The 288,358-nt window shown below is 41.1% G+C and overlaps 2 protein-coding genes across 10 annotated transcripts; one reads left to right on the top strand and one right to left on the bottom strand.

Annotated features, from left to right (window-relative positions):
- Positions 1-68,204: 68,204 nt before the first annotated feature.
- ADGRA3 (adhesion G protein-coupled receptor A3) lies at positions 68,205-194,516 on the bottom strand. 8 transcript variants are annotated; one of them, XM_038398208.2, is made up of 19 exons: positions 193,941-194,516; positions 168,812-168,883; positions 145,742-145,813; positions 142,640-142,711; positions 141,557-141,628; positions 137,873-138,033; positions 135,854-136,067; positions 133,593-133,757; positions 111,615-111,816; positions 105,622-105,771; positions 102,882-103,043; positions 102,395-102,598; positions 99,093-99,306; positions 98,660-98,868; positions 82,555-82,679; positions 81,347-81,470; positions 78,886-79,031; positions 69,976-70,071; positions 68,205-69,799 (listed from the first exon to the last, which is right to left on the bottom strand). In XM_038398208.2, the coding sequence occupies exons 1-19, from the start codon at positions 194,147-194,149 to the stop codon at positions 68,557-68,559; spliced, it is 3,912 nt and encodes a 1,303-aa protein (XP_038254136.1). In that variant the 5' UTR covers positions 194,150-194,516; the 3' UTR covers positions 68,205-68,556. The 8 variants fall into 8 exon arrangements, with proteins under 8 accessions (XP_038254136.1, XP_043369998.1, XP_038254137.1 ...); XM_043514063.1 differs by lacking the exons at positions 168,812-168,883; positions 193,941-194,516 and adding exons at positions 154,387-154,389; positions 157,883-157,893; XM_038398209.2 differs by lacking the exon at positions 102,395-102,598 and having other exon boundaries at positions 193,941-194,490.
- LOC119854276 (cytosolic beta-glucosidase-like) lies at positions 193,364-287,831 on the top strand. Of its 2 annotated transcripts, XM_043514067.1 has the most exons (7): positions 193,375-193,419; positions 231,217-231,271; positions 236,643-236,845; positions 244,584-244,811; positions 251,084-251,889; positions 252,531-252,654; positions 284,123-287,831. In XM_043514067.1, the coding sequence occupies exons 3-7, from the start codon at positions 236,728-236,730 to the stop codon at positions 284,332-284,334; spliced, it is 1,488 nt and encodes a 495-aa protein (XP_043370002.1). In that variant the 5' UTR covers positions 193,375-193,419; positions 231,217-231,271; positions 236,643-236,727; the 3' UTR covers positions 284,335-287,831. The 2 variants fall into 2 exon arrangements, with proteins under 2 accessions (XP_038254141.1, XP_043370002.1); XM_038398213.2 differs by lacking the exon at positions 231,217-231,271 and having other exon boundaries at positions 193,364-193,419.
- The last annotated feature ends 527 nt before the right edge of the window (positions 287,832-288,358 follow it).

The following is a 288,358-nucleotide window of genomic DNA, read 5'->3' as shown; positions in this document are numbered from 1 at the left end:
GCCATACTGGATCAAACTAGTGGCCCTAGTCCAGTATCTTCTGTGACCAGATGCTTCAGAGAAAGGTACAAAACACTCCTAAGTGGATAATTATGGAATAACCTGCCCTTACGTACAAGTTTTTTCTTACTCCCTTAAGCATGAGGGTCTATGTACGTTTTTTGTTTAACCAGCTTAATGTAACTGGCTGTTTTCATTATCTATTTAAATGAATGTGGAGAAGAAAGACGAGAGTGCGAGAAGAATGGCGGACGTGTTTTGATCAGCGCAGTCTTAATGACAGTTAAAGATTGATCAGTCCAGGTGACTTAAATATCTAATCCTTTTTTGACTCTTACTAAGCCTTGATATCTATCAGCAAAGAGTGCCTCAGGTTAATTATGGATTACATTAAGAAACGATTTTCTTTTATCAGTTTTAAATTTCTTGTAAGTCTCCTTGCTATTGGTGGAGCACAGAATTTTCCTTCTCCATACCATACATTATTTTGTATTCCTTTATCATGTCCTCTTTATTTAAGCTTTGCCTGTACAAAATTTTTCCTGTTGGGTCAATTTATAAAAACTACTTTTATCATTTCCAAAATAATTCTGACACTTACACATTGTTATTATTATTTGTAAGAGAGAAAAGTAGATTTATTATTAATTAAACAGGGACTAAGCCAAATACATATTTAGATCAAATACAGTACATAATAAGGGCTTATTCCTGCAATATACCATCCACAGGCAGACTCCTGCATGGAACCCTCTTGATTTCAGCCCACACATTGTCAGTTACAGGACTGAGGCCAAAGTAAATTGCAAAAGCATTAATAAAGGTCTGATATAGTGATTTATTCAGATAAGTCCCTAAGTACCTGATTCTATTCACATTGTCCTGTCTGGGATTTTGCCATTGACTCAATGGGAGGAGGATTAAGATCTATTTGATCTCACTATACATAAACTATTTCTAGCAAAGACCCCTTCCTTCCCTCCAATCGATCTGTTCCCTAGTTTTAAATAGTCAATCATATCCCAACTAAGACATGCATGTTTCTGCTTATCTCTGTTTTTCAGTTTTGCATTGTCATTTGTTAAATAAATTATGACACACTATTTACCTCAACCCAGAGCTTTGAATCTTGTCTCTGGTTTCTTCTCTAAGAACTTCATAAATAAATTATTGTTCCAAAAAAGATGAATAGATGAGTGACGCTATAGTAATTTGTCACCACTAGTGCCTCCTGAGATGTCAGCTGCTTCCCTTTTATCTTTTTCTACATGGAGGTTACTTCAGTCAAATAATAATAAAACTTCCCTGTAAAATTTCTAGCTCTGAAGCCTGCTGTTGTAGTTCTGTCTCCTCATGCCCCGCTTCTCTGCCTGAAGCTTACCAGTCTCATGTTTGAGTAGTTCTCTCTTCAAATGGAGCCTGCTACCACTGGGATGGATGGATGCTACAACTTTGTCTACACTGACTTTTTCCTTGATAACTTCCTATCCTTGCTACCTCTGGTGGCAGACAAGGTGCCAAAAGCAAACTAGGTGCAAGTGGCTGGCAGCGTTTTAACCTCCATGTTGCCCAGACCTGGTCTGAGCAGGATTAAATGTTAGTAGTTAAACACTTGCTGCAGGTCTACTCCACTGGTTCATCTCCACTGATGGTAGCATGGTGGAAAATTTTAGCAGGGGGGGAGGGGGATGAGAGGGGGGAATTAGACATCTTTTATGAGCCAGAGGGATGGCTATAGCTCTGCCTTTTTGATTAGTTCCTATAACCAAAGCTCCTTTTTAAAGGTTTCCTGCTCCTCCAAGATGATTCCCTCTTATTTGATTTATAGTTCTCCCTTCATATGTAGCTCACCTCATTCATGTCTGGTTTTAAAACTACTTCTTTGGGATACTTACTCTCAGCTGCTCTGCTTCCTCCTTCTTCATCCTTGACTTGGACTTCTTATTTGACTGGAGATTTGCTTGAGCCATCTTGACAACATGCCCTTGGAACTCTGGCAGTCTCTCAGTGTCTTTCCAAAAGCCAGCAGAGCAGAAAGAAGGATTCTGAGAGGTCATTCAGTAGATACAGCCAGAGTAGGCAATGTCATAAAGAAAGAGTCAGATAAACCAATAGCTCCCACTCAGCCAGATTTAAAAATCAAACAACATACAGGCCAGATCATGGTCTCTGATCTTCAATACCTAACAGCTAAAAAGACTCACAATGCTAGTTGCTCAGGAATATTGCCTCTTCTATACCAATGAGCTTAAAATATGACCTTCTCCTGCCCTTCCTCATTTGATCTTCTGAGGAAGTCAAAAAGATACAAAAAGAAGAGCCAACAAGAGTGTGCAAGACAAAGCATCTCACATGATCTTTGATTGTTGTGACCTTTTCCATCCCTTGTCTAATCTATATCCAGGCTATGTTTAACTTACCATCTACCACAAATGATTTCCAGGGTTTCAAACAGGAGTGGGCCCTTAAGTTGAGAGCTTCTTGAGGGACATGTTTTCTAGTTGTCTATAAAGTACTTAGGTACTTTAGATATAAATAGTGAAATAAATAAATAAACCCTGCTCCTGACTCCTTCCCTTCCTCTCCCTCCACAACAGTAGTTCTGTCTCCTTCCCTGTCTTGCTCCTTCTCTCTTCTCCTTAACCTGCCTAGCTAGTGAAACCTTCCCTTTTTGCTGTGTACTAGAAGAGAAGCTCCATCCCTTGCAGTGGGACCTGCCTTTTCTCTAGGCCCAACCTACCTCTTAGCCTATTGCTGCTCTAAGCCGTATTGCAGATTCTCTTGGCCTCTGCTGTCTACATGCATACACCCCTCCTCTGTGCTGGTTTTTGGCTGAGAGAAGGGCTAGGAGGAGACTGGTACTTGCTCCTCCCAAACCTCCCTCTGTCCTTGCAGCAGTCAAAGATTATTGTTGTGCTGTAGCGTGTTGGTGGCTGTCAGCCAGCACGCCTTTGATTTATGGAGAGTCGCAGATGCTGATAGGCATGCCAGCCACCTTTCACAGGCTAAATGGAAGAAACAATTAAGCACTTACGAAGTGAAGTAGCAGAAACAACTGAAGCCACCACCCGAGGCACTGGACCACATAGGAAGGTCTGGGCAAGAACTAACTCAGGGAGAATAAGGGGTTTCCCTGAGACTGACTGCAAATGCAGGGGCTGGAGCATGGAGTTGTATGTGTGTCAGAGGCAGAAAGCCAAGAGAAAAATCACAGATTCAGCTAGTAGCATAATCCTGAGAAAGAGCTCGAGACACAGGACTGGCTGGAATGCAGGCTGGGATGTCCTACTGTGTTCCGGGAAATAGGGTTTTGTGTACATTCTATGTAAATAAACAGGATTGCACCAAAGAGATACCTTATTCCATCATCAATTTCTCCTCTTAATGGAAACAACTAGCAAAGCCTCAAATATTGGCTAACTGCTCAGATCAAGGGGCAACATTATGTTCTTTTCCTGTGGACAATGATTACCTGCTAAGGAAAGTGACTAGACTGTGAAGTATAAAATACCTTATGATTAACCAGGATTAATCAGCCTTCTGATGTAGCTGATTCAGACTGAGTTAACATCAGAAACTGGATAGTAGCTATACAAAATTTCTGTGGCAAAGGTCATGTAATTTTGGAAAGTGCTGAGCACCCTCACCTCCCACTGTTGTCCTTGGGACTGAGGCAATTCTGCCCCTGTCAGGAGGTGCTCAGCAGCTCACAGGATCAATCTGAGCTCTGCAAGCAGAGCACTCACCTGAAAGCCTAGGTACCCTGGTTGTACTGGTGACATTGATCTCTCTCTGTTCAGTCATTTAATAAAAGTGACATATTTAGGCCATGTCTACACTACAGAGTTAAATCTACTTAAGTTACATCAATGCTCATAAACTGCTCTAATTGCATCACTTGTGCATGTGTGCACAATGCTCCTTGTGTTAGCACAGCGTGTCCACAGTTGGTACTCTAGTATTGACAGAGAAAACAGGGCGCCGTGGGTAGCTATCCCACTGTGCAAATCACCACCTTCTCCCACTAGGAGTTCTGGGAATGGATCATCCTACATCATGGGGTGGGATCACCGCCCCCTGATGCATTTTTCTTTTTACCATAATTCCAAGGTCTTCCAACTCCATTTTGCACCATTTTTCAACTGCCCCTGTAAACTTTGCACCTGCCATCTCTGCCTGAAAGCATGGATCCTGCACTGCTCACCAGTCTTGTGATATGTGTTATGAATACAACACAGCTGATCCTGAAGTATTTCATGAGCTGCAAATTCAAACAGGAATCCGTGCTGCTGTGTACCATGGAAAGAATCATAGAATATCAGGGTTGGAAGGGACCTCAGGAGGTCATCTAGTCCAACCCCATGCTCAAAGCAGGACCAATCCCCAATTTCTGCCCCAGAACCCTAAATGGCCCCCTAAAGGATTGAACTCACAACCCTGGGTTTAGCAGGCCAATGCTCAAACCACTGAGCTATCCCTCCCTCCAAAGAATTCAAGATATTGATGTTGTCATTCATGGAGCAGCTGCACACGATAAACCATTGCTATTGAGCTCAGGAATCAAGCACTGAGTGGTGGGATCAGATTGTGATGTAGGTATGGGATGATGAGCAGCAGCTACAGAAATTTCATATTCACAAAGCCATCTTCCTTGAACTGTGTGTAGAGCTTACCACCGCCATACGGCACAAGGACATCAAAAATGAGAGCTTCCCTAATGGTGGAAAAGGAAGTGGCAATCACTGTGTGGAAGCTGGCAACTCCAGACAGCTACCGGTCACTCACAAATCAGTTTGGATTTAGAAAATCCACCGTGGTGATTGTGATGATGCAAGTGTGCAGGGCCATTAATTGCCTCGTGCTACAAAGGACGGTGACACTGGGTAATGTGTGGGAAATAGCGGATGGCTTTGCAGCAATGGGATTCCCTAACTGCGGCGGGGCTATAGATGGCATGTATATCCCAATTTTGGCCCCAGACTATCTTGTGATGGAATACATCAACAGAAAGGTCTACTTTCTCTATTATATTACGGATCATCAGGGTCATTTTACAGATATCAACACAGGGAAGGTGCATGACACATGCATCTTCAGGAACACTGGCCTATATAGAAAGCTGCATGCAGGGACTTTCTTTCCAGACCAGAAGATTGCAATAGGGAATATGGAAATGCCCATAGCAATCCTGGGAGACCAGCCTACCCCTTACTCCCGTGGCTCATGAAGCTCTTGCCAGAAACCTTGATAGCAGTAAGGAGCACTTCAACAACAGGCTCAGCAAGTGCAGAACAATCATAGAATGTGAATTTGGTCTCTGGTGCTGCCTTTTTGGTAGGTCAGACCTCAGTGAGGAAAATATTTCCATGGGCATAGCAGTCTGCTGTGCTCTGCGTAATATTTGTGAAGCCAAGTGGGCAAAAGCTTCCTGGGGTGGAGTGTTGAGATGGATCGCCTGGCTGCTGATTTTGAGCAACCAGACACTAGGGCTATTAAAGGGACTCAACAGGGGTTATTCAAATGAGGGAGACTTTGAAGCAGCATTTTGACAATAAGCCTCAGTAATGGGTCTTTCTGTAATGAATTCAGCCAGGTATTGTTTATTTGCCACCTTGAATGATTCCTGTAACAATTCCTGCCTGATGTTAATTGTAGTTTGTGAATGTGGTGATTGCCATTGTGTTAGAATTTCTATTGCAACCATCCTATGTTGCACAAATAAAGAATTACTATCTTTGTAAGACTCAATTTTTATTAAACAGCAATACACAAATTAACATTTCTTACAAGGGACAGGACAGTGAACAGCACTCTCTGAAGTAAGGCTCTCAAAACTGCATGCAAGTCCAGCTGTCCTTATAGAAAGTGTCCCTAGGGGTGGAATGCCAGTGGTACTGCGACAGGCTAGGAACATGAAAGGAACGCGTGTGGGGAGTTTGGGGAGGGCAAGGAATGCAGTTCTGTGTGGGGTTCAGGAGAAATCGAGCACTCATGCCTGCAACGCAATCGAGGACCTCAGCATCTCTGTTTGGTCCTTCATCACTTAACTATCTGCTTCTGGCCCTGTCTTCTCTCCTGGCTATCCATTTGTAGTTTCTCATTTATTGTGTCTCTTCATATTCTGTGTTCTCTATCAACCTTATCTGACAATTGCAGCAATTCCAGAAACATGTCATCCTTACTCCTCCCTCCACATTCGCCTTCTTATCTGACAGAAGCGCTCCACTGATGTGTAGGAGCTGACCCTCAAGATCACAACTGCAGAAGCAAAAGAAACAATACACAGAGTCAGTGTCACTCTCAGTCTTGAATCAGAAAAGTTACATACACCTTTTTCTCACTTCCTCCCCTGGGCAAGCATGCAGCACAGCCACAGCACGAAACATGGTGAGTTCGGTCTCGGAGGGATAGGGGTGCAAGACAGGACAAAGGGACTGGGTGGTTTCAGAAGGGGATCAGTACATGCGTCTGGGGACACTATTCTGAATACTGGTGCCATTTTCCATAGGCGGGGGCAGTTGAAGCTGAAATCACACAACTGAGGGTAACTGAAGATGCCAGGGTGCATCTCCTGCATGTGTGTGGCTTCAGATCAGGTCTATGTGCTGCTTGCCTATGTGCTGCTTTGGTTCCTCTGGAAGTAATTGCCGATTGGCATGGAAAAGTTTTCTACAACGGGGGAAGAAACAAAGCACCTCTGTCAAGGAACCTTCGGCAGAGGATTACAGAGTATCTGCAGGAAAGTTTCCTGGAGATCTCTATGGAGGATGCCCAGGAGATCTCGGTGTGCATTAACAAACTTTTCTGCAGGGCTCCCACTGCATAACTGCACAGGGGAATGCGAAGCAGATGCAAAGAATATCTAGTGTTGTTAAGCTCAATGCCTTCTCCCACGTGCACCATGTAACAAAATAAAGGACACCTCGTCTTCATGTATTATCAAAGAAAAATGAGTACTTGCCGGAGCTCTCCTCCCCTGCTTCAGGTATGCCAGACCTGGGTTGCTGGGATTGGCTACTCCCCCCCAGAATCAAAAATAGGTCCTGGCTCACCATGCCACCAAATGAGCCAGTTGCCTGTCTCACATCCTCCTCCATCTTGGCATCCTCGTCCACCACTTTGTCCTCAGGGTTGACTCCTCTGGCCTCTGCCTCCAGTCCCCCCGAGATATCCAGGAGATCTTGGCGGTAAGTGGGGTCACCACTGAGGATGGCTCGCAGCTCCTTGCAGAAGCAACATGTTTTCAGCACCGCACCAGAGTGATGGTTGGCTTCCCTTGAATTCTGATATGCCTGCCTCAGCGCCTTTCTCTTAGCTCAGCACTGCTGCATATCCCTTTCATGCCCCTTCTCATCCATGCCATGAGCAATCTGCTCATAGGAGTCAAAGTTCCTATGGTTGGATCAGAGCTGCAACTAAACAGCTTCCTCTTCCTACAGACCCAACAGATCCAACAATCCAGTGTACTCCATGCAGCAGCCCATTTGCTGCAAAAACCGGCATGGTCAGCTGTGGTATGAGCTGTCTATGCCAAGGAAACAGGAAGTGGAATTTCAAAAATTCCTAGGGCTTTAAAGGAGGAGGGGTGCATACCTGTATACCTGGCTGCAGGGCAGTGGAGTAGAAACTGCTTACCAGAGCGGTCACGATGGGCATTGTGGGACACCTCCTGGAGAACACTTAGGCAACACTTAGCAGTGTCTACGCTGACTCTGTGTTGCTTCTCTAACTTTGTCACAAGAAGCTCTATGCACTCGTCAAGATGGTTTTATTATGTCAGTGTAGCAGGAGAGTTAAACCAGCAGGAGGAGCATAGTTATGTGTACACTTCCTCTGTTTTGTTGACAAAACCTGATTTTTGTCAACAAAACCGTGCAGTTCTAGATTCATAGATTATAAGGCGAGAAGGAACCAGTGTTAATCTGGTCCAGCGATGGGCAACCTGCGGCCCGCATGCAGCCCTTCAGGGTAATCTGATTGCAGGCAGTGAGACATTTTGCTGATGTTGACCGTACACAGGCACAGCCCTGTGCAGCTCCCGGTGGCCACGGTTCGCTGTTCCTGGCCAGTGGGAGCTGTGGGAAACGGTGGGCCACAGGGTTGCCCACCACTGATCTGGTCTGACTTTCTATGTAACATAAGCCATAGACCTTTCCCAAAATAATTCCTGTTTGAACTAGAGCATCTGTTTTAGTAAAAGTTTGAGTGATTGAGAATCCACCATGACCCTTGGTAAAAGGTTCCAGTAATTAATAACCCTGACTGTTAAAAAAATTGTCTTATTTCCAGTCTGAGTTTTTCTAGTTTCAATTTCCAGCCCTTTGATCTTATTATACCTTTGTTTGCTACAGTGAAGAGCCTATTATTAAATATTTGTTCTCATGTAGCTACTTACAGACTGTGATAAAGTCACCCCTTAACCTTTTCTTTGTTAAGCTAAATAGATTGACCTTTTTAAGTCTCTCTCTATAACGCATCTTTTCCAATCCCCTAATTATTCTTGTGGTTCTTCTCTGAACTCTCTCCAATTTATCAACATCCTTCTTAAATTGTGGAAACCAGAACTGGACACAGTATCCCAGCAATGATAGAGATGTAAAATAACCTCTCTACTTCTACCTGATAACCCCTGTTTATGCATCCAAGGTTTGCCGCACTGTGACATCATGTTAAGCTGATTGAAAAAACTTGTGGGTCATGATGGATTGAGTCACTGCTCTCCAGGATAGTATACCACATCCTGTTAAGTATGGCCTAAATTTTTGTTCCTGGATTCATACATTTACATTTAGCCATATTAAAATGCATCTCTTCCAGCTATAATATATTCTAGTAGTTCTTCCACTATAAAGTGCAAATATAGGAACAACCTAACTCTTATGCTTCATTTAATAACTAACAAATGCTAATGTTATACTGTTCAATCATTTTCCCATTCAAACTTACTTTCCTATCCACAATCCCAAATATAATTTAGAATCCAAAAAGACAATTTATATACAACTTTTAATCAGCTTCCAGTTGAGAAATATCTTTTGACTCTCTCCGGAAACTTACAAAAACTGCTGCGTGCTCTCTGTCAAGAACTGACAGGGCTGCCCCCCTTTGGCAATTTAATTCCAACATTATTTATGCAGAAAGTGAAAGTGCATACTGAACATGCTATACTAATAATACTATGACACTTGCAGGCCAGGTGCCAGTCATGTATGGTCCCCATGTCTCAACTGGATGCTACGGCTGTTGATTAATCGCAGTTAACTCACATGATTAACGCAAAAAAAATTAATCGTGCTTAAAAAAATGAATCACAATTAATCGCAGTTTTAATGGCATTGTTAAACAATAGAATACTAATTGAAATTTATTAAGTATCTTTGGATGTTTTTCTATTTTCAAATATATTGATTTCAATTACAATACAGAATACAAAGTGTACAGTGCTCAATTTATATTTTTTATTTCAAATATTTGCACTGTAAAAATGATAAACAATAAAAATAGTATTTTTCAATTCACCTCATACAAGTACTGTAATGCAATCTTTTTATCGTGAAAATGCAACCTACAAATGCAGATTTTTTTTTGTTACATAATACACTCAAAAACAAAACAATGTAGAACTTTAGAGCCTACAAGTCCATTCAGTTCTAGTTCTTGTTCAGCAAATTGCTAAGACTAACAAGTTTATTTACATTTACAGGAGATAATGCTGCCCACTTCCTATGTCACCAAAAAGTGAGAACAGGTGTTCACATGGGACTTTTGTAGCCAGCATTGCAAGAGGGATGAAGTGTGGAGCATGCTTTCAGAAGTCTTAAAAGAGCAACACTCCGATGCAGAAACTACAGAAGCCGAACCACCAAAAAAGAAAATCAACCTTCTGCTGGTGGCCTCTGACTCAGATTATGAAAATGAACATGGTCTGCACTGCTTTGGATTGTTATCAAGCAGCATCTGCAATCAGCATGGACTCCTATCCTCTGGAATGGTGGTTGAAGCATGAAGGAACACATGAATCTTTAGCTCATCTGACTTGCAAATATCTTGCAATGCCGGCTGCAACAGTGCCATGCGAACACCTGTTCTCACTTTCAGGTGACGTTGTGAACAAGAAGCAGGCAGCATTATCTCCTGCAAATGTAAACAAACTTGTTTGTCTGAGTGATCGGCTGAAAAAGAAATAAGACTGAGTGGACTTTCAGGCTCTAAAGTTCTACATTGTTTTGTTTTTGAATGCAGTTATTTTTGTAAATATTTTTACATTTGTAAGTTCAACTTTCATGATAAAGAGATTGCACTACATCACTTGTATTCGGGGAATTGAAAAATACTTTTGGTTTTTACAACACAAATATTTGTAATAAAAATAACAAATTGAACAGTGTACACTTTGTATTCTGTGTTGTAATTGAAATCAACATTTTTGAAAATATAGAAAACATCCAAAAATATTTAAATGCATGATATTCTATTACTGTTTAACAGTGCGATACTGATGAATACATAGCTGGAATCTGTCTGTCTCACTTGTGGTTAATATTGATAAAATAGGTATTAGAAATTTAATAAAGTGTTTAGTGTTTAGATTCTATTTAATGCTTGTGAGTTGCATTAATCTTATATCTTTATTCTAATTTTTATTCTATATTATAAAGAAATATGAGTGGTTGTATTGTGACCCCCTGTGACTGTATGAATTGCCATACAGAAGAGGGACATTAACTAGAGAGATGAGCTGCTCTTATATAGAAATTGTTACTCCCCTCCCAGAAGAGGAAACCCAATGATACCAGACAGGCTATGGTTTGATTTTACAACAAAACATCTGGATTGAGAAATTGTCAGCAAAAAATTAAAGACTCTTGTCATTCTGCTCTCCTTCCCATGGAAGGAGTCATACAAGTGGACTCCTCCCATTAGCTGAGTTTGAAGCTCAGAACACTGGGCAGGAGGGGAATAAAAACCCCAGACCAAAGAAACTAAGGATCTCTATGCTGCCTGGACTCTAGGGGGACAAGGTGTGTCTAGGCATAAGCAAGAGATTCCCCAGCTGCTTAGCGTGGGTTAGCCCTAAAGATAAATAAAGCTTGCTGATTATAGAAGCCTTTATTACCTTTTGAAACCTAAGACTGTAACTCATTCATCTCTATTTGCTTGCTTTAACCTTGTAAATAACTGTCTAATTTCCTTTTTCTAGTTAATAGATCTTCATATCGTTTACTATAAGATTGGCAACACATGTCTTTGGTGTGAGACCTAAAGCGCAATTGACAGAAGATAATTGCCTAGCCCATGGGATTAGAAGTAACCTGATTATTGCTGTGATTCTTGGTGTAAGGGGCCGTCTGTCACAGAGATATGCACAGCTGGGTGGCAAAACAGACTGGAGTACCCAAGGGCATTGTCTATGACTCTGTGTTAAAACTGTTAAGGTGCCTGAGGAGCTTACACTTGGTGCAGTTGATTGTTGAAATCTAAGTTTAGAACTCACAACCAATTTGTGGTTTGTGCCCTGGTTTTTAACAGTCTGCCCTGAGTTTGGTATTCATGCTTTTTCCCTTTGAGAAAGCAACAAAGATCACTGTAGTGGCTGTATCATAACAATCTATTGAAATGCTCTTTCCCCCAAAATAAGTCTTTTTCTCTTTAAGTTTCAGGCATTCTACTCTGGATATTATCAAGGTCAGTGTTACTTTCTGGATACTGTCAGTACTGTTGTTGGGCCTCACTGGAAGGTTGCTGATGGGAACAAAATTGTATACTTTTCTGCAAAGACAAATCTGAGTGAAGTTTGTTGGTCACCAGCAGTGAATGACAGGGCTGCTAATGGCATGCACCAATCATGGATGCCCTCATTCCATCAGAGTTTATGGTCTATTACATACTAGCACACAACAGTGTTAAAGTTATTTAAGAGGCAATAGGTGGATGGTTGCTAACAAAACTGTAATTTTTCTCTCAACTGAATAACCAAATCAAGTTGAAATCAGTAGTAGGAAATGGATTTTTGATGCCTATGTTACCACACTATTTAGCAAATAAAGATACTTCCTCTCACAGGAAGATCTAAATGTGCCTGGGAATGGAGTGTGAGCATCTGGATCAAAGTTAGAGGTGCCATATTTGTGTTTTGCCTCCCTATTTTGTGGGGCAGTTTTACATTCATTGTGAATTTGCCCACAAATTCAAATCTGTAGTACAAGTGTGTTTTTTCTAACCATTAATTGCACAAATAAAAATTGTGGACACAGTTAATTGCACCCACAAAATAAAAGGCTGTCATAACCATACAGATAAGGGTAGCATAAAATCCCTCCTTTACATGTAAGGGGTCAAGAAGCTCAAATAACCTGGTTGGTACCTGACCGAAAGGACCAATAAGAAAAGAAGATCCTTTTTTTTTGTGTGCTTTTTTTTTTTTTTTGGTGTTCTCTCAGGACAAAGAGAGGGACCAGGCAGGAAAAAAACCTCTCCTAAAACCCTACCTGAAATAAGTATCTAGAATATAAAAATTGTGAGTAAAGCAAGGATATGCATTAGATTATCTTTTGTTTTAGCTTGTGAATTTTCCCTCGAGGTTTATTTCTATTTTTTGTAATTTTGAAGTTTTGCCGAGAGGGGAATCTTCTGTGTTTTAAATCTTATTACCCTGCAAAATTACCTTCCATCCTGATTTTACAGAGGTGCTTCTTTTACTTTTTTTTATATATATATAATATATATAATAAAGTTCTGCTTTTAAGACCCTGATTTCTAGTATCCTAAAACCCAAGGGTCTGGTCTGTGCTCACCTTGATTTCCTATTTGGTTGGTATATTATTCTCAAGCCTCCCCAGGAAAGGGAGTGAAGAGGCTTGGGGGGATATTTTGGGGAAACAGGAACTCCAAGTGCTCCTTTTCCTGAATCTTTGTCTAACTCACATGGTGGGGGCAGCAATCCCATCCAAGGACAAGGAAGGGATTTGTGCCCTGGGGAAGTTTTTAACGTAATCTGGTAGAAATAAGCTTAGGGGGTCTTTCATGTGGGTCCCCACATCTGTATCCCAGAGTTCAGAGTGGGGAGGGAACGCTGACAAAGGCTCATCTGAAAATCAGGCTGTTTATGTTTTTTGCAGTGTTGTTGTAGCTGTGCTGGTCCCAGGATATGAAAGATGCAAGGGAAGTAATATCTTTTATTGGACCAACTTCTGTTGGTGAAAGAAAAACTTTTGAGCTACACCGAGCTCTTCTTCAGATCTGGAAAAGGTACTCACATATTGTAAGCCCTGGTCTACACTAGGTGTTGAGGTCGAATTTAGCAGCGTTAAATCGATTTAACCCTGCACCCGTCCACACAACGAAGCCCTTTTTTTTTTTTTTTAACTTAAAGAGCTCTTAAAAATCGATTTCCTTAGTCCACCCCCGATAAGGGGATTAGCGCTGAAATCGGACTTGCTGGGTCAAATTTGAGGTACTGTGGACGCAATTAGATGGTATTAGCCTCTGGGAGCTATCCCAGAGTGCTCCATTGTGACCGTTCTGGACAGTACTCTCAACTCAGATGCACTGGCCAGGTAGACAGAAAAAGGGCCACGAACTTTTGAATTTCAATTTCCTGTTTGGCCAGCGTGGCAAGCTGCAGGTGAGTGCAGAGCTCATCAGCAGAGGTGACCATGATGGAGTCCCAGAATCGCAAAAGAGCTCCAGCATGGACCGAACGGGAGGTACGGGATCTGATCGCTGTATGGGGAGAGGAATCCGTGCTATCAGAACTACATTCCAGTTTTAGAAATGCCAAAACATTTGTCAAAATCTCCCAGGGCATGAAGGACAGACGCCATAACAGGGACCCAAAGCAGTGCTGTGTGAAACTTAAGGAGCTGAGGCAAGCCTACCAGAAAACCAGAGAGGCAAATGGCCGCTCCGGGTCAGAGCCCAAAACATGCTGCTTATATGATGAGCTGCATGCCATTTTAGGGAGTTCAGCCACCATTAACCCAGCCGTGTTGTTTGACTCCTTTAATGGAGATGAAGGCAACACGGAAGCAGGTTTTGGGGACGAGAAAGATGATGATGATGAGGTTGTAGATAACTCACAGCAAGCAAGTGGAGAAACCGGTTTTCCCAACAGCCAGGAACTGTTTCTCACCCTGGACCTGGAGCCAGTACCCCCCCAAACCCACCCAAGGCTACCTCCCAGACCTGCCAGGCAGAGAAGGGACCTCTGGTGAGTGTACTTTTTAAAATACTATACAAGGTTTAAAAGCCAGCATGTTTAATGATTAATTTGCCCAGGCATTCATGGCTCTTCTGGATGTACTCCCAAAGCCTTTGCAAAAGGTTTCTGGGGAGGGCAGCCTTATTCCGTCCACCATGATAGGACACTTTACCACTCCAGGCCGGTAGCACGTTCTTGGAAATCATTGTAGAACAAAGCATTGCAGTGTATGTTTGCTGGCATTCAAACAACATCCGCTCTTTATCTCTCTATGTTATCCTCAGGAGAGTGATATCATTCACGGTCACCTGGTTGAAATAGGGTGCTTTTCTTAAGGGGACATTCAGAGGTGCCCATTCCTGCTGGGCTGTTTGCCTGTGGCTGAACAGAAATGTTCCCCTCTGTTAGCCATGGGGAGAGGGAGGGGCTAGCCACGCGGTGCGGGGAGGCAAAATGCGACCTTGGAACGAAAGCACATGTGCTATGTATGTAATGTTAACAGCAAGGTTTACCGTGAAAGAGTGTACCCATTCTTCTATAAAATGTGTCTTTTTAAATACCACTGTCCCTTTTTTTTTTCCACCAGCTGCATGTGTTTCAAGGATAACAGGATCTTCTCCTTCCCAGAGGCTAGAGAAGATTAGAAGGCGAAAAAAACACACTCACGATGAAATGTTCTCTGAGCTCATGCTCTCCTCTCACACTGACAGAGCACAGATAAATGCATGGAGGCAGACAATGTCAGAGTGCAGGAAAGCACAAAATGACTGGGAGGAGAGGTGGTGGGCTGAAGAGAGGACTGAAGCTTAAAGGTGGCAGCAGCATCATGAATGGAGGCAGGATTCAATGCTCAGGCTGCTGGAGGATCAAACTAATATGCTCCAGCATATGGTTGAGCTTCAGGAAAGGCAGCTGGAGCATAGACCGCCGCTACAGCCCCTGTGTAACCAACCACCCTCCTCCCCAAGTTCCATAGCCTCCTCTCCCAAACGCCCAAGAACGCAGCGTGAGGGCCTCCGGTCACCCAGCCACTCCACCCCAGAGGATTGCCCAAGCAACAGAAGGCTGGCATTCAATAAGTTTTAAAGTTTTAAACTTTTAAAGTGCTGTGCGGCCTAGTCCTTCCCTCCTCCACCACCCTTCCCAGTGCTTCTCTCCTCCACCACTCCTCCCGGGCTACCTTGGCAGTTATCCCCCTATTTGTGTAATGAATTAATAAAGAATGCATGAATGTGAAGCAACAATGACTTTATTGCCTCTGCAAGCGGTGATCGAAGGGAGGAGGGGATGGTGGTTAGTTTACAGGGAAGTAGAGTGAACCAAGGAGCAGGGGGTTTCATCAAGGAAAAACAAACAGAACTTTCACACCATAGCCTGGCCAGTCATGAAACTGGTTTTCAAAGCTTCTCTGATGCGCACCGCACTCTCCTGTGCTATTCTAACTGCCCTGGTGTCTGGCTGCACATAACCAGCAGCCAGGTGATTTGCCTCAATGTCTTCCCCTTACTCTCACAGATATTGTGGAGTGCACAGCAAGCAGTAATAACAGTGGGAATATTGGTTTAGCTAAGATCTAACCAAGTCAGTAAACTGCGCCAGCGCGCTTTTAAAATGTCAAAATGCACATTCTGCACTTGCTCAGCCTGTAGATGAATAGCTCCTGACTACTGTCCAGGCTGCCTGTGTATGGCTTCATGAGCCATGGCATTAAGGGGTAGGCTGGGACCCCAAGGATAACTATAGGCATTTTAACATCCCTAATGGTTATTTTCTGGTCTGGGAATAAAGTCCCTTCCTGCAGCTTTTGAAACAGACCAGAGTTCCTGAAGATGCGAGCGTCATGTACCTTTCCTGGCCATCCCAAGTTGATGTTGATGAAATGTCCCTTGTGATCCACCAGTGCTTGCAGCACTATTGAAAAGTACGCCTTGCAGTTTATGTACTCGCCGGCTTGGTGCTCCAGTGCCAAGATAGGGATATGGGTTCCGTCTATGGCCCCACCACAATTAGGGAATCCCATTGCAGCAAAGCCATCCACTATGATCTGCACATTTCCCAGGGTCACTACCCTTGATATCAGCAGATCTTTGATTGCGTTGGCTACTTGCATCACAGCAGCCTCCACAGTAGATTTGCCCACTGCAAATTGATTCCTGACTGACCGGTAGCTGTCTGGCATTGCAAGCTTCCATAGGGCTATTGCCACTTGCTTCTCAACTGTGAGGGCTGCTCTCATCTTGGTATTCATGCGCTTCACGGCAGGGGAAAGCAAATCACAAAGTTCCATGAAAGTGCCCTTATGCATATGAAAGTTTCGCAGTCACTGGGAATTGTCCCAGACCTGCAACACTATATGGTCCCACCAGTCTGTGCTTGTTTCCCGGGCCCAGAATCGGCATTCCACCACATGAACCTGCCCCATTAGCACCATGATGCCCGCATTGCCAGGGCCCGTGCTTTGAGAGAAGTCTGTGTCCATATCCTCCTCATTCTCGTCACCGCGCTGATGTTGCCTACTCGCCTGGTTTCGCTTTGCCAGTTTCTGGTGCTGCATATATTGCTGGATAATGCGCGTGGTGTTTAATGTGCTCCTAATTGCCAAAGTGATCTGAGTGGGCTCCATGCTTGCTGTGGTATGGTGTCTGCACAGAAAAAAGGCGCGGAACAACTGTCTGCCATTGTTCTAATGGAGAGAGGGGCGACTGACGACATGGCTTACAGGGAATTAAAATCAACAAAGGGGTGGCTTTACATCAAGGAGAAACAAAAACAACTGTCACACAGAATGACCCCCTCAAGGATTGAACTCAAAATCCTGGGTTTAGCAGGACAATGCTCAACCTACTAAGCTATCCCTCCCTCTGGTATTTCAGGCAGGACTGAATCTGCATTAAAGTTTTCAAGGTGCCCCTGACAGACCTCAGCAAAACGATTGTCGGCCATTGATTTCATGGAGGGAGGCAGGGAGGGAGGGGGGAGCAAATGAATACAAAACAAATCTTGTCTATTTTTTGTTTTGATCCACTCCATCGATCTTTTACATCTTTGGCTGGCAGCAGACAGTGCAATAGGACTGCTAGCCATCCTCATCTTCTGCCTGCTCCCCATAAGATGGTACAATTGGACTGCCTGCAGGACTAAAGAGAATGACCTGGTCGAGTTGCTCCTAATTTAGTCCCTGCACCCATGTCTGCCCAGGTGCTCCTGACCGACCTTACTGAGGCAGCCAGGAGCACCTGGGACAAGAGGACGATGGTTTTCAGGCCTATTGCACCGTCTGCTGCCACAAGGCAATGGGTTGCTGCTGCTGTATAGCAATGCAGTATCGCGTCTGCCAGCATCCAGGAGACATATGGTGACAGTCAGCTGAGCGGGCTCCATGCTTGCTGTGGTATGGCATCTGCACAGGTAACTCAGGAAAAAAGGCGTGAAACAATTGTCTACCATTGCTTTCACGGAGGGAGGGCCTGATGACATGTACCCAGAACCACCAGTGACAATGTTTTTTGCCCCATCAGGCACTGGGATCTCAACCCAGAATTCCAATGGGCAGTGGAGACTGCGGGAACTGTGGGATAGCTACCCACAGGGCAACACTCCAGAAGTCAACACTAGCTTCGGTACTGTGGAAGCACTCCGCTGAGTTAATGCACTTAGAGCATTTTGTGTGGGGACACATACAATCGACTATATAAAAACGATTTCAATAAATTCGACCTAATGTCGTCGTGTAGACATACCCTAAGAGACCATTCAAAGTGAAGTAGCCTTTTAACACTGTTGCAGTCATAAGACAAAAAAAGAGGTTAGTGGGTTACAGATTATTAAGCCATAAAACCAGTTTTTTTTTATTAAGACCACGATTTTTAGTGTCTAATAGTTATGAATTTAAGCTCCCAGACTCATCTTTTGAAGATGTTGTGCAGGTTTCCTTTGAGGATGAGAACTGAGATGTCAGATATGGAGTGATCATTTTGTGAAAATGTTCGCCCATGGGTGATATGGTGTTTTTGTCTTTGGTCGTTTTTCTGTATGAGAGCCCAGTGATTATCTGGTTTCACCAACATAGTTATGGGGCATTTAAAGCAATGGATGAGGTTCTGATAGGCATGTGTAGGACCCAGGGATCTTGAAAGGTGTGTTGTCAGGGGTATTGATCATCGTAGCAGCGGAGATGTGTCTGGAGGTTTTGTATTTGTTGTTCTGGCAGGGTCTGGTTCCACTTTGAGTTGGTGGCTCTTGGTTTGTGGCTTGCTTCTGATGATGAGCTTGATGAGATTGGAGGGTTGTTTGAAGGCCAGAAGAGGGGTTTGGGAAAGATTTCTTTCAGGTATATTCCCCATTGAGTGTAGGTTGTAATTGATTGATGAGATCCCATATGGGTTCCAGTGTGGGGTGATAGGCAACAGCTAGGTGTATGCATTTGGAGTGGTGGGTGGTTTCCATATTGAAGCAGGTTCTCTTGGGGTATTTGAGTGGCCCTGCTTCTACAGAAGGAAAAAACCTCCTCCCACCGCAGACCCCTAGTTGTCACGTAACACTCCTCACTTTTCAACAATGATTACTCCATATCTGAACTGGTCTTAATCAAGGCATTATATTTTTACTTATTACAACAATGGGTAACCCACTAACCCCACTTTTTTTGTCCTATGACTACACTTCACTTTGAATGGTCTCTTATAATATATCTTAACTCCTTATGCTTAATAATCTGTTCCACCTTGAATTTAGCTGTGACACTCTGAGTATCTTTTCCCAGACCTGAAGAAGAACTCTATGTAGCTCAAAAGCTTGTTTCTTTCACCCACAGAAGTTGGTTCTGTAAAAGATATTCCCTCACCCATGTTGTTGCTGTATATGTTTGGAATTCAAACAACATAACAAATATTCTTTCCTACTGGGTAACAATTAACGGGGTATTGGAATTACAGAGGTGTATAATACAAATGTAATACTCTTCTCAAGAAAACATTAATATTTATACGTCATTGTTTTAGCTCTCAGTTTCCCACATTTAGGCTGCAAGATGTTCAATTTATATCAATTGTTACATGTAATTGTCTTGTATATTCTTAACATTTTGGTTAGTCAATTGGTGTAATCATCCCTGTTTCAGAAGCAATAATAATGGATTTAATTTTAAATATGCTGTATTTAATATTCAGTATTTACCTCTGCAGCCTGATAAAATAAAGTACAGTATTGGATAGATTTGATTTGAGAATCTGGAAAACTGAGACTTACCTTGAATTTGACACTTAATGTTGTGATTTTCAATAAGGTAAAAATTAAAAAAAAGTATAACTGGTGATGATAAAAAGATACCTGAGGGACAAAAATATATTTTTAAAAACTATATAAATAAACCGTATCTTTAGAAGTAAATATATTCATCCACCAAATATCCCACACTAACATAAGTCTTCATTTCTTTTATGTTCTTATACCAACAGAAAAGGGCTTTGAGGCCTCTTTCCCCATAAGCCTAAAGGAAATATACCATCACATGATGCTTTGATGAAAGGATATTAGCACAAGACCTCAATATTATGCCATGTGTTTAAGTGCCTGCATGAAGAATGTAGGTGTTTATCTTCAGGCAACATTCATTTGAAATCTCTGCCTCTGTGTTTTTCTAGCTGTAAAAATGGGATAATCTCAAGGGGTGTTTTGACCATTAGCCAAATATTTTTCCAACACTGTGCAAATATTAGGTATTTGCGGAGTACAGCCTATGTATCATACTGAATTATATAAGTAGACTATAAAAGTAGAACTAGTGTTGTTTTATATATTTGACTCAGTCATGCTCACCACAACAGCATCAGCCATTAACACAATTCGTTGGGACTCCCTAATGATTTATATAGCAAGAACTTTTATGCTAGATGCCAAGACATTATTTATATCACAGTTGTAACAATCAAACTTCGTTTTGTAATTACACACATCAAAATCATTTACAATATTTAGGTAAGGTTTTTCAAAGATGCTTTACCTCTATTGCCACTGAGGTCAGATGGAAAATTCTGAATAGCTTCAGTGAGAGCAGAGTTAGGCCACAGCTGAGTGCTTTTAAAATCCCCACCGTCTATATACAAATATTAAGTTAATGGCATGCTGGGGCAGCATTGTATTTTCATCAAATAATAAAAGAGTTTTAACCCAGCTCTGGAAACATTAATGTGACCTTAAACTCTCACTCACATTAATAGTCCCAACAATGAAAAGGGAATGGTTTGTGTGAGTAAGGAGTATGTGTGCATAAAGGTTTGTAGGATGAGGCCTCCATGATAGCAATGTATGACATTTCACATCCTTTCTAATAGCTGCTCAGCAAAAGCTGCAATTTGAATCTGTTTTTTCCCCAATTGAAATCGTGATGGATTGGGAGCTGCTCTATAATAATTTATGACTACTGTACATTGGCCTAATTAGTGGGATGTTTGCTGCATTAATATATTGGGTTAACTCAATAGCAGCCTTTGGAAAAGCAGGCAGGAAGGAAAAGATTGGCTCCAGATAAGCCACAAACAAACAATTAAGGATTGTTAAGAGACAATGGCAGCACTATTAGCTGTGATGATTTTGCCTCCTCTGCAGACAACCTACAAAAAAGGGGCCACGAAAAGAGAAGAGCAAAATAATGCTGGGCGGACTAAAACAGATCCTTTCCCCAGAGAAGGGCAGTAGTTGTTCATGGAACCAGACTCAGACACAGGCACCCAACTGGAGTGGCTGAAGAAGCTGAGCCTGTCTAGATCACCATCAGGGAATGGTAAGATAGAGGTGTATAGATTGTTTGTTTTAAAGTCATTTTTCTCTAAAGGCTTTGTTCCGAATGTTAAATAATCAACACTTTTGTGTTTTAAGAGTGCTGTTTTGTCATTGAATCCCACTGGTCACAGATTCCCCAAAAGAACACAGGTGCCTGGATTCAGTCTGACCTGAAGTTTAAGAACAGCTGATACACAGGATACAGTAGCCCAGGGCTGGGTCCAAGGGTGTGAGAATAGCAGAATTCTACTCCAGGATCAGTAAAGGCACAGGGCTTTCAGAGAGAACAGAATGGGGGGAAAGGTACAGCTAGCCCAGTAGCCAATGACAGAAATTAAATATCTTATTTTTCTATTTACACAGAGGTATTATCAGGGATCAATACAGAGGAAGGTCATTGCATAACTAATCATTAGAGATTTATTGTCTGTATTTGAACACACATGGTCTGATTGTGTGTACAAAATCTTTGTTCTGATCCCTGAAATCCCTAAATATAAAAGCATGAAACATTTCTATACAGATATAAAATTGAATGACTCTGGTATTAAGTTATCCAAACTTATAAGCTCATGTTTTACAATTCCTCACCTCCATTACAGCCAGTTTAGTTGGGTCCATAGAGTTGTATCCATGTAATAAACACCACATTGCAGGCATGTTATTTTCATTCAAAAATATTACACAGACAACTCAATGCCATCTCTGTCCAAACCAAGGGTCCAATCCTCTGAGGTGTCCAGTGCCTCAGGGGAGTTATTGAGCACCACCAACTCATCAGAGTCTCTCTTCATTCCTACTCACAAGTCTTCATGTTTCATTTTGTTTGACTCCATTCAAGCAGCCATTCTATATTCTGGACTCCCTCATGAGACGGACTGTATTCTATATACACTCTACTTTCAGCGATGGATGGACCATTCTCTACTATAGTCAGGGACACTGCTCCCTATGAAAAAAGAAAAGGAGGACTTGTAACACCTTAGAGACTAACACATTTATTTGAGCATAAGCATTGTGAGCTACAGCTCACTTCACTGTAGCTCACAAAAGCTTATGCTCAAATAAATTTGTTAGTCTCTAAGGTGCCACAAGTCCTCCTTTTCTTTTTGATGATACAGACTAACACGGCTGCTACTGTGAAACCTGCTCCCTATGATTGTCTGGTTTTTGGGGCTGGCAATAGCCCTATATAAATAACTCCAACAGTATTCTGGAGTATTCTCCCAAAGCGGTGCCTTAGGGCTATTCTAAAATGTAATGTTTTAGACTATTGCTATAGAATACTGCAATACTTGTTACATGGGAAATTAGCATTTTCTAGAATAGAGTCATCCACAATAGCTGCAACCGCCAGAGTAGAGATTGGTCACATTGTTAAAATCCCCACGAGGTCAAGTTGTTCTTTTGTTTGGCAGTAGCCTGAGCAAGGAATTTTCTCTTTCTGCAACTCTTTTTCATGGCGAGTGGCACTTTATGCAAATAGCCCCATGTATTTTCATGGAATCGCTGACATGAGTTAATACCACTCATTGTGATCATGGGTTGCAGAATCTGGTGCTAAAAAAGACTTCTGATTTGGTCTAGATAAAATGAGGTAAAACAGCAGCCACCAGTCAGTAGATATTGAACCCTGAAAATCATTATCTTTTGGAACTGTAGTGGCCCTCACCTCTCACAAGTGCCCCCTTCGCATCTGCATGTGCCTGCATTTTCTCTCTGCCTTCTCATGAGTCTTCAGCAATGTAGCCCTCCAGCCAAGTCACACACAGTCTGTATGTGAAACAACAAATAGATAAACCCCTTCCGGGGTACAAGTCCAAAAGGGGACCTATCCCCTCAGTTGGTCAGTGTCTTCCTGCAGCTCTCCCCGGTCTCAGTCTTAAATGTTCCTGCAGCCCCTTTTGGGCTAGCCTTCAAATAGTCCTTCGATCTTCAAACAGTCCCAGCCATTGTGGTCAGGGTCCGTGCACCCAGGGATCCCTCCCCAGAGACTCTTCATCCCCGGGTCTTTCTGGTCCCAGTTCTCCAGCTGGGCCACTAAACAGTTCAGTTCCCATTGTGGGGGTGTATCACAGTTTAATATTCAGGCTACTTCCCACATGGCTAAGGGGGAGTCGGGGGGGGGGAGAGAATCTGGGCCCAGCCACTACTCCAGGTCCCAGTCCAGAGACCCTACAGATAGCAGTCGTCTGCCACATCCCTGTAACTAAACTGCTTCACTGCAACAATTCCCTGGACCACTTCCCCATGGCCCCAGCACATTCTTCACCCTTACCTCAGGGCCTTGTCCTGGTTGATTTCCAGCAGCCAGCCAGGAGCACCTTCTTGTCCCACAATCCCTGCCAGCAACTTCTTTGTCTGAGGTCCTGGAAGTCCTTCTTCCAGGCAGGAGCACCACATTCACTTCTCTGACTCCAGGCAGAAACTGCTCTCTGATTGGCACTGCAGCTCCTTTTACATGATCCTGGTGGACCTGTACTGGCTGCTCCCTGCAGCCCTTCTCTGATTGGCTGCATCCCACGCAGCCTCTCTAGGACACTTGGAGGACTCATTTCTGGTGTTCCTTTCTGGAGTGGGGTGTGATAGGACCCTGAGGCCTCCAGCAGTGGGCCTCAAAGGGCCTGGTACACCCTGTCACAGGAACCCTGATACAGGTCATATGAATGGGGTCAGGAAATAAAGTTTCTGTTTCTTGTTAGTATTCTTATGATTCATACCCTTATTAGATAGAGAGAGCTTCTGTGGTAAAATCCTGGACATTAACTTCTACTCTTTCTGTCATACAATTATAGAAATGTGAGACAGCTCTGAAAGGCTATTGACTGACATATGCTAAAGATGACTATTTCGCACAAAGAATTTTACTGCGTAGGAGTCTTGTGAAAAACTAATGAACAGAACAAATACTCATTTCCCACCTTTTTCAATATTTTCTGCATTTTCCCTGAAATTATCAAACAGATGGAGACTGCAGATTTATCCACTACTTAGTGTTACATCATAATGACAGGTCTTTGAGATCAACTAAGTTGACTTCAGGAGAGGTGCGCAATAGAAAGAGATTTAGAAAGACACCAGATGGACAGGCTTCTAAATGATAAGAAACACATTCTAATACTGAGAAGCTCAGAGTCAAGGACATGAGGAAGTGACATCAGAAGACTTCCAAAAGAATTGCCTCCATTTTCACATCAGTGGGCATTGGGAGAGAGTGAAGGAGATGCCCACCTTAGATACTTCTCTGGCCCGTTACTATAATATCTGAGTACCTCACAAGCTTTAATGTATTTATCCTCACAACACTCCGTAAGTAAAGAAGTTACAAATGGGGGGCTGAGGCACAGATTAAATGGCTCTCCCTTGTAAGTCTGAGATAGGGCAGGGAACTGAAACCTGGTCTCTCAAGTTCCAGGCTAATGCCCTAACCACTTGACCATCCTTCTCTAGCCCTTCAGCTATATTAGAGCTAGGCAAAACTGTCGGGATTTGGTTTGCTGGGGTTTGAGTAGATATTTTTCTAGTTTTCATTAGCATGTCCCATCCCCAGTGGTTTTATTGAAAGCACAACTCACTGGAAAGTTCAATTTCACTTGATCTGGCATCAAGACCTTGAAAAAAACAAATTGGCCAGATCCTGAGCTGGATTGAATAGCATATTGTCAATGACTTCCATAAGGATGCAGAAACTGTTGAAATCAATGGAGATGTGCCAATTTATACCAGCCAAAGCTTAAACCCAACGTGTTTTGCAGGATTTCAACAAAAAAAGTCATTTGTTCCAAATCCATGCTAAGCTTACTTGAAAAGGGTTGCAAACCTTTTCAACAAGCTTGGACTGAGTATTAACTATGCAATGAGATAAAACCTCAAGAGTTTCTGGTGGGTTTGAATTTCATTCTGAACATTTTGCACAGCTCTAATGTATCTCTCTTGATAATACATGTGGTTATTCTGGAATATGCTTTTAGTGTGGTCCATAATGATTAAGCAACAAATACCATAAGTCTGTGCTTGCTGAAATGCAGCACATTGCCCTCAAAATAAATAAATAAATAAAGGTAAAAGCGCTTCTCTGTGGACTTTTAAAGTGATTCAGAAGACTTACTGAAACTGACATCAACCTCTATGTCCCTGTGGGACAATTCAAAGTCCTCTTGCATCTCCCTGGATTTTGTCTTGAGTGTTTTTCCAGTTTGTCCATTGAGAAAACTGATGACACTGTGCAATGCCAACAGAATGCTGTCAAGCACATGTCTTGCTAAACATCAGCACAGAGCTCTTATTAGCTCATAAACCCCTTAGGTTTGAATGATTACTTCAGAATCCCAGCGCTCACAGCAGGCTGTAGGAGAAGTAGATTGAATTCAAGCAGCGACTTCCAACATATATGGACAATGCCATCTTTAGTGTTAAAACAAAATAAAACCAATTAGTCCATGTAGCCTAGACACTTTTAGGCCAGATGAGTAGAGCTGTCTGTGTACGTACTAACTAACTGTACGTCAGTTCATAGAGAAGACAAAGAAGCCACAGACCACAGAAGAATGTTTTTTCTTCCATCCCTTTCCCTATGATAGGATTAGCCACAATAGATCAAACAACTTATCTACAGAGGACAGAATCTTGCCTACACATTTCAGAGGAAGGTAAAGATCTTGGATGAGGTGGCCTGGCCCATACCGCTTCCTGAAGGCCCCATTGGCCTGCAACGGTGAACCACGGCCAGTGGGAGCTGTGATCGGCTGAACCTGCAGTTGCTGCAGATAAACAAATGGTCCCGGCCCACCAGCGGCTTTCCCTGCATGCCAAAGGTTGCTGATCCCTGATCTACTACTTTATAAATCTCCTTTGACTAAATTATTTGGGGAACATCTTTTTTTAATCTATGTTTGTACAGCACCTAGCACATGTCCCCTGATTCATGAATGGGGCTTCTTGGTGCTATCAAAATTCAAATAAATAACTCTAATGCTAAGTGAACACACTGAAATGAAGCCATTTTAAGAGTGCGGCAAATCACGCATTTGAGGTTATAGGGGAAAGTGCCCACTCCTCTCATTCTGCGCCCTTACAGAGCCAATATGAGTCATCCAGACAGGTCTCAACATTGCAAATAAGGTTAGGCAACCTCATCCAAGACCATCCTGGGTGAGTACCAAGATCATATTAAACATCATGATCCAGAATCACTATCTGTCCATGACCCAACCTTTAGCATCAAGACTCCAGCATGGTCTCCCAGCTTTCCAATGACAATAGGTGTTGGAAAAAATAACAGAAACCCTGATCCCAGAATTGGTTCTCTACTGGACACCTAAATTCCCAAGTGGCAGTGATGCCCCATATCTTTAATCATCAAATTGGCAAGCAACTAGCGAAAAGCAACTATGCTGCCTAAGTCCACGGAAAGGGAGTTCATAACTACAAAATTGGTGATAATGCGAGGTCCACTTTAACCAGGACCTATTGAAACAAATAAAGTGGAGGTCTCATTCATTTCAGTTGTCTGATCAATCTACATAACTTTTACATTGGAATAAAAAAAATGTCCAAGTAAATGGCCAGGAGGCATAAAGTAGTATTCCTATGACTTAATATTGCCACAGACCTTGTAACAAACCCTATCACTGCCTGCTTTCTATTAAAACGGGAAAACTGCAGCAGTGGTTTTAATGAGAGTATCCATCATAAAATTTCTTTAAAAAATTCTTATGATGGCAATAAATCCTAGAATTGCCATTAAAAAGGAAAATAAATTTAAAATCCAAAACATGAATAACTAATAAATCTGAGGCAAACTATTGAGAATATTGAGTTAATATTGAGTGCCTTAATTCATCACTGTCTCCTGGTGTTGTGGTGGTTCAACTCATTCAGCATCTCTAGAGATGGAGGTTGGGAAATCACAGAAGCGGAGAATATTTTTCTCCTTCTTGTCCTTGTGCATAGTTTGGAGGTAAGCAAAATACAGCCCTATCAAAGAAAACTAATTAAGTTCTCGCCCCTTATTATTGGTACTACTCTCACTCCTGGCTAACAAAAGGATTTACATTTTGTGAACTGTATGTGGAGCAAGACAGAGGCCTACGAAGATTTTAATTTAACAAAGAATCTAATTTCAGATGGATTTTATTCCTTCTCTCACCAAGACAGGGATTTGGGGATTTACAGTGGTTTGTTCAACAGACCCTGTTAGAGATAATAAGGAAGGATGTTATATAGAGCATTCAACTGGTGCAGACCAGTGACTGGCAGGAGAACCAATTAACTAACACTGGAGAGAGTAGAGCTCAGCACTTCGCTGGACCTTCCACAAGGGTTACTCATATGTTATGCAAAGAATCAAAAATGTTATTTATGTAATAGTGCCACAAAGGACAAAAGAAACAAACTGTACTCTGGGAATTATTTGTACATTGGTCATAAAGCTCACAGCTGAATTGCTTGCAATGCATCACACATGAAAGAATTTTGCATTGCAGAAAGGGAAGTGTGTAATTTGCAATATTGCCTTGGAAGCTAACTTTTCAAAGTAGACATTTTCTAAAAAAAATTAAAATTGATCAAGAGGAAAGATAAGCAAATAAAATCTTTACCAAACTGCAGAGAAGTCTATCCACAAATGTAAATGCATTAAAAAATCATTTGATTTTACTTAGAACAAACACTAAAAGAAAAGCAAAAACCCAACATGTTCTGGATGATCTCAAAAGCAAAAATGTGCCTAGTTATCTGGAATCAATTCAGCTTTCCACTGATATCCAAAGAACAGAAATTTGAAACCCATTTTGGCTAATCACCATTGATGAAAAACCATTTGCTTCTAATGATGATATAGTAGTATCTGTGTGGCGGACACACAGATTTGTATTTGTTTTTTGCATATCAGCAGAAGTATCAGAACTGTGTATGCTGTGAACTTTTGAGCTCCTTTGTTCACATGCATTAGGCAAGTTTTACTTTGTCTTACATTTTCACTGCAGTGATATCACTCATTAAAGATATGTACATTGCAAAAATTGGCTATTATGGTGCCATATTTACAGATGGCCTTACTCAAAAATAGTTTAATCAAACTCAGTGGAATTACTAGACAGAATAAAATACCAGAATCGGGTCCATTGTACAGGGAGTACATGGAAGTGTAACCGTGCCTCAGTGGGTCACAACTGAGAATGCCAAATTCAGGACAAACTGCTGAGAAATAGGGCAGGTACATCCCAAAATTGGTGGTTAATCCCCCATAAGATATACCAAACTAGCAACAAAAACAAACTTCTGTTTTACTGGCTAACAAGAAGTCAGAAAAGCAGTTTCCTTAGGTATTCCAGTCCTTGTATCACCATCAAAACACTAGACTTACAGATGAATGGCTCCTTAAAACCAATTTAAGGGATTCTTCTGATCTCAAAGGATCAGCCACACACCCAGATCAATATATCACTCATTGCAACTGCTCTTTAATCACCAAAACTCTCAATATCAAAATTCAAATTTTGAATAGCATGGGGATCTGATCCAAAGCTTAATTGACCTGGTTCTGTGTATCCTGCTGACTACGCCACTGTGACCGGGATCCCAGGAAGCAACAATGAGGTTATTCAATTAGGGTAAACTGCAAAGAATGGGGCAGACAATCCTCAAAGCTGGTGGATATTCCAATACTTAGATTTACCAAGCCAACACAAAACAGCTTCTATAATACCTTACTGGGTACCCAGAAGCCAACAACACAGTTCCCTTAAAGCAACCCCGCCTTAGGCCTCTACCCAGACACCCAAGTCAAATATGATGAGGATTACTGAAAATCTTATAAGAAAGTTCTATAAATCCCAAAGGATTGGACACATTACCTAAGTTAATGAATATTTCATATCTTACCCAAATACACGCTTACAGCCTGTCCTCATTAACTAAACTAAAATGTATTAAAAAAGAAAAGTGAGTGTATCGGTTAAAAGATCAATGTACATACAGACATGAGTACAGTTCTGAGATCAGATTAATAGTGAATCATGGTGAGCTTTGTAGTTGCAAAGAGTTGCAAAGAGTTCTTTCAGAATTAGTCCATAGGTTATAGTCCAAAGTCTATATTCAGGGTGATCCAGATGGGACTGGAGCTCTCAGTCTTATGACTTAAGCTTCCCCTACATGAAGCATCAAGGAAATCTGAGATGAAAGGATCAGGTCCCAAGAGTCTTTTGTACAGTTTTCTAGCAGCCTCTTGACCATACAGTCCTTGATGAACAATAGGCTTTTGATGTAACCTTCTGTTTCCCAAACATCACCAGTAATTAACTACATGGATTAACATGAGGCAATGGTTCCCAAACTTTAACAGCCTGTGAACTCCTTGCACTAAATTGTGAAATCTTGTGAACCCCCTCCTAAAAATGAATATTTCCAGGGATTTAAGTTTACATTTCCTCTGCACAGCTCCTGCTGCTGGACCCCGTTGACAGCCCCAGTCTACTGAGGTCCACTGAGCTCAGGCTGCAGGTCCCAGTGACCGCTGGGGTTCAGGCTGCCAGCCCCGCCCAAAGCGCTGGGGTTTGGGCTGCCGGCTCCCCGCTGATGGGGGCAGGGCTCGGGCTGCCAGCCCAACTGCCTGGCCCCGCTCTCCCTGGGGCTTGGGCTGTCTGCCCTGCAACTGGGTCCCACCTGCTGCCTCCAATGCCCGAGGTCCTCTGGCCACCATTAGTGAAATTTTTCTGGCGAACCCCCAGTAACATTCTACGAACCCCAGTTTGGGAACCACTGACATAAGGTAATTTATCCATTAAACAGTTTATCACAAACTTTAGAGAGACATATAGACAATGACATTATGGCACCCGAGATTCATCTAAATGTTTATATTACCTTTTGATCTCTATATTAGCTATAGTAATAGACAGGAACTGTCTGTTTACATGGCTAACATCTAACAAGATATAAGTAAACACATACAATTAGTATCACCTCTAATTTTCTAACAATACAGGTTTGCATTTCAAAGTTCTAGCCTATCTAGCATGGAATGTCCCTAATTACCATTCGCATACTTTTCTAACAGGTCTGTAAAGGTTGACTCTGGGTCATTTAGCCTGCAAGCCACTTAACCTTTTCTATTGACGCCTTATTTGACAGACTTTGTATAAGATTCGTTGCCATTATATAACAATGGTAGCATGGTCATATTTTAATCAGATAATGTCACAAGAAGTTACAGGATCAGGAAGCCAGTAGAACCCAACTTGCTGTTGCTGCTCAATGGGACCAGCACATTTAATTTCTGTGCAGTCCACAAAAGAAAATATATTTATTTTTACATGGGCAACCAGAGGAAGAAGTTTGTCAAGGAATGCACTGTGGCAGGTTTGTTGTTCAGGCATGTATATTTTCCAGCATTTGGATCTTTTGCAAGAGTGGCTGGAAAATTAGAATAAATATTTAAGTGACATATTTCCTTTTCAATATGCTGAATTCTGTGGTTACACTGAGATAAGCATACACCTGTCCCTCACTTTGGAAACATGCTTTAAGAATGATTCATTAATATTAATATTAATATTAATAAGGAGAGGTTACTTACCTTGTACAGTAACTGGAGTTATTTGAGATGTTTGTCTCTGCTGATGTTCCACTGCAGGGTGTGTGTGTGTCCGTCCCATGAGCCTTTGATCACTGGTTTTCAGTCATAAAGCCCATTCCACTCACATGTGCACTCCAGCCTTCCTGGTGCCCCCACACTGAGGATATATAGAGCTACACAGGCAAACTGAGGTTCCTTCTCCATTACAAACTTCTGTGAGATGAGACTCTGAAGCTGAGGGGAAGGAGGGCAGGTAGTGGAGCACCCATAGGGACAAACATCTTAAAGAACTCCAGTTACTGTATCAGGTAATTTACCTCTTCTTTTTTGAATAATGTCTCTATGGCTGCTCCACTTCAGGTGATTCCTGAGCAGCGCTCCTTGAAGGAGATGGGAGCTTTGGAGCCAGATCTAAGGCTGATGAAAGAATTGTGGTGCCAACAGCAGCATCTGACATGGAAACCAGAGCATAATGTTTGAAAAAAAGTAGGAATTGAAGTCCAAGCTGAAGCACTGCAAAATTCTGTGGTTGGTACATTTTTAAAACAGTACCAAGGAAATACACTGAGCTCTTATAGAAATCCACTTTGAGTGTCTTTGGGTGGAAATTGTGGATCCTTTGGATGTGTCTGCAAACAAAACAGTCTGGGAAATTTCTAAGGGGTTTAGTTCTGTCCAGATAGAAGGATAACATCCTTTTAACATCCAAAGTATGGAGTGTAGCTTCCTTCGTAGTCTGGTGTGCTTTTGAGAAAAAGACTGGAAGGTGGATGATCTGGTTGATGTGGGAATTGGAGAATACTTTAGGTAGAAACTTGAAATGTGGCTGCAAGATACTTTTTCCTAAAAGGAAAATGTAAAATAGGGGGGAGGTGAGAGATCTGACATTAACACCTCTAGCTTTCTGATTCTTTGGGCAGAGATGATGTCCACTAAAAAGACAATTTTCACAGACAAGTATAGCAAAGAACACTTGGCTAATGGCTCAACAGGAAGCTTCATTAAAAAATTGAGGATCAAGCTCAAATCCCACACAGAGATGGGCTCTCATGTGTGATAAAAGGTTAATCAACCCTTTAATGAATCTGGAAGTTGTGGAGTGGGCAGACACTCAGAATCCCTTCATCCAAGCAACTGATAACCGAGCCCTCCTTTCTCAAGCAGAATTTTTTGCACTTTTTGTTGATGATGGTGGCAAAAAGTTTCACTTCTGGAAAACCCCAGGTTAGTAAAATATGTTTGAGAATCAGACTGTCCAGTTCTCATACAATCTTGGGAGAAGTTCCTGCTCAAATGGTCAGCTGTGGTGTTTTGAGTGCTTGGAAGGTAGGAAGCTGAGATGAGGATGTGTCTGTTCTGTAATATTATTGCTTCGGCACAAAGAGAAGGGCATCTTGCCTCCCTTGGCGATTTATATAAAACATGCAGACTATGTTGTCTGTCATGACTGACAGATTGACTTCTGATTAAGGAAAGGGAGGGGATACAGGCATTCCCGACTGCTCTTAGTTCCAGGAGGTTAATGTGGAGAAGAAACACGTGAAAGGATGATTTGCTTTGAAGGGTGTCTGTCCCGAAGTGTGCTCCCCATCCCATGAAGGATGCATCTGAAGTTACTGTGATGGTAGGGAAAGGCTGAGTAAAGGAAAGCCTGCACAAACTTTGGACGGGCCAAACTATTGGGTCAGTTGTTGAGGTAAGGGAAGACGATTACTCCCAATTGTCATAGGAGAGTAACCAACACCATCAGGAGTTAAGAAAATACCCTGGGTACAGAGGATAGAGCAAAGGGGTGCTTGATACGGGGCAAGATCCTGACTGACTGTGAAATAAAGGAACCTATTGGGAGAGGGGTGTAATGTGACATGTAGGTATGCTCAAAACATGATGATAGCAATGGAAATAGAATGGGCTGCAGTGTGGACCGCATCTAGGGAGGCCTGCAATGAGGTCCTTGCTAGGAACTGACTCATCACTATGATTGACTGAAATTGTGAAGTTCCAGAGGGAGATGTTTGATAAAATAATTAAATTTTATGTAATTGGTGTGATGATGCTTTGCCACCAGGACTTGATAATTGGAATCCTAAATTGCAACATCACGAAGGAGTAGCTCTTATGACTAAAGAGTTTTTGACCCCTATCTTAAAGGTGTAGCTTTTGAATGGTGTTTCTGCCACACTTACTGATGGCCTACACAGACAGAGAATTAGATGCAGGGTTAAAAATAAAAACTAATTTTTTTTTGCTGGTGACTCCTTCACATGCATTACAGAGGCCAGAATCTGCTAAATTCAGTTGGTGTTGGTCCTGCTTTGAGCAGGAGGTTAGACTAAATGACCTCCTGAGGTCTCTTCCAACCCTAATCTTCTATGATTCTATGAAATGGTCTTGGTGGGTTCATGAGAGCCTCGTACATTGGTAAGGTCACTCGACTGGATGTTGTGGGGAGAATGTCTAAAAGTTTATTCTGAGACTCTTCAACCTCCTCCCAGACGATATCGAGTGAGTGTGCAATTAGTTTCATAAGCTCATGAAACTTTAAAATCAGTATAAGAAAGTAGGGGAGACATCACAGCCTAATTTGGAGAGGATGAGAAGATATTAGTGGTGTCACCTCCTTACCAGCATTAGCCTCTTGCTCCTCAAAAGATTTCTCTTGGGCTTAAGGTTATTAAGGAGGGAAAGATGAGGCAGAAGACTGTTTTCCATGATGTCCCCAAGTGAATACCTGCTAGTGCTAGAAAATTGTTGGTCGTAGGCAGCCCATGACTCCCAGGACAACCACTGAGGGGGACCATAAGAGGAAGTGGAGGGGGCATCCAATACCACTCATACTAGGTCAGGTGAGAGGGAACTTGATATTGCTTCACCTTCAGAGCCTCTTTCTTGGTGTAGGTATCAGAAGAGGTGTCTCTATGATAAGCTATCCCTGCACAGAAATCTGAGAGTCTGAAGAGGTGTCTTCAGCATAGTCCGAGGGAGGAGCAGACAGTTGAGGTGATGACAGTTGTCTGCCTCATCCTGAATGTACCAGAGAACTAGGGGCTGCCAGGAAAAGATAACGTGACTGAGTGGATCTTGGTTCCAAGAGTCTTTTGGTTCCAATTAATAAAGATGACTCTGGCTTGTCTGAGGCAAACTAGTCTCTAGAGAATCTAAATTCCTGGAGTACAGGGTGAATTTGTGCTGAAACTCTATGAGACTGTACAATGTTTGGCAGATGTACCAGGGATGCTGCTTGCTTTGGTAGTACCAGTCTAATAGTCTGTGACACCAGCTTAGGTACCAATGATAGCTGTGACTGAAGCACTGTAGATGGTGCCAACTTCTTAGTGGCAGAGTCTCTAGAATCTCTGCTAATGCAATCATGCTTTGATGGTACTGAGAACAACATTGATGCATGCTTGGTATCATGGGTCTTTAAAGAACTTGAAGACTTTGAGAATGAACTCCTGGTATTGGGAAGCATGGAGTCTCAGCAGTACCCTTTCTGCTGTTTCCGAAACAGTTGGTTTCTGAGGTGACAGACTTTTAGGAATCAGGCTCTCTCTGAGGAGATCTGGTATGCCTCCCTTCTCTTAGAAGCCCTGTTGGTACCTTCTGTGTTTTTATCCCACAAAAATCTTGTGGACGAGCAGGGTACGGAGGTCGACAGGGCATTTTGCTCACTCAGAGGCCAATGTACCACGAGGTGGATTATCTTGTGATTTTCATCTCCAAAGCTGCCAAACTATTTACAATTTACAGTGAACTGGTGTACAAACTATACACAGGGACCAGTTTGTACATTAACATCTACCATGATTTCAGATTTATGCTTACCAAGGACTAAAGAGTCAGAAAACGTTGCTGAGTGTACATCAGAGCTTGCCACCACCCATCTCCCTGATTAGCTTGTCGCATACTGTGGTCAACTTCAGACTTGCTCCCCAACGTGTGACAATGCAAACTGATTCTTGAAAGTGTTCTCTGGAAATACTACAAAATATTCACAGACCATGAGTATGAGCAAACACACCATGTTTTTCAATATCATGCAATGAGATCATCAGGGTGGGAGCATAAAGGGTAAGACTGAGAAGCCTGATGGCTTTGGGAGTACAGTAAAAACACTGGAACAGCACTTCAGTTTAAAGATTAGCTATGACTGGCATCAAGAGTACCCGACTATTGAGTCCATTCAGTCACTTTTCATATGCTTCTCGAGAATGCCGACTCTTAGTAGGTCTGAGTTACCCTAACTCATTTACCTTTCTGTTCAGCGATCAGGACATAGAATACAAACTCAGGATCAAACATTCCTCACCTTAATCAGGAAATGTGACTTTAATGAATCTAGCCATTTGAGAATAAGACAAGCAAGATTAGGCCTTCTGTGTCAGTATATTTTCACATAGTCTTTTGTCATTTACTTAGTTAGCATTCTATAACTCAGCTCTTCAACCATTCCCCAAATTCCTCATTCACTCTTGTAATGCTCCTAATTTAATAGCTTATAATGAACTAATACAAATCTCCCTTTTAGAAGGGTTGACCGGGGAATACAAACATATTTCAGAGGGTCTATTCAGATTTCTAAGACACCTGAAATCTTTCCAATATCTTCTGCTTTCTGATTCAGAGAGATGTTTAGCTTTCTCCAGTTGCAGGCTTATGAGTTGTACAGTTGGGAACACTAGTCAGATGAAAAATGGGAGGGGCAAAATTCCAGAGTGATTAAAAATGTAAAGACTGGCTTACATTGTATTCTTGTTGACTCATGTACTTTCATGTGTTTGGCTGAAGCATCATAGAGAAGGAGGCTCAAAACTTAGATGCATTAAAAACGAGAGTATGTATTATTCAGCTGTTACCGCAGTGCAGCTTTGCAAGAGACCCAGTGTGAAATCCTGGCCCCATTGAAGTCAGTGAGAGTTTTATCATTGGCTATTAGGCTTGAGCTGGAGGCTGGTGGGAAAAAAAATCAAAGTAACTAAACAAAGTAAGAACAAACTTGGGAACAAGAGTATCCAATTATTTTATTGTAACAGGATTTATTTTTATCTATTGTTTCATCCTTATACTCTACACAGGCTGCAATAATTAGAAAAACAGTTGTTACTCACTACAGCGTCCTTAACACATAATGGAAAAGAACATATTTATAGACAGCCATCAATGCGGTATCAACTCTCTCAAAATTGGCCTTTTGTTTTATTGTTTCCCAGCACCATGTGACATAGCTTTACTGCAAATTGCAGCAGGGGAGATTGAAGTTAGACATTAGGAAAAACTTCCTGTCAGGGTAGTTAAGCAATGGAACAAATTATCTAAGAAGGTTGTGAAATTGGTATCATTGGAGATTTTTAAGAACAGGTTAGGCAAACAGCTGTCAGGGTTGGTGTAGATAATATTTAGCCCTGCCTCAGTGCAGGAGACTGGTCTAGATGACCTATTAAGGTCCTTTTTTCAGTCCTACATCACTTTAATTCTAAGTCCGCTGATCCACCAGTACAAAGATCACACATAGGAGCTCAGGAGAGGTGGACAGATGACCACGCTGGCATGGAGAGCACCATAGGTGCTGGAGCACCCACAGGGGAAAGTGGGGGTGCTGAGCACCCACTGGCTGTCCCCCTATTGTCTCCCACTGGGAGGGAGGGGGAAGACATGAGGGCAAAGCACTCTCAGGGGAGGGGGCAGAACTGGGCAGGACAAGGGTGAGGCCTTGGGGCAAGGGGTGAAGTGGGGGCAGGGCCTGGGCCAGAGCTGGGGGTCGAGCACCCCCAGCACATTGAAAAGTCGGCACCTGTGGCGGGAACTCTCTAATATTGAGGGACAACTAGAAAATATTGACCCACTCTTGTAATTTGTCTTAGTAGTTATTTTGTTCCAAAAAAAGCACTGAATTTAATGGAGAGTTCTGTTTAAAAACCAGTGACATAATATGGCTCATGGAGAGTGGAAAGCCAGATTCTATTATCCTTAGCTTTCTCCAGTAACTTACTTTATTCTTCCAAGGTTGTATATGTAGAACCTTGTTTCCCCTGACTCTTCTTATGTTTCTCAAACCACTTTCCCTTTTTGGAGATCACAGATTTTCTGCATAGGTCCATATTTTTGTGCGCTTAATTGGTATGGCAGCCAAACCCAATAGATGCCTGTGCATAGAATTGCTATATTTCTCTGCACGCATGCCATTGGTGCATATGGCCCTAAAGGAAAAACAGAAGACCTGAGGTCGCACGGATCCTGGATTATGCTATGGCTCACATCCACAAAAGTATTTAAACTCCATCACAAAAATCAGTGTACTCTAGGAGCCTACATACCTTTGTTGATGTGGACCCATTTCTATATATATGCCATTATTATAAAAGCCATATCAGTGATTTGGTTTTCATTCTTCTTGTTCATATTTCCTCAGATAATAAATTACACAGGCAGAATTGCTTTCTGATTCTTTTCCCCACCTTTACTGACTGAAGTCTCAAGAACTCTACACAAGCATATCTCTTTAAGTCCTCTGTTTGGAGCTGACAGGTGTTTTAATTGAGAAGCCTCTCTTGAACACCAACATCTAAAAAGACTTTTAGAACATGGGTTGTGGCTTGCCATAGCAGTGCGTGATGTATAACTATTTAAACTGAAAATTTTAATTGTGTATGGTATTGGAAAGAAACAGAGGGAGCTAAGAGGCAGGATTATTTTTATATTTCTTTCTTTTGGGTTTTATGTACAGTCTTTCACTACAATGTTATTATGTGTGGGTGACAATAACTTACAATACAAAATTATTAGGGCTGTCAAGCGATTTAAAAAATTAATCACAATTAATTGCACTTTAAACAATAACAAAATACCATTTATTTAAATATTTTTGGATGTTTTTCTACATTTTTAAATATTGATTTCAATTACAACACAATACAAAGTGTACAGTGCTCACTTTATATTATTATGTATATTATATTATTTTTATTACTAATATTTGCACTGCAAAAACAGAAATAATATTTTTCAATTCACCTCAAACAAATACTGTGGTGCAATCTCTTTATTGTGAAAGTGTAACTTACAAATGTAGATTTGTAAGCAAAAGATTCATATGTTCCTTCATGCTTCAACCACCATTCCAGAGGACATGCGGCCATGCCAATGATGGGTTCTGCTCAATAACGATCTAAAACAGTGTGAACCAATATTCATTTTCATCAGCTGAGTCAGATGCCACCAGCAGAAGGCTGATTTTCTTTTTCGGTGGTTCAGGTTCTGTAGTCTCCGCACCGGAGTGTTGCTCTTCTAAGACTTCTGAAAGTATGCACCACACCTCATCCCTCTCAGATTTTGGAAGGCACTTCAGATTCTTAAATCTGAGGTCGAGTGCTATAGCTATCTTTAGAAATCTCACATTGGTACCTTCTTTGCGTTTTGTCAAATCTGCAGTGAAAGTGTTCTTAAAACGAACACATGTGCTGGGTCATCATCCAAGACTGTTATAACATAAAACATATGGCAGAATGCGGGTAAAACAGAGCAGGAGACATATAATTTTCCCCCAAGGACTTCAGTTATAAATTTAATTAACGCATTTTTTTAACAAGCAACATCAGCATGGAAGCATGTCCTCTGGAATGGTGGCTGAAACATGAAGAGGCATACAAATGTTTAGCATATCTGACAAGTAAATACCTTGCAATTACTTACAAAAGTACCATGCCTGTTCTTACTTTCAGGTGACATTGTAAATAAGAAGACAGCAGCATTATCTCCTGTAAATGTAAACAAACTTGTTTGTCTTAGCAATTGATTGAATAAAAAGTAGGACTGAATGGACGTGTAGGCTCTTAAGTCTTACATTGTTTTTGTTTTTGAATGTAGTTATGTAATGAAAAAAATCTACATTTGTAAGTTGCACTTTCACAATGGAGAGATTGCACTACAGTACTTGTATTTTCAATTCACCTCATACAATTTCTTTTATCTATCATTTTACAGTGCAAATATTTGTAATAAAAAATAATATAAAGTGAGCACTGTACACTTTGTATTCTCTGTTGTAATTGAAATTAATATATTTTAAAATGTAGAAAAACATCCAAAAATATTTAATAAATTTCAGTTGGTATTCTACTGTTTAACAGTGCGATTAAAACTGTGATTAATCGTGATTAATTTTTTTAGTTAATCACATGAGTTAACTGCGATTAATCGACAGCCCTAAAAATGATTTACTACCCGTTCTGGGGAACAAATCATTCTTTCCATCAAATCATGAGATGAGGTCTTTTTATTTTTTTTCTGTGTTAGCACCCAAGGACTGTGTTAGCACCCAGTAAGGGATCCAAGCCCTGCTGTACTATCAATTTCGCCCAAAGAGAGCTTCTGATCTAGGAAGCTGACAGTCTAAGGTTTTGATGATACACAACAGATGATAAAATGTGAGGTGGGAAGACAAAGGAACAAAATCTCAACAGCTGTGTTTGCATCAATAAGTGTTACCTGTGTACCAAGATGGCCTGATGGCAGTCTGTATACTTCACAACAAGTGATATCCACAGCTGTTTTGACCACTACAGGAAATCTCTAATAGCAGTGCATTCCCATAGCCCCATGCCTAAGGGCAGTCCTGGAATCTGAAATGATCCCTCAATGGGTTTTGTCATTTTTTGCATAAAGGTTCCAATTAGCCTTTTAAAATTAAACTGGACAGAACATGTGAGTATACATTCAGATTGTAAATCCTTTGGGGGTAGGACGGTGAACTATTCTGTTTGTACAGTGCCTAGCACAGCGGGGCCCTTGGTTGGCCCTTAGGCACTACCATAATAATCTGGATCCGCTGACTTAAAAATATTTCATTTACTGTTTAACTTCCTCCAGAGATACTAGTAGGATGGAAAGAGATGTAGTCATATTATATGATATCTGCTTTTTCCCAAATACAAAACAGAAATATTTACTGAACATTCTGCCTTTTCTGAATCATCATTGATAACTCTACCATTTCCATCTAGTAACGGACCAATATCATTGTCAGGATTTCTTTTGTGCCTAATATATTTTAAAAAAACGCCTTGGTGTCCTTAACGCCACTGGCCATAGATTTCGCCTTGTATCCCTTTGCTTTCCCTATCGATTTTCTACAGTTCCTAATTTCTGATTTACATTTATTACTATCAACTTCTCATTTTTTCCATGTTATACATTATTTTTATTTTTTATAGCTGCCTTTACTTCCCTCTAAACCAGTCATTTTTAAAACCATTTCCCCCCTCAATTATGGAATTGTGGCTTTTGGGGCATCTAATAATGTGTGCTGAAACAACTCACAATCTAGTCACATTTTTCTGATTAAATTCTTCCTCCCAACTGATTTGGCTCATAATTGTTTTCAGCATTCTGAAATTGGCCCTATTAAAACACCAAATATATGTTACTGGTCTGGACTTTATTCTGCTTGCACATTATAAATGTGATCAAGTCATGATCGCTTGTACCTAAACTACCATTAATTTTTAGTTCTTGAGAAGGATGGACAACATGATCTAATAGTGAGAAGAAATTGAAAAAAATCCTATCTGTCAGTGAAGTTGCCCTCCATTCCCTTGACACTGGAGTAGGCAGGCAAGGCTCAAGTTGACAGTTGTGAGAAAGAAATGAAAAATAGTGGAAATACATGGGACATTTAGGGAGGCCTCTTGGACAACCCTTCAAATTTCTGATAAACTGATTATGATATCGCTCACCACTGTTTAGTAGGATTCCATTATCCTCACTCTAGGGAACAGCTGCTTCTATATCCATGCAATCTCTTGGCCTTTCAGAACAGTTTAAAATTGAGACACATTCATTTTGGTAATGTCTAACTATGAAAGTTATTTGACTTGTTCTGTCTTGATGAAGTGAAACATGCTGCACCAGGTGTTTCTTTCTTTCTTTGACTTAATGAGTACAGCTGAAGGAACAGATTCATATGTTAGAAAAGCCTGAAAAGCAGCATCTTGGGAAGCAAACAACTTGGATTTATGCTCTTAAGGCAGGAAAGATACTTGACATATGTATTGACAAACTGAGCTACCAACTTGCCGAGTTAACAGCTGCTCTCTGTAAACTTTATGGGAAAAACAAAACAGAGGCCTCTCCAAGTTGAAGATAAGCCTGTATGACGACAGGGAGAAAAAAAACCCCATCAGCATTAGGATCATGTTAATTATGATGTTATAAGACTAAATTTTTGGTAACATTGATATGCCTTTAGATAGCTTCTTTAATTGCGCTGATATTTCCAATGTGCATCTTTCTTTTTATTTCTCAGTGACAGCACTGAGTCTGCGCTCTTCAGCTTCCAGACAAGAACTTCAAAACCAGGCCACTAAGAACTGAATTATCCCTGGCAAACTTTAACAATTAAAAACCAAGCATCGTCAACATTTCTTTACAAATCTGGATGTTCTGAGGGTACCAGAGGTTAAAGCAGCTGTATATTTGTCATGTTAGCATCTTTCCCATCACTGAAGGATATTAGAATTTCTCCCTCTCCAGAATACAGCTAGGTTGTCCATGGAAAGATCTCACCAGGTTTTCCCTATATTTTTGATTGGGTTCAAAATCCTGCTGCCTGTTTGATGGAAACGTAGTTACATCCATCCAATGATCATATAATTTACTGCTGGTGTTTCTTGTGCTTTCCTTATAGGAGAATTCTTTATGCAACAATATTACACCAAAGGTAGATATTTTGTAATAAATACTAATCTAATGATCAAGAACTTCACATAGACCACAAAAAAGGCCACTTAAGCAGCATGAGTGCAATAGCTGTGATGGAGGGGACATTACAAAGGCAATAAAAGGCTGACGTGGGGGATGGAAAATAGCCTCTTCATCAAAGTTGTGGAAGCTTAGGCAGCTAGTTCTGTGCAATTCGCCCACATCTCTTCAGCATGGCATGTTTCAGTCATTAAAGTTCCTGGCAATGCAAGGAAATGGTACACAATGCTGAAAGTCAATTGATGAAAACTATTTGCATAAAAGATCAGAAAATCTTAAGAATGATAAAACACTTTTCAAAATATGCCAAGTTCACTTTATTCTTTTTCTAGTTAAATTAGAGGGCTGTTGATGAGTGACTGAAAACTACTGAACCACACAGTGTCAGAAATTCATTAGAAAACATATTCCAGCCACAGAGTTACCTGGTTTGCCCTACTTTAGACTGCCAGATTTCTTTATCCAATCAAGCAGCCGATAGCTCAATTTAATGGATTTTTAGGTTAAAAAGAGCCAATTAGTCAAAGGTTGGACATATTTCTTCCCACCTGCAATGTGTATCCAGCATTGTTCCCTGGTTAGCCAAAAGTCTATTTTCCGAAGGTTTTGGGTATCTCAAACCATTTGGTTTAAAGAGAGCTCTACTGTATTATACATAGAGTCAGAACAAACACTTACGCGGAGACTTTCAGAGGCAGTTAAGTATATAAAGATACAGATAGGTGCCTCGTGGGATTTTCAAAAGGTTAGGTACTATTTTTATCTTTAGATGCCTAAATACCTTTGAAAAATCTGTCTCTTAGTGACAAGATTTAGTAGTGTCTACAATGCCAAAATGTATAATATTAATATGTAAAGACTTAACTGATCAGTATTTTAAAATAAGTGTTAGCTAAAAATGATCATTTGATCTATATAAATGATTTAAATCCACAGAAAATGATAAGGTAGCTGTTTACTGTTTTCTATTTATTTCACATTATGTTGAACCTTAGTGATCACTCAAGTCAAGAATAGATAACAAGCTTTTGGGAATAATGTAGGAAACTGAAAAGAGTCCTGCTGTGGACTTGAGAATCTTGAGTCTTAGGACCAGATTCTCATTTACACTAAGGCCCCTTTATGCTGCTCTGGTAGTGTAAGGAGATCAGGTTTAAGGTACATTTACATCCACTTTCAGGCCCCCTTGTACCATCAAAGCAGTGTAAAGAAGCCTTAGTGTGAATGAGAATCAGGCTCTTACTGCAGAGGCAACAATGATTCAAGAAGTCTTTTTCAGTTTTAAGTGTTCATGTATATTACTTACACACACAGTAAACTTTTGAAACCTTCATTTGCATTTAGTAACCTACTACATATAAAGTCCCATTGTCTTATAGTGTGAATAAGGCTCTCAAAATCTGGCCCAAAATTATGGGTTAAAGTCTTGATTTTCTTTGCTGAATTTGTTTTGTTAGTGATTTTGTCCATTTTCTGCTGTCATCAAATATAGTGACTATAACACTCTCCCTTTCTCCAGTCAGACCTGGTCTCTTTGAAACTAGATAGATTTTTGCTTCCACATTGGGCAGAGATGATCTTTTAACTATTCAATTGTGTGAGCAGTAATTTCAATGCTGTTCTAGCCCATCAGTTACACATAAAATATGGTTTTACTCTAAAACTTAGAAAAGTAGCACCTTCTTACCTGCATGGATTAAAGCACATATATCATAATGGCTTGATCCTATTAATCATTATACATGCTCACAACATGCACTTGTGGTTTGAATTTCAGAGGAACATGAGCATTCACCTTTTCTGTTTTAATCAATAGAAACTGTGTATGTGCCTAGCATTTCTAAATGTTGTCATTAGTGACTAAAATAACTGTAGCTATGGTGTGCTATATGCCTGACTTGGACACTGTGCTTGCCCAATACTTCTAAACGTTGCCAGGGCCTCTGCCCCATCAACCATGTGGTCATCAAGGAGGAGCAAAGGTGGAGCAAAGGCAAGTCTCTGGATACACCCCTCACAGCCTTGGACTCTGATCTGAATGATGAACTGCTCATTTGTGACTGTTAGAAGGAAAGACAGTGGAAAGGATGCCAGAGATAGCTACGCAGACCCAGAATGATTGGGGAGGATGGTAGAAGGGGGATGTAGTTATGTAATACACACACATAATATTATTACAGAGACAAGTTGTAAAGCAATGGAGATTAGACAAGAGCACTAAAGATGCAACTGGTCTTGGGGGAGCAGAAAAAGAAAATTAACTAAGGGTTTTGAGCAATACGATGATTCTTATAAACAAAGATTATCTAATGCTCTGGGGGGGAAACAGGACAGGGTAAGTGTGGACAAGGAAAAAAATGTGTATTCATACACATGCATGATATATTGAGAAATGGGCAGAACATAGCTAGGTAACTAGTATATATGTTTAGTGTATCCTTGGTCTTCCCTCCCTTATTTTGACTTTTGGATTGGAAACAGGTCCTTTTTTCTTTTATAAATAAAGAATGATTTGTGGACTAAGGACTTTTTACAGTAGGAACAAACTGGAGTGACATTTTGCAGTTCTCTGTCTGCTTCCTTCATGTTACAGAGCTGATACAAATAACTACATTAACACTCACCTGGCAGGATGTATTGAAGTCATGGAATACATTTGTTCACTGACACATCCACCTGTAGCCATTTAAAACAATCAAATAAAATAACATAAGTCTAGGAACATCTACCACAAAATGTTTTCTTCAGTTAAGCCAAGTTATACCAAGCTGGCCTAGAGGCCTTTGTACACAAGGTTTTAGAAAGACTTTTTGATTGTTCATTTTCACATCTGTCTTTTTCCTGTATCTGCCTAATCAGTACAATATAACACTTCAAAGATTTTCATCTACTATCTGCAAATTTCTCAGCAATGTGTCCTTACACTAACGTCTTCATGGAATGCTTGAGGCAAATTCACCTTACAGTTCACCTTGTAAAGATGTTTACAACTTTATCAGGAAGGGTTAGTCCTCAGCTGTGTTATTACTCTGAATAAACACTGCACTCAGATGAGCAATTCTCTGTCTTGTTCTTGCAGTTATTGGGCCACCTCCCCATGTGCCTCTTTGGGAAGGACTTGGTGCTCCAGCCTCGCTGCCTCAGTTTCTCCAGTGGGGTTCCAGCCTGCTCTGGTAGCTTATGACTCAACCCTCTGGCCAAGTCATAACAGAAGTTCAACCCCTCACCTTCTGTGGAAGAAGAATCCAAAGTCACAGTCTGAAGGCAAACACAAAATAAAGGTGTTTTTATTTCTGGGATTACTTCTCAGTTCCTCTGAGGTTATTTCAGTTTTTCATTTAAAAGGCAGACATTTTCCATGGGAATGTGTGCATGCACGCATGAGGGGGAATTTTCCAGATAATAGGATATTCAAATATTTAAATGATCCCCACATTTTAATTTGTTTACTTCTCTCCATATTCACCTCTGTTTTCTGCAACCTCCATGTTCAAACACATAAACCAAAGGCACGTCTAAGGCTCAACAAATTAAAAAAGCAGTATCATTAAAGAGCAACCTGAGTTATTTGGGCTCAAATCATGTGTTGCCTGTAAAAAATGACAGACTGCTTTTTTATTTAAAGGCCTCACTCCTGCATTGGGACTCACTCACATGGACCCCTGCAAATGTGAGGAATCCTATCAGCTTCAACTGAATTCTATATGAGCGCGGGGGTCAGTGCTAGTGGATCCCAATACAGGATATGGGCCGAGTGGGTTGCCCAATTTGCCCACTGATGCCTGTGTGAAAAGATGCTTCAAAGCAGAAGTGGTTTCAGGAAGTGACAGGGTCCTAAAACTAGAGCTGTTTACAAAATAAGTAAAATAAAAATTGTAAACTTCAGTAAAAACAGTAACTTCTACATCTAGACACTATTTTTTTCTCCTGGTCTGTACCTCTGATTGTTAATTGTGGCAGCTTTCTAATTGTCCCATTTTAGTAAGCAAAGTTAATCAACTCTTGAATAAAGTTTGACAGTTATATCCTAATGGGATTCTCTCTCTCTCCATATGTCCCAAACGGCAGCTGAATAATTTTCTGTTTATTTTTCTGTGCTGACTCGATCCTGCAGACTCTCAACATTCTGGTAGAATTTCATACACAACTTTTTCATTTCTTCAGATAAAATAAATGTCTTTTTCAAAGCCTCATATTCCACTTTATAAAAGCCTTCCAGCTGCAAAAATGTTTTTGGTTTTATTCCCACACAGCATAAACTAGTGCATTCCTCAATTTCAGTATGATTTCTCACATGGACTTGATGCCAGCCCGACTTTGTCAAATCATCAGAGCAATCTGGCCAAGGTTTAGATAATCATCAACATCATCATCTTCCTTTTGTCTTTTTGTAAGTGTATGAAGCCAATTGAAGGAGCCCGAGGGATTTAGAGTATTTTTCTGACACCAGGCTGTGATTCCATGCTGTGATTTTTTTTAATCCCAAATAAAAAATGGGCTATTGTCTTTAGTGTGGTAGCATGCATTAGCTCACTTTCAGTGATTTCTTTTCCTTCCATCACATATAGTCGTGGAAACCCAGATGCCTGGGTCATTCAAAACATGACAAAAGCTCTAAATACACGAGAAACAATCTTGCATTAAGAAAAAGATAGAAACAATCTGAGACACTGGGTCTTTCTCTAATTTTTGATTTTATATTTCCTTACTAGTAAGCAAGAACATGGATAGTGTTCTTCATGACTCCAGATAGTAGTTTAGTAATAAATGTACCACTACAACACAGGTGGGATGAGACTCTCTCAGAAATGTTTTAGGGTACAATTTTATGAATAATATTTTTTTCTGGGATCTTATTTATTCATAGAAAATACAAATGAAGAACCTACTACATGCTTGCCAATACACGCCTTCCACAGGACGGGGGAGAGTTATAGATGAAACACCAGTAATCTTTATATTTCTGTCATACATAGATGTTGACATGGCTGCCTTCTGGTTAAAAATATCTTGATCCCGAAAGGTGCTGCATACCTGCCACTTTCACTAAAGTGCCAAATACGAAATAAAAAGAAATAACTAATTCATAAATTTTAGCAATTATAAAGCAATTTTCATCCATACATCACAAAACAAAGAGCAAAGGCAGAGATCATATAACAAGACAATGGCATAGCTAGGAAGAGGAACTAGTAAGTTTTTTGTCCTATCTACTTCCTCCCATGTGGCAATTGAGCTTCTCAGGATCAGTCCTGAGATCGGACTAACTGGAAAACTGAAATTTTCTCTGTTCAGCTGATTTTTAATGATCCTTGTGCAAATGGATTAGCGTCTAGATACCATGGTAACTGGCACTATAAATATGGATGTTCATTTTAAAGTACATCTTAAAGCACAAGCAATTTTGCTTCTTAGTGTGTCTGCTATTATTTTAATTTAACCTCCACTGTATGGAGGTATCAAGAACTATTCACCATTCATTTACAGCACTTGGTACCTCTGAGTTCATGAGAGCATTTTATAAAGGCAAAGAAAGAACTCCTTGCGGAGACCATGCAAATACATAAATTATAGCATGTGTGTTACATTAGTCCTCAGAAAGGACTAAAATAGCTATCACATGACAAGAATTCACAGGCATATTAAGCAAAGCTATTGAGTTACTTCTCTAAAAAAATTAAACATTTAATCTGTTTTTTAAGTATTATTGTTTATATTAAGGTAGCACACAGAGGCCTCAAACAAAGTCAGGGCTCCATCTTACTAGGCACTGTATAAACACACAGTCCCTGCTCCAAAGAACTTACAATCTAAATAGGCAAGATGGCATGAGAGAAAGGAATATTAGCATGCCCATTTTATACATGGGGAACTGAACAAGAGAGATTAAGTGATTTGTCCAAAGCCACATAGGAGATGCAGTTACCTTTGCTTACCTTTGTTAATGTTACTTGTTTTAGCAATGAAATGTTAGAACTCTCTCAATCATCCTCAATGTATCACCTCTCTTTGTATACAAAAAGCTCATACCAATATGTAACAAGGATGTGGTTTTTTTATTACATGGTATTCTATGAATCATGCACTTGAAGTCCAACCTCTGGAGTATGGCTAGTCATTATGATTTTCCAGACATATTACTTCAGAGTCACAGATTAAAAGCCAAATAAACATTAAATCAGGCTATGTGTCCAGTACTATCTCAAGAGGATTTTTTGAGGGAGAGCTATTCCTGCAGTCTTCAGTACCATGGGACTATGCATTTCACTTTAAATATATTTTGAAGACCTTTACATATATTGGGTGTGGTATTCTGAAGCAGTTTATTCAAAACTTCTTTGTTTTTTGACCAACAGATATGTTAAAGTAAATATACTATAAAGTAGAAATATATTATAGTATAAACAAAAACACTTATTTATCTGGGAATAAAATGTGGTATTCTACAGATCAGCCAGGTTTGTTTCCTAAACTAAACATGGTTTTATTAGGTAGTGTGTTTTATAGTAATAAACAAAAAAATATATATTGGATCTAATTTGCAACTCTGGATTTGTTTTAGCAAAAGAGATGTACATATAAAAAATAAAAGAACAAGTTAGTGCTTAATAAGACCTAAGATATATTAATATGTATCTCAATATTAACCTATATATAACATTTTACAAATAAAGGGTCACCTTACTCAGTTTGAGTAGTACTTTATTCCACAAGTAGTTCCACTGAAATTTATGGGGCTATTTATGGAGTAAGGAATACCCAAAGTGAATACAGGTGCCCCAAAATAAAGATAATGCAGGTCCAGGGCCAAGTTAGTAACACCAATGAAAATAGAAGTGTCCTTAAAATACCGCTAAAGAAGAGTAAACACAAATGTGTACCGTTTTTCATTTGTTTTGTGTGTGTATAATCTGAGAAGAACATGTAGTCAGAGCAAAGGATTAGGTAGGCCTGGAGGGTCTTTAGGTTCTAGTCCTAAGTGAAGCACTGAATCACTATGACACATGGTGCAATTCACTTGGCACATAATTCCTTGGGTTCAGTAATACATGGAACTTCAAAAATTTCCATCACACATCCAGAAGTTCATCCACTGCAAAGCTTAGGCCTGGAAACTGGGTCAGAAATACTTCAAGGTTTCCAGTACATCCTGGTTTGGGGCCACATGGAAAATACTTGTCAGAGTCGCCTCTTGAGGCAATTCCTCTTATGGTTGGAACTACAAAGCACGAAGTAGGTCTGCTGGAAAAACAACAACATTGTTTTGGGAAAACACTGAGATGACGACATTTGTTTTTATTCCAATGCAGAATGAAAATTAAACATTTTAACTTTTTTGTTTTACAAAAAGACATAAGAGCAAGACCTACACCACAACAGCCAGGTGGTTAGCATTTACTTGGCATAGTGGAGACCCAGGTTCAAGTTCCGCTCTACCTGATTCGGAGCACAGAGTAGAACCTGGGTCTCTCATGTCCCAGGTGTGTATCCTATTCAATGAACCATAGAGTCAGTCTCTCTTGCTGGCACAGTTAATATTCAATTATTTATACAGAGTGAAACAGCACCAACAAAAGAAACAGTGCAAGACTGACTCTATAGCCCAGTTGTTAAAAGTACATAATGTAAGAATGGCTATACTGGATCAGACCAAAGGTTCATCTAGCCCAGTATCCTGTCTTCTGACAGTGGCCATGCCAGGTCCTCCAGAGAGAATGAACAGAGTAGGTAATCATCAAGTGATCCATGCCTTGTTGCCCATTCCCAGCTTCTGGCAAAGAGAGGCTAGGGATACCATCCCTGCCAATCCTGTCTAATAGCCATTGATGGACCTATCCTCCATGAATATATCTAGTTCTTTTTAGAACCAAGTACATGCCTGGGACTGTGGAAGTCTAAGGGTCAAGTCCCTACTGCAAATCAGGCAGAGAGAGGACCTGAATCTAGGTCTTCCACATCCTAAGTGGAAGATGTAAAATATTCTATGCACCTGGGAGGATGTATTTTGGGCTACAATTTACATACATGTAACCACATAGTATTTATTGCTGCCACCCGGCGTTGTAGGATCGTTTGATAGAAGCTAATATGTACTGCAGCACAGTTTAGTGAGAAGATAAATACTGCTTTTCAAGTTTTAACTCAGAACATCCTTGCTTGAGTGGCTGCCTGAAACTGAAATCTTATTTGAATTCATTTATTAATAATCCCATGGCAGTGGGAGCAAAACAGTAGGCAGGCACCACTTGCAACTCCACCATCAAATCTGAGTTTTGTCTCTCAAGAAGGGATTCAATCGGTTATATATGCAAAATACATTATCGTCTCCACAATTACAGCACTTTGACTAAATGGATGAATTTTCTGATAATTTACAACTAAATGCATTAGATTAGAAGTTAAAATTTTTAGCAGCCCATGTTAGGATTTTGGGGGAGGAGAGGTCTGAAATGACCTTACTAACAGAATAACTCAGACCATTCAAATTTACCATATAGTTTTCAGACATCCAGATAAAGGAGTCCATTAGTGGGGAAGGAGGGTGAGTCACAGGATCTATGTGGACAAAGCATTTTGAAGAACTCCAGTTAGTTAATGTAAGGTAAGTAACCTCTCTTTTTTTGAGCATGCGTCCACACGGATGGCAGTATAGGTGGCTGGCTAGCAGCTACCTCTCAAGAAGGTAAGTGATAGGAGTCCTCTCTAAATAATTGTAGGACAGTCCAGTCAATCTGGGCATCTAATATAGATGCGGCTACAATGGAGTAGTGATTGGTCAATATATGAACAGAACTCCAAATAGCTGCTCCACAAATCTAAGAAACAAGGAGGACTCCACTATAACAAGCTACAGATGTCACCTGAGCCCTAACAGAATGTGCCCTACCACAAGAGGGGAGGGATAGTTTGTTCAATGCATAAGATGCTTTAATATGTTAGAAACGCACTGAGAGCCTCTGGAACAAACAGCCCTTCCATTGGATACATTACTAAATGCTAAAAAACAAAACCATGGCGGGGACGGGACACAAAACCCACCATCACAGGTGATTTTCCAAACAGCTTTGTTCCAGAAAGATAAAAGGACATAGCTCTAAGAACATTTTAGTCTCTGCAGGAGAGTCAGAAAGCTTGGGAATAGACACTGGTAAGTGTATACATTGATTTAAATGAAACAACGTGAAACGATTTTCAGTAAAAATTTCAGGTGTCCCCTAGGGTAACTGTCCTTATGGAATACTGCATATGGGAAGCCCACTCTCAAAGCCTGCATTTCACTCAGTCTGCAAGCTGAAGTCATAGCCAATTGAAAGTGCTGCCTTTGGAGAGATATAATGAACATGACAACATAGGTTCAAAGGGATGGCCCACTAATAACAGCAGCACCAGGTATGAAAAGGCTCTTATAGTAGTAGAAATATGAGCCACTTTTATAGAAATCTGGATGTTGTGTTTGTGTGGGGTGGTGGTAGGGAACAGAATGGCCCCCACCCTTGCAGATGGTATGCAGAAAGTGGCCAAATAAGCTCTAATAGAACGGACTGAGACTCCCGAGTGTTTCAGGATTCAAGATAGGTGAGATAAAAGTCTCCAAAGACTGAATGTGACTTTGAATTGCAAGGAGACTTTCAGCTCTGCGTCAAAACCTCTTCAACCACCACCAGCCAGCCTCTATGAACCAATCTCCATGACATCAAATGTATAAACATTAGGTTCAGATATAACACTAAGCCTTGATTCTGTGAAATTGTTATACCAATAAAATAAAAACCAGCAGGATCTTATTAAAGGGGAAAAGGCAAAATACCACATTTATTGTGAATACAGAAAGAATCATAGTAAGCAGTTAGTTATAGCTATAACATTCCATTCAATTTCATATTTATTCACACATTCATTCATTCACACACACACACACACACACACACACACACACACACACACACACACACACCACACAGGTTCTGCAAGGTTGTTATCATAGTTCCCAGCCTTAGAGTTGCTCATGCCAAGCCACTGGCCAGGTGGCCTGGACATGAGGAGGGAGCAGGGCCTTGTCAGATGCACAGCTGATGCTCCTGGAAGTTGGTTTGCAGAATCAGACCCCAAAGTTCTCACTTTCTAGAGTCCATTTTTATAGGAATTTCTTCCTATGCCAGTCTATGGGAATTGCTTCATCATGCTGTTGCTGAATCAATCAGCAGATGGCACATTCCTGATGGCTCTGTGCTGCTACTTGTTATCTTGTTCTTTGGTTCTCCCATTCTTGAGGCTGTTGGGTGGATTCCAGTCTGCCCTCCGGGGGTTCTCTGGTTATTTCCACTTGATGCCTTCTTCAGCTGATGGACACTGGATTCTTAGGCTGGCACCTCCCTGATCATTCAGTTATTATCCACACCAAGCATCCATCCACATACATCCTCTATCTCTATTTTAATCACAATTGTTAACAAAGTGAGATGAATACAACAAAAGGGGGGGGAGTCTCTGGGTGCTGTTTCTATTGTTACAGAGTATTGCTTTGAGTCTCTCTCTGTGTGAGTATTTGTTACAAAGAATTGCTTTGAGAATAGACTCTGTCTTAGAATGTACCAGGACAATTAACAGCTTGCAAGTTTCACACATAGAGGGAAAAAAACAGTACCAAAAACCAAGAGACCTCTTAATTAGTACTACCCTGGAAATTAAACTATGGGGAATCAAACTCATTTGTGATTTTAATACAGAACTTCTTTAATATGATCCAACATAATGATGTGCAGAAGGTAAGTGGAACAGGTGAGTGGACTGACACATGAGTCAGGTTAGAGAGCTGGAGTTATCACCTGGGCCTTGTCTCCTCATATCTTCTCAAGGACTTTGGCAATTAGACAAATGGGGTGGACAGGGAAGCATATAGCAGCTCCTTGTTACATTGAATCAGATGCACATCTGTCAAAGATGGCAAACAGATCTATTGAGGTGACTCCTTCTCCCCCTCCCCACATCTCCTGAACACTTGATCTAGAAGGGAAGAGCAGTCACTTGTGGGTCACAGAGCTCTACCTGCTAAGCTGATCTGCAAAATTGTTCTGGGCCCCTGGAAGGACTATTAGGTTGATTTGATGAAGAATGTACCAGTCCCATAAAAAAACAGCTTCCTAACAAAGGGGGAAGATTTTGCATGTGCACACACATACACTCGTCTCTTTCCATAGTGGATCGTTACTGTTAGAATCTAGGCAATGATGCCTCAAAGGAGGGGTAGGAAAGCCTTGCAGGATAAACAAACTGATCTGAGTTCTATGTTTATGTGCAACTGAGACTCTGTCTGAGACCATAGGCCCTGAAATCTGGAGGAAGTCTAACAGCACACCAGCCCTTCTTGAATGTGTCTGATACAAAAGACCTTTTTTGGGGGGAAAAGGGGGGGGGAGTGAAATAAGACATCGTGACAGGTTCGAAGGTGGTCCATCCACCAATGTAGAGATGTCAGCACCCTCAGAGAAACTTCTAGTGGTAAGTTTATGCTGTCTGGTTGGATGCTAAACAGGTCTCAGCCACCCCTGATTGATACCAGAGAAACTCTCATTTTGAAGTCCCTAGATTCCTGGCTTCCATTTTGAATAAGCAAGAGCCATTGGCTGACAGCTGCAGGTCATGTAGCACTAGGAATTAGTGGGAAAAACAAATTGGGGCAAAAAGAATGCGGTAAACAACAATTGACCAATCATAACACTGAGGTAAATAACAGAAATAACAGTAAAATGGTCAATCAACATGTGACCGTTAAAGCAGGGAATAAAAATCAGCAGCAGTTAAGAGGTTGAGAAGACAGCTGAGTAGAGAATTAATAAGGCAGAGGGAGGCGCATAAGAGGCAAGGGTGAGACGAAGGAGAAGCAGCAAGCAAGCAGAGGAAGAAGAGAAGGACGCAGCAGAGGAGTGAGAAAGAAAGGGAGAGAAAACAGAAGAAGATACTGTGCAGTCAGTTGAGTAAATTTGTCAGACAGAGTAAATTAATTAAGTCATAGGCATAGTTTGACTTCTATATTTGCGGGGTGTGTGGCTCCAGTCAGTTGATAGTTCATAGTCATCCTGTGATCAACCGATACACCCAGGTTTTTCTCCTCCTCTGTCACTTTCAACTGATAGGTCCCAAGCTTATAGCAAAAATTCTTATTAGTCCCTAAATGTATGACCTTGCACTTTGCACTACTAAATGTCATTCAATTTCCATTATTCCTTATTTGCAAGGACATCCAGATTTTTTTGTCTGATATTGCAGTTCTCCTCCATATTGGTAATACCTCCCAACTTTCTGTCATCTGCAAATTTTATTAGCACACTCCCACTTTTTGTGCCAAGGTCAGTAATAAAAATGTTAAATAAGATTGGTACCGAGACTGATCCCTGAGGAACTCCACTAGTAACTGTAGTAGAAAGAGAGCCTGAGACATAAGCCCTTATATCAGAGGCCTGGTCTGAGGCAGGACCTGCTCACAGAACCTGGCAAGAACAGGGCTGATATTGCAGAAATACACATTCCTAAGAAGTGCTAGTTACAAAGTGCTCATGCAAACACATCACGATATCAAGTGGTACCAGAACATCCCAATATCAAGGATGGTACAAAAATATTCCCCAAGGATAACACACTGATCCCTCCTGAAAGATAAAGTCAGGATGACAGTACGTAATAGAGATGTTTTGATTGAACCAACATGTACAAGGTGATGGGTGATAACTAGCCACGTCAGGGGGGCAGTAATGACAGTGACTATGTGAGGGGGCAGTACTAACTTGTTTGTACTGGTATATAAAGATGCATCTCAGAGGGAGTCTGTCAGGCCTAGGGAGGAACTGAAAGTCCTGCCAGTCACTGAGCTGGTCCATTGTTACAGGCATACATGTATTAGTGGTCTGGTAGAATCTGTGGGATACTAGCACTGTGCTTCATTGACAAGAAACCTGGCTGGGTGTCTTCGTCCCTTAATGGATCTTGGGTCATTGGGTAGTGTGTTCGAGGTCTGCCATGCCAGCTATCTGCGCCGGGCTGCGGCAGCACACAGAAGTAACACACACACGCAGCCAAACAGCTATCAAAATCTAACCACAGTAACCTCCCTCCAGCCTGACAGATCATCTTTCAGTATGACCTGTTACAGTCTCCACTTTAATCAGTTCCTTGTCCACCTTTCATTACTCATATTATTCCCCATCTTCTCCAGTTTAACTAGTAATTTCTCATGCGGAACTGTATCAGATGCCTTAACAACATCCAGGTAGGTTAGATCTACTGCATTTCTTTTGTCTAAAAAATATCAGTTATCTTCTCAAAGAAAGATATTAGTAACTTAGTTAGCACCTCTTGAATACAACAATTGAAATATTTCTAGAAAAATGTATAATTACTTTCTATCATTTAGGCTGCTTACTTTTTGCAGTTCACCAAGCTCAGAACAGATCATTTAATTTTAGGAAACATCCTAACAGCCTTTTCTTATCTTAATCACTCTGTTTATAAATAAAATTCTGACTCCCTGTCTCAGGAGCGCAAGCTGGGAGCAATCTCCTGTCTCCGCTGCAGAACTCCTTATATTGCACACTAAGGCTGCCAAAATCCACCCAGGATTATAGTTATAGATACCATTGTATAGCGTTAGTATATATGTGCATGTGTGGGTTAATAAAAATTGTGAAAGGGATTTATATATGTAAAACCTAATGAACATCTAAAAATTGCTGTCACCTACCTGTGACAGACTGGCCATCTGAAGCAGGAAGCATCCCTTAGTATAATTTCAAACTATAGGGCAATGTGGCTTGAGGTGCTCTTTAACTTGTTATAAGGGATTTGTGTTCACATTGTTGTGTCAAGAAATTGTTCAATAAATTGTTTTGAAACACTGCTTGTGTCAATCATTTATCAGAAGGCTGCATCTGTCCCCTACAAGTATTTCCTCCATCCTGGACACCCACACTTAATGAGAACGGATTGGTTATAACAAGTAAACAGGTTAGATATTCTGGGGGTACCCAAATTATGTTTTTGGGGTAACATGAGGATGAAAACGCTGTCTTGCACATGGATTCTCATATGTATAACTACCATGTGACCCAGAAAGCTGAGTCAGACTCTCACTTATCTAAATAATGACTGTAGGACAGTCCTGTCAAACTGAATATCTGACCTCAAGGCTGCCACAATGGAGTAGTGACTGATAAACATATGAACTGAACTCTAAGTAGCTGCCCTACAAATTACAAAAACAAGGAGTCCCTCTAAGTCAAGCTACAGATGTTTCTTGAGCAGTTGTAGAATGCACCCTTTTCTGAGACAGAAGAGGTAGTTAGATGCATAAGAGACCCTAATACAGTCTGAAACCCACTTTTAGAATCTTTTTGAAGCCTGTCCCCAAGATTTATCACCAAAAGCCGTAAAACCCCCAGAACAATAACATAGCCGCAAAACCAAACCAAACCCCTAAACCAACAAAACCTTGGGTGATTTATAAAATGGCTTCATACTAGAAAGGTAAAATGACATAGCTCTAAGAACAAGTGAATGAAGCTTAGCCTCCCTTGGAGAGTCATGAGGCTTGGGAAAAAATATAAAATTGATTTATGTCAAAATCCAAAACCACTTTCAGTAAAAATGTTAGGGGTGGTCCAAGAGTAACTGTCCTTGTGGACTAGTGCATGAGGGCTGCGCTATCAAGGTCTGAATATCACCCACTCTACAATCCAAGGAAATGCTTTTTTAACAGAGAGGTGATTGAATAAATATAACTTCATAGATTTAAAAGGAGGATTCACCAAAGAGAGAACTACCACACTCAAGTCCCAGGTAGGAAAGGGCTCCTTAGCCAGTGGAAATGCATGAGCCAGTTTTCAGAAATCTAGATACAATGGGATGGGTGAGGGCATGGTCTTCAACTGACAATATGCAGAGATACTATCTAGAACTGATTGAAAGTCCTGAGTGTTCAAAGGCAATAAATAGTCCAAGATAATTGGAACAGAAGATTCCAATGCCTGAAGGTGCCTTTGAATGGATCACAAAAAAATTGCTTCCGCTTGACTTTATATGCCAGTCTTGTACAAGCTGTAGTACTTTGAATGAAAACCTCTTGTCAACATAACTAACTAGCCACCACATCAGTAGATGTAAATACTTCAGGCCTGGATGCAATAGTAGGCCTTGGTTCTGAGAAATATCTGGAAGTGGAAGAGATGGTCAGGCTGACGTGTGCATGAGGTTGGAATACAAAAATTGACATGTCCAGGCTGGTACCATCATCATTATCTGGGCCTCGTTCTGCCATCTGTCTAAGAACTAGGGGAATTAGTGGAATGGGCAGGAGGGAAGCATATAGCAGATCCTTTCCCCACCAGATCAGAAAAACATCCGTAAGACAGGGTGGCCTCACTTCTCCTCTGGAGCAAACCATGGGACACAGTGTTCACGTTGGCAGCAAACAGGTCCATGGCAGGGACCTCTTATTTTAGAAATATCTTATCTAGTCCGAGTTCTTCATGAGCGAGGCCCTTCCTGATAAGCTGATCTGCCAAGATATTCTAGGAACCCAGTAAGTGAAAGACTAGGAGGTTGATTTGATAAATGAAGCACCTGTCCTATAGATATATTGCTTCCTGACAAAGGGAAAGATCTCTCTCCCTTGTCTGTGTATACAGTGCATTGTTGTAGTATTGGGAGGAAATGCCCAGGAGAAGGAGTAAAAAAAACCTGGAGGTGTGACACCCAGCAGACTCTGCCTAGGACCACAGGCCCTGAATGTGAAGATTGTCTAAATGGACACCCTAGCTTGGTTTGGATTCATCTGCCACAAAAAACTCTTTAAATCATAGAATCACAGAATATTAGGGTTTGAAGAGACCTTAGGAGGTCATCTAGTCCAATCCCCTGTTCAAAGCAGGACCAACACCCACTAAATCATCCCAGACAAGGCTCTGTGAAGCCAGGCCTTAAAAATCTCCAAGGATGGAGGTTCCACCACCTCCCTACGTAAACCATTCCAGTGCTTCAACACCCTCCTAGTGAAAAGACTGGCAAGTGAAACAATACCTTGGCACAATACCTTCAAGGCTGTGTACACCAAACCAGGGAAGTCAGTACTTTGAAAGGAACTTCTAAAGGTAGGTCCATGCTATGTAAACTGATCTCAAATCATTCCTGAATAGGACAAAAACATGCAAGTACAACCTGTCATGTGACCCAGCAAGCGGAGGCAGATTTTCCACAGAGGTTCTTCATTCTGAAAGATCTCAAATGTGAAGATTCACCATACAAAGACTTCCTTGAGGAAGATGGACTCTCAGTCAGCAAGAGTGTAACATCACTCCTATAAGCTCTATCAGTAAAGTAGAGGTGAGAGTGTATTTGTTGCAACTGGTTCTGAGGCTTAGCCAGGAAAACTGCTGGAGAATTATGTGAACGTCTTTGAAGACCTGCTGTGATAAGTGATCTTGAATCAACCAATCGTGAATTTAAAATTAAGTATATATGTGAAGGCCTTTTATCCTCAGGTTAGCTGTTACCACAGATAAGCATTTGGTAAATACTTGTGATGCCATGGACGCACCAAATGGTAGGACTGAGTTGGTAATGAAGGCATTGACAATAAAACGTAGGTGCTTCCTGTAACCGATGGATTGACACATGGTAGTAAGCATCCTGCAAGTAGAGAGCTATGAACCAATTCATGGTATCTAAAGGGACTTTTGCATAAACAACCAATTTCAGTTTCAATGTCTTTATCTCATTTTGATTTTTTTCCTTATGTGTGTTTCAATCAATACATTTCTAACCTTTGGCATTAATTTTATAGTGTATTTGCCATGCTACTACACATGGTCTCTCATGGTTAATGTCTCTCTATACCAGGTCCAGACCTTGTTTAACACTGGTGAATGTTGGACAATGACTAAGTTATGTTAATACCGTGAACCAATACATTCCATCTAAATCCATACAACAGTGGTACTGACAAAGACAATACTTGCATGATGATAATGATGCAGATTTTTCAGCAGAAAAAAGCTTCCTATCAAGATGCGGTCTGTGAGACAGACAGTACCAAGGTCACTGGTAGTGATATAACCACCAATGGCCAAGGAGTAACCATGTAGTACTGTAGCAGGGGAATGTGACTCTGCAGCTTCTGAAGACTCTTCATGCTGGTCAGGTTTCAGAGGAATAGGCTTGGACAAGTCAGAAGAGTAGACTTCTTGTCTGGTACTGAGGACGGTGACCAATTCTGAGCCCCATCTGAAGGGCTGCTGCTTCCAAACTTGCACAATAAGAGTCATTTACTAACCCAAAGAGATCTGTAGTGAAGGCTTGGAACATTTCTCAGATGCATGTCTTGGTGTCAGAAGACCACTGAGCTCCCAGAGTAGCATCTCTTGTAGCTAGAGTACTGAAAGGAGATAGGCTTTGAGGCGGTGGCAGTAGATAGTTTTGGAGGAGTCAGAGATGCTTTTTCATTGATCTTTCCATTAAAAACGCATTTTTCCAATGGATGTTACAAGGTGTTTACATGTACTTAGAAAAGAATACACACACTGAATATTCGACAGGGATGAGATTCCCCTAGACAAGAGATATTTAGTATGCCCCTTATTTACATGCATAGCTATCTCACAGGCAGGGCAGGTTTTAAAGTCCATCAGACTTGCACCTCAGAACCAAGCAAACCTTTTTTTGTTACTAAGTCTATATTCCTATTTCTACTTTTTCCCCAGTGGGCTTAAAGAGAAACCTAACTAAGAAATAATAAGAAAACTAAACTAGAAAAACCCAAACCTCATCTAAGCATCTATGGGGATGCAGAAATACATTGTGTAACTCCATCTTGCTACCACAGACAGTAAGAAGGAACTGCTTGGCAACTGAGGCTATTCTGCATTTTATACCCTTGTGGGAGGGAAGGAATGCAAGGTCATTCAGGGTGCACGTGCAGATCCAATAGATACAGAGGGGATGAAGTTGGGTGTGTGCACAAGGGAATTACTCCTGGGGGAATTCATACCTTCAGCAGACTTCTTGGCTCCCCTGCAGAAAAATCGGTTTCAGAGTAGCAGCCGTGTTAGTCTGTATTCGTAAAAAGAAAAGGAGTACTTGTGGCACCTTAGAGACTAACAAATTTATTAGAGCATAAGCTTTCGTGAGCTACAGCTCACTTCATCGGATGCATTTGGTGGAAAAAACAGAGGAGAGATTTATATACACACACACAGAGAACATGAAACAATGGGTTTATCATACACACTGTAAGGAGAGTGATCACTTAAGATAAGCCATCACCCACAGCAGGGGGGGGAAAGGAGGAAAACCTTCCATGGTGACAAGCAGGTAGGCTAATTCCAGCAGTTAACAAGAATATCAGAGGAACAGTGGGGGGTGGGGTGGGAGGGAGAAATACCATGGGGAAATAGTTTTACTTTGTGTAATGACTCATCCATTCCCAGTCTCTATTCAAGCCTAAGTTAATTGTATCCAGTTTGCAAATTAATTCCAATTCAGCAGTCTCTCGTTGGAGTCTGTTTTTGAAGCTTTTTTGTTGAAGTATAGCCACTCTTAGGTCTGTGATCGAGTGACCAGAGAGATTGAAGTGTTCTCCAACTGGTTTTTGAATGCTATAATTCTTGACGTCTGATTTGTGTCCATTCATTCTTTTACGTAGAGACTGTCCAGTTTGGCCAATGTACATGGCAGAGGGGCATTGCTGGCACATGATGGCATATATCACATTGGTAGATGCGCAGGTGAACGAGCCTCTGATAGTGTGGCTGATGTGATTAGGCCCTATGATGGTATCCCCTGAATAGATATGTGGACAGAGTTGGCAACGGGCTTTGTTGCAAGGATAGGTTCCTGGGTTAGTGGTTCTGTTGTGTGGTGTGCGGTTGCTGGTGAGTATTTGCTTCAGATTGGGGGGCTGTCTGTAAGCAAGGACTGGTCTATCTCCCAAGATCTGAGAGAGCGATGGCTCGTCCTTCAGGAGAGTTTTTTCCACCAAATGCATCCGATGAAGTGAGCTGTAGCTCACGAAAGCTTATGCTCTAATAAATTTGTTAGTCTCTGAGGTGCCACAAGTACTCCTTTTCTTTTTACGAATACAGACTAACACGGCTGCTACTCTGAAACCTGTCATTATGCAAGGCACTGAATTTAGCCGTATAGAGTGGAAATCTGTCAACTTCATGAAAAAACTCGCACAGATACAGACAGACATCATCTTCCTCTCCAAATGCAAACAGATGGACATCATACCAAAAGGACTGAAGGTAAAAAAATCCATTACAATCTACATACCACACAGACTATGCTGACAGCTTGTGCCACACACTCTCAAGGAAACTGCGGAACCACCTGATTAACATCCTCTACAGCAAACAGGGAAAGATTAAGAATGAGCTCTCAAAACTGGATACTCTCATAAAGAACCAACACTTCCACACAAACTTCCTCGTGGCTGGACTTTACAAAAACTAGACAAGCCATTTACAAAACACACTTTGATTCTCTACAAAAGAAAAAGGACACTAAGCTATCTAAACTACTATATGCCACAAGGGGCCACAACAATGGTTCCCGTAACCCACCCAGCAATATTGTTAATCTATCCAACTATACTCTTAGCCCAGCGGAAGAATCTGTCCTATCTCGGGGCCTCTCCTTTTGCCCCTCCACCCCCACGAACATGATACAGTTCTGTGGTGACCTAGAATCCTATTTTCGACGTCTCAGACTCAAGGAATATTTCCAACACACCTCTGACCAACATATTAACCCACAGAGACCTTCCTGCCAACACTACAAAAAGAAGGATTCTGGGTGGACTCCTCCTGAAGGTCGAAACAGCAGCCTGGATTTCTACATAGACTGCTTCCGCCGACGTGCACGAGCTGAAATTGTGGAAAAGCAGCATCGCTTACCCCATAACCTCAGCCATGCAGAACACAGTGCCATCCACAGCCTCAGAAACAACTCTGACATCATAATCAAAAAGGCTGACAAAGGAGGTGCTGTCGTCATCATGAATAGGTCGGAGTATGAACAAGAGGCTACTAGGCAGCTCTCCAACACCACTTTCTACAAGCCATTACCCTCTGATCCCACTGAGAGTTACCAAAAGAAACTACAGCATTTGCTCAAGAAACTCCCTGAAAAAGCACAAGAACAAATCCGCACAGACACACCCCTGGAGCCCCGACCTGGGGTATTCTATCTGCTACCCAAGATCCATAAACCTGGAAATCCTGGACGCCCCATCATCTCAGGCATTGGCACCCTGACAGCAGGATTGTCTGGCTATGTAGACTCCCTCCTCAGGCCCTTCGTTACCAGCACTCCCAGCTATCTTCGAGACACCACCGATTTCCTGAGGAAACTACAGTCCATTGGTGATCTTCCTAAAAACACCATCCTAGCCACTATGGATGTAGAAGCCCTCTACACCAACATTCCACACAAAGATGGACTACAAGCCGTCAGGAACAGTATCCCCGATACTGTCACGGCTAACCTGGTGGCAGAACTTTGTGACTTTGTCCTGACCCATAACTATTTCACATTTGGTGACAATGTATACCTTCAAATCAGCGGCACTGCGATGGGTACCCGCATGGCCCCACAGTATGCCAACATTTTTATGGCTGACTTAGAACAACGCTTCCTCAGCTCTCGTCCCCTAATGCCCCTACTCTACCTGCGCTACATTGATGACATCTTCATCATCTGGACCCATGGAAAAGAAGCTCTTGAGGAATTCCACCATGATTTCAACAATTTCCATCCCACCATCAACCTCAGCTTGGACCAGTCCACACAAGAGATCCACTTCCTGGACACTACGGTGCTAATAAGCGATGGTCACATAAACACCACCCTATATCGGAAACCTACTGACCGCTATTCCTACCTACATGCCTCTAGCTTTCATCCAGATCATACCACTCGATCCATTGTCTACAGCCAAGCGCTACAATATAACCGCATTTGCTCCAACCCCTCAGACAGAGACAAACACCTACAAGATCTCTATCATGCATTCCTACAACTACAATACCCACCTGCTGAAGTGAAGAAACAGATTGACAGAGCCAGAAGAGTACCCAGAAGTCACCTACTACAGGACAGGCCCAACAAAGAAAACAACAGAACGCCACTAGCCATCACCTTCAGCCCCCAACTAAAACCTCTCCAACGCATCATCAAGGATCTACAACCTATCCTGAAGGACGAGCCATCGCTCTCTCAGATCTTGGGAGATAGACCAGTCCTTGCTTACAGACAGCCCCCCAATCTGAAGCAAATACTCACCAGCAACCACACACCACACAACAGAACCACTAACCCAGGAACCTATCCTTGCAACAAAGCCCGTTGCCAACTCTGTCCACATATCTATTCAGGGGATACCATCATAGGGCCTAATCACATCAGCCACACTATCAGAGGCTCGTTCACCTGCGCATCTACCAATGTGATATATGCCATCATGTGCCAGCAATGCCCCTCTGCCATGTACATTGGCCAAACTGGACAGTCTCTACGTAAAAGAATGAATGGACACAAATCAGACGTCAAGAATTATAACATTCAAAAACCAGTTGGAGAACACTTCAATCTCTCTGGTCACTCGATCACAGACCTAAGAGTGGCTATACTTCAACAAAAAAGCTTCAAAAACAGACTCCAACGAGAGACTGCTGAATTGGAATTAATTTGCAAACTGGATACAATTAACTTAGGCTTGAATAGAGACTGGGAATGGATGAGTCATTACACAAAGTAAAACTATTTCCCCATGGTATTTCTCCCTCCCACCCCACCCCCCACTGTTCCTCTGATATTCTTGTTAACTGCTGGAATTAGCCTACCTGCTTGTCACCATGGAAGGTTTTCCTCCTTTCCCCCCCCTGCTGTGGGTGATGGCTTATCTTAAGTGATCACTCTCCTTACAGTGTGTATGATAAACCCATTGTTTCATGTTCTCTGTGTGTGTGTGTATATAAATCTCTCCTCTGTTTTTTCCACCAAATGCATCCGATGAAGTGAGCTGTAGCTCACGAAAGCTTATGCTCTAATAAATTTGTTAGTCTCTAAGGTGCCACAAGTACTCCTTTTCTTTCTGCAGAAAAATGGCGGAGCAAAGAAATCTGTGGGGAACACATGCCTCTTCCCCAACAGCTCAGGCATGTCACTGGGAGCAGCCGGCAGCAGAGAGCAGATCACCGAGGGGGGCAGGAAGGAGGTTGGGCATATGTGGAGAGATGTTAAGGGGGTGGGGCTGAATGCCTGCCTGTGTGCCAACAAGTGAGAAAGACTCACTTTGTCCCTCTCGCTTGCTGTTGCTGCATCCCAGGCTTGGAGGCATAGGGGTGTGTAAAGCAGGCTCTGTCCCTGAGGCAGAGCAGAAATGTAACAACTGAGGCAGGCTGCTAATGCTCTCATTGTTACTTAATTGTTCCCATTCTTAATCAATTAAGGCTCCTTTACCTTGCCAGAGAGGTGTAAAGGAGCCTTCTTGTAAATGACAGTAACGGAATCCTCAGCTAGGAAGATCTATGTGCCTTCTCGCTTTTTTTCCTGTGCCAGAGAGGCATAATGGGGTTAGATTACAGCTCAGGATCTATTTTACTTACCCATTAAAAAAATGCAGGACAATGATAAGCAAAACTGTCTGACTTTCATGTGTGAAAGTCTGAGCCATTTAAAACATTCTACTTTACAGAACACCAAAATAAAAGTACTGTAATTTAAATGAAAATCCACAATTATAACTGGAATGCAGGGTATTGGTTACCAAGTATTTGTCACTTAACTTTCATGTGTTTAGGAAATGCTGAACAGTTATTGTGATATTTTTTTCTGTATGGTAGTTTAAATAAATTACCAAAATAAGTGAAACTGGTATGATAATATTGCACTATTTTGACAAATAAAATATGCAGAATTTTGGATTTTTTTGTGCAGAATTTCCCCAGGAGTAGGGAATGTTGTGTGCAAAGGAATGTAGGGGTTGCAAAAAGCAGGAGAAAACTGGAGTTTACACTCTTCCTGCCTTGCATTGCTCTCGTGAAACAAAAAAGCTGTAAATCCATCTGAATTGACCGTTATGCTTTGGATGGTGTGTGCTGTTCAGGAGTCGGGTGGCGGTTACAGTATACAAGTGAATCTGGCTATAAAAAGTTAAAATAAAAATAAAACAAGGTTGATATTTCTAATAATTCAAAAATATTAAATATCACATAGTTACATTTTTTCTCCATTTCCTATTTAGGGTTCATGTATCCATTTTGTAATTTAAAACCCCCCCCAAAACCTACAGGAATTCTCAGACAAAAACTACATTAAGAATGAGTTACGGATGAAGTACACATCAGCAATTTAGAGTAAAATACATTACAGAGATGTTATAATTATGGCCAAGTCAATTATATTATAACCCACACAATTCATAGTTTAAGTTACTTAAAAGAAATCCTAACATGTTGAAGTTTGGGAATGCACAGTTAGGGAGCGCACATAATTTTAATGCTGCCTTGTAGTGAGAGTGTAGTGGGGTAAAAAACAAAACAGACCAACCTAATCTGGGACCACAATCACTAAAATCATGGTTTGGAATTATAATAATGGGTTATTATCTGGGGACACTACAGTGCAAAGTTAATATTGTTTGGAGGCACTAGCCATGCACTTCTATATGTAACAGGTTTAGAGTTCTTTTAAGATTAACTTCAACTCTGAATTTCCTGGGTTGAAAATTCTTGCTTTTGAGATGATTTTAATATTTCCAAAATATATTTTACACTAAATTACTAACATATTCTCAACTATAATTCCATCTTAATATTGCTATTGTCTCAGGATATTAATGGAGAAGCATGTGTAATACCTTACGAATTTCAGACCGATTAATTTGTCACTCTCCAGATACAACTTTGAAATGTTAAAAATAAATAAATCAAGGGATTCTGACAAGTTATGAATTGCAGTTCACCACTCAGGGAGTGTATTTACACTGCAACTTGAAAGTTATGATGCTATATGACTGAAGGCTTGTCTACACTACCAAGTTTTGTTGACAAAACTTACGTCGACACCCAAAAGTCAACAAAACAAAAGTTGCCAAAGAGTGTTCACACTTGCGCCTTCTGTCGATAGATCATGTCCACACTGGGGACCCCATCATCAACAGAGTGAGCAATGCACCGTGGGTATGTATCCCACAGTGCAATGTTGTGGGATGGAAGAGCTGATCACTGCGCATCTTGGGATTCTCTCTGAGTTCTCCCACAGCTCCTTCAGCTGCCGAGATCAGCATCATGAGTAGCTTTGGGAGCTCTCGGTGCTGAGGAATGGCAAAGCAGCACAGCAGTCTGTCCCCCTCCCCGTGCAGCAGCAGTCTGCCTGCTGCTGGGTTCCTAGTGCCGGGCAGAACAGGAGCATTCCAATGATTTGCTCTTTGTTCCCCGAACAGAGCAGCACAGATACTTCATGGAGCTTTGAAAGGGGAGGGGGCGCATGCCTGCAGGGCAGCAGAGATCAAACCACTGAGCAGAGCAATCAGGGCAGGTGTTGTGGGATACTGGCGGAAACCAGTTCTGTCGACAAAACAATCAGTAGTGTCTACACTGGTGCTTTGTCGACAGTAAAGTGAGGGGAAAAGACGGGGTGGAAGTTTCTTTTCGCCAAAACTGAGCGTTTTTCACGACAAAAGTCCCATTGTAGTGTATATGTTTGTGCTGTTTTGTTATCAAAAGTCAGTTTTTGGCGACAAAACTTGCCAGTGTAGACAAGCCCTAAGTGTACCAGACCCTTTCTGTTTCCCTGCTGGAGGCCCCATGGTCCTACTACACCCTGCCCCCCCAGAAAGGAGCTGTGAAGGTGGGTCCTCCAGGCCTGCCGAGAAAGGCTGCACTGAAGCAACCAAGCAGGCTTAGATAAAAGTAGATGCAAAGCCTTAGCAGGTCAGTTCCTGGATTGGACCAGAGGAGCAAGGAAGGGTGCTCCTCTCTGGCCAAAGGAGCTCAAGGGACAACCAGAGTTTGGTTGGGAGAGCAAGAACATGAGATCTTTAACCTTAAGGTAAGGGATTAAGATAAAGGGGGCAGGTGGGAAGAGGCCCAGTAACAAATGAATTCAAGTGAGTGGCTGCTATTTACATGGTCCTGAGGTTGGAACGCATAGTAGCAGGCGGGCCCAGGCTCCCCCACTGGTCAAAGATGAAGTACTGTAAATCCCGAGATAGGACAGGCTTGTTTGGAAGCCTGAGTGAAGGGTTCAATTTAAATGGTCCACAGCAGGACCAAAGATCCTAGTGAGTGCAGAGAGACTTCATTTATTGGCCTCTTTACTACCTCAGAAGGCGTTCTTTTGGACTTTGTGACTTGGCCAGAGTGCTGAAGACCCACCAAGCGAGGCTGACAACAGTCAGGTGGCACCAGAAGCAGGAAGAGGCCTGCAGTACTGCATGCAGCAGCAGAAGGTGCTCAAGAGGTGAGTGCTTTCCCCAATTATATGCTAGTACTGTACAACATACAAAAAAATCTGCTAACATATGAGTACAAAAAGCTTTAGATACTGGATCATCAACCAACAAGTAATAAATCACAAATGACACTATGCATATACAGCTACCAAATCTTCAAAGCAGCAAAGGAATAAGCTTCACAGAATGAAACATTATACTGTCTTCCAGTCCCCACAAACTACCAAAATATAGAATGATTGTTGAGATATAATCAATATAAGCAGAGTGAATACAGGAAACTAAATATATACCTATTAACGCTATCTGGCGTCTCCTTCATATTCCACTTTGCACCATATTCTGAAAAATATGCAGTTTAACTTTTTAAAATTAACCGTGCATCATTGTGGTGATTCAAATATTTTTGAAATTGCTGCCCAAATGAGTGTAATTTAATTAAAAGTGGCATTTTCATCCAGCTGTCATTTCTCCCCACTTTGTTCTTAGTTCCTGTCAATTTGATGACACTATAAAGGGCACTTCATGGTTTACTAACTTTCATGAAAGTTAGTAATGTCAAATAAAGAAGAAGCAACTATTTTCTTACATAGCTGCTTCTTAATATTAAATTAAAATGCTCTGAAAGGAAACTAGTGACTGGAGATTTCAGTGACATCAACTAAATTGCAGGGGGACGACCAGTCGACATTTGAGGGACAGGTGAACTCAAAGGCCCTGATTCTGCTCTCCCACTGGTGTAAAAATCAAAATTGGAGCATCTAAGTGGTAACTGTTTACTGAGATATTGCTATCACTCTTTCACAAGATGGCAACAGAATGTGTTTTCAACAGGAGATGCTGAGCTCTTTTGAAATCTAGCCCTAGTCGTGGGTGATGAGCACTCCTGGTTCAGATTATAGAAATGATAACATCTAGAATTACTACAATTTACAAATGAACATAATAGCTTGAGGAGATGGAAGGCCAATGAATTAGGGACTGTGCTATGTACAGATATCAGCTGGCCAATATCAGCTAGAAACATTAAGGAAACATATAATTATATATTTACTACATAATTCACTTTTACTACATAAAAACTTGACTAATTTATATATCACTTACAAAAGTGAGCTTGGAATTTCAACAGAATTGTCTTTAAGTCACAAATCTTTTATTTTTAAAAATTTCGTTTCTCTGTTTCATTCAAACTTCAGTATTAATGCAACCAGCTGCATTACATGTGAAATATCGGGACTGTTAGAAACTGTTTTTTTTTTTTTGTTTTTTTTTAAGCAACTAAAAGCTGTGGTAAAATTCCCAGACATTGAAATTAAGTAGTAAATCCAAAAAGACACACTACATCTAGTAATCTTGACAAAACAAACTTGCACATTACATAATGCTTGCTGGGAAAATACTCTTTAATACACATTTTAATATACACTTGAAATGTGCTGTGGACACATCTGAGGGGTTATCTGTAAGAATTTCTTTAAAAGTTCTGGTCTGCATCTCAACACTGGACCTGATTATTTAAAAAAAATATATATATTCACAAAAGAGAAAAAGTTTCTTTGTAAAAGACACCAAAGATGCTCCCAGAATGTATAAAACACTTCGCACGGCAGATTCTCTTTTCTCCTCCTTGCATGAAGTACCAATTGTTTGTAAACAGTTTTTAAAAGCATTAATAGCTTAAGGGAATGTGTGAATCACAGTTCACATGAATTTCTCTCATGAAGTAGTACAATATTGCTACACAGTAGTTTCATGTTTCCATAACCCAGTCCTAATATTGCCAGTGCTATCTGCAGCGAGCAAGGGTCCATCCTGTCCACTGCCTTTAAGTTGTCCATTCTGAATGGCTAAATTTAAGCCATATGATTTTTGCTGGCTTTCAAGTTCAACTACTACTGGTTTCCTCAGAACATCCTTTTTGTTGTTTGTAGCAATGGGTTTTTCACTATTTTTATTGCTTTTTGGAAGCGTACTGCAAGCATCGCTGCTATCTTGTTGGGACTGGTTATATTGGCGTTCTCTGTATGCTAAATAGGCTCTTCGACTCCTTGAATGTCCTTCACTGTTGCTTTGTCGATTTTTAGATAAGCCATTTTGTACACTTCCTTCCACACTGGTGGGGACATCGTATGCATACTCCCTCAACACTGTAAGCCTACTTGCGCGATGTCCCTTACTTCTGTTTTTATGATGCCGGCTTTGGTTTCCATTTGTTCGAAACTGAATCTCTAATGGAGCCACATGCATTTTGATGTCATTGTCTACTGAATGCTCAGTCAGACTGTTATCAAGCTGAGGACCTGTGTTCAGTGGTAAAGAATTAGGATGGCATTGAGCTGCTGCAGCCTGTATGTTGGTTAGTTTACAACCTTGAGAAGAATTTTTTAGGCTTGATGCACTCTTATTAGTGCATGAAGATTCCGCACTGCTGTTGGTACACTTAGGAGTCTCTCCATTAGTCCCACTGGAATTGGAGGGCTGAACATTAACTTGCACTGAGTATGTGCTCCTTCCAGGACAGCAGGCTGTTATCCAAGCATGCCTGACATCTTCCCTATTAACACAATGATGCATCATAAGAAAGGCACTAAGGCTTAAACATGTGATCCCAAAAAAGCAACTAACAATCAAGTCCATGGGATAATACAGAGAAACTGCCAAGGCCCCAAAAATCCACAAAGCAACATACAAAAACAAAGCGAGGCTTGCTCCCAGAAGCTGAGCTTGAAAACTGTGCTCATTTTCCAAAGCTGATGTGGAAACCAGTGAGACTGACACTGAATCCTGATGATTCATGTCCCCATGTTCACTGGTTGCTAAACGCTGCTGTTCCTCAGCTGGCTCTTTAAGTTCAAATTTGCGTTCAGGGTGTCGTTTCAATTGTATAAAGATGCTGAGAAAATACATGCAGTTTATGAAAATTATGAAGCTAGCTGGTCCATAAAAAGCTCCTAAGCTAGGTTCCCATGTCATCCAGCAACTGGAAAAAAACACAAAAAAAGACAGCACATCAAGACAGATGACCTCTCAGAAGTCACAATATTTAAGTATCATTTTGACCTGTTGAAATAAGTCTTGGCTATGTGGCATATCTTCCAAAAAATGACAAACAAAAATCATAATTTATTACAAAGCTGTCAAATATCCAATACTCACTATGGTGCATTAGGTCTGCTGCCATAGTTCCTGATGTTAGCTGCTGCCGTTATCCCACAAACTATGATAGGGATTCCTCCGCCAATAAGGTAGAATCTAAAAATAGAGCAAAATTATTAATGGTTCTTCCAACAGTTTAAAGAGACTTTATTTAGCCACCATGAGCTAAAAGGCCCTTAAGAAAAGCCTAATCATAGAATCATAGACTTTAAGGTCAGAAGGGACCACTATGATAGTCTAGTCTGACCTCCTGCACAATGCAGGCCACAGAACCTAACGCACCCAGTCCTGTAACAAACCCCTAACCTATGTCTGAGCTATTGAAGTCCTCAAATCGTGGTTTAAAGACTTCAAGATGCACAGAATCTTCCAGCAAGTGATCCATGCCCCACGCTGCAGAGGAAGGCGAAAAACCCACAGGGCCTCTGCCAATCTGCCTTGGAGGAAAATTCCTTTCCGACCCCAAATATGGCGATCAGCTAAACCCTGAGCATGTGGGCAAGACTCACTAGCCAGACACCCAGGAAAGAATTCTCTGTAGTAACTCAGATCCCACCCCATCTGACATCCCATCACAGGCCATTGGGCTTATCTACCGCTAATATCAATTCAAATCAATATCAAAGATCAATTAATTGCCAAAATTAGGCTATCCATCACACCATCCCCTCCATAAACTTATCCAGCTTAGTCTTGAAGCTAGATATGTCTTTTATCCCACTGCTCCGCTTGGAAGGCTGTTCCAGAACATCACTCCTCTGATGGTTAGAAACCTTCATCTAATTTCAAGTCTAAACTTCCCGATGGCCAGTTTATATCCATTTGTTCTTGTGTCCACATCGGTACTGAGCTTAAATAATTCTTCTTCCTCTGTGGTATTTATCCATCTGATATTTATAGAAAACAATCATATCTCCTCTCAGCCTTTTTTTGGTTGGGCTAAAACAAGCCAAGCTCCTGGAGTCTCCTTTCATAAAACAGGTTTTCCATTCCTCGGATCATCCTAGTGGCCCTTCTCTGTACCTGTTCCAGTTTGAATTCATCTTTCTTAAACTTGGGAGACCAGAACTGCACTCAGTATTCCAGATGAGGTCTCACCAGTGCCTTGTATAACGGTACTAAACACCTCCTTATATCTAATGGAAATACCTTGCCTGATGCATCCCAAGACTGCATTAGCTTATTTCACGGCCACGTCACATTGGTGGCTCATAGTCATCCTGTGATCAACCAATACTCCAAGGTCCTTCTTCTCCTCTGTTACTTCCAAGTCCCCAATTTTTAACAAAAATTCTTGTTATTAATCCCTAAATACATGACCTTGCACTTTTCACTATTAAATTTCATTCTATTACTATTACTCCATTTTACAAGGTCATCCAGATCTTCCTGTCTGATATCCCAGTCCTTCTCTGTATTGGCAACACCTCCCAGCTTTGTGTCATCCACAAACTTTATTAGCATATTCCCGCTTTTTGTGCCAGTAATAGGTCAGTAATAAAAAAGATTAAATAAGATTGGTCCCAAAACCGATCCTTGAGGAACTCCACTAGTAACCTCCTTCCAGCCTGACAGCTCACCTTTCAGTGTGACCCGTTGTAATCTCCCCTTTAACCAGTTCATTATTCACCTTTCAATTTTCATATTGATCCCCATCTTTTAAAATTTAGCTAATAATTCCCCATGTATCAAATGCCTTACTGAAATCGAGGTAAATTAGATTCATTGCATTTCCTTTGTCTAAAAATCTGTTACCTTCTCAAAGGAGGAGACCAGGTTGGTTTGACATGATCTACCTTTTGTAAAACCATGTTGTATTTTGTCCCAATTACCACTGACCTCTATGTCCTTAATTACTTTCTCCTTCAAGATTTTTTCCAAGACCTTGCATGCTACAGATGTCAAACTAACAGACCTGTAGTTACTCGTATCACATTTTCCCCCCCTCCTTTCTTAAAAATAGGACCTATGTTAGCAATCCACCAGCCATATGGTATAACCCCTCAGTTTACATATTCATTACAAAATTTTGTTAATGGGTTTGCAATTTCATGCGTCAATTCCTTTAATATTCTTGGATGAAGATTATCTGGGCCCCGTGATTTAGTCCCATTAAACTGTTCAAGTTTGGCTTCTACCTCGGATGTGGTAATATCTACCTCCACATCCTCATTCCCATTTGTCATCCTACCATTATGCCTAAGCTCCTCATTAAAGACTGAGGCAAAGTATTTGTTTAGATATTGACCATGCCTAGATTATCCTTAACCTCCACTTCATCCTCAGTGTTTAGCGGTCCCACTTCTTTCTTTGTTTTCTTCTTATTTATATGGCTATAGAACCTTTTACTATTGGTTTTAATTCCCTTTGCATGGTCCAACTCTACATGGCTTTTGGCCTTTCTCACTTTATCCCTACATGTTCTAACCTCAATAAGGTAGCTTTCCTTGCTAATCCCTCCCATCTTCCACTCCTTGTAGCCTTTCTGCTTTTTCTTAATCACCTCTCTAATATCCAGGTAACATCCACCTGAAAATCATATACAGTCCCAGGATTTTGGAAACTTTAGATGGTGCTTTACTGAGAAAAGTAAGGTCAGTCGCAGGTAGCTGGCTGGCAGATTGGGGCTTTCGTGAAATCATTACCCTCAATCTCAAGGTTTCGCTTGTGATATAACCTGCCTTAACCTGCTAACAATTGATGGCTTCTCCATCAGATTGGGAAGAGAAAGGGTAAGTCACTTCAGTGAGTCAGGCCCAGGAGGAGTTGTCACAGAAGCCAGCAGCAGAGTGCATAGAGCCACGGCAGTAAGCTATCAACCTGGGGAAGGTTGTTAATCTTTCATCCTTTTGCTTAGGGGCTCTGTTAAGTTTGTTACTGGCAGATCACCCATATCGGACAAGGAAAGAGATATTATTTTATATGAATTCTCAAGCATTTGCAGTTTTGGAAAAATCCTGTTCTTCAGGAGGAGGATCTCAGACACAGCAGCAGCTTGTTTCACAAAACAAAATTTTGGTGAAAGTGTTCGGGGAGCTCTGGGGACAGCATGCATGTATCAGAGTAGCAGCTGTGTTAGTCTGTATTCACAAAAAAAAGATAAGGAGTACCTGTGGCACCTTAGAGACTAACAAATTTATTTGAGTATAAGCTTTCGTGAGCTACAGCTCACTTCATCGGATGTATGTGTGTGCAGGGGGGACTTGGAGGAGCTCAAAGAAACAGGATGGAACAGAGGATGAGGGGAACTAGGGCAGCTGACAAGAGAACAGGCATAGACAAGGTGCTCATAGCCTATATTAACACCAACTCTTAAGCAACAAAGGGCAACTCTGTTGCTAAGCATAATCCATTGGCTCCCTGTTTGAATTTGGCCCAAAGCCAAGTCCTGTTTCTACATTACATGACTGTAAATGGGTTGGTGTTCCTTGTTATTTCAGTGACTGCCTCACCACCTGTAGCCCTCTAAGGCACATGCATGATAAAAGGGTCTTACTGACTGACTTGCTGGGGACAGAGCGTCCATAATAGTGGGTTGTCGACTAGCTTGCCAGAGGACATCAGAATGAACCCAACTCTGAGTATTTTCAGCTCAAAAAGAGAGCTGAGTATATTCACCTCTTCCAACATACCCTAGTAAGAATCACCACCATAGTAAGAATCTCAAAGGGACATAGAGTAAAAGGAAGGAGTCGTCATCAGAGGATAATAAAAAAAGATAGAAAGGAAAGGAGGAGGTGATAAAAGGTAAAAAGCGTGAAAATTCCTGAGCCAGGAGACCAATTAGATCAAATGAGGATATTCTGAGTGCTAAGTAAGTTGATTAGCACAGCTTTTAGGTATTATGGTGCTAGAGACTTCACAAACCTTAGCTAATTGCTCCTCACAACATTCCTGGTAGTTAGGTATTATTCCCAATTTATAGACAGGGAAACTGAAAAGACATTATGGCTAAAATTATCAAAATTAGCTCCTTAAGTTTGTTTTTCAGGATGTAAATTAGTTATTTACTTGTTCCCATAATATAAGAACTAGGGACCACCAAATGAAATTAATGGGCAGCAGATTTAAAACAAATAAAAGGAAGTTCTTCTTCACTCAGTGCACAGTCAACCTGTGGAACTCCTTGCCTGAGGAGGTTGTGAAGGCTAGAACTACAACAGGGTTTAAAAGAGAACTAGATAAATTCACAAAAAGAAAAAGAGTACTTGTGGCACCTTAGAGACTAACAAATTTATTAGAGCATAAGCTTTCGTGAGCTACAGCTCACTTCATCGGATGCATTTGGTGGAAAAAACAGAGGAGAGATTTATATACACACACACAGAGAACATGAAACAATGGGTTTATCATACACACTGTAAGGAGAGTGATCACTTAAGATAAGTCCATTAATGGCTATTAGCCAGGATGGGTAAGGAATGCTGTCCCTAGCCTCTGTTTGTCAGAGGGTGGAGATGGATGGCAGGAGAGAGATCATTTAATCATTACCTGTTAGGTTCACTCGCTCTGGGGCACCTGGCATTGGCCACTGTCAGTAGACAAGATACTGGGCTGGATGGAACTTTGGTCTGACTCAGTTTGGCCATTCTTATGTTAACAAGCTGGTTCAATCAGAGCTAGTACAGGTACGTCTATCTGAACTGGAAATTACACTTTTCAGCTCCTGCATATAAATACGCTGACTCTCTACAGACTGCTTCAGAACCAACACCTGCGAAAAACTATCATTGTACTCTGCTGATGAGTACACACATTTGGAAAGTCTTCCCAAGCAACCTATATCCAACCTGCCTGCACCCACCAACCAATAGACTGTCTCCCAAAGTTCAGTATATTCACTCATCAAGATGTTCTGGACATCCTAAAGAAATCATGACCCAAGCCCTGTGAATCCAACTCTTGCTTTTCCTGGCTTCTGAAAGAGTCATGAACTGGTATCACTCCTGACCAAAGTAGCTAACAACTCATTCAGGGAAGGAATCTTTCCTTCCTCCTTCAAACACTTAACAGTCTGACCAACACTGGAAAAAATCTACTCACCCTGGATACATTGGCTCTAGCCAACTAGCACCCTGTGTCAAATGACCTATTCCTGAATAATCTCAGAGAAGCTAGCCCAAGGCCAACCATAAGTTCATCTAACTAAAGTGAATATCCTAGATCTGGCACTATCTGGATTCAGGCCAGCGCATGGGATGGAAACAACTTTAGTGGCACTGATGGATGATCTCCTGTCAGTCCATTGTTTAGACTTGATCCTGAATTCTTCACTAACACTATGCTCTCACCTAGCGGCACCTAAGATTAATGCCTCCTCTGGTTGGCAAGGAGACTCTGTCTCATCCTCATGGACGGTGACCTGGACTCAGTTATGCACACCTTTGTCACCTCTTGGCTAGATCACAGTAATGCAGTAAACATGGGCATGAGCCTTCAGGCCTTAGGAAACTCCAACTGATACAGAACTCTGAAGCACATCTCCTCAGCAATGTAGGCTACCACGACTATATCAAACCTGCCCTCCACTTTCTAGACTGGCTTTCCACAGAACGTCAAATCAAGTTCAGGATCTCAGTCCGTGTCTTCGAAGTGTTTAATGGTCTGGGCCAGGATATCTAAAACATCACCTAAAGCTCCAGAATGGAGACCATGGTTGACAATTTTGCTCCTCAGGTACAATCTAACTCTCCACAATAAGGGTAAAAGTTTGCCTGTGTGGGAGACAAAACTTTCTCAGGGGCCAACCCGAGACCGTGGAATGAAATCCTCCAGGAATTAAGAACCATCACAAACCTCCACTTTCTGGTCTACATTCAACATGCATTTCTTTGGCCTTGCCTTCTCAAATACAGAATCATAGAAGATTAGGGTTGGAAGAGACCTCAGGAGGTCATCTAGTACACCCCCTGCTCAAAGCAGGACCAACCCCAACTAAATCATCCCAGCCAGGGCTTTGTCAAGCCAGGCCTTAAAAGCCTCTAAGGATAGAGATTCTACCACCTCCCTAGGTAACCCATTCCTGTGCCTCACCATCCTCCTAGTGAAATAGTTTTTCCTAATATCCAACCTAGACCTCACCCACTGCAACTTGAGACCCTTGCTCCTTGTTCTGTCATCTGCCACCACTGAGAACAACCTAGCTTCATCCTCTTTGGAACCCCTTTTCAGGTAGATTAAGCCTGCAATCAAATCTACCCTCAGTCTTCTCTTTTGCAGACTAAATAAACCCAGTTCCCTCAGCCTCTCCTCATAAATCATGTGCCCCAGCCCCCTAATCATTTTCGTTGCCCTCCACTGGACTCTCTCCAATTGGTCCACGTCCTTTCTGTATGGGGGGCCCAAAACTGGATGCAATACTCCAGAAGTGGCCTCACCAGTGCCGAATAGAGGGGAATAATCACTTCCCTCAATCTGCTGGCAATGCTCCTACTAATGCAGCCCAATATGCTGTTAGCCTTCTTGGCAACAAGGGCACACTGCTGACTCATATCCAGCTTCTTGCCCACTGTAATCCCCAGGTCCTTTTTCTACAGAACTGCCGCTTAGCCAGTTAGTCCCCAGCCTGTAGCAGTATATGGGATTCTTCCGTCCTATGTGCAGGACTCTGCACTTGTCCTTGTTGAACCTCATCAGATTTATTTTGGCCTAATCCTTCAATTTGTCTAGATCACTCTGGACCCTATCCCTACACTCCAGCGTATTTACCTCTCCCCCCAGCTTAGTGTCATTCGCAAACTTGCTGAGGGTGCAATCCATCCCATCATCCAGATCATTAATGAAGAAGATGTTGAACTAAACCCACTCCAGGACTGACCCCTGGGGCACTCTGCTTGATCTAGCCAGCTTTCAATCCATCTTATGGTCCATTCATCCAATCCATGCTACTTTAACTTGCTGGCAAGAATACTGTGGGAGAACGTATCAAAAGGTTTGCTAAAGTCAAGGTATATCACATCCACTACTTTCCCCATATCCATAGAGCCAGTTATCTCATTATAGAAGGCAATCAGGTTGGTCAGGCATGACTTGCCCTTGGTGAATCCATGTTGACAGTTCCTGATCATCTTCATCTCCTCTAAGTGCTTCAAAATGGATTCCTTGAGGACCTGCTCCATGATTTTTTTCAGGGACTGAGGTGATGCTGACCAGTCTGTCATTCCCTGGATTCTCCTCCTTCTCTTTTATAAAGATGGGCACTATTATTTGCCTTTTTCCAATTGTCCGGGACATCCCCCGATCACCACGAGTTTTCGAAGATAATGGCCAATGGCTCTGCAATCACATCAGCCAACTCCCTCAGCACAGTCGGATGCATTGCATCCGGCCCATAGACTTGTGCATATCCAGCTTTTCTAAATAGTCCTTTACTTGTTCTTTCACCACTGAGGGCTGCTCACCTTCTCCCCATACTGTGCTGCTCAGTGCCTCATTCTGGGAGTGACCTTGTCTGTGAAGACTGAGGCAAAAAAAGCATTGAGTACTTCAGCTTTTTCCATGTCATCTGTCACTAGGTTGCCTCCCCCATTCAGTAAGGGTCCCACACTTTCCCTGACCACCTTCTTGTTGCTAATATACCTGTAGAAACCCTTCTTGTTACCCTTAACATCCCTTGCTAGCTGCAACTCCAATTGTGTTTTGGCCTTCCTGATTACACCCCTGCATGCTCAAGCAATATTTTTATACTCCTCCCTAGTCATTTGTCCAAGTTTCCACTTCTTTAAGCTTCCTTTTTGTGTTTAAGCTCACCGAAGAGTTCTCTGTTAAGCCAAGCTGGGCGCCTGCTATATTTACTATTCTTTCTGCACATCAAGATGGCTTGTTCCTGCTCCCTCAATTAGGCTTCTTTAAAATACAGCCAGCTCTTCTGGACTCCTTTCCCCCTCATATCAGCCTCCCAGGAGATCCTGCCCACTCTTGCATTAGTTATTTAGTAATTACCTCCTACTTTCTCTGACTAAATGGATAAACTAGGTATTTCTGCCCTCAACTGTTAAACATAATATAATTTGATTTTATCCAATATTCTCAATAAGAAAAGCACTTTCATATTAGCTGCTGATTTATCAAATTTCTGAAATAAGTGTTCCATTTGGCTTTAAATGGAAACAAAGCCAATCAACTTCTGCCACCTTGTGGAGAATTCTGGGTTAGCAAGGTTTAATTAATATTGATATGAGTTCAGCATAGCTCTGGAATAAAACCTTTTAATGCTAGATTAAAATCATATTTTCAAATGAAGACACTAAAATTTACTTGAAGGAAAAATAAATTATATTTCAGTAATTTTAGAAGACATGAAGAAAATCTTAACTGAAATGCATTCCTGTAATTTTCTTATTTACCAAGTACTAGTAGCATGTCTAACACATTTTTCTTCTCTAATCATAGAGAATTTGCTGAACAGTTTCGTCCTGAATTGAATTTTTTTTTTAAAGTTCCAGTGTTTAAAACACAGGACTAGGAGTCAGGAGATGTATGGTGAGATTTTCAAATTAAATTGGAACAGTGTGAGACCAAAGATGAGCACTTTTGATAATTCCACCCCAAAATCCCAATCCAAAAACTCTGCTACTGCTATCACGTAGGATCTTGGGTAAATAATTTCATGACTCTGTGCCTCGGTTTCTTAATCTGTGAAACAGGAATACCACTCTCCTCTAATAAGAATGATCCTCTTCCTCAACTTCATGATTGTTTTGGGGCCTATATTAATAATTTGGAAACAGCTTTGAAAGCCTTGCAAGAAAGGTATTGTAAGAGTGCCAAATATTATAGCACTGTGTTACTGGATGTTTCCCATGATAGTATTTCCCACTTCATTCAAAGCACCCAAAATTATGTTTAGTTCAGAAATTCTAACTGAAAGACATACGATAAAGCAGACATTAAACAAAACAGCGTTCTCACCTGAGCATTGGTCTAGGGGGAGGAGGTGGCTCATCAGGATCTTGACACCTCTTTGCTTTTTTAGTAACTTGTTTGTAGATGTTACGAGATGTCACTCCCAGCCACAGTACTGTGGCAAGAGTAGAATAATGCAGAATTATCCCAACCTTGAAAATAAAGGTTAAAAACATAAGCTTTACTAGTTCAGACAAAAGAATCTTTTTATAATTATTTATACAACACCTAATGCACCTGAATTTTTTTAAAAGGTCAGCTATTCTACAGAACATTTTTGTTTTATTTTGGCTTAGTTTTAAATGACAAACCATCTAAAATGATGGTTTCTTACATGAATGGATTAGGCATTTAAAAATAAACTGAAAAACAGGTACATCATTCACAAATGTAACAACATTTGTTATAAACCAAATGTATTTATAACTTATGTAACACATACTTTTTTAAAATGTCAATATAATGTTACGGCTAGACATTTAAATACAAAAAAGTGATGGAACAGCGAAAGTAAGGTTCTCATGGTAACTATCTTGTACACGCTGCATGTGGTGGGCCAGCAAGTGGTTGGCTAACAAGATAACCCACTGACTTTAATGTAAGGCAACCTGGAGCAACAGTACATATATTTGGATATAAATTTAACAGTCTTAGTAATTCAAATTAATAGATTCATGGAATTAGTATGAATTATTATTAGGAAAACAGTAGCTTAATTCAGATCTTTTGTGATTACATATGTAACATTAAAGGTGCACTTACTGTTTGCTTTTCTAAAATTAAATTTACTTGGGTGGTGTTTAAGAAAAAGAAAAAACTACCTGTGGCCACTGAAACTTTGAATTTCACACTTTTATTGAAATGAATGGAGTGAAGGGGAGCAGAGTTCACACATCACTTTAGTGACAGCAACAAAAAAGGTAGAAATGACATGTATCGTTTCCTGGAAGACTGGAGTGTGAGTGTGTGCGTGCACCTACACTGCACCCTTTTTTTTGTGTATATATAGTTCCCCTAGCACAGGTATAAATAGCAGTGCAGACAGTGAGGCATGGCTTAGCTGAGTAAAGATACACAAAGGATGTGGGTGTGTACCTGAGTATATACCCTACATGGCTCTCTACTTGTTTAGGATGTGCATCCTCCTCCTCCAGTGCTCGTTTTAAAAAAAAAAAACAAAAACAGTGTAGTGTCACACTGCCTCCCTACCACTGGAGCCTTTCCCTATCACAGGAAGAGACTCTGGAAGTAAGGAGGCAGTGGGAAAAGACTTCAGCAGTTCCCTGTTGCTAGAGGCCTTCCCCTTCCAGAGAGAGAGAGAGAGAGAGACTGACTCTAGCAGCAGGGCAAAGCTCCGGCAGCGGGACAGCAGCAGGAAAAGGCTGAGGATTTTTGTTATTGAACCTACGCTGCCCTTTTGAATTGTAAACCTTATATACAGGAAATTAAAAGGAAAATGAATGTGTCGTGAAAAGTAAGTATTTTCTTTAGCCACTCTAGGAGTCACCCTAATATTCAGAGCGAGTTTTAAACTGGATGTAAGAAACAGAAATGATAAAAATTCAAGAAACATTTCACTGACATCGATACAAGATGGCACCTGCTATTACAGCTGAAACCCTGAAACTGGCTTAGACATGACTTTCTGAGCTCAAACATCAGTCTCAGTAGAGCTACAAACACTCAAACCCTATATAAAACGAACACTCTGAAATTATAGAAAATCACAGAACAGATGAAACTGGTGGCTTTTATTTATAAAAACCACTGGTCTTTGAAGTGGAAACAAATCCTAAAAAGGGAAGGAATGAGAAGTCACTTTCTCATTCTAAGTAGAATAATAGAACTGTAGGGCTGGAAGGAACCTGAAGAGATCATGTAGTAGGAAAAAGTAAATAGTCTACTACTTTTTTTTCCCCATATGGCATACAAAACAATATACAGTTCTTGAAATAATTGATTTTAGAATTGATAGCCTTTAGAAATAAAACCACTACATAAAAGAACTTGAGATACTACCCTCCAAAACTTTAAAAAAACAAACATGTATTCTCTTTCCTAACACCCAGTCCTTCCAGTTTTCAGATTGACTCCAATTCTTTCCCTCATGAGTGGATGAAGATATATGAAACCTCTATCTGAAGCCAAGATTTATTGCTGTTTTGCAAATCATATAGAGGAGTGATGAAGCTGGTAACTTCTTTCCTCAAATGGAATCAGGTATGATTCTAAAAAAAAAAAAATCCATGCTCTGTTTACATACCAAATTTAAATAATTTCCATATAGTGTTACTAAGCAAATTTTGGCTTTGCCTTACCTTTCTCAGCAGAAATCAGGGTAAAATAATTGAGACAATATTTGCTTAAATATGACAGTAATTCATTATTTTAAAAATAGCCATGGGTCATGTATGTATATTTGATTACAATTTCTTACATTTCTAATCTTACTTCTGTGTTTACTTACTGCTTGGCAGACGCTGGTGCTTTTGGTCTGAGTTATACCTCCAATAAACATCACACATGTCAGGAAAATATGGAAGCTCAGGTTAACTAACATATGCCAGCTTTTAACGCTGATCCTGATCACACTGTTAAATAAAAATATGTTAGTCTATATAACATATAATTACATGCTTCTCTTTCAGAAACACAGTTTTGGCTCCTAAGTACCTAATCCTTTTTGAACATGAGACTTAGGCATTGCTGTGCTCAGCGCTGCAACGCTTAAATACCTTTAAAAACTGGTCCTTAATTCTAAAGAGGGGTTTCTTACTTCATGTACAAGGAGGAAAGAAATGTAGGCATACATAGTATTATGGCTTAGTTGTCAAATCCAATTCCATTTAATCACTGATATATGCACCAACCATTTGTTTGCAGAAGCAAAATATTCTGATACAATTCTGTGATACAAAATGTGCCAGTCAAAAAGGAGGTCTGACTGAAGATTTGGGCTTTAGTATATAAAACACTATTTGTGATAAGGTATGTATGAGAGGCATGTATGAGACAACTTTTTTGTAGGATTTCAAAACTTAAAGGATAATACGTGACAACATTCTGAAGTGTGTACGAGTCTGAAGCTGGCCTTTTAAAACTTAGATTTTGACAGGGCTCTATATCATATATGCCTGGGCTAGTAATTCTTAACACTGATGTACATTTAGGCTTTACAGAATTCAATTGTTTTTTATACTGATGTTTATTTTTAAGCATTTTTTCAATTTTCTTCAATTTTCACGTTCACATTGGGGAAATTATGGTGGTTGTCAGACTATTATTCAATGACAAGAGATGCTGAGATTCAAATAGTTAAAGCTTTATAACCATTGAGATTCAATTAGTTAAAGCTTTATAACCGTTAAAACAAATTGTCAACAGCACATGTCAAAATATACAAAGTAAACATTTAAAGACAGCCTTAAATCAAATTCTGAACTTCTCAGCCAGTATTTTCCTTACTTTGCCTATATGTAAACTTTGATCATCATTAATGGAAATATTTTTTGTTCATTTGCATGTGTACTATAAAACTAACATTTACTGGGAAAAAAACCTGAATCCTTCCAAGCCTCTTTATATTAATGTTTGCTTGATTTCATCCAATAAGTCTAAGTGTAAGTGTAACTTGGGATCTGCATTAGATAAATCTCCATTCTTTTTATTTCTTACCCATGGTGGTATATATAGCTGACTATGATCATCAAGAGGCACATTAGCAGAACTATAGAAGTAGCATAAATAACTGGATGCAAGACAGCAGCTGGCTGGGTATACAATTCACCTCCTGCCAAATCCTGACAGGAAAAAAAAAAAAAAGAAGTGGCATTAGTCAGCTTTTTTCTCCAACTTTGGTGATTGGCAAAATAAGTAACTGGGACTTTCATTTAAAAATCCAAAAACATTCTGGGAATATATTTCAAGTCATACAGTAAACACATAGTCAAGTTTGCAAGTCATGGCAGTTCAGTGTGAATGAAATCAAAAAAGCTTTAACACAACATTTTAACTTCATGTATTCAAATTTAATTAAGTAAGCAATTTACAACGGCGCTATCAGGAATTTATCTACTTTATTGTTAAAATACATTCAACCATTGCTGCCCCTAGGATTTTTGCCGCCCCAAGCAAAAAAAATTTTGGCCCCAGCTTTCTTTTTCGTGGCCCGCCCTGCTCTGCCCCAACTCCGCCCCTTTCCCAAATCCCCAGCCCTGCCTCCTCCTCTGGGCATGCCACATTTTCCCCCAGCATTGCTTCCTGCAGCTTCCCCCCTGCAACTCCCTACCCTAGCTCACCTCCTCTCTGCCTGCTCCCCTGAATACGCCGTTGCTCCGCTTCTCCCCGCTCCCTCTCAGACAAGGGAGAGGCAGCACGTTCAAGGGAGCAAGTGGAGCAGAGGTGAGCGGGGGGAGGGGGGGGGCCCAGGACGTAAAGGGGGGAGGGGTAGAGGAACTGCTCCCCGTCCCAGTTCGCCTCCGCTGCACCACCGCCGCGTCCCCCGAGCGCGCTGCTGCTCGGCTTCTCCTCCCTCCCTCCCAGGCTTGCTGCGCAAAACGCTCAGGGGAGCCAGCGGGAGGCAGAGTGGAGGCAAGCTGGGGCACATTTCTAGGGGTGGCATGGCTGGCGCCGCAATGCCACCCCTAGAAATGTGCTGCCCCAAGCACCTGCTTGTTTTGCTGGTGCCTACAGCCAGCCCTGCATTCAACACACACAGTACTTATATCTGTTTGGTTAGCATGAGCAGTAAAAAAGTCATTTGAATTACTATTACATTTCTGTAACTGATATTAATTCTATACATATATTTTTTGTAAAATGGCTAAGATTACTAAAAACAACTCTTCAGGGTATAGGTATGGAGACCTGAAATTTAAGTATGATAATATTCCAAAAACCCAATAAATTGAATCATAGAATCATAGAATCATAGAATATCAGGGTTGGAAGGGACCCCAGAAGGTCATCTAGTCCAACCCCCTGCTCAAAGCAGGACCAAGTCCCAGTTAAATCATCCCAGCCAGGGCTTTGTCAAGCCTGACCTTAAAAACCTCTAAGGAAGGAGATTCTACCACCTCCCTAGGTAACGCATTCCAGTGTTTCACCACCCTCTTAGTGAAAAAGTTTTTCCTAATATCCAATCTAAACCTCCCCCATTGCAACTTGAGACCATTACTCCTCGTTCTGTCATCTGCTACCATTGAGAACAGTCTAGAGCCATCCTCTTTGAAACCCCCTTTCAGGTAGTTGAAAGCAGCTATCAAATCCCCCCTCATTCTTCTCTTCTGCAGACTAAACAATCCCAGCTCCCTCAGCCTCTCCTCATAAGTCATGTGCTCTAGACCCCTAATCATTTTTGTTGCCCTTCGTTGTACTCTTTCCAATTTATCCACATCCTTCCTGTAGTGTGGGGCCCAAAACTGGACACAGTACTCCAAATTGGTATATATATGTCCTTTTTTTAGTACTGATAGTGACAAAACGGGTAGATGAGTTTGTGTATGTATAATAATAAATAATAAAAGTTACATTAAAAGGATGTTGAGGTTGCACAGATAAGCATTCAAAACTTTTCAGGAACTGTTAGAATTAAAAAGTTGCTTATTGTGAGAAATAATGTATATGAGAATACAGATCTAGTATAAACAAAGGTAAACTACACTAAAGGGTAGTTGTGCACTTTTACCCAGTTAAGGCTCAATGGTCAGTTCCCCAGTTCTCTTGTTGCTGTCAACAGCTGTCTAGACATATCTAAATTTATAATAAAGAAATGCTGATAATTGCATGAAATGGTTGTTTCCGTTAGGCAATTTTTTAATGGACCTTTTTGAGGCCTTCTTTGGGATGCTGTTACCACGTGTCACTGAACTGTTTACCTGGAGGACTGAACTAGGACAACTCCCTCAAAGCTGGCTTCATGTTTTTCATTTTTGATATTTTGGGATTCACACAGCATATGGCTGCAAAATGGCTATTTTAAGGACACTGCTGTCTTATGTGTGACGTTCCCAAACCCACATTTGACCAAAACTTGCCACTTCGATGTGAAGGGACCACGTTTTAGGACTTCAAGAGTATTTCACACCCGAGGCCCAGAGACCTCGTGGAAGGTACCGTATGGAGCAGCAAGCTAGAATCACAATGATATACAGCAGGGGTCAGCAACCTTTCAGAAGTGGTGTGAAGAGTCTTCATTTATTTACTCTAATTTAAGGTTTTGCGTGCCAGTAATACACTTTAACGTTTTTAGAAGGTTTCTTTCTATAAGTCTATAATATATAACTAAACTATTGTTGCATGTAAAGTAAATAAGGTTTTAAAAAGCTGCATTTAAAATTAAATTAAAATGCAGAGCTCCCCGGACCGGTGGCCAGGACTCGAGTAGTGAAAGTGCCACTGAAAATCAGCTCGCGTGCTGCCTTTGGCACACATGCCATAGGTTGCCTACCCCAATATACAGCAAGGTAAATGCAAAAGGACTTGTAGTCTTTCAGACCAGTAAGACACCTGATCAGAGACTGAGATTCTTAGCTCCCTGGAAGTCAAAACCATGGGCTATACCAGCCTACAGTACCCACCCTGGAAGCATGAAGTACCATGACAACTACTTCATTGCCTGATCCCCTTGACTGCATTTACAACTCCTATGTCATATGACAGGTTTCAAAGTAGCAGCTGTGTTACTCTGTATCCACAAAAAGAACAGGAGTACTTTTGGCACTTTAGAGACTAACAAATTTATTTGAGCATAAGCTTTCGTGGGCTACAGCCCACTTCATCAGATGCACAGAATGGAACATATAGTAAGAAGATATATATATACATACAGAGAACACGAAAAGGTGGAAGTTGCCATACCAACTCTAAGAGGCTAATTAATTAAGATGAGCTATTATCAGCAGGAGGGAAAAAAAAAAACTTTTGTAGTGATAATCAAGATGGCCCATTTCAGACAGTCGACAAGAACGTGTGAGGATACTTAACATGGGGAAATAGATTCAATTTGTGTAATGACCCAGCCACTCCCAGTCTCTGTTCAAGCCCAAGTTAATGGTATCTAATTTGAAAATTGCAGAACAGGTGCCAGCTCATGTCAAGCCTCTTAGGCCTCAACTGAGCACTGACAAACACATAGCTGGAAAACAGTCTCTCTCAGCTCTGTGTTAGAATTATTAAAATAGGTGTTAGGTTTATAAGAATATGTTTAAACTTTATGAAATGCTTTAAGTTGCCATGTGCATTAGTCTCACTTATGATAGCTGCACCCATGTTATAAGGTAATATTTCAGTGTTTGCTCTGTAAATAAAAGTATTTGCTCTGAAACTGTAAACCAGGGGTTCTCAAACAGGGTGTCGGGACCCCTCATGGGGTCACGAGGTGATTACGGGGGGTGGGGGTCGCGAGCTGTCAACCTCCACCCCAAACCCCGCTCTGCCTCCAGCATTTATAATAATGTTAAATATATTAAAAAGTGTTTTTAATTTATAAGGGGGGGTCCGCCTCAGAGGCTTTCTATGTGAAAGGGGTCACCAGTAAAAAAGTTTCAGAGCCACTGCTATAAACCATTTGTCAGGAGACAAGCACTACCAAATATGAAATACCAATTTTACCACAGGAGCTGTTATCTCTTGCCCAGCAAAGAAGACCCACAGAGAGACAAACTATTGTGGAATATCAGAGAACAAAAGACAGACTTTCTTGAGTACCTCCCGCTACATCCATGAGGAGATGTGCATTTGGACTCACCCATCAGTTTAAATTCTGGTGGAAGGGAATAAAAATCCCTGACAAGAAGAAACTATATCTTTATGCTGTTTGGACTCTGAAGGGCAAGGATTAGTAAGCCTAAACAAGAGATACCCCGTGCTTGGCCTGGGTTAACCCCGAAGGACATATACATCTTGCTTATTATAGAAGTTGCTATTACCTTTTGAAATTTAAGACTGTCACTCATTTATGGGTGTATGTTTATCTGATTTAAACAACTCATTTCTTTTTTATAGTTAAGAAATCTTTAGTTAATTATAGGATTGTCTACAAGTGTTATCTTTGGTGTAAAATCTACAGTGCAATTGACCTGGGGTTAGTGACTGGTCTTTTGGGACTGGGATTGGGATTAATCTGAATATTATTGTGATTATTGGTCTAAAGGACCATCTATCACAAAAGCAAGCTTGCCTGGGTGACAAACAGACTCGAGTACCCAAGGGGACTGCCTGTGACTCCATGGTTAGCCTGTTATAGTGCCTGAGGAGTTTACACTTGATACTTGGTTGGTGAAACCCAAGTATAGAATTCACAACCAGTTTGGGGTTTGTGCTCTGCTTCTTAACCGTCTGGCTCAAGTTGGTACTCATGCTTGAGTCACTCCAGACAGCACCTCCTGAAGCGATGCCATAGATGTTGCTTGCATTTTTGAGGAATGAGCTCTTATCTCAGGAGAAGGGAGGGAAGATTAGACAGCTGATAGCAAAACAAAAAAACAGCCCAAGATCTATTTTGAGATTCTTTGAGAGGATATAGCCTGACCCCAGACCATTTCCATTAAGGCAACAAATAGTCTAGAAGGCTTCTTAGCTAGTTTTGTTCTCTGCAGATAAATGGTTCAGGCTCGCTGAATATTGAGGGAATGGAATGTCCTTTCTTCTGATGATGAGCGTGGTTTTAGTAAGTGGATAAACTGGTTCAGGTGAAACTCAAGACAACTTTGGGGGTGAATTTAGAATGTAAACATAATGAAACTTTGTCCTTATAGAATATAGTGTAAGGAGGATCTGTGATCAGCTCTCCAAGCTGACCAACCCTCCCGGCTGAGATGATAGCTACCAGGAATGCAACCTTCATGGATAGGAGAGACATGGAGTGAGAAGTTAATGGTTCAAAAGGAGGCATACTGAATACTTAGATAATAAAGTTCAAGTCCCATTGAGTAGGCGGCTTTAAAAACAAACATGGGAAAGGTTCTGATTAGGCTTTTTCAGAATCTGCTAATCACCGTGTGCATGAAGATCAAGTAGCCCTGTGAAGGAGGATGGTACGCAGTGATTGCTGCCAAATGGACCCGTAAGGAGCTGATGGATGAATCTGCTGTCTTTAAGGAAATAATACAGTATGAGAGAAACATCTGCAACTTCTGAAGGTATATGCCTTTGATGCGCTCAGATGGCTAGGAATCATTTTCTAGTAGAAGTCTTCCTACTATTAGAAAGGATGTTCTATATAGCTTCAGAACACAGTTGTTCTAAGGAGAATGCCAATCCAAATCCAAGGCTCTGAGATGAAGTGGATGTGGGACATAGGAATGCTTGCCCTTGCTGGTCTCCTGAGTGAAGAGACTGGGAAATGTTTGAATAATGATCAGTGCCTGAGATGACATGTGTAGGAGGTTCGGGAACCAAAACTGTATGGGTCAGTAAGGGGCAATGAGAATGACTTGTGCCCTGTCCTTCTGAATCTTGCATAGGAGTGGCAGTGGAGGAAAGGCACAGTTTAGATGATTTGATCTTGGAGGGAGTAAAGCATCACCCTGTGAGTGATGACTTAGGGCTCCTCTGGAAAAGTATATGTTGCATTTCCTGTTTGTTTGGAAGGCAGACAGAACTCTGGTGGGAGTCCCACATGGAGCAAAAATATTGTTCACCAGAATCATGTAGCTCCCACTTGTAATCGACAGCAAAGTGTCTGCTGAGAGACCACTATCACATTCTGGTTTCCTGGGAGGCAGACTGCCAACAGCATAATGGGATTACTAATGCACTAGTTCCACAATCTGCTTCTGCACATGGGGATGGATCTCGCTCCTGTTTGTTGATGTAAAAGACGGTTGTGATGTTGTCTAATGTTACGAGGACATGGTGACTTTGAATGATCAGGAGACAGGCTTTGCAAGCCCTTCAAACCGTTCGCAGCTCTAGAACACTGATGTACTTCCTGGACTCTCGAGAAGTCCAGGTGCATTGTGCTGTATGACTGTCCATGTAGGCTCCCCGACCTAACGGATATGTTAGTAATGTCCAGTGCAGAGGCAAGGAAGGGAACACTGACAGATACTTGGCAGGGATTTTTCCAACATAATAGGGACAATATTGCTTTGGTGCAAACAGTCACTATGGTGCTCATGAACTGTCAGTCTGCTGAGTAGACAGTTTGGTGCCACACTTGTGGACAATGAAGGTGGAGTCTTACAAATGGCATGACAAGTGCACGAAGCCATATGGCCTAGGAAAGAGAGACAGATATTGACAGGCACTCAGGAGTTGCTTATGATGTGGTCTATGATATCGCTCATAGCTTGAAACCTCTCCCTTGGCAGGTAAGCCCTTGGTGTGATTGAATTTAATGATGTCCCAATGAAGTCTAAAGTCTGTGACGAGGAAAGATTTTTCAGCATTTACACTGACCCCCAAAAAAGAGAAGTGTTGCAGCAGTGTTGAAGTCAATGCATGGGCCTCCTGGAGTGACTTGGTGACAAGCAGCCAAATAGTCAAGGTAGAGGAAGACCATGGAACCACAGTATCTGATATAGGCTGCTACTATGGAGAAAACCTTGGTAAAGACTGTGGGGGCAGTAGCAATGCTGAAAGGGAGTACTCTGTTTTGAAAGTGGAGCCCACCATGAATGTGAGGAAAGCATCTGTGAGAAGGGTGGATGTCCATGTGAAAGTAGGCATCCTTCATGGAGAGAGCTGTAAACCACATGTCCTTTTCCAGGAGATGGAATTATAGATGACAACATGGCCACACACAACTTTAATTTGCAAATAAAGCAATTGAGACGGCAGAGATCAAGAATGCTCTCCAAATGCTCTTCTTTTTGGGTACTAGGAAGTATGTTGAGTAAAAAACACCCCCTTGATACTGAAGAGGAACCCACTCTATCACTACTCACTATAAGAGAGATTCCACTTCTTTTTGAGAATGTTCTCATGAGAATGGTTCTCATGAGAATGGTCCCCAAGAGGAGGTGGGAAAGAGGGTTTTGGAGGGACGCAAGGATGTAAACTATTGTATAGCTAGAATGAATGATGTTCAGCACCCATTTTTGTCCATTGTAATTGCACTCCAGATACTGAGAAAGTGTGCTAGACTAATGATTCTCAATCGGTGGTACATGTACCCTTGGAGGTACATGGAGGTCTTCTAGGGGGTATATCAATTCATCTAGATATTTGATTAGTTTTAGAACAGGTTACAAAAAAAGCACTAGCGAAGTCAGTAAAAACTAAGATTTCACAGACAAAATGAGAAAGCAAGCAATTTTTCAGTAATAGTGTGCTGTGACACACTTGTATTTTTATATCTGATTCTGTAAGCAAGTAGTTTTTAAGTGAGGTGAAACTTGGGGGGGTATGTAAGAAATTTGACTTCTGAAAGGGGTACATTAGTCTGGAAAGGTTGAGAACCACTGTGCTAGACGACCCCCAAAGGCTGCATGAGAGTCAGGAGGTGCTGGAATTTGTGGTTTGCAGCTCTCACGCTCCCGTCAAAAGTAACGTTTAGCAGAGAACTGGAACTGGGATGAGGAACCCACTGTGGGAGGTGTATGGAAGAGGGTCTTTTGAACCCTCTGTCTCTTGCAGGGTGGCTCATAAGGTCTCTGATAGAAGAGCTGTTGAGCCATTGTTCTAGGCTTGTATGATTGCCAGTGGAATTTTCTCTTTGAAGCAGATGTATATATTTCCAGGGAGCAAGGGTGGCCCTGGAATCCTTTAAAAATTGTGAAAAAAAAACCCCTCATCTGTCTTCTGATTAAATGGATTAGTTTCATTGAAGGTCAGGTGCTCAGTGGTGTTCTGAGACCTTACTGGGAAACCCCAAAGCATGGAGCCAAACACTCTACGCATTACGACAGCAGTAACCACAGCCCTGGAAGATGCATCAGCCACATATATTGCCTATTGGAGAGAGATCCTGGCAACCATTTTACCTCTCTCTCTGAAAGGCTGGAAACAAGCTCTGTTCTGCTGTGGGAGACTGTCATTAAAGTCCATGAATTGTGAACAGTTCAGAAAATCTCACTTAGCCCACAGCGCTTTGTAGTTGGCTATCCTGAACTGGGGACTAGAAGACGACCTTCCTTCACAGTAAGTTGAGATGTTTAACCTCCTTATCAGTTGGGGAAGATTGTGGGGTGGTGTTTTCTAGATCTCTCTGCAGCAGCCTGGACCACTGAAGAGTTAGGAGCACAGTGAGAACAGAAATTCTGCCCCTTTGTCAGGGACATAGTACCCTTTCTTTGTTGGGGGTAGGGATGCAAATAGCTGGGGTATGCCAGTTTACTCTAGCTGGACCCAGAATGGCTTCGTTAATAGGGAACACGTCAGCTGGAGGCAGAGGACTGAAGGATGTCCAGGAACTTACGCTGAAGTTGCTGAACCACCTCCTCAAGAGGAGCTGCAATTCCCCTGCAATTCTGAAAAGGAGTTCCTGGAATTGCTTATAGTCATCAGGAGGGTGAAAAGACTGGAGTCACCGCATCCCCTGGATTGAAAATGTCAGTCTTGGCCAGATCTGGTGAGTACCCCTTCTCTTCAGCAGGATCTGGGGGCAGGTCCAGTTGTCCTCTCAGTGGAGAAGAAAGGGGAGACTCCCTAGTAGATTGGACTGATTCTGTGGGATGGTTCCACAGCCCCCAGTACGGCCAATAGGATGGGTCGAATAGAGGTTGTGGAATTCCACACGGCATGGGACACTAATGGCTCTGAAGTAGCTGATGAGGTGGATGTTGGTCCCAAACTGGTTCAGGTGTTCTGATCAGTTCATTGGGTGGTTCAGAATCTCCTGATCAGAAAGGAAATTCCAGTTCCAATGGCAATACTGTTGGTGATGGAATCATAGCCCAAAGATGGAATCCTCCCAAAGGCCAGCTCCCCTGGTGGAGTTATAACCTCTCTCAAGAGGGAGGGACCAGATAGAGTGGGAGACTCCAGGTCTGGGAGAGCAAATATGTCCTCAAGAGGAGCGCAGGTCTCTGCTCTTCCTGGAGTGAGATGGATCTTTTCCATCGATATCCCCATAGCCGCAGTAGAGACAGTCTGTGTCACAGCCACTGAATACAAAGACAGTGCCACGGTTAACAGATACTCTTGGTGACTGGTCTTTGCCAGCGTTTTTGTCAGTACAGGTGGATCCTGGGGTTTGTATTTGGGAGGTACTGGTGCTGCTGGATTGCAATCCAGTGCTGATGGAGTCCTAGACTTGTGGGCATTCTTTTCATGCCTCTGAGACTTAGAACACACTAAGTTCTCTTAGGCTAAGCCTATAGACTTGCTCAGTTTAGGCAGGTCTGAATCTAACTTCTTCAAAGTGGATCTGGAGAAAGATGTAGCCTCATTCTTATGAGAATGTCCCTGCTCTCTTGACAAGGCCCCACTGCGGGATCTATGGGGGCAGACTCCCTTGTTCCTGAGATGGATCTCATGGGGGTATGAAAAGGAGACTAACTCACTCTAAAATACAAACTATCAGACAAAAACTTTAAAACTTGAACTATAAAAATTATTTACGTATACCTTAATATATTCACAGATAAAGGAGAAAGCTGAAGCTTCAGACACTGGAGGTTCTGACCCAGGCCATGCGGCAATGAGAAGGAACTGGAGGGGTGGTCTGTATGCCCTGCCCTTTATCTCCTCTGTTGGAGGCACAAGGTGAGCAAGGTCATGTGTGTGAACCAATCGACACTGCTTTCAAAATTCTCTGGCTCTAAGCACATGGAATGCATGCGTACCCACAGGGAATACACACAGGGACCAACATTCGAAAAAGAATAGTGAAATCTAAGGAGGAAACCTCAGTTAGCTCAGAGACATGATTTTGATGTAAACAGTTTTGTTTTAAATAGTAAAACTAATACTAAAACATTTAACCAGCTCTGTTGATTTCACTGCCTTGAGTTCTTCAATTGAAGTTTATAACTAAACACACAGCTACCTCCTTAGACTCCTGTTTTGGGATTTACAAGGATTGGCTTTTGTTCTATTAATCTGATGATCTGACCCATTGATTCAATCCATTATCACTGTTAACTCATTTACCGGACCTTAATACAATTGTATGAATTAATAGTTTAGTGGCCTTTGTAGTAGCTGTGTGTTAGCAATTTGCTGTCTTGATTTGATCTTTATTAACTTAAATACATTTATAAAACAGATACTGGATCATATAGTTTTCAGTAAATAACTTGGGACATGCCCACCAGAGATTCCCAATGGTTATCAGCTGACCCGCCTAGGAACCTGATCCACTCCCTCTAAATGAACCCTCTGGTTCATGCATTATGCAATCTTAATTTGGTCCTTCTGTGCATATGCACTATGACAGTCTTTCCAAACATTAAATAGAAAGTTTGGGGCAGAGCCATGAATAGGATTCAACTTTCCTGGGATTGAATCCAACACCCTATTCACAGGAGATATTCTCTCCCCTCTTCTAACTCTCTGCCTCTTCCACTGTCCACCCTGTCCAGTAATTGAGGCAGGGATCCTATAGTATAAATAGTTTATGATCATGTAATTAAAGACTATCATATATGCACAGGGACATAATTAAGGTTGTTTGAGCTATGTTAATTCTGGCATTTTCTAATTTTGAATTGCTTGAATTTGCAACCAAAATGTTATTTTAATATGGCATTACATATAAAGTACTTTTAAAAAAAATAATAATAGAAATTCCATCAGATGGAATGAGACCACTTGGAACAATTCAAGCTAATATAGCTGAAGAAAATAATCTGACCCAAATGGGAGGTACAAATCTGGGAAGCAGTAACACTAAGAATCTTGCCAGAAAAAAATAAGACAGGAATTTATAGTGCAATAAGGCATCAAAAAAAACCAACCAACCAAACAAAAAAAATCCATTTTTTAATTTAGCATCTGGAATGAACATATTATTAGAAAGACAATGACATGTTAGGGGAACTCAGAGGAGGAGAACAACATTTATTAGAGGCAGCAAGAATGGTCTTCTGAGGAAATATTCTAAGTATGCATGTTGCAACAGGATACGACCATGATCCAAAACCCACTGAAGTCAATGCAAAGATTCCCATTGACTTCAATGAGGTTTGGATCAGACCTTAAAAAAGAATCTTTGCTGGAATTCCATAATTCTCTGGAAGCTGCTATCAAATGCTTTTGTAAAATCAAGGACGTAAAAAACATCTGCTAGTATTTAAAACCTTTTTCTGTAAGTCTTCTCAAGGTGTAAATCTGGTCTGAACACTACCTATAAGATCAAAATCTAGTCTGTTCTTCCCGGAGTATTTTACTAATAGCTGTTTTCATCCTACTCAAAATAATAATGCAAGACACTTTTCCAGAACCAAAAAGAAGCGTCACCCTTGTCAACACAAATTAGCTGGTCATCCTTTTTAGGGATTTCTACAGATGACACGTTCTCCAGTCTTCAGGACAGCTCTCTTTTTCCCCAAACATTCTGTACAACCTGCACATAATAATTTACCATCACTGCCTCTCCAGCTTTTAACATTTCAGCATCTATCTTATCATACCCTGGTGTCTTTACCCCTTACCACTCTTCAGTTACTTCCTCAAACGCAATTACTTCTAGTGATATAGGCAAGTCTGCTCTTTCTTCGGATCCCTCGATGTGTTAAAGATTACCAGGCTGTACTCAACCAGCTAGAATGTTCCATCCAATGGGCTTTCTGTCCTTCCTCTCTGGTTAAAATTGTAACATCTTGGGCCTTCACAATGCCACAACAGTTTAAGAGTTGTGATGACAGTTGTCTGGAGACTAGAAAAAGCTTTTAAGAATCTCTTCTCTTGTATGGCTCTTTGGCTTCTTTTGCTTTATTTTCCATCCATTCTCTCACCTCTTCTGGCTGATTTTTTAGCTTCCGTCTTTGTCTGCATATACTTGTTGCAGAATAGCTCTTTTGCTGCTGTCTCATTCTTACTGAATTCTCTTAATTCTTTCCTCTCTTCAACAAGCCTCTGTGTATTTGGTTGGAGCCATTCTTTTCTTAGATCTTCTTACCTCTACTGTGGTCTTGGTAGCATTCACAATTACTTCTTCTATGACCATCCATGTTTTTAGCTATTCAGATCTATTGCTAAGCTGCAGCTTGAAATGTGTCTTCACTTCTGGATCCACTAACTTTCTCGTATCATACGTATCCTCTACCTCACACGATGTTACCTTCTTTAGTTTTGATTGTTCCAATAAAAAGAACTCAGCACTCTTGTACACCCTGGCACCCAACATTTATCTCCAGTGCATATTAATGGCAATATAATCAAGCTATTTCTGGGTGAAGCCATAATTTGATCTCCATGTCAGTTTGTCTCTTTGTCTCCTCACATGGAAACAGTGTATCCCCAATACAAAGACTGTTTAGGCTGCAGAGCTGAACAAAAACATTCTCCATTGTCTATCTGCCCTGGGATGCCATGTCTGCCCATAATGCGCTCATATCAAATATTATTACCATCAACCTGTGCATTTAGCTTTCCCATGAGGTTAACATCATCATAAATATTGATCTTGCCAAGGATGCTCTGCAGTCTTACATAGAAACAGCCCGATCTGTTCATCAGTATAATTTGTTGGTGCATAACACAACCTCTAACTTTTTGCATGGTTCATCACAAAGCATGCAGTCAATATTCTAAACTTACAGGTTCCCATTCTTCCGTATTTTAGCAGCTTCCTTGATTTGTAATAAGGCTGTGCCTTTCTGGTGTGTCATCTTCTCTTCCAGATTATAAAACCATCACACTTTCCTATGATAATTTGCCTCATCTAGTCCATCTCATCTCATTCAGTCCAAGTACACTTAGGCCAAAGATTTACATTTCTGTGATAATCTTTATCAGCCTCCCTGTGCGTCAAAGTATTCTAATATTCCAGAATCCAATTCTTGTCTTAACCTTAGCTGTAAAAATACCTCAATTCAGACAAAGAACTTCATTGCAACTGTGATTCTCCATCATTATAGCATAGGCAGGATTTACTGCTTAGCCAGTACTATCTTGTCTTAAGTCCAACCGATCGTGATTCTCGGCAGTTTTGTTTCTATTGGCAAATCTGTGACAGACTCTTCTTGTTTCTGGACACGTACAACTAGAATTAACTAGATGAAACTGAAGGGTACTTGTAACCAGCCAGTGGTTATGGACTCCTCCCACTGCAAGCACTTCATAGCCCACAGAACTCACCAAGCCACATGAAGCTTCCTGTACTATTAGTTCAGATTAATGAATTCACTGAACATTTGTTAGACACATTACTTCTATAAAAATCATACTTATGCTCCAGCTCATTAAACAGCTAGAATTGGGTATGCACTATGTCTCTTCTCATTATTAGTGTAGATGTAGAGAAGATATAGTGTAATGTTCTGAAATACATACAGAGAGGTAGATTACAGGAGAAAATAGAGAATATTTCCCTATACATCTCTAGCACAGTGGTCTCACCACATCCCATAATTTTGCATGTAGAAATGCAAAGTACTGGGATTCAGATAACGGCACAAATATTACTTGCGTGTCTTACAGTCTTCATAACTAAAAAGTAGTTAAACAAAACATTAATAGAAAAACAGAAGATAAACTGTCTACAATCTCTAAAGGTTGTAAAATGGAGCAATTGTATCAAAAGGTTAAGCGAGATGCATGTCTGCTTGAGGAAGGCAATTGCTCAAATGGTGTGGCAGTTCTGAAAAACTATCATAAGTTCTGATGCTTATCTAAATCAAATCTTTTGATATTTGTCCAATGTTAAAGCCTTAAATAACGGCACTATAATAAACAATTAATTTAAAAGAAAAAACCACACAATCACCCTTCCTATATGGGAAAGTTAGAGCTGAAGGAGAAGTCTCTGAACAAGCAAGTTCATTATTGAGAAACATCACTTTCTCCCAGCTCTGCTGTCAAAATACAAAATTACAACAAAGCTCACTGTAATTTTTCTTCATTAAGTTGTGTTCAGGCACTGAAGCTCAAATCCTTAAGTGTCATTTTCTAGCTTTGTCACCTTAAACCAAAATATTTTTTTCCTGTGGAAACTTAAATTTGTGTATACAACTCATAGCAACAATGTTCCATGTAATCTTTACGTGCGAATACAGAAATCTAATAAGATTAATGGTCTATGCAAACATATAGATTGTGTATCTCCTTAATTTTCTTTCCTCCAAGTGGCAGAACTATATTTAACTTCAAGTAAAATCCCTCCTTGAACGTAAGTTGAACAAGCATAGATAACATATTTCAGGTTTTAAAAAGTCTATTACATTTTAGAGGATTAAATGTCAAAAAGTAAGATAAAAGAATAGAGTATCCAATTCTAGTATTGTAATGATGAAAGTACCTTCAACTGTTCAAAAATAGTAACTTTTCATTTAAGAGATCTTCCATTTAAAAGGCTTCATATACTATGGCATCATGCCAGATCTTACAAAGTCTCCCCTTTAAAAAAACTGCTTTTTGGTATTCTACCATTTAATCTTCTCTTTTATTAATTTTTTTTAAGTTTAACGGTTTGTTCTGCTAAATAATAATAAAAAGCCACCACATTTTTTATGCATTACTTATCCTAAATTATTCTTTTTCCTTAAAAAAATTATTTGGAGAGAATGTTTGACTTATTTTTAAGACCACATGTAGCATCTCAAATGTAATAAATACTGATAATATTACCTCTATGAAATTTAATTTTGCAAGTGTAACTTCTAAATGTGATTTATTAGTAGTATTTCACCTGATTTCCTCTTATACTGATGTTCTCAATTTTATATCCCAATCTATACTTTCGTTTGTTAGAGGTCTGCTCTTATAACTCTGTGGTAGGAACCATCAGAGCAGAACAAGAAAACAGACAAGCAGAGTCCCTGTCACTTTACCTGTCAGAAACAAAATGTACTGTTTCACCTTGCCTTTTTCCCAAAAGCCGGTATCTTGGGAGACGTACATTTAGGAAGAATGTTTGCTGTTTACTACGTTAGGGAGAAGGGGGTCTTCTGGGAACAAGCAGTAACAAAAAGATAACCTACTATGAAGAAAGCACTTCCCTCAATTCACTATTTCATTCCTGCCACTGTATTTCAGAATTGGTGTAATTTTACTGAGCTCAATACATGGGAGACATTCAAATCAAAATACTTGCAGGAATGTCTTCAACAAATACTGTACTTTGACTTGTGTAGTAATTAAACACCATAATCTTTTTTCTTATATTCATATATTCATCTACTTTTCTGGGAAGTATGATCATGAATAGGCATTCTATACCAATATTCATTCAGTGGCTCTAAGCCAGGGTGTAGAAACGGACAAAAACCTCATATCCATAGACACTACAACTAACCTGACAAGTTCTACTGTTGCCTAGAAGTTATTCCTATTATTTTCTCTGCTGCCTACTATTCTTCATTTGAGGCTGTCATTGTTAGACCTGGAATCTAAAGTTCACAAAAGCAGACTGACAATTATTAGGTCATTAGAATAGATTTATATATCATACTGAAAGGTTTCATAAGAAAAACCTATTGTGTCTTTAAAATATTCTGCAGTAAAATTGTCTGCAGTAAAACAGTGTTGCCAGTCTACCATTTTCAACCAGACTTTATGCCAACATCTAAACTAATACAAACAAGTGAAAATTGTTCTGAAGTTGGTTTGTGTGAGGATACCCCCCCACTCCCACAATATTTTATTATACTAAACGCAAAACATTTACTCCTCTGTATTTTTCCTGAACATTTTTTATTTCTGATTAAATTAAAAAACCTTAATAAATACCAACCATCAAGACTGCATAGTTACTGAGGGAGTAGCACTGAATGGTGGTAATGTTTTCATCTGAAGAGATAATGTGACATCCATCAGACTTCCATCCTCCCAGTCCATTGAGCAGATCGAAGTCCCATTGTGCCGCAACAGCATCTGCTCCATGAGCAATACGTCGTAGTGTCACGTTAATAGCAATGTGGTGATTGGCAAGGCTTAAACCATCTATTTGAAAAAAAAAATATGGAATTGATTTTATATAAAAATGTTTAAATGTTTAATTTTCAACACATACTGTAAATATTAATGCTGGATAATATCTGATTCTTAGAGGTGCGCTAATTGAAACAACATTAGCACACCTCTTGAATATAATGTCAATGATCAGGCTTCTAAAACTTTGGCATTTTTCTAAGGTCATACAAATGTAATAGTAACCAAAAACAAACCTATCTTGGTGAGAATAACTGGTGTTACTACTGTACGTCGTTTCCCATCATCTGCCAGATTTGTTGAATTTCCTGTTGCTGGGAAAAGTTTTCCATTGCGAAATGCAATAAGTTGAAGCTTGTAGATGGACTCATTTGCTGGCCTAATTTCTCTTTTCTGCTTTTGTGTAAAAAGGGAGGGTGGCAGTTGAATAGAAGCCTCTACAATAGTGTTCTATAAACAAACAGATTTTAAGAAGTATTAATCTCTGAACAAAAAAGGGATTTTTTGGTCTTATTTAGAAGCTCCTCCAATTCATCGGTGTTGGGCTTTCTTCCTTTCAACAGTTTCAGAGTAGCAGCCGTGTTAGTCTGTATCCGTAAAAGGAAAAGGAGTACTTGTGGCACCTTAGAGACTAACAGTTAGTCTCTAAGGTGCCACAAGTACTCCTTTTCCTTTCAACAGTGTCTGAAGGAAACAAAGTTTATACAGAGCTCAGGACTGTAGTGCTTCCAATAATCCACCAAAACATGCTTTAACTAAAAATCTTAAAAAACCCTTTAATATGGAATTATTTGTTAATCATTGCCAGAAGCTGGGAATGAGTGACAGGGAATGGATCACTTGAGGATTACATGTTCTGTTCATTCCCTCTGGGGCACCTGGCTTTGGCCACTGTCGGAAGACAGGATACTGGGCTAGATGGGACCTTTGGTCTGACCCAGTATGGCTGTTCTTCATACTTCCTCTCTCTTCCTGTTTGACCCAGGCCCCCGCCCCCACTCCACCCCTTCTCCTTCTCCACCCAGTTCCGCCCCTCTCCCAAGTACACCCTGTCCTTCTCCTCTGCCCCCCCTCCCTTCCCAATGCCTCCTGCAAAGCTGAACCACGGCTGGTGGGAGGCACTGGGAGGGAGGTGGAGGAGTTGATCAGCAGGGCCACTGGCAGGCGAGGCACTGTGGGGAGGGTCGGGAGCTTGGCTGACGGTGGGTGCTAAGCACTTACTATTTTTTTTCTTTGGGTGCTCTGCCCTGGAGCACCCACAGAGTCAGTGCCTATGCCTAATGTTTTGGGAGATCTCTTGGGAGCTAGACATGACAGGCAAGGCCAAATGCCAGACATGCACACAGGCAGATGTAAAGGTAAATGCTGTAATTGTTTCATTTGGAGTGGTATTATCAGTGCTTGAATTGCAGGAGGGACTTAAGGGGGCCAGGCCTCCCTTACTACTTTTAGGAGCTACCCCACTTCTGACTTATTCAAAGGCACCAGAGGGGCATGTCTGGCCCCCTTACTTCTTCCCTGTATGGCCAGCAGCAGGGCCAGGAGCTTCAGAGAGAGTAGCAGCAACACGTGCCAAAAACTTAGGGTGGGGAGAAACAGAGAGGGAAGGATCTGCAAAGGGAGTAGAAAGCTGCTGGACCAATCAGCAGCCCTGGCACCACCACTGCAGGGGCAAGGGGTCCCATGACCTCAGGAAGCAGGTCCCACTGAGCATGCTTGGCATTTATTGGTGGATACCAGGCTCCAATGCCCGCATTGGAAAAGCCCCTTCATCCCATCAGCAAGACAGAGGTGCTGTCCAGTGCCCTAGCCAGCTGCTCAGTAGAGACTGGTTCATGCCTGCCATGCCTGGTCCCAACCACTCCACTTCCAGAGATGGGCGGGGCAGGGGGGAGGACTTGGGGGACCTACAAGAGGGGAATGAGGACAGAGAACAGAACTGTTATTGCAGGAGGACCTGCGGGGATGAGGGGAGCAAAAATCCAGCCTTACCACTTCCAGGAATTCCACACTGGGGAGATGGCTCTGTGGGGTGAGGGAGAGTCAGAGTGGATGTAGGGCAAGATGGTGTGCAAGTGGGAGGAGGGGAGGCAGGATGGTGTCAGGCACAGCTGGAGGCAGGACTAGAGCAGGAAAGATGGGGTTGTTTGTTGAGTGCAGAAGACTGGGGGGAGGCAGGGACAAAAGGCAGACAGGTGTAAGTGGTAGTGGGGTAGAAGAAGTGCTGTGATGGGTGCAATGGGGGAGCTTGAGAGGGGGAAAAGGCAGTGGCAGAAGATAGTGGGGTAACAGGTAAGGGAAATCAGGGAGTTTGGGGCAGGGCAGGAGGGATAGGTGGGGAGAGTTGGGGTAGGAGCAGAAGGCAGGATTTAATTGGTAAGGAAGGAGGAGGCAGTTGGGGTAGGGAAAGAGGCAGGGCAGAAGTGGCAGTGGGAGGCTAGGGTAGAGGGGAGAAGACTCAGCTTGGCAGAGCAGAGAATAGAATAGAAGCATAAGGGCCAGCCAGAGGATAACCTGGCACCGTGCGCCATATTGCCTGCAGGACTGCTCGTATTCATTGGGGTCCTCCTACTTTTTTTCCCCATAATTCAAGCACTGGGCATTATCTACAATTTTGTACACAAGTTATTGGTACAGTACATATCTGCAGTGAAGCTCCAATATATGAAGCAATAATGGCAAATTGATAAGCTACACTGGCATTTAATCACAAATGGATTTTCCATGGAGTCAGAGTTAAGTACTTCCCCCTATATACAGGCAAATGAATCTGTCAGACTTGTTTTCTAGTTTGTACTCCTTCACACTGTCAGTATTTATCTAGATATGTATATGTCCTCAATCACCATATGACACACACTTGTTTAGACTTGTGTCAAAATAAAAAATTTGAGTTAAGTCAACTTAAAGGTTACTTTTTTTTAACTTGAAAGTTAAGTGTAACATGCAGATAGCATACCAAAATAAATGTACTGAACATTAAAAAGAAGTCAGGAAGTAATTCACTTTCCATGCTGCTGAAATACTGTGCGTGTCTAATGCCTTGTCTACACTTCACAGTTCTGTCGGCAAGAGACATGAGGCTTTGCAAACCCTTCTCAAAGCACCCTGCGGCCAGCTGCACAGTGGGATAGCTATCCACAGTGCACTGCTCTCTGTATTGATACAGGAGCTTTCAGTGTGGATGCACTCTGCCGACACAAAGAACATAATGTGGACATGCAACAGCATAACTTTTGTCAACAAAACTCTGTAGTGTAGATATAGTCTAAGAGTATGGTGTTGGTGGTGTTTTTTTTTTTTTTTTAATGTAGACACCGGTCCATTAAGAATTGTTTTGAGTAATTTAGCCAAAAGCAACACAAAACCAACTTCTTTATTCCTCTCATAGCTTCTCTACTCTTGTTCTTAAATAATTGTTCTGTATTACAATGCAGTAAGAATATTTTAACATTGGAAACTTAATTTAAGCCACTTTCCAACCAATTAATCTCTAATTAAGTCTTATAAGCCAATACAGAAACAATGAGCATCAGACCTTTAGTGCCAAACTTGACAGTGTATTTGAAACATTGCACTTAAAGCTTAATTGCTTATCTAGGTTTCCATCTGGATCTCTTCTCCCATAGTCAGAAAGTCCTGTACGGTCTGATGCAGCCACTTTCTGAAATACAGTGCATGTCATCCCAGTGAAGCCAGTTGCCTTTATTACATAAGCCTCCAGAGCAATATTTGGAGAGTACTGTGACAAGAAAAATCATATAGACAATAAATAACTTTATACCACATAAAATAATCTTCAAAGGATTCTTCACATTAATTTTATACAAAGACCAGAAAAGCATTCTGTATAACTGTCAGATTAATTTGGTCGGAATAATTTTTTTTCCTTTTAGGAATCTCAAATATTCTAGACCTCGAAGTACAAATCGGACAATGTCAAAATCTATTAACTATGAAAAAAAATTCACTTTTCAAAATAAACCAGAAATGTTTACTTTAAATTAATGGAACTTTATGCTTACTGTTGAGTAAACTTGAGCCCCATTTGCTAGTCGATACATAGCAATTCTCTGTAAACATTGTACGATTCTAGTGCAAGCTTTGGCCTCTCTCTGTGACATCCACAAAACACGTTCATCCGCTAGCATAATGTTACTTGCAATGTCCACCATCACATCACCAAGCTAGTATGGGACAGAAATGAGAAAACACCATGTCAGCTTCGGTCATTCATCTTTTGGCTCATCAATAAGGAGCATAAGATTATTTTCAAGCCAGAATTATTGGAAACCCAATACTACTATCAGCATCTTAAAAAAAACAACAACAGTTGTTCCCACATCAACCATTATTTGTCAGGTATGACTTACTGGAATGGCTTTTAAGAGTCAGATATTTACGTCACTGTAGTATTACTGTTAAGACAATATATTTTGTTTTCCCCTTCTGTCAGTTAAATTTACTATACTCCAAAAGCAAAAGAGCATGAGACTTTTAAGAGGGCTACCATCAATTTCAACTTTAATCTATTCAATAATTAAAAGTAGTTTTTGGTGGTACTTCTGATTACCAGACATTGTCAATTCTGGTAATTTAAGTTTTTCTTTTTTTCCCTCTTTTGCCACAACCTTCCTCTCTCTTCTACCCCCCGGCCCTGGAAATTTCCTAAGTTAGACCCCCAAGCCTGCAAACATTTATGCACATTCTTAACTGTGACCACTGCCAACAGCTCTGTGAAGTGAAGGACATCTGTAAGATTTTACAGGATCAGTGCCTCATACAGAGGAAACAGTGACACAGACTATATACGAATACTGTCAGATGAACAAAACAGAAAAAACCTGACCTCTTTCAGTTACTGTAATCTGGGGTGTTACTTTTTAACAATAGCAGGTAAGAAGACAGCAGTGATATTTTTAAGCTTTTCAAACAAGAAAGTCCATACCTGGAAGTGAAGATTTGCCACATCTTTTCCACTGCTTTGCTAGGGACTGATCCTGCAAGGTGCTGAGCACCCTCAACTGTCAGTGAAGTCAACCGAAAGAGGGTGGCACTCAATACTTTGCAGGATCAGACCCTTATTTAATAAATATTTCTGAAATCAATCAAAACTAAGGTAAATGGATAAAATGCTTATTAATTTAATTATAAAACATAAAACTTCTTATAAGTCTTTTGGTTAAACTGATAATTTATTGTAAAAGTCAACAAGAAATTCCTAAAATTATAGGAATCAAACTTAATTGATTCTCTCTGTATAAATCATGAACTTATCATAAATAAGTCACACTTGCCCATTCTTTCGTCAATGTCATCAAGAATTTTCTTAAAATGTTTCTAAGCCGTGATGACATCTTATAGTTTTTTTCATTTTCTAATGTGGAATAGTCTGACACAGAACCCCCCTCACCCCACCCCGCCGAACGTTTATTTTTTCTAGTGGACACCTGACACTGAGGAAGCTATTAAGGTTACAATTCATGTACTCTACATCTTTCAGACTATTCAAACTGCACAATGAAGAGCCACTTGAAAACATATTTCATATATTTACTAGCTCTAAATTTTAATTAATTCCAGGAAAGCAATGTGTAGTGATTAATTTAAAACTTTATTTTTATTTAGACTAAAGGAAGATTATTAAATGTATTGGCTATTCATGCTAGAGAATGGGCTAACACTTGCAACTTCCAACATACCTACAAATCAAACAGGTTTCACTAAATATGGTTAAAAAAACAAAAAGAATAATACATCATCTACAGAGAAACTGAGGAACTTCAGCTACTATTAAAAACACTACGTATGAATTTAACATTGAGAGTTTTATCGTTTTATTGCCTTCATGTAGTGGCAGAGTGACAACAGATTGACAAATCATCGCTGAGAAAACAATACCCTTATAATATATTAAATCATGCAGCAATCCATATTTTAGGTTAGGTACTAAAACAATCACTTAATAAATTCTTTTTTAATTATTTCACAAACATATAGAAAAATTAAATTTAGGACAAATTAACTGAGCTATGTATTTAAAAGTGTGAAATGTATGTAATGTGAAAATCCTCCAAAGAGTTTTATTGTGAATTTTTATACTACATTATTTGTTTGTGTTTGCATGGGGTGGGCATGTTTTTTTGGCCAAGTTCCAAATTATTGCACTACGATCTCCAACTTTCCAATATGCACTGAATAGTGAGATCAAAACCACTGTTCAGCAGTGAAAGGGAGTTTCTATCTACTCCCCCTCAACAATAAACACTCTCTAAGATATTATTTTAATGACTTATATCCCATAAGATATAAGATGACTGAAAAACCTTAGAGATACACCTCAATATTGAATAAAGCCAGGCTATCATGGGGGGAAAAGATAAGTCTTGTTTTATTCATTACCGAGAGGATCTCTGAGGTTTTCATTATTCATCTTTTTATATAAAATCATTCTAATGAAAACCTGGGTGACCCACTCTATACTAAATAAAACCAGACGTACTGTACCTATCTCCCTGCTCCAGTGCTGACCAGAGACATTACAGGTCCAGTGAATGCTGGAGGATCTCAGCATGAATACAAAGTCTTTGACCATGGGTCAGCAACTTCAGGAACCTACTAAACAAAGAAAAAAATGGAACAGAACCTGAAATTTGAGCTCCTCAACCTAAGGTTTAGAAGGTTTTATTATTTAAAACAGCTATTTTTAATAAGGCAAATATTTCATCCAGTTATCTTGAAAATGGTATCAAATGTTAAAGGTACCTCTTTGTACTTTTCAGCAAATCTTCCAAATTTTTCTATCATTTCAGCCACAAAAATAACATCCATCTTATCAGAAAAATTTGCTGCTTCAACAGTGTAAGCCAAAAGCTGTCTTGCTGTTGCAACTGCATTAGTGAGGTTGAGTGGCATCTATATAAAGAACAAATATGAGCAGCGAAAAAGGAAAATTTAAATCTAAATACAATTTAGGAGAATGCCTAAGTGTTTCAAATTTGAGACTGTTGTAAAACAAAAACAAAACCTTAATTTTTTAAATAAAGTACAATTAATAAATTTCTCTTCCTTTGCACATCTATTTCCTGTGTATATAGACAAAATTGTTTTCCAAAATTCCTAGAGCATGGAAAGTATGTTTCATAGCTAGACAAGCTAAGAGAAAGCTACACACACCACAGCCACAATATCTATTGACATATTTAAAATAATAAAAAATGTACTTGAAATTAATGAGAGGCTCTCCCTAAAATACAAGAAAAGTTCAATGTCCCACTCCTGCAACAAAAACCAGGCAGGCAGACTCCTGAATCCTCCCAGAGTCCAATGGACTTCTTGTGGCACTGCACAGGGTCTCACCTGCATGGTTCGCTTTGCAGCACTGGTGCCTGCACCAGTAGATTTGGAAGCATGGTTTTAGAAAACAATGATAGATGTCCTTAGTGTATATTAGTTCAGCAGCCATAATGCATCATTAACAAAAATCAAGTTTCAGAGTTCAAATATTGCATATAATCTCTCTGCACTTTTCTTTTTTTAAACCAACGAATTCATTTTTACATTAAAAGGTCACATTCATGATATGCAAGTCACAGTACAATGTATATCCATCTGTCTGAATTAAGCAATATTTCCATATTTTTTTCTTAAAGTAATGAAGAATTCTCTTTAACACAAAATTAACTGTAGCAGTCACATCTGGACATTCAATTTTATTCAGTGTTTCCTTCCATTTTGGATCCAGACCAATATTTGATTTAAACTACTAGGTATTAAAAAGATAATATATCTAGTCTCTAAATAAAGACAAAAACAGTCTAGCAAAACAGATCTTTGGGCCTGGATTTACCATGTCAGGGGGCCCCCCAACCAACAGATTTCTATGGGTGGTGATGGGAAGGGCCAAACCTGAGTTTCTGCAATGCCACTCAGATTTGGTTCGGCTGTCCCTCCATCATGATGGCAGGGGGTAAGGGAGGAATGACGACAGGGCCAAATTTGAGTGGTTTTGCAACCTGGCATTTTGGGCGGCCAAAATCAGGAGGAGCTGCCCTACCACAGGAGTGGGAGTGGAGTGAAGATGCTGGTGAGTGGCCAAGATGTTGGGAGGCACTTGGGGCTGTGGTGAGTGGGATATATGTCAGGTCTCTTGGGATGTGTCTGGGGAATCTCAGTGTAAGTGGGAGCTGGTGGAGGATTGCTGGGATATATGTGGGATGAGACGCATTTGTTTCTGAATAGTGAATGTTTGGAGAGAGGGTGCTTTTCTAAGTGGCCCCTCTTAATGCTGTGCAGGATGGACAGCAGTTGCAGAATAATTAGACTGGGGTCACAGTGATGCACAGGTGTGCCCCATTCTCCCCTCTGTCATGGTGGGGGCAGCTGGGCCAAATTTGATTGAAGTTGTGCGGGAGGCCCAATTTCCATAGTGCACAGGGCCCCAAAACAATTTAATCTAGCACTGAAAATTTTTGGGAGGTCCAAATGTTTTCTGTGCAACAAATGACTAACAAGTTTTGCTGACCTACCTAAAATTTTGTTACACAGAAAAAGATGATAATGTTCAGATTACTTCTTCTAAAGGAATAATTAAATCACAGAGCTCAATATTAAGGTAACATTTTTGAACATTCCTTACAATTTTGACAGAGCACAGAAATAATTATACATTTAAATATGAAAAAATTAGACCAGTAATCCTGCTTCTCAAAATATTCTTGACTGGATTTTCACCTTGGGTTTCAGTTTTCTAACATGAGACTCATAAAGCTCTCCCTAACTATGAAAAAAATATTGCCCCCCGAAGAGCAGTAGCAGTAGGATGGAATATAAGTGAAGCTCCCTAATCACAGACATGTTCCACCCACTTAATTTAGTTGCTGTCCTGGGAACTTGTAGTCAATTCCTGCTTGACCTACGTTAGCCAAAAAATAAAAGGGTCAACTTGTTAGGTCCATTATTTTATTATTTGTTTCTATAATGGTAGCTCCCTATAGGCCCATCTACCAGAACTGGTGCCCCCAGTATTCTAGGCATTGTAAAAACACAGTCTTGAGACAGTCCAAACCCTTACAGCTTACAATCTAAACAGGTAACACAAAGAGTGAGAGAAAGGAGCGTTATCATCCCCATGTTACAGATGGGGAATGAAGGCATACAGCTATTAAGTGATTTTTTCCAAAGTTACACACCGAAAGTCTGAGGTAGAACAAGGACTTGAACCCAGATGTCCTGAATTCCAGGTGGCGTTTGGTGCTAGTTTTCTAATACCATGTTGTATTGGCAACTCCATTGAACTATGGTTACTGATTCTGCACGTGTATCACATAGTAATATTTGGTTTCAGAGTAGCAGCCATGTTAGTCTGTATTTGCAAAAAAGAAAAGGAGTACTTGTGGCACCTTAGAGACTAACAAATTTATTTGAGCATAAATGCATCCGATGAAGTGAGCCGTAGCTCACGAAAGCTTACGCTCAAATAAATTTGTTAGTCTCTAAGGTGCCACAAGTACTCCTTTTCTTTTATAATAATATTTGTAGAAGATTACAGTTAAGGCTCTCTCTTCTTGCTGTTTGCTTTTAATGGTTAATGGAAATTTATTCAGAATTTTCAGGAAAGTGTTTCATTTATAAACACCCACATAAGAGACCCATGGCTGACTGCAACTCCCAGGTAAATTCAATAATTTATTTGGATGAGGTTTCAATTATGAGTGATTCTGGGTTTGAAAAACATGCAAAGAAATGAACCTTGTAGGTTTATTTACTTGTTAAAAGTAAATGCACATTTAGACTTGAGAGGATCCAGTGCTATGTGTGTGTAATTCTTTCATCCAGCATTAATTTGCAAGTTGTTTCAAAATTAAACATTAAAGTTTCCCTCTATATTTTTAGGAAGGCTTTTTCTTCTTTTCTTTTTCACTTTTTGTTCATTTTCTTTAATGGAATATTTCTGGGACAAAGAATAAACAGGATTAAGTGAAATAAGATTTAAGGCTGACCACATCCTGGATCATTTTCATATTACTTAAAGTTTAATTTCCAGTGGACTACTGAAACTTAAGTCTATACTTATGTCAGATTTCCAGTTTTTTCCATTTGTAAATGTTCATAATTCACCAAAAGGAGTATTAGTCCATTCAATATTCTATGCAGTGATGTTCTGAAATTCTTTTCAAGTATTAGGCATTATCTGTTACAACATTCTTACAAAACACTGGTGAGTGAGCGAGAATGGGCATAAAGAGAAATATATTAGGCCCTGATTACAGGTTGCAAATTCCTGATTGCTGTAGCTACTCACCATTGTTTTTCAAACCCAGAGCCCCAGTTTTTGGGTGAATGATTGTCATTTAACTAATGTGAGTGACACTTCACAAACATTTATGGTTCATCATGCAGAGCACCTACAATTACATTTACAATGGTGTTAGTTAACGCAAAGTAATTGTCAAATCAACTCAAATAGCAAAGAACAAAACACTACAATCTAGACAGGGCCTGAAAGGGTCTCAAAACACAAAAACTTTAGGGTAAAAAATGTTTGGTATATTTTTAAGTATGATTAATATCTCTATTTTTAAAGTGTATCTGCATTTGTAAATACATATTAATGATTTACAGAATCAATAAACTGTCTATAACAAAGTGATGTTCCAAGAGTCTGTGTGATTAAACTGGAGACAAGAACAGCTCAGAATTCACTAAGTCAAACCCAGTGCTATACTAGACAGCTAGAAGAAAAGGAGTACTTGTGGCACCTTAGAGACTAACAAATTTATTAGAGCATAAGCTTTCGTGAGCTACAGCTCACTTCATCGGATGCATTTGGTGGAAAATCCGATGAAGTGAGCTGTAGCTCACGAAAGCTTATGCTCTAATAAATTTGTTAGTCTCTAAGGTGCCACAAGTACTCCTTTTCTTTTTGCGAATACAGACTAACACGGCTGCTACTCTGAAACCTGTAGACAGCTAGAGTAACCTTTTACATTTCGGGGAGGATGTTTGAGGTTGAGATGGGGTGGAGTAGGCCCAGAGGCCTCAGGTTCCTTCAACACCCATCCCAGGAAAGGAGCAGTAGAGAGGTCCTCCATGTGGGCTAGAGTGGCTGCAGGGAGCAGCCAATCAGGACTCAGCAGGCCCCTACAGAAGGAGCTGCAGGACCAGCCTGAGTTCAGTCTGCTGGTAGGGACTGGGGGAGCAAGAGGTGCTCCTTGGCTGGCTGCAGGGGCTGAAAGGGATGGACAGATCAGTTGCTGTCAGGGACTGGGGAAATCCAAGAATAGCTCCTAGCTGGCTGTTGGGACTAGTTATTGGCAGCGACCTGGGGAGCAAGGAAGGAGCTTCTGACTTGCTGCTGGGACTCAACTAAAATGGGCTATGGGAAGTGGGCCAGGGAAGTGTAGAGCAGCCATTAGTAAAGGGACATAACGCAAGGCTGCTATACTTAAAGGGTCCCTGGCTTGGGATGTGGCACAGTGCGTGGGACCAGTTCCCTCCCACCAGCCACTGGGAGGAAGTGGCTATGCCCTAAGGAAGAGAATTAGAACTTTGGCACCCCAGAGAAGGGGGCTGCACTGAGACTGACTCAGTGGGGAGCTGTGGTCAGCGAACTGCGGGCTCAGCAAGAAGGCTGGGGTCACTGAGGACTCTAGGAGAGATAATGAGTCCCCAGGGAAGATGCCCTCAGGCTGCTGCTCAAGTCTCGAGTAGGAGCCTTGCAATCTAGCCAAACCAAGCCAAGGTACCGTGACAGGCGTTGTTGGACTAGTTAAAAACTGAACCCAGGAAGGAGGACACACCAACCAAGGGTACCAGGATAGGCCCTTTCGGACTGGGTAAAAACTGAGCCCAGGGAGGGCTACAGGACATTGGGGACATTTTGGATTATGTACCCCGTAAGGAGTTTGTTTAATTTGGCACATGGACTGTCCATAACTCAGACGGAGGGCTGACTCACCGAAGACCCGCCTGAGAAGTGCAGCGGCCGACAGGGGGCAACTAGTGAAGGAAATTGAGAAAAAACTGCAGCATGCACACACTTGATGACCGGGGCGCTCATGAGAGGTGAGTGCACCCCATTACAGAGGTTGTCAGAATTCTCCAATTCACTAAAAAATCTGATGGCCTCTGAAAGAAAAGCTAAACCAAATTCTTGTGTAATCCCGCAGGTTCCAATGTTAGGTTCTGAGCCGTGAAATGCTAATAAAGAGACATGATCAGATAACAAATGGTGTATACATTGATCCAGTGAACAGTAGATACTTTGTAACGAAGGGTAAGACTTTGTCATGCATATTTTTAGTAAAAGTCACAGACAGGTCACGGGCAATAAAGAGGTCATGAGCTTCCGTGAATTTTTCTTTATTGCCCGTGACCTGTCTGTGACTTTTATTAAAAATATACATGACAAAATGGGGAGCTGCAGGCTCCCCACGCAACCTGGGGTGGCAGGCTCAGAGTTGCAGGGTCCCCCATCACCACTGCCTGGAACTGTGGGGCTGCCCTGCTGCCTGGGAGTGTGGGGCGGCCCCGCTGTGACTGGGTGCTCAGGCTCCCGCAGTTCCCAGACACCAAGGGTGGTGGGGCCCTACAACTCCAGGCGCCGGAGGCTCAAGTCATGGATTCTGTGACTTCCGTGACAAAGTTGTAGCCCTATTGCAGTGGAGAGGCAAATTTTCGAAATCTTATTTTCATTGAAGATCTTGATTTAAGTTATTTTAAAATAGTTTCACAAAAGACAGAGAAGTGCAAATTACCTGATTAAACATATACAGGACTCGAGTAACATCATTTGCATACTGGCACCGAGAATAGTCCTCTTCTGCCCAGAAGCCTCCTCTGTCGCATCTGCGCCAAGCTCTTCTCTCATCCTGAGAGTTGCCAGGATATATCCCACTGCCAGCAGAGTAACGAGTACACAGTAGGTATGCAGTGATGCCTGCCAATGTTCTAGGCCACCTACAGAGTTGAAGGCAAAAGATTAAACAAATTTACATGACAAGTAAAAAATTGAGTAAAAAGAATTCAACACTATGGCACCAAATAAAAGACACTTCAGAACAAAATATCTGCAAACTATTTAAAAGGCCATATTGGCGAGCCTTCAGTATTTTCAGGCAATTTGTATCTGAATTTATTAACAAAAATGAGTTCTAATGTCAGTACTCTATTGTTTCTATTCTTTCATCAGTCTGCACACTGTAGAGAAAGAAAAGTTATATAAAAACTCATTAGAAAAGATTGCAATTTTGTTCCAAATGGGAATTTACTCAATTTTTGTGGCAAGATTTCCAGATTAAGAGTTCTATAATTGGATGTTACATATACTATGAGATGCTCTGCAGCTTTTCTACTTGCTCTGCTCACATGTGTCAGTGTAACTTTCAGATTTACTCCATCTGTCTGCTGATTCTCAACTGCAGATATCAACAGAAGACAGTACAAAGTGAGCAGAAAGCAACTGGATCAGCATCATATATCTACAATACAATTTTGATATTCTCTTATCACACCAATTTCTGCTGTCATGGTGAATAGAAATTAATTTTCATGCGAGGACAACCTCTTATCTACATTGACAAGGAAAAGGAAGAAAAAAAGGTTTCCTTGGAAGGATACAAATGTTCTACATCCATATTTGATTTTGTGACCATGCACCCCGCAAACAAAATTCTGTATCTCTAACCTTTACTTTCTTTTTTAAAGCATAAAACCAATCAGGTAATGCAGAAAAAATGAAATGGCAACATTTTATTGTGCTGATTATTCACTCAGCATGTCAAAAAAGGAGTCCAAATGATATATTAAAATACACAGTTAAGCTGTCAGGCTAATTAACATATTTCCATCAATACTAACAATGGAAGATTTAAAAACCATGAAAAATATCAGGCATGTCAAATACTTCAAGGCCATCAACCCAACTCAAACTTAATTAAAACATGGTCCCCTTCTTGAGAATGAGCAATTCAAGTTTCTCTTGCCACCTATACTTTTCTACCTACTAAGGCCTGGTCTACACTACAAGTTTGTCTGATTTAGCAGCATTAAATTCCTGCACCCGTCCACACAACGAAACTGTTTTTTGACATAAAGGGCTCTTAAAACAGATTTCTGTACGGTTCCCCAACGAGGGGATTAGCGCTGAAATCGACATTGCCGTTTCCAATTAGGGTTAGTGTGGATGCAATTCGAAGGTATTGGCCTCTCAGAGCTATCCCAAAGTGCACCATTGTGACCGCTCTTGACAGCACTCTGAACTCAAATGCACTGGCCAAGTGTACGGGAAAAACCCCAGGAACTTTTGAATCTCATTTCCTGTTTGGCCAGGCGAGCTCATCAGCACAGGTGACCATGCAGTCCCAGAATCGAAAAAGAGCTCCAGCATGGACCGAATCTGATCGCTGTATGGGGAGAGGAATCCATGCCATCAGAACTACATTCCAAAACATGAAATGCTAAAACATTTCAAAAAATCTCAGAGCCCATGAGGGACAGAGGCTACATCAGGGATGCAACACAGTGCCATGTGAAACTTAAGGAGCTCAGACAAGTGTACCAGAAAACCAAAGAATCAAATGGACGCTCTGGGACAGAGGCCCAGACATGCTGCTTCTAAGCTGAGCTGCATGCAGTTCTAGGGGGGGCTGCCACCACTACCCCATCCCTCTCCGTGGACTCCGAGGATGGGATACTCTCCGCCATGGCTGAAGATTTTGCAGATGGGGAAGATGAGGAGGACGACGAGCTTGGAGAGAGCACACAGCACACAGTTTTCCCCGACAGCCAGGATCTTTTTATCACCCTGACTGAAATACCCTCCCAACCCAATGAAGCCAGAGAAGGGACCTCTGGTGAGTGTACCTTTTAAAATATAATACATGTTATAAAAGCAAGAGTTTTTTAATGATTAAGTAGCTCTGAGGACTTGGGATGCATTCGTGGCCAGTACTGCTACTGGAAAAGTCTGTTAACATGTCTGGAGATGGAGCAGAAATCTTCCAGGGACATCTCCATGAAGCTCTCCTGGAGGTACTCTAAAAGCTTTTGCAGAAAGTTTCTGGGGAGAGCAGCCTTATCCTGTCCTCCATGGTAGGACACTTTACCATGCCATGCTAGTAGCAAGTAATCTGGTATCATTGCATGACAAAGCCAGTGTATGGTCCTGGTGTTTGCTGGCATTCAAGCAACATCCGTTCTTTATCTCTCTGTGTTATCCTAAGGAGAGTGATATCGTTCATGGTAACCTGGTTGAAATACGGGAATTTGATTAAGGGGACATTCAGAGGTGCCCATTCCTACTGGGCTGTTTGCCTGTGGCTGAAAAGAAATCCTCCCCGCAGTTAGCCACGGGGTAATGGGGGGGGGGCATTGGCACTGAGCTGTTCGCTTTTGGCTGGCAGGGATCTTCCCCGATACCAGCCATGCGGTGGGGGGAAGGGAAAAGCGATCATCCCAGAGAATTGGATGCGGGGAGGTGGTTAGTTTGGTTTCTGCTGCTGCACGTTAACAGGAAAACTGCAGCAGTAAATGGCCAGCTCAAAGGACTTTGCTTGGTATGGGAAAGGAGGGGGCTGCTGTTATGAAGGTTGCAGAAGCCGAAAGACTATGGCTTACCATGGCCGCCTGCAAGCCGAATTCTGTTGCCCGGCCCTGCGTGTGTGATCTCTAACACCAAAGCCGCAGGCACTCAATATAACATGCAAAATGCGACCTTGTACCAAAATCTCATGTGCTATGTAATGTGAATAGCATTGTTCACTGTGAAAGAGTATAGCCATTGTTCTGTAAAATGTATCTTTTTAAATGTCACTCCCCTTTTTTCCTCCAGCAGCTGCAAATGTTTCAAGCCTCCCTCCTCCATCCCAGAGTCTATCTCAGATAAGGCGGCGAAAAAAACGCACGCGCGATGACATGTTCTGAGTTCATGCCGTCGTCCGGCACTGACAGAGCTGCGTGGAGGGACACAATAGCAGAGTACAGGATGGTGGCTGATGAACGTGAGAAGAGGTGGTGGCAGGAAGATCAGAGGAGGCATGAGGAAACGTTGGGGATACTGCGGGATCAAACGGACATGCTCCGGCGTCTGGTGGAGGTTCATGAACGGCAGCAGGATCACAGACTGCCACTGCAGCCCCTGTTTAACCGCCCTCCCTTCTCCCCAAGTTACATAGCCTCCCCACCTAGACGCCCAAGAACACGTGGTGGGAGGCTCTGGGCACCCAACCACTCCACCCCAGTGGACAGCCCAAGCAACAGAAGGCTGGCATTCAACAAGTTTTAAAGTGGCCTTTTCCTACCCTCCTCCCGGGCTACCTTGTGAGTTATCTTCCTATTTTTATAATCAATTAATAAAGAATACATGTTTTTTAAACGATAGTGACTTTATTTCCTTTGCAAGCAAGCTGTGATCGAAGGCGGGAGGGCAGGTGGCTTACAGGGAATTAGAGTCAACCAAAGGGGCGGATTTTCATCAAGGAGAAACAAACAGAAGTGTCACACAGTACCCTGGCCAGTCATGAAACTAGTTTTCAAAGCTTCTCTGATGCGCACCACTCCTGCTGTGCTCTTCTAACCACCCTGGTGTCTGGCTGGGCGTATTCAGCGGTCAGACGATTTGCATCAACCTCCCACCTCGCCATAAACGTCTCCCCCTTACTCTCACAAAGATTGTGGAGCACACAAAAGCAGCAATAGAATATTGGTTTCACTGAGGTCTGAGTGAGTCAGTAAACTGCGCCAGCAACCCTTTAAACGTCCAAATGCACACTCCACCACCATTCTGCACTTGCTCAGCCTATAGTTGAACAGCTCCTGACGGCTGTCCAGGGTGCCTGTGTACGGCTTCATGAGCCAGGGCGTTAAGGGGTAGGCTGGATAGAGGATAACTATTGGCATTTCAACATCCCCAACAGTTATTTTCTAGTCTAGGAAGTAAATCCCTTCCTGCAGACCAGAGTTCCTGAAGACGCGAGCGTCATGAACCTTTCTCGGCCATCCCATGTTGATGTTGGTGAAACGTCCCTTGTGATCCACCAGTGCTTGCAGCACCACTGAAAAGTACCCCTTGCAGTTTATGTACTGGCTCCCCTGGTGGTCCGGTCCCAAGATAGGGATATGCGTTCCGTCTATAGCCCCACCACATTTAGGGAATCCCATCTAGTACGACCTGCACATTTCCCAGAGTCACTACCTTTGATAGCAGCAGCTCAGTGATTGCGTTGGCTACTTGCATCACAGCAACCTCCACAGTAGATTTGCCCGCTGCAAATTGATTTCCGACTGACCGGTAGCTGTCTGGCATTGCAAGCTTCCACAGGGCTATTGCCACTCGCTTGTGAACTGTGAGGGCTGCTCTCATCTTGGTATTCTTGCGCTTCAGGGCAGGGGAAAGCAAGTCACAAAGTTCCATGGAAGTGCCCTTACGCATGCGAAAGTTTCGGAGCCACTGGGAATCATCCCAGACCTGCAACACTATGCGGTCCCACCACTCTGTGCTTGTTTCCCAGGCCCAGAATCGGCGTTCCATGGTATGAGCCTGCCCCATTAACACCATGATCTCCAAATTGCGGGGAAAACAGTTTTAGAGAAAAGTGTGTTCAGGGCCTCATCACCGCGCTGTCGTCGCCTCCTCGCCTGGTTTTTCAGGTGCTGGTTCTGCATACACTGCACGATAATGCGTGAGGTGTTTACAATGGTCATAACTGCTGGGATGAGCTGAACGGGCTCCATGCTTGCTGTGCTATGGAGTCTGCTCCTGCTCGGGCAATCCAGGGAAAAGGGCGCAAAATGATTGCTTGTCATTGCTCTGGTGGAGGGAGGGGCGACTGACAACATGGCTTACAGGGTTGGCTTATAGGGAATTAAAATCAACAAAGGGGATGGGTTTGCGAGAAACAAAATGGCCCCCTCAAAGATAGAGCTCAAAACTGGGTTTAGCAGGCCATTGATTTCATGGAGGGAGGGAGGAGAAAATGAATACAAAATAAATCTGGTCTATTTCTTGTTTTGATCCACTTCATCTATCTTTATACATCTCGCTGGCAGCAGACTGTGCAGTATGACTGCTAGCCATCGTCATCACCTGGGTGCTCGGCAGAAGACGGTGCAGTATGACTGCTTGCCATCGTCTTCTGCTGGCTACAGATTAAAAGACAGTGCACTGCCGGGAGGACTGAATCGCCATGAAACGAAACTTAAAAGGGAAATGACCTGGCTGAGTCATTCCCATGTTTACCCAGGCACCCCTGACCTCATCGAGGTTGGTTAAAAGAGCACCCTGGACTACGTCGACGACGGCTACCAGTCATACTGCACTGTCTGCTGCCAAAAGGCAATAAACTGTTGCTGTGTAGCAATGCAGTACCGCGTCTGCCAGCACTCAGGGGAAGTACGGTGACAGTGAGCTGAACGGGCTCTATGCTTGCTGTGGTATGGCATCTGCACAGGTAACTCAAGAAATAAGGTGCAAAACGATTGTCTGCCCTTGCTTTCACAGAGGGAGGGAGGGAAGGTGGGCCAGACGATATGTACCCAGAACCACCTGCAACAATGTTTTAGCCCCATCAGGCACTGGGATTTCTACCCAGAATTCAAATGGGTGGCGGAGACTGCAGGAACTTGGGATAGCTACCCACAGTGCAACGCTCCGGAAGTTGACGATTGCCTCGGTACTGTGGACACACTCCGCTGACTACACTTAGAGCATTTGTGTGGGGACACACACAATCAACTGTATAAAAACACTTTCTACAAAACTGACTTCTATAAATTCGACCTAATTTTGTAGTGTAGACAAGGCCTAAGCAAATAAGACTAACGCAAGCTTTTCCTTGAACAGAATTAGGAATTAGATTGTTAAACAGGGAACATTTTGGTTTTCAAACAGTTTGAAACCCAGCCATTTTCCCCTAAAGCAGTAAAAAAAATTTAGACCTGAACTTAATAGTTCAGTAAATGATTACATATTTAATTACAACTATATCTGGTTTAAGATCATCTCAAAATATGTCTAAATTTCAAAAGGTACATTTCTGTGTCTGAAGAAGGGATAGAATGAACACACTAGAGGGGGTTCCACAAAAAGAAGAGGAGGTGGAATTTGAGGATCATTACAGCTGTAGTTTTCATTTTCACTGGTAACAGAGTAACATTAGCTTCTGTCGCACATTGAAGGTCTTCTGTATCATCAAATTCCTACTTCTCTTCAAAGGTCACCTTCCAGGCTCTTTAGTGGTGGGCAAGCAGATTTAAGAGCTGAAAAGCAAGTGTCTACCCTCACACATTTTGAAGAAGATATAGCAGGTTTAGGTGGAGACCTCTGACTGGAGCAATCCATAAATGGATGGGGATTTGATAGTTGGTATCTCAGGGCCACATTGGCCATAGTATCATAAAAGAATCCCAAAGCAAGTAAGTCATCCAAAGGGGAAGACTGTATCAGTTGTCAGAGTACATCAAAATAGGAGAGGGAGCTCTTCTATATCAGTGGCGGTCAGACGTCTCAACATTATGTGTTGCGTCATTTTACGGTGACATGATGCAGTGTGGGAAAGAGAACAAGACTATATTTGTATATTGTGGTCATTGCTACAGTAGCCGAGAGCCAATAGGGAGAAGAAAAGAAATTTATCTTAAAGAAAGTCCCTAACAGCAGGCCCATAACCAGCCACACAAGTGTGTGTGTCCATCAACATTCATGCAGTGTGTGGAGCTGTTTAGAGTTGTTTATCATTCCCATCTCCATTTTTATAAATGCCACCATTTAGACTTAATCAGGATGGAAAACATGTATTGATGTCAAAACAAATCAAAATAAAGTAATGGTTCTCCAAGTGCAGGGTGAACTTCCCTACGGGGCAAGAAGGAACATTCACGGGGGTGTGCAACAGGGACAGTTCCCACAAGGGGCGGGGAGGAAGTACCACACTTCCATTCCCACTCTGTCCCCCACCTAGCTCCGTCTCCAACCCCACTTTACCCTCATTCCTTCTTTGTCTCCAGCCCAGCTCCACTCCGTGCCCTGCTCCAGCCCCAGCCCAGCTCTGCCCTCATTCCCTCTCTGCCCCCAGACCAGCTCCACCTCTGGCCCCAGCCCTGACTCCATCCCCAGGTTCCACACCCAGCTCTGCCTTCAGCCCAAGCTCCGCTGCTAAGGAAGCCATAGCTATGCAGTAATGGAGTGTGTATGTGTGTGGGGGGTGGGGGGTTAGGACAGATTCTGCTACCGATAAGGGGGGGCAGGACTGCAAAAGTTGGAGCAACACTGCTTTAAAGAGAATGAGTAATGGGTAAATGATCTTTCCCAACACAGTTTTCAAATCCTGGATGTACTTGCCCACATTCGGGAAAATGTTATGACAGTCCAAAGAAAATATTTTATGCAAGAAGTGCATATTATTTCTCCTTTCCTTCTGTAGAGGAGTGGAAGCCAACAGGGAGACAAACATCTTTCTTTAGACAGGGCAGATTCCCATCTGGGACATCTGTACTTCTTCCATCAGGTGGTCCTAATGGGCAAGAAGGCTAGGAAATCCAGGAGTTCCTTAGCCAAGCACTAAGATCCTCCTTATGCTCTCTATTTCAGAATTTACTGTCTAGTAAATCTGTATCAAACTAGGTAAGGAGAAGGGGGAACTCCTCTAAAACCTTTTAGCAGACCAAACCTTTACTTGGAGCGTAACCCCAGAATTTGACAACTGCAGTTCAGCCATTTGTGTGCGTCCACCCATTGCTATCTGAAAATCAAATACCACATAACTAGGAATAATCTTAGGTCCTGAAAGGCAAGGTTAAACAGCTGCATGTTTTCAGTTCTGCTAATCAGAATGGGAGGATGGGACATAGTTAACAGACCATAAGAATGGAAGGAATGTTTGGATAGTCAACCTTGGTTAAGTGCCCCTAACATATACGTTTTATTGTTATGAATAGAAATGCTTGAACGATAAGAGATAATGAGTAGTTTGCTGAAATTAGGAGAATTGGTGACCCACCAGAGGTTACTATGGTGACCCATTAGGAGTCACTATAAGTCGTGTGTTCTGTTAGATATAAAAGATTAGGCAAAAGGATACACTTTGGAGCTGTCTGAGGAAGCTTTTCTTTGGGCAAAGATCTGGCATCTAAACTCCCCAGCAGCTGAATGGAAGGAGGGCTCACGGAAGGGTGGTTGCTGATTCCTCGAAGCCATCTCACACTTTGGGTAAATATAAATGTCTGGAATGCTCTGAACCTACAGTGAAAGTATATATGTATGTGTGTGCTTGAGACTTAATAAAAAAGTAGTTTTAAATAAAAACACTGGTTTGTACCAATCATTTATCAGATGGAAGAGCTGTGTCCCCATTAATTTATTCCTGACTATCGCCTTGAGAGAAATAGTTAAATTACCGCTGCTTTGGGTTCTGAGAAACTTGGGTAACAGAAAAGTGGTCCAGTTGTGTGTGTGAACTGGAAGCCTCATAGATTCATAGATACTAAGGTAAGAAGGGACCACTCTGATCATCTAGTCCGACCTCCTGCACAGCGCAGGCCACAGAATGTCACCCACCACTCCTATGAAAAACCTCACCCATGTCTGAGCTATTGAAGTCCTCAAATCATGGTTCAAAACTTCAAGGAGCAGAGAAGCCTCCCTCCAGTCAACCATGCCCCATGCTACAGAAGAAGGCAAAAAAACCTCCAGGGCCTCTCCAATCTGCCCTGGAGGAAAACTCCCTCCTGACCCCAAACATGGCAATCAGCCAAACCCTGAGCACATGGGCAAGATTCACCAGCCAGATACCCAGGAAAGAATTTTCTATAGTAAATCAGATCCCATCCATCTAATATCCCATCTCAGGGGATTTGGCCTATTTACCCTGAATATTTAAAGATCAATTACTTACCAAAATCCCATTATCCCATCATACCATCTCCTCCATAAACTTATCGAGTAGAATCTTAAAACCAGATAGATCTTTTGCCCCCACTGCTTCCCTTGGAAGGTTATTCCAAAACTTCACTCCTCTGATGGTTAAAAACCTTCGTCTGATTTCAAGTCTAAACTTCCTGGTGGCCAGTTTATACCCATTTGTTCTTGTGTCCACATTGGTGCTGAGCTTAAATAATTCCTCTCCCTCTCCTATATTTATCCCTCTGATATATTTATAGAGAGCAATCATATCTCCCCTCAACCTTCTTTTAGTTAGGCTAAACAAGCCAAGCTCCTTAAGTCTCCTTTCATAAGACAAGTTTTCCATTCCTCGGATCATCCTAGTAGCCCTTCTCTGTACCTGCTCCAGTTTGAATTCATCCTTTTTAAACATGGGAGACCAGAACTGCACACAGTATTCTAGGTGAGGTCTCACCAGTGCCTTGTATAACGGTACTAAAACCTCCTTATCCCTACTGGAAATGCCTCTCCTGATGCATCCCAAAACCGCATTAGCTTTTTTCACAGCCATATCACATTGGCAGCTCATAGTCATCCTATGATCAACCAATACTCCAAGGTCCTTCTCCTCTTCCGTTACTTCTAATTGATGCGTCCCCAACTTATAACTAAAATTCTTGTTATTAATCCCTAAATGCATAACCTTACACTTCTCACTATTAAATTTCATCCTATTACTATTACTCCAGTTTACAAGGTCATCCAGATCCTCCTGTATAATATCCCGATCCTTCTCCGAATTGGCAATACCTCCCAGCTTTGTATCATCTGCAAACTTTATTAGCACACTCCCACTTTTTGTGCCAAGGTCAGTAACAAAAAGATTAAATAAGATTGGTCCCAAAACCGATCCCTGAGGAACTCCACTGGTAACCTCCCTCCAACCTGACAGTTCGCCTTTCAGTAGGACCCGTTGCAGTCTCCCATTTAACCAATTCCTTATCCACCTTCTGATGTTCATATTGATCCCCATCTTCTCCAATTTAACTAATAATTCCCCATGTGGCACGGTATCAAATGCCTTACTGAAATCTAGGTAAATTAGATCCACTGCATTTCCTTTATCTAAAAAATCTGTTACTTTTTCAAAAAAGGAGATTAGGTTGGTTTGGCATGATCTACCTTTTGTAAAACCATGTTGTATTTTGTCCCATTTACCATTGACTTCAATGTCCTTAACTAATTTCTCCTTCAAAATTTTTTCCAGGACTTTGCATACTACAGATGTCAAACTAACTGGCCTGTAGTTACCCGGATCACTTTTTTTTCCTTTCTTAAAAATAGGAACTATAATAGCAATTCTCCAATCATTCGGTACTATTCCTGAGTTTACAGATTCATTGAAAATTCTTGCTAATGGGCTTGCAATTTCAGGTGCCAATTCCTTTAATATTCTTGGATGAAGATTATCTGGGCCCCCCGATTTAGTCCCATTAAACTGTTTCAGTTTCGCTTCTACCTCTGATATGGTAATATCTACCTCTATATCCTCCTTCCCATTTGTCATGCTACCATTATCCCCAAGATCCTCTTTAGCCTTATTAAAGACTGAGGCAAAGTATTTGTTTAGATATTGGGCCATGCCTAGATTATCTTTAACCTCCGCTCCATCCTCAGTGTTAAGCGGCCCCACTTCTTCCTTCTTAGTTTTCTTCTTATTTATATGGCTATAGAACCTTTTACTATTGGTTTTAATTCCCTTTGCAAGGTCCAACTCTACTCGACTTTTAGCCTCTCTGACTTTATCCCTACATCTTCTGACCTCAATTAGGTAGCTTTCCTTGCTGATCCCTCCCATCTTCCACTCCCTGTATGCTTTCTGCTTCTTCATAATCACCTCTCTAAGATGCTTGCTCATCCAGCTTGGTCTACAACTCCTTCCTATGAATTTTTTCCCCTTTCTTGGGATACAGGCTTCCGATAGCTTCTGCAGTTTTGATTTAAAGTAATCCCAGGCCTCAACTGCCTTTAGATCCATAAGTTCTTCAGTCCAATCCACTTCCCTAACTAATTTCCTTAATTTTTGAAAGTCAGCCCTTTTGAAATCAAAAACCCTAGTTGCAGATTTATTTTTGTTAATCCTTCCATTTAGTTTGAACTGAATTAGCTCATGATCACTTGAGCCAAGATTGTCCCCTACAACCATTTCTTCTATGAGGTCCTCGCTACTCACCAAAATTAAATCTAAAATGGCATCCCCTCTAGTCGGTTCAGCAACTACTTGATGAAGGAATCCATCAGCTATCGCATCTAGGAAAATCTGAGCCCTATTATTATTACTAGCACTGGTCCTCCAGTCTATATCTGGGAAGTTAAAGTCTCCCATGATCACGCAGTTTCCATTAGTATTTACTTTATTAAAGACATTAAAAAGGGCTCTATCCATAACCAAATTAGATCCCGGAGGTCTATAGCACACCCCAAGCACTATCGCAGGAGAGGCTTTACTAGTTTTCTTCCCCAATGTAATTTTTTGCCCAGACAGACTCTGTCTTATCCATTGCATCGCTTCTTATTTCTTTACATTCTAACTCATCCTTGATATACAATGCTACTCCACCCCCTTTACCTTTGTTTCTGTCTTTCCTAAACAGCACATACCCTTCAATACCTGTAGTCCAGTCATGACTACTATTCCACCATGTTTCTGTTATCCCTATAATATCTGGTTTCACTTCCTGCACCAGTAGCTCTAGTTCCTCCATTTTGTTATCTAGACTCCTCGCATTGGTGTATAAACATCTTAATTTTTGCTGTTTGGCCTCGCTCACATTTTGTACCCTATTAGACACAGTCATTCTACAGCCAGTATAACCTATTAGACTAGTATCCACACCGCCCTCGCTCCTTATATACATTCTCCTACCCATGGCTGTATCCTTTCTTACTTCATCTTCTTCCCTCTCAATGCTAAAATCTGGCGTGGAGATTTTCTGGACATCTCCCATCCATCTCCCCCCAATTCCTAGTTTAAAGCTCTCTTTATCAGTTGTGCCAGCCTTGATCTTAGAAGTCTATTTCCTTCCCTACTCAGATGAAGTCCATCCCGAGAGAACTGACCTCTGTCCGTGAATGCCTCCCAGTGGCCATACATCCCAAAGCCCTCCTTATAGCACCACTGCCTCAGCCATCTGTTGACAGTCATAATCTTGTCACACCTTTGTTGCCCTTCTCTAGGAACAGGAAGGATCCCGCTAAAGATCACCTGAGCCTCAATTTCCTTAAGCGTCTTCCCCAGCCTAGCATAGTCTCCCTTGATACTTTCCAGCGAGAATCTGGCTGTATCATTTGTTCCCACATGAAGGATAATTAGGGGATTCTTTCCCGCTCCCTTGAGGATCCTTTTCAACCTCAGGTCTACATCCCGTATCTTAGCACCCGGAAGACAGCACACCCTTCTATTCTCTGGATCAGCTCTAGTTACAGGCCTGTCTATTCTTCTCAATAAAGAGTCCCCGATCACATAGACCTGCCTTTTCCTGGTGACAGTGCTATTCTCCAGTCTCTCCCCTGTTCCCTCTGGCTGCAAGTTCTTTCCATTCCTATTTTCCCTTTCAATTCTCTTTAACCCATCCTGTATCCTCCTGGGGCTCATATTTGGTGTAGTCTCCCTTGACTCTTCCCCTTTTTCTATAGGGCTAGCCTCTCTTCTCTTCTTCCTTACCCTTCCACCTTCAGCGACTACCTGCTGAGCCCCTTCTTCATTTTCCAACTCTGCAAACCTGTTCCTAAGCTCTATTTCTCCTTCACTAGCCTGTCTTTTTCTCTGCCTGGTTCTTTGAGTCACATGTTTCCACTGACCACTTTCCTCATCCAGTCTCTCCTCAAAATTCCCCAGCCCTGCTTCCATCCGTGAGTCTGAGCTTTTCCCTTCAGATATCTCATATCTTTGCTCCATCATCTGCTCAAACCTCTTCCTAAACTCAACCAGACTTTCCACCTGCATCTCCAAACCTCGGATCTTTTCCTTCATCAGCTCTATCAGACGGCATTTCATGCAGACAAAACTCTTACCGGTTCCCCCCTCCAGGATCATGTACATACCACAGCTTCCACATCCAGTCATCCTCAATGTGTCTTTCACTGCAGGAGTCACTCCCACAGCTTCCTCTGTATCTGTCATCTCCTTCCCACCTAAATCCTGTTAATCTGGGAAACACAAGCCACACCAAAAAGACCACCCCCCCAGCAAAAGCAAACCCCAAACAAGCACAATCCAAACTGCTCCAACAGAACTCCCACTCAAACTCCCCTGTTTAGAGCTCTGTTTGCTAACTCCTGTGCCGCTGCAGCTGTCTGTGCCGCTGCCTGACTGGCTGGCTACCTTTATAGGGCCCCTAGTCAGAAGCCCCACCCCCTAGGCAGGGCTCAGCTGCTCTCTCAGCACAAAGCCCCACCCCCTAATCAGGCTCAGCTGCTCTCCCAGCACAAAACCCCTACACACACACAAATACTAAAAATACAAAACCAAGTACAACTACCTTCTCCTCCAACAGAACTCCCACTCAAACTCCCCTGTTTAGAGCTCTGTTTGCTAGCTCCTGTGCCGCTGCAGCTGTCTGTGCTGCTGCCTGACTGGCTGGCTCCCTCACAAGAGGGAGAACAGGATCTCCCAGCCATCTTAGATCTACACTTGCAGTTTGAGTTATATGAGAGCCAACAGACTGAACTTGATTCTCTCTCTGATGAAATCAAAGCAGAACATGCAGGACCTCTGATCTGAACCTCTTTTGTGGAAAATGTGCTACTAGTCATGGATGGCTCGCCTGCAGCAAAGCCAGCAAGGCCATTAATGGAAATGAAGGTTTTAGTGCACCTTTAATTTTCTAGTGACCCTGGAGTAGACGCATCTTTCTCTACTTATCCAATAGCTAATAAGCATATTTGAACAACCACACTGTTTGTTTTTAAAAAGATTCCAAAATCATTTATTGCCAAAAAGAGATGACAGTGTAAAGGTCGAAATTATGATTAAAAAAAAATGAACTGTCACAAAACAGAATTTAAAATAGGAAAAGCAGATTCTGTTTTATGAGCTTGTGTCTTCTTTCCCCGAAAATGAAATTAAAATATTTACAAATGTAAACTACAATCCTCACACAGAACCCAATGTAAACAACTCAAAATTTGTTTAATAATAATAAATTCTGATTTAAGGATCTAACATTTAGGTACTTTTTTAAAAAGTTATATTTAGATTACCATCTTATAAATCCAGTGGGCCAGTCAGTCATCAGATTTATTATCTTTGGCAGGTAATAATTTTCAAACCAAGTTATCTTTTATATTCAAGATATATGAATGCTGTCAGCTTAAAACTATTTTAAACATAAACAGCTGAAGGATTTATTGAAACAGAAAAGCTAGTATATATATTTTGATATACATATAATTTACATTTAATAGTCATGAGTAATAACTTAATTCAAGGTTTCAGAGTAGCAGCTGTGTTAGTCTGTATCCGCAAAAAAACTTCAAAACCAGACTCCAACGAGAGACTGCTGAATTGGAATTAATTTGCAAACTGGATACAATTAACTTAGGCTTGAATAAAGACTGGGAGTGGATGGGTCATTACACAAAGTAAAACTATTTCCACATGTTTATTTCCGTTCCCCCACCCACACACACTGTTCCTCAGATGTTCTTGTCAACTGCTGGAAATGGCCTACCTTGATCATCACTACAAAAGGTCTTCCCCCCCCAAGCTCTCCTGCTAGTAATAGCTCACCTTACCTAATCACTCTCGTTACAGGTGTGTTTGGCATCACCCATTGTTTCATGTTCTCTATGTATATAAAACTCCTCACTGTATTTTCCACTGAATGAATCTGATGAAGTGAGCTGTAGCTCACGAAAGCTTATGCTCAAATAAATTTGTTAGTCTCTAAGGTGCCACAAGTACTCCTTAACTTAATTCAAGGTTATTTGAATAAGACATATTAAACAACACCTTTTACTCATGTAAAAGTTGCATTTATGAAAACAATGTTGAACTGGTCTTTATAAATTCACATGTCAACCAAACTACCATTAAATGAACCAAATATAAACATTGCTCTACCCTATCCTGCATATGCTATTTTTTGACTGGGCAAGAGTTGCATTTCAGGTCTACTACTTCAGGGTTGAAACAAATTCTAAGCAGAAACAACCAGCCACTTCCAACAGTACCCTATCCATCTAAATTAAAAACTATAAAAGTAAATTCACCTAGGAACATTTACAGCCATCTGCTCAGAATAATTTCCTCTTTGAGTCAAAGCCTGATTTCCATATAGTCTCAAAGGTAAAAAATTCCTCTTTATTATTACTGTTTCAGTACTACAAATGGAAGTCTGCTATAGTAAGTCCAGCTATAGTGATAGATAGAAAGAGAATTTTCTGAAACCTTATTTCCTTCCAGTGAATTCCAGAGGGGCAAAATCCTATTACAGTGAACAATCACTGAGCAGCACAGGTTAATTTAATTGAGTACACTTTAAAATAAGTCTTTACCATCTGTTTCTACCTCTAATAGCAAATCAGAAAAGAAAAATTCACAATTGTATCATAAAAAAACCCGTAAGTGATTTAAATGACTGTGTATGTTTTTTAATGAACACAGCTTGCATCTGTTCAATTTTCTTCACCTTTCAGACTCAAAACAGGAAGTAAACTCCTATTCCCCAATACAATACATTTCCCCTAACAAACAGAAATCACTCTAAGAGGAAGATTTTTACTGTATTCCTTTATTTTCACATTACACCATTATAATTGAATTTATCAGTAATTCCATTATGGAGCTTGACCATACAAAGTATCCTTCAGACCAATACTTATGTCTCAAACTGAATTTTAGCTCAGTGAAAGTACTTTTAGACATTATAAAAAATGCATTATAAGTTTTGGTTTGAGAAATACAAATAAATCCTTTTCCCCTAGTCAAAACATAAGCTAGTTTAAAAAAAAAAAAATCTTAAAATTGTCTGGTATGTAGTCTTTTATATACATCTCTACTTTCCAATTTTTTTTAATTGACAAATACAACAAAAGAATTTCCTATATGCTTGCATGACTGTAGCTATTTTGGGAGTCAGTGTAAACCCTTAACTAGCAAACATTAACAATGAAATAAACAGGCTTATTGACTGAGTCTTGCAGGACTTCAGCACAGAACAGGGAGGCAAAGTAAGACTGAGTGACTCAACTGAAGGGAGTAGTGTGGAAGAAGACGGGCCAAGGAATATTAAAGTAAAGTAACAGTCCCCTCCCCCAAATATAAAAGTTAAAAAAGCTCCCAGATCTCAAATTTCATTATGTATTTCATCAAGGAGGAGGAAGACAAGGGAAAGAGGATGACAGGCAAAAGTGAGCTAATGGCAGAGCAACATGCAATAAAAAGAGTGTGATGCACCCAAACAATCCTGCAGAAAATGTGAGAAAGGGGAAGTTACTTACTTGTAACTTGTAAATTTGAGATGTGTGGTCCCTATCTGTATTCCAAAGAGGGTTATGAGCATGCACCTGGAGCTTTTCAAAGTAGTAGCTTCCCTCAGTCTATGCATACGCTCTTGCATTGCCTCATGGTTTCGCCCCAGGCGATAAAGGGTGGGGCAGATTGACATCATCTTCATTTCCTTCTCCACCGCAGATCTACCAGCAGAGGGGAAGAAGAGTGGAACTGGAATACAGATAGGGACCACACATCTTGAAGAACCTCCAGTTACAGGTAAGTAACCTCCCCCTTTCCTTTGAGTGATTGTCCCTCTTGTATTCCACCAAGTGTGATTAACAAGCAGTATCCTAGTGGAGTGCAGCAGTAGTTGATGCTCACGCTCTCATGGAATGGGACCATCTCAATAACTGATAGAGTGTAATGCACCCTAAAACCCGCTTTGAGATTCTCTGGGTGGAGATGGCCTGCCCTTTAATTCTCTCTGCTATGGCAAGAAATATTCTAGGAGACTTCCAGAAAGGCTTGGTCCTTTGTAGGTAAAAGCCCAGAGTCCTACAGACATCAAGGGTATGAAGCCACTGTTCCTCATTTGAGGCATGTGGTTTGGGAAAGAAGGTTGGCAAATGTATGGGTTGGTTGAGGTGGAAGTGGGAAACCACTTTTGGCAGAAATTTGGGATGCAAGCGCAGTGAAACTTTGTCCTTATGAAACATGGTGAAAAAGGGGTTTGCTATCATGGCTCCTAGTTTGCCTATCCTTCTTTCAGAGGTGAAAGCAACAAGGAAGCAACCTTCATGGGAAAAAAAAAAGAGAGGGGGGAAGGAGGCCAGGGGTTCAAAGGGAGAGATCATTAATGATGTAAGCACAAGGTTGAGGTCCCACTGAGAAGTGATAGGCTGAATGGGTGGGTATTTATGTACAAGGCCCTTTCAGAATCAGGTAGTCAAAAGGTGGGTAAAAACCAAATGTCCCTCCACCAGAGGATGGAAAATGCTAAAAGCCACTGCATGAACCCTGATGGAGTTGACAGCGAGTCCCAGGGCCTTCAGATACAGGAAATAGTCTAAGAGCATCAGGATGCCAACAGCTTTGGGGGCAAGACTGTTCTGTGAAATGCACCAATTTAGCTTGGTAGGATCATCTTGTGGAGTCCTTCCTGCTACTGAAGAGGACATCTTGTACTACCGATGAACATTCTCGTGCTAGCACAAGTGTCCATCCAAAAACCAAGCTGTCAGATAAAGTGTTCATGGAGCTGTGTGTCTGAGTCTACCATTGTGTTGTGTGAGCAGGTCCGGAAATGTCAGGAGCAGAAGTGGAGGATGTTTAGACATGCAGAGGAAACCAGAATTGGTGAGGCCAGAATGCAGCGATCAGGATACCCATTGCCCTCCCCTAGAGTTAGTGAAGAATGCCTGGTAAAAGTGGTAGGGGAGGGAAGGCATTGTTGATCCGGTCCAACCAATCAACAACCAGGGTGTCGCTCTGCAAGTGGGCATCGAGTCCTCCCCTTGAGCAGTACTGAATGCACTTGATGTTAGTGTGAGATGCAAAGAGATCCCAACAGGAGCTTCCCATTGACAAAAAATGTCCACCGTTACCATGCCATACAATTCACATTCATGGTCAATTGCAAAGTTCCTGTGGAGATCATCAGCAATCATGTTTTGGTAGGTAGGCCAGCCACCAACAAGAAGCTCCTGTGGGCAATGCACCATTTCCAGAGGCACACCGCTTCCAAGCACAGCACGGGAACCTTGTGCCTTCTTGCTCATTTACATAGTAAATCGTAGTTGTCAGACATGACGAGAATATGATGAGAATGGATGGATGGTAAAATGTATGGCATGCCTTGCATACTGCCCAAAGTTCCAGGATCTTGATATGCATCCTACCTTCTCGAGTGATCCAAGTTCTTTGTATCATGTATGATACAGCATGGCCAGAGGGCAGCAGGAGGATGTTAGAAGGGACCGTTATTCCCTGTAGAGGGAAGAAAGTTTGCTATAGATTAATTAAAGCAACTGAAGCCAATTAGAGCACCTGATAAAACCCCCCTGCTTCAATCAGACAGGAGATGGAGTTGAAGCAGAGAGCAGTTTGGAGGGAAGCAGAGAAGAGTTTGGAGAAGTGCTGCGGTGGGCTAAGACCACCAAGACCCTAGGTAAAGGGACACCTGGTTTGTGCAGAGGGAGGGCAGGAAGCCCCACAAGCTGAAGGGCAGGAGAGGGAAGTAGCCCAAGGAAAGGAACCGCTAGTTCAAGCGGTTTACCGCTATCCCTAGGGCCCCTGGGCTGGGATCTGGAGTAGAGGGTGGGCCCGGGTCCCTCCCTCTCCACTCCCCTCCTCTAGGACACTAGTGGGGCAGTTAATACCCTAGTTCAGGGGCAAGAAACAGTGCCCTGAACCCTCCCCAAGAAGAGAAAGTGCGAGACCCCCTCAAAGTAGTGCCAGCAATTTGTCACAAATGCAATCTCCCATGTGGGCTCCCCAGCTGTCAAGCAATGCATCTGTTACGATTGTCACACTCAGTGAGGACTGGAGGAAGGGCTGACTGCATCAAACTTGGAGCGGGACTGTCCACTATCAGAGGAAGGAGATGACTTCTGGTGGGATGGTGAGAAAGGTGTCCATGGGTTGGTGCATGGGGGAGTAGACTGTCCTGCACCTCCTCCAATGGGATCTGAAGAGCATTAATTATTCTCCTCAGCAGCTCCTGAAATTGACAGTAGTCATCTGGGGGAGAGGAGGGCATCAATGACTCAGCTGCATCTGGGGACAACAAGGGGACTATCTCCAGATCCACTGGTACTGTAGGAGCCAAGCTGACTGGTTTATTATCCAGCCCTGGTTCTGGATGTCTACTCGATGAAGGACGGGGCAGTGAGACAGGGGATTCCTTCCAGGTTGAGTGAGATGGTTCTGAAGGCGAATATTAGGGCCACAACTCCAATCTGGCCAACCTGGTTGATCCTGCAGTTGTTGCGGCAACACTCCCATCCCCAGACACAGGAGGGAGGAAGAGTTGGTGGGAAACTGCTGAAACAGCATCACAAAGTCCTTAATCCTATAAAAATGACTATGAACATTAAAATTACTACAAAATGAGTAAAATCCTAACTATGTACAAGAATAAAAACTGTTTTCCTAGAAAGTTTCGAAAGTGTGTCACCAACAATGAGAGAAAAGCAGAGGCTCCGGCTCAGATCTTGCGGTGGTGAGAAGGAACTCAAGATGTGGTCAGTGTAACCCGCCCTTTAGCACCATGAGCGAAACCATGATGCAATGCAAGGGTGCATGTGTGGAACATCAGACACTATTACTTTGAAAAGCTCCAGCTCTGGGTGCATGTGCATAAGCCTCAGTGGAATATAATAGGGACCATCACTTGAAGGAGAACCTGCAGAGACCCTTTCTACAAGCTTACACAGGGGTAGTTCCAGAATCACCGGAGTACAAGTGTATTAGAGTAAGCCTTTCAACTACAAAATAATTTAATTTTAAAAAGGGAAGGTTGAGATTTAAAATCAATCCAAAAGATAGAATACATTAGATAGATACATTAGACATCATGGGTGAAATCTGGTTCCACTGAAGTCGATGGCAAAACTCCCACTGTCTTCAACAGAATCCAAGATTTCATCCCAAAATAGATTAATGAGGCTAACTAAAAGTATTTCCTCATGCTTATGTATTGGAGGTTTGATTCCTATTAGCGTTCACATCGCACTCTCCGTCAGTAGCCAGTACCAAGCCGGGGAAGCTAAAGATCCAACCAGCAGATCAAATTCGGTGACGAATCCTGGTGAAAAATGTAAGGTCTTTTAGATCAGAGGTTCTCTAACTGGGAAGTGTGTCCTGGGGGATGCTGAATATATTTGGGGATGGGAGGGAGGAAAAACAAAAAAGCCTTACTATGCACATTTTACTCACAGCAACAAATAACCAGCAAAGCAGATTCATCCAGGCATATCAGGTCCTCAGACAGCATGGTGCATTTGACTCTAGACGGCATCAAGCATTTTGATGGATTTCTGTTAAGCTTGCATAGCATTATACAAAATCATTGTAGCAAACTGATTAACGTATAGATGGCAATGTGGTGTGCACATTTAATACAAGATAGAAGGGGATTGATAGCTGTCTCAAGCATCCAACCCAGGATGGAACTGCTCTCCTCCAAAAAGCACTATTACACTAGTAACAACAGAGTGATGCAAGCAAGCAGTATCTCACTTAAAATGTACAGAACTGTATAACTGAATGGCTCTGTTTGAGTCAATGCTTTACTGTTTTTAATATTTAAGGATTGCACTGGCAGAGTGCAATATTTATTTTCTTTTGATCTGTATACATACTTGTGTGGTGGGAGTGTAAACTAATACAGACACAAAGAAAGGGGACATGATCAAATAAGTTTGAGAACCATAGTTTTTGATTGCCTATAAAGAAGTTAGATTCAAGCTACAAAGAGCTCCAACTTAGAGATGGGGAGTGGAATGATAGGAGACGGGTTTACAAAAGAAAAATACCAGGAAGTACCTTTTAAGCCAGCACAAGTAAATGAATCATAAGAAAAATGGCTATAAATGTAAGAAAACTAGCACCAATAGAAGACACACATGCTAACAACATTTTGTTTCTCACTGGGAACTACTGCAGTAAAGTGCAAAAGAGAAGTTAGAAAAAGAATTACCTTACATATAGGGAATCTATTTGTGATAGCTGGCACCTCCAGATGTAATGTGTTAGAGTGACCAGCAGCAAAAAGATCAGAAAAAGGAAAACAGGTGAAAAGATAAGTAAAGAATAAAAACAAGATAGACTGCAATAACCAACACAATGGAAAACTAGAGCAGCCACGGGCAGTACAAACTATTATAAAAAGGAGATGGCACTCATTACAATTATTGTACTATTTAAAAGGATGAGATATTTCATAGTACTGTTGTAGTGATTTCATATATGGGAGACAATGAAAAACTTGGAAGTAGAATACTAATATTGAAGAAAAACCCTGTATTAGCCTGTGTTCCAACTTTAAGTTACAAGCCATTTCAAAAACTCTGTTCATTAGAACAGCTATATTTACATATTTAGAATATCATACTTTACTGTCAATTTCTTTTCTAAAGAATTCATGCAATATGGGTTAAAAGGCACCAATATTTCATAATAATATCGCTGCTTGCATTTCTTTCAGCCATATTCTAATTTACTATAATTAGAAATGTGAGAACTCATTACATCTTATGCAAGAGTACACACCAGTAAGGTGCCTTTCAGCATAACCTCCTAATTGAAAAGCAGAATCAAACAGACAACACTTCTTCATGAAACAAATTTGCTGTCACCAACCTGAAATCTCCTTTATTGTTGACAACCCTCTCTGGAAGGCAATACTGTGCAGAGCTCTCTAACACCACAATGTCTACAGTTCTTGTATTATTCCCACGTCTGGTTTGCACATGACAACCCCAGTTGCCGGTGGATCCAGCTTGAATATTTGAGATAGTCAAGATGCTATTAAGACAAAAAAAAATTATTGAACTTCAGCAAAATGTATGAAAAGCATTTATTAAAAGATGAATAGTGCTCAGAAAGACCATACAAACAACTCAGTAACATGTCTGTGAATGGCCTTACAAAAACTGAGAACCAACTATTCATGAGCCCAAGAACTAGTAATTAACTGTGGCAGAGATCTAGTAGGTCATGTAATCCATCACCCTATGAAAGCAGATCTGTTTACTATAGTTACAGACAGGCAAAACTGATTTTTAAGTTAGTAGGAAGCCATAAAAAATTCAAAATGAAAATTTTGGCTTAAGTCAATCTGAATAGAAAAATTGCAAAAATATTTTAGTGAGTTGAAAATATCTGTTTTGGGTCTAACAAATTGACTGAGGAGGCGGGGAGGTCGTAGTCTCATAAAAGACTGTTACTTACCTGTATTATAACTGTTGTTCCTCAAGATGTGGGTGCAGATGTGTTTTCCACTCAGATATGTGTTCACTCAGTGCACCAAAGCCAGAGAACTTTGCCTAATGCTACTTATGGGGTAGTGCTCACTATTTAAGAGCAGAGCTACCCTGCCCCCCCAAACCCCTACCGGTTCTTTTGTACCGAATGTCAAGAATATAGACTCTGATGCAGAAGACAGAAGGTGGGTCATGGAATACACATCTGCACTCACATCCTGAAGAACAGTTACAATACAGTATGTAAGAGTCTTTTTTTCTTCAACCGTTTGCAGAAGTATATTCCACACAGGTGACTCACAAGCAGCACTCATAAGAGCTGGGAATCAAAGTCTACTTAAAAATGACTGCAGGACCGCCTTCTCAAACTTTGATTCTGATCTAGACACAGCAGAAATTGCATAGTGACTGGTAAAAAGTATGCAGAGAGACTAGGTAGCAGCCCTGCAAATGTCCAAAACTGAAATATCACTGAGGAATGCTATCAACGTTGCTCAGGCCCTAATCGAATGTCCCCACAATCTCTGTGGAGGCATGATCTGAGCTACTCCATATGCTGATATAACCCAGGAAGTTTACTAGGAGTCCCTCTGAGACCTTTTCCACTCTGCTTATCCAGAACACTTCATCCAGTTCTCTGGGATCCAAAAAATAAAATTCAACTCCAGATTTTGTCACTCGGTTTCCTTTATTTGGTATACAGCAAAGCTATGCTTAGTTGATCAGACTCAAGTATATGGGGTGGGTTGTGGTCATACTAAACACCCAAAGTTACACTGAAAACCTCTTTCTTTATATACATCTACACATTACATTGCATCAGACGTTTTGGGATTGGTTTGGTTACTTTGAAGGAACCAATCCCTGTGTAGCATGCCCTGTTCATACGTTGTTCACGGTCAACCTACTGTTTACCTCATCTCTACATTCCTAACTTATCTTGTCCATTGTTAATAAATGGTTCCATGGAACCAGCCCTTAAATAGCAAGGGGAAGGGCTGGAGGCACAGAGCATGAGCACTGCTCCGAGGGATACTCCTAGGCAGAGTTCTCTGGCTTTGATGCCCTGGGTATGCGCATATCTGAGTGGAATATACATCTGCAACTCAAAGAAAAAACATTTAGCCCAGTGGTTAGGGCACTCACCTGAGATGTTGGAGACTCAGGTTCAATTCCCCCTGTCCCATGAGCGTAGAAGGGATTTCAACTTGCATTTCCCTTACTACAGAAGAGAGTGTCATAGGCACTAGTATATGGGATATTCTGGTGTGGGTCTCAATCTCTCCTGTTGAAGCTGTTCCAATTTGTATAAATAATTAAACAGTCATTGGAGTAAAGACTTGAACTTCAGTGCCCTACTTCTTACAAGAGCGCCCTAACCACCAGGTTATATAGGGTCATTCACGCTCTCTCTGGCCCAATGATTATTCACTGTCATAATGATTATGAATTGCCATTATGTAATACTGTCTGACAGGGGCATTTCTTCCAAATCCTCACTGTTGCAGTTTATATATTCACATCAATAAGAACTGAAAAGAGGCTATTTGCCACCAACTACTTTACTAAGCAATATGAACCGGGGAGCGGGGGGTTTCAACTACCACTCTATGCAGATGTTTTTCACAAGGAATTTACCTTGCAATTAACGAGCAATTATGAATTATGTTCTTTTCAACAAAAATACCCTGAGATTCATCAGTTTCAACAATCTTCCCATCCTGATACCACAATACTTGCATGTCTTGATCAATATATGAAGCCATGCATTGGAAGGGCAGACTGTCTCCTTCAAAGACAACCTGACGATGAGATGGAGTCATGTAGAAAGATGGTAATTCAAGAGGAGGTTCTAGAATCCAAGAGACCAAAAAAAAAAAATCAACAAAACTTCAAATTTAAAAATATAGTTAGATACTATGCTTTATAGATTCACTCTGAAAAAAACCCTTAATTTTAATATTCATTAAAATAAGAAATTTTTTTTCCTTTGGATTATAGTTTGATATAATCAGATCTCTGTCTTAGCTGGCTTTTTTTAAAAAAAGAGCTGGGAAGGATTTAAATAAACTGTATTTCATAACGACTCACATCTTCAATTGACCTCCAATGGGCTAACTGTATCTTTCAAAAACTGTATTCATTCAGTCAGTTTAATGAATTACAGAAGCTGTTTGCCAACCTAGTTCCAGAAAAAAAAAAGCAATACAGATAAAACAAATCTGTGCATTTATATATTTATTTTACAAATATTAAGCAACCTTCAAAATTTTCAGTGATATATATTAATATGTTTAAGATTTACAGATTGGTAAATTTAGGCAATTTTCTCATGTTCTCAGAGTGAACTACTCTTACAGTTACAAACAGAAACCCACACTCCTAGTCCCAGGCTGCATGAACTTTACAATCACTGATTGATCTGAAAGTAAAAAGAAAAGGAGTACTAGTGGCACCTTAGAGACTAACAAATTTATTAGAGCATAAGCTTTCGTGAGCTACAGCTCACTTCATCTGAAAGTAGTATACTTTGTTTATACCGAGAGCTTAATATTCTTGATAACTCCCAGTTTTGACAACAGCATGAGAAGTAATCCTCATAATAGGACATTTGTACGCAGTTCTCAATGTATCATTCAGAGAAGTTAGTCCTGCATTAGGATAGTGAACTGTACAAAAGCAGATGGGATTTACCACAATTTTAATACTTAAAGAGAGCATAAAGAACATGACTTATGTAGCCCTCTAAAGTCTCACAGAACCACTGGACCTATCTAGGTTAGGAAAATAGTGTTGGAAAACATGCTATCTAAATGTGTCTTTTAAACTTGACTTTACACCTAGTGTAGACACAATCCAAAACCTTTGAAGTGTCTTAACTGGTCAGCTTTGAGTGTGCCTGCATAGCTATGTTAGGAGAATGCAAGGGGCTTTTCTGAGCCTGATGGGCAATACTTCTAGGGGATTCAGTGACCCATCCACTTGATTCTTCTTGTTCTGCCTCTTTAAGGATCTTGGGGAAGACCTAGGAATGCTAACAAACTCCTCCGTATTCTTTGAAAAAAACTGCTAAAGAAAGTTTCTCCTGAGTTTCACTCTCTGTGCATCTTGCTCTGAACCAGACAACTGGCCCAGCAAAGCAGCAGGTTCCTTCTGATTCTCTTCTCTTGGATTTTACTGTTTCATTTCAGGACACCTCAAATTTCTTATTTGGCTCTTTTACAGATTGACTGGTCTCCAAGAAAGATAAGGAGGGAGGGAGGTGAATAGGACAATCTTTTTCTCCTTTTAACTATTAGGGCTTTAGACTTGGAGGGTTTTGCACAACTCAGATCTAAGCGGTCTGAAAGAAAAACCTGGGAAATGGAGGACAAACCCACCAGTTCTCTATTTTTCATGTAAGAAGTCAAGTTTAACTGCTGTTTTTGAGAGGATTGCTCCTCCAAGGGTAAGATCAGGGGCCTAGACAACAACTCTCCCTCTGATACCAGAAGCAGCAAGGCAGTCTGAAGACTGCTGTCAGTAGAAGGAATCACTATAAACACGACATAGAAGTACCAAATTGAAGGAAAGCAGAAAAAATAAAGGATTAGCTACTCACACTAAATAAACCCAGTATGCATTAATTATTAAGCGTCATTTATCTAGAATTCTTACCACATGTTAGAAGCTCCTGCTTAATTGATGTTACTAGTTGTGCTTGCAATGACTTGGGGTAAGCACATTTAGTTTCACGTACTGTTATATTTCTTTCCTTTAACCACTGATGCAGCCACAAAATGTTACAGTCACACAGAAGATAATCAGTCTGAAATTCTCTGTAACATGCAAAAGACAGATCATCACAGTAATAAATGTAATATTCAGTTTTCTCTCCTATTAGTTTTAGGATGCCTATCACCATTTACTACAAATTTCCTACAGAATCATAGAAATGTAGAACTGGAAGGGACTTCATGCAGTTCACCACCCTTCATGCTGAGGCAGGATTATATACACATAGATTACTAAAGTCAAAAAGTGTCAATAATAGCAAAAGTTAAGAATATTGCACTATACTGTACTGTGTGTTTAAAAAACAGTTTCTAGATTATTATTCAGCAGTGATTTAAACTAAAGTCATTTATTTGTGCTGTAGCTCACCAAATGTGAGGATTTCATGCCATGAATTGGATCCATGTCAATACTGCCTGGGCACAAACTCTTAACTAAAAGAGTTTTCCTGCTTTTCTTCCTCCTGTGGTTCCTGTTCTGAAACTAAGGAGGACACTGAGCAGGATCTGGGTTTGTATTTCCTTCTCTTAAATCTGCCCCTCCCTAAAGAATTGGCATCAGGAGACTCTGAAGAGACAAGAGGAAGGACTCCTGTGCCTGCACACAAGTTTGGCCTTCTGGCATACCACAGCCTTTTTTAGGGATGCACTTTTTTTTTTCCTCTCTCTCTCCTTTGAGGACCTGGGAAAAGGAAGGTGCCCAATGACCATGGAGACTAGTCCCTGTATATCCTTCCCATTTTCCTTTTCTTGTTTGTCTGAATGAATGCTCACCATCAGATTCTGAGAGTGAATGGGACAATTCTGCTGGGAGAGGTCTGGGGATCTGCTAACTGAGGGGCAGCAATCTTTCTTATGCCCAGAATTAATGCTTTTCCTGCATCTCCTGAGAGGGAAGCTTTACTGAATCTATACAGAGGTGGCCAACCCTGGAGAAAAATTACTATGCCAGATCTGGGCCATCTGGTAAATCTCAGGATTTGGCTCTCTTCTGACCTCAGTGCTCTACTTAGGCTGGCAGTAACTCAAAACCTGCTGGAGGAATCACACTCCTGCCCTAGAAGGGCAAGGAATACCCTGAAGCTACCCTGGGATCCTGTGCTTCTACTGGTCTGGGTCTAGATATGCCACTCCTGGCTTGAGAGAGGGACTTCATGAAGGACCCTGCCCGAGCTGGCTTTGCTGAGATGTGCATGGCTCCTAACTCACAGAAGACACAGTAATCCCCACACAGGCATTCCACAAGTGGGGTAGAGAAAACAACACGTCTGTGCTTCCCCCTTCTTCTTGCCCTTCTCCATGCTGTACTTTGTGATGGGGGTGAGGGGGAGGAATCGGGGGGGCACTGATGGTGCCTCAGCAGTAGAAAAGAACTACACACTTACATCCCGAGGACCAGAAACAGCTACAGAATGTCAATTTATGTCCAAAATACTTTTTATTTATATATAGCTATAAAAATAATATACATATATATATAAAATAAATGAATTATTTTGGCCATATATTGACATTCTGTAGCTGTGTTTCTGGTCATGGGGATGTAAGTGTGTAACACACACACACTCAAAAACAGAAAGTCTCACAAACTTTCCTGAAGCTATGAAGGCAATGAACAACTGTCAGATGTAGCTGACCATGCCCTCCCCTATCAGGGACTAATGGGTTTGGTTCTGCCTCAGTGTTGCACACTGCTTGAGCCAAAGCCAGAGCCAGGTTTAACAGATCTATGGACCTTGAAGACAAAAAAGCATTTGTAATAACTTCTTTGGCAGAGGGAGTACAGTAACTTTGGTGCTTACCTGAGCAAATTCATGGGCACAATAACAGCTTATTTGAATAATACTATCTATTTGACTGAGGTTTATTTATTTATTTAGTAGAGAAGCAAGAGTAAAAAAAAAATCTATAATGGTATAAGGTTAAGATACAGATTAAAAACAAATTCTATGCAATGGTCACTCAAATGTGTTGCCTGTTTCTCTCATTACAGGCTATACTACTCACTAATGCAACCGTGTGTGGTTTTTTCCCATTAAATGAAACCCCAGTAACTTCGCTATGATTAAAATAGGCCTTTTTCACATCATTTCTGATTTTCATTGATTCATAAAATCTTCTCATTGTATGTATAATATGACACGTCCTGGTACAAAGACATCCAAATCTCCATTAAAAAGTCTGCTATAGTCAGGAAACAATAATTTATATATCTAAATATTGTCTAAAAAAAAGGTCCCTCAGTCTGAACTGATTTGTTTTTCATCTTTGTTAAAAATCTCTTCTTCATGTGTATTTTATTATTTCATCAGTAACAGCGAACAGTGCCCAAAAGATTATGCAAGCCAAGGCACAAACACTTAACACTGAAACAATATATGTTCCTAACTGGGGAGTTCTGATACAAGCCTTTTGGTATTTATTAACAGGAATTCCTAAAGACACATTTTAAATACTAACATTGATATCCAGGATGTTGTAGCAGGCTCATTAAGTTCTTAAACAGACTCATGCCCTTCAGGAAGGGACCATTTTTATTAGTACGGTGCTGAGAGTATTAGAGCTCAAGTAATAAACCATGAATAATAATCAGTCTTGAGAGGAGGCACTATCTGCCTTGGAATAAGGAGAGAGTTCACTTCATGACCAGTGCCAGCAGCTAGAGAATCTGCAAGACTCCTGATATGGCAGCCCAGCCTACATAGCTGTCATAGAATATACAAACTTTTAGCAGTCAGGTTGTCATGAAGTAATTCATCCACTTTCTACATACACAGTATCACAATAAAGGAACTAAGGGCTGCTAAAGGAGCAAAGAGAAAAACAGAATGAGATTGAGACACGCATTTTTATATCCAACAGTCACATTTTTTGTTCTTGGAGAACTGTAAACTTTTGGAGAGTACCTTTCTTCATTTGCAAAAAGAACACAAGTACCGGTAGCACCTTAGAGACTAACAAATTTTAATAATAAATAATAAATTTGTTAGTCTCTAAGGTGCCACCGGTACTTCTGTTCTTTTTGCAGATACAGACTAACATGGCTGCTACTCTGAAACCTTTCTTCATTTGTAAAATAAGACACAAAGGCCAAAACTTTATTTAATACAAAATAATAATTGGCATCTGTAGGGTGGGATTTTCAAAAGTGCTCAGTGATGGCCTAACTCTGATCCTACTGACTTCAAAACAGAGATGAGTTAGATAAAGATTGAGTACTTTTGAAAATAACATCCAGAGTACTTTTCATCTTCAAACTATGTCTAATCCTTGTACCATTTTCTCATGCAAAATTCTGCAACCATGTCAACCCAAGCCTACTCAGAAATATACTGTTATAATATGTTTAAAAAACAAAACAAAATCTAAATTGCCAATGTCTAACTGGAATAATATTGAACGTGTTGATCTGTCAGAATCAAAAATATTGTTTGCTTTAATTTAGTTGCTTTGCACTCAAAAAAAGTCTACTGAAGCTCACCATATTTACCCTTTTAAACTTTTTTAAAATTGCTGAAAAATTTATCTAAGATCATACAAATTAAAATCAAAATTAATATATACTTACAAAGACTTTAGTGAGTTAAGATGATCAAGGGTTCCTTGCGTTAGTGCAGAAAACAAATTCCCTGAAAGATTTCTAGGACATAAAATGGCAATAATTAAATTGTTTTATATCTAAGCAATATATTTGATACTAAGTTACATAATTAAACACAAATTTCCTCTTTCAAATGTGTTTCTTATTTTTTAAAAATAACTTATAAAATACAGTCATCAAAAGAGGACATGGGAGCAGTCTTTAAAACATTAGACATCACAATGTAAGCCTGATGGCCCAGCTAGAGAACCCTAACACCAAAGATGTTCCCCCATTCTTCTCTTTTATTTGAAAGTATTATGAGTTTGAGAATAAACTATTCAACTCAAATATCTCATTTTTGTTTAAAATGACACTTATGTTGAAATATACACCAGAAAGCATATTTAAATTTTATTTCAAAGTTGACAAATAATCAGAAAGGTAGTGCAAGAAAACAAGCTGCTTAGATATACCATTTACCAAAAAAAAAGAAAAAAAAAGGGGGGGGGGGCCGGTCACATCAGATTTTCTCTTAGGTGGCTCACCTGGAAGTGCTGCAGAGACATCAAGCAACACATGGGGCAAAGGGAGTATTCTGCGTCTGTGGAATACAACCTTTTTTTCCAAATAAACCTCGCCCCCCAAAACCCCAAACCTTCTATGTGTCCAAAGGACATCTCATCAAGTTCTCTACAAGGAGGATAGTCAGCTTGATGCTCTGGCATAAAGGACAAAAGTTAAAAGATAACGTAATGCTGAAATAGTCTTCTAGGGAAAACATGTATTACAGACAAGTACCCCTTTTTCTTCTTTCCTATATATTCCAAGAATGCAAAACTAGAGGAGGCAACAGCAGACAGGGCATGGGACTGGTTCTATTCTTTATTCTCCCATTGACTAGCCGACTGCAGGCAACACAATGTAACCATTATGGCCTTGATCTAGTGAAGCATTTAAGCTTGTGCTCAACTTTAAGCATTAGTAGTCCCACTGAAATAAAAAAGAAAGGTTGAATTAAATGAGAACTATAAATTCTCTTTCAAACATGTACAACAGAATTATACTTACAATCTAACAAGATTTATGAGTCCTCTAAATATATCTGCATTCAGGCAGCCTATTTTGTTGTTACTTAAGTCTCTACAAGGAGAAAGAGCAAAACAAATATTTATTGCTTCATTTCATCATACAATACATATATTCTACAAAAAAGGTACTTTAACTGGTTTACTTGAATAATGGGTCAGGCTAAACAGTCTTCATGAACAGAAAACAGAAGATGTTGGCCTATTCGACTACGTGCTGAACTCTTTCAAAAGGATTTTGTTATTTAGGCCAGGTCAGCACAGGAAAGGCTTGCTGTCATAACTATACCAGCATACACTCATAGCATAGACACAGCTTATACCAATAAGAAGGTGCTTTTGCCAGTATAGTTTATACAAGATTCCAGAGCAAAATATGTGACATTGTGAAAAGCAATTTTATGCGGTAATAAAATTTTGTCCACACTAAGGCTTTTGCCAGTACAGAAATGTCAAAAATATCACATCCATAACCAACACTATTATACCAGCAAGTTTCTAGTATAGATTATTCAAATTGCAAAATGGCCCCAGTAAAGAAAATTCAGCCCTCTAGGCCCAAATTTGCAATATTTGGAATATTTGTACATGTAAATACTACTTAATGTAAGGAACACAGATTTGGTCCCTCAACTGCTTATTTTTTTAAGTCTTCAAAAGATGACTACCCAATTTAATTTCCCTTTAGGCATAACAGATTTTTTTTTTTCAATGACAGATAAACTGCTAGAATCCATGTGAGGATTTTCATCATCGAAAGTCATAGGAAGGCACATGCATTTTACAATCAGTACAGTTTTGAGTTCAAAAAATAATTACTATCAACCAGTTTCTTTTAAGATCTCCAAATTTTATGGAAGAGGCCTTTTGGCTCTTAGCATGTTATCTATCTATCATAAGGTTTTATGCTGGCACCCATCACTGAAGTATCACAACACCTTCCATAAAAAATCAATTAGCAACATCAAGTCCCTAATGAACCTCATGGATCCTCTGGCTCTTCCCTGTTTTGGAGTATAAAACGTTACGTTTTTGATTGGACTGATTGATTTGTATGCATTTTTACGTAGGAAGAACAGCAGGCAGATGGGGTTTTAGTACTGTGGGTATTCTTTTTTAAATGGTGGAAACACTTTGCCAAAAAAGAAGGTTTTACATCATTTCCTAAAGATGATCTCTAGATTTGCCTAAACTCCTCTGGATATTCATTCCATAGTCAGAACCCTGCAAAAATACTGTCTCTAGTTCTCAGGTGCTTCATTATGGTCTTTGCAATCCACACTGCCCCAGAGCGGCACAACCATCTCAGTGGTTAATAGATTTAATATAGCTGTGGCTTGGTCCATTAGTTGTTTTGAAGATAGTACCAAGGTCTTAAATGGGCAACAGCTAATGGGCTTAATGAGTTCACAGCAGCCCAAACCATAGAGGTTTTCAATCAGCAGCAGCAGCCTGTGCATTGTTTTCACATTAAGCTTCCCACTTATCCAATCTGGAGAAGATAAACACACAGAACACTGTGGGAAGGCGCTCATCGCACAATGGAGGTAAAAATTGTATTTTTAGATGTTACATGAACATCCAAGCCTTATGAGGAGTCAAACAGGACCCAGAAGCTTCACACCACTTCTAACAAGATTTTCCAAACATTTCTCCCTTCCAGACAGCATTATTTCAGTCTTGCCTGAGCTGAATTTCAGCCAGCTGCTTTTCTTCCAGGACCTGATGCCTTCATGGTATTTGGACAACTCAGGCCTTATCTACACTGGCACTTTATAGCACTGCAACTTTCTCGCTTAAGGGAGTGAAAAAACACCCCCCTGAGCGCAGCAAGTTTCAGCGCTGTAAAGCACCAGTGTAGACAGTGCACCAGCGCTGGGAGCCATGCTTAACTGGCTCCTTGTGGAGGTGGTTCTTTTAGAGTGCTGGGAGACCTCTCTCCCAGTGCTCTGCCGCAACTACACAAGCCACGTTAAAGCACTGCCACGGCAGCGCTTTAACATTGTCAGTGTAGACTAGCCCTTAGTGGTGGTGGTTGCATCAATGGAGAACAAGACATACAACTAAATCATCAGCATACCGTTGACAGTTTTATAACTCTTCATAGCACTCCACAGGTGAGGACCTTTAGGGAAGAGGAGCAGTTACCAGTCACCACTCTCAGAGTTCTGTTGGAGATGAATGATTTGGCGCTATTGTAGTGTTATGCTGTCTACCCCCACTATTTCAGATGAGCAGGTTAGAGGTACCAAAGAAACGAGCTGTTAGATGAGCCAGTTAAGCATTTAATTTTTTAAAAATGCTTAAATTTTAAGCACATGCTTAAGTACTTTCCTGAGCTGAGATCTGACTGACTGATTTATATAGTGCCTATAACATTAGCTAATTAGGAACTACCAAGATATTTCTAGAGCATTGGTCACCACGGTATATGGATACTAAACATTGCTAAAATTCTATAACTTAAAAGCTGCCCCACAGATTTTTGAAAAACTTTCAGAGAAAGGAATAAAAATGGATGGTTCTCATCCTGGGATCTTGTTTTCCAAGTTTCAGCCTGGGGCAAGTTTTTATAGCCCAGACCTAAATCCAAGAAATATGTATAATAGGAGAGTTGGCACAACCTTAATAAAGTGGCATTAACAGCACTGTAACTTTCATTAAGATATTAATAACTAGGGACTTGGTATTCTTCTATGACCTTTTAAAGGAAGTCACTGTGAAGTAGTTCTCTGTACTTCAGAGGGTTATTCCTGATGACATCAAAGCTTTAGATGAATATGAAGCCACTTGTGACTCAAGACATAATACACAGGAAGAATGATAGCACAATTACTGACAGAAAATATCCAATAAATCTGGTTATGAAAGATTGGCAAGCCACATGTAGCTCTCCAAAGCATGGTTCCACTCAGAAGAGCAGCTCTGAAAATGGCAACAAAGTTTCATGTGTGGTCTTTCAATGATTTCTACATTAAATGTGCTCAATTACAGTAGATGGTGATTGTGTTTGCTTTTAAACTGCCAACCCCTCAAACTTAACCTGGGATCTGAAAAAAATCATAAAACTAAATAAGATACTTACAGTCTTTTTAGAGATGGAAGCCCCATAAAAGCACCTGGATCTATAAGATTAATAAGATTGTTCTTTAGGTCCCTGTTAAAAAAATGTGTAAAAGAGAAAGGTCAAATATTAAAATTTATGGAAGAGAAACTGACTTTTTATATATAGAACTGAACACCTTTAAATTGCAAATGAGCCTCCTTCTGACTTGTCAGAAAGCACAGAATACATACTTATTTTTCTAACATTTTTCAAATTTTACTCATTATCTTTGGTATTTTCCACAATAAGAGATATAAACATTTCTTATTTTCATTTAAATATGCTATCAATTGTATCTCTTACCATATTGTAAGGGTGGGAATCTGTCAAAGATGTAATATATTGTATCATGCTCAATAGACTACATTGAGCAGTATGTAATGTGATTTTTCTTTTCTGCCGAGTTTTACTGCTCTGTGTTGATGAACCGTTGAGCAAAGAAAGTGAAGAAACATCCTGTGCCCACTGAATTCAATGTCTAAGCTCCCACTGACTTCAATGGTGTAGGATCAGGGACTTGGATCAGCACACCAGATGGAGTTAGAATGGCTGTAGACAATAGATCATGTGATGTGTCCTGACTTGGGGACAACTTATACCTTCAAGTCAGCGGCACTGCTATGGGTACCTGCATGGTCCCACAGTAAGCCAACATTTTTATGGCTGACTTAGAACAATGCTTCCTCAGCTCTCATCCCCTAGCGCCCCTGCTCTACTTGCGCTACACTGATGACATCTTCATCATATGGACCCATGGAAAAGAAACCTTTGAAGAATTCCACCTGGATTTCAATTATTTCCATCCCACCATCAACCTCAGCCTGGACCAGTCCAACAAGAGATCCACTTCCTGAACACTACAGTGCAAATAAGTGATGGTCACATAACCACCACCCTATACCGGAAACCTACTGACCATTATACTTACCTACATGCCTCCAGCTTCCATCCAGGACACATCACATGATCCATTGTCTAAAGCCAAGCCCTAAGATACAACCGAATTTGCTCCAATCCCTCAGACAGAGACAAACACATACAAGATCTTTATCAAGCATTTTTAAAACTACAATACCCCTGGGGAAGCGAGGAAACAGCCTGACAGAGTGAGACAGGTAACCAGAAGTCACCTACTACAGGACAGGCCCAACAAGGAAAATAACAGAACACCACTGGCCATCACATACAGCCCCCAGCTAAAACCTCTCCAGCACATCATTGACTATTTACAACCTATCCTGGAAAACAATCCCTCACTCTCACAGACCTCAGGAGGCAGGCCAGTCCTCGCTTATAGACAGCCCCCCAATCTGAAGAAATACTCACCAGCAACCACACACCACGCCACAGAAACACTAACCCAGGAACCAATCCCTGTAACAAACCCTGTTGCCTACTCTGTCGCCATATCTACTCTAGTGACAACATCAGAGGACCCAACCACATGAGCCACACCATCCGGGACTCATTCACCTGCACATCTACTAATGTGAAATATGCCATGTGCCAGCAATGCCCCTCTGCCATGTACATTGGCCAAACCAGACAGTCTCTATGTAAAAGAATAAATGGACACAAATCAGACATCAGGAATGGTAACATACAAAAGCCAGTAGGAGAACACTTCAATCTCCCTGGACATTCTATAACAGACTTAAAAGTAGCCATACTTCAACAAAAAAACTTCAGAAACAGACTTCAAAGAGGTTTCAGAGTAGCAGCCGTGTTAGTCTGTATTCGCAAAAAGAAAAGGAGTACTTGTGGCACCTTAGAGACTAACAAATTTATTAGAGCATAAGCTTTCGTGAGCTACAGCTAACTTCATTGGATGCATCTTAAAAAGAGTCCATTGGGGTGTTTTGGTGACCTGGTATGCATGTGGCCAAGATACTGATGCTATGCTGGATGCACCAGTTCCACAGTTTTTAGCACTTCAGTGCACAAGGATTGACACCTCTCTCCCTCGTCTGTTGATATCCTTATGTTTTTGTCCCTGAGTATTGGTAGAAGTGTAGACATGCATTGTGAATTGCAAGTTGACTCTGATGGGGACTTCTTGCCCTGTACCGTGTGGTTCTATAGGTGTGCTCCCCAGCTAAGTAGGGATATGTCGGCATCAGGGATGATGACAGCTGCAGGAACAGTACAGACATTGTGCAATTTTGTCCATCAGTCTAACAAGTCCCTGACTTTCAGTGGTATCGACAGAGATTTGTTGAGGCTGTGTCTGTGTGGCACAAACTGTTTGGATCCAGTCCTGGAGGCAGCATATACATAATCTGGCATGTTTTACCATGAATGCAGCCCGCCATATGATGGAGCAACTGTAAACAAATTCTGACCAAGACCTGTGGACTGATTCAAACACGGGTAATTAGACTGACTATCTTGGCAAATCTGTGGGTTGGTAGGAAGGCTTTGGTCTCTAATGCTCCGACAAATTCCAGCTGTTGTACCATTGTCTAAGTTGATTTTAGCGTGTTTATTTTGAGGCCTAGTTTTGAAAAGAGGTCCATCATCTTTCATATGGCTACAAGTGCCTCGGCTCAAGAAAGAGCTTTGATCAGACAATCGTCTAGGTATGGGTCCTGTGGAAAGTGTAATACCTTGTAAAGATAATGCTCCAACCCCAAGACAAATCTGAGGCATCTCGCATGAGAAGAGTGTATGGTAATGTGGAAATATGCATCTTGGAGATCAAGGGCAGAGAACCAGCCCCTGCTATTCCAGTGCTGGGATTATTGTTGATAACATTACCATCTTGTAGTTTCACAAACTTGTTGAGGTTTCTCAAATCTAGCATCAACCTCTAACCACTGTTTTTCTTTTGGATTATGAAGCAGTTGGAATAAAATCCTTTCCCTCTGTGTTGGAATGGGACTGGTTCTATGGCACCCAATTGTAGGAGATGATTTATTTCACCTTGTAGAAGGTGCTCATGAGAAGGATCCCTGAAGAGGGACGGGAGAGGGGGTGGGTAGCTGGGAGGGACAGAAATGAAATCAAGTACCGCATTGCTGGTGATTCCCAGTACCCACTTGTTGGAGGTGATCTTCCATCACATTGGATGGAATGGGATCAAATGGTTGCCAAACTAAAAAGTATTTTTGATGGTTGCACCACATGGTCCAAGGGAGGCATCTCGAGGCTTCAACCATATTCTCAATACTTGTTTTGAGGTGGGTGGGTGGGACACAGACAACTGTGTTGAGGTCTGTCTACACTTGGGGGGAGGCCTCTGTTGTCCGCGTTGCATTGCGTTTTGTAGTGTCATTATGAAAGGAAAGATGGAGGTTGAGATCTCAGGGTAGGTTGGTACCTACCCCGTCTTCTCTTCAGTGTTGGTGTATAGAAGCTGAGTGATGTAATGTCCCTCCTGAATCCTTTAATGAATGGAGGGATTCATCAGTTTGCTCAGGAAACAGTTTGGAGCCTTCAAATGGAAGCTCTTCCATGGTGGGCTGGACTTCTTTCAGAAATCCCAAGAGGTGTAGCCAGGAAGCCAGTCTCAAGAACAAATCATATCAAACCAACTTGATAGCTTTCTTTGACAGGGTAAAAAGCTTTGTGGATGGGGGGAAGCAGTTGACGTAATATATCTGCACTTTGGTAAAGCTTTCGATACTGTCTCGCACGACCTTCTCATAAACAAACTAGGGAAATGCAACCTAGATGGAGCTACTATAAGGTGGGTGCAAAACTGGTTGGAAAATGGTTCCCAAAGAGTGGTTCACAGTCATGCTGGAAGGACATGAAGAGTGGAGTTTCGCAGGGATTAGTTCTGGGTCCAGTTAGGTTCAATATCTTCATCAATGATTTAGATAATGGCATATAGAGAGAGTACACTTATAAAGTTTGCGGATGGTACCAAACTGGAAGGGGCTGCAAGTGCTTTGGAGGCTAGGATTAAAATTAAAAATGATCTGGACAAGCTGGAGAAATGGTCTAAAGTAAATAGGATGAAATTCAATAAGGACAAATGCAAAGTACTCCATTTAGGAAGGAACAATCAGTTGCACACATACAAAATGGGAAATGACTGCCTAGGAAGGAGTACTGCAGAAAAGGATCTGGGGATGATAGTGGACCATAATCTAAATATGAGTCAACAGTGTAACACTGTTGCAAAAAAAGCAAACATCATTCTGGGATGTATTAGCAGGAGCGTTATAAGCAAGACAGGAGAAGTAATTCTTCCACTCTACTCTGTGCTATTAGGCCTCAACTGGAGTTCTGGGCGCCACATTTCAGGAACGATGTGGACAAACTGGAGAAAGTTCAGAGAAGAGCAACAAAAATTATTAAAGATCTAGAAACCATGACCTATGAGGGAAGTCTGAAAAAATTGTTTAGTCTGGAAAAGAGAAGACTGAGGGGGGATATTACAACAGTTTTCGAAGGTATGTTACAAGGAGGAGGGAGAAAAATTGTTGTTCTTAACCTCTGAGGATAGGACAAGAAACAACGGTCTTAAATTACAGAAATTGCAGAAGAGGTTTAGGTTGAACATTAGCAAAAAATTCTTAACTGTCAGGGTAGTTAAGCACTGGTGATAGAAGAATCCCTATCACTGGAGATTTTTAAGAGCAGGTAGACAAATACCTGCCAGGAATGGTCTAGACAATACTTAGTCCTGCCATGAGTGCTTGGGACTGGACTAGATGACCTCTTGAGGTCCCTTCCAGTCTTATGATTCTATGACTATCAATGTTGCTATGGACTGGGCTGCTATGTCAGCAGCATCTACGGAGGCTTGCAATGCTGTTTGTGACAGTAATTGGCCTTCAGCTACAAGTGCCTGCAATTGTTGTTCTTTGTCTTCCAGGATGTGTTCAATAAACCCATTTAGTTTGGAATAGATTATGCCACTGTACTTTGACAAAAGTGCCTCGTAGTTGGCAATTCTAAAATGGAGGTTAGCTGACAAGTACACCTTATGTCCAAACAGATCTAGCCTCTTCCAATACTTATATTGTCCTGGAGCGATGCTGTCTTCCCTTCTCATATACTGCATAACCATGAGGGAATTCAGAGTAAGATGTGAGAATAAAAGTCCATATCTTCTGCAGTGACATAGTATTTCTTGTCAGCCCACTTACATATAGAAGGTATCGAGGCTGGGGTCTGCCAGACTACCTAGGCTGGGCCCAATAAGTAAGGCTACAATTCCGTCACAGAAGTTACGATTCTGTGACTTTCCATAATCTTCGTGACTTCCGCAGCTGCAGTGGCCCCAGGTGCCAGCCGCACCAATCACTGCTCGGGCGGCCCAGGCAGCTGGCCCCACAGGGAGCGCCCAAGCAATGGCCAGTACAGCTGGCCCTGGAGAGCCCCAAGCAGTGGCTGGTGCGGCTGGCCTTGGGGGCGGCCCAAGCAACAGTGGTCCCGGGGGCGGTCGTAGGACCACCCGAGCAGCAGCAGTTCCAGGGGAGGTTGCAGCAGCAACCCTGAGAAGCGCCCAAGCATAGGTCACTGGGGCAGTCGCAGGGACGGCTGGAACACCAGCCCTGGAGGCTGTCATGAGCACGGTTCCCGGGGGCCTCCAGAGCAGAGGGGACACAGGAGCAGAGATTTAGTCATTAGTATTTATAGTAAAAGTCACGGACAGGCCATGGGCCATTAATTTTTCGTTTTTGCCTATGACCTGTCCTTGACTTTTACTAAAAATAACCCATTACTAAATCTTAGCCTTACTAATAAGGCCTCATTGACTGGGAGTGCGATTTTAGTGGATATGGAGGTCTGCACTATGTCCAGCAGATTGTGTTGTGGTTCTCATACTTCCTTCAACAGGATCTGAAGAAAGACTGCTATCCTTCAAAACATGTCTCAAAATTGTTTCAAGTCATCAGCAGATGTGGGGAGTTGTGGCATGATCGCTTCATCCGGTGAGGACGAGGAGATGTTGGCTGATGGTGTGACTTGCTTCTCCAGTCCTTCCTCATGCTCCTCGAAAGATTCTACCTCAGTTTTGGGAGGCCTGAATACAAAGAAGGTCGCAGAGTGTCTGTGTTGATTCCTCTGGTTAATGGGCAAAGTTTGGGAAACTATTGCCTGCACACAGCTCAAGGATCCCAATAGCGCTAGTGTGGGGGCAAGACATATGAGGTGGCATCCATGGATGCTTGTATCAAGGTCCTGGGTCAGTTCTGGTCTCCTGGTACCGAGGGTGTGTGTTTTCGCGTTGTGCAGCCCCCAGATATTAGAGAGTGGTGCACAGTGTAACTGCATAAGGCTCTTCATCCTCCTCTCTAGAAAAAGGGGGGCAGTTCTAGATGGTGATGGGGAGTGGTGGGATATCAGTTGCATCTCTAGGGGGAGATGTGTACCCATTGGGAGGTCGGTACAGAGGAGAGGTGACTCCAGGGCTGCAGAGATAAGCAGGTCTTTCTGAACTCCTGTGGTACCGGCATCAAAATCATCAGTACTGTGGGCTGTACTTGCAACAGTTCCGTGAAAGGTTTAGACATTGGTGCATCAGTTCCGTGAAAGGTCCAGCACGGGTGAAGATGTTGTCAGTCTGACGGTGCCAAGCTCAGTCTGCATTCTCCTGAATGGCAGTAGGTGGTGCCGAAGGCTTCATCAGTGCTGAAGCACTTGGTGCCGTATGGTTAGTTGGAGGCTTTGGGCCTCTTTGCCAGTATTGTGTGATGCTACCATCTTACGTGGTCCTGCTGTCTTAGGGTCCTTGGAATTATTATTAGTGCCAGTACTGGAGGTCCCTGGATAAGCAATGGACCTAAGTCTAGTTGTAGAAGATGCTGAGGCTACCAACTTTGTGGGGGACTCTTTTCTCCAGGATGGCTCCTTGATAGGCCATTTAGGGTCCGTTTCTTGCCATCTTTATAAGAGTCCAGCTTTTCTCTTTTCAGTGTGAGAGTGCAGGGTGGCAAATGATGACAAAAGTGACCACCGCCCAGGACAGGCACTCTCCATCATTAAAAGTTTTAACTTCAGGTCATGGTTCTTTGGGGTCCACACTTTTAAGTTGGGCAATCGGTGCATTTCTGTGGTTTGTGCCCCTCCCCCATGCAATGAATGTGTAATGAGTGCCCATCACTTATGAAGAGGCACCTCTTAAACCTGGGGGATCCAGGCATAACCTCTATAGGTAAGTTCTCCCTGCACTGGAAGAACGTAGAAAAAAATACTATTCTAACCTAAGGAGTAACAGGGAGGAGAAAAAAAAATATTTTTTTCCCCTCAGGGAGGAAGGGAAGAAAATAAAGAAATAAAAGCGACTTATCTATATACTCTCAACAGAAACACTAATACTACTAAAGGCATTAAAGACTTTTCTATAAAGGGCTGTGCTATAAATTCTGTCCTGGACTAAGGACTGTTGAGAAGGAACAGAGGGCAGTTGGACTTCACAGCGCTATACAGCTGCGACTCAGAGCGTAAAATGGGGAGGAGTGCATATGCAGCCCAACAGGCACTACTACTAAAGATCTCCAATCCTAAATGCAGGGACGTGAGTACACCTAAAGTGGAGTGCCCATAGGGACACTACTTGAAAAATAACTGCTAGTTCAAGAACCTCATCAGATCTCAACTGCCACAAAACCATATGAAAAGAGAGAGGTAGATGTTTAGAGTTTTATCACTTAAAACTTATACATACCTGCTGGTGGCAAGGAACAAGAACTTAAGTTTAAAAATTCTGGAAGCCAGTGGATATCAGACTTGGGGTTGGAAGAGAAAATGAGCTGATTTTACTTATAAATAACCATAAATAATATGCCAAACTTAAAACTATTTTCTCAAAGAAAGTGCCAAAAGCTCTTAAAAATAAACATAACACTTGCCAGACCTTTCACAGAAGCTAGACAAAACATTCATGCTTAGACTTGGGAAAGCATTTAAGCATTTCCTGAATAATGCACTTAAGAAGATGCTTAACTTTAAATATTTCCTTAAATGTGATTGACTTCGAGACTAAAAATACCTACAATTACTAGAGCTTAAATAATTTAAAAAACTACTTTACTTATTTTTCATATTTATGCTACTTGGTTTTGCATTACACACAGTTTAGGCAATAGACTAGTCTAACTTTAGTTTATAGTCAGCTTTACTTTGTGATTCTGATCCAATTACAATGCTAAAATGTTTAGGCTGCAAACACTGCAGAGGAATGCTTAAATCCCCCTGAAAAAACAGAACACCTTTCAGATTTTTAAATTCATGCATATTGACTAGAATTCTGTTGATTAGGTATATACCTAAAAAAAGCAAAACCTTAACTTTGGATTTAAACTACATGAGTGTCTTAAAATAAACAATTTAAAACCTCTTCTGCATCAACATAGCAGTTAATTATGTCTCACTAAAAAAAATTACTAATAAATTAGCTGTCAGTACTAAGTTAATTTTGTGCTCTTGAAAAGTGAGAAATAAAGAAGTTATCTTTGGCAGCTCTTCAGCATTCTTGAAAGATACTGAATGTACCCGCAGTTGGTGAAACTGTCATCGCCTCCAGGTTCAAGAGCAAGTTCAAAATAAAGATATAACAGTGGCGAGCAAATGGAGAAACCATATTAGAACCATTCTCAGGATAAAGAGTCTTGTCGGAAGGTGTTGCTTTTTTCCCCACTAGCCATTCTGTTGATACATGCATTTACAATCTTAGCAACAACAAACAAGGCAACTTATCACCACTTTATAAATATTTCTCTTGAACAAAGTTCAGCCAGCATGATGAAGTTATCTTTATATAAACTGTTTACTAATCTAAGTACATTTTGAAATAAATCCAAACACGCCTGTAGCAATCTATTAAAAACGGTTCATATGATAAAACAATATTGCCAATACCTCAGCTTTGATCCATCAACTTATCTGGTCTCCCTGTCAGAACAGGGAGATTGTTTTCAGCTCACAGACCTTCTCTTAGCGGTCTTGTGTGAGTGGCTCATCTCTCTGGGCTCACCTACCTAAGATGTAAAAAGTTGCAGTGAGAGTTCCTACCATGATTCTGGTGGTTGAAGGGCCAACTCCCTGGGCAGGAGTTTGACCCTTAACTCCCTGTCTTTCCTGGACTTGGGCTTCAATTGTTGGCGTAAGCCAAACTTTAGTAGAATGTGTTTTTCCCCCAGCACAGCTGGATTAGATTCCTTGCAATTGAGGCACTTTTTGAACACTTGGGAGCCAGGCATACCCTTGTGCAAAGGGGTTGTCGTCCCCCCACCTTCCAAGGTTAGCGGGAGGAAAATATTTTTTTTCGTTTTTAGTTGCTTTTCGTTTTTTAAGACACTGCCAAATAAAATGTAAACAAAGTAACAAAAGAAAAAGGCTTAAAGGGAAGCTAAAATTAGCAAATCTAAAGACATCTTTAGCTCAGTCTCTAGCCATGGGCGGTTGAGAAGGAACCTAGGAGGATTGCCTGCACACGCTGGCTGCTCCTCTTGGCAAGTGAGGAGCCGCGCATGCAAGGGTGGGATGGACTGCTACCAGAGTTCTCAGATCTGCAGTGCAGGGGCGCAGACACACCTACAATAGAGCATCCAGAGGGTCAATACTCGAAGAAACAACAATGTTATCAAGGAAAAAGCATTTTAAATTTAACCTACAAAGAACTGATAGACATCCATTGGAATTATGTCTGTTGTGAATGGGCTTGAGATAGGAACTGACAATCACACTAGAAACTGAATCATACAGTGATGTGAAGTGCTGGTATTAGTCAGGGAACCTGGTGGAGATCAAGTGCTGTGGAAGTTGGTCCACCACCACCTTAAAGCTATGTCTACACTAGAGAGCTTACAGCGGCACAGCTGTATTGATGCAGCTGTGCTGCTGTAAGATCTTTTATGTAGCCACTCTATGCCGACGGGAGAGAACTCTCCCATTCACATAGCACTGTGCACACTGCCAGTTACGTCGGCAAACGTCATGTCACTCAGGGATGTGTTTTTTTCACTCCTCCAAGCAATGTAAGTTTTGCTGACATGAGTGGTAGTATAAACATGGTCAAAGAAACCTTGTCCAGGAATGGAAAATTTGAGGGAGGACCTTACTTAGCAAGACTGGCAACATCTAACAGCAGTTCCTTGAATACAGACTATCGCATGCTTTAAGAAAATAGAGTGATTGTCTCGTGAGAGGCTAAAGCTGGGGTCAAATAAAAAAATGACTTTACAGTGGTCAGCCTTCAGTTTTCCCTAAAATACAGTAACCTCAGTATTTCTAGCATACCCTACAATTAATGGGAAAAAAAATCTAGAATTTTGCAAAACAAAGTCATTTAGCTATTTAAAAACAATGAGTGAAGCCATCACTGACTCTAGTGACCTTGTCAGCAGAAAAGATCAAAACAGAAGGAGAAGTCTTTGAAGCAGACAGCACCTGGGCAAACAGCCAGGTATGATTAGTCAGCTCGCAACCCTGGACAGCTCTGCAGAGAGAGCTTTAGCAATGCTAAAGTCAAAATGGCTCTCTTGGCCTTTCACAATGCCACTGTATAGTCTTTCTTGAACTCCTTGTGCCTGAAGCAATCAAGTATGACTTAGGTCACTTTCTTTCCGGTCTCCTACTCCTTACCCCTAATACTTCATCTTACAAAATTCATTAGTGAATCAAGTTATTCCATGGGTGAGATTGCAATCAAAGCATCTTGAAAACAACCAGAATATCTTAAGGTAGGTAATTCAGATTCAGACTAAATCACATAGAATACTTCTGTGGATATGCACTTCAGAGAAACCATGATAAAGGAAGAGAAAAGCCTCTTTGCCTCTTTCAGTTGCAGTATATGATTTCAAGAAGTTTTTTTTATGATCAAAACTGTTCAAGTTCAGAGCATGTTGTCTGCCAGCACACTCCAGGCTAGTCTCTATTTATGGTTCATCTATTGCAGGCCATCTACATATTAAAGTGACCTATAAGTATATTGGAAACAGAGAGGTTATTTAGAAGTCACCATAACAACAACAGACAAATACAGTAGAACCCCGTTTATTTGACTCTCCATTAACACGGAAAGCCAGATAACCAGACAACCAGCGCACACAGGTCCAGAAGTGGGAAATCTCTCTGGTGGCCACAAGATGGTGCTGCAGCATTGTACTTTCCCATTCTCCAGTTTATCCAGATTTTTGATTATCTGATCTGGCCCCAGTCCCAGTTAGATCAGATAAACAGGTTTCTGGTGTATTAACTATTAACCCATTGATGTGTACTGCATTCTCCCTGAAAAAGGTCAAACTCAAGAGTCAAATAATCCGAAGGTATGTCTACATTGCACACTCCTTACAACATTGTGTAGAGTACATACATTATGTGCCTCCCTAGCAAAGGTATAAAACTTACAGAAACGATACACCAGGAAATGCACATATGACAGAATACTTAAAAGAAGTAGCAGTAAAAGCTATAATAAGCTGTGAAAAAAAATTTCAAATGTCTAGTACACAGCTTGGTCACAGACAATGCTGCAAATATATCTAAGATGAGAAGAAATTTAGAAGAGAGTCCCAAGGTAAAAACATACAACTGCAGTGCTCATTTGATGCACCTCCTAGCCAAAGACTTCAGGGTTCCAGAAATAAAGACTAATATTGAAATTGCAAAATACTTCCATAACAACCACTTTGCAGCAGCTGCTCTGAAAAAAGTGGGAGGAACCAAGCTAACTCTCCCACATGAGTGTGATGGACTGCAGTAGTGGACTGTTTGGGGCACTATATCAAGGACTGGCCTAATCTGATGACAGTTTGTGAACAAAATTGTGAAAAAATAGATGGCACTGTCACAGCCAAAGGTCTCAACATTGGGCTTAAGAGAAATGTTGAATACATGCTGATTAGCCTGAAGCCTATTTCTGTAGCCTTGAACAAAATGCAGGGAAACAGCTGTTTTATTGCAGACGCTGTTGAAATCTGGAAGGAATTCAGTGAGCTCCTAAAAAGAGAAATATGTAGTGACAGAGTTAAATTACAAGCATTAAAAAAAAAAACAAATGGGACAAGCACAAAGCTCATTTTCTTGCAAATATTCTCAATACTCGGTACCAGGGTCAAACCTTAACTGCTGAAGAAGAGGAGTTGGCTATGACATGGACATTCAGCAATCATGCCTCCATAATGCCAACTATAATAAACTTCAGAGCTAAGGGTGAACCATTCAAGAAATATATGTTTACTGATGATGATTTAAAGAAAGTCACAACAGTGAACTTGTGGAAGTCACTTAAGCACTTATTTAAGCACTTAATGCTCAAATAAATTTGTTAGTCTCTAAGGTGCCACAACTACTCCTTTTCTTTTTGCGAATACAGACTAACACAGCTGCTACTCTGAAACTTAAGCACTTGGATTCAGAGACTGTTGAAGTGATAATCTCATTTTTAACAGCAGTAACTGCTTCCGCCGGTGTAGAAAGAGTATTTTCTTCCTTTGGATAAATTCATTCCAAATTGAGAAATCATTTGGGACCTGAAAAAAGCAGGAAAGCTTGCTTTTTTTTTTTTTTTCCAGATTATGAACAAACAGGAAAATGAAGGCGAAGGTGAAGATGACTAAGTTAGCTGCAGAGGCCAATATTTTAAGTTTCTCATGTTGACCTAGCTGACATAGTCAATTTAATTTTTTTTTCTTTTAAATATTTCATTTAACTATTTTAGTTAAAAAAATTTTAACAAAAACAAATGATTTAAAAAAATGTGAATGTTTCACTAAATTAAAAAATTCAAATGCTTGTTTTGTTAAAATATAATATATTTGCTGTTGAAGGAAAAAAATCCAGAATACATAACACTGTTGTTTTAGTTAAATAAAACAATTTAAATATCTCTCTGGTGATGTTCTCCTCCTAATACAGCATGGCAAGAAAATCTCCCATATATTAAATGATTAACCTGTTGAATTGGAGATAGTTCACCTCCCCATGACTTCATAAATATCAGCTTCAATTAACTTTGGTAAATGAAATAACCAAACAATCATTCATTTTCTGATATAGCTGTAAAACTAATCTGAAAAGTTTTCAAAATAAATCACTTTAAAAATGAATGTGTACCTTCTAAAAATGAAACCTACATCTATCTCTGAGTTGTGAAGAATACATATTAAGGTTATAACAACCAACAAGAATGCACTTTTATGTAGAAATCCATGATTAAATCCAGTCTTCCTGACTAGTGATTTAAATCACAATTTAAATCAAATCCACCCTGGTCTTCATTTATCCTTGAATGGAGAAGAGGATGTGTGCCTTTAAGCCCCATGGGCTACAGCGGAATGGGCAAAGTTTTTGGCCCAAGGGCCACATGGGGGTGCAAAACTGTATGAAAGGCTGGATAGGGAAGGTTGTGCCCCCCAAACAGCCTGGCCCCTGTCAAGGTTCTTCCCGCACTCTGAACTCTAGGGTACAGATGTGGGACCTGCATGAAAACCCCCTAAGCTTATTTTTACCAGCTTAGGTTAAAACTTCCCTAAGGTACAAACTATTTTACCTTTTGCCCTTGGACTTTATTGCTGCCCCCACCAAGCGTCTAACAAATATATATAACAGGGAAAGAACCCGCTTGGAAACATCTTGCCCCCCAAAATCCTCCCAAACCCTACACCCACTTTCCTGGGGAAGGCTTGATAAAAATCCTCACCAATTTGCATAGGTGAACACAGACCAAAACCCTTAGATCTTAACAATGAAAAAGCAATCAGGTTCTTAAAAGAAGAATTTTAATAGAAGAAAAAAGAATCACCTCTGTAAAATCAGGATGGTAAATACCTTACAGGGTAATCAGATTCAAATCTTAGAGAATCCCTTTAGGCAAAACTTTAAGTTACAAAAAGACACAAAAACAGGAATATACATTCCATTCAGCACAGCTTATTTTATCAGCAATTTAAACAAAACAGAAAAGGAGTACTTGTGGCACCTTAGAGACTAACAAATTTATTAGAGCATAAGCTTTCGTGAGCTACAGCTCACTTCATCGGATGCATTACGAAAGCTTATGCTCTAATAAATGTGTTAGTCTCTAAGGTGCCACAAGTACTCCTTTTCTTTTTGCGAATACAGACTAACACGGCTGCTACTCTGAAACCTGTCATTAAACAAAACAGAATCTAATGCATATCCAGTTAGATTACTTACTAAGTTCTAAGACTCCATTCCTTTTCTGTTCCCAGCAAAAGCATCACACAGACAAAGAGAGTCTTTGTTTCTCCCCCACTCCAGCTTTGAAAGTATCTTGTCTCCTCATTGGTCATTTTGGTCAGGTGCCAGCGAGGTTATCCTAGCTTCTTAACCCTTTACAGGTGAAAGGGTTTTTCCTCTGGCCAGGAGGGATTTTAAAGGTGTTTACCCTTCCCTTTAAATTTATGACACCCCTGTCCCCCTCAGAATCCCCAACCTGCTCCTTGTTCCCTGATCGCCACCTCCCAGCACCTCCCACCCCTAACCGCTCCCCCTGGGACCCGACCCCCATCTAACTCCCCCCACTCTCTGTCCGCTGACTACCCCGACCCCTTTCCACACTCCTACTCACTGACAGGCCCCCTGGGTCTCCCACACCTATCCAATGAATCATATAATCTGCTGGGGTTTTTTTGTAATAAAGATGAGGCACTATCACAGACTGAGATATCAAGAGATAATTCTGGAACAAATTGATAAATTAATATAAAAATGCAATACAACTTGGCTGATTTCCCTCCCCCCAAGTTTTGTAAGAGTAATTCACCCCCAAACTGGGAACTTGTATTCCACATTTCAACCAAGATAAAATTGTTATAGCGAAATTACAAGCCTCCAAAATGTAGTTTGCGTAGTTTATAGTAGAACTGCTGACCCATCCTTTATTATCGTGGTACTAGTGAGCACAGCAATATAGCGAAATAGCACATACCCTTTCTTACCCAGAAGGTGAAAAAGAGCTAATGACTTAGAAGGAGACAATATAAAAGATAATGGTGAAATGCTACCATTACAGTTTTCCAGATCTATGGCTAAAGGAGGACGGGGTCTCTAATCTGAAATGTGGAAGAAAAACTCACAAGCAAATTGAAGATCAAATCATGAAAATACAGTACTTTACAAAAATGCATCCAATTATTTTATGTCAGTATTACTTTTACTCTGATAAAGTGTGTGTGTAGCTGATAGAAGGGAAAACATCCACAGCAGATTCTCCTCAAACATATTATTTCTATCAGAATGCATGAACATACAGTGCTGCACAATATATGAATATGAGCCAGATAAATAATTGCCTTCCCTAAACTTTAATAGTGGAATACACTACAATCACAGAATGAGGTATGGTCACAGCTAGAATGTCTCACAGAAACAAAAATATTCTGTTTCACATAAATATTTTACTGCCAAAAAAAAAAAAACTTTGTTAATGCAGAGTTAAGGTTGCATAATAACGTTTTACACCATTCCAGAACATGGAAGATGACTAAACTTAAACCTCTAAAAACAAGAAATTCAGAGTTAAGGTGTAACTTCCCACACAAACATACTCTGCCCTGTTTCATCCCTGCTCTCTTTCAGGGAGACTGTAGTACTTCACCCTTTTCTCAGTGTCCGTCAACCATGAGCAAGTACTCCCCAGATCAGCAATGAACAGAAAAACAGAGAGAAAATGTCAGGTTTAGTTAGGCAGGGGTAAGGTATTGTTATAGTGCCAGCTCCTATCACCATCCCCAGAGAGACAGAGAGCAGCTTTAAATACAAAAGTTGCAAGTTACAAATTTAAACTTGCTAAACAAAATTGTTTTCATTTCATTTATATGGCTGTACTTCTGCACTGAGTTCATATCATAGATTGCAGTTACAAATCTAACAGGTTTCTGGTGCGATGATTCAAAAAATAAGCATTTTTAGACAGAAATATTTCCAGAGGTTACTCTGGATTCATATAGCTGTTAATGAAAAGGGTATAATATATTAATGAGCTTTATTGTAAAGGAAAGATTAAGTCTTGATAAACTAATACATGAATAAATGATTATCTAACAAACACATTTCATCTTTTGGAAATGTTGCTAACAAAACAAAAAATCAATCACCAAAAAAACTCCTACCAACACAAAAACACTCCACTACAATTACCAGTCTCGGGAAGAGAATAAGAGAAAGAACAAGCCACATATGATAGATGTTAATTATGACACTTAATCAATGAGTCGAAGGTACTCAGATACTATGGTGATGAGTATGGTATAAAACCTACATACAGAAGAAGTGTGATCTTTTTTCCCCTTTCTACAAATTGACAAGTTGCCATAACATAGCAATTTTGTTTCTGTACTCACCACTTTATCATTATTATAATGTATGTTAGGGTAACACTCAAAGGCTGCAATCAGGACCCAGAGCTGTACTACCAAGTATTGTACAAATTCCATGGGGAAGACCAACTTCCTGCAGGCTCTTGAAGGCAGAGACTAAGAAAATATTTAACAAGTGAGCGTAACAAATAATAGGAGGGACGTGAGAAGGAGTATGAGCTACAGTAATATGACTACAAATTTACATAATCTACTAAATTCATACCTGGTTATTTAAAATCTTTTAAAAATATTTAATAACTTACTGCCTATTTCTAGTTTAACTCTTTTCCTGCTTCTGTATTTTTTTTAACCACTGCCTATTTCTATTTTGTACACACATGTATTTTTTTAATTCATTTTAATACAACATTCTTCATTTAAGCTAACAGGCATCAGCACTAGTGTTCTAGCAGACAAAATATTTGGGGTGAAATCCCAGCCCCATTGAAATCAATGGGAGTTCTGCCACTGATTTCAGTGGAACCAAGCTTTCACCTTGCTTCGGGATCTTTTAGCCAAGTACTTGTTCTGTTTCATTACAGTTGGCTGTTACAGATGCTTTGTTCTTTGAAGTAAACCTTCACTTTTCCAGATATTCTTTTGTTCTCTGCTCTTCTCCCCAAAGACAACACTATGAACCTCTATTTGGATTTTCTTGTCTACAGCGAAGTTATATGCATCAGCTGCCAATACATTTTCAACTACATTCTTTTTTTTTTTTTTGGTATTGATAAGCTACCACTTACTGCCTGGTTAATAGAACGGCTTCTCTGGTACATTTCTAAAATTTAATCTAGGGAAATTTTGCAAAAGCATCCATAGTCCTGTGGTATTACAAACATAGGGAGTCCTAATGTAGATAAGTCATCAGCTGCCAATGTTTTAAACACTGTTAATCAAACAGTGAGCAGAGTTATAGGGTATGATGCTTACAATACTGTCAGCAGCCATTGGCCTGTCTACATCAGAGCTCCTAATATTGCTATTGCCATTGGAGCTGAACCAGAGTTAGCATGGCTGGAATTTTTTTTTCTTTTGAAAGACTTCTCTAGCTTACACAAGGCTCTAGGCAACTCCATAGACTATTTTTGATAAACTACACTTCCCACAATTCTTGGTTTCTGGGCATGCTTACTCATATCTCATCACCTAGCAAGCTATAAAGAATGTTAAACTCATGTGCTTGCTGTGAGTGATACCACAAGTTTAATCTTCCATCTGCTCACTCACTAATATTTTCATTGTCTGTATTTTTAAAGTTTGGAGGATGAATTGGATATTTTAAAGTTGACTTGAAACTAAAATAACTTTGATGCTAGGATAAGGAGGTGGGGCCGACTACTTTCCTAATCAGTCAGCACAGCTTAGAGATCCATACACTTCCAACATTTCTTCTGTTGCTCTTCATCAAAAAATATTCAGCCAACCCTGAACATCCACCAACTACACTTTCTGTGTTGAATTCATCAACATCAGCATCATCCATAAAAGAAAAAGGAAACACCATCCTGAAACAGGAGCTGAAGTGCTTCCTCTTAACTTGTAGGTGACACAGCAACATCTAGATCAGTGGTGGGCAACCTGTGGCCCGTCAGGGTAATCCACTGGCGGGCCACCAGACAGTTTGTTTACATTGTTTACATTACATCCACAGAAACGGCAGGCCACAGTTCCCAGTGGCCGCAGTTCACCATTCCCAGCCAATGGGAGCTGAGGGAACTGGTGGCCAGCACGTCCACGTGGCCCTTGCTGCTTCCCACAACTCCTGTTGGCCGGGAATGGCAAACCGTGGCCACCGGGAGCTGCGGGCAGCCGTGCCTGCGGATGGTCAATCTAAACAAACTGTCTCGTGGCCTGCCTGTGGATTACCCTGACAGGCTGCAGGTTGCCCACCACTGATCTAGAAGGAAGAAAGGCAATGGGAATCGGAGAAGAGGGGACCCAAAGGAGAGCGGGAGGAGGAAGAAAAAGAGGCACAACCACTTCGGGTGCTACATCCTGATTTTCTTTCCATGAAGTTGACATATATGGAATTTGTAAAGCAATGAACCCTCACAAATTACATGCTGCTACTAAACCTATAGGGGAGAGTGAAATTTCAGGCTGAAGAGAAGTGTACCCTCCCCTTCAAAAAGAACTTGATTTCTCCTCCCCTTTTACGTTCTGAAGTGCCACACCTGTACCCAAAAAAGTACATACACACATTATTCTTAGCCTGCCCTTAGCCACACTTGCCTTTTTGCCCTTTCAGATGAGGATTGCCAGCAAGAGGAACGGTAAGGCAATCTAAGGTTACGTCTACATTTCTATCTTATTTCAAAATTATTCTATTCGAATTTTCGGAAGTGATTTATACATTCTGTCTTGTGTCCCCACTAAAGCGTGTGAATTCAGTGGAATGCATCCACAGTACCGAGGCTAGCATCGAATTTCAGAGCGGTGCACTGTGGGTAGCTATCCCATAGTTCCCACAGTCCCCGCTGCCCATTGGAATTCTAGGTTAAGTTCCCAGTGTATGATGGGGCAAGAACATTCTTGCGGGTGTTTCTAGGTGTGTGTCATCAGCCGCTCCTCCCTTTGTGAAAGCTACGGCAGACAATCGTTTCGGACCTTTTTGGTGTGCAGATGCCATACTGATTTCAGCAGACTGTGCACCGCTGCTCTCCTGCTACTATGAATCCACCTCGCATTTCCTCTCGTCTTCCTATGTAATCCCTAGTATCTACTCCTTCTCTTCCTCATCGAACGCTTCCGCTGCCAACTCTGCTCGGCCATCGTGAACCAAGCAGCACAACTTCCACCGCCAATTCTGCTCTCCTGCTCTTGCCGCGCTACCGAGCTTCTCCGTGTTGTCCATCCTAGGCTCCTGCCTCCGTGAAAGCTACAGAAGACAACCACTTCCCGCCTTTTTTCGGCTATCGTGAACCGAACAGTACCTCTTCCGCTGCCACTCTACTCTCCTACGTTTCATGCCCCTTTTCCAGGATTACCCGTTCAGGCGCCATAGCCATGGAGCCCTCTCAGATCTCCACTGCAGTTTTGACCGTTGTAAATACCTTGCGCATTATCCAGCAGTATGTGCAGTACTTGCAAAACCGGACGAGGAAGCGACGACAGCGCGATTACTATACGGATGAGGACACATGGACACTGACGTTTCTAGAAGTACAGCATGTGACAATTGGGAGATCATGGTGGTGTTGGGCCAGGTTCATGCTGTGGAATGCCAATTCTGAGCCCGGGAAACAAGCACAGACTTGGGACCGCATAATGTTGCGGATATGGGATGATTCCCAGTGGCTGCGAAACTTTCGTATGCATAGAGCCACTTTCATGGAACTTTGTGACTTGCTTTCCCCTGCCCTGAAGTGCAAAGACACCAAAATGAGAACAGCCCTCACAGTTGAGAAGTGAGTGGCCATAGCCCTGTGGAAGCTTGCAACGCTCGATACCTACCGGTCAGTCGGGAATCAGTTTGGAGTGAGCAAATCTACTGTGCGGGCGGCTGTGCTGCAAGCACCCAACACTACCATTGACCAGCTGCTATCAAGGGTAGTGATTTTGGGAAATGTGCAGACCATTGTGGATGGCTTTAATGCGCTGGAGTTTCCTAACTGTGGCAGGGCGATAGACGAACGCATATCCCTATCTTGGCCCCGGAACACTGGGGCGGCCAGTACATAAACCGCAAGGGATACTTTTCCATGGTGCTGCAAGCACTGGTGGACCACAAGGGACATTTCACCAACATCAACATGGGATAGCCAGGAAAGGTGCATGACACTCGCATCTTCAGGAACTCTGGTCTGTTTGAACAACTGCAGGAAGGGACTTACTTCCCAGACCAGAAAATTACTGTTGGGGATGTTGAAATGCCTATAGTTATCCTCAGGGACCCCGCCTACCCCTTAATGCCATGGCTCATGAAGCCGTAAACAGGCACCCTGGACAGTAGTAAGGAGCAGTTCAACTATAGGCTGAGCAAGTGCACAATGGTGATAGAATGTGCTTTTGGAAGTTTGAAAGCATGTGGCGCAGTTTACTGACTCGGTTAGATCTCAGCACAAGCAATAGTCCAATTGTAATTGCTGCTTGTTGTGTGCTCCACAGTATCTGAGAGAGTAAGGGGGAGACGTTTATGGCAGGGTGGGAGACTGAGGAAACTCGCCTGGTGGCCAGTTTCGCACAGCCAAACAACATGGCAATTAGAAGAGCACAGCAGGGTGTGCTGCACATCAGAGAAGCTTTGAAAGCCAGCTTCATGACTGGCCAGGGTGTGGTGTGACAGTTGTGTTTGTTTCTCTTAACGTTACCCATCCCCTATACATATGAAAGGAAATAAAGTCACAATAGTTTAAAAACCATTCTTTGTTTGTTGCACAAAACATTGAGAGAAATCAGAGGCTAGACGGGGAGGGGGAAGTATTGGGTTGGAGGAGGAGGTTATTGGGGTGGAGGAGGAAGGAAGGACAAGTCCAGAAACCAAATCAAAATTTCGGATATGCCAGCTTTCTGCTGCTTGTGCAATCCCCTGGGGTTGACTGTGTGGGTCCCCGTAGCCTCCCCAGCCCTTCATGTTCTTGGGCATCTGGGTGAGGAGGCTATGGAACTTGGGGAGGAGGGAAGGCGGCAATACAGCGTCTTCAGTGGCAGTCTGTGGTCTTGCTGCCTTTCCCTCATTAGATCCACCATAGAGCAGAGCATGTCAGTTTGCTCCCCCATGAGCTTGACCATAGCATCCTGCCTCTCTTATTGCGCACACATCTCTCCTCTCTTCATATTCATGTAACGCTTTATGCAACTTTGCAATTGTTTGCCTCCACACATTCAGCTGGGCCCTATCAGTGCAGGAGGACTGCATGAGCTTGACAAACACGTCATCCTGAGTTCATTTTTTCCGCCTTCTAATCTGGACCAGCCTCTGGGACGGAGTAGATAAGGGCCGCGTTGAAACATTTGCACCTGCGAGAGAAGAAAAAGGAAGGGTAGTATATTAAAAGATACATGTTAGAGAACAAAGGGGACACTGTTTCTCAGTGAAACAGGCAATTCATAGTACACAGCCCATGTTCTTTCTGTACAAGGTCACATTTTGCCTCTTATACTGAAGTGCCTGCCACTTTGGTGTGAGTAAGCAATCACATGCAGCTGGGCAACAGAATTCAGCTTGCAGGCAGCCATGGTAAGCCCTAGGGGCATGCGAGGTTCTGCTTCTTCCGCATTCATTTCAATGCTTTCAAACTGCTGGGCCTCCTTTCCCATAGCAAGCAATGACTAGTGGATTTGCCATATAAAAGGAGCCCTGTGGGCTCTCTGGGATTATCGATTCACACAACACCCTCCCCCCACCCCATGTGGCTCCGATGAGGCTCTGAGCAGGGATGAGCCCTTTAAACCAAACGCGAACAGCCCAGCGCGGCTGGGTTCCCCACCCCCCCACCGCGTGGCTCCCATCAAGCTCTCACTCACCAGAAGTGCCTTCTCCAGGGTCATGGTCCAGGAGCATGCCTTGGGAGTGGGGGGAAGCTATTGGCTCCAGCGTTAAGAATAGTTCCTGGCTGGGAGGGAAGTGGATTCCCCACTTGCCATCTGTGCACTGTCCTCATCCTCTTCTTCGTCCTCCAAAAACTCATCCTCCTAGCCCTGTGCTACTCCCCCCTGGCAGATGTCCACGGACCGTGGTGAGGTAAGTGGTGGCATCACCCCCCATAATTGCATGCAGCTTATGGTAGAAGCGGCATGTATGAGGCTGTGACAAAGAGTGCCCATTCACCTCCCTGGATTTTTGGTATGCTTGCCTGAGCGCCTTGATTTTTGTAGGACACTGCTCTGTGTCCCTGGAGTAGCCTCTTTCTGTCATGGCCCTGGAGACTTTAGCGTACGTATTTGCATCGTTTTTTTTTAATGTAGTTCTGTCGTAACAGATTCATCTCCCCAACATGCGATGAGATCCAGTACCTCCCATTCGGACCATGCTGAAGCTCATCTGCGAATCAGGGACTGAGTGGTCGCCTGTGATGGTGGACTGTGCTGATGGTGACCAAACAGGAAATGAAATTCAAAAATTCCCGGGGCTTTTACTGCCTACCTGGCTAGTGCATTGGAGTTGACAGTGTTGTCCAGAGCGGTCACAAGGGAGCATTCTGGGATAGCTCCCGGAGGCCAATAACGTTGAATTGCGTCCACAGTACTTGTAACCTGGAACTGCGAACTCGATCTTAGCGCTACTCCACTTGCCGAGGTGGAGTACAGAAATCGGATTAAAGAGCCCTTTAAATCGAAAAAACTGGTGTGGTCGTGTGGACAGAATCAGTTTTATTTCGAAGTAACTTGGCTACTTCCGCGTACTGTAGACAAGGCTTAAATAATTTACCAGAGAGTTTGCCCCAGAACCACCTCAGAATGAAATTATAGCTAGTAGTTAGTCTCTATAAAGTGCATGCTGTGGTACTGTAGAGATCATTTTTTTGCACTTTCTTATTGTTCCCGCTCCCCCAACTAAATCTCAGAAAATGGCTTTTGCAAAACTCCCTCTGTAGTAACTGTTACTGTAGTTTAACCTTCATAGAGAAAAAGACTATTAAGTACATTGATTGCTCAGTTATCAAATAATTCTTATGCTGACGCAGACATGGCTACATACTTCCCACTACAGAAGATCCTATTTAAAGGAAATATATTGTTTTGTACATTTATTTGATACTTAAAATATGCAAACAAAAGATTTAGTTGTGAATTATTATTTTCTTAAATAAGTACTTACAATCTTTCAAGAAAACTTAATCCAGAAAAGGAACCATTCTTCAACTCTGATATTTTATTGTTGCTCAGAATCCTGCATAGAGAATCAAAAACAAAAGATGTCAGAAGAACAAACCTAACAACATTTGCTGAATTTTATTCTTTGTTCTAAGTACTATGAAAATAATTATTTCTTTTAAAAAGAAAATTGTCTTTTCATCAAGATACAGAAAGAAAAATTTATTGTATAATACCTTTACAATAAGTATGAAATATATTATAATAGTACTCATAAGCCCCAAGAAACAGGGGGGTCTCCAGTGCGAGGAACTCTGATGTGAAGCACTTACAAGTTGAGAAGAGTGAAATATGAAGTATTGGAAGAGCACACTATCAAAGATCGTAAACGTGGACATCTTAAACCCTTCTGATAGCAGGCTGTATGATTAAGAATTTATAAAGTATGCCTTTCTTTGAACGGCTATGAAATAGGGGAGCATTTGCTCAACAAATATATGATTAATAATAAGATATTTCAGTGTCTGTGGTCTCTGATGAGACTAAAGTGTTTCTTGTGGATGGATAAGGTTTTTACAGAGCTTAGTTTGTCTGGGTATCACTATAGGACAGAGATACGGTCATCTGAGTATTGCTAAGATAGAAAATTCCAATCTTAACGCACACCCACAAACTGGTGTCAGAACTATATACTAAACTTTATTTATTTCCATTTTTAAAAGAGAAATGTAATACATGTTCCTTGGGCTAATATCTCGCAACCTTAATTGTTAGCTAACTACATTTTTTATGTGGCTATATAAATGCAGTCAGGGCTTAGATATCATGTTAATAAGTGTTTACACATAACCCATACACATCTAACAAAAATAAGGGGGGGGGGGGAGAACTGGTCCCACCATTGCCGTCTATTACTCATACACCAAAACATAGATTTGCTAGATGGTTACATTTCTACTCCATGTCCCCTCCCCCCCCCCATGTTATAGGACAATAAGATTTTAGACAATGAACTCTTGTGCTTACTTTTCAGAAGGAAATTTAGAATAATATTTTTACATTTGTTCAATATCTGAAGTTTGACAAGTGTTTCATTACGCTATGGGGAAAACACATTTTATATATTCCATGTAAAGAATTCCCCTGAATTCAAGAATCTCTTTCCTCAAAAGGAATAATAAACAAGCTCTCTGTCTGAATTATTTTCCGCAGGAGTTTTAGTGTTTAAAGCCAGGAATAGGCAACCTATGGCAAGCGTGCCAAAGGCAGCACGCGAGCTGATTTTCAGTGACAATCACACTGCCTGGGTCCTGGCCACCGGTCCAAAGGGCTCTGCATTTTAATTTAATTTTAAATGAAGCTTCTTAAACATTTTAAAAACCTTATTTACTTTACATACAACAATAGTTTAGTTATATATTACAGACTTATAGAAAGAGACCTTCTAAAAACATTAACATGTATTACTAGCACACAAAACCTTAAATTAGAGTGAATAAATGAAGACTTGGCACACCACTTCTGAAAGGTTGCCAACCCCTGGAAAGCTATGCTGTGGTATCTTTTTTAGTCCATAAATTTTACCTATTCTGTTCCACATTTATGTTTTTGAACATCTAAAACTATAGAAAAAATGGTCTCCTCCAGAACCTAAAGGTCCTAATATAAGCAAATCTCTGAAAAAGTGTTAAATGAACATGTGATGTTTTAGGATGAGATGATGTCTAGAGAAATATGTATTACTGTTTCAAACGGATATGCTACTGTTTTTTGTTTGGTTGGTTTGGAGGTTTGCGGGTTTTTTTGGATGGGAGAAAGAGGAGGGAAGGTTTGGATCCTGATGAAATAGCAGCTTAACTCAAACTTCTAAAACAGAGCTAAATGTTAAATATCTGAACATGACATTAAGAAAAATACCCGATTTTAAAATCTAGTGTACTGTAAAGCACGTATGTTGCATTTTTCATGTTTCACCAGAAGTCACTATATTGTACTATACAGTAACTCCTCACTTAACATTGTAGTTATGTTCCAGAAAAATGTAACTTTAAGCGAAACGATGTTAAGAGAATCCAATTTCCCCGTAAGAATTAATGTAAATGGGGGGGTTAGGTTCCAGAGAATTTTATTTTTTTTTGCCAGACAAAAGACTATATTACACACACACACACACACACACACACACACACACACACACACACAGTATAAGTTTTAAACAAACAAATTAATACTGTACACAGGAATGATGATTGTGAAGCTTGGTTGAGGTGGTGAAGTCAGAAGGTGGGATATTTCCCAGGGAATGCCTTAGCGCTAAATGATGAACTAACAATTGGCTGAGCCCTCAAGGGGTTAACTCGTTGTTAATGTAGCCTCACACTCTACAAGGCAGCAGGAATGCGGGGGGCAGACAGCATGGCAGACAGACACATACACACCGTGTGTGTGGGGGGGCGCACTTCCCCTTTAAGTAGCTGACCCACTCTTAAGTACACTGCCTTGTTAAGTTATCAGCAAGCTATTAAGTTATCAGACCATGCTCCCTCCATCCTGAGCCCTGTCATGCGTCTCCCTGCTCTATGGAGATGGGGTAAGCGGGGTGCAGGAGCCAGGGGGAGGGGAATACCCTGCCATTAGCCCCACTCTTCTCCTCGTCCCGCCCCCCCAGCAAGCAGGAGGCTCAGGGAGCAGCTCCAAGGCAAAGGGCAGGAGCAGCACATGGCAGTAAGGGAAGGGACAGTGAACTGCAGGCAATCGATAGCCTGGTGGGCGGCTGCTGCACAGGGAACTTAGGGGAGCGTGGAGCTGATGGGGGGCTGCCGGTCCACTCTGGTTCCAAGCTAGCTGCAACGGGCTGCTCTTCCTGCCAGCAGTGGACAAAGCAGACGGCTGCCAAACCGCATTATAAGGGAGCACTGCACAACTTTAAACGAGCATGTTCCTAATTGATAAGCAATGTAACCACGAAACAACGTTAACCGGGACAACTTTAAGTGAGGAGTTACCGTACTCCAGCGGGGGAAGAATAGCTCAGTGGTTTGAGCATTGGCCTGCTAAACCCAGGGTTGTAAATTCAATCTTTGAGGGGGCCATTTAGGGATCTGGGGCAAAAATTGGGGACTGGTCCTGCTTTGAGCAGGGGGTTGGACTAGATGACCTCCTCAGGTCCCTTCAAACCCTGATATTCTATTCTATTCTATGATTACAGCCAGTAGGGAAAGCCATTGAAACCAATATATTGGGAAGGAGGGTTAAGGAAGTGCCTTTTAAAGTACATTACTGCACGCACCTGCAAAGATTTTACTTTATGAAGGTATTTTAGACCGAGAATAAAAAGGGCACTTTTCTATATCTGTATTAACAATTTTATTTTATATTAAATAAATACAGATTTGATATGCTATATAATGTTTTCAGTATAGATTTAGAAATATCTTAACAAGTAATTACAGCATGCCTATATGGGTATAAACACATCTTGCTTGTCAGTGTGAAAGGCCAATCGTAGTATTAGTTATAGAACTACAAGTGTTAGGAAGTCATTTTAACTTAATTTGTAGTTCTGCAACAAAAATTCTTGTTTTTTCAAATAAATGGTTTTCAAAATTCTTGCAGTTCTTAAGTAGAGTATTTGTAATTTATCAGACTCATGATTATGCTTGATCTGTATATTTTCTTTTCCTAGTTTAATTTTAAACATGTTTATCTTTAACCTACAATATTTACTTTCAAAAGTTAAGTTATTTCCACAAAATTTGACATAAAGCAAGCTTAAATTATGTTAGTAAGTATTTCTGCCAGGCCAAACTGGAAGTCTCAACAATACAGAGATTGAGAAATCCACTCAACCACAGCAAGTGGATGAGTGCCATCTCATCCTTCAAAAGAATCTAAGCTTTAGTTAAATAATTTCTACCTCTTGTGGTTGCAAAGCTAACTTTCCAAAGGTGAACAGAATGTAAAGTCATGCAGGTCTATCTTCCAAAGTCTGCAGAGCTTCAACAGTACTTCTCAGAACTATCCCAACTGAAGCAGAGTGAAAACTGACCAGTCTTGTCCAATTTCACTCCTACTCTTTAGAACACTGGGCTTGTAGCAAAACTGGAAAAAAAAAAATCAGATCAGTTTCACTTTGATGCTGGTTGGGACAGATCTGACTGACACTGGAGGCAAGATCTGGACCTATTCACTGGGAAGAGCATCCAAATATGCAGGCTAGAAAAGGAGTAAAGTAGCATAAAACTTCTACTGCAGCAGCTAGAAAGCTGAAACAGAGAGTGACTGAAGCGCCCCCAACCACATTGCAGCAACCAAGATGACTGAAAGGTAGAATAGCAGAAAAAACCCATCCCTTGCAATTTGGCAGAGTGAAGCAGAGTGAAGAAATGTGATCAGTCCAATAGCTGGGAAAAAAGATTTGAGGTGCAGAAGCAAAGAGACCTACACCAAACACCAACTGGCTTTTGCATATCAAACAGCAAATGTGTATATGATTCCAGGGACATGGAAGGGTAAGAAAACTACCATTTGAGCATGTTTTTTATCCAGATCTTCGAGATTAAGCTAAATTTTGGTGCTGCCAGAAGCAAGACTAAAGCTCACTTAGGGATTTTAACTGTACAATGGCACAGAAAGATCCAAGCCTACCTAAACTACAAAAAATAAACAAGAGAATTTGTTTTACGGGAGAACAAAATCTTCTGGCCTCATTTTTCTGTTAGTTTTCTGTGACTGGGCAAGTTGGAAATACTAGTACGGATATTTGACCAACATGCTATTATGAACACAGGACACTCAAGCAAAGTGAGCAAGTTATTGCAGAGCAGATTAACGTCTTGACATTTAGTTTTCAAAGTTCCTAGCTGGGAAACCAGCTGGAATGAAGCTGAGCAGGAAAACTTTATATTGGAATTGGCTACCACCTATGACTGTTAGATGAGAAAAAAGCAAGGAATGTTCTGATGCTCTGTATCAACGTTGCCAAATTATGGGGAAAAAATTAACATGCATGAGTGTGGTTTTATCAAAGTGGAGCATAGAACGCAACTCATGTTTTGAGCTCCCATGTATAAATCCTGTTATCTGAAAACACAATATAAAAAAAATTCCCCTTAAGAAATAATTGCCCCTTACCTATATGTCAGACTAAAATAATCACACATGCAGAGGTTTTTTTTTCCTGAAAACCTGTATGCTAAAGCAAGGCTCTGAAACTGGTATTTTCAGAAAGTCAATAGACATATGAAGAACAAAGCCAAAGGTAGGTGCTCTATTCTTATTGAAAGTCGATACATAATACACTGACTTTCACGGACTGTAGGGCACCTACTTAAAAAACTTTCCCCTTGACCTCATATTCATCTTATATATTTGAAATAGATAGTAAGCTCCTTAAGACAGAGAACTTGTCTTTGTTTTCTGTAAGAACTGTCACATTGTTATAGCATGCTATAACAAAGTTATTAAAAAAAAAAAGTCAGTCCATCTAACAAGTACTTACAACTTCAGGAAACTACTGAATTTGGGCCTTAAATTTAGTAAGTCCTCAAAATGCCATGCATGAAGTGTATTACATTTACAAGAGGTTCCAATGTACATACTGAAAGCCTTTCATTGCATTTACAAAAGTGGTGGCCCAGGGTTTCATCTTGCCTATACAAATAAATTCAGAGCAAGTATTCTCTGGTACTCTAATTCTGTCTTGACTAGAATGTGCACAAAGATGGGTTTGGGGGTGGAAAATTCATCAACTTTAATCAGATGAGTTAATAGCCAACACAGCTGGAAGACAGACAAGCACTAACAAAAAAAAAAAAAAAAAGCCAACCAAACACAGGTTTTTAATCAAAAGTAAACAAACAGAAAAATATTCAAGTCAAGACTAGCAAAAACAAAAAAAATTATGATTTGTCTCAGTGGTGAAAAAAACATTTGTACATAACTTGTAACTTTCAGATTATCATCTGAAACCTTAGTGAATGAATTTGTCTCTCTTCTAGAAAGACGAGCCACTCAACATAGAGCAGAAGACACCATGAAACTACTTACTAGAGTTTGAATTAAACTAAATAAATATTACAAATCCTTTTGTTTGCTGACATTACCTATGAAACAAGAGCCCAAATGTAGAAGCATCTGAACACCTGTTACAGGATAAACGTCTCTCTGGAGTGTGATGAATGAATTACAATCAATCTGATTTAGTATTTTTTCTGCAGGGTCTGTCAGTTGCTCAGCCATAAAGGTTTTAGTACAATCAGAAAGCTAAGGCATTTCATCAGACTTAAAAACGTAATCTTAAAAAATGCAGTTTACAACTTGATATTAATATACTCAGTCCATACATTATTTGAAGCATTTAGAGATGTTGCATAAGATGACAGAATACCATAAAGACTTCAGCTCAAAGTAAAAGGAAGTTATATTTGCTTTTAGAATTCAGAACCATAAATGCACAATGAAATGTGTCATTTGGACAACTATTTATGGTCAATAATTCTGCTAAATTATTAACTTAAAATATTAATGCTTTTAGAAGAAAAGCAATGTTTAAAATACGCTAACTCACCAAATACAAAATTAAAATATTTTTAGAAATATTATTGGTAAAGTGGGAATCAGCTCTCTTTACCCACCAAATCTCATTTTTCCTTCTTTAAAGCACAGTTCTATTCTAAAAAGTGACTCTAAAAATCAACATTTTGTATTGTATGTGGATGTCAAGGATTTCCATAACACATTTACTCAGTTTACAGAAAAGCATAAGCACCAGGCTTGCAAACTCAGTCACGCTTTGTTCTTTCCCTTTAATGTGCCTTGTCACTAATAATAAAGTATCTGCCCACATTTATAACTGGGTAACTCCACTGGGCCTACAATTACAACTTGGATAACAATAAATTTTCAACAGAATTGGCAAGAACAGAATCCAGCTCATTCTCCCATCCTTGTGCTGACTTGGTAGTACTAGCAAGAGTAGAACAGACTGTTTCCACAATGCAAGGTAAAAGTGGTACAACTATTATTTTTTTCATGACAAAGCAATAAAAATTAAAACTATTTTTCGCTTTAGGAAACTACAATAAAATGTCTGGCTCCAGGAAAAGAAAAAAAAGTTATTCATACGTACAACTAATCTTAGCTATACAAGTATGTTTTAAAGAATTAATATAATTAATAATATAATTAAATAATTAAGTAACAAAAATAGGAATTTAAAGTTAAAATTTAACTCTATTATAACTCATAGTACAAGTGATATACACAAGTATCTTAAAAGTCTACATAAAAATAAACACCTCAATACTTCTGCAAAAAGTTTCTGAACACATTCGTTTAAAAAAACATGCAAATAATTGAGGTTATTGGGCTCAATAATGAATGATCCACTAAAACAACTCAAGCGAGGAAGGTATACTCTGGGGGCTAGGAAGTCTGCTACCAGCAAAAAAAAAAAAAAAAATCAGAGTAAAATCACTATTTGATCTGTATAACCAAGAAATAATACATCAATAATACATACAAAAAAACTACCTTAAAAGAACATTATTCATGTTGCAAAGTAAAGTATTCAGAAGTTAAGAAATACCAGAATCAAGGTTTTCTGTGCAATCTTAAATTAGGTCCCCTTGTGTACATGCATTCTGATAATCTTTAATTACATGATCACATATCTTTTCCCACAGGCCACCTGATTTAGTCAGTGTACAGGATTGACACTTAACGAGCAACTATTCAATATTTTGTTTTCTCCTCGCTGTTCAGTATGTGTCCCCATGCCTTATTTACTACACACTATTCAAACCACTCTCTGAAGAATGAATTAATTTACTATATGATCTCAAAAGCCCACAAGGAAAGTACAGACGTACTACAAATGTGTGAAGTAAGAACAGTGGAGATACGCAAGCTAATTTATTTTTTTGTTTTTATTACTCCTTAAAACTAGAGCTTGGAGTTCAGGAGACTATTACATCAAACTATTTAATCAGACGACCAAAGTACAATATGAAAAAGCCTTTTCTGTGGTTAATATTATTAAATCGCCTCATAACAAACTAAGGGTCTGATCCTGTAAATCCTCACTCATCCAGGTAGAACCATTGACTTCAGTGGAACTAAATTAAATCCTGATTAAGGAATATTAAAGTGTGTAAAGGTTTGCAGGATCTTAATGTTTGCATACCTTAATCAGTAAAACATAGTGTTACGCTCATTTTAAGTTTAAAGTTACATATTTATTTCTTCAGTAGTTTGTGAAACAAAATTCCTGTGCCAAAAACAGACCACTGGTCTACCTAGTTCAGTATCTTGTCTTCGGCAATGACCCTATCCCCATGTTTTCAGAAAAATGCAAAAAAGCACCCTGCTTGCTGTTAAATACCATTTTATGGGTAGGGTAGAAAATGCTCCTCTATGATCCCAGTTGCCTAAAATCCTACTTATGCCTTGAAATAGTAGTATTGATATGCACTGTAACTTTTTAATCCACACCTAGTTTTGCTGCTTTCTTCATGTAAGTACCTAATACATTAAAAAAAACAACAACAATACAAAGAAAAGGAGTACTTGTGGCATCTTAGAGACTAACAAATTTATTTGAGCATAAGCTTTCGTGAGCTACAGCTCATTTCATCAGATGCAGTGATGTATTTTGTGAATACAGACTAACACGGCTGCTACTCTGAAACAACAATAAAGTTCTTTTTCATTGTTTGCAATACTCTTTAAAATGTTAAACTACTGGAAAAAGATTAACTCAGGTCATGTCTTCACTTGGGAAACAAGCAAAAAAAAAATTTTTTTTAAGCACCAAATAACTAACATGCATTAGCTATCCCACTGTAAAGTCCTATCAGAGACAAGCACTATAGTTTTTATGGACATTAGCTAGGTGAAGTCAACCACAGGTGGGGATATAGGATTAACCTTGCCTAACTAGCTCACAGTAAAATCTACAGGTGGTCTGATACCATTCGGATTTTACAACGGAATAGCTAATATACTTTAGTCATCCTGTGGTAAAAATAGCACGCACATACACACATACACCCTACCTTTTTTGGCGCAGTGAAAACAAAACAGCAGATTTGATCTAGCCCATTTGATGCATCTGAGTGGCCCATTTGACAAATTCAGATCAGAATCTAAGCTTTCATTATATTAAAAAAGTCTAGCTCTTGTGACTGCAAAGATAACCTTTCAAATGTGAATAAAGGGCAGACAGCCTGAAAAGAGAGGTATGAACTTCTCTGTCCTTTATTAATGGGACAGGAAATCTAGTTACACTTTTAAAATGTTGGCTTTAACTATTTAATTGCTTATTTTAGTGGATGGAATGGAGGCATAGTACACATTGGGAATTACTATAGGGAAGCAATTACACAGGGAGAACAGACAGTACAATGAAAGAGAATCAAAGCTTTCTTATTTAACAAAGCACAGAAATTCAAGTAGTAACAAGTACACTATTTGAAACAATTACATACAAAATAAAATCATAACACGCATTCTAGATCTTAGACTTAATTAACAAAATACTCTCATGTCTTCTAGAGTATCGCTTACCCAAAATCCTTGTAGCACTTTACAGCCAGGTTGCCTATGACCTTCATTTCATGAGACAAGCATACTGTCAGTTTGCCTCCTTGGTGAAGGATCCCATGTGTTTCTTTGCACCCCAACATATACCATAACAATCCTTGTCCTCCTCTATGAATAGAGATGGACATCTCCCTTTCCCCCTGGCTGTTTCCTCTCGTGCAGATTTCATTCTGCTCCTACCTCCCTATACAAATAAGGAGACATTGTGGGGAATATGATACACAGTACACAAATTACCCGACAGGGAGATAAGCATCTGTTAAAGCCTGAGTGAAAGAAATATTTCCAAGGTATGTCATCTCGTGGTGACCTGTCTTAACTCCAAGACCTCAAGAACCTAATTTTCAGTATAGAAACATACCAGTAACTCCTTAAATATAAGAACATAAGAATGGCCATACTGGGTCAGACCAAAGGTCCATCCAGCCCAGTATCCTGTCTACCGACAGTGGCCAATGCCAGGTGCCCCAGAGGGAGTGAACAGAGGGAGTGAACAGGCAGTGATCTCTCTCCTGCCATCCATCTCCACCCTCTGACAAACACAGGCTAGGGACAACATTCCTTACCCATCCTGGCTAATAGCCATTAATGGACTTAACCTCCATGAATACTGTATGTACTGATTTAACTGCTATTTTTTTTTTGAGAGCACATGCAAACACACAAAAACTATGTTAAAAGAATACTAAGTTTGCAAAGTTAAGCATTCCAAGTAAGAAATGCCAGAATTGAGATTGCCTAAGCAAACTTAATTTTGGCCCCTTGTGTATATGCGTTCTGACAGTGTCTTCAGAACTATGGGTAGTCACATAGATGAGCCCATCTAATCAAAATGCCCAAAATTCACTTTAGAAAGCAATAGTGGTGAATAGTTTTTAGGTCCTTTGAATTTTTATGAAGTTTTGGTGTATTTTTTTCCAATACATTTTCCATAGGAAAGTTCTGAAATTTAATTCTGGTTTAAATTTTTCCTTGGTAGTCATCCACCCATTGTTGATATTCATCTCTTCAACAAAATTGTGTACCTGCACAAAATGTCAAAATATCTCCTAAGTAAATCCTGCAAAATGCATAGTTTGGTAGGGAAAACATTTATTTCAGGTAACTTTTGCCAGTTAACTATTATAGGAGAAAATTCATGCATAAACAACTGCAAATGGAGGAACTTTGTCGCACCTCCTCTTGCATAAGAGGAAAGGTTTTTGATAAGGGTGAGGTTTGTTCCTTTTTCTCATTATCTTATTTTAGTATGGAATTGTCATAAAAATAAAGGGAAAGGTAACAACCTTTATGTATGCAGTAAAATCAAATCCCTCCTGGCCAGAGGTACAGAATCACTTACCTGTAAGGGGTTAATCAGTTCAATCAACCTAGTTGGCACCTGACCAGAAGGACCAATGCGGAAAGAAGATACTTTCAAATCTGGGGAGATAGGGCTCCAAGTGGCCCCGCCGTGAATGTTTGTTTAAATTACTTGGTGGTGGCAGCAATACCGTCCAAGGACAAGGGAAGGAATTTGTGCCTTGGGGAAGTTTTTAATCAAAGATGGTGGAATATAAGCTTAGGGGGTCTTTCATGCGGGTCCGCACATCTGTGCCTCAGAGTTCAGAGTGGGGAGGGAACCCTGACAGGAATAGTGTACCATATTGTAGTACCCACTTCTTATATGTAGTTCGCAATTCCTTACTCAAAGGCCAACATTATTTTAAAATATTTCAATGCAAGATTAAATTTGTAGAAATGTCATCACATTTATGTGATAAGTAATTAGAAATCTATATTTTTATTTATTAATTAAATCAAGTAAGAAACTGGGGTGGACTGACTTCACATGATGAAATAAATCTCGGTTTATGCAAAGAGACACATCTCCACAACCGTTAGCCTGTTTTTAAGGAGCTGGGATATGCCACTCATGACTCAAAGATTTGTTCCTACATAATATGCTGCCACATGCCACTCACACTTTGTATATAGAGTTTGAATAAGGAGCTGGGTTTTGACTGACTGTATGTGATAAAATGAGTCTTGGGTCAACATAACGGTTATGACCCTCCGAGCATCAGACTGTTCTGAAGGAAACAGAAAATGCCACTTTGCCACCCGGTTTGTTCTTGAGCAAAATGCCATATCCCTACCCCCTTCCATATGGTACAAAGAATATGAATAAGGAAATGGGTTTTGAACAGTTGTGAACAGACCAGCGAAGGAACTTTCTGAAAATATGGTTCTTTTTTTAAAGGAATTACATGCACATCTCTTTGTTTAGATCCTTTCTGGTAAACTTACTAACGTAAAACCAATGAACTCTAGTCTGCAGCTGGACAAATAATACCATGGGAGTTTCACAATCTCATCGTAATTAGGCTATGAAATTAACTCCCTGTTAACCAGATATACAATAATATCCCACAAACTAAGTATGCTCATTTGAGTTTTGAATTTAAGGAGCTCTAAAACATACAAGCTAAGCCAATCATGGGCTCAGTCTTCAGATATATTATTGAGCTCCAATGTACTGGCTACTAGTTAAACATAAAAGTAATGGTCCCTGCCCCCCTTCATATCTTCCAGTCTAAACCCCAACCCTTTTTCTGATTATAATGTGGAACTTCAATGGGGCTTTGGGTCCAAGAAGTCAATTACAGATCAGGGCTTAACTCAAACACTACTTCTTTATTATAGGTGGAGTAGACTTCCTTAACTATGGGAAAAACTACCATTTTGCATCATAAGACCATGTATTCAGTTACTTAACTTCCAAACTAACTGGTCTGATTGAAGTTTTCTATGCCAGGTGACTGCCTCAGGCTGATTTTTTATGTTTAAGGTAGAATTGTGCAGCAGTTTTTGAGAACATTCTGAGGAAAACCCATTATTTTGCCTTTGTTAAAGTCTTATAAACATTTCACTGAAAGGCCCCCATGCTTGAGCTTGACTTGATATCTGACAGAGGTCAGGGGGATGGAGGTGGTAATTGCTCTCGTTTCAAGGATGTGCCTTTTACCATCCCAGTTAAAAAATCATCCAGATTGGACCAACCTATAAGCCTTTGAAAATCAGAAGTCACACATGTTCAGTGGAGGTTGAGAGAGGCTAGAAGCATTATCCGAATATTCCATCTACACTGAGCATGTTTCATCCCTGTAACTGTTCCTCTCAACAACCACTGTGGCATGGGGCACCAGAAATGAGAGCCCAGAGACTGCCCCTCCTGTGCTCCTACTGCATTTTTCGCCTCCCCAAATGCCGGCAGCATGGAGGAAGAGGGAGGTAAGAGGCAGAAGAGGAGACTGAGCAGGAACTAGTAATAGAAGGGAGGGTCAGGAGCATGAGTTTATAACCACTCAAGCTGAACCCTCTCCAGAACCTGGAATTGAACCCAGTATTCCTGAGCCTCAACATTCCTCTACTGTCATCAGTAGGACCAGCCATGAAACCCACTGGCAAAGCATGCCTAATCCCTCTCTAGTGGCTGGTCCACAAAGGGTATGCCTACATAGCAATTTAAGACAGTCTGAGCCTGGGCTCAAGCCAAACCCCCTTTGCTTCCACACAGAAAATGTGCTAACTTAGGGCTCAGATGTGGAGTCCCAGGACCCTGCAGGGTCCGAGCCCATGTTAATCTGAGACCTAGGGTCTGAGCCCTATTGCTTTCCTGTGTGCATGCAGCCCCAGGTTGACTCAGGTCCCAGAAGTCCTCTGGATTTTTCCCAGAGTTCTTGCTCCCAGAGGAGCTGCACTGCAGGCAGACAGCACAGTGGACAGAAGTGCCATTACTGCCTGGTCGAGTGTGCTCCCTGTTCCTTTCACGGTTCCTCCTCGCTGCTGAGTGAAGCTTGCCCAGAGCATAGGGTGGATAAAAATCAATGATTTTTTGAAAAAAATAAAAAATTGTATTTTATTTAAATCAGATTTTTTTGATAAAATACTTTGAGGGAAAAAAAAACCCCTATCTAAGGATAGTTGTAATTAAGATACATTATAGCTCCAAGATCTCTCATCATGGAATAGGGATTATAAATTCTAATTCTATAGTGTGAAACTATATATATAGCTGTAAAACTAATCTGAAAAGTTTTCAAAATAAATCACTTTAAAAATATATAATGTGTATCTTCTAAAAATGAAACCTACATCTATCTCTGAGTTGTGAAGAATATGTATTAAGGTTATAACAATCAACAAGAATGCACTTTTATGTAGAAATCCATGATTAACTCGAGTCTTCCTGACTAGAATAAATTTGATTTAAATCAAATCCACCATGCTGGAGCATGGAGTAAAGTTGCCAAGTGAGAGGCGGCTCCCAGCCACCGGGATGTTGCGGTCATCCCTCCACCAGCTGGGCAATCGGCCGCTCCCCCTACCTGCAGGGCAGCTGCTTGGCCCTCGCTCCACTCTCTAGCCACTGCTACCAGGCACCCTCTGCCATTCCTGGGGCTATGTGTGCAGAGATGCCCAGGCAGAGTGGACTGTCAGGGTGGCGAGTGGGAGCCAGCCCCAAAACTTCCCTGCAGCCTCCTCCGGCAATGGCTCTGGCTCCTCCTTGCTGTGGGGAAGTTTTGGTGCTGGCTCCCACTCGCTGCCCTAATGATGCACGGAACCCTGTGCACACAGCCCCAGGGAGGCCCTGGGAGCAAGGGCCAGAGAGCAGAGCAGGGTGGATTTTATTTAAATCAAATTGATATAAATCACTAGTTAGGAAGACTGGATTTAATCATGGATTTCTATATAAAAGTTGTCAAGGTTCCTTCCCCACTCTGATACATCTGGTACAGATGTGGGGACCTCCATGAAAACCTCCTAAGCTTACTTTTACCATTTTAGGTTAAAACTTCCCCAAGGTACAAACTATTTTGCCCTTTGCCCTTGGACTTCCACTGTCACCACCAAACGTTCGACTGGGTTTATTGGGAAAACGTTGTTTGGGAATATCTTTCTCCCTAAAAACCTCACCAAAACCTTGCACCCCCTTGCCTGGGGAAGGCTTGATAAAAATCCTCACCAATTTGCATAGGTGAACACAGACCCAACCCCTTGGATCTTAAGAACAATGAAAAAAGCGTTCAATTTCTTACAAGAAGAATTTTAATATAAGAAAAGGTAAAAAGAATCACCTCTGTAAAATCAGGATGGTAAATACCTTACAGGGTAATTAGATTCAAAACATAGAGAATCCCTCTAGGCAAAACCTTAAGTTACAAGAAAGACACACAGACAAGAATATTCATTCTATTCAGCACAGTCTAATTTCTCAGCCATTTAAAGAAATCATAATCTAACGCATATCTAGTTAGATTACTTACTAAATTCTAAGACTCCATTCCTGTTCTGTCCCAGGCAAAAGCATCACACAGACAGACCCTTTGTTTCTCCCTCCCTCCAGATTTGAAAGTATCTTGTCTCCTCATTGGTCAGTGTGGTCAGGTGCCAGCAAGGTTATCCTAGCTTCTTAACCCTTTACAGGTGAAAGGATTTTTCCTCTGGCCAGGAGGGATTTTAAAGGTGTTTACCCTTCTCTTTATATTTATGACAAAAGTGTGTTCTTGTTGGTTGTTATAACCTTAATAGATATTCTTCACAACTCAGAGATAGATGTAGGTTTCATTTTTAGAAGATATACATTATACATTTTTAAGTGATTTATTTTGAAAACTTTTCAGCTTAGTTTTACAGCTATATCAGAAAATGAACGATTGGTTATTTCATTTACCAAAGGCAACTGAAGCAGATATTTATGAAATCATTGGGAGGTGAACTATTTCCAATTCAACAGATAATCATTAATATTTGAAGGATTTTCTTGCCATGCTGTATTAGGAGGAGAACACCACCAGACAGATATTTAAATTGTTTTATTTAACAAAAACAACGTTATGTATTCTGGATTATTTTCTTCAACAGGAAACATAATATTTTAACAAAACAAGCATCTGAATTTTTGAATTTAGTGAAACATTCACTTTTTTAAAATCATATGTTTTTGTTAAAATTGTTTTAACTAAAATAGTTAAATGAAATATTTAAAACATAAAAACAAAAATTAAATTGACTAGGTCAGCCAGGTCAACATGAGAAACTTAAAATATTGGCTTCTGCAGTTAACACTCGTCTTCACCTTCATTTTCCTGTTTGTTCATAATCTGGAAAAGAAAAAGCAAGCTTTCTTGCTTTTACAGGTCCCAAACAATTTCTCAATTTGGAATGAACTTATCCCAAATAAGAAAATATTCTTTCTACACCGGCAGAAGCAGTTACTGCTGTTAAAAGTGAGATTATCACTTCAACAGTCTCTGAATCCAAGTGCTTAAGTGACTTCCATGAGTTCACTAGTGTGACTCTCTTTAAAACATCATCATCAAACATATATTTCTTGAATGGTTCACCTTTAGCTCTGAAGTTTATTACAGTTGGCATTATGGAGGCAAGAATGCTGGATGTCCATGTCATAGCCAACTCCTCTTCTTCAGCAGTTACGGTTTGACCCTGGTACCGAGTATTGAGAATATTTGCAAGAAAATGAGCTTTGTGCTTGTCCCATTTGTTTTTTTAATGCTTGTAATTTAACGCTGTCACTGCATATTTCTCTTTTTAGGAGCTCACTGAGTTCCTTCCAAATTTCAACAGTGTCCGCAATAAAACAGCTATTTCCCTGCATTTTGTTTAAGGCTACAGAAATAGGCTTCAGGCTAATCAGCATGTGTTCAACATTTCTCTTAAGCCCAACATTGAGAACTTTGGCTGTGACAATACCATCTATTTTTTCACAATTTTGTTCACAAACTGTCATCAGATCAGGCCAGTCCTTGATATAGTGCTCAAAACAGTCTACTACGGAATTCCATCGCACTCATGTGGGAGAGTTAGCTTAGTTTCTCCCACTTTTTTCAGAGCAGCTGCTGCGAAGTGGCTGTTACAGAAGTCAACTGCGTGTGTTTAGTGGCTGTGTAGACATATCCGTAGACACTAAAGCTCAGAGTTCCCTGACACAGGTCAGTTGATGCAAGTCCCACTAACCCTAGGCTTATGTTGCTCTATAATCACAGCAATAGAGAAAAATAGCCTACTACTGCTACAAGTTATTAGCTCAAGCAGTTAAGCACCATACTGTGGATTTAAAGGTTCCAACTGTGCTAATGACGAGATGGAATTTATTTTTTCAGTCTTAATGAAAGTTTAAGAAGTTACATAAAAAAATCCTTCACTGAAAGAATGATAAGGGTGCAAAGTCAAGCATGGGAAACCTTAATTCTGGCATTTCTTAACTTTTGAGTACTAGTGGACTTTGCAAGTGTAATGTTCTTGTTCTTTTAATGTAGCCTTCTGTTTATATTTACATGCACACAATAAAAATAAATTTAATTTTCACTAAAAGCAGACTAAAATGGCTGCATTTTACACACATACAAAGACTTCAGTTCTAATTTACGTGCAAGTCAACAACATTACCTATAGTGCAACAAGTCATCATAATACAGAAAACTAAAAAAAAATTCAAAGACATTTAACTGCCCTTTGGAAATTGACGAGGTACAATGTATAAATTCAAGCACAATTTTGCCAACCTGCATCAAATACATCAAGTTTATAAATAAAGGATTGGAGGCAGGTGGGAGAGGGTTGACAAATGTGAACTACAATCATTCAAGCCCCTGGGCATCTCAAAGGAGTTTACTTGTTTCAGAAGAGATCTTAATATTCTTCTGAACAATTCATCTGTTCCAAGGAGTAAGTTCAGTCAGGTAATTCAAAGTTCCAGAACTGACGTGAGGTAAAAGAACCCCACAGCTCAGAGTCAAACAGCTATGAATTTACTTCATTGCTGATGAAGAGAAATTCTGTCAGCAGATATGTATTTTTACAACATGCACGGGACTTAAAACTGCAAATTTTATTTAAAGCCTGTTTTCAATATGACCCTAACATTACTGATTATCATCTTTTGTACCAAAACTAAGGCCCAACCATGAAATCAGCTCAGTGAACGATCAGTGCCTCAATTTGCATCATACCTTGACTGTGTAAATAATTCCATTTCAAGTCTATACGATATGCCTTTTTGTTTTTTAATAGAAGCGGTCTCTCTGGTATATCTAGATCAGTGTTTTTCAAACCGTGAGTCGCGGCATGTAAGGCACTAGGTTGCCTTCCTCCGGTCAGCACCGCCAACCAGGACATTAAAAGTCCCGTCGGCGGTGCTGCCCAGCTAAGGCAGGCTAGTGCCTACTTTTTCCGACAACGCGCTGTGCCCCGGAAGCAGCCAGCAGCAGGTCCGGCTTCTAGGCAGGGGGCCAAGTGGCTCCGCGCGCTGCCCCCAACCTGAGCTCCACACCCCCATTGGCCAGAAACTGTTGAATTGGAGCTGCGGGGGGGGGGGGGGGCAGTGCCTGTGGGCAAGAGTCACGCAAAGCCGCTTGCGCGCCTCCGCCTAGGAGCCGGATCTGTTGCTGGCCGCTTCCAGGGCGCAGCGTGATCTGCAGTCCCAGGACAGCCGGGAAGCCAGCCTCTGCACCCTGGCTGCACCGCTGACCGGAAGCCGCCCGAGGCAAGTCCGTGCCCCAAACCGCATGCCCCAATCCTGTGAACCAGCCCAGAGCCCCCCAAACCTGGAACCCCTTCCTGTACCCCAAACCCCTCATCCCCGGCCCCACCCCAGAGCCTGCACCCCCATCCCAGAGCCCTCACCACCTCCTGCACCCCACCCCTTACCCCAGCCCTGAGCCCCCTCCCACAACCTGAACTGCTCATTCCCGGCCCACCCTGCAGCCCTCACCCTTGCACCCCAACCCTCTGCCCCAGTCCTGAGCCCCCCCCCACACCCTCCAAACCCCTCAACCTCAGCTCCGTTGGGTCGCAGGAATCAACAATTTTCTTCAACTGGGTGCCCAGAAAAAAAAGTTTGAAAACCACTGATCAAGATTACAACTTGTGTAATTTGAGTTAACCGGTAACCAACTGAAGTTAACCAGCACCTTTGTAAATGCTAATCCAGACACTCAACTCAAGTTACAATAAGGCCATAAACTAGTCTAGACATACCCTTTCTTCTCTCCTGGACTTTTTCTGTTCCAGATTATCTTTTTAAGGGGCAAGCGCAAAATTGAAAAAAGAGAGAAAACGGGTTTGTTTTACAGGACATCAGTTTAAAACATCTAGCTAGGCAGTTAGAAATAACAGAAGTACTTGTGGCACCTTAGAGACTAACAAATTTATTAGAGCATAAGCTTTCATGGGCTACAGCCCACTTCATCGGATGCACAGAACAGAACATATAGTAAGAAATTACATATATACATACAGATAAGTTGGAAGTTGCCATACAAACGGAGAGGCTAATTAGTTAAGATGAGCTATTATCAGCAGGAGAAAAAAACATAGGCAGTTGTCTTTCTAGACTCCAACTAAAAAATTAAACTCAAATTAATATTCCTGAAACATTATGAAGAATGACTGTATAATTGTTTATTACCTTTGGAATTGTCACAGGAGAAAGAATGCATGTCAGCGCACCTGATTAGTTGAATGAATTTGCCAACCCTGCCAACATCTACCACCAAACTAAGGAGAAGGAAGAAATATGAAAGAGCCTGATCAATAGCCACAAATGGACTTCATCTAAAGGTTCTTGGATTTTTCCTTCCTTCATTCTACCCTCCATTTTTTGCCTGCCTTGTACCCAAGTCAACTGGAGTAAATGGTTTCAAGAGAAATGTTTATTCATTGAATTGTGACAAGTTACACACTATGAGCTGCACTGAAGTCATTGGAAGTTTTGCCATTAACTTCAATGAGGTCAGGGTTTCATTCAGTGCTTTTAATCTCCCTTAGCGAGTCCTTCCCCATCCCTGAGAAAAAAAACAAAACAGCATCTTAGCATTACAGTAAAAAGAGTTTAGAGTAAACTAAAAGCTACTATGAAGCTTTTTTCATCTAGTTAAAATGAAGCCCATCTACATCAGAGTGACCAATTTTCAGTCTCTCTGGCAATCCCCTAATCCAGGGGTTTTCAACCTTTTTCTTTATGAGCCCCCCCGCAACATGCTATAAAAATTCCCCAGCCCACCTGTTTTTCTCCACAACAACTGTTTTTCTCCATATTCAGTAGATTAAAAGCCAGGGTTGGCATTCGGGGATAGCAAGCAGGGCAAGGGATTGGGGCCTGACACCACAGGTGGCTCTGCTAAATTAAATTGCTCAGGCTTTGATTTCAACCCTGAGTGGCTGGGCTCGGGCTTCAGCTTTCTTCTCTGGGCCCCAGCGAATCTAACAGCTGCCCCTGCTCTCTGATTTATTTTGTCAGACCCCCTGAAACCTGCTTGCGGGTCCCCAGGGGGTTCTATACCAGTCCCAAACCAGTTTTTGTGGTTTTAAAACCCTTTAACTTATTTTTAAAAATACTTCGTCCTCTCGTCATGTGAAAGACCCACACAAACAGCAAGGAAAAGCAATTGATTATACAGAGCAAACAGTGAAACTGCTAAAAAAAAAAACACAAACAGTTCTCAAATGCACAAAGCACAGAAACTGAAAAGAAAGAACAAAATAAAACTTCTTCTTTAATCAGTTAATGATCTTACTTCTCTTCACGACAAGTATAAAATTTCAAAGGTAATTATTATTTTTAAATGTACTGTTTCCCCCTGTAAGTTAATCTTGAAAATAGCAAGGAAGAAGTTATTTACTCTAATTTACCATTGCTTTTTATGACAAAAAGTTAAATTATATAACAACTGCAAACACACTTTCACAGGTTTTGCTGAGTTGACATGCTTCTTATTCAAAGCCCATTTGGACGTGATGCTTTAGCCCTGTTGCTTGATAACTGAAGATAAGAATTATAAACCCAGTAAATTCTGAACATATGTAAGAGAGCGGGAAACACATAAAACAAAAACAAAAACAGCTGAGCTTATGGTTCTTACCCAACCCCCATAACAAAAAAAAAAATATGGGGTGCATCCCACCTTTTCTCTTATTTTTGGCCTTCATGTTTCTATAAGAAAGATTTTTTTTTCTGCTGTACTTTATTTTGAAGATATCAGGAATATCAAGTTATATTTTCTGGTTTTGCTGTAGAACTTGAAGATTTTTAAGGATGTGGTATATAATGAATCGTATAGAGAAGGTAGAATTACTATAAATATTTGATCTTTCTCATAACAGGAGTAAGGGGAAATTCAGTGAAACTGAAATGCAGCAAGTTTAACACACCGTTAGCCTGTGGAATGCCTATATCCCATATATCATGGAGGCAAAGAGCTTAACATGATTCAAAGAAGGATTGGCTATACTGATAAGAACAGAGATAGAACAGCAAAGATTTAAAAAAAAAAAAACAAGCAAAGTTAATAAATCAAGGGTCTGGAAGAGATAAATCCACATGCTTCAAGACATAAACCAGCTCCTAACTAGTGGGATTGGGAAGAAACTTTCTTTGTGAGTAGGTCACTCTATAACTCTCTATTTGAGTACTTTCCTCTGATAGTGGCTAAAACAGAATACTGAACTAGATAGACCACTGATCTAGACCATTCTGGCAAATTCTATGTTCTTAAAATATCATTTCTTCTCTCACTGGCTTGGTGCATCTGATGTCCTAATCCTACCAGGTTCCCTGTCATAATCCTGCTTTTCCTGGAAGACTTGATGGACTAGACTTGAATTTCTAATAAAAAAATGTAAAGCCCTTTTCGGGCCTTATATTAAACATGATTAGGCTTGGAAGCGTTAGATTGTATCAGTAAATGTTGGTAAACACCAGTTTCATCATATGCACCCAATCAATAATAAAAATTTACAGATAGGCAAAGTAAAAAAAGGTTCCTTGAGAACTTATTCGATGTGGTCATTAAATAATTAGTCTGACACTCCCATAATTTCCTGCTACTGTGAAAATTTAAATTGATACAAATAAAAGTTTATTTTAAACATTTATATTATCCATCAAAATAATAAAAAAAGATTTCTGACAAGCCTATATATAATAAAGAAGTGAAAAAGGACACAAACCTTCCTCCTCCCTTTTTGTAAGACTCTCTTAAGTAGAATTAAAGTTTACAGAATAATATAACAAAGTTTCTCTTGCATCTAGATTCCTGTTGGATTTTTTCAGTAAGAGAATCAATGAGTAGTTTTGTTCCAAATCACAAGGAGGAACCTTCCATTAAATTTTCCCCTATCCACCCAGACGATGAACTATTAAGTGATATGTTTCAGTGTAGCAGCCGTGTTAGTCTGTATTCGCAAAAAGAAAAGGAGTACTTGTTAGTCTCTAAGGTGCCAAAAGTACTCCTTTTCTTTTTATTAAGTGATATGCTAGCTTTAAAATATGCTACTTGCCAGCAAAATATGTTCAAATCCTAAGCAATTACTTATCCAACCTGATAATGTTGCAGGTGAGAGTTCTATGGCACAATTTCCAGCATCCATGGTGCTTAACAATGTACTTCAGAAGCCTTCAGTACCTTTATTATCTAAAACATTCTTCATGTACGCCATTGGTAAACTCAATAAAGGAACAGACCTCTCAAAAAATATGGTTGTCATAAATGACAATACAATGTTCTAAATCTTTCAAAAAGTATTTTCCATAACAGAATATGGTAGCAACTGTCTTATAGAAAATGTGTTGAATTCAAAAACAAGTCAAAGATTTTTAAATATTTATCTTTTTCAGCTTCAGAGCACTGTTATACATTAGTCCTCACAACGTATTTGTGTAGTAGATATTATCCTAATTTTAGAAATAGACAAGCTATGGAAAGCCAATTTTTTCCTTACACTGTATCTATTTAAAGATCATATGTGATAAAAATGCAATCTACAAAGACTAGCGTATACATGAAATAGAGGGAAAATATGATGAGAGAGAAAAAGCAACTTTCAACAGGAATTATAAACCTCAATCCAACTAAAAACAAAAGTAATTTACAAAGTTTTCTATTTACATACATTGACTAATGAAGAAATTCTGCATGACAAAATAAATCAAGTAATTCTTCTCAACTGTGTGCGCGCGCGCATGGTCCGTCATTTCGACGATGACATTACCATGCTCTCTTCTTTTTCTCTCTTCTGAACTACTTAAGGCCCTAAAACTGTGATAGTAGTAAACAGTACTTGAAAATTTACCTGACATCTACTTGCCAGAGGTAGATATGAAAGAAAGAAATATGTCCACCCTCAAGACCTGGAGTAGCACCTTGGCGAGAAGCCCAACCCCTTCTCAATGCAAGCAGATGGATCTGAGGATCTCTGCCATGGTGCTGTACCTGGATCCTGCTTCGGAACTATTTTTCACATCTGTCTCTGGTTAGTAGGTGCTAGATGAATGTGTAGTTCCAGTAGCCTCTAGCTGCTGGAAAGGAGAAGGACTGTTTTGTTTCTTCTCTCCCTCCCACCCCAGAGCTTCTTGGTGGTTTCCAATACTTTACACCTCCCCATCCTCCAATTTTGTTTGTTTGTTTCCTTTCTTTCCCATAGTTGTAGTTCATGCCTCTGCTGCTGATAGCTTTCCATAAGCAGTAACAGTGTGACATTGACAGCATATTTAAAAATGTCACTTCTGTCCATGCTGTTCTGAATAACAGAGGTGAAACTGACCAGATTCCTGCTAGTTTCATGCTGCTACTACTGAGCAAAGCTATGAGTGTTGGTACTGACCTGGTCTATCTGCACTCAGAGAAAAATATATCATTACATTTATTTTTTTTAATTAAAAAAGTTAAATTCTGCAGAAACTGATGACTTAGGACGCCATGTTTGCTAGGAAAGATTTCCACTTGCTATCGGAGAGTGGATTTTTCAAAGTTCTAGCAGAAGATGTAACTATATTAGTTTCCAACTATATTTTCATAGACTTCTTGATATCACATCCATTTTGAGCTCACTCACATAATGCAACATGATGCTTGCATCCTTTTGCTACAGTAAATCTGACTTGCCTTGGAATGAGAACATTTCCCCTATTCTCAAGGGCTATACTTCAAACCCAAGAACCATCTATGCCTAATGCTACAGACACTTATAAATGTGAGTTGTCCACCTGACTTCAGTGGGACTAGCTCACATGCATAGAGCATATGTAAGTATATGCGGGGCCTTACATTCTAATAATTCCAAAACCATGTTATTCTATCCAAGCTACAACAGCTGCGGATTCATTGCTTCCAGACAACAGTATCCTGGTGTAGATGGATTTTATACAATACCAAACTAAGACCTCAAGAAAATCAGAATGATAAAAATGGTTCTCTCTTATTTTTTTTAAACTGGCTTAATATTAGGCCATCCATTTTCATTTAATTTCTACTATTAAAAAATGTAAGCATGTAGTGCCATCTACTTGTTAAACTTCTAGCAGATTTGTTTATATTTAGGATAAATCTGAAGTTGTGGGCCTTCAAGTTTTGATTTTGTTTTTTGTTCAAAGTTGAATAAAATACTTAGCACTCAGTGCTTTTTCTCCAACAATCTCAAATATAATAACTGATATTTTTAGGCTACGCTTTTTCTTTGATTGGAAGTCTCGGTTAAATTAAAAAATCAAGCCAAGTATGAAAAGAAAACACACTAATAGTATTAAACATGTTTTCTTTAGCATGCACACTACAACTTAAAAAAATCATGTTTAATGGCTCGATACTAGCAGTAATCTTTAAACTAACACCCAAATCAAATATCAAATTCTTGTTCTAGAAAAAAAGACAAAACAAAGGAATTTTTTTTCCGGACATTAAACTCTAGCACTGAAAACATTAGGAAGTCTTTTCCACACATCTTCCACCACAGAAACAAGTTCTCAACTAGAACTAAAGGAATGGGGATTAATAAGTACCCAAGTGTGGGTTCACCCTTTTTCCAGGAAGCCTTCCCAGCATATTTGTCTGGTTAGTAGCTGGCCCTTTAAATTTGTGAGGGCAGGGCACCCAACTGAGCCCAGCCCCTAAGTGCTAGTTCACATCCAGTTGCTCTAGTCTAGACTGTCTCCACACTTCCTCCTAGCTGGTGAGTAACCTTAGCCTCTGTTTTCCTTTTGATTTATTCCTGAGATGATAATACATCCCGAGGGAGATGCTCTACTCTTGTAAACTCCACAACCTACATTAGCTCTAGGTTTCTCTTTTCCTTAAAAACAACCACCACCAGCGCCAGGAAACTAAACAAGAGCATAAATATTAGAAATAAACTAGATAATAAACAGCCTGGAGGGATCCCAAAACAAAATGTGCCCCTCTGCACCACCTCCCAAGGGGGCGTGTTTTCCTGGCCCCAGTCACCATCAGCTACATGCTCGGTGGGGCTGGGGGCAATGGCTGGGCAGGAGCAGACTCGCCTTTGGTCGCTTCTCCCCGCACACGTTGCACTAAGGCCGAGAGCAGGCGCTTAACGCGGTACTTGGCAGGGCAGCCCCGTCCCAGCGCAGCCCTACAGGCGGGGGCGAGCCCGCGTCCCGCAGGCAGGAGCTGCCTGGAGCGGGGTGCGCCTACCCGGAGGGGACCCGTCCCGTCCCGCTCCCAGGTACTTACAGGGTGACCGTCCTGTTGGGCAGCGCGTCGGGCGGCAGGACTCGGGCGAGCTCCAGGCTGCTGCAGACCACCTTCCCCTCGGCCGGGGACCTGCCGGGGCTCCTGGGGCGGCCGTCCTGTTTGCATCCCGGGGGCAGCGAGGCGCCGCCGCCGAGTAAGAGCAGCGCGGGCAGCAGCCAGGACGAGGGGCAGCGGCCCGGGCGCGGCATGGCGGGGAGCGCAGCGCCCGTTCGGGGACTCCGAAGGCGCCGCGGGAGGGAGGAGTCGTCGTCGTCTCCGGGCCGGGAGTCGCTCTTCCCCGCGGCCTAGAGCAGCCGTGAGCGCCCCGGGGGCGGGGCCGGGGTTTGTGTTGCTAGTGCCGCCGCCATGTGGTGCTGCGAGGCGGCGGGCTGGAGCCGCGGCCGCCGCTTCTCCCCTCGCTTCACGGGGCGTCGGGCAGCTCCCACCGCGCCAGCTCCAGGGCCCGAGCCGCGAATTACAGCGCCGCCCTCAGCCGACGCCGCGGCAGCCCAACGGTCCAGCGGCGCTGTTCCTCGGGGGGGGGAACTCGCTCTCGCGGCCAACGCGCAGGCGCCTGGCAGTTCCTGCGCAGGCGCGCTTGCTAGTTGGAAGCCGCGAGCGCTCCCTGCGCTGGGAGCCGCGGCCGGGGCGGCGTGGCGCTGCAGCGCCAGCGGGGTGGCCGGGGCAGGGGCTGTGGGGACGCTGGCAGCTGGAGGCGCCCGCCTTGCCCCGGCGGGTCTGTAGTTCGGAGCGGCACCCAGGGCATCGTGCCTACGCCTTCCTGGTGTATGCTGCCTGCCTGCCCTTGCTGACCAGCGCAGCTCCTCCGGGCCCTCTGCGGGGGAGCGCGACAGCCCGAGAGCAGAGGGAGCGGGACCTGCCGGAGCTCAACTGCACGCAGTGTGGGGCAGAGTTAAGGGGGGGGGGGGATCCCAACGTTGAGACTCCCAATCCGGTGTTCCAACGCAAAGACTATCCTCCCTCCCCAGGCCTGGCATCACCCCCTGCACCTGTCGATTCCTTACTGCTTTAGATTAAGATGAACTGTTTCTGGGGTACTAAAAAGAAAAGGAGTACTTGTGGCACCTTAGAGACTAACAAATTTATTAGAGCATAAGCTTTCGTGAGTTACAGCTCACTTCATCGGATGCATCCACCAAATGCATCCGATGAAGTGAGCTGTAGCTCACGAAAGCTTATGCTCTAATAAATTTGTTAGTCTCTAAGGTGCCACAAGTACTCCTTTTCTTTTTGCGAATACAGACTAACACGGCTGCTACTCTGAAACCTGGGGTACTAAAGTAACCTTAAACAATTAAACCCTTCCACGTGCTCAGGGCAATGAGAGAGAATCAACTCACTTATCTTTTCAGGGGGATTGCAGAGATTAGTTTTCATTCTCAGCCCTATCTGTGCTTCCAGCAGTGCAGCTGTGCCATTGTTTGTACAAGCGCCTATCCCCGTCGGCCTAGGTACTCCACCTCCCTGAGAGGTGGTAAGTATGTCAATGGGAGAAACCTTCCTGTCAACATAGCACAGCGTACGTCCGCAGCATACACCTGCATCACTCAGGGCAGGTCTACACTTAAAATGCTACAACGGTGAAGCTCCAGTGAACGATTGGCAGTGAAGACACTGCTACACCAACAGGGAGAGTAGTTAAACCACCTCTGTGAGAAGCCATAGCTTTGTTAGCTGGAGTAGCCCTCTCATCAACATAACGCTGTCTACACGCGGGTTAAGATCAGTATAACTATGTTGCTCAGGTGTGTGGATTTTTCACATCTCTGAACAACGTGGTTATACCCATGTAAGTTTATGGTGTAGATCTGGCTTCAGGGGTCCTTACCCCAGATCAGCGCAGTTATACCAACATATTATTTGTAGTGTAGACCAGGGCTATGTATGTCATTCTGTTGGTTTCTCTTTGCTCCAGACCTTTTATCTGCTCAGCTTGATTTGTGTCACTGGGCCATTGTCAGGGTTCCCTCCCCACTCTGAACTCTGGGGCACAGATGTGGGGACCCACATAAAAGACCCTCTAAGCTTATTTCTACCAGCGTAGGTTAAAACTTTCCCAAGGCACAAATCCTTTCCTTGTCCTTGGACGGTATTGCTGCCTCCACCAAGTGATTTAGACCAGAATTCAGGAAAAGGGCCACTTGGAGTCCCTATTTCCCCAAAATGTTCCCCCAAATTCCTTCACCCCCTTTCCTGGAGAGGCTTGAGAATAATATCCTAACCAATTGGTACAACGTGAGTACAGACCAAACCTCTGGGTTTTTAGGACACTGAAAATCAATCAGGTTCTTAAAAGAAGAATTTTATTTAAAAAAAAAAAAAGTAAAAGAATCACACCTGCAAAATCAGGATGGAAGATAACTTTACAGGGTAAATAAAAAGATTTAAAACACAGAGGATTCCCCTTTAGGCTCAGCTTCAAAGTTACAAAAAACAGGAATAAAACTCCCTCTTAGCATAGAGAAAATTCACAAGCTAAACCAAAAGATAATCTAACGCATTTCCTTGTCTTTACTTACAATTACTGTAATTTTAGATGTATCTTTTCAGGAGATGGTTTGCCTGCTTGGTCTCTCTGTCCAGAGAGAGAACTACCAAAGAGAGCATAAACAAAACCTCTTCCCCACAGATTTGAAAGTATCTTCTTTCCTTATTGGTCCTTTTGGTCAGGTGCCAACCAAGTTATTTGAGTTTCTTCACTCCTTACAGGTAAAGTGATTCTGTACCTCTGGCGAGGAGGGATTTTATTTATTGCATGCATAAAGGTGATTACCCTTCCCTTTATATTTATGACAGCCATATTGTGCAATCAAATTTTAAGCAGATCCCCTCACTGAAATCACTAGTGAGACCTACTGATGGTGTGATCAGGACCTGTTCTTCCTCTTACCTACTCTTTCAGCTGCTTCCTTTTTTTACCACACTGCCTTTCCACACTTCCATCACTTCCTCTCATGCTGGTACTCATCTTCCATCCTCTCTTGTTGAAGGGGCATCATCCACAACACTGTGCTTGTTGTTTGAATGGCAACAGAGACAAAGTGTGTTATCTATGTTAGATACTTAGGTAGTCTCTATTACCATAATAACTGATTACCTCAGAAGCCTCAATGTATTTATGCTCACAATATCATTGTGAAGCACTATTATCCCTAATTTACAGATAGGGGAATTGAGGCACAGAGAGTCAATATTGCTAACCCCAGGCATTTAAAAAAAAATAGGATCCAAAAAAATCAGTGGGCTTTCAAAAAATGCGTTTTTGTTTCTTGTTATGTCTTCTGGCTTCTGGGCCTTTTGGGTGTACTCAGGTTATGTTTTCAAATTTTTCTCTACAACCATGGAGCTAGAAATGTGCTTTCATTCTAAATGAAAATTGAGATTTTCACCTAATCACTTTCCTTCAGCAGCTGGTACTTTAAGAAAAACATCAACTACCAGGACACTTTTAAAAAATGATGAGAGTTGGCAACACTTAGTTGTGCACTGGCCTCCCCCCAACCCCCAAAGTGTGGCAGGTGTTTACATAACAAATACAAAGATATCGTCCATAACCAAGAGGTCTTATGGAGCAGCTGCTATTCTTAAGAGTGCTGGATGCGGCTGGAGAGTTCAAAATCTCCTGTTGCACACACCAATGCAGAGCTGTGGATGCTGACAAGAACAAAAAGAGCTGCAGGCTCTGGTTTGTGTTCTATTGGGTGGATGTAAAGTTAAAGTAAAACAAAACAAAAAGATTCTTTAATAAAAGCTTTCTTTGAATTAATAAAGAAACAGAGTTTGCAGACTAATTTTAGATATGACTCAGTGTATGAGAGTAACAAACAGTAGATGTGGATTGGGGCAAGGTGGGATAAATAAGATTATAATTATTCAGTTCTGGTATGTACCCAGTGTACCCATATATGTAAGCACACTATTACATTCCCCCTCAGTTAACAGTACTGTATCTTACTGTTAAAAGTGGAACCTATCAGATATTTCGTATTACTCTTAACTTCTCTTTCTACTCTTCTTATTTGTTCTATACTCTTTCTTTGAATGCTCTTATTCATGCAAATGGGTTCAACTACTGTCCCTTGCAAATTTACCTTTTCATTCCCCTCTGGGATACTAGTTTAGAAAAGCACTTAAACACATGTTTAAGTCCCATGGAAGTTAATGTTACTTAAGTACTTGCTTAAAATTAAGAATATGCTTAAGTGCTTTCCTGAACCATAGTGTGTGTAGGTATGTCTGACGGTAAACTTAATATGGCCCAAACTGAACTCCTTATTTTTCCTTCCACATAATCCCCACTTCCCTCATTCTTTGTCACTGTTAGCAAATCACCATTATCCTTGTCACTCAGGCCTCTATTCTAATGAGTCATCTCTGACTCCTATTCTCTCTAGGTTGCAGACCATTGTATCTAGTTTGTCCTTTTTTCACTCTTATTTTAAATGGCTATTGGCAATTTTTCTTAATTATTTTTGCACCATTCTTTCAACTCTTCTAACTATTACATTCTTGTCTCCAAAGTATCAAGAAGGCAGAAACCCTATTTGAAATAAATAGTTTCAGTGTTTAAACAAAAGAGAGGTCTGGTAACACTCCACATCCTTCATATGTCCTCACCACAGAGAGAGATAAACAAATGCTCACTTATCATCACTGGTGATTTCTGTCTGTTTTGCATTCTCACTGAATCTTTACTTTGCTGACTCCTCTCCTTTTCTTTCATCAGCTCAGGGTCTCACATCCCTGCATGTTTTTCCTGAGCTTCTATACCCTTCTCCTTAATGATTGTTCTCTGCTTCTCTCCTCAAGGGAGTCCCTGTGCTGTCACTAGCCTCAATTTTTCTCCTTTTTACTCTTGACTGCCATAGAATCTTCCATCTACAGCATTCCACCTCCTCTGTTAATGGAACATCACCCACTATGTTTTTGCTTACTACAGCAGTTGCTGTTAAAAAGTAAGCATATAGCAATAGCTAAAACTCAGCAATACTATAGCTATTTGTTATTAGTTCAGGGAAATAACTGTCAACTGGTGGCACATCCTAACCTTTTAATAGCAATCATTATGTCTGAATAGGAGTGGAGAGGAAAAAGTCACTTAGATATAGCAACCAAAACCCTGAAGCTTCTTCTTACATTAGTATAGGGTTGCAGCACTCCACCCCCAACTCTGTAGATGGTCCAACCTAAGGAACAGATTCAAACTCTGCAACTGCTTTTTTCCAAATGCAGGCTCCTTTCAGCCGTGGACACCTCAAATCCTGCGTAATGACGGTTTCAGAGTAGCAGCCGTGTTAGTCTGTATTCGCAAAAAGAAAAGGAGTACTTGTGGCACCTTAGAGACTAACAAATTTATTAGAGCATAAGCTTTCGTGAGCTACAGCTCACTTCATCGGATGCATTTGGTGGAAAAAACAGAGGAGAGATTTATATACACACACACACAGAGAACATTTGTTTCATGTTCTCTGTGTGTGTGTGTATATATAAATATATATATATATATAGTGCAGTTGCTGCCCAAATTGACCATTAATCTTAAAGAATTATTCCATTATCTTAACAGTTGTGAATGGGGTATAGAACTGGGCTGAAGATAAACTTACTTTACTTTAATTGTATATTTTCATTTTTCTGAGTGGTGGGTTGAGTACTCAGATGCACCAATACTAGAATTCAGTGGTTGCTGGGACAAAGGATCTTCCACAAAAGGGGGTCACATGGACCTTAAAGATACCTATGAATGCCAGGATTGTGCATCCCAAAGATTGCAGGCTGCATACCTCTCATATCCTTCATTTAGAGGGACATCATTTATTTTACTCCCAAAGTTAACTATGTTTGATAATTTTGAAATCCTCCCACTTTTATTATTTAAAATTATTGACCTCAAAAATAAAGAATCATGAAACTGAGGGTTTAGAAAGTCTTATTTACACAAAAGGAATACTTTCACATTCATAATTTTGACTCATTGCACTCCATATTTGAGAGTTGGCAAGCTGAGAAACATGCAAGGCTATGGAGGAGGGGACTGGAGAGCTGAGCCTGAAGAAAATGGTTGAATTACATATATAAAAGTTGACTACACTGAGAGAATTCAGTTATTTATCCTAAAAGTCATAATTAGCCTACAACAAACCATAAAAATGATTAAAAAAAAAGAGAATCTTACCCTATCTCTGCCTTAGTTTTAAAATAAATTTATTTAGAAAGATAGATACTCAAAAATACTATAATTTGAAATTTTACCAGAATTGCATAAACTGTTATCTCTACAAAATGCAGAATAATACATCCAACATGAAAAGAGATAGAGATGTCCTTTATAGAATCTTAAATTTACATTCACTCAGCTAAAATATGATGCAATATGCATTATAATAAAGTGTTTTACATATTACAACTGTCATTTTGAGGTGTTCTGAAAACACAATTGTTTCATTTATCAGTAAAAGCAGTACATGGTCTGTACACTTATCACACATCTGCTCAAATAAATTTGTTAGTCTCTAAGGTGCCACAAGTACTCCTTTTCTTTTTGAGAATACAGACTAACACGGCTGCTACTCTGAAACTCTGAACACTGTTTGTAAACTAATAAACAGTTGATGAAAGTGGAAACAAAGTATTTATTCGTTCTACCCAAAGTTACCCTTAGCTAAATACTTTAGACACTAATGCAAGCAATAGCCACAATATGTACAATTGTTTTAAAAAAAAGAAAATGTAATTGAAGAAAACAAAGGCTAACTACTTTGTTATTGGTTTCAAAGTGCTGTAGCTCACGAAAGCTTATGCTCTAATAAATTTGTTAGTCTCTAAGGTGCCACAAGTACGCCTTTTCTTTTTACTTTATTATTAACACATCAGTGCTTATAATTGAAAAGAAAGGAAGGAAATGGTATTCATAGATAGTGGTGATCAGATTTTGTGGGATGGGAATTTGCATTGTTATGTGAAAAGTTCATTTGAAAGAAAAGGTGTCTGATGCTTAACAATTCAAATAGTTCAGAAGTTAAACTTTCTTAGCGTTCTTCTTTGAAGAATGCTTCTCATTCCCTAATCTTGTCACCTTAGATTTTACAGGTTTTCAGAGTAGCAACCATGTTAGTCTGTATCCGCAAAAAGAAAAGGAGAACTTGTGGCACCTTAGAGACTAACAAATTTATTTGAGCGTAAGCTTTCATGAGCTACATCCGAATGCATACGATGAAGTGAGCTGTAGCTCACAAAAGCTTGTGCTCAAATAAATTTGTTAGTCTCTAAGGTGCCACAAGTCCTCCTTTAGATTTTACAGGACATTATCTCTAGAAAAGTCCAAATTTTACTGCTGAATAATGACCCTCAAAACTAGAGAATTCTTTTTTTTTTTTTTATTCTCTCTGGCTCAAACAGAAAATTCTGAATGAACAGATTTTTGGTTTAGATTTTTCATGTATTAGTTAAAGAATGTGAAAATGGAACATTTGGCTAGCAGTGGCAGGAGGCAATTTACACCAAGAGTTTAGGCAGACAACAGCTGTGCCCAGACACATGCTATTGGAGCTCATCCTCAAGAGTAGGCAGAGAGAGAAGGCTAAGAAGAAAAACCCTGAGCTCTGACAGTAGGCAGAGAAAGGCAGGCACAGTAACTGCTAACAGGCCTTGGGCAGGGGGAAGTAGACAAGAGATGAGGAATTTATAAGGACATCAGATGTGGGGAGAAGAAGACAAATGCTTGGAGAAAGGGAGGGACGGGGGAGAGAGACTGAGGGGTAAGAAAAAATGGAGTTAAACACAGTAATAGAAATGCACAATGTTTATTTATCAGGTAAATGTTTATTAGGTAAATTTCACTTGCCATAAAAGAGAGTCGAAGAGAGAATTTTGTTGTAAACTAGTGAAAATGCATCCGATGAAGTGAGCTGTAGCTCACGAAAGCTTATGCTCTAATAAATTTGTTAGTCTCTAAGGTGCCACAAGTACTCCTTTTCTTTTAGTGAAAATCAGTTGTCTGTCAACAACTTGGCCAGTCCTTATTTTAGTCCATTTTAAGTGCTTATTTTAGTGTGGATATTTCCTATCTGGATGGGATCTGAACTGTGGCAAAAACTGGTGAATTTCGCAATATATGTCTGTCATTTCTGGACTCTTGTAGGACAATGGTTGCCAAACCATGGTCAGTCCCCACCACTGTCATCTGTTGACCCTTAATAGTCTACCAAGAATTGGCTGGTCACATGGTGCTGGCTCTATTCCCTTATTATAACTGCTAAACTGCATTAACAGATGCAAAAAATACACTAAATACTTTCCTAATTATTTCCATGCAGTGTTATTGATTTTCCAATGGGAGGTTGTCTGTTCATGAATATGAGGGGAGGTAGTCCAGGAGACTGGCTCTGTAAGCTATGGTCCACACTATGGCAAAAATGTAAGCTTTGTTCTAAAAACTTCTGGAAAGGAAAAGCTTATGCCAGCTTCATAATAGACAGCATTTAAATTGGCATTACAAGTCTCTCTCTCTCTCTCTCTCAAAAAAACCAAAATCCCAAGTAAAATAGCATATTTTAAAATCAGAATTATCAACATTGTGTCTTCTGCACTGTGGAAGATTATTCTAACTGATATAAAGTCATTTTTTGTTGGAACTTCTGCATGCGTGCTGTGCAGTAGCCAATGAGACCTTTTTGCAATATTGGGCTCCTACATAACTCATTTTTCCTCTTTTTCCAAGAAAGTAGGATTATAGGACATTGGCATGCATGATAAACGTGTTCTACTTTTTGTCTTTTGTTCCCAGAAACCCCTTTCAATTAAAAGTCCCAAGTATTTAATTTGGACTTCATAAAACAGTTATTGCATATTAAATAAATAAAAACTACACATTAAAGGATATTTGCAGAATATTAAAAACTGTACAATAGGTCCATATCAATTTCACAGTTACAATCTATTACATAGTTTTTAGTCCTTGGTGAATGTTTAATAATCAGTATTCAAATAACATAGATTAACTGTCCTATTAAATCTAAATTAATTGTGGTTTTGGGAACATTAATTTAAAAGGTTACCTATTTTCCCTGCAGATCTGATCTTTCTGTATCACATTTTTTCATTAAAATTAGTGTTAAAGACTTTGTGTAAATTTGTTTCATGTTTCATTTAGAATATAGTTACCAGGCACTCTGAATACCTGTGAAATCACATTCTCCCAAGCTTCACGGCTAATAGAGATATTAAGATTCTCTCCTATTGTCTTCTAGTGTAATTAGCATTACCTGGTAGTAATAAAGACTTCACACATTTGTTTAAAAAAAGGTAATCCCTGTTGATTCAGGAACTGACATTCAGCAGTTCATCAGGACCAGTGAGTGAAGATCTACCTCAAGGGTATGCACATTTTGAATTTACAAAATAGTTAATTTGCAGCAAAAGATCAAAAATTGGTAACGTAGTGAATATATTAATTTTAGTTTTGCTAAAAGAATTAGCATCACCACAAAACAGCTCTGCTAGTTACTGTATCCCTTGCAGTTCTTTGCCTAATAAGCAGCATTTAAAACTCTAGGATAATGCTGATTACATTATTTTGACTCAATTACACTTGCTAAAGACTACACATTAATGTCAGTGATGACTGTCACAGCAGCTCTTTTGAACTGTGAAACGAGTTGTTTCTTTTGAGGCAAAAGCAAGATTCGTAGAATTTAAGACCTGAGGTGACTGTTACATCTAATCTGACCTCAAGTATAACACAGGTCATTACATTTCATCCAATTACCCTTGTATTGAGTCCAATAACTTGTTGGACTAAATAAAGCATGGATATCTTCCAGAAAGACACCCAGATTTGATTTGAAGACATCAACTGATGGAGAATCCTCCACCTTCTTTGGTAGTTTGTTCTAATAGTCAAGCATCCTCACTATTAATTTGTGTCTACATTGAATTTGTCTGGCTTCAGTTTCCAGCCATTGGTTCTTGCTATGCTTTTCTCCACTAAATTAAAGAGCTCCTCACACCTTCTTGTCTAAATGGGCCATCTTGATTAGCACTACAAAAGTTTTTTTCTCCTGCTGATAATAGCTCATCTTAACTAATTAGCCTCTCATAGTTTGTATGGCAACTTCCAACTTATCTGTATGTGTATAGATATATATATATATCTTCTTACGATATGTTCCATTCTATGCATCCAATGAAGTGGGCTGTAGCCCATGAAAGCTTATGCTGTAATACATTTCAGAGTAGCAGCCGTGTTAGTCTGTATTTGCAAAAAGAAAAGGAGTACTTGTGACACCTTAGAGAATAACAAATTTATACATATGTTAGTCTCTAAGGTGCCACAAATACTCCTGTTCTTTTTGTGGATACTGACTAACACGGCTGCTACTCTGAAACCTTACTATCCAGTATTTTCTCTGTGTGAATGTACTTGTACACTGTAGCAAACTCATCTCTCAATCTTTGGACATGTCTACACTTGGAGCTGATGGTGTTATTCCCAGCTCAAGGAGACATTCATGCTAGAGCTTATTGAGCTAGCATGCTAAAAACAGAGAGTAGCCATGGCAGAGTGACCTGCAGGATAGGCTAACTGCTTTGAGTATGTGCCTATCCAAGATCCTAGATATGTACTTGAGGAAGCTAGTTCATCCCACAGTTCCTGCTGCTACAGCAACACTCTATTTGTAGCACACTAACTTGATGAGACCTAGTGCGAGTCAGTCTCCTCAAGCTGGAAATCATCCCCCACCCCACAGCTCCGAGGGCAGATATATGCTTTTTAATAAGCTACGCAGATTGAGCTCTTTTGATCTCTTACTGAAAGGCCCTTGAATCATTTTTGTGGCTCTTTTTGTGGTCTTGTCAAGCTTTCAGTATCCTTTAAAAATATGGACACTAGAAGTGGATGCAGTATTTCAATATCAGTATCACAAATCAGCCACCTACAGAGGTAAAATTATCTCTGTGCTCCTACTTGCTATTTCCCTGCTTATACAACAAAGGATCATATTAGCCATTTTTGTCATAGCATTGTACTGGGAGTTGATGTTTACTGGCTTGCTCTACTATGACCCTGAATCCTTTTCAGGATACTGCTTTCCAGGATATAGTTCCCCATTCTCAGAGGTGAAAGTAAGCTGTCCAGTCTGGTCCGGTGTACCGGCAAGAGCAAGTACACCATGCTGGACTGGAGCAGCTTCCCGAGGCTGGTGCTTTAAAGGGCCCTGGGCTCTCCACAGTGGCCGGAGCCCCGGGCCCTTTAAAGCGCCCCCTGAGCCCCGCTGCCGGAGCCCCGGGGTAGTGGCAACAGGACTCCGGCTGTGATTTAAAGGGTCCGGAGCTCCGCTGAGCCCTGGGGCTCCCAGCTGCCTCGCAGCTGGTAGCACTGGGGGTGATTTAAAGGCCCCAGAGCTCCCAGACACAGCCGGAGCCCCAGATTTAAAGGCCCCAGGTATTTAAAGGCCCCACCTCTTCCGGTTGAGGCCACACCTCGTCCAGTCGAGGCCATGCCCCCCTGCTCAGGACTCTGGAGTACCAGTAAGTCCTTTAAGTTACTTTCACCCCTGCCCATTCTGTAAGTATGGCCAGCATTGCTTGTTCCTAAACGAATAACTTTGCATTTGTTTGTAGTAAAAATGCATTTTTTTTAATGAGTCCAGTATAAAAAGTGCTGGGTAATAACATAAGACTTGCTTTTGCTCTTTATTAAAAGAACAATGTACAGAAATTTCTCAGTTACAGCTAGCATTAAACCATGTGCATACAGATTGCCCTCCTGGTGCCTCATCCAAACTCTTCCATCCTGTAATTTATGTTCCTCTCTCTAAGTGCCATGTACATTGCTACACAAGTGATCCTGATAATGTCTTCATCATTTTTTACCATTCCACTAATTTTTGTGTCATCTGCAAATTTTGTCCACAGCAATTTCATATTTTCTTCCAGATCATTGATGAAAATGTTGAATTGTGTTGGGCAGGGGCCAAGTGCCAATCCCTGCAAAATCCTAGAAGAAACACCCCATACAGTGATAGTTCCCCATTGATTTCTACTTTTTGAGATCTGTCAGTCAGCCAGTTCTTAATCCGTTTAACTTGTACTGTATAATGCTAATTTTTTAATCAGAATGTCTTGAGGTTCTAAATTAAATGCCTTGTAAAAGTCTAAGTATATTTCCTTTTCACAATTGCCTTTATCAACCAAAATTGTAATCTCAAACAATGAATTCAGGTTTACTTGACAAGATGTATTTTCCATAAATCCATGTTAATTGGTATTAATTATATTCCTATCCTTTAATTCTTGATAAACTGAATTCTATATCAGATTTTCCATTATTTTGTCGAGGACTGATGTCAGTCCACCTAGCTTATAGTTAGTTACTTGAGTCATTCCATTTGCCCTTCCTGATTATTGGCATAACATTGGCATTCTTCCAGTCTTCTAGAATTTCCTCATTATGCTAAGATTTATTAAAAATTAACATCAGCAGGCCAGATATCCCCTTTTAAGACACTTGGGCCTCCTGATTTAAAAATGTTTATTCCTAGTAGATGATGTCTAACATCCTTCTTCTTTATTAATGGTTTGGAGAGTACGCCACATCCTCGTGTGATAGAAGTACATCATCCTGCTTCTTTCCAAGTATAGAACAGAAATATTTATTGAACATGTCTGCCTTTTCTGCATCATTAGTAATTTTACCATCTCCATCTAGTAATGGACCTATAGTATTGCTAGAATTTCTTTTATTGCTAACATACTTTAAAAATCTCCTTCTTATAATCCTTAGCCCCGCTAGCCATGGATTTTTCCCTGGTGAGTTTAGTTTCCCTTATCAGTTTTCTGCACTTCATAAATTCATGTTGGGTGTAAAGCCCCAAATTCTTTTAGAACTTTATACCAATTACTGGAATGGAGGGGACCTGGTATAGTGTTGGAGTGAGTCCTTCTGAAGAACCATTTGGATCCATTTCTGTGAGGTAGTAAAGTTGGTAAGAGTTGAGAGCACTCTACACCTGGCAGGATCAGCCCTATAATACTCTCTAAACTAGGAAAATAGGCAGTGTTCAATGTTAGCTAGCATATTTTAATTGCTTAAACCGTAGGCTCAACCTCAGACTTGCAGAAGATGTTAAACCTTATCTACACTAATGTTTTAAAACCTGTTAGTTAAAATATGCTAGCTTACATTTGTTAAACACTATTTTCCTAGTCTAGACGAATTCTAAGTGAGCTTTTCTTCTGTTACTCATCTGATGCTAGGTTTCAGAGTAGCAGCCGTGTTAGTCTGTATTTGCAAAAAGAAAAGGAGTACTTGTGGCACCTTAGAGACTAACAAATTTATTAGAGCATAAGCTTTCGTGAGCTACAGCTCACTTCATCGGATGCATTTGGTGGAAAAAACAGAGGGGAGATTGATATACACACACAGAGATGTTTCATGTGCTCTGTGTGTGTATATCAATCTCCCCTCTGTTTTTTCCGCCAAATGCATCCGATGAAGTGAGCTGTAGCTCACGAAAGCTTATGCTCTAATAAATTTGTTAGTCTCTAAGGTGCCACAAGTACTCCTTTTCTTTTTTCATCTGATGCTAGTTACTACATCCTCTCTGGCTCCATTCCTCACTATAGTGTTTGTAATTTTTATTGCTGCTCTTCAACCCCCAAGCCACTGTGTGATCTATGGTGTTTTTAATGCAGCTCTTTCCCTTCCTTCCTCTACTTCCCCAACCCATCCTCACTCCTTTCTCCATTCAAATTAACTGTCGATCAAAATCCAATTTTGCTAGCAAAATACTATTACTAGCATTTACTGCTATTAAAAATCTAACTGCACTGCTTTGCCTTTGACAGCCAAGGGGAAATTGGAATTATGTACCCATTTAAAAGTAGAGGAAAAATGCGGGAGGTAGAGGGAGAGAGACAAATTATAGACCACTAAATTTAACTTCAATACCTGATAAATTACCAAAACAATTAGCAAAGCAGCTGCAATCAGTGTGTAAACAGCTAGAAGAAAATACAGCAATAAATAAATTATTAACATGTTTGTAAAAAACACAAATCAAGTGAAACCAAAGTAATTGGTTTCTTTGATGCAATAATGAGCTTAGTGTGTAAAGAAAAGTAGTAGACGTAGACTATCTTGACTTTAGTAAAACACTAATATTGGTTCCACATGACATTCTCAGAAGAAAACTAAATAAATGTGGATTAGATGGAACCATTGTAAAATGAATACACAGGTAAAATAAATCAGACTTTGAGAATGATTATGAATTGTTCAGCTGCTAGTTCAGAGGAGGTCAAAAGCATTTTAGATGATCAAACACCTTACAAAACTTAATTTAGTCCAGGAGTAATTTTTACAGCATTTAATATAAGAAACACCTAAATAAAGAAACTCAGCTGACCAGCAAAAATTGACAGCCGTTTTGGCTCTAAGCCATCACTAGAGTTTTTGCTACCCTACTGCATTTCTTTATTTAGGTATTTGATTTATTAAATGTTATAAAACATAACCTAAAATAAGCTTTGATTAGTGTATGATCATCTAAAATGTCTTTCAACTGCTGACTTTGATTTTTATTTATTTGCATCCACTTATATATAAAAAAATAAGGTTGCTTGAGTTAAGGTTCATGACTTTTTGGTGTCTCGTGTAATCAGATTCATTGGGATCAATTGTTATATTTTCATTAATAGGTTAGCAGAAGGAATATTATTTATTTGTATTACTATAGCACTTAGTCATGAATCAGGACTCCATTGTGCTAGGAGCTATAAAATCACAGAACAGGATTACTTTCCCTGCCCCAAAGAGCTTAATTGTATGACAAGAGATAATAAATGAGTACAGACAGATGGGGAAGTACAAGTAAACAATGAGACAATATGGGTCAGCGTTCTAGGCAATGATCTCAGTATATCAGCCGCCTAACTATTGTCAATAGATATCATGGAAAAGGGGAGTTTTGAGTAGGATAGTGAATTAATTTTGCAAATGTTTACAAGGAGCTCCTCTCATGTGTGAGGAGCAGAATTGGAGAAAACACCAAGGTGGAGAAAAGAACACTAGTCCAATCTGAGGATTATAAGAAAATATTATAAAGATTAGAATTAAATATTGTATGGGGAGCATAAATCCATAGGAGAGTGAATGAACAAATGTGACTAACAAAGTGGCTTACATAAGAGTAATCTAATACCTTTCATGCTAAACATTTGCAGGGACAGGAGCTAATAATATAATTAGGCTTGAAAGGATTCAATTTTTATCAGTCAATGTCAGTAAAAGTGGATTTCATCATACACACACACAAACAGTAGGAAAAAAAATTCCATCAATAATAAAAATGTACAGATAGGCAAAATAGGAAAAATGTTGCTTGAGAAATATTAGGGCTTGATTTAATTATATTTATTGTGTATATTGTGATGTGTGATGTTGACAATTTGTTTCCTGGTTATAAAGCTTTAACTTATTGGGCGTCAACTCCAAAGTTTGTCTCTCTCTGCAACAGAAGTTGGTCCAATAAAATATATTACCTCCCGCACCTTGTCTCTCAGAGGGAAGAATGACATCTACTATACTGCTAACAGTATTTCCTGCAGTATTCTGGGATTCCCCTACAGATTTCCTGTCCATTTACTGACCTTGCCTAATTTTTCTTAGCTTGAGGTGATTTGGTTACAGGCAACTTTTTAAACTTCATGCTTGAAGGCTTAAGCCAATGTCCAACTATTGGCTTTTAGGATGAGACCTAAAGTAGGGGCAGATTATCCAAGATCTGCATACTACAGTGTTCTTATCTTTCCTCTGAGCATCTGCTACTAGCTGCTGTAACAGACAGGATACTGGACTAGATGGACGTTGAGTCTGATCCAGTCTGGTAATTCCCATATTCATAACTGATCACAAGTGTTCATTACAAAAAAAATTAGTGGTGAAAATCTTAAAGATCTTTAAGGTCTGATTTGCTTGGATGATTTTCTAAAGCGTTATCCTAACTTTGCAAAGCTCCCCACAAAGTTTCCAACAGCTGTCCAAAAATCCACACTATTAAAAAGACAATTGGGAAGCACTACTAAGTGGTGACCATATGCCTGGCATTGTGCAAGGCACAAATGTAAAGAAAGTGCCCGCTTCAAGGTGCTCACATTCTTTTTCTTTTTTTTTTTTTTTTTTAAAAAAAAAGCTCAATTCAACTGAAACTGCCTCCATTTTCCACCCTCGTCTGAGCCAGGATATTTTAGTCAAATTTTTTTTGGCTGTCATCACTCAGACAGCCATTTAGTTTTAATGTTTGGAGCATCACATTTGTCTGAAAACGTCTCTATGTTTAATCTACCACAGATTGAATTCATGTTGCATGGGGCACGGGTCACTTGATGGAGGATTCTCTGCTCCTTGAAGTCTTTAAACCACAATTTGAGGACTTCAATAGCTCAGACATAAGTGAGGTTTTTCACAGGAGTCCGTGGGTGAGATTCTGTGGTCTGTATTGTGCAGGAGGTCAGACTAGATGATCAGAATGGTCCCTTCTGACCTTAGTATCTATGTATCTATACAGTTGAACTACCAAATCCTTTGTGGCATGGGAGCTGCGTAACTGAGATAAAAATCCTTTGTGTTATCCTACCAGTTGATATAACCTGGTACACTTAAGGTGACAGTGCTTAGGCTATGTATACACCACAGCTTAGGTCAGTATGGTCCCTAAGCAACATAAATTACACCGACCTAACCGCAGTGTGGACAATGCTCTGTCGGCAGGAGAACTCCAGCCAACATAGCTACCATTGCTCACTGTGGCTGGAGTAATTAGGAGTTCTGTTCTGTTGCCTTAGAGTGTCTGCACTAGCAGACAATGTGCCATTGTAAACTCTGTAGTGTATGCATAGGCCTAGATCTGTTTGGCTAGGGGCAGAAGTTTCTCAGTGAAAGGCTTTCATTTCTGGCATTTTCTCCCCCAGTTGTCTGATGTAGTCAATGTAAGTTAACCTTCAGAGCATGCTGCAAGGCCCTTCAGCTTCCCAGGCTTTCTCTGATGGGGATGATTAGTATTTCAGGGAATAACTTTGGCATCATAAACCAAGTCCACTGTTAATGATACTATTGTTTTGTTTATTTATTAACCTTACCTACTTTATATAATGTACCTTTTGAACACAAATGTGAAAAACGGAATGCTTATTTTAGTGTCTTGAGAAGATGCACAGCTGAAGAACTCCTTGCTTCTCTAAATGCAAATGCTATTAAAATCACGTTTTCAGCAATTAAAGAGCATTAGGTAGAGTCTCAGTTAAGATATATTTACCTCTAAAAATGTATTCATCACTCTCTTCAAAAGTAAAGCCTTAGAGCAAAATGTATGTAGTTGCCAGCAGCTTTAGTTAAAGCTAAAATTAGCCATGCTGATTAAATGGATTTTGCATAACCTTAACCATTAATCCTTCATATTGGTCTTTTGCTTTGAAAAATCTTGAAGCACCAATAACCTAAAGGTGGCTTACTGAGTCACTTTTTAATGCTATTTAGTTAAGATTTAAACCTTTGTATAGTAGTTAATATTGACACCTTTTTTTAACAATAGCCAACCACTTCTTACATGTGCTTGACTAATAAAACAGACCTATTAATTTCAAGGAAAGACTAGCAGCACATGCAGAGCAGATAACTTTAATTTAAAGAATAAAAAGCATACTAATGAGAAGAAATTAGAGGCCACAATAATATATTCTTCCATTTTTGCCATTCTCAATGTACAGCATTCCCTTAAAACTTGCAAATAATATTTCCTTTCATGCTAAGTTTTCATTTGTTTTCATTTGGTAAACAGTCCTTATTTTCTAATGGCTAGATTGTCTCCTTATCTGTCTTGGCCCAGCAGGGGAGTAAACCCCATCTGCAGACTTTCCTGGAACTGGAACTTGAGGCTAGGTCTGTTGTGGAGCATAGCTTCTGCTATCCAGGTACTCCCCATGAGCAAGCAGGTGGTGGGGAGGATGTTGAGCTTTGGATCTCCCTCTATCTTCCAGCCGGACATCAGAGAGGAATTAAGTCACTCCCATTAAGGCCTGCAGTAATTTTATCTCACCCTAATCCAGAGCAGGAGAAGAATTGTACCTCTGAAGGATGTCAGAGGGAACAATCATTAGAGGGGTAGCCGTGTTAGTCTGGATCTGTAAAAGTGGCAAAGAGTCCTGTGGCACCTTATAGACTAACAGATATATTGGAGCATAAGTTTTCATGATTGAATACCCACTTCGTCAGATGCCTCTTGAGGTGGTGCAACTTATGCATCTGCTCCTTGCTCAAGCTATGCCTAATAGAACAGTCTAGCTCTATCTGAGCTCTCTTGGTAAGGGAGCATTATCAGTAGTGGCATCACATGTCAAGGAACAGCTGCACATGTCAAGGAACAACTGTCACAGACAGCCTCACTTGGGAGTTTCCATATTCCTGATAGTTATTTTTTCATCCTTGGAATAACTGCAAGCGAGGTTGGGAGACTAACTGATTCTTCCTGTCCTTATACGGCTAAATTCCGTGCCTTGCATAATGACAAGTTTTATAGTAGCAGCCGTGTTAGTCTGTATTCGCAAAAAGAAAAGGAGTACTTGTGGCACCTTAGAGACTAATAAATTTATTAGAGCATAAGCTTTCATGTAGCTCTAAGGTGCCACAAGTACTCCTTTTCTTTTTGCGAATACAGACTAACACGGCTGCTACTCTGAAAAAAAAAATTCTTCTCCTTAGACACCTTTAGAAAATGTCTAAAAGTGAGCTATTGCAGTGTGGTAATGATTATAGATCCCAAGTTGGTTTTGCCAGTCAGGCAACTTCAAGAAGTCAATTAGCAAGCAAATTATTAATTAATTGAGCACTTGATGTTCTTAGTTTTTTATATCAATTAGGTTTTTCTCCTCCATATTCAAGCATTACTTCATTAATTTTTTAAAATATCACTTAATCAGCAATGATCTCAAATCAGCTGACAGTCGCATTTTGTTTATATATTTAATTAAACAGTACAACCAGATGAAAACCTCCAGCATCATTTATCATGTTATGTTTTGCTGAGTAACTGGCCAGTAAAATTGTTTTCTTGAAAACTAATGATTCAGTGGTTCAAGGGTCAATTCAATAAGAAACTGAAGTTAGCTGAAATAGAGGATTTTCTAACTTTTTTCCCCTCTTGTTTTCAGTGTGTGGCCTTGTGGATGATTCATGGTCATATCACTGGCCATCATAGTACTTTTCCTTTTTCATCAATGTCAGTTGTATGCCAACATTTTTATGGCTGACTTAGAACAACGCTTCCTCAGCTCTCATCCCCTAATGCCCCTACTCTATTTGCGCTACATTGATGACATCTTCATCATCTGGACCCATGGAAAAGAAGCTCTTGAGGAATTCCACCATGATTTCAACAATTTCCATCCCACCATCAACCTCAGCCTGGACCAGTCCACACAAGAGATCCACTTCCTGGACACTACGGTGCTAATAAGCGATGGTCACATAAACACCACCCTATCTCGGAAACCTACTGACCGCTATTCCTACCTACATGCCTCTAGCTTTCATCCAGATCATACCACTCGATCCATTGTCTACAGCCAAGCGCTACAATATAACCGCATTTGCTCCAACCCCTCAGACAGAGACAAACACCTACAAGATCTCTATCATGCATTCCTACAACTACAATACCCACCTGCTGAAGTGAAGAAACAGATTGACAGAGCCAGAAGAGTACCCAGAAGTCACCTACTACAGGACAGGCCCAACAAAGAAAATAACAGAACGCCACTAGCCATCACCTTCAGCCCCCAACTAAAACCTCTCCAACGCATCATCAAGGATCTACAACCTATCCTGAAGGACGACCCATCACTCTCACAGATCTTGGGAGACAGACCAGTCCTTGCTTACAGACAGCCCCCCAACCTGAAGCAAATACTCACCAGCAACCACACACCACACAACAGAACCACTAACCCAGGAACCTATCCTTGCAACAAAGCCCGTTGCCAACTCTGTCCACATATCTATTCAGGGGATACCATCATAGGACCTAATCACATCAGCCACACTATCAGAGGCTCGTTCACCTGCGCATCTACCAATGTGATATATGCCATCATGTGCCAGCAATGCCCCTCTGCCATGTACATTGGCCAAACTGGACAGTCTCTACGTAAAAGAATGAATGGACACAAATCAGACGTCAAGAATTATAACATTCAAAAACCAGTTGGAGAACACTTCAATCTCTCTGGTCACTCGATCACAGACCTAAGAGTGGCTATACTTCAACAAAAAAGCTTCAAAAACAGACTCCAATGAGAGACTGCTGAATTGGAATTAATTTGCAAACTGGATACAATTAACTTAGGCTTGAATAGAGACTGGGAATGGATGAGTCATTACACAAAGTAAAACTATTTCCCCATGATATTTCTCCCTCCCACCCCACCCCCCACTGTTCCTCTGATATTCTTGTTAACTGCTGGAATTAGCCTACCTTGCTTGTCACCATGAAAGGTTTTCCTCCTTTCCCCCCCTGCTGCTGGTGATGGCTTATCTTAAGTGATCAATCTCCTTACAGTGTGTATGATAAACCCATTGTTTCATGTTCTCTGTGTGTGTGTGTGTATATAAATCTCTCCTCTGCTTTTTCCACCAAATGCATCCGATGAAGTGAGCTGTAGCTCACGAAAGCTTATGCTCTAATAAATTTGTTAGTCTCTAAGGTGCCACAAGTACTCCTTTTCTTTTTACCTTTATCCTCGTAATTCTACTGCTTAGTGGATGTACCAACAATGATAGTACAGCTGGTCTGCACAGTGACCTCTAAAATTAAGGTTACCTAAATATTTCCATCCCATCCTTTTTCAATTGCTTATAACTGTATCAGACTTTCAGCTTCTAAGGAGCATGCTCCAATGGATAGGGCACTAGACTTGGACTCGGCAAATCAGGGTTTTGCTCCCAAGGTCAGCTGCTGATCTTCTGTGTGACCTTTGACAAAGCACTTCACCTTTGTGTGGGGAATCTGTCCCTCTGTGCTATGCCCATTTGGAGGGCGGGCAGGGCTTCTGCTAGTATAGCTCCAATGAAGGGACTGTGTTGGGCGGTAGCTGATACTGAGGCACAGGGCCTGTGTGTGGATGGTTCAGCTTCCATCCTGGATCCTGGAGATGCAAGCTGATTTTGGGGAATCTGACGTCAACACTCCCTGCTTGTTGCAGTGTTTTCTTCCCCTCTGGCCCCCTCCTGGGCTTTTCTATAGGACAACTTAATCTGGACCCTAATTCTTATTTAATGCAAAACACATAATAACCTAAGATACCATTAATATGCTGTTACATGTTTAAAAAAATTCTGTATTAAGGGGGAAATAATCAAATGGCTATAAAATTAATGGCCATAAAGTATTCAATGAAAATATAAAGATCTTGCCAGAAACAAAGGAAGTTGGAATAACGTTAACCAGACCTTCTCATGAAATGTATTCCCAACCTGCTTGACTGTACTGATATACATAACTTTCCTAGGAGAACAATAGTTTTGTTTTGTTTAAATTCTCTCCTTATATAGCCATTTACAAAGGTATGCTGAATACAGTAATCCAGCAATATAACAATCACAGGCTTTAAAAGCAATATCACATGATGGAGCATGCTGAAAGACACACATATCTTCAGTCTGTTCTAGGCATTACGCCAAGACTGAGCGCTGTAACTACTAGAGAAACATAGATCTCTTAGAGTGTGCACACACATCCTGAAACCTTCAAAAAAACCTTTTGAAATAATCAGCATTATATGAAGCTGCCTTGAATAGTTAGTAGACTATGTCCCGAGAATGTGTTTAAAAAAAAAAAGTTTAAGAAAACTTGTACGCCAGCTATCCTGGCAGTATAACCATGCTAAATCAAACCATTTCAAAATTAGTTTTTAAAACATCAGCTTCAGTTGTGCAGAGAGGAAAAAGTTAATAAAATTCCTGTGTTTTAATATGCTAGGACTCTGCTTCACTCAATGCTTCATTTTGCTCTTACATAGGGCCTGAGTCAATTTCCATTTAAAAACCAATGGAAAAGCTACTGTTGACTTCACTAAGGGGGGTTTGGTCAGATTCCTATCCCATCCGTATTCCAGACTGGGACATGTTCATTCTATTTGCATGAAGTTTATTGTTAAGGAAGCTGATGCCCTTTCTGGAAATGTGACAGTTATATAAAAGAATAGGAACCATATGTGCTTAAAAAAGAGATTAGCAAATACAGGAAGAGGTGGTTTAAAATAACAACGTGTAAAAGAACATGACTGTAATTTTCTTATATACATGATAGAAAATTTTGATGAGATTCAGTGCAGATAGTAAAGATTCTTCAGGGCCAGACAAAGAAGCATTTACACAAGAGGTCATCACAGATCTGACTGCCCTGAAGGTATTCTTCAGTCCACATATTCAAAGAATGAAGCCTTCTTGAACAACTTCTTTAGTGTAATAGACATAAACATGTTGGCAGGGATGAAAGTGGGCCATTACGGGCCGATATGGCGTACTGGATAGAAGCCGGTACCAGCCTGTATGCAGCCAAAGTTAAAGTACTTTAACATCGCTGCCCCTTTTGCCCCCCACACTGGCAGCCTTGCTACTAGGGACCCTACCGGCAGATCCACTGACGGGGTGGGGGAGAGGGGGACTAAAGGGGCAGTGACGTTAAAGCACTGCCGCGGTAAAGGACCCACCTTAAAGCATTTTTATTTGGGGTAGGGAGGGGGCAAGTTTCAGCTAAAATGTTCAGCCATTTCTGAAAGCAAGGATAGGGAAAAAATACAGTTGTTTTGCTCACGTTAAAAATAAAGTGCTACAAACATTTTGCTGAGGAGCTTTAGTGCCTCCATGATTATGAGCAGAGACTTGAAATTTGGTCCCTGGCCACCCTGATATCAGAAGTATCTTTTGCCATCCCTGTGAAAATTCACCCAAATTTGGTGAAAATATAACCCTTTGAAAAATCTCAATTGACACATGCTCAGTTAATGCTAGAGTTTAGCAGCTAAATTCTCCAAAGATCTGGTCTGCACTGAGCATGCTCCATCCCTTCACAGCTGCTATGTGTCAACTGGATTGTTCATGAACTATCCCCATAGAGAGATTGAACATGCTCCATCCCCAGATGCAGGGGGTAAGCAGGACTTTTCCTGTGACTACCCCTCTTGCTCGTGCTCAATCAGCATGTAGGAGAAGGAGGAAGCAGCCTGAGTGGAATGCAGATGTGGGAAGTGTGGGGCTGGGACAGGGAAGAGATGTAAGATAGGGGCACCAGGAGCAGGAGCTTTGGAGAGAGAGAGAGAGCTTAGGGCCTGGAGCTAGGAAGGTGGTGTGAAGGATAGGAGTAGAGGCAGGAAAAAAAGAATGGAAGCCAAGGGGACTGTTTGTCTTTGTTTAGACTGCTCATGGGATTGGGCTTCATACAATGGTAGGGTAAACTAAACAGTTTTATTTACAAGGTTTTCAAATACACACTCTGCTCTCAACAACCCAGCCTAGCTCAACACATACACATGCATGCATGTGCAAGCAGACCCAGTATACAAGAGTCCCTTCCTGTGCCTCTTGAAAGGACAATTCACCAGTTAGCTAACAGTGCATGAATACATCAATTTCCCTGTCAACAAAAGAAGTCTGGGGATGCCATTATTAATGCTCCTGCTTAATAATGGTATTAGGATGGGTCATAGTTCTCCCACTCTTTGGTTTTAAATCTTCTCATATATCTGGAGTGAGTGTTGCTTCCTGTATTTGTAGGCACAGCCATAGTGCTATAAGGTAATTGTGCTTGTATTGGTTGTAACTATGTTGTCTCTTCTCTGTGCCCGGTGGGCAGATCTAAGGGCTTGTTAGTATTCTTTTCACCTGCCATTTCAGCATCAGGGGCTGTGTTTTCTCATCAGGTGTGGTTGCACTAATAGGAACACACCACAGGGTCTGCAATTTCTCCTAAACCAACTGTCCATTCTTGGTCTGTATTACATATGACTTGGGTTGTTCCACTAGTTTAATTACTGTGGCGGTGTCATTGACCCCTTGAACTTTGCACGTTATGCAATTAGGTTTTTGTCATGCTCCTCTCTGGTACTGCTGTAGACCAGAATGTGATCAATGATGATTTCAACTCCTTTCTCTAGTGTTTTATGCACCTTTTCCTGGAATATCTTTTATGCAGATGATATACCAAAGGGCATCTTCTGAATGGAGTGTTGAAAGTAGGTAACTTGCTACTCTCTTCATCCAGTCTGATCTGCCAGTATCCGGACTGAGCATCTAGTACACTGCATACAATGGATGTGGATAGCTTGTGAGTGATGTCACCTAGGGCGGGTAATGCTTTCTTGCGGTCTTAAGGGTCTATGCATATCTGGATCACATGACTCCAGTGTTTTTCCTTTCTTCGGAAATCATCGAGATAACCCATTCTGATGGTCTGTCCACCTTTTCAGTTATACCCAATTGTTTCATATGCTGGGGTTCCTTATCCACTTTGGGCCTCATTGTTAATGGCAGTTGTCATGATGTGTATACTACCGGCTCTGCACTTGTTGACAGCTTGATTTTGCGATATCCCAGGAGACATCCCATGCCTTCAAACAAAGCAGGAAATCTTTTCTTAATTTCCTCTGCTATGAATTAATTTCCATGCTTTTATGGATTCTACTACCCTGAGGATTTTTATTGAGTTTATTGATTTTAAAGCTGTCAGTCCCAGTACTGGTTTTGCTGGTGTGGTTATTACACAGAAATTTAGATTTTAGACTATTTTCCTTATATTTGCATTTAACATTGCCTTTCCCCAGAATATGGAGTGGATGCTCTGTATATCCTGATAGTCTTGATGACACAGGATATTAGTGTCCTGGTATGGGTTAGATTTTTCTGATATTCTATATCAGGGACACAGTTTAGTTGTGCCCCGGTGTCAATTTTCAAATTTAATAGGTATTTTTTCTGGATCCATTAAGATAGTTACACATGCTTCATCAGTGTCCTCTTCCTTATTCTGTATTGGAGCCAAAAATAACCTTGTCTTTGTTATGAAACTCATCTCCATGGAGCTGTTCTTCAATTGCATGAATTGTGTGCCCCATGTTTTTCTGTTGGCCTGACCAGCATGCTCATGTAACATGATTTGCTTTGTGGCACTGCATGTATGTTTTTTCCTACTTTTGGATATTCCTCTTGCTTTGCATGCTGCAGTCCACATCGCTTGCGAAGCTGCTGTGCTGTGCTTTTGCTACATGCTTCTCTTTTCATGCTGTGTGAGACTGGACTATCATGATCAGTGGAAGTGTTGTCAGAGCATAGGCTCCAACTGTGTGATGCTCCAGGGCTGGAGCACACATGGGGAAAAAATAGTGGGTGCTCAACACCCAGCAGCTATTGATCAACTATTCGGAGGAGGCGCTTGGGGGAGAGGGTGGAGCGGGGGCAGGAAGAGGCAGAGCGAGGGCAGGGCACTGGTGGGAGAGGGCAGAGGAGGGGCGGAGCATTCACCCAGAAAAATGAAAGTTGGCACCTGTGAGTCAGAGGGCCCATGTTCCCTTGAAGGACTGTTATTGATGAGAACACAGAACACAGGGAGTTAGGCTGGAAGCTATGCAGCCACATGGACAGAGCAATGTACAGGGTTTAATAGAGTCCCACCTGTTCAGCTTAACTGCATTCAGCTTCACTCTTTGCTACCAAAACATGGTGGCAGCAGCTGAGCTGTGCATTCTCTGCAGTGCAGTTGCTGGCAGCGTGAGCCATAGAACTCGGTCTGAAGCCCCCCAGAACTCTGGATTTTGCAGACACAAACCTAGCCTGATGAACCAGGTGAGAGGAGTTTAAGCTGTACATGGACTTGGCTATTCAGGAGGACAATAGCAGGAAAGCAAAATTATTTAACCTTATTGGGGAACAAAGCAGAGAGAGCTGCACCACCGTGAAGCTCACCACTTCCTGAAACCTCACAGCAGTCCTAGGAGTGGGTAAATGAGAAGTAGCCCATGCTAGGACAACACTGCAGGGAATGTGGCATGTTCAACCATTTTAGTCATGTGTGCAAGAGGAGAAGTAGATCTCAGAAAGATTCAGTCAAACTTGTACAAGAGGGGAATGGCACATCAGATAGTGATGATCACATTACGACTCCTCTTGAGTCAGAGAATGTAAGAGATCATTACAGAGCATAGAGACAGAGAACCATCAGAAGGCCAACCCCATAGGGAGAGAGGAAATTCCACAGAGAGATGGTTTTCTGGAGTCAGAGACAGGTGACAGGGAGACAGAGATATGACATTCACAATGTGGTTACCTGTTGAGGAGACCAAACTATCTCAAAGACTACGTAACCTAACCAGCTGAGTTTGTGGTAAAGACGTGATTCCAACTTAGCTGTGTGCTAGCAATAGAGCTATCACCTTTGAAATGCAAAAAACCTGTTTGCCCTCCCTCCACCCCCACACAAGGCAAGCTGTTGCATTCTCACCCCCAACCACAAGGCAACTCCGCAACCCATCACTTATCTAGAGAGAGAAAACAAACAGACATTTGTTATCAATGATGTTATCAGCACATTTTACCAGCCAATCTTTAGTCTGTTTCATTTAGCCAGTTGTCATTGAATGTGCAGTTTCAGTTGCGAGCTTTTTGGGTGGGGTGGGTGTAGTAGGATCACTTGCACCATGCCCTGATCTTCCATTATTAAATATGCCTCACACATCTACTCAATCTTGTGTGACTCAGATCCTCTCTCTCTCACACACACACTTGGGTATTGATGGGCAGACAGCTCATCAGCTAGGGATCTTAACTCTGGTTTGGGGTGGCAGGGAGTGATCAAAAAGGCCTCCCTGCTCCTCCAGGCCTTTAGTAAATTGATGTGCTATGTACATGTCTCGTGGCGCCGGCCTGGTAGCCGGTCCTCATAATCAACCGGCCCGATCCACTGCGTGACTTCAAAGGGGCCCTGCCATTTAGCCAAGAGTTTGGATTCTGTTGAGGGCAGCAGGATTAGGACCCAGTCTCCATGTTCAAAGCTCTGTAGCCTGGCTCTCTTGTTATACTGTTGTGCCTGTATCTGCTGCGCCTGCCTCAGGTTTTCTCTGGTGAAGGTCTCTAGCATCTGAAGCCTCTCTTGTAGCTGTAGCACACGCTGGATAACCACGTTCGCCTGTGTCTCCTGCCCTTCCCAGCCTTCCTTCAGAAGTTTCGAGGATGCCATGGGGTTCTCTCCCATGAAGGAATTCGAAGGGGGAGAACCCCGTTGATGCTTGGGGTACCTCCCATATGGCAAACAATGAGACTGGGAGTAGCATATCCCAATGCACGGGTCCTCTTCCACAAATTTGCGTAGCAGGTTCTTCAAGGTCTTGTTAAAACATTCCACCAATCCATCTGTCTGGGGTTGGTATAGGGAAGTTCTGAGGGCTCATATATCTAAGAGATGGCAGAGGTCGGCCATCAAGCGGGAGGTCACATTTGTCCCCTGGTCCATTAAGATTTCACAGGGTATCCCCACCCAGATGAAGACCTTGATGAATTTGGCGGCTATCTCGGGGCAATGGCAGTCTGTATTGAGACTGCTTCTGGGTACCTGGTCGCATAATCCACAATCACGAGGATATACTGGTGGCTGGAGGCACTCTTTTCTAGTGGCCCACCAAGTAGTCCTATTTGCTCAAAGGGGACCCCGACCATGGGGAAGGGGGTGAGGGATGCTTTTGGCACTTCTTTTGGGCCCATGTGTTGGCACTCTGGGCATGAGGCACAAATAATTGTTCACCTCCTGGTGGATACCCAGCCAGAAGAACTGCTGCGCCACCCTTTGGAAGGTCCTTTCTCTTCTGAGGTGCCCTGTCCAGGACACCAAATGAGCAAGGTATAAAAGGCCCTGGCGCAACTTCCAAGGAACCAGCAGCTGACAGAGTAATTCTCTAGTCTGTGCCTCTTTCACCAGACGATAGAGGCAGTCTTGCCATATTTCAAACAGTGGGCCTTGGGGGAATATCCTCTCCCTCCCCTTGATCTCTAGCGGTGGCCTGTTCTCAGGGTAGAGTCCTCTCTTTGTTTCTGGATAAAGTCACCATTGCGTTCAAGCTCCAGCTGTGCATCATTGATGGAGGAATCCATTTAGGTAGGCGAGGGAACCGGAGTCTCAGCAGACTCCTAGGGCCTTCCCCCCGGGTCATCATCCCAGTCGGTCCTGAGTAGCCCCTTTTTTGTTGGCCCTGTGCCCTCTCCTGTTGGAGGGTACTGAGCAGACTCTTGCAGTAGTTCTAGGAACCACTGCCCTCAGTTCCGCCCAGAATCACTGGGTAGGCCAGCCTGGGTGTCATACTGACCAAGAGGTCTGCACTTCAATGGTATATCTCCAGCATCACCCAGGCAGTAGGATAAGAATGTAGGTCTCAATGGACCCATTGTACATGGATGGGGGTTGCATCTGGCTCGAGATCTGGTACCAGGTCGCCTCAGATGAGAGTTTGGCTACAGCCAGAGTCAATCAACACTGTCGTAGGAATCCCTTCAATGAGCACCAGGACCCCGAGCTTCCCTGGACCCCTCTTCTAAGCCCGGGGACAGGCTACACAGACTGCCTGTAATTGCAGTCCCTATAGAGGCAACCATGTCAAAAATGCCTCTCTTGAACACATTCATAACAGTGGTCCCTTGCCCCTCCAGGTGGCAAGTCTGTTCTGGTCAGGTCAGCTCTGTTGTAGTTCTCCCAGTGGGACCAGCTGGGGTTTCCCCCTGTGTTCCTCAGGATTGCGGGGTTGGGGTTCCATCGTTTCAGCCTTCAAGTAATCCTCCATCAGTCTCACCATTTCTGTAAGCATCATGGGGCAGTGTCTGTGCACCCACTCCTTACCCCCGGCCAGGAGGATTTGGATGAACTTATCCAGAATTGCCGCTTCCACCACTTCAGTGCCAAACTGCTTGTCGGGCTCCAGCCATTGCCAAGCATAGTCCTGGAGATGTTGAGCCACAGCTTGTGATCTAGACGCTAAAAGGGACCGTTCCCAAAGGAAGTGCTGGCAGTACATCTCGAGGCTGATATCGGTCTGGTCTAGTATGGCCACCTTCACTTTCATAGTCCAGGGCATCCTGGTGGTCAAGGTAGTGGTAAGCCACCCGGGCTGGCCTCATTAAGTAAGGGGCTAAGAGGGTGGCCCAGTGTCCTGCGGGCTATCGCACAGTGGTGGCCACCCTCTCAAAAGTCATGAGAAAGGGGATTGTCCCTGGGCCCATCGTCGAGAGATGTAGTGGGAGGCCCAGTGGTAGAGATCCTGGGTCAGGGTCTGCTAAAGGGGTGACTAAAGGCCTGCCTGGCGTAGTAACACCACCATTTGTTGGACCAGCATTTCCTGTTGGGCTTGATGCTGGATGACCAACTCCTGCATCATCTGCTATTGTTGGCTAGTAACCTGCTGCAACAGCTACAAGTGTTGCTGTTGTTGCTATCCTGCTTGTTGCTGGCTTTCCAGAAGCCATTTCAAGACCTTGTCTGATTCCATGCTGGTGTCCACTAATTTCTGGTCACTAAAGCACTATGGTAGTGGAGTGAGGATGAGAGTGAGGATGATCAGGAAATGATCCCAAAGATTTTGGACTTTCACCCAGTAGTAGTGTTCTCACATCTTCATGGCAGTGCCTCTTTCTGGGTGTTTGTCGGTTACTAGTCAAGAGCAAGTCAAAAGGGTGGCTGCAGCATCTATTACTAGGCCTAATCACCAGCACAAATTGCAAAAGTAGCAATTGAGAGAGAGAGAGAGAGAGAGAAATGGATGCAAAGAAAAGCCCAGTTTAACTATAAACTCCACTTTTCATTCCATTATATGTTTATAAATGTCTTTAGTACTTTATCAGAAGAGGAGAAATGTGTATGATTTCATCTTTACTATGCAACCATTCAATTTTCTCTGAACTGAACTAAAACATGAGGAAAGATCTAAAGAGCTGAAATTGAATGAGATATTATATTCATCCAAGTGACTTTTTTGTTAAGTAGACAACCTCTGTGATGATAAAAAGGTCAGTGCCACACCATTATACATACCATATCCTTTAATCTTTTTTCATTTATGTGTTTAAATCAAGCAAGAGAGAGCCATGTCAAAGACTGGATGTATTGAATTTTTTTCTTTTGATTCTATTTGTTTAGCTTCAGGGTCAGGTATGTGTTTTGTGATATTTCCAGAACACCATCATCATCCCCAGACATCACTGCATATCTGTAGTAGCGCTTGGAACAATAACAAAAATATATAGCATAAGTTATTTGAAAAATAACCTGTATTTACTGGATTCCAAATAGGTATTTAGATTACTTTGTCAAATTAAAGTACCGCTGAGCTACTTATCTCACATTCCAGGTGCTTGCAATAGTGTTTGCTAATATTTTGCAGGATAAAAATGAAGAGTACAATAAACAAGTATTTCTTGCAAAAGCAAAAAAAAATATTTACAATATAATGGCATAGCACAAATCTTTGGAAAAGTAATATCAACTACTCTCTCTCATAGAGTGCTGCTGCTTAATAGTTGGTAGCATCATCTTGCTGATATATGGAAGTGAATTTTATGTAAATACAGTAAATAAATGTACTTATATAATGGGATTGCTTAAATCTGACTGTTTTTTCAAGTATATTCTCTGAAGTGATAGTCAGCGTCATGAGTCACTGTCAGTGTAATTAGAAATAACATTTATATGAGAAAAGAAAATAAAAGGTACAGGTTCACTGCTATAAAAGCAAGTGTCACTGTTTATATCTACTTCTGAAAACAAATGTAGTGACTTTGCCATAAATGTAAAAAATGCTGGGCTCATGCTTATTGGTTATAGTCAGAGTTGGCTCATTGCTGAATCAATCTTAGCAGGTTCCTTTGACTAATATAGCTATGTATGACTTGCAATTGAAAAATATATATGTGAAAGCATAGAAATGAAATTATTGAAAATAGAAAGGAAGATCAGTTTTGTCCTAGGCTGCTAAACTTTGGTGAGGGAAGCTAACATTTCACTAGTGCTCATTGCATATCTCTAGTTTTGGGAATAATTTTATATTAATTTAACATTTATTTTGCTTTTATATTGCAGCAGTTCCTAGCTAGCTGAGATTGGCGTGCCATTCTGTTAGGTCAGGGGTCGGCAACCTTCGGCACACAGCCCATCAGGGCAATCTGCTGATGGGCCACGAGACATTTTGTTTACGTTGACTGTCTGCAGGCACGGCCCCCCACAGCTCCCAGTGGCTGTGGTTCGCCATTCCCAGCCAATGGGAGCTGCAGGAAGTAGCCGCCAGCACATCCCTGCGGCCCATGCCTCTTCCTGCAGCTCCCATTGGTTGGGAACAGTGAACCGCGGCCACTGGGAGCTCCTGGGGACCATGCCTGTAGACGGTCAACGTAAAACAAAATGTCTCGTGGCCCACCAATGGATTACCCTGCTGGCCTGTGTGCCGAAGGTTGCCAACCCCTGTGCTAGATCCTGTAAGACAGTCCCTGGTTTGAAGAGTTTACAATGTAAAAAGATAAGGCGGACAAAGACTGGGAGGAGGAACAAAGGCACAGAGTTCATATAGCAAATCAGTGGCAGAGCTGGGAAAGGAGCCTAGATTTCCTGAGTCTCAGTCCAGTGTCCCATTCACTAGAGCATATCACCTTCTCATTCAAGTGATCTGCTTAAATCAATATCTGTATACTCTAAATCTACCAGGGGAATGTGAGGGCACTACTATAGAACTAAAACAGAACAAGGTTTCATAGGAGGAAAAAACTTGCCCCAAACACAAGCTACTACTTATCTGTCAACAGAAGGGAAGCTACCCTTCCAAAATGACCAGCATGTTAAATAGTGACAGATACTAACTCACATTCCAACAAGTATGTATGTTGTCAAAGTAAAACACTTCAGCCTTTTTCTCAGTCACCAGACCTAAATATTTTGTAAAATGTTTTTATCATAAAACACAAACAAAGCATCCTACATATCTATACGTTTGACATGTAGGATCAAATTTTCAATAAAGCCCAAACCTGGCCTCCAGTTCTGTGCAGATATTTGAGCCTATGCTCAGAAGTGATGGACTCTATCACTTGCATGGATAGGAGACAACTTTCTGAACTGTAAATGTGATGATGCTCAAAAATGAGAATGCAAATTACAAATCATAAAACAATTTGTATGTGTGGTATGCCTGCATATCAATGGAGGTCAGGTTTTGAAAATTTAGACTGTATGTCAAATAATAGACATTTTTGATGTTTAAATCCTCATTCTTTCCAAGCAAAGAATTAATATCACAACCTACCTGATAAACCAATATCACTGACTTTGATTTTCAAACGTGCTAAGCACCCAACAGATCCTGACTGGTGAAAATCCTAGGAGAGGGAAGAATGAGCTACGGGTGCTTTTAGGCACTGTCCAGTGTTGATTGTAAAAACATACTGTACTCACATCTTTTTTCCTCTTCCAAAAAGGAAAGAGGATTCAATCAAATCCACTTAAGGCTTTTAAGTTTTCTTGTACACTTACACATGGAAATATGCTGGGTATAACAGGTTTCTAACAAAAAGAACTAGGAGTACTTGTGGCACCATAGAGACTAACACATTTATTTGGGCATAAGCTTTCATGGGCTAAAACCCACTTCATCAGATGCATGCAGTGGAAAATACAGTAGGAAGATAGATAGATAGATTAGATAGATATTTATATATATACAGAGAACATGAAAAAATTGGGGTTGTCACACCAACTCTAATGAGACTAATCAATTATCAGCAGAAGAAAAAATCGTTTGTAATGATAATCAGGATGACTCATTTCAAACAGTTGACAAGAAAGTGTGAGTAACAGGAGGGGAAAAATTAGCATGGGAAAATAGTTTTTAGTTTGTGTCAATACTCATCCACTCCCAGTCTTTATTCAAGCCTAATTTAATGGTGTCCAGTTTGCAAATTAATTCCAGTTCTGCAGTTTCTCATTGGAGTCTGTTTTTGAAGTTTTTTTGTTGAAGAATTGCCACTTTTAGGTCTGTAATCGAGTGTCCAGAAAGGTTGAAGTATTCTCCGACTGGTTTTTGAATGTTATAATTCTTGACTCTGATTTGTGTCCATTTATTCTTTTATGTAGAGACTGTCCAGTTTAGCCAATGTACATGGCAGAGGGGCATTGCTGGCACATGATGGCATATATCACATTGGTAGATGTGCAGGTGAACGAGCCCCTGGTGGTGTGACTGATTTGATTAGGTCCTATGATGGTGTCCCTTGAATAGATATGTGGACAGAGTTGGCAACGGGCTTTGTTGCAAGGATAGGTTCCTGGGTTAGTGTTTTTGTTGTGCTGTATGGTGTGTGGTTGCTGGTGAGTATTTGCTTCAGGTCAGGGGACTGTCTATAAGTGAGGACTGGTCTGTCTCTCAAGATCTGTGAGAGTGAGGGATCATTCTTCAGGATAGGTTGTAGATCCTTGATGATGCGCTGGAGAGGTTTTAGTTGGGGGCTGAAGGTGACAGCTAGTGGTGTTCTGTTACTTTCTTTGTTGGGCCTGTTCTGTAGTATGTGACTTCTGGATACTCTTCTGGCTCTGTCAATCTGTTTCTTCACTTCAGCAGGTGGATATTTTAGTTTTAAGAATGCTTGATAGAGATCTTGTAGGTGTTTGTCTCTGTCTGAGGGATTGGAGCAAATGCGGTTGTATCTTAGAGCTTGGCTGTAGACAATGGATCATGTGATATGGTCTGGATGAAAGCTGGAGGCATGTAGGTAAGTATAGCAGTTAGTAGGTTTCCGAAATAGGGTGGTGTTTATGTGATCATCGCTTATTAGCACCGTAGTGTCCAGGAAATGGATCTCTTGTGTGGATTGGTCCAGGCTGAAGTTGATGGCGGGACGGAAATTGTTGAAATCATGGTGGAATTCCTCAAGGGCTTCTTTTCCATGGGTCCAGATGATGAAGATGTCATCAATGTAGCGCAAGTAGAGTAGGGACATTAGGGGACGAGAGCTGAGGAAGCGTTGTTCTAAGTCAGCCATAAAAATGTTGGCATACTGTGGGGCCATGCGGGTACCCATCGCAGTGCCGCTGATTTGAAGGTATACATTGTTCCCAAATGTGAAATAGTTGTGGATGAGGACAAAGTCACAAAATTCAGTCACCAGTTTGTAGCTGGTTACTGCAGCACACATGATTAAACACAGCTAATATTTTCCTTTAAAAATCATATCAAGCTAGTTTGCCCATGCACTTCTACCAACTGTTTGTGCATGCTTGGAAAATCTAGGCAGCTATCTCATCCAGCCTTAGCAAATAGGTGTTGGCCCAGAGAACAGTGTTTTTTTGTTTTTGTTGGGTTTTTTTTTTCAAAAGAGGACCCTTTCCCTGGCCATTAAGGATTCTGGGATGTTTTGCATTGATTCTGAAATCCATCAGCCGTGCTGTACATTGTTGACAATTTTAACATGACAATTCATTGTTGTTTTTATGCTTGATCACTCAGAAGGCGAACAATCCAAAAATGCTAGAAAACAGGACAATCTGAAGTGGTATATAAAAAAGGATGGGTCTCCACATGCAGGGATTTGTGTTTGATCTATGCATATGCAAGATTCTGGACCAAAATCCAGTCCTACCTACTAGTGGAATATTATTATGGCAGTAGCAACGACCAGCTTTTGAATGGCCAGTTCCATTTTAAACTTCATACAGAGGACGATAGCCCAAACATTAATGGCACAGGACCACCCATTTGGGAATATCAGTCCAAGAACTACCATGGCTTGTGAAGGCTGACTACTAACATGGAATACCACTTTGTGGCTTCTACGTTTAGCATTTGAAAGTCCATGCTAGAACATAAGTACAGTTTGTCTAGTGGTACTGAAAATTGTACTGCACGTTGTGATCATGGGTGCTGACTCTGCGACTGCTCCGGGGCTGGAGCACGCAGGAGGAAAAAATGATGGGTGCTGTGCACCCACCGGCAGCCCCTCCTATCAACTCCCCCCGGAGTTGATCCTGCCTGCCTGTAGGCCCAGCAGATCAGCGCCTCTCCCTTCCTCCCAGTGCCTCCCAGCTGCCACAATCAGCTGTTTCATGGCATGCAGGAGGCTCTGGGGCATAAGGGGGAAGGAGTGAGGGCATGGCACAGTCAGGGAAGGGGGCAGAATGGAGCGAGAAGATGTGGGTCAGGAATGGAGTGGGGTCAGGAAGAGGCAGGGCAGGGGGGAAGAGGCGGGTGAGGGTGGGGCTTTGGGGGGAAGGGGTGAAATGGAGGCGGGGTCCTGGGGCAGAGCCGGGGATCGAGCACCCCCCGGCACATTGGAAAGTCGGCGCCTGTGGTTGTCATTACTATTAGGATAACCTTCCTCAGCTTTCCCTATTACCCCACTACCTTCATGACCTTCTCCTTCATTGGCAGGTGGTCTTGCAGCTATGTCTCCCAGCTTTCTGAAGTACTTTCTGCCAGCTAAACATGCTTCACTCCTTTAACTTTTCTTCATAAACGGATTCCTCCAGCTGCATAACAATTTGTTGCTGTTCTTTGGATATTCTCCTGGTAGTCTGTTTTTCTGGTTATAAAGTGCCCAGAGCTAAATTCAGTATTCCACATGCGGTGGCACAGACCTGCATTAAGGTGGGCATGTGACATGACTCTGAATAGTCAGCCTAAAGTTTCACTGACCTTTTCGCTGCCATATTGGATTGCAAATTCGTATCTAATTTCTCAATATTCTTATCTCTAAATCTCTTTTGGCATTATTGCTCTCCAGATTTCTACCTCTCTAAATATTTTTCAGTTTTTTTACTCAAATATCATTTTGCCATTTTCCAGGTTGAATCTCATTATTACATTCTGTCCATGTTTCTAATCTAACTCTGCCCCTTTGTATTTTCTCCATCTTCAGTTGTGTGCTCAGCTCCTCCCATTTTAATATATCTGCAGATTTCATTAATGTACCATTTACTCCCTCTTCTAGCTCATTATTGAAGCTATTAAACAGGATTAGAAGTAATTCCAATCTGCATACTGCACTGAACAACTCCCCTCAAAGTTATTGATTATTATTACTCTTCACTGCAGTCCACATGACTTATCTTCAAACCAATTTGAATTAAGTTTTGAGAACAGGATTTTCAAACACTATTGTGACACTGACAGGCCAGATGCCAGCTCTTGCCCAGGCTGCAGACATTAGCTAAGAACAAACAAACTTATAGCTGAAGACCAGATCAGCTCACCTGTATTTTAATTTTGCTTAAAGTAGGTATTAGTCATATAAGAATGTATGTAGTGCTTAGACTGTAGGAAGTGCTTGTAAATTGCTGCATGCATTAATCTCACTTGTAATGTCAGTATTCCATGCAATAAAATATATATATAAGTTTTGCTTTATAACTTTGAAAATGTTTGCTCTGAACTTGTGACCCCAGGCACTGGAATTGTCCCCTTGCCCATTCACAAGGATTATCAAAATCAAAAGGGGCCATCAAGGAACATTGTAATACAAAGGATTGATTAATGGCCCTATCACACTTTGGAAATGTTACATGCAAGGAAGCTCATCCTGTGAATTTAAAAGCTTAATGAAGGAAATAAAACAAAGACACAGGAAAACTTTCCATCTCTCTTTGCTGTTTTGAACTCTGATAGGACTAGAGACTCTAAACTGAGGCAGAGATCCCCAGGAGTTAAGCCTGGGTCTGCCCTGAAAGACAACTTTGAATTGACCAATCATTACAACTCTAAAACAAAACAAAACAGGAGTACTTGTGGCACCTTAGAGACTAACAAATTTATTAGAACATAAGCTTTCGTGGGCTACAGCCCACTTCACTGAATGCATTGAATTGAACATATAGTAAGAAGATTATATATATACACATACGGAGACGGTGGAATTTGCAATACAAATTGTAAGAGGCTAATTCATTAAGATGAGCTATTAGCAGGAGAAAAAAAATTGTGTAGTGACAATCAAGATGGCCTATTTAGACTGTTGATAAGAAGGTGTGAGGATACTTAACATGTGGAAATAGATTCAATATGTGTAATGACCCAGCCACTCTGTCACTCTTAGGATTTAGGTAATAATTCATTTGTGTGTATATGTTTCCTTGCTTTAACCTGTAAATAACTCTCTTTCTTTTTACTAGTTAATACACCTTTCAATGGTTTATTACAGAATTGGCTACAGGTGTTATCTTTGGTGTAAGATCAAGGGTACCAATTGATCTGGGGTAAGTGACTAGTGTCTTGGGACTGGAAACAACCTGAATATTCGCAAAAAGAAAAGGAGTACTTGTGGCACCTTAGAGACTAACAAATTTATTTGAGCATAAGCTTTCGTGAGCTACAGCTCACTTCATCGGATGCTGTAGCTCACGAAAGCTTATGCTCTAATAAATTTGTTAGTCTCTAAGATGCCACAAGTACTCCTTTTCTTTTTGCGAATACAGACCAACATGGCTGCTACTCTGAAACCTCAATGTTGTGTGATTTTTGGTGTAAGAGACCATTTATCACTAAGTCCAGTTTTTCTGGATAGCAAGATAGACTGGGAAGCCTAAGGGGACAGTCTGAGACTCCATGGTAAGACAAGTATAATGATCCAGGAGTACACATCTGTTACTGGTTTGGTGAAATCTAATTATAGAACACACCACCACTTTGGGGTATCTGTCCTGTTTTTGACAGTCTACCCTGAGGTTCGCACTCGCAGTCGTGGGCCTCTACAGATTGCGTGACAACTATATCATAAGATTTACTAAAATTCAGATACCTTACAGTTTAGCTCCTGCTTGCCATTCATTAATTTATGCAAAAAACAATTGTTTGTCTTGAAGTCCTGAAGATATTTAGTACCTTTATTTTCTCAATATCTGTTCCACTGTTTAACCCGAGATAGTAATTAAACTTGAATGGCAATTTCCACTTTTCAGACAAGCCTCAGGATCTGTGAATGTCCATAGTTAGCAGTTTCAGTAATACAATCTTGCTTCATAAGCAACTCTGGGTCTGTTCTGTCTTTGGACTGGAGAGTTGAGGAGAAGAAACTTGCATTTCCATATCACCATACTGAAGTGTCTGTCTAATTGTGTCATGATGAGAATTAATTTTTTTTAAATAACAATAATCTGGGATTAGAAAAGGCAGATCCAGTCAGGGATAGTTCATTTTTAGGTTTCAGAATAGCAGCCGTGTTAGTCTGTATTTGCAAAAAGAAAAAGAGTACTTGTGGCACCTTAGAGACTAACAATTTTATTTGAGCATAAGCTTTCGTAAGCTTTCGTGAGCTTTCATTTTTAGGATACATATTTGTTTATAATAACCAGTTCAGCCCAACCGTACAGACAAAATACAGACAAAAAGCAAAACTCTGCTGCCTTCATCAAAGAGCTTGTCTACACTTAAACAGCTTCAGCCGCACCACTGTAGCACTTGAATGAAGACTCGACCTATGCCAAAGGAGGACTGCTCCCATTGGGGTAGAGGTTTCAGAGTAGCAGCTGTGTTAGTCTGTATCGCAAAAAGAAAAGGAGTACTTGTGGCACCTTAGAGACTAACAAATTTATTTGAGCATAAGCTTTCGTGAGCTACAGCTCACTTCATCGGATGCATTTGGTGGAAAATACAGAGGGGAGATTGATATACACACACAGAGAACATGAAACAATGGGTTTTATCATACACACTGTAAGGAGAGTGAGCACTTAAGATGAGCCATCACCAGCAGCAGGGGGGGAGGGAGGAAAACCTTTCATGGTGACAAGCAAGGTAGGCTATTTCAAGCAGTTAACAAGAACATCTGAGGAACAGTGGGGGGTGGGATGGGGGGAGAAATAACATAGGGAAATAGTTTTACTTTGTGTAATGACTCATCCATTCCCAGTCTCTATTCAAGCCTAAGTTAATTGTATCCAGTTTGCAAATTAATTCCAATTCCGCAGTCTCTCGTTGGAGTCCATTTTTGAAATTTTTTTTGTTGAAGAATAGCCACCCTCAGGTCTGTAATCGAGTGACCGGAGAGATTGAAGTGTTCTCCAATTGGTTTTTGAATGTTATAATTCTTGATGTCTGATTTGTGTCCATTTATTCTTTTACGTAGAGACTGTCCAGTTTGACCAATGTACATGGCAGAGGGGCATTGCTGGCACATGATGGCATACATCACATTGGTAGATGCTCAGGTGAACGAGCCTCTGATAGTGTGGCTGATGTGATTAGGCCCTATGATGGTGTCCCCTGAATAGATATGTGGGCAGAGTTGGCAACGGGCTTTGTTGCAAAGATAGGTTCCTAGGTTACAGAGTAGCAGCCGTGTTAGTCTGTATTCGCAAAAAGAAAAGGAGTACTTGTGGCACCTTAGAGAATAACGAATTTATTAGAGCATAAGCTTTCGTGAGCTACAGCTCACTTCATCGGATGCATGAATAGGTCAGAGTATGAACAAGAGGCTACTAGGCAGCTCTCCAACACCACTTTCTACAAGCCATTACCCTCTGATCCCACTGAGAGTTACCAAAAGAAACTACAGCATTTGCTCAAGAAACTCCCTGAAAAAGCACAAGAACAAATCCGCACAGACACACCCCTAGAACCCCGACCTGGGCTATTCTATCTGCTACCCAAGATCCATAAACCTGAAAATCCTGGACGCCCCATCATCTCAGGCATTGGCACCCTGACAGCAGGATTGTCTGCCTATGTAGACTCCCTCCTCAGGCCCTACGTTACCAGCACTCCCAGCTATCTTCGAGACACCACTGACTTTCTGAGGAAACTACAATCCATTGGTGATCTTCCTAAAAACACCATCCTAGCCACTATGGATGTAGAAGCCCTCTACACCAACATTCCACACAAAGATGGGCTACAAGCCGTCAGGAACAGTATCCCCGATAATGTCACGGCTAACCTGGTGGCTGAACTTTGTGACTTTGTTTTCACCCATAACTATTTCACACTTGGGGACAATGTATACCTTCAAATCAGCAGCACTGCGATGGGTACCCGCATGGCCCCACAGTATGCCAACATTTTTATGGCTGACTTAGAACAATGCTTCCTCAGCTCTCGTCCCCTAATGCCCCTACTCTACTTGCACTACACTGATGACATCTTCATCATCAGGACCCATGGAAAAGAAGCCCTTGAGGAATTCCACCATGATTTCAACAATTTCCATCCCACCATCAACCTCAACCTGGACCAGTCCACACAAGAGATCCACTTCCTGGACACTACGGTGCTAATAATCGATGGTCACATAAACACCACCCTATATCGGAAACCTACTGACCGCTATTCCTACCTACATGCCTCTAGCTTTCATCCAGATCATACCACACGATCCATTGTCCACAGCCAAGCTCTACGATATAACCGCATTTGCTCCAACCCCTCAGACAGAGACAAACACCTACAAGATCTCTATCATGCATTCTTACAACTACAATACCCACCTGCTGAAGTGAAGAAACAGATTGACAGAGCCAGAAGAATACCCAGAAGTCACCTACTACAGGACAGGCCCAACAAAGAAAATAACAGAATGCCACTAGCCATCACCTTCAGCCCCCAACTAAACTCTCTCCAACTCATCATCAAGGATCTACAACCTATCCTGAAGGATGACCCATCACACTCACAGATCTTGGGAGACAGGCCATTCCTTGCTTACAAACAGCCCCCCAATCTGAAGCAAATACTCACCAGGAACCACACACCACACAACAGAACCACTAACCCAGGAACCTATCCTTGCAACAAAGCCCGTTGCCAACTCTGTCCACATATCTATTCAGGGACACCATCACAGGGCCTAATCACATCAGCCACACTATCAGAAGCTCGTTCACTTGTGCATCTACCAATGTGATATATGCCATCATGTGCCAGCAATGCCCCTCTGCCATGTACATCGGTCAAACTGGACAGTCTCTACGTAAAAGAATAAATGGACACAAATCAGACGTCAAGAATTATAACATTCAAAAACCAATTGGAGAACACTTCAATCTCTCTGGTCAGTCAATTACAGACCTAAGAGTGGCTACCCTTCAACAAAAAAGCTTCAAAAACAGACTCCAACGAGAGACTGCTGAATTGGAATTAATTTGCAAACTGGATACAATTAACTTAGGCTTGAATAGAGACTGGGAATGGATGAGTCATTACACAAAGTAAAACTATTTCCCCATGTTATTTCTCCCCCCCCACCCCTCCCCACCCCCCACTGTTCCTCAGATATTCTTGTTAACTGCTGGAAATAGCCTACCTTGCTTGTCACCATGAAAGGTTTTTCTCCTTTCCCCCCTCTGCTGCTGGTGATGGCTTATCTTAAGTGATCACTCTCCTTACAGTGTGTATGATAAACCATTGTTTCATGTTCTCTGTGTGTGTATATCAATCTCCCCTCTGTTTTTTCCACCAAATGCATCCGATGAAGTGAGCTGTAGCTCACGAAAGCTTATGCTCAAATAAATTTGTTAGTCTCTAAGGTGCCACAAGTACTCCTTTTCTTTTAACAAAAAACTAGTTTTGATAAGAGATTGTACATAACTGCATACATGCTTTTCAGGCAATGTCAATTTTTTTTCTGACTTACAAGGCTATATAAATTATTATTAATGTGCATGATGCATTGCAGTGGTAGGTGCATTTGTAAAAGATCCCCACCTGGAAAGGTTTATAAATCAAAGGATATAAGCAAAGGCAAATAATGCAACACAAGTCAGAAATACAAAGAGTTGGGTGTCATGGCTAGCGTCTGAATTTCTCAGGAGGCGTATGTAGCCCATTGGTCCAATAAACGGGGATACTGACCTTAGCATAAATCAGTATGTGTTTACTGTAATCCAGAGAGGGAAAACAGCTCTTGCAGTGTCTGAAAAAGAAGTTTCAATAGTGCCATCTAGCGTGCCATGTTTGAAGTTTCATACATTTCAGTTAGCTAGGGCCTTTATACTTTCAGTCTAGGAGGAAGGGAGCCTCTCTGAGGTGTGAAAAGAGGCAGAGGGCAGCAGTTTTGAGTGTCTGTTTACAAAGGGCCTCCTCAGACTCTCCTTGACCAGGTGCAGTGAATACCTAACCATAGATAAGTAGAGGAAACATGCAGCAGTCACAAGCTTGAATGTTACAATCCCACACACTGGGGGCAACGGCCCTTACCATGTGCTGTAATGTGACAAGACCAGACCAGATCTGGGCCATGTATGGAGTGGGGACGTGGGAGGGATTCAGTGCCAGAAAAAGAGTGGGGTCCAGGTTTGAGTGACTTACAGGAAAGTGGGAGGAGCTTCTGTCTGGGTGGCTCAGCATCTTATTCAGAGTAAGTAGCTCTAGGTATGGTCATCTGGCAACTTACATGGGCAGGGAAGGACAGATGCCTGATCTGGACAGCCCAGTACCTTGCACAGGAAGGAGCTACTTGTACACAAGGCCCTTGTAGCTTGCTGCACTGCTGCCCCTCCCCTTTGAGTGTGCGTGGGAGGCTGAGCTAAGCCTCTGTGTTCAGATCATGAGACATGTAAGATATGGATGCAACATTTGTCCTTCAGAGAGTGAAGCTGCTCAGGGTTTATTTTTCTGTGTTTGTGTTTGATACAGAATCTGCTTATGGCAAGTAGAAGAGCAGTCCATCCAGGAAGTGCGGTGTCAGTCCCACAAAAGGAGGCCCAGATCCACCAACCACATGGCTTCAGCTACTACTACCTCCTTTGCTCCTGCCCCTCGTGCCTGGCACCCAGAAGAAATTTCTTTCCCCAGTGGATTTGCCTGGGGTGCTGCTACAGCAGCTTATCAAGTTGAAGGTATCAGATTTCCACATGCCAAAGGAAGGGAGGAGAGTATTAAATAGTTCTGAAGCAAAGATGGGACCCAAGTCATGAAGTCTGGATCCAAAAGTCTCCAATATTGAGAGGGCAGGTGGAGGGGATGGGATTCCATGTTCCATTTTGGCACATCGCATAGTTTTTAAATCTTGTGCAGCTCCACGTGACATTTTTCATTTAACTGCTCCTTGCCCTGAACAGTAAGGGTGGGAAAACCTAACCCCAAATCCCAGAAACAAGACCAGATTGCAGGTGGGGAAGATAAGTATGCATCCCTCCTTCCAGTGATCAAGGTGGGAGAAGGAAGCAGGAGCAGTTTACATTCCCACTCTCGCCTTTCTGTTGGGGTAGACATGAGCAGATTGCTTGGCTTGCAAGGGCCTCCTTATGCCCAAAGAAGTGAGAACAGGTGTTCATGTAAGTTACAATCATAATTAATTCCCCAGAAGCAGGTGTTGGTGGGAGAGGCACAAGTAAGAACCCATCTCCTGGAAGTATGAAGGACAGCAGACTAGGAGGTCAGTGCTAGGCCTTTGGGATCCCCTTCCACAGTGGGCAGGATTTTCCTGTGCTCAGAAGAAGCCTGCCTACATTTTCTGGGACTTCCATGATAGGGAAACTCACCCACTCGTGCCGAACTTCTTCTGCGACCTGCCTTTAGAAAGCAGAGCTCAGCCATCTTCAGTTTGTGGGCATGTCCTTCACATAAACATCCATAGTACCTGTTCAGAGGACTGAAGGACAGTGATCCTCTCTGGTGAATCCCCATGAACAGATGGAGGGTAGGTCACTGACATTGTGAGAGGGGATGGGATAAGGCTCCCAGAACTCCCACATGTGTGTGGGGGTAGCTAGGGCTTGAGAGATCAGAAGGGTAGGGACACCAGACCCAAAGCAGTTGTTGGCTTATGGATGAGGGGGCAGTATAAAGTGGAAGGGCCCAGCAAGTGTTTGTTGGCAGGCACCATGGGGAAATTGGGGGCACATGGAGTCAGGTGTTAGTGAGAAAGATGTGGACAGAGGAGGCTAGGGGAGTAGGTTTGGAGTATATGAGGTGGGTGTTGGAGGCTGTGGGGTTTGGAGGGAGACAGGATCCCTGTAAGAGAGGTAGGTGGAAGGAGATAGTAGAAAGCAGGTTGATAAGATGGCAACACTTCAGGAATTTGGAGGAGCCTCAAGCAAGTGATCTTACTGGGGCAACTGGAAGAAAGGTCGCGGGGAACCCTTGAAGACCAGAGAGTGATAATCAAAGATTGGAATAATGGAGGGAAGGAGATTGGGGAACTATGACCTCTTCACTCTCTAAAACCCAAGAAATACAATATCAGATTTAAAACGCCATCCTTGGGGCCTAATTCTAAATCCTTTTCATATCCCTCAAGAGGGGCAAGTCTCAAACCACAGAGGGGGAAACAGCATAAATTCAGCTTTACCTGCAGGTTTGAGGTGGTGGGAAACTCGGGGAAGCCCAGCCTGCTGTCTCTTTCTTACCCATTTTCTCCTGCTGAGGACATCTTCCATGGGCCCTGGGGAAGAGTTGGAACTACTCCTCTATTCCCTGAGCTGAAATTCACATGGAAGCTTAGTATTATATCACATCCTGCCTTTTGAGTGGCTAGATGAGTATATGGAGCAGCACTGGGTCTGCAGATTCCCTGGGTGGCAACTGGTGCCATGCATGGCATCAGAAACACTTGGTGAATCATGAGCATCAGAGGCCCACACACACTGCAGAATTTGCCACCCATGGAGGGCCCCATTGACAGGATTTTGCTAATTCCTGACTGGTCTGGACATACTACTTTAATCTGGAAAAGATACAAGGAAGTTGTCAGACAACTAGGTGGAATTCCAGCTAGATGCTGCTACAGATCCTGCTTCCTTATGCTGGTCCTGATCCCTGCCCCGAGCATTTATCTCCTGGCTCTGTTACCAAGTTTATGATTTGGCTTTGCCTTCTGCTTCTTACTTCTGGGTACCTGACTGTAGATTAACAAATGACTCTGATTCCTGATGTGTGGCCCTGTCTTTATCCACTAGACTGGCTTCTTCTTCTTCTAGCATTTGCAGTGCTTGCTGAGCCACCTGGCAGAGGCTTCATCTGCAGAATGAAGGGCCCTAAAGCCACCATGATGTGACAGGTTGGACCCCTTGGAAAGCCACCTGATGTACTGAGATACCACTGAGTCTACCTCTTCTGCCAGCATGGGCCCCCTTTAACCTGTCTTGCTGAGCTAGGCTCTTAAAACTCCTCTAACACACACAGGCAGGGCCACACCCAGCTGAAGATCAGCTCTGGGAAGACTCAGCTTAAGGACTTGCTCCAGCACTCAGATATCCACCTCCCTTGAAGTGCAGACCCAAAGATATATTATGAAATTCACCCCCTCCCTCAATGTGGAGGGAGGTGTACACACTTCTTGCCCCCCAGTTAGAAATTACAGAAACTGGATTTAATAATAAACAAAACAAATGTTACTAACTATAAAAGGCAGAGTTTAATTGGTAAAAGGGATAACAAACAGAACAAAGCAGATTACTAAGCAAATGAAATCAAACATGCAAACTAAGCTAGTTTCACTAAAGAAATTGGTTACAAATAGTATTGCTCACCCTAGATATTGTTGCAGGCAGTTTGCAAAGTTTCAGAGTGGTTCAGAGTTCCAGTTATATTCCTTTTCAGACTGGACCCCGTCTCATCTGGCACCCCTCCTGGCCTTCCCCTTTGCAGTCTTTCTTCTTGGGCAGACAGACCATGGAGAGGAGGAGTCCTGTTTGTCTTCCTCCCCACCCTGAAATAGGATTTACATAAGGTAGGAATCCTTTGTTTCCCAAACTTGACACCCCTTCCCCTACAGTGGAAAGTTACAAGAAGTCCCAGATAATGTTTTAGTATCAGGTGACAAGACCACCTGACTCTGTAGGGCCCTTGTAGCCATTCTTCACAGGCTAACCCACATGTTCACAGGAAGACTAAGCTCTTTTACAGTCCATTGTCCTTGTTGATGGGCCATCCATCCTGTCTGGCTTTTCCATTTTTGTACCTGAAGTGTTAGCAGTGGGCATCACCCAAAGTAGCATATTGAAATACAGATACATAGGCTATATTCCAAACTTCAGATATAGAAATAATACAGGCATACAAATTGGATAATCGCATCCAGTAAAATTATAATCTTTCCAATGATCTCTCACAGGAGCCATCTTGCATGAAGTATATCTGTTATGTCATATTCATATCATAGGCATATTTTCATAAAGAATATGGAATGACACATCACACATGAAATTTAGTCAGTTCACACTCATCAACAACATGCGCCATAGACTAATGAAGGCCACATTGCCAAAGTGGGTCATTGCGCATACCCCATGTGTAGATGTTGGCTGCGAATATTCCTTCGCCAGTTCAGAACCTGTCCTGTGGCAGGTCAAATCCCAGCTGTCGAATGGTCAGATCAGCAACAAGGAAACCATTCCAAACTTCTTCAGCTGACCACTCACTGCACCATAGGGTTGCTGTTGACAGATTCTGATCTGGCAGTTGAGACAACAATGGACACCTCAACTTAAGTTGGCCTCTGGGGTGACTAAAAATGTCTGTGTACAGTTGGAGCCCTGGGTTGGCACGTAGCTTCTCCACAGTCTGGCTATAGACTCTCTGCGATGAATGTGTGGAGGGGCTATATTGCTCAGAACTGGTAGACTGGAATACGAGTGGGGTGCATGGTGCCTGTGATGGTACGCATGGTTGAGCTCAATTTGACATTAACCAATTTAGTGTGAGGCCAACACCACCACACAGTATTCTGCTGAGAAATAGCACAGTGCCAGAGCCGATGTGTGAAGTGTCTGTGTGCCTGTGCCCCATGTCAAACTGGCTAATTTGCTGATTCAATTATTCTTAGTCCTGATTTTGACAGCAGTATTTTTTAGATGGTCATGGAAAGTCAAAGTGCAGTCCAATGAGACACCAAGGTAGACAGGTTTTGCCTCATGTTTCTGTTGTTTGCCCTTAAGAAAGATGTCTCACTCACCATTAGTGCTTGTATTGTGGAGTTGAAAGATGCTCAAAACTTGGTTTTTGGTACTTGGTTGGAGGCACCAACTGCTCCAGTAGGCTGCCATCTTGGCTAGGTCAGTGTTCAAGATGTTTTCCAGTTTGGTAAAGGAGAATGACTTGGTACCACAGCAGATGTCATCTGCGTAGATAAACTCATATGACTGAGTCAGTGGCAGGTCATTTGTGTACAGACTGAAAAGGGTGGGTTCAAGCACAAAGCATCGGGGTAAGCCATTGGATTATCTTCACCATGCATTTGTTCTGTTTCCCATATGTACAGGAAAATGACTGTACGAAGTAGAAGTTCAACAATGTCCACCACCCATGCTGGAAGAGCTCTTAATAGTTTTACCAGAAGTCCAGTGTGACATACTGTATTGTAGACCGCTGTCAGGTCCAAGAAAAGAGCTCCTGTCTTCAAGTTCTGTTGAAACCCATTTTATGTATACATAGTGAGGCCCAGGATTTGGTCACATATAGTTTGACTCTTCTGGAAGCCAGCTTCATTGACGATGAGAGTTATCTCCACCTCTGGAGACATAGGCTGGAGGACAAGCTGCTCCAGGACTTTAAAGATGACAGATAGCAGAAAGATTGGCTGGTAGCTTGCAGCATTGTGTGGGTCCTTTTCGGGGTTTTAGAAAAGTGATCACTTTTGACATCCTCCAGATCCAGGCTGGCTGCCCATGACCCAGTCTTGACAATGAGCAACTTTAATGTTCCCAGGGTTTTATTAAAAAAATATTTTAAAAAAAATCTATAAAGTGAAAATATTCAGCTAGACACTATTGGAAATACCCTATCCCCACAAAACCGAGGAGGTCCATAGGAGTTAACTCACTCTTCAAAGCCTAGGAGCTGTACAGCTTTTACCTGACAAGGCAGTGTGACAGAGTTGAGAGTTCGTGTGGAGCCCAACACAACTGTTGCACATATCACAAGTTGCACAGTGAATGAGGCAAGGTCTCAGAGTGTACTTTATTTTTCACTATCAGCTATGTATTTATGCACAATTCAGCCTACTTTACTCAATATATTTTAAAGTGCTAAAAAAATCATACCAATTGTACTCTGCATGCTCCAAGTGCAGCTTTCAAAGCTGCATGACTCAGTCAAATCAAAATCAATTTTCACCAGAACACTCCAAGGCACTTCTCCTTACTGAGAGCCATTTCTATGCTAAATTTCAACCCTGTACTAGAGCTCTTTTAAAAAAGACAAAGAGAAAAATTGCAAGAATTTTTAGTAATGGTAAAAACGTATTTTCTTCACTCACTCTGTATGAGCAAGCTGAGCTATACTAAGCAAATTTTCACCTGTGGCTGGAGACCAAGTCTAGAAAACTTCAGCCCAAAAGGTGAGGGTTTTGGAAAGGTACAATTGAGTGCAAAGAGATTAGTTTGGAAAAGCACATAAAACCTTAAAAATAGTGAGCATTGCTATTCCTGCTGTAACTTAATTTTTAAAGGAGAACTACTCCAATGCATTCCATTTTAATAATTGTAAAAACTGAGGTATGCACATTGAAATATAAATGGTCTATAATCATTATTTTAAATATCTGAGGGCATATTAATATAGTCTAGAGTGATTTGGCCAATCAACTGTGTGTACAATAGCTGAAATGTATGACCAGATCCTGACCTTTACTCTTCTTCAGTCCTGAAGCTGGCCTGGAGGCCAGTTTAGCCCCAATGTATCTTATTGCGGCCTCAAACAGCTAGTTTGCATCAGCCACTCTGCGATGCTAACACTGGCTGAGAACTACCAAGATGCTTCTGCCCTATCTCGTCCAATCCCTGGCACTCTCCCCACTTGCTGAGTAGACTGGATAAAGAAGGTGGAAGAGTTTGTGCCAGTTGGGGATTCTTACATGCCAGGGGAATTCTTATCTGCCCAAGAAGAGCACTGCAAAGGGGCCATGTTATGACCCAGAACTGGGCATCTTGTATCTGGTTTTGGGCAAACAGAATCTGCCTTTTAAATACTCTAAAACCCTTAGATAATACAAAATAATTACTCTTTACTTTACTTTGAATGTTTTCCTGGGAGAATAATTTGAATCTTTACTTAAAATGCAACTACTAAAGTCAAATACTACCCATGGAAAACTTTCAGCACTGTATATATCTAAGAATACTGCAGCACTGTATTGTGGGAAAACTTGAACCTTAAGGGACACTCGGAGTTGTTAGATCTAAAAATGGACCTAGTTTGAAGGCTGTCCCAAAGAAGAGCTCAATTTACTGAATAACCTTATGTAGCTGTATTGGTGCTTGTGTACTGTTACAAAATTCTGTAAAGAATATGAAATATGACAATGATCTTTCAGAAACTAGGCTATCGAAATGATATTACAGATTCTAGTAACGCTTTAAATTAAGTGTCTGCAATATGCTTAACCTTGCATTAAACTTAAATTTAGCAAGACAGATGTGCATTAAGTACTGAATATACTTTAGGGAGCAATCTCACATTGGCAGGGGATGGACTGGATGACCTCCTAATAGGGCTCTTCCTTCTCTAATTTCTATGATACTAATTGATTATTAAAACACTTTTCCTGAGGATTGATATGTAGCTATTATATAGGTATTAATCTTACAGCCAGCTGATATTTAATTTATACATGATTTTAACCTACAATGTCATTTTAGTTTTTAGACAGTAACCTAGGAAACATGCATTAACTGTAGCTTTGAAAAATTTTGCTTGTAAAGGAAACTGGAGAATTTTGGCATATTCTGAGTTTTGTGATTTAACTGTACTTTGCAGGGATGGGGATTTCTAGGGCTTTTCACATTAAACATTTGCACATATTACAACATGGTTTTGCAAAGACTGCAATGATTGTCATAAAGAAATCTGCATTTACTCAGTTTATACACTGTGGTATCTCAGATCTCAATACTAAATATTAAATACTCTGGGCTAAATACTGAATTTTTAATGGTGATTTCTCTACCTCAGTTTTCAAAAACACTACAAAATATCCCAGCATAATCAGAATGCAGAAAATGGTGCAGAGATTGTGACCGTGTAGTGTAAAATTTAATTTAGTGGAAATCTTTGCAGTTTTCCGTGAACGTTTGTCTAAGCAAAAGGCAGAAGTTTCACAGAGCTTTGTTATTAATTCATGTTATACATGCCTAGGGCCATGGCTCATAATGGCATTCCTTTCTTCTTAACAGACTGTCAGGACTTTCAAAGGACATCCAGAAAGCCATAAGTGCCTATTTGTTGGATGTATTTTTCATATCCTAAAGGCTTTCTTTGATATGGACAGATCTTTTACATTCATGGGTGGAAGTTGCATTAGCAAATACTTTTTGTTAATATCTCAGAAGATTCACAAGCATCTGATCTTTGGCTAACAATAATATGCAGTGTGTCAGAACCTCTCTAAGTGCTGTTTGAAACAGATTTTTCAAATAGTGAGCAGTGACAAAACCATGAATAAATGCAGAACTTAATACAAATGTTCTATAGCTTCAGAAAAAAATATTCATTTTAAGTGAAGGAACTGGAGAAAGCCCTGCTTGATTTGCTTACAAGGTACTGAGATTCTTGTGTCTACTTTATGTGATAATATTTACATTCAACATATGTCTTTTGATGTCAAAAGTGTAATGATTCAGTTTTGTTTTTAATCAGGAGGCTGGAATGCAGATGGAAAGGGCCCTAATGTTTGGGACACATTCACCCATCAGGGAGGAGATCGAGTTTTCAAGAACCAGACTGGTGATGTAGCTTGTGGCAGCTACACTCTGTGGGAAGAAGATTTGAAATGTATCAAACAGCTTGGATTGACTCATTATCGCTTTTCTCTTTCCTGGTCACGTCTGTTACCTGATGGGACGACAGGTTTCATCAACCAGAAAGGCAATTGTTTCTTAAAAATAGAAGGTTGCAGCTTTAATTCAAGGTTATTGCTGCAGTCTGGCATAATTAATCCAGTATGCTATTCTGCAGTGTAGCTTTGAAATTGCAACTTTTTTTCAGAGTAATTATGGGATGATTTTTTATAGGTTTGCAACAACTTCCTAATTAATACTCTAGATCCCCTTGGATATTGTGATCTTTTGGGATGGGATGAGTATTATGTTCCCTACCACATATTTTTTGCCTGTTCTATATTTTTTAAAAAGTGATGATAAGTTGTTCTATTTCATGGGATTGCGTAAAGTTACAATGAACCTCTGCAGAACTTGCTAAGCAAATAAGAGGAAAGCATATAAACAAATCAATCAATCAATCCCATATTTGACAGTATTGGCAAATGCATGTGGATAGTATATCAGCATAATCTACTGACAGTCTGAATTGCACTCTGAATAGCATACATTGTCTAAGTGGGACAGACTTTTCTGCAGGTACTCAAGCAATATACTCCTTGGCTGGCCAATGAGAGGGGATCTCACAGTTCATTTTTATTATTTGTTTTCCACTAGTGGCTGTAGGTTCATTCCAGACTGGGTAGGCATTGTGCTAGGTGCTGTACAAACACACACGAGAAAAAGAGACTACAAAGAGCACCAAGGAGACTACATAGTGTAAGATGGCAAGACAGGAATAGGGTGGGAGAAAAGAGCTGCAACGTATGCAAAGAATTGATGGTTGGCAAATATTGGTTCCACATTTGTTCTGCTTTTTCACTTCAGAGAGAATCGGCAAGGGGAAAGGGTCTTGGCTGAGTTAATAAGCAAAGGAAGAGAAAGGCAATATTGAGTGCAGAGGAAAGGGAAACAGGGTGAGGACGATTGGAGGAGAATGTGAAGACTAGGGGGAGTGAAACTGCATCAGGAACAGAATAAGAGGAGGGGTCTGAACAAACAGCCGTCAGCAGAAGGAAAATGTCCCTAACAAAACAAAAAGGAACTAGAACTGGATGATAGCTGTGTCTGAAGGGTTCCTCACCCTTTCCTTGTTGCTCCTGGACTACTCCTTCTGGGGAGATGCCAATCTTTGTGCTCTTGGGGCAGTCTTCACCCTGGGTGTTCTTTTCTCCCCCCATGCAAGAAAGGGAAGGGCTGGAAAGAGAATGAGGGGGAAGATTTATTAGCAAATTCCCCACTCCAGGGCTGTGCAGATCCATACACACAGAACCAATAATGTTGTGCTAAGAGTGTTCAGGTTTCATAATTTGGGTTGCCCGTGCAGACCTCTATTCACCTCCTGCATTCTGCAGATCACAGTTCCTGCCGTAAGGAGATGGTGGATATGCAGGAGCCATGAGAGTGGGTTGATCCATCGACAGCAGACCATCCAGCCATATCCTTCTGAACAGCATGGATGCAGGAGTAACTCCAGCCTTCCAAGGAGAGACCACATCTTTGAGGTGTTCTAATAAGGACCAATTTGGCAGTAGGCGGTGGGGAGAAAATGCACTTCATGTCACCAGCTGAATGGGAAAGGGATGGGAAGATTCTGTCCCACCACCACCAGAATTTCTAAGCATGAAGGCTATGCCCCGGGGCAGGATTTGCCCTTTAGTTTGGATGCTTTTTGTGGCATATGGAAATTAAATTTGGCTGAGTATCCTTAGTTTTATTTCTGTAGAACACAATTTCCTTCAGGTAGCACCACAGGCGCTATTCATATGGCACAGAGCTGCCTGTTGAACAGGCTTTGTTATTTAGAAGAGAGGGAGGGAAATAGTGAACAGCCATAGAGGTGGTAAAAAAAAAAGCTAACATCATTTTGACCAAACTCAACTAATATTTTTGAAAATGTTCACTTGATCCCTCTTTTAAACAGATGCCTGATTAATTTTATGAACTTTACATTTAGCGAAAGGGCATTGGAAGGGCGTTTCATTAGGCAGGAGGTCACTTCTCCTGTGCAGTGATCTGTTGAAGCAATTGTAGCTGCATATCATGGAAAGGCCACTATCTTCTGTATAAACATTTCTACAAAGAGTATGTGAAGAATTAGAAACCTTAAAGCAATGTCCTTTCAAATAAAAACCATTCACGTAAACTGATTCACTACCAATTTCACACCTAAAACATGGAACATTTGGAAAAATCTTTAACATTTGTTTTCCAGCTGTAAGGGGGTTTTCTTCTAAAGGAGCAATGTTGTAGGGGTTTTACTCCTATAAAATGTCAAGTTTAAACCTACTGTGAGTTTATTTTGTTTTTTATGTAGTAGCTAGTTTTTGTTTTGTTTTCAATTGTTTTCAATTCTCTATGCCCTGTGTCCCCCAAGGAGGGCTGTGTATTAGCTGCAGAATGGCAGATTGCAGTGAGGAGGGAGCCAGAACTGGCAGACAGTGTGTGTGATTTATTGGACCCAGCATATAATTCTCTTCTCTGCCTGACTTCAACATTAGAATAGGACCAGGAGAGAGGGAGGCAGAAAAGAAGAGAGAAATGGGTCCTGTATCCCTGGCAGAATGAGTACCACCCCCAACCTCAGAATCACATGGCAATCCACACCAGCTCCAGTGACTCACTCTGACTCTCCTCTGGGCCTTAACCTATCCCTTTCCCATCCAGCTGTGATATGAAGTACATTATCCTCTCCACCTCCTGCTGCCAATTGGTCCTTACTAGAACACCCCAACGAGGTGGTCTCCCCTTGGAACACACACACACACACACACACACATTGCCAGAACTCTATATGCTGCCCTTCTTTGCTCTTTTAACTGATCCATAGGTACCAACGTAAAAATGGCATCATCCCAGTTTTAGTATTATCAGGTCACCAGATGAGACTGATGATTTCCAGTGATATAGCTGCATTTCTCTTTTCAGATCACAGAAGATTATAAGCCTTTTTCAATAATTAATTGAAATCTGGAAAATGGATATTGAATCGCTTTTAAATTTCCCAAATTCTACTGAGTAATCTGTAACATTACACAGGCCACCTTTTATCAGTGTTGTCAAGGTTCCTTCCCCACTCTGAACTTTAGGGTACAGATGTGGGGTCCTGCATGTAAACCTCCTAAACTTATTTTTATCAGCTTAGATTAAACTTTCCCAAGGTACAAACTATTTTACCTTTTGCCCTTGGGCTTTATCGCTGCTACCACCAAGCATCCAACAGATATATAACTGGGAAAGAGCCCGTTTGGAAATGTCTTTCCCCCCAAAATCCTCCCAAGCCCAAATCCTGGGGAAGGTTTGATAAAAAATCCTCACCAATTTGCATAGGTGAACACAGACCCAAACCCTTGGATCTTAAGAACAATGAAAAAGCAATCCGGTTCTTAAAAGAAGAATTTTAATTGAAGAAAAAAGTAAAAGAATCACCTCTGTAAAATCAGGATGGTAAATACCTTACAGGGTAATTAGATTCAAAACATAGAGAATCCCTCTAGGCAAAACCTTAAGTTACAAAAAGACACAAAAACAGGAATCTACATTCCATTCGGCACAACTTATTTTCTCAGCCATTTAAAGAAATCAGAATCTAACGCATATCTAGCTAGATTACTTACTAGGTTCTAAGACTCTATTCCTGTTCTGTCCCCAGCAAAAGCATCACATATACAGAGAGAGAGAGGCTTTGTTTCTCTCTCCCCCCAGCTTTTGAAAGTATCTTCTCTCCTCACTGGTCATGTTGCTCATGTGCCAGCGAGGTTATCCTAGTTTCTTAACCCTTTACAGGTGAAAGGGTTTTTCCTCTGGCCAGGAGGAATTTTAAAGGTGTTTATCCTTCCCTTTATATTTATGACAAGTGTCTAGGGAGTTTTTCTGACAGTGTTAAAAAAGAGGATGCTGAACTAGCAAAGGGCCCTTCTGTTTTGCCAGAAGGGCTAGATGGAGAAAACTCTTACTGCCACCAGAGAGAGTTACCCACATGAATGGTCACATTGAAGCCATGGGAGTCCCTGTCCACCAAGGGGAGTAAAGGATTCACAATCTGGCCCAAATGGATTGTAAATTTGAACTTTGAAATTAATTTTTCAAGAATTAAAGGAACATTTTGATAAATTCTGCCCCCAGACATACACATGCATGTCCCCATATTCTTGTGGGGTTGCAGTTAGAGAGGAAAAACAAACTGCCTGCCAGGCTTATTGTAAACAAGCCCATCAAATCTTGCTGTGATAGTGGATGTATAGGCACTGGTCTGCTTACAAGAAGATGCACACTAAGTCTGAGGTTCTCAGTTTGTTGCTGCATCAGATGTTGGATTAAAAAACAGTATGAGTAGAATCCTTGAGACAAGACCAACCATATGGTACAACTGTGAAAGCAAGCTAATTTTAAGGCCTAACATTGACAATTACAATGTAGACCAGGGCATCTGTGTCTGCATTTTTTTTTAAACGTTAGCACACACTGAATCCAAAAACCAGTGCAAAGAAGTAGTTAGCATAGGATCAACACATTCACTCACTAATACAGGTGGCCTGTTCGTGATTCATTAACATCTTTTGTTACTATATTAAAAACAAAACAAAACTCTATGAAGTCTCCAAATCATATACTCAGCTAATATATGCAAACTTATTGTTGTCCGCTCCTTTCCTCCATTGTGTTCAAGTCTTCAAATTGTCAAAGTCTTGTCCCAGGGCCTAAGTCCCATTTTCAAAAGAGATTTAGGAGCTTATGTCTTAATGACTCACAAGTGCATAAATCACTTTTGAAAATGGGGCCTGGGTTCCTAAGTCACTAAGGCAATTTTCAAAAATGAATCCAAGTCTCTGAGGCAAGCTCTACCTTTTGTCTATATGGCACCTGCATAAGGCACCCTCTATCCTGTATTGGACCCTTTGAATTAACTGTATTATAAATAATCATTCAAAGTTAATATTATTAGTAGGAATACAATTGGGAAAATCCAAAGTCAGATGGTTTTTGTGAAGGAGCAAGCTAACTGTTAGCCCACGTCTGAAAAAGTAACACCATATTTTACACATGATGCAATTCCAGCATTCTAAGGAAGCTTGAAAAAAATCTATTTACTTTTATTTATTTATATTTAAACAAAACTAAAAAAATGCCCATACAAAAGCACCAAGTGCCCAGGCAGCAACTTTAATTTACAATGACCACCCAGCTGCATAAAAATAATCATACAGGAGACACGTTAACTTAGCCAGCTGATAAAGCCCAGTAACTGAAAATCCCCATTCGCCCTCCAGGAATATCCTCTCAAGCTTTGCCCCCCAAAGCCTATCAAATAAATGGCTTTTGTTGCTTTCCCAGGTGATCGAGTTTAGGCTATTTTAGACCAAAGTGGTGGAGGAAAGGTTCAGAGTGCCAGGATCCTCATAGTGAATTACCAACTGTCTGTTCCCTCTCTTTTATAACCAGAGGGATCTAGCTTGAGTGCCTCTGCTGTCTGCAACTGTGGCAGTGTCACAAGGTCTCTCAGGTGGGCTTGTCCCAAGACACTTAAGTGTTGTAGCTCAAGACCAACACCATCTAGAGATCAATAGCAACCAATGAAGAGCCCCAAATGTCAGATAGACTTGACAAGATGTCCAAGCTAGAGAGGGAACTGCTGCATGCTGCCCCAGCTTCAGCCTCCAGATACTTCTAAATTGTAGAATTCATTGCAATTGGCTAATCTGGAGTTGAGAAAGTCAGGGATAGCAATAGCAAGGCCCACATCCAAAAGGAAATGGCTCATCCTACTGACCAGGTGCAAATCAAAAAAGGCCAACCGGTTACAACGTGCCTTGATCTTGTTGAATATTGCACTCTTTGCTTTTTAGTGTCTGTATAGTTCTCCAGGAGAAAAATCCCTCCATTAGACCTAATTTTGGTATTGATCAAACTATACATTGGGGGTACACTTTTCAAAAGAGCTCAGCTCCTAATTTAGGGCCAGATTTTTGAGAGCTTAGCTCCCATTTGGCCACTACATGAAGAGACCAAATTTTCAAAAGTGGTAAGTATCCAGCAGCTCCCACTGTTCTCAGTGGAAGCTCCTGTGCACTGATTACTTCTGAAAATGCAGTCTCTTTTGGTGCCTAAATAGCAGCTGTTGGGTGAAGACAACATCTGAAAATCTTTCCCTACTGTTTTAAAATAGATTTAGCATACACCTGTGAGATGATACATAATACTGAGGAGACAGAGAAAAATAACGCTGTGGTAATAACATTATTTATTATTTGTAAGTGAGGTTTCTGCATTTTTAAGGTAATAAAATATGAACCCAACCTTTTTTTCTTTTAACTTTTTCAGGAGTTGATTACTATGACAAGATCATTGATGACCTGTTGGCAAATGGCATTGTGCCCATGGTTACATTATATCACTTTGATTTACCTCAACATTTAGAAGATCAAGGTGGCTGGAGCTCTGATGCAATCACTGAGGTCTTTGACAGCTATGCACAGTTTTGCTTCAGAACATTTGGAGACCGAGTGAAACTGTGGGTCACTATTAATGAGCCTTATGTTGTTGCTAACGATGGCTATGAAAAAGGCATTGTGGCTCCAGGAATAATGGAACCTGGTATTGGAGCGTATCGGACAGCTCATAACATGATAAAGGCTCATGCTAAAGCCTGGCACAGTTATAATTTGTTATTTAGAAAAAAGCAACATGGGCTTGTGTCTATAGCTCTAAACTCAGATTGGGCAGAACCTTTAGATCCAACTTGTCTTGCGGATCAAGAAGCTACTAAAAGGTATATGGCCTTTTGCTTAGACTGGTTTGCTGAACCCATATTTATTAGTGGTGACTATCCGGTCATCATGAAATCCCAGATCTCTGTAATGAGTACAAAGCAAGGCTACCTATCATCAAGGCTTCCAGAATTTACGGAGGAAGAAAAGATGATGATCAAGGGAACTGCTGACTTTTTTTCCCTAAATTATTATACTACTCGCAAAATAAAGTGCCAAAAAAATACACACAGTGAACCAAGTGTTTCTGGGGACAGAGAAGCTGAACAAATAATGGACCATTCCTGGCCTTTTGCTGCTGGCAGCTCATGGCTGGCTGTAGTTCCCTGGGGTTTACGTAGGCTACTGAAATATATCAAGGTATGGAGTGAGACTCACTTGATCATCCAGATTTTTAGTTAGCTAACCACCACCAAGGAAAAGGATTTGTGCAGTGCAATATGGGTGACTCAGTTATTGGGAGGCATCCACATGCTGTAGCAAAAGGCACCATGCAAGAGTGTAAACATAACTATTGAGAGAGGTGAAGACTGTGGTTTTTTTTGTTGCTATTATACTTGACAACTCATACTGAGCATGAGTTACAATTTGAAATGATATGTGAGTGTTCTATCATCTGTTAAACTTCAGAAATGATCTTTTGGATGCTAGCAGTCAGGTTTTCCTGGCATGCAACCCATTGTTGACAGTGGGACATGCAGTGACTGCTAGTACCAAAGGGTTAAGGAGTGGTGACAAGACGCAGATGCTATGCAGGGAAGATATTTTTGTATTCTTATTAAAATAAGTCATTTCACTGTCTTCATGGATGTTTGCACAGTTTTGCTTTTCCACTGTTAGTCATGGAAGGTCAACACATGGAAAATTAAGTTAATAGGGTCAGTGCAATTTGATGAAAACAAGTTTGGGGTTGTAGCTTAGAGAAAATAAAGGCGAATGCATGTAATTTTATGGGTTTTCTTACATCTGTTCTGAATAAAACTTCTGCTCTCTTGTTCTAGGATACATATAATAATCCTATAATTTACATCACTGAGAATGGGTTTTCCCAGAGTGACCCTGCTCCACTTGATGACACTCAGCGCTGGAAGTATTTCAGGCTGACATTACAAGAAATTTTAAAAGGTACATTTTTAAATGATGAAAGATCAATTGTGCAAACTTAATATAATTTTCCTGTGTGCCTATTTGCATTCAGCAATGTCCATTGATTCCTGAAGCTAAAACCTGTGTAAATCAGAGTAAAGTAATGTGATTAGAAAAAAATGTTTGGCAGAAAGGAAGGCAGAATATTTAACAGAAAGGTAGATTTAATCCTACTTCACAATCTTGGAATGGAATCAAATGGAAATGTTCAGCACTGGGTATTTTGGAATTGTACTCTTTTGCTATCTTCATAAAGCATAAATGGTGGATTTTCTATTTTCTATTTTTTTATGGCCTGCCTGGTTAAAAAAAAAACAAAAAAACAAAAACACACTTTCAAAAATGCACATTTTAGGGCCAGCTTTGCTCAATTTCCACAGCACCCACAACTGGGGGCCAGATCTTTAAAACTGCTCAGCAGTCAGCAGCTCTCATTGCAAAGAATGGGTATTGCTGCACGCTAGGTACTTTGGAAAATCTGGCCCTTAGATCTAATACATATTCTTTGTTATAGAATATGATGCTGTTACATATAGCTTAAGGAAGACTGCATGCAATTAGCTCCATGCAGTGTTTGGAATGTTCAGACAGTGAAATGCACTCCAGTGCAGAGCTAATGCATCATATCAGTTCCACTTCAGCCCTTAGGAGGGAATTTTCAAAAGTGCTCAATATTGGCATAGCTCTGCTGGTATAGAAGTCAATGGATGTTTCACCATTGGCTTCGATAGGAGCAGAATTAGGTCAATAAGAGCTCTTTTGAAAAATCACACCTCTACCTTCCTTGAGCAGGCTCTATGCACCAGGGTGACTGATAGGGAGTAGAGCTTCTTGTGACATATAAAGTTAGAATTGCATTTGAAAATGCTAAATTCCTTCACATGATTGCTCATCTCCCTAGCATGTTTGTCATAAGTGATCACAAGCATGAACAAAATATTATTTAATGTTAGTAATTTTGCAGCAGTTCCTTCCTCTTTATTTTACTTGCCTTTTGTCTTGCCATTTTTACAGTCTCTTCCTTGAACCAGCTCTCAGTGAAACATTAACTTAAGAAATTGTGCCATTATTCTCCTCCCCATTCCCCGCCCGCTCCAAATCCCAGTTTGGTGTGACCACCCTGACTCAGCAGGACAGGGCTTGGCTTCTACTGAGACTTCTAGACAGGTTGTAAAGAGATACACCTTAAGAACACTTAGGTCTCTTACACTGTAAGCTATTTGGTGTAGGGATGGTATTTCACTGTGGGCCCAATCCAGCAAAGCACTTTGGCCCAGATCCCCAGATGTATGTAGGCTCCTTACTCCCATTGAGATCAGTGGAAGTTAGGCACCTAAATACGTTGAGGATTTGGGTCTAAGCACGTGTGTAGTCCAACTGAAATGAATGGGACTACTCTTAAGAGCATAAAAACAGCCATACTAGGTCAGATCAAAGGTCCATCTAGCCCAGTAACCTGTCGTCCGACAGTGGCCAATGCCAGGGGCCCCAGAGGGAATCAACAAAACAGGTAATCATCAAGTGATCCATCCCCTGTTGCCCACTCCCAGCTTCTGGCAAACAGAGGCTAGGGACACCATCCCTGCCCATCCTGGTTAATAGCTATTAATGGACCTATCCTGCATGATTTTATCTAGTTCTTTTTTGAACCCTGTTGTAGTCTTGGTGTAGTGGGGTGGTTACCTGCTCCAGCCCTGACAGGGCTGAGGCTGTGGGGAAAAGCCCAGCCAGATTAAGGGAGCAGCCACAGCTGTGGCTGCTCAATCAGGCCCAGCTGGCCCCTATAAGAGGCTGTGAGCCAAGAGCCCACTCACTCTTCCTCTATCTATAGAGGGAGAAGGGCCTGGTGGCACCTCACCTCACCTCACCTCACCTCGATGGGGGGCAGGGCTGGGAAAGGGCGAGAGGAGTTGGGAGCTCCTGCCTGGAAAGCCTCAGGCTGCAGACCTGACTACAGGCTGAATAGGTGCAGGGTTGGCACGGGTAGGTGGAGGCAGCAGGTCCAAAACCCCCTTGCTGGTGATGAGTGGCATATACACTGCAGTCTGCCCCGATATAAGGAGCTAAGTGGGGACTGGCAGTAGCCCAAACTGAGGTGAGGTGGGGTTAGAGGGTGAGTGTTCCCCTGGGTGGGGAGACCTAGAACCTGAGAATGTGGGGCTACTGCCAGGGGGGCAGCACCCCAAAGAAAGGGGCACTGGGTCCTGGGAGGGACATGGGAGGGCTGGCGGTAAGGTGGATCACCGGCCTGCAGAGGGTGCTCCGGGGCTGGATGAGCTAATTCCCAAAGGCTACCAGCAGGAGGTGCCACAGGGGTGAGTCCAAACCTTTACACTTGGCCTTCACAACATCCTCTGGCAAGGAGTTCCACATGTTGACTGTGTGTTGTGTGGAAAAAATACTTCCTTTTGTTTGTTTTAAACCTGCTGCCTATTCATTTCATTTGGTGATCCCTGGTTCTTGTGTTATGAGAAGGAGTAAATAACACTTTATTTACTTTCTCCCATCAGTCATGATTTTATAGACCTCTAGCATGCCCCCCCCTTAGTCGTCTCTTTTCCAAACTAAAAAGTCCCAGTCTTATTATTCTCTCCTCATGTGGCAGCCATTGCATATCCCTAACCATTTTTGTTGCGCTTTTCTGAACCTTTTCCAATTCAAATATATCTTTTTGCAGATGGGGTGACCGCATCTACATGCAGTATTCAAGATGTGGGTGTACCATAGATTTATATAGAGGCAATATAATATTTATCTTATTCCCTATCCCTTTCTTAATGATTCCCAACATTCTGTTCACCTTTTCGACTACCGCTGCACATTGAGTGGATGTTTTCCAGAGAACTATCCACAATGACTCCAAGATCTCTTTCTTGAGTGGTAACAGCTAATTTAGACCCCATCATTTTATATGTATAGTTGGGATTATGTTTTCCAATGTGCATTACTTTGCATTTATCAACATTGAATTTCATCTGCCATTTTGTTGCCCAATCACCCAGTTTTGAAAGATCCTTTTGTAGCTCTTTGCAGTCTGCCTGCAACTTAACTATCCTGAGTAGTTTTGTATTGTCTGCAAATTTTGCCACCTCACTGTTTACCCCTTTTTCCAGATCATTTATGAATATGTTAAATAGGACTGGTCCCAGAACAGACCCCTGGGGGACACCACTATTTACCTCTCTCCATTCTGAAAACTGACCATTTATTCCTAGACTTTGTTTCCTATCTTTTAACCAGTTACCAATCCATGAGAGCACCTTCCCTCTTATCCCATGATAGCTTATTTTCCTTAAGAGCCTTTGGTGAGGGACCTTGTCAAAGGCTTTCTAAAAATCTACTTACACTAAATCCACTGGATCCCCTTGGTCCACATGCTTGTTGACCCCCTCAAAGAATTCTAGTAAATTGGTTAGGCATTATTTCCTTTTTTAGAAAAACCATGTTGGCTATTCTCCAACAAATTATGTTCATCTATATGTCTGACAATTTTGTTGTTTACTATCGTTTCAACCAGTTTGCCTGGTACTGAAGTCAGGCTTACCGGCCTGCAAATGCTGGGGTCAACTCTGGAGCCCTTTGTAAAAATTGGTGTCACATTAGCTATCCTCCAGTCATTTGGTACAGAATCAGATTTAAATGATAGGTTACTGATGATAGTTAGTTTTGCAATTTCACATTTTAGTTCCTTCAGAACTCTTGGGTGAATACCATCGGGTCCTGGTGACTTATTACTGTTTAGTTTATCAGTTTGTTCCAAAACCTCCTCTAATGACTCCTCAGATTTGGCTCAGGTTTGGGAACCTCCCTCACATCCTCAAACATGAAGACTGATGCAAATAATTCATTTAGTTTGTCTGCAATAACCTTATCATCCTTGAGTGCTCCTTTAGCATCTCAATCATCTAGTGGCCCCACTGGTTTAGCAGGCTTCCTGCTTCTGATTTTTTTTTTTAAATCCTATTACTTTTTGAGTCTTTGGCTAGCTGTACTTCAAAAAAAAATTTTTGCCTCCTGATTATATTTTTTCACTTCATTTGCCGGAGTTTGTTCCTTTCTATTTTCCTCATTAGGATTTAACTTCCACTTTTTAAAAGATGCCTTTTTGCCTCTCGCTGCTTCTTTTACTTTGTTTAGCCACAGTGGCTTTTTTTATTTTCTTACTATTTTTTTAATTTGGGGTATAGATTTAAGTTGAGCCTCTATTTTGGTGTCTTTTAAAAGTTTCTATGCAACTTGCAGGGATTTTACTTTTGGTGCTGTACCTTTTAATTTCTGTTTAACTAACCTCCTCATTTTTGTGTAGTTCCCCTTTCTGAAATTAAGTGCTACAGTTTTGGGCTGCTTTGGTGTTTTCCCTGCCACAGGGATGCTAAATTTAATTATATTGTGGTTACTATTACTAAGCAGTCCAGCTATATTCACCTCATGAACCTGATCCAGTGATCCACTTAGGACTAAATCAAAAATTACCTCTCCTCTTGTGGGTTCCAGGACTAGCTGCTCCAAGAAGCAGTCATCTAAGGAGTCAAGAAACTTTATCTCTGCTTCCCGTCCTGAGGTGATATGTACCCAGTCAATATGGGGATAGTTGAAAATCCCCCATTATAATTGTTGAGTTTTTTATTTTAATAGCCTCTCTAATCTCTCTGAGCATTTCACAGTTACTATCACCATCCTGATCAGCTGGTCTATAATATATCCCTACTGCTATATTATTAAATCATGGAATTACTATCTATAGTACTATCCACAGGGATTCTATGGTACAATTTGCTTCATTTATGATTTTTACTTCATTTGATTCTACATTTCCGTTCACATATAGTGCCACTCCCCCACCAGCACGACCTGTTCTGTCCTTCCGATATATTTTGTACCCTGGTATTACTGAGTCCCATTGATTATTCTCATTCCACCAAGTTTCTGTGATGCCTATTATATCAATATTCTCATTTAATATGAGGCACTCTAGTTCACTCATCTTATTATTTAGACTTCTAACATTGGTATATAAGCACTTTAAAAACTTGTCACTTTTTAGCTATCTCCCATTACATGATGTAATTGAATAAGACTTTTTTTCATTTGACTGTTTCTCATCAGATCCTACCTGTATTTTATCTTCCATACTCTCCTCCTTACTAGGATATAGAGAATTTCCATTAGTAGATCCTTCCCTAAGGGAAGTCTCTGTCCAAACCACATGCTCCTCCATACCTCTCGGCTTTCCCCCAGCCCTTAGTTTAAAAACTGCTCTACAACCTTTTTAATGTTAAGTGCCAGCTATCTGGTTCCATTTTGGTTTAGGTGGAGCCCATCCTTCTTGTATAGGCTTGCCCTTTCCCCAAAGCTTCCCCAGTTCCTAATAAATTGAAACCCCTCCTCCCTACACCATCATTTCATCCACGCATTGAGACCCTGCAGTTCTGCCTGCCTAACTGGCCCTCCGTTGGAACTGGAAGCATTTCAGAGAATGCACCATGGAGGTCCTGAACTTCAATCTCTTACCTAGCAGCCTAAATTTGGCCTCTGGGACCTCTCTCCTATCCTTCCCTATGTCATTCGTACCTGCATGTAGCATAACGCCCGGCTCCTCCTCAGCACTACACATACGTCTATCTAGATGTTTCAAGAGATCCGCAATCTTCACACCAGGCAGGCAAGTCACCATGCGGTTCTCCTAGTCATTGCAAACCCAGCTATCTGTTTCTAATCAACTCACCATTACTAATACCTGTCTCTTCCTAATAACTGGTGTTCCCTACCCTGGAGAGGTATCCTCAGTGTGAGAGGATACCACAACATCATCTGGAAGGAGGGTCCCAACTATGGGATCATTTCCCTTTGCTCCAGTTGGATGTTTTCCTTCCCTGAGGCTTTCATCTTCCTCAACAGCACAGAGGCTGTCAGACCGGGAGTGGGACCATGCTACTGTGTCCCAGAAAGTCTCATCTCTGTACCTCTCTGGCTCCGTTAGCTCCTCCAGCTCAGCCAGCCTGGTCTCTAAAGCTCGTATACAGTCTCTGAAGGCCAGGAGCTCCTTGCACCAAATGCACACATGTTGCTGGACTTCTGCCTGCATTCTCTTTACTCCTGCAGCTGGTTCCTTTGCTGTTCTGTTTTTATCAGAGGGTGATTTTTGGCTTAAGTTTAAAGAAGTTTAAGAAATGTTAAGTGTATCTAGCCTTCAACTCCCTCGCAAAACTCCCCTGCTAGCTGCTCCTGTTTGCTAGCTCTTCTGGTCGCTTAGGAGTGGGATTTTTAAAGCCCTGGACTTCCTGAGTAGCCCCACCTCCTGGTTAAGGGTTGATGGGTGCTTAAGGATCAAAGCCTTATTAAGAAGCTGTCAGCTCTCGGCCTTCCCTAGCAGACTGCAAGGCTCAGCACCCACACTGTCAGCACACTGTCCCCCAAACAAACAGACCAAATGGTATATTTCAGTTCATCAGTAAGCACACCACAACAAGCACGCACACACACACACACACACACACACAAAACAAACTTACCCCAAGGGTCACATAACCGCTCCTCCTTCACCTGGAGAAGTACCTCACAAAACTCCACTATTAGCTGCTCCTGTTCACTAGCTCCTCCCATATGCTTAAAGTTATTGTGGTGGGGTTTTGTAGCCAAGGCCAGCAATACTGTCTAGTGGTGATACTCCAGGCTATGTCACCCAGTGGCGAGAGTCAGTGGCCACCTTGCCTAGTGGCTAGCATCGGTAGCAGTCTTGTCCAAAGGTAAGAGTCTATGGCCATTTTGCCTAGTGTCTAGAATCAGTGGCAAGATCACTCCACAACGAGCGTCTGTGACCACCTTTCCTAGCAGCAGGAGCAGTGGCAAAGTCACCCAAAGGCAAAAGTCTGTGGGTGCCTCGCCTAGCACCTAGAGTCAGTGGTAATGTCACCCCACAGTGACAGTCTGTGACTGCCTTGCCACTGATCCTAGCCAGTAGGCAGTCACCCAATGGTCAGTCTGTGACTGGGATTGAGGAACCCAAGCCCACCCTGCTCCACTGGGTTTCAAACTAGGGCCCTTCAAAATAATGGTTCCAATACATGGCCTAGGGGCAGATTCCCTTACACCAGTTCCCTGGGTCACTTCCTACCCATACTTCTGTTCCTCGGTCTGTGCCACGCCGCTGTCTTCGTGTCCCCCTTGGGTCATTCTCCAGAGTGTCTTCCCCTTTTGGCAGTGGCTTGTCATCCTTGGCCATTGCAGTTGAAAGGCCTGTGGTGGCTTGACTATGTGGTGCAGTCCCAGCCACTTGGAGCCCTGGCAGCTTCTCTACAGGAGGCTGCAGAACCCAACTCTTCTCCTGCTCGATCCATCCAGACTGAGCTGAGTTGCTCCCTTTTGAATTCTCCCTCCACTGGGAGCATGCCCTGCAGGAACAAGATGGCATGGCTTCCTGCATCTAGAGCAACTCCTTAAGCCTCACCTCACCAGTGTGGGATTGGTATACCCATCACAGTTTATGAATATGTGTAAGGGCTGTGCTAAATCAATGCCTATGTTTGTGCAGTGCCAAGCATGATGTATCCCATTTTGTTTGAGGCCTCTGTATAGTACAACAATATAAATGTTAAATACCATAGAGCCCCTATTTTACAAATTAATTGGATTGAGGAGTCCATAAAATTGAAAAGTTCATACAACTGAACATCTTGGAATTACACTAGCTAGATTGCATTTGCCAAATGGTGCACTGCATTGCTCCTTGTCCTTCAAACCACTGCAAGGTGATGTCCAATGCACTGAAGGCATTGGAATGTGAAGGGATGTTGATTTGTTCTCCGATATCACCTTTGTTATATGATTTTTTTTTTAAATTCCCCATCAGAAAAAATTAGATTTAAATGGGAATTAGCACCTAAGTACTCTGCAAATCTCACTGTCTGCTTCTTTAGACCCCACATATGTTTTAAAGTCTGTCCCTTAGAAACCTAAGTCTCATTCAAAGTCAGTGGGATTTAGGGTCATCAGTACCTAAGTCACTTTTGAAAATGAGACTAAGGCTATTAAGTCACAGAGGTACTTTTGAACTCTTTACCCCAATAGACTAAAGAGTAGACAACAAAAGGACTGATATGCTCGAAGTCCAACATTTAGGTGCCACTGAGATCCTAAAAATGTCCACTTAACTGCCACCTAACTCTGTAGGCACCTACAAATCCTAAGGTGCCTACAAGTCAGCTGGTAAAGTCTCTTGGGACTTATGAATCTGCCAGTGAGCATGTGGACAGCTAACTCAGGCACCTCTGCACCTAGACCCATACCCAAGCCTCAATGGGTATGACTGATTAGATTTCCCCCCCACACACACACATACTTCTGAGATGCCACCTGATGTACTGGAGTTTCACTGTGTCCCTTCTGCTCCATCAGCCTAGATTCCCTTTCCCTGTTTTGCTAAATTAGGCTCTCCAGCCTCTTGCAGCACACACACACAGGTAGGGCCACACCCAGCTGCAGAGAGACTGAAGTCAGCTCTGTGTGAGAGGATTCACCCAGCACTCATGTGCACAGCCCATTTGGGAAATAAACCCCAAATAATACTATCTTGCACTGTATAGAAAGATCTGCACAATGCAAGCTCATAAAAACACCTTGCTGTACTCCTGCAGCGCTGACAACGCCTCCCCACTTTTGACTGGTGTTAATTCTCTACAGATTTCAAGGCTTTCCAGAGTCAATCCATCTTGGCATTCAGTCATCAAATCAGTGAGTGTGCGCCTCAGTTTCCCCTTCCATACAAAAGATCACGTTTACTCTGGCCTCCCTGCTGTGATTGTCTTGAGCTGGTTCACGTGTACCAGTTGGGAAACAGTATCATCATGGGGCTTTTTAACCTGATGTGTGTCCTCATTGGCCACTTCTACCATCTCAAAGGGCCCCTCCCAAGAGTTTTGCATTTTGAACATTTTTGCGGGGCTGAGTACCATCACCAATTCTCCTATGTCAAAAGTGCATTTACAAGATTTTATCATACCATGCCTTTTGTTTGGCCTGACTGTCTTGGAGTTTGTTTTGGACAATTTCCATCATGTCCTTTAACTTCTTTCTAAACCTCTGAACATACTCAGTTACTAGTTTTTCCCCTCACCTCATGGCACCCTTTCCATGAGTCTTTAATGAGATCAAGGGGTCCCCTTACTTTTCTCCCATATAAAAAGTCAAATGGAGAAAACCCCGTGGACTCTTGGGGTACCTCCCGGTAAGCATACAGTAGAAAGGGCAATAACTTGTCCCAACTTTGGCCCCTTTTCTTGGTGTACATTTCCAGCATGGATTTCAGGGTCCCATTAAACTTTCCACCCACCCATTGGCCCAGGGATGATAGGGGGCAGTCTTAAGTTATTTCACGCCGCATACCTTCCATAGCTCGTTGAATAACTGTGACAAAGTTTGTCTCCCAATCAGACAAAATCTTCTTTGGGAAACCCACTCAGCTGAAGATAGTGAGCAGGGCTCTTGCCACTGTCTCAATTTCTATATTGGACAAAGTGGCTGCCTCAGGGTATCTCGTGGCAAAATCAACCACCACTAAGATATATTTGTTCTCCCTCTGAGTGGGCCACGGCATTGGACCCACAATGTCCATTGCCACCCTCAGAAATGCTTCCTGTATGACATTTAAGTGATACTGGGGAGCTTTCTGGGGTCCCACAGGTTTTTTCCTCTCGACTCACTACACAAGACCTGCAATAATCTCTCACATCATTCTGTATTCCTGGCCAGTAGAAATTCCTCCTTAGCCTGTAATAAGTTCTCTGTACCCCCAAGTGACCAGCAAAGGGACCATTGTGCGTTACCAGCACTAATTCCCCCTGGAGCTGGCTGGGTACAACCAACTACTTACAGGGTTGCCTGGGGCCTCTGTTTCTTCCCACAGGAGCCTCTCTATATGACAGTTTCCCATCCTCTTCCAAAAAAAAAAAGGGGGGGGACCTCCCCATCTCCCCTCCTAGAGTTCCCTCTAGAACTCACTTCCTTATGCTCTGTAGAGAGGGGTCTGCCTTTCGCTTAGCTGCATATTCCTGACAGCTAATACTTGGGATGTTGTCCTCAGCCACTGACCACATCTCTCCTGCTCCCAGCCTTGGGGATCTGTTGCTTTCAGTTGGGCAGAGGCCTGACTCCACCTCTCCCACACTTGAAAGCACGCTGCCACCTTTCACTGCAGTGCCAATGGAACCCTCACCAACGTCCTCTGTGATTTCTCAGGTTCCAGCACCCTTCCCCAGACTCTTCTCTGAGAAACACCCCTCCATGCTCTCTAGAGCAGGACCTATCACTGGTTCAGCTGCATCAGACCTGCAGCTACCAACTGGAACGGCCCTCTCACTGGCGGGCAATGCACTCTCCTCCCCATTTGGGGACCCTACACAACACTCCTTCATGCTGGAAGTTATCACACCAACAGTCCTGGCCTTGTGGAAAAAATAATTTCCTACCAACATATCCACCGGGATGTCCTCTAGCATCCCCACAAGTAAATTTCCATCCCACTCCACACAAACCTTCGCTAGTGGTGTGGAGAATCTTTCCTGCCTCACCCCCTTAATGCTGGTCATTTGTCCAGGTAAAATAGTAGCCTCTGGACCACACTTGATCGAACCAGAAAAATCTATGCCCCACTATCTCTCCACCCCATGCCCTCAGTCCTGACAACCTTAATGTGTTCTTTGTCTGGTTCACCAGGCCCTGTGTCCACCAAGCAGGTATGATAAGTTGTGGGGGTACGCTCCAGTGCCTTGGGGCTGAGGACAGCCAAGCCAACAAGGGAGGCTTATTCTCCTTCAATTTGGGGCAGTTATATTTCAGGTGCTCTGTAGAATTTTAGTGGAAGCACCTTCTAGGGTCTCCTGGTTTTTAAGGGCGGTTTGGGAGGTAGGATTCTGGGAGGGTGCGTGCCCCAACTCCTGACCACCCTCCCTCTTCCCAGGGATAAAGCAGTGACCTTGCTTTCCATGAAACTTAAACCCCTCTGCCTGTGACTTATTACTAATAGGTGCTGTTTTACATAATCATTAGACATATTCAGGAACTGTTCCTGAGCAACCAAATCACACATTCCTTCAAAGCTTGAAATACCTTTCCCCCTCACCCACTTATCCAGTAAATCTCTCATTTGGTTTACATAAACCACATTACTTAATCCAGCCTCTCTCTTAAGGCTTCTAATTTTTACTCTATACATTTCAGGTGTAATCTGAAACAGTTTCAAAACCAATTCCTTAATATACCATAAGTGGAACCATCACCCATTGGCATCTTACTGAATATGTCCAGAGCTCTCCCAGTCAACTTTGCAACCAAAGTAATCATCTTCTGATCCTCAAGAATTGCATGGATCATACACAACCTCTCAAAGGTGATTGAAATATTTAGCAATGTCACCAGACTCCTTGTATGCTGGACACAACTGCTTCCACTTTTGGATTTTTGGAGAAGTGGAGCCCTTTGGTGGGGGGGTTCTGTCTCTTCCACTCCATTAGGGCCAGTTCATGCTTCTGAGCTTCCCATTCCTTATCAGCTTCTAGCTGTCTCAGTTCCATGGCTCTCTGATGGGCTGCATATAGAACTAAGGTTCTGGAAAAGCTTTTTGTTTAAGTAAAGACATTTTTCATATCATTTTAATCTTTCTTTCCAACTACAACCTTCACAGGTGCACATGCTTAGCTGATTTAAAATCAGTAGATTAGGGCTGAAAGAATTAAAATGGACTTTACACGACTAAAACTGAATATGGAATGGATGTAGCAGAAGACTGCCATCTCCAGTTTACTGTTCTTGTACAGTATATATAATGTATATTATACACCCATAAGAATTGAGAGAAGGCGAAGATGCAGAATAAATGAAAAGCACAAGTGAGCTCTGGTGATGGACACAGAGTTTGAAGGGAAGTGAATGCTTGTGAAGACCTACAGACATATTTCTGTCTTTGATCACAGTTTGATTATTTTTTTATCTTCATATAAATTCCCACAGAAAAGAAAAAATTGTGTTTAACACAAAGTTAAGTTGACATGGTGCAATTCTCACAGTCATGTAATGGTCAATAAAAGTTTCACTGATAACTCTATGCTTCTTCACGTAATCCAATTCACCCTTTATATACACTCAAGAGAAACTCATTGCCTCTACTCCACCTCATTGCCATGCCTAACTTCACTACTTCTTGCATGCAGGCATGACAAAGATATTTTGAGAAATAATATAAATCTCCTCCCAACCTACCCTGATGTTCCCTTGAAATCTCTAAACTATGATTTGAGGACTTCAATAGCTCAGACATAGGTGAAAGGTTTATTGGAGGAGTGGGTGGGTGAGATTTTGTGGCCTGCGTTGTACAGGAGGTCAGACTAGATGATCATAATGGTCTCTTCTGACCTTAAAGTCTATGAGACTCAGGATTGATTCACTATCAGGAGTGGGAGCAGGGGTAGCGGCTCCAGGCCAGAGCAAGTAGGTTTGTGGCGTGTATGGAAAATCTAGGTGGTTCTCCTGCTGACACTGGAAGACTGCTGTAGTGAGGCTCTGTTGCCCACACACAGAGGGAGGTGTTGGCCATATATGTATCAAGCTGTTATTTAGAACAAGTGGGGTTCTTCTGCCCCTGTGTAGCGTGGACAAGAGAAGGAGGGCAGAGTTCAGGCTGGTGTGGTAATGGGTGTGAATGAGGAGTGTGGCTTGTCCTTATGTGCATGAGGACATGAGAGGATGTTTAGCACAATATACGGAGGAGGAGTGGGGTGGGTAGGCATTAAAGGTTCTGCATTTAAATTTACAATGTTGAATTTAATAGTGAACAATAAATTACATATGAGCTTGCAAAATCAGACTGCATAAACAAATACATCACCTGTCAGAGCAATGAGGCAACAGTCACTCTCTATGCAGCTCTGATGCAAACATTGTCTTCTGTTCTGGGCATGATGTTTCCAGAAAGACATTGAGAAATTGGATGGAGCTTAGAGAAAAACAAAAATGATCTGGCTGGTGAGAATGACTTATGAGGAAAGCTTAAAAGAGACAAATATGTACAGCTTAGTGAAGTGATGACTAAGGCTGAAGGAGAGGAAACAGTCTACAAATAGTTGAAGGGTGTAAACACAAAAGAGGGAGAGACATTATTTAGTGTGGTACATCGGAGCAGAAGTAAGAATAATAGGATGAAATAAAGGAAAGGGAAAATTACACTGAATAACAGGATACATTTCTTGCAGTGATACGTATTAGCGTGGAATAGGTTCCCAAGGAAAATGATCAAAGCCTCAATCTTGGGTCTTATAATATTAGGATTCTAGTTTTAAAAGTTTGTTGAATGTGATAATCCCTTTTAAAATGTCAGTGCTAAAAAATAAAGCTGTTATAATCTCAAGGCAATATGTGTTTACATCATTTAAAAACCTATCACTGACTGCATACATTATAATGGGTGTCAGAGGGAAAGGGAGATGAGACTGTATGCTACTGTTATTCTGGAGAAGCAGGCACTAGAATTCCAATGGGTGCTTCAATGCTATCTCTCAATATTACGCTTTCATAATGTGTGAGCGATCACAGTAGCCAACTATTTAAGCTTTTCATAACATCCCTTATGAAGTTTCTTAGTAAGAAATTGAGTATACAAAGTACTGTATGTTATTACACTTCTATATCTTGATCTTTTGATTATATTTTTAAAGCAATCAACCAATTAAGCCTTATAAGGACTATAATTGACCCCCTTCTTTTTTTTAATTGAAGACTTTTTTGTTGTTGCTTAATCTAAGCACCCCCAAAACACCTCTAACTACTAATTTCTAAACTTTGTTCCTTGATTGAATCATTTTGTGCCAAATGTCACCCAAACCCCAATAAACCTAGCAAGACCTAGAACTTTAGCAGTGCAAATCATGCTTTATTGAAGGGAGAGATTTATGATTTACAAACTTACTTAATTTTCAGGTTTTTCATTATGCAGAACTGTTGGCATTAGGAAGGCAGTCCAAAGTGTGCCATCTACATCACATACCAGAGTTACAGGCTTATTTCTAATGACTGAAACAAATACCAATTGAGTGGGGAAATTTCCATGCATTCTTTCCATTAAAGATCGTAAGATGAACGTTTGACCCTGATCCTTGCTTTTAAGAGCCATCTCAGTTCCTTCTTTTCTCTGGATGTGACCTAGAGTAACATACAGCTGCATAATTTACATGTCACATTAACCCCTTGAGCACTACACCAGAAAATGCCTCTCATGCCAGTTATTAAGCTCTTCTGCTCCAGCTTTATTTTATTTCTCTCTCATAATTTTTTCCACTCAATTTTTTTCTTTAAAAGAGTATTCAGTGGTTCTGTGGTGCTCCCAACCAATTTCACATTGTGTGTATGTGCTGATTAACAGCCAGGGATGCATAAACTGTGAGTAGACTATAAAATTACCGTAAAAATGATCTTTAAAGGCTTCACTTTTACAAAATAAAATAGTGCAACAACAAAAAATTCCTCCCAGCAGGGGATAATCAGTAGAAACCATATTTAATTGTAACACTGTTGTAGGGAAATTGTATGGAGAAGTAAGCCTTCTTTTCAAGCATTTATAGATATGAAGAATTTAATTACCCTTTAGATGGAAACTCTTTTATTTTTATTTCTTCTTCCCAAAGATATTCTTTGCAAAATTCCATTTGTCTAGTTTTTGATTATCCCAGCATGAAGGAGTAAAAAAAGGTATTTTTCCAACTCAAATTTTTCAAATTGTTCTGTGCACAGAATTATATAGTCATACAAACTAAGATAAAATGTATAATATCTTGTTTATCCCCTCACCTGTGATGAATTGCAACCTACAATATATATTCTAATACCTTTGCCAGGTTTATTTTCAAAGACTCAGAAATGGGGATTCTTCTACCCTTCCATAGGCAAATTATTCTAGTTGAAGAGACCTAATAACTCCCCAAAATATGCTGTTTAAACATCCACCTTGCTTCACAAAGGATAAGTGCTTTTGACATATTTAAATAAAAACATTTATATTTAATTTTCAACTATTATGCAGATGCAGTATGTGATTTTTCCACTCAATGTTTTTAATACAGTAAGATGAAGACATTCTTATACAGTGTGTATATCTGGACCTCCACACTCTAAAGTAAACAAGTGTTTATTTTAAAATGCAGGTTGTGTGTATAAATATCTATTTCTCAGTTTTTTATATATATATATATATATATATATATATATATATATAATACTCACATACATACCGTATAGGTCAGTGGTTAGGGCACTAGATCAGAATCAGGAAACCAAAATTTTTTTTCCAATTCTACTACTGATCTGCTCCTCGACCTACGGAAAGTTACTTTGCACTTTCACTGCCTGCATTTCTCCAGTTACAAAATTGAGATTGAAATACTTACCTGGCTCTGTAAAGTGATTTGAAATCTACAAATTAAGATTGCTATATATTATTATATAAAATTTTGGAAAATCTTTCAACAAGGAGCAACTTCACTGCAAATAAACTAAAGTAACGTTATGGTTGAGAATTTGAACAGAGCAACCAAAATATGTAAAGGCATGACTCCTACAGAAATTATGAAGTAGGTAATATTGTATGTATATATTAAGGCATAGATATAAACAGATACATGCAATGTGGCTGAGTTACAAATTTGTAGAAATCATGGCTTTACATGCCTTGACATTTGGGAGTTCAAATTCTCAGCCGTAACACCATATTACAGTTATTTTCATTTAATATTAGTAAAACTTCATAAGAGAATGCATTGTTTGCATTTTATCCAATCACTCCTGATACTTTGCTTTATTGATCAATGTGGTTTCTTTTCATTTTAGCTTGACACTATGACGACATATACATAGAAATGCAATGACTTTGCTTTATTTTGACATTGTAATAGTCTCTATGTACACTTGCATTTACATCATCTTGAGACCTTTGGAATTACAATAAGTCTCATTAAAGTAAGCAGTGAAATAGTATATCACAAAAACATTACAAAAAGTAACTAGTATGGAATCTAGGTAGCAATTTATCAAACAAACATACAATTGGTTAAAAACATTGATTTTTCCAAATACATAATAATTTGTCTCTATAGCCACTTCTGAATCTCTCCTTTCTCTCACTCACTCCTTCCACAACTCCTTCCAGATCCAAATTCCCTTGTTTGCTATTCTGAATGGCTTCATCTGCCTTCATTCACTGGTGCAGGAGAACTGGAATAATGAGTCTGTCCACTGCCACACTGAGTGCACTGACTAATTATTTATGCAACAGTTGAGACTGAAAGTAACCCTTAACTGAGTAGTCTATATGCCAGTGGTTAGCACACTCTCTAGGCAGGTGGGCCAATCCCTTTCCATCTCAGGCAGAAGAAGCAATTGAACCCAGGTATCCTACATCTTGTGTGGGTACTCTCACCATTGGGCTTAAGGTTATAAAGGGGGCAGCAAGCAGTGCCATCTACTCTTCAGTTTATACAGCCTCTGATTTGGATGGATGGGCCACACAGGTGAGATAGGCAGGGGAATGCCCAGTTTGAGGATCCCACTGTGACATTACACCCCATATTCTTCATAGAATTATAGTTATGATATGAATATGGCATAACTAAGATATACTTTATGCAAGATGGCTCATGTAAGATATCGTTGGAAAGGTTATGGTTTGATTAATGTGATTATCCAATTTGTATGCATATATCATTTCTGTATCTGAAATTAGGAATATTGACTATGTAACAATTACAACTGTTTGTACACTTGGGGAAATGCCCACCAGACAGTAAGCAATCAGACTTAATAGGCCATTAGAAAAAGATTATGTGTCCTTGAAGATGTGGATCTCCCATCTGCCTGGCGTTCCTTCCTGTGGTCATGGCAAATGAACCTGGTTTCATAGTTGATTTGACACTGCAAGGTCAGGTGATAAGATCACCTGATACAAAATACTACCTAGGACACTGTTGGTACTTTTCCTCTATAGGGGATGGGGATCAAACAAAGGTTTCCCACCTTAGATAAATCCTTTTTAAGGCTGGGGAGGGGGTTAATCTAGACTCTCCTTCATTGCCTACCCAAGAAGAAAGTGCTGAAAATACCTGAAGAGACAAAGGAACTAACCTGAGGGAAAAGGCAGGTGTGAGTTCAGACTGAGACAGAGGTCCAGTCTATAAAAAGAAATAATTGGAACTTTAGGCTACAGAAACTCTGCAACTTGCCTAAAACAACATTTAGGGTGAGAAATTACTTCTTGAAACCAGTCTCTTTGAGATCTTGAATTTAGTTTGCGTGTTTTGTTTTATTTGTTCAGTAATATGGTTTGTTCTGTTTGTTATCCCTTATAATCACTTAAAATCTGCCTTTTTTGTTTTGTTTATTATTAAATCAAGTTTGTGCAATTTCTAACTTGGGGGCAAGAAGTTGTGCATATCTCTCTTCACATTGCGGGAGAGGGCAAATTTTTATGAGCCTATGCTGTGTAGATCTTTCTATACAATGAAAGACAGTATTATTTTGGGTTTATTTCCCCATGTGAGTGCTGGGTGAATCCTCTCACACGTTTCAGCTACAAAGGCAAGTCTTGTTCTAATGCCAGAGAGACATCCCTCTTAGTCAGGGATAGATAGGAGATATGAATTTGCTGCATGGTTGCTGTTTTTTCAGAAGTCTTCAGTATATCTACAATCTATAGGCTGTGAAAAGAAAGCACTGTGTTTTAGCTGCCCTGCCTGTAATAACCTTAGCCCTCTTTCCCTCCTGGGGTGAGAAGTAGTTCACTCTGAGTACTGAACAGCGATTGCTAGTCTTGCAGCATTCTACTAATTGTGAGAGATTTTGCAGGAGCAGACTCCAAACACCCCAACTGGCTGTATGAAGTCTGTTGGAGTAAAAGCCCTATTAACAAGTATAGCTGTTTTGTTCAACTAGTAATTTGTTTAACAGGTTTCTACTGCAACTGCTAAATGATTTCACTTTAAAGGATGCTGTGAAAGTTAATTAAAAACATTCATTATGGTTTTAATAATACCTTAGAGGCTTGCAACTCAAATCTGTTTTCATACCAAAAATGATTTTCCTCTTGCCTTCCTGCACTCCCTGGCTTGTGGGACATTATTGTAGGGTAACTAATGAGTGCTTCTGGAGTGTTAGCAAAGTTTTCACTCCTTCCTTTTAGAAATAGAGCTTTAATATATTTGAGTGGCAGTGGAGGAAATAATTGTTCTAAAATCAAATTGATGCATGTAAAATAGAACTGTTATAAGGGGACAAAAAGAAAATGTCAAGTTCTGAGTGTTATTCGAGACAGTGTCCCTTTTAGGAATCCATTTTCATATTACAGTGGGAAAAGATGTATGCCCTTAACCAGTCAGTATAACCATTGAGATGTTATGTTCTCTACTTTTAAATTTTCAGAAATGCAAAGGAGGTATTCCATATTGTGCTTTTGCTAAATTCATCTGAACATCTAGACACAGGGAATGTAGTAAAATGAGAAACTGGGTGTCACTGAAATCTTTTCCCCAAAAGAACCCAATCATTTATCTACTCAGTTCAGACATATTTTATTAGCATGTTGTTTGCATAATGTTGGTAGCATTGCAGGATTTTTAAAGTAATTGGGGGAGTTCTTCCCTCAGTTACACCACTACAACTCTCTTGACTCCTCTGGAATTGTAAAGTGTAGTGGGTTGGCAGTCATCCCTCCCGGTCCCTCAGGCTCAGAAAGATGCCTCTCCACCGCATCCAGCACAGTGGTCAAAAGTCAATTAGCAAGTCACCAATCTATAGCCCTGGCCCTTTGGGCGGGGTCTAGCAACAATCAGTCTTTAGCCTAGTCTCCTGGCTGGGACGGACAGCACATACAGTCTGTTGCTCTGGCCCTCTGGCCAGGGCAGAGCAAGAAGCAGGATTTAGCCTGGCCTCCAGGCTAGGGCAGATAAACAAATGCAGTCAGGCTCAGCCCTCTGAGCAGGGCAGCACAACAGCAGTCTTTAGACCAGGGGTGGGGTTGGCAGCAGGGAGTAAAGGGACTTGGGCTCACCCTACTCACCTCGTCCCAGCCCAGGGCCCTAACAGTGGTGGAGGGTTCTGCTCCTGAATTAGCAGGGATCCCACTGAAACATGCTTACTCGTGCTCTGGCAGCAAAACTAAAGTCTGGTTTCCCTGGACTACTTCCTACCACAGTCTGCAGATAGGGCTTCGTAGTTCAAGGGTCCTCCATCTCCTTGGGGTACTTGGCAGCTGGCAGTCCCGGCATCTCCTCAGGGAACTCACTGGACAGCAGTCATGGCAGCTGCTCCATGGGCGGGGATTGTTGCAACTCGGTCCCTGCTCCAGGGGGCCAGCAGCAAGGCAGAGGGGTCTGTTTTTTCCCCTGGTTCTCACCCCACTGAGTTGGAGACGTCACCTCTTATACTTCCTGTTCCACCTCTCTGCTTCCGGTGCGTGGGGTGGACCCAGCCTGGCTCTGCCCACCAGGGGCCAGAATGTCCCTTTCCCTCAGCTCGGAGGGAAGCCATGCTGCCTCACTACACTCTTTCCCATCCAAAGTTCAGCTGTCGGTTCCCGGGGCGGGCATCCTCGCTTTCCCCCCAAGTATGATAGAAAGGCCAAATTCGCACTGTTCTTACCCACTGTTCTTACGCAGCATGTGGCTGGAGGGTGAGGTACGAGAGCCCCTCATAGTATTCAGCCAACTCAAGGGGGCATGGTCCATTAGGAGCACAAAGGGCCATCTAGGAGACAGTATCACTTGATGGTGAGGGCTTTCTTTTCGATGACAAAGTAGTTTCACTCTCACCTCCTGGGAGCAGATGGCCCTGAGTCCCACCTCGGAAGCATCCGTCTGGATGATGAATTTTCAGTTGAAGTCAGAGCACCGACTCTTGGCATAGATGGTCTTTGAGGGTCTGAAAGGCATCCTTGCACTTGACAGACCACCAAACCCATTGTGGGCTGTCCTTGGTCAGGAGCTCAGTCTTGGGGGCTGCAATTGAGGTAAATTGAGAACGATCTGTTCATAATATCTAGCTAGCCCCAAGAACTGCTTCACCTGTTTCTTTGTGGTTGAAGCCAAGCAGGCCTTCAGTGCTTGGATCTTCCCCGTGAAGGTACTTGATCTTACCTCAGGGTGTACCCGAGGTAGGTGGTTTCTTGCCACCCAATCCAGTACTTCTTCAGGTTTGCAATCAGCCCAGCAGCTCGCATGTTCTGAAGAGCGGCTGCCACTTCTTTCAGATGGTCTTCTCAGTGGTGGCTGTACACCACTACATCATCTAAATAGGCCACAGCTATGGGGGTTCAGAAGGCAGTCCATCAGCTGCTGGAACATCATGGGGGGGCTCCATGAAGGTTGAAAAGCATCTGGGTGAATTGATAGAGCACAGTTGGGGTGGCAAACACATTCTTCTCTGTGGTGCAAGGGGAATCTGCCAGTAGCCCTTTGTGAGATCAAGAGTCGCGATGTATTGGGCCTCACCAAGCCAGTTGAGGAGTTCATTGATTCAGGGCATCAGGTAGACATCGAATTTTGAGATCAAATTCACCCTCTGGAAGTCAATGCAGAATCAGAGGGTCCCACTGGGCTTCGGGACCAGCACGATGGGACTGTGCCACTCGCTCAAACCACTAAATGACCCCTAGCTATACCATTGAGGAGAGGTTGCATGGTTTCCCAGACCACCACTACTGGGCTTGTCAGGACAGTGTGTCGGATGAGGGTAGTTTGGCCTGGTATGGCAGTAAAGGTCTTGGGAAAGGCCTTTCACAGACTCCAAGCTTGTTTTTGCTACTCCATTGTGAGGGTGTCCCCCTAATTGTGGTTCTTCAGGATCAGTTGTCTCGGAGACCTGCAGACCCAGATCCAGTTTGAGGTTGGGAGGGGGAGAAATGAAGTAATCAGCAACCTTTCTCGCTCACACCACAGCTTCGGGAGGTTCACCTGATAGAGCTGTCTTTTCTTCTGTCAGTCCAGTTGTCTAACCTCATATGTAATTGGGCCCATTTGGCAAATTACCTCATTGGGGCCTTGCCAGCAGGCCAGGAGTTTTGACTCCTCCAAGGGAAGCAGGAGGAGTACCCGGTTGCCAGGCTCGAAGGTGCAAATCCAGGCTCCCTGGTTGTAGGTCTGCTTTTGTGCTACCTGGGCAGCTCACAGGTTCTCCTTTGCCAGATCCCCAGCTCAGGTCAGGCACCCCTCTAATTGGAGGACGTACTGTAAGAGCTCCTGGACCGGTGACAGGGTGTGTTCCCAGGCTTCCCTCATTAGGTCTAACGGCCCTCAGGGTTGGTAACCATCCAGCAGATCAAAGGCAGAGAACTTCATGGAGGACTGGGGTATCTCCCTAATGGCCAACAGTATGGGCAGAGATCAGCTGGTCCCACTGGCAGAGATCCTGTGGGGGAAACATAAGGAGCATCTCCTTTAGCATCCTGTTGAAGCATTTGACCAGCCCTCTGTGTATGGGGGCCATCGCTCCTCCAGGGCTGTGACTGGGCAGGGGGCCAGCGACAAGGCAGAGGCATCCAACTCCTTCCCTGGTTCTCTCGCTCAACTGAGCTAGAGGCTCCGCCTCTTAGACTTCCTGTTCTGCCTCTCTGCATCCAGCATGAGTGGGTGGGCCCGGCCTGGGTCTGCCCAAAGGGGGCAGAAAGTGATCCCTCCCTGGGGCTCAGAAGCAGGCCACACGGCCTCACTACACACAGGTATAATGGGGGCAGAACTTGGCTCTTTAACTTTTTTCAGACTGGGTTCACTGATTTTGAAGCCACTTAAATGATAATGTTGGGAAAAAGTTGTGGCCTGCAGATCTCTGACATGACACATGTGAAAATCTGGCCCCATTGAAGTAAGGGGTATTTTGCCATTACCTTCAGTATGACCAGAACTTAACTCCAGGTGAATATAAAATCTATTCAATAGTTATGCTATATTCTCCATCTGTGCCTCACAAATGGAAATAAATACTTTTGACTCGCAGTAAATGTTCAGCATTTTAAACTTTCCTACATACTTTCCTTTGGCGGTATTTACTGTTTCCTTCAAGGTTCAGACAAACCGATTTCAAATTATCCTTCATGTGGGAACAAATGATACAGCCAGATTCTCGCTGGAAAGTATCAAGGGAGACTATGCTAGGCTGGGGAAGATACTTAAGGAAATTGAGGCTCAAGTGATCTTTAGCGGGATCCTTCCTGTTCCTAGAGAAGGGCAACAAAGGTCTGACAAGATTATGACTGTCAACAGATGGCTTAGGCAGTGGTGCTATAAGGAGGGCTTTGGGATGTATGGCCACTGGGAGGCATTCACGGACAGAGGTCAGTTCTCTCGGGATGGACTTCATCTGAGTAGGGAAGGAAATAGACTTCTAGGATCGAGGCTGGCACAACTGATAAAGAGAGCTTTAAACTAGGAATTAGGGGGAGATGGTTGGGAGATGACCAGGTAATCTCCACGCCAGATTTTAGCATTGAGAGGGAAGAAGATGAAGTAAGAAAGGATACAGCCATGGGTAGGAGAATGTATATAAGGAGCGAGGGCGGTGTGGATACTAGTCTAATAGGTTATACTGGTTGTAGAATGACTGTGCCTAATAGGGTACAAAATGTGAGCGAGTCCAAACAGCAAAAATTAAGATGTTTGTACACCAATGCGAGGAGTCTAGGTAACAAAATGGAGGAACTAGAGCTACTGGTACAGAAAGTGAAACCAGATATTATAGGGATAACAGAAACATGGTGGAATAGTAGTCATGACTAGACTACAGGTATTGAAGGGTATGTGCTGTTTAGGAAAGACAGAAACAAAGGTAAAGGGGGTGGAGTAGCATTGTATATCAATGATGAGGTAGAATGTAAAGAAATAAGAAGCGATGCAATGGATAAGACAGAGTCCGTCTGGGCAAAAATTACATTGGGGAAGAAAACTAGTAAAGCCTCTCCTACGATAGTGCTTGGGGTGTGCTATAGACCTCCGGGATCTAATTTGGATATGGATAGAGCCCTTTTTAATGTCTTTAATCAAGTAAATACTAATGGAAACTGCGTGATCATGGGAGACTTTAACTTCCCAGATATAGACTGGAGGACCAGTGCTAATAATAATAATAGGGCTCAGATTTTCCTAGATGCGATAGCTGATAGATTCCTTCATCAAGTAGTTGCTGAACCGACTAGAGGGGATGCCATTTTAGATTTAATTTTGGTGAGTAGCGAGGACCTCATAGAAGAAATGGTTGTAGGGGACAATCTTGGCTCAAGTGATCATGAGCTAATTCAGTTCAAACTAAATGGACGGATTAACAAAAATAAATCTGCAACTAGGGTTTTTGATTTCAAAAGGGCTGACTTTCAAAAATTAAGGAAATTAGTTAGGGAAGTGGATTGGACTGAAGAACTTATGGATCTAAAGGTAGAGGAGGCCTGGGATTACTTTAAATCAAAACTGCAGAAGCTATCGGAAGCCTGTATCCCAAGAAAGGGGAAAAAATTCATAGGAAGGAGTTGTAGACCAAGCTGGATGAGCAAGCATCTTAGAGAGGTGATTATGAAGAAGCAGAAAGCATACAGGGAGTGGAAGATGGGAGGGATCAGCAAGGAAAGCTACCTAATTGAGGTCAGAACATGTAGGGATAAAGTGAGAGAGGCTAAAAGTCGAGTAGAGTTGGACCTTGCAAAGGGAATTAAAACCAATAGTAAAAGGTTCTATAGCCATATAAATAAGAAGAAAACTAAGAAGGAAGAAGTGGGGCCGCTTAACACTGAGGATGGAGCGGAGGTTAAGGATAATCTAGGCATGGCCCAATATCTAAACAAATACTTTGCCTCAGTCTTTAATAAGGCTAAAGAGGATCTTGGGGATAATGGTAGCATGACAAATGGGAAGGAGGATATAGAGATAGATATTACCATATCAGAGGTAGAAGCGAAACTGAAACAGCTTAATGGGACTAAATCAGGGGGCCCAGATAATCTTCATCCAAGAATATTAAAGGAATTGGCACCTGAAATTGCAAGCCCATTAGCAAGAATTTTTAATGAATCTGTAAACTCAGGAATAGTACCGAATGATTGGAGAATTGCTAATATAGTTCCTATTTTTAAGAAAGGAAAAAAAAGTGATCCGGGTAACTACAGGCCAGTTAGTTTGACATCTGTAGTATGCAAGGTCCTGGAAAAAATTTTGAAGGAGAAATTAGTTAAGGACATTGAAGTCAATGGTAAATGGGACAAAATACAACATGGTTTTACAAAAGGTAGATCGTGCCAAACCAACCTAATCTCCTTTTTTGAAAAAGTAACAGATTTTTTAGATAAAGGAAATGCAGTGGATCTAATTTACCTAGATTTCAGTAAGGCGTTTGATACCGTGCCACATGGGGAATTATGAGTTAAATTGGAGAAGATGGGGATCAATATGAACATCAAAAGGTGGATAAGGAATTGGTTAAAGGGGAGACTGCAACGGGTCCTACTGAAAGGCGAACTGTCAGGTTGGAGGGAGGTTACCAGTGGAGTTCCTCAGGGATCGGTTTTGGGACCAATCTTATTTAATCTTTTTATTACTGACCTTGGCACAAAAAGTGGGAGTGTGCTAATAAAGTTTGCAGATGATACAAAGCTGGGAGGTATTGCCAATTCGGAGAAGGATCGGGATATTATACAGGAGGATCTGGATGACCTTGTAAACTGGAGTAATAGTAATAGGATGAAATTTAATAGTGAGAAGTCTAAGGTTATGCATTTAGGGATTAATAACAAGAATTTTAGTTATAAGTTGGGGACGCATCAATTAGAAGTAACGGAAGAGGAGAAGGACCTTGGAGTATTGGTTGATCATAGGATGACTATGAGCTGCCAATGTGATATGGCTGTGAAAAAAGCTAATGCGGTTTTGGGATGCATCAGGAGAGGCATTTCCAGTAGGGATAAGGAGGTTTTAGTACCGTTATACAAGGCACTGGTGAGACCTCACCTAGAATACTGTGTGCAGTTCTGGTCTCCCATGTTTAAAAAGGATGAATTCAAACTGGAGCAGGTACAGAGAAGGGCTACTAGGATGATCCGAGGAATGGAAAACTTGTCTTATGAAAGGAGACTTAAGGAGCTTGGCTTGTTTAGCCTAACTAAAAGAAGGTTGAGGGGAGATATGATTGCTCTCTATAAATATATCAGAGGGATAAATATAGGAGAGGGAGAGGAATTATTTAAGCTCAGCACCAATGTGGACACAAGAACAAATGGGTATAAACTGGCCACCAGGAAGTTTAGACTTGAAATCAGATGAAGGTTTTTAACCATCAGAGGAGTGAAGTTTTGGAATAACCTTCCAAGGGAAGCAGTGGGGGCAAAAGATCTATCTGGTTTTAAGATTCTACTCGATAAGTTTATGGAGGAGATGGTATGATGGGATAATGGGATTTTGGTAAGTAATTGATCTTTAAATATTCAGGGTAAATAGGCCAAATCCCCTGAGATGGGATATTAGATGGATGGGAACTGAGTTACCCAGGAAAGAATTTTCTGTAGTATCTGGCTGGTGAATCTTGCCCATGTGCTCAGGGTTTAGCTGATTGCCATATTTGGGGTCGGGAAGGAATTTTCCTCCAGGGCAGATTGGAGAGGCCCTGGAGGTTTTTTTGCCTTCCTCTGTAGCATGGGGCATGGTTGACTGGAGGGAGGCTTCTCTGCTCCTTGAAGTTTTGAACCATGATTTAAGGACTTCAATAGCTCAGACATGGGTGAGGTTTTTCATAGGAGTGGGTGGGTGACGTGCTGTGGCCTGCGCTGTGCAGGAGGTCGGACTAGATGATCAGAATGGTCCCTTCTGACCTTAGTATCTATTAATCTAAATGTTTATATGTTCTTTAGCGTTACAATCGTCATTCTATTGGGGCTATTTTTGCCTATGATACCCTTTTGCTGGCAAGCCAGGTTTAACTTTCAACCAATGTTTCCTGAATGTAAATTTCTTATTGGATCTTTTCTCTGCACTTTTTAGTTCACTTTATTGAACGCATAAGTGTCAGCCATGATTACTGATGATCTAACTCTATTGTTCAAGTTAAAAGTTTTCCCAGGCATAGATTGGCTTAATTTTATAACTCTGGCCAGGTATGTTGAGGTATAATAATGTACATGAGCATTAAATTAATGTTTCTCATTCTCTTGATTAACAAACATCTATTTAAATCAATATATATCATTTGCCTGTACACCTGATTTCTACTTTTCCATTGCTGCATGACTGAATTATTTTTCTGGCCAGTGAGAGAGATTTTGTATGCAATAATGTTCTAGTCCCAAAAGTGTTGAAGGAGAAACATATTTCATAGTTTCCACTTTGTATTCTACAAGGAATTTTATTTTCCAAACAAGTTCTGATTGCAGATTAAAGAATACTGCAAACCTGAAAGCATTCCTTTTAATTAAAAGGAATGCATTTGATTGTTGGTGGACACCATTTGTGGCACTGCAACAGAAGATAAACACTTTGGCACATGCAATTTAATAATTGTACTGGGTTTAAAGTATATATTGAAACTAGACAGATGCAAATGTTGATGTTCAAGTGGTGAGCATGTAAGAACTGCACCACTAGAAGACTTGCATAGAAAGCAAGACTTGAAATAATGTTTTCATATTTCATGTTACCATGTCAGTGAGCACTTTACAGTAGTGTACTGGCACACTTGACAGTGTTGCCAACTCTACTGGCAAAGAACAGCCCAATCATTGCTTAAAACAACCCAAAACAAGAAAATAGTGTGAATTTATAAGCAACTAATGAGCATGTTCAGAACAAATACTGTAACCAGGCCCATTTCTGCAATGATTTTAAATCATCCCCAATGTATTCTCATTGGTTTATGCATGTGCAACTTCTCCAATTAAATCTTCAATGCAGAATGATCCTGATTAGGCATCATGTAGTGTTGTTCAGGTGTTAGTAATAGCACCTTAAAAAGCTGGGAGTAGCTGTGAAGGCACTCTAAATTAGGGCTACCTTAAGTTGCTTTATATAAAAAAAGGCATTAAAAATCCATCAAATGTCACAGGAAGCACACTTCCAAACTTTCCTTTTTGGGAGAGTTTCAGCAGCCAGCCTATTCCCTTTCCTCTCCCCCACCAGTTAACCCTCAATACTGGAGATGTATTTCTGCTCATCATCTCTGAAATTGAATGTTGCCTAGTTGGAACTTGCGGACACAGTCCTTACAGCAAGTGACTGCATGAATTTCTTGCCAGTCATCGGTTCTGGGTCTTCACTATTCTGGCAGCACTTGAGAATGCCTGGAGCACTTTCACTGATTGCCAGTTAAGCCCCTAAACTGATAAAAGCTGGAGAATTCTAATAAACAGGTTTATTGCATTGCATCCAATGTTGTCCCCTACTCTTTCTCTTATTAATATGCTGAGTAGTTCATTGAAAATGGCTGCTTCCATACTCACAGATCTTTTGCTTGTCTTTCTGCAGCATTAGATGCTATAAAGTTGTCAGTCTCGGAATAGCACTTTAAAAATGCTATTCTTCAGGTATTCCCTGGTACTTCTCATTAACCCCGTTGATTGATGCTTCTGTGTTTAACTTCCTTGACTGTACTACCTGTAACAGGAAACAGGAGGCAGAGGAAAATATAAAATGTTTGTCAATAATGGCATTTGAAATCTACTTTGAACAACCAGCCGCAGATTTTAAGTGCTTCAATTCTGTGGGACAGGAAGAGTTGGTGTACCAGGGAACTAGTAAATTGATATGGGCCCAGATTCACAAATATCATGGCTACATCAGTTTATATTAAGAAGTCTTTCTTTGTAATCATAAGGGCTGAAAGTCTTATTTTTTAAATAATAGGTTTCATTCTGCAGAATCTGAATCTGTTTTGGAGAACTAGCTAAAGACATCAAGTGAACTGGAACTAGCGGGCAGACTGGGAGTTTGACATCCAGGTTAAGATTGTTAGTGATGTCATTCTTACAGGAGAAGAATCGGTGATTAGCACAGAATGCAGCATGCAAAAAGAAATCCTATAGCACATTCATGAAGACACGAACTAAGCAAAGCCAAAACCCAATAAATCCTTTACTAGCCTGGTATGAACACACACATTTCTGATATTGTTTTGAAGTATTAATTGTGTCAAATGTATCGATCACATTGGCTCAAAGAATAGTTATATACTGAAGAAGTATAACCACATTATTTTTTCAGATATGGTCCCCAAAGGACCTTAGCAAAATATATACACAAAACTCACTGACTTGATGGGAGCTGATGGAGGGATTTGAGGAATGTGGTTTATCATATAGTTGGAGCAGAAACAATGGTTAGATTGAAGGAGTGGAGGATGAAGGAGATTGAAAAGGAGGAGTTTACAGTGGTTCAGGTGAGAGGATGAGAACTAAGAGGTGAAGCAAAGTTTAAGCAGTGGGAATGGAGAAGAAGGGAAAGAGGCTAGAAGTGTTGTAGAGAAAGAAGTGATAAGATTTGGTGAGACCCTGGAAGTGAAGAGAAAAGCATGAGGAGAAGGCAAATTACCCCAAGGTTGCAAGCTTCAGTTATTTGGAGGGTAGTTGTCAATGATAGGTAAAGCTGGAAGCATAGACTGCATATTCATTTTTAGCCATATAACATTGCAGGAAGTGGTGGGAAATCCAGGAGAAGATATCACAGAGACATGTGATATAAGCCTGGACAAATGTCAGGGGTGGAGAAGTAGATTTAAGAATCATTAGCCTGTGGAGATAAGAGAGACTGTGGGAACAGACAAGGGCACCCAAGGGATGACTGTAGAGAGGAATGATGAGAGAGCATGGGAAATGCCAGCAGAGACAGGAAGGGAAGGAGAGGATCCATTAATAGTAATACGGAAGGAGTTGCCAGCTAGGTAAAGAAGCAAGTAGTCAGTGTCGCAGAAATCCAAAGATGAGAGGCTCTTGTGGAGAGGTAGGTGACTTATGGTGTCAAAGGTAGCAGAGCAAGCAAGGAAAAATGAGTACAGAGAAGTGACCCTACAAGGAATAGATAGTTCATGTGAAAAATGACAAGACAAATTAGATACTTGGCAGTACACCTAAAGGATCTCCTTCAGCTATTGTGGCCACCCACATTGGCAGAGTAATTAGCACAACTTCCAGTTATGGAGATTAATGGCATAATGGGGACAGAGAGATCTATGTCTATTTATATCGTGCCTGACATCATAATATCTAGACAGCACAGCAAAGATTAAAAGAGACAGTTGCTATCCAGTCGTGGTCTGTTCTCTCCTAACGTGCTTAGATGAGTCCAGTGTAACAAGATATCCTAGGTGAGCAAAAGCTTGTCAGCCCTGTCAAAACTGGAAAAGGCCTTTGTAAAGAGACGTGTCTTGTCCTGTGCTCTAAAGGTGGCAAAAGACGAATTAATCATAATTGTTAGAAGTATGAGGTATTTGTATTTTGAAACTGCAGCGAAAATACCCTTTATTGAACTTTGGGAGGAACTATCATTTAGCAAAAAAAATGAAGTCTTTTATGGTCTGTGCAGTATAGAGAGAGTGCACAGTTTAACTAGGAATGTTGGGAAATCGTGCTCAAGGCTTAGAAATAATGAGCTCCTAATGTGTTTTCTAATCAAAGTATCGGCATGAAATTCACTATTTGGAGAATGTCCTATTATCAAGGCAGCAGTGTATCAAAAGTTCACCATGGATATTATTTTTGTCTCTCATCTTTTTATTTGACTTGTCTTCTCCTCCCCCTCCCTTTTAATAGTTTTAAGTCAAAAGCACTAGAAACACAAGAAGAGTGGTGCTTATCACATTTGTTCCAGCTTCCTTGGACCAACAGCCATCCCTGTCAGTCTTAGTTATCTTTGTGTGCAATGCTGTTTTGAGCAGAGATTTCATACACAAGTTCCCCCCCATCCAAGATTTAGGTACCTCATAAATCAAATTGACATGATGATGTTTCATTCCCTAATTTGTCTACTGGATACAGAAAGACATGTACAGTAGGTTCCTCAGTTTATTTCCTAACAATATTTATTTCCTAACAATAGCACAGCATTGTGTATTTCAGAGACTATGTCAGACTCTTTTTGGAGTCTTAAGCAATTCTATACCTAAATATTTTTCTGTGACAAAAAGCAGAGGCATGTTCCCACCATTGCTTCTGAATATTCATGGCTGCTGTGGAACTAGTGGCAATTTAAAAGAAAACTTTTTCCTGTCCTTCTCTTTGCTTTACAGGAGAAACAGCATTTATTGTTGATACACTGATTTTCTGTTACATTTTGTTCAAAAATTATGCAAATGTATAATTAGTGACACACACAATTATGGTTCCAGGAATACAGAAGAAAGAAGCAGATTAGTTTTGTTTTATCTTCCTAGTTAAACCAATCAAAGGAATCCAGGTTTTCGCATACTTAATTTTTGCTCTTTTTGATTATCCAAGTTATATGTGCATTATCAATTTTCATGCACTTGCACTTCATATTTTATTCAAGGAAACCACCAGCTAGTCAGACAAATTATCACTTGATTATTTTTTCAACCTTTTTCTCTCTCGTATGTCCCTGCATCATGTACAACTGCAGCAGAGGTCAGTCAAACAATAAATGGTAACATTAGCTTTAGTTCAGGAAATGTGTATGTTGCATATTGAAGAATTTGGGATTTAAAATATTGTTTCAAAAGTAAATTTTGCACATTATTTTCCTGCTATTGTATGTTATGTGATCACGTCTGTGCGCAAGTGGGCAACTTTACTCGACATGGCACATATACTGTATGGAATTAGAGAACACTTTTAAACCCAGTTTCTAAATCAACGAGTCACTTCTGAGGGGTTGGAGGTCTTAGCTGTGAAAAGAGGAAAGAGCATGGCATAGGTTCTAGGTTTCAGGATTTTGTTTTATAAGGAATTGTTTGAAGAATATTTTTCACTTTCTTAGCCTTTCTATTTTAAGAAATTAAGACATTTTAAATAGTGAAGGTCTACACTAGGTATTGTCTTGTATTCACCTTTGAGCTAGCTTGGTAGAATGCAGCCAAAGAAGCTCCTATAGTCTTGTTATAGAGAGTTCCACATAAAGTCAACTGTCCTTTTTGTAGTTTAGTGAGTTGTGGTGGCTATATGAAGGTGTGAGACTGGCCAAACACTGAACACTAAAGCACTGTCATATCCAGATCTGCTAATGCTTCTCTTTACTTTACTGCCTGGATGCTCCAGGAAAGTAAAAGCAGACCAGTTCTCTGAGCTACTACCCTGGCAAAGAATATATCTTTTCATGGGCTGTCAGTATTGATATTTACATAGTTTTTGCCATAGCAGGTACTGTTAAAAGTGGAATATAATAAATATCAGTTAATCACAAGCTATATATGTGCTACATTTGTAAGGTTACATTTGTTGTGTTAATTTCAGCCATCTCTCTTGATGATGTCCACCTAAAAGGATATTTTGTGTGGTCCCTCCTTGACAACTTTGAATGGACTTGTGGATACAACTGTCGATTTGGACTTTTCCATGTTGACTTTGAAAACCCAGCTCTCCCTCGTGTTCCTTACCTATCAGCAATAGAATATGCCAAAGTTATCTCCAACAATGGACTAACAAAATCAACTGAAGAGCTGTGATGATCTGCCTTTTGGTTCCAAGAGCTGTCTCCTTCCTAAGAAGCCATATGTGGTAAAATTAAAAAGATATATATTTTAGAAAATGCTGACTAGTCTGTATTTTTATATAATAATTAAATTGGCAGATTCAGTTAGGAATACATGGTTTTCCTTGTTGTGTCAGGAGGGAGGAAGTAAAATCACTGGCAAGTTACTTTGTAGTGGATTTGGCAACTGTGATTTAAACTGTATGTTTAAAGGAACACTGTCAACTTGAAATCTAATTATTTTAAATGAGAGCTACTACTAGTTTCAACTGCCTGTGACTTTCCTGCCAGCTCTTGTAATTTTACAGCCACCTTCTCCTGTGTTCATATTCTTTTCTTTCTCCTGAGGCCGCATGAAAGCCCCAAACAAGCAGAAGAAAAGGATTATAGTGAAAACGATTATATAGAAAGTGTTGACAAATGAAGAAAGCAAATCAACACACACACACACACACACACACACACACACACACACACATCCCTTCTAATTCTTTCAGTTTGAGTAATGTTATAAATATAATTACTGTCCTCACACTCTCCAAAGGAGAAGGGGAAGCAGTGTGGGAATTGTACCCCAGAAGGACCTCTCTGCAGCGCAGTGCCTCCAGGGGTGGCACAGGTTCCGGAGCAAGCCTTGTGCAAGCCTGTGCCAAAAGGCACAGTTTGGGCCAATGTAGATAAAAAGTTGTCAGAAATGTGAATCTTGAACTTGATGGGATCTCTTTAAAATTTATTCATATGGCTTTGAAAATTTTGTCAGTATACTCTTGCTGTAACAAAGCTGACATCAGAGCCAAAGAAAAAAGCCCTGTTATAGCAAAGGGTTCAGTATACAATACCAAACAGCCTTCTGCCTCTAACAACGGGGAGAAAAAAGTTGAAATCACTCTTTATAAAAAGGAACCATTTGCAATAGGAAAAGTAATATGAAAAACTGTAAACCTTTCCTAGAAACGAAACACACAGCTCTGATGCTTAGATTAAAAACAAGTTGTTTTGCTCTTACATGTGATGTGTACAATGTGCAGCTGTTCACAAAAGACCAGAAGACTTAATATATAAACAAATAAGATTGCTGGCTTTGTTCCTTTTTTATTATAAAAGCCACATCTACTTTACCTGTTCTACTGTTATAACAATGTGCTCTGGTAGGATTAAGACTTTATTTTTCTCTCTTTGGCATTTGTGTTGTGTGTGCAGAGAGGAGAGTGAAGAGAGAAACTAATAATCCTTTGCTGTTACTCTGTGTAGTGTCTTTTATCCCAGGATCTATAAGTGCTTTTCAAAGCATGGGTACAGTAGGTATTATTATTGTTATTAAGTTTCCCATTTTTACAGCTGGGGAAATAGATTAATGAAGAATAAGAATTTTATATTCAGCTCTTATGTTGAAGTTAAATCTTACACATGCTCTCTTTTTGCATAGGTGTCATATACCTCCTTTCTATGTTGTCCAGCTTATCTGGATCTAACAGGCAAAGTTCATAATAAACCTTAAGTTGCAATAACATTTAAATATCTGCTTAAAATCTATTTATGTAAAAATTAACCTCCTGGTCCTTGACTTTAGTGATGGAAGACTTGATCTCACCAACTACATTGTGAGGTTTGTTGGTGGCAGCAGCAGCTTTCAGAGCAAAGCTGGGATCACAGTTATGCTCCATTGGTGTGATTTTTTTTTCTCTCCTCACCGTGGAGTAAACTTTTTTTGTTCTTCTTTTTCTCTTCTCTCCTTTTGTGCATGACTGCTTTGTTCTAACTTTCATCAGTTTTAAGGAGCATTTTATTCACTTTCTTGTTTGTATTAGGCATTTTTTTCTTTAATTTTCCAGTATTGCTAACACCAGTGTAACTCCATCAATGGTGGCAATATTGAGAACCTTAGTGTAGACAAGACAACACTGGCTGCTAGTATTTTTACTGCAACATAGCATAGACTGAGATGAAATCCTTGTCTATACTCCCAGTATTACCATCATTGGCTGCTAGATTGGTCCCATAGGGCCACTAGCATCCAGCACAAGATAGAGATTCTCCCCTGAGTTATCCTGTGTGCACTTCAGATTCAGCCAAGGAGATGGGTCATAAACTTTTGTGGCTAATGTCTGTTGCTTATCAGTGTTATTTACAGCACAGGCATGTTTGAAACAAAGCAGGCCAGGGGAGAGTCCCGAGGAATCCTTTCAAGCAGACTTCCTGTAGTTCTTTATTGAAATAAAAGCCAACTATAGAGAGTATGATCTAACATCACTCTCAAGCATATTGTGTAAGAAGGACTGTGTGCATCTCTTGATATTCATGCAAGGTGAAGATAGGGCTTTAAGGCATATCATAACAACAACCTAAATAATAGAAAGTGTAATTGAATCAGCATTTTTATTAGTAACTAATCACTTCTGCAACATGCTTGACAGTTTCATTTTTGCACTGCATAAACAATGAAATGTCAGTGAAATTCTAACCAATTCAGTTTTTATATTTGCACGTAATGTGCAGGCTGTTTGATTCAGTGGTTTTGGATCTAGAGCTCTGAGCAGATCTATTGAATGCATCAAGTCTCTCTTAATTTGGGTTTCCTGCTTTTGCAAAATGAGATCATTGGCTTCCTATAGCAGGAGATCCTACTGCTAATCCATACAGTCAGGGACAGCATTACTTTCTATTGTAAGAGAGCCCTATTTGGATTTCTGATATGTTAGACCTTTTCAATTGTGTTCATGGTATACCTGCCTAATGAACATCTAAATAGGAATTCTGTAGTGGCATTACGCAGTCTTTCTGGGATTGACCAACTCCACCTTACTGAGATAATTTTCCTTCACTTCTTGTTGACTCATACATCTGAATCTATTACTTTCCATCCTCCCATTATTATAGCTATCTAAGCATGTGCATACATACACTATAATAACTGGCACTGTCTAGTGCTCTGTTTGCATAGGAAGCAAAGTATGACACATTTTATTCCCAGTCTTTTTAAAAAGCCAAAAAAATTCCTATCAGTGGTCCTGATCCTGGAATATGCCACACACCTCATAGAATATGATGTATACGCTCAAATCCCGCTGACAGTATGTTGCAAAATTGAGCCCTGTATCATCAGGAAAGTGCTGATGAATTAGGGCTCTCTTGTTTGCATAGATTATGTGTGATCACTAAGGGAGCTCAGCCATGCTGTTAAATCAAAGTCTCCTTGAGCCTATTCTACATTTCTGGATGTCTTTCATGTTCACTTGAAGATACCCTAAGTGATTTGGGATAGAGGGTTGAACAGCCCTAATGTTAAACTGGATTTACGTTTAAAAAAAAAAGGTAAAATAGGAATGATTTAATTTTTATTTAATATTTTGTACTTTGTCAATTGTTAATATCTAATTGTACAATAAAAGTTCTTAAACTACATTTACTCAAAACTAATGTATATTGTTCATTTTATTTGTGTTTCTTATGCAGTCTTTATCTTATTTTTTTTCCCACCAAATGCATCCGATGAAGTGAGCTGTAGCTCACGAAAGCTTATGCTCTAATAAATTTGTTAGTCTCTAAGGTGCCACAAGTACTCCTTTTCTTTTATCTTATTTGCGTTTCTTACCAATTCTTCCTTGTTACGTTTTATAGTGTATCTTATTTACAATTTACCTTCTCCTCCTATAGTACTATAGAATATAGGGGTATTTTCTTGATTTTAATTAGGACATTAGTGGAATATTATTTTATTCTATAGGGTAGATTTATAAGTTTTAGAACAATAGAAATGGACAATGCATTTTTTGTCTGCAAAAGAAATGAATAGTTTTCACTGTAAATAATATATTCCATCACATTTGGTCTACCCGGTGAAATAAATATTCTGAGTGCTGGCATACAGGCTTACTGAAAGTGCAGTGACCATCTGCATCTCTCTGTTGGGCTTTAAAGGCCAGTTCTCCCTTCCAAAGATTTATAATACAAAGGGCAATTCACTAATTAGTACTGTAAATTAGTGTTGCCATGAGGTT

Source organism: Dermochelys coriacea, chromosome 4 (genome assembly GCF_009764565.3).
Source record: "Dermochelys coriacea isolate rDerCor1 chromosome 4, rDerCor1.pri.v4, whole genome shotgun sequence".
NCBI classification, from domain to species: Eukaryota; Metazoa; Chordata; order Testudines; family Dermochelyidae; genus Dermochelys; species Dermochelys coriacea.
The sequence above is the reverse complement of the archived record's forward strand: the minus strand, read 5'-3'. Positions and strand labels throughout refer to the sequence as shown.

Bases quoted from the DNA above. Each gene is read 5' to 3' on its own strand.
- ADGRA3 (XM_038398208.2), bottom strand. From the start codon at position 194,149: ATGCCGCGCCCGGGCCGCTGCCCCTCGTCCTGGCTGCTGCCCGCGCTG. The intron at 133,758-135,853 runs GTAAATTCCTTG...TTGTCTTAATAG, and splicing joins AATTGCTCGTTAATTGCAAG to CATCTTGACTATCTCAAATA. The intron at 70,072-78,885 runs GTGAGAACGCTG...CTCTATTTTTAG, and splicing joins CCCCCTAGACCAATGCTCAG to ATTCTACCTTATTGGCGGAG.
- LOC119854276 (XM_038398213.2), top strand. From the start codon at position 236,728: ATGGCTTCAGCTACTACTACCTCCTTTGCTCCTGCCCCTCGTGCCTGG. The intron at 244,812-251,083 runs GCAATTGTTTCT...TAACTTTTTCAG, and splicing joins AGGTTTCATCAACCAGAAAG to GAGTTGATTACTATGACAAG. The intron at 251,890-252,530 runs GTATGGAGTGAG...CTCTTGTTCTAG, and splicing joins GGCTACTGAAATATATCAAG to GATACATATAATAATCCTAT.